We start from the raw sequence: 288,358 nt of genomic DNA, 5'->3' as shown, positions 1-288,358 counted from the left end.
TGAGACACTTAGCCCACACCAAAAGGTCCTTGAAATTTGTTCCTATCCAAAATATCCAGGAGCATATTTGGTCTGATGGCTACAAAAGAAAAAAAAAAAAACCCTTCTTCTGTTGCTTGGCAATACATCTTTATTTAAAAATTCTCAGTGGAATATGTCAGAAATAGTATGTTCACACACAAAAAAGCCAATGCTACATTATTAATATTTTTGTTACCATTTTTATTACTTTAACAGAGATAACAGTAAAAGGTACAGGTACCACAGAGAGAGGAGAATCTGCAATGCTTGATATACAACTAATCAGGATTTGGATGAGATTACAGTCATTCAGGATAGGACAGGAAAACATCAGCACAACATTGGTGTTGAAGGGGAAGTAAGGAAAACCCTGAATGGGTTAAAATAGCAGAAGAAGAACCAAATGGAACATCATCACAGGTACTTGGAAGAACATTCCATGATATTCATGATAAAGAGATCCTGTTAATGCTAGCAGAAACAAACTCATTAAAGAGGCAAGTAAAAAGAATTAAAAGCCCACCTTGATCTCCAAACCCAACTTCATTACATGGAGTTGAAATTCTAGAGGCATATAAAGTAACCAGATATGGAGAACCATTTCTTATAAACAATTCCAGTGCTCAAGATGAGAGAAGAATTCTTATTTATACAACTTATGAAAATATTTGATTTTATAAGTACCAGTTCCACATTATTCAGTGATGGCACCTTCAAGATGGCACCGACACAGTTCACTCAGTTACTTACTCTGCATGGTATAGTATGAGGTTATACTATGCCATAGACTTATGCACTAACAATGAAGAAGCAAGAAGACACTTACAGATATATATATATGAAAGTACTTGCATTTGCATGGGAAAGAAATCTCAACATTAACCTTTCATTGTGCATGATGGATTTTAAAATTGCAAATATGAATGTGATTCGACTACTCCTACCAAATGCATGAGTAAAAGGATGTTTGTTTCACTTTTCACAATCACTGGGCCTAAAAATATCTTCTTTGGTTCTAACATATGAGTATTTGACAATGGAAAGTAACACACATAAGTGTGCGTACTTATTGTTTGGATTTCCATTTGCATCTTTGGAAAATGTAAATGAAATTTTTGAGTACCTTGTGGAGAATACAGAAGAAAATTCGGATGACCTGATGGATTATGTTTTCAGAATGTATGTACATGGAAGATGTGGCAGAGGCAGAAAAACAGAAGCTCCACGATTTTCACCAGAAATTTGAAATGTTTTTACATCAGTACTGAATGGCAATCACAGGATGAACAATGCAGTGGAAGGCTGGCATAGCAAATTTCAAAAGCTGGTGGTAGTACATTATCCTTCAATTTGAAGATTTATTGAAGTGTTAAAAGATTAATAGCAAAACAATGAACAAATTATCAGGTTCTTGGTGGTCACACTCAAATATAGCCACCAACTTCACAATGTTACTGACAAAAGTAAATTCATAGAACCAAAATTGTTAACAGATATAATGAATATAAAGCTAATAACAGGTCATACATACTTGATAGCAATTGCTCATCGACTTGAGTGTAACCCTGTAAAACTTCATGATGAGGAAGAATAAGAATAAATGTGAAATTCAAATTCCATAAATTACAGTAAAAATAATGTAAATGAAATTTTAACAAAGTTAAATGTTTGTGTTATTTGATGAACCATGGCGCAAATGTCTCAATGGACACTTTGGACAGGATCTAATTTCAAGGACTTTTTGATGAAGTTAATTTCAAGGACCTTTCAGCATGGACTTAGTGGATTTTTTGGACAGGACCAAATTTCAAGAAGCTTTTTGGCATGGACCAAATGTCTCAATGGATGTTTTGGACAGGACAAAATGTCCTGTAATGATTTTACTGCATTGTTAGGCATAATTAATTTCTTCTTCATATTTTAAAATAAAAGTACATTCAAATTTTATTTTAGTGATACCAATATATTTTTAGAAACTATTTCACGAAGTTGCTAAAGATCAGGCAAACTTAAGAAAAAAGCCAAATTCAAGAAGTGAAATTATTTATACAAATGTATATGTCTTACTTCCTTAGGCAATAATAATTAAAAAAAAAATTGTATTACTTTGCTAGGACTGCCATAACAAATTACCACAAATTGGGTGGATTAAAGCAAAGACATTTATTCTCTCAGAGTTCTGGAGGCTAAGTCTGAAATCAGGGTGTCATCAGGGCCAGTGCTACCTCTGATGGTTCTAGAGAAGAATATTTCCTGCCTCTTCCTAGCTTCTGGTTCTTGCAGGCAGTCCTTGGCACTCCTTGCATTGTGGTAGCATCACTCCATGCCTTCTGTCTTCACATAGCTGACTACTCTGTGCGCCTATCTGTCTTTCTGACATCAGTCATTGGATTTGGGGCCTATCTTAATCCAGTATGACCTCATCTTACCTTGATTACATCTGCAAAAACCTTATTTCCTTTTAACATCACAGTCATAGGTACTGAGGGTTATGACTTCAATGTATCTTTTTGGGAGGACACACTCAACCAACAGGATATACCATGAGCTTAACTTTTACATTAATGGATAACATAAATAATGTTTAACTCACACTAATGTGTAACATATATACGACAAAATAATTGAATTTTTGGAAATATTGGCATGCATTATTAAGGTAGTACCATATCTGAGATTCCACTGGTAGACTAGCATTACACTTTTTGAAAAGTAATTTAAGGTTAGTCAACATTTGTGTTTCAGCAAAGGAAAACAAAATGTGACCTGAGAAAACTACCATATTTGTCATCTTATTTATTTATTTGCTGATTATAGCTGCTACTTCAGTAGTGTTGAGTCATTACTTGTCTTATTTGAAGAACTAGTAGAGTAGATATTGAATACCTGATTTTTTGAGAGTTCTACATTCACAGGATTTGTGCATGTAAATGAATCTTTGCTCTCCAAATCCTAGTTAAATCTCCCAAGTTAACAGTGCTCCAACTACTTATGGTTCTTTAAAAAAAAATTTGAATGCCTCAGTCCCTATCATGAAAGTTTCCCTGAATATCACAACCTTTAGCATCAAAGTGCCAGAGACTATATACTACCAGTTCTTTCTCTGAGTTTATCTTTGTTTCCAGGATTGGGATGTGCTAGAACTGTACTACTGAGAGAATCCTAGTGATACAGATGCTATCAAACTGAAAGAATAGTTTTTAACACTTTTGGAAGAAAACCTTTTAATGTACACATTTTCCTCCTTTCATAGTATTTTTATAATTTTCTATAAAGTGGGAAATTATCTTAAAAATACATATCATTGGGCTTCCCTGGTGGCGCAGTGGTTGAGAGTCCGCCTGCTGATGCAGGGGACACGGGTTCGTGCCCCGGTCCGGGAAGATCCCACATGCCGCGGAGCGGCTGGGCCCGTGAGCCATGGCCGCTGAGCCTGCGTGTCCGGAGCCTGTGCTCCGCAACAGGAGAGGCCGCAACAGTGAGAGGCCCGCGTAACGCAAACAAACAAACAAACAAAACATATCATTACTTCTGTTGCAAACAGACATGATCATAACAGAATACCTTATATATAAGCAAGAACCGACATCTTGATAATATTGAGTCTTTCTGACCATGAACATGGAATGTCACCCCATTTATATAGTTCATCTTTGATTTCTTTCATCAGAGTTTTGTAATTTTCCTCATATAGATCTTGTACTTATCCTGTTAGATTTACACCTAAGTATTTTATTTTGGGGAGTGCTAATGTAAACGTTATTTTTTAAATTTCAAGTTCTAGTTGCTCTTTGCTGGTGTATAGGAAAGCAATTGACTTCTGGATGTTAACCTGCAACCTTGTTACAATCACTTATTAGTTCTAAGAGTTTTTTTCAATTCTTATGCAGTTTCTATATAGAAAATGTTTTCTACGTTATCTGCGAACAAGGACAGATTTGTTTCTTTCTTCCCGGTCTGTATGTTTTTTTCCTTTTCTTTCTTATTCCATTATCGAGGACTTTCAGTATGATATTGAAAAGGGAAGGTGAGTGGGGGCATCCTTGCCTTGTTCTTGACCTTAGCGAGAAAGCTTCTAGTTTCTCACCATGGAGTATGATGTTACCTGTAGAGTTTTTATAGATTTTAAAAAATAAATTTGAGGAAGTCCCCCTCTATTTTTAGTTTGCTGGGACCTACTGGTTTTTTAAAATTGTAACTGCATTGAATCTGTAAATCATTTGGTAAAAAATTGACATCATGTAATTATTCAAGTTTTAATCCATGAATGAGGCATATATTTTCTATCAATTTTTTATCACTTTGTATTTCCCAAGTATTTTCAATAGACATTGATATACTCAATCTGAAAACAATAAGCAGGGAAATAATGAAATAATGAGATAGCAAACCTTATTAGACATAACGTTTTATTCTCATGACTATCACGATCCTCATTTTATACATATTGGATCGTTTTGTATCAAGGAGTCAATTCTGGTCAAAACTGTGAAAATTTTCTACCACCTTTAACCAGCTACTTCAGCATATCAAATACTGGGATCATTAAACACCAGCATGAGATTTACTTTCTTCAGAGTAGAAGGCCTGTTGACTTCAGAGTTCAACGTTCTGTGTTTTGATACTAAATTATGTGTATCCTGTCATTTGGTATTGTGTAATATATAATAGAATTCATCGTGATTCACTTGCAGTCATTATATTCGTGATTTTACACTGAGAGTTACTTGTACAATCTGCACCCCAGAATTCGTATGGAAGGCTTTTGGGATGTGACTGCAGATTTGAGCAAGCATCTCTGTGTATTAAAAATTTGTGGGTGGCCCTAAACTTCGAAATACATTTTTAAGCAGGTCAAGTTCAAGAATTTACTAGATTTTAGAGTATAAATGTGTTGACAAAGTATGAAGCACTGTTTGCCAACCTAGTGCAAATATTTTACTAAATATTCATTGATACTTTTAGCGGTTTATTCACTGAGACAGGTTTTGGAGGGGGGAAATACAGAGTGACCTGGAGTTGAGTAAAAATAAGTAAGTTTAAAATTGTACCCTACACGTGTTATGCAGCCTCTTTGCCTTTATAGTTTTGGGCGCACACACACACACACACACACACACACACATACACACACACACATCACATTCCTTAGTTAAGCCTTACGTCTGTACTACAGATCAAGTGTCAGGTAGATCTTTAAACTCTATAGAAGGAATCATAGATGTCACTGCTCTTCTAGACACAATTGTAGTTTTACTGTTAGCAGTATCAGATACAAGAGCAAAGATACTATAAAGTTAATAAGAGCATTGTTCAGAAAAGCTGATAAAGAGTATAGGAGAAACAAGTCTATAACCTTGGAGCAGAAGAGAGAAAGCAGGAAAAGCTTTATAAAACTGCATAACTAGCAGAGAAGATATTTTTAAAGTGTCATAAAATGAGTAATTTGTTAATAATTTTCTCCAAAGAGGTTTTCATGAGGCAGAATATATGTGGGTGGGTGGCCATATGTGTGCGTGTGCATGTGTGTGCATGCATGAATGTGTGAATGCATGTGTATACATATGTGTGTGTGCTTATGTGTATTTGTGATGGTAATACTGTATGGCTAGAATTCAATCTGTGATTACTTAATTAGATTTTGCTTGACAATTAAAGATTGAGAACAGAATACAATAAAATCTACAAGTCAAATTGATTAGAATATTTGGGGATTACTCTAATGATCATGTACCTTCACAGAGCGAAAAAAAATTCTCTTAAGAACCTACAGTCCCAAGGCAAGAAAGAGAAAAAGAAAGAGCGAATGCTTGGATATACCCACTCTTCCCCAAACACACAGTCCCTGGATGGGGACATTCCAATCTTCTATGTGTACCATTAACGTAATTCTCAATCTGAAAAACATTAATCATAACCAGAGGATTTTTCAAATTCGTCATGAAATTCCCATTGTCAAAGAGATGCCAGTGAGAGAATTCAATACTACATAATACTGTTTGGCCAAAAAGGTATTAATTGGGGAGGGAGGGAGAAGGAGTGAGGGGTTTCATTCAGGGTAAAAGCTAGAAGAATCCAAATAAAAGTCAAGTAAAAATAACTGATGACAGAAACATTCAATTTAAATGACAGATTAAGGGAGCATACCACATTATAACTGTATCGACTATAATTTGGCAAATTTTTCCTTTTTTTGAAACATTCAGAGTTGAAACTGTTGATCAGTAATGCTGTTTGGGAGAGTAATAGCAACTCCAAATGTGGGACAGTGAGTAAATGGCATTTCTTATTGACAAAGATTGCATAGTAAGGACTCCTAATGTAAAGTGGGTCAGTGATATTAAAGGAAAGTTTGCTTTGGATTATTGGAAAAGAAGGGAGATTGAAATTACATATGTTCTTAATGATATGATTGAGCTATTAGGAAAAGAAACCATCATCACTAGTTATTAGAGAAATGCAAATCAAAACTACAATGAGGTACCACCTCACACTGGTCAGAATGGCCATCAATTATAAGTCTGCAATAACAAATGCTGCAGAGGGTGTGAAGAAAACAGAACCCTCCTATGCTATTCGTGGGAATACAGCAACTATGGAAAACAGTATGGAGTTTCCTCAAAAAACTAAAAATAGTTACCATATGATCCAACAATCCCACTCCGGGGCATCTATTCAGACAAAACTATAATTCAAAAAGGTACATGCAACCCAGTGTTCATTGCAGCACTATTGACAGTAACCAGGACATGAAAGTAATCTAAACCTTTATCCATTCCTGCCACTGACAGAGGAATGGATGAATAAGATGTGGTACATATGTACAATGGAATATTACTCAGCCATAAAAAAATGAAATAATGCCATGGATGCAACTAGACATTATCATACTAAGCTAAGTAAGTAAGAAAGAGAAAGACAAATAACATATGATATCACTTATATGTGGAATCTAAAATATGACACAAATGAAACTATCTATGAAACAGAAAGAGCCTCACAGACATCGAGAACAGACTTGTGGTTGCCAAGGGGGAGGAGAGTTTCAGTTATTTGTTATCTAAGTAATCCTCGCTGACACAACAGTTGAATTGTTGTTTAAGGTAATAAGAAAAAAATTAGGGTGAAAAAAAGTAGCATCTGTAATCTTTTTCCCCTTGAGTTCTGCAACTAATCACATTTCTTTAAATGTTTAATTCTTCATGTGGTGAGCTAATGCTAGCATAGGGTCAATCTGGTAATGTAAAACCACTGCTGTATTCATTCACATGTTCAGTATTTGACTAAATATTATGAAAGTCTTGATTTTCTTCTTTCTTTATAGTCTAATTATTATCTTTCTCTAGGAGAGAATGGGAAGAGGAAACTATCCAGCAAATCTCCTTGGTACTGACATAACCTGGCCTTATTTTACATGACCCTACAGTATAAAAATCTATATGAAAATCTCATTTTTCTGGTTAGCATGAGAAATTCAAACATAACAATGACCAGAACCTCAGAAGGAGAATGCACAGTAACAGCTTCTGGGAAAAATGGTCAAGGGCAGTAAGAAGACAGCTAAGATGTTGGCAGTTTCTGACTTAATGGTAACACCAGAATACCAACAAGCTCAAAGATGCTCTCCCAAGTCTATTTTGGCCATGAGGTTTGGTTGTGGTTTTGGCTTTAAACACATTGTAGCATCTCCTTCCCCTAAAGGCTTCATTATGCAGAGCCTAATTTCTCTGTTAGAGCAGGTTTCCCTACTCTGGCAGAAGGTACATATAGCTTAGCTCTCTCTCTCTCTTTTTCACTTTTCCACTATCTGTGAATCATAACGGTGCTGATTCATGACACAAATTAAAGGCTCATCTATTGAAAAACAAATTGTAAGCAATTCTCATATGAATAGTATTATACGTGACTGATTCTAAAGTTTGGAATGCTATAGTAATAATTTCATTTTGAATGTTACCCTGGTCTCCCACTATGTGCTGGGATCTCTTCTAAACCTGAAATATTTTAGCTTTCATCTCATAGAGAGTAATTAATAAGGGACAATAAAAACATTAGTACTTCTATATAGGAGTTTTAAATTATTAGTCATAGTGCAAAGAACAAAGGAACTAAATTATTTTTAGAAGGAAGCAAAATATTGATTTAATATAGACTTTTTTAAAAGAGTAAATTACCTTTATATTCAGTATTTTTCTCTCAACCTAAAGGGTTGCAGTGCACATAGGTTTAGCTATTTAAAATATTAAAGGGACTGAGTAAAATAATCTTTTGTGATTATGTCAAACATTCAGATAAATTTGAAACATTTTAGTCACTTAGATATTTTAAAGTAGGTACAATCATGGTATCACATCAACTAAATTTTAATTGACTGATGAAATGTTTTACTTTTCAGATATTGAAAAGATTGTTAGTCTATACTAATGGATCAACAAAGTACTTTCTTTTAAAGATCATTCCACTAAAAATGGAAAGTCAGTATGTACACATGAATATTTCTTATTACAGCTCACAGAGTTTTGATTATTGATTTATAGAAAAATATATGTTTACAATCTAACTTTAAGCCATTTAGAGGCATTTAGAGGATTAACTTGTTAAAAGTATTAAAACTTTACCTGTTAGGAAAATTAATATTTAAAGAAGAATCTGATTTAGGATGCTTCTTATTAGAACAAAGAACATGCTATAAAATAATATTTTTGTTAATGTAGGTTACTGAAGTGACCTATAGGGAACCAAATGAAGTTTGATAAAAATCCAAGATTAAACGTAAAATCAACAGGTATGTGATTTTACCCATGTATTATAGTAATTTTCTTTCATTTCATACTTATTAATAGAGTCATATTAAAATCATCTGTATATTTTATGGACATATTTGAAGGGGTAAATATCTTTTTTAACGAAAAGAGTTGTAAAATGATGGAATAATTGCTGTTCCACAAGAGTGCAAAAATAACCTGGCTTTATTTTAACCTAATTATGTTGAATACATCCTCAAATATTTTGGAAAATATTAAATTGTAAGTGATTTTATACCAAGTATAGCAAAATATGAACTCCCCATTAGCTCTAGGGAATGTACCTTACTCAAAAAATTGGCTCCTGAATCCTACTATGGAGATAAAGGAATTTCTAACATAGAGATTGCAATTTCTCTCTGTTCTGCTGCAGCGTGTTTCTAGCAACCAGCCATATGTGATTTTAAATGGGAAATGATGTTAGTGTGACAAGAAAGTTGTGTTGGTTCATCAACATTTTGACTTAGGCGTAGTGGGGAATTATTATTTCCATTGACAATAAAGGAAAAAAATCTTTCAATTGTACTTTAAACACAGACATGAACCCTCTAAGGTAAAACTGAAATAGAAACTCTTGAGCTTAATTTTTATGAAATTAAAAATTAGGGCCTGATATACTCATTTCCAGCTATGATGTGAGATTGTGCTCATCATACAAGAAAACACTGGATAAGCAAACAAAATAACACTTAACTTTAAAGCCTTCCGAGTGTATTGGATGCAACAATATCTAAAGGACACAATTCCAAAGAGAAGTGAGCTTTTCCTAAATGAGAAATGACTGCATGCTACAAGATAAGAGAGAGTAAAGGAGGAGGCATGCCATAGAAAGAGAGACTTTTTCTGGAATAAGGAGAAACAAGACTAAATTTTACGGAAAGCTTGGGCTTTCATTAAAAAAAGCCCAGGTATGACTGTTTGGAATCTGGAAGAGCCCCAGTGTAAAACTAAATCTCTTGGCCAGACAGTTATAACCCATAAGAATTTGCTAAGTAAGCATCTGTGGGTATAGAGTAGAAAACATAGATATTGCAATGCTATCAGAAATTTAGGTTCAAGGGTGCAGCTGGAATTCAATTCAGAGTTGAACTGAAATTAAATAAAGCTTCAACCCAGTCCCAGCTCAGCTCGACTTATGATTAGCTTCATCTTAACTCCCTGCACGAGGAAAGGACAAGCCCTTACTGGGAAAACCAAAACAGAATAAAGGCAAACATACTAAATGATTCAATATTTATCGCACCTGTATAAAAAAAAATTAAACATATTAAAAATAAAAATGCATGTAAAGATACAAGAAAGTGTGACCCTGTAATAAAGTTAAAATAATAATAGATTCTCAGCTTCAGCTTAGGATATATAAAACTGGAAAGAATGCTGCTCTTATTGTAATGTAAAATCCACATGCTCTATAAAATATGATGTTTCCTGAACACTTCAGAGAGCTGAGATCACAGGACAACCAACTCATCTGAAATCCAAGGAAAGGCAGGTGCTTCCATGGAGAGATGGACCGTGAATGCTTTCTTCCCTGGGACAGGCACTGGGAAAATTACTAATTGATAAGAATTCAGTAATGCTGTAACATATTGCTGAAGGCAATTGCAGGGTAGCATATGGGTATGCAACAGGCACGAGCAAGGGGTGTTTGCATTAGCAGGCTCTTCTCCACAGACTGTCTGGGTCCTCAGGAGATAGGGTCATGTGAGAGCTTGGAAAAGCCTTCCCCCAGGAGAGGATGGTGTGACTCAGCCACTATTGGAAAGGCATACTGCCCCACCCAGTTCTGTCTCCCCTACAGCACTGCATCCAGTGCTCTTAGTTGGCTTTTTATTTTCTGGGGTAGGGCACAAATGAAGACTACTTGCAGCTAGAGGAACAGAATAGAACAACAGCAACAAAAAAATCCTGTATGCCTGGGGGAGAGATAGGAAAACGTCTTGTTTCCAGACCATTAAAGATCGCCTACTACTTGGAGGAGAGCAGGATAACTGAACCACCCTCTTTGAGAGCCAGGAACACAGTGCCTCCCTACCGCTGAGGTGAGCCAGACCAGTTTGCTCTCTCAGTCACAAGTCAGGCTAGCACTCTGAGTAACAGTTGACATCAGAATACTACGGGGGTAGGGATAAGAGCGTGGAGAGACCTCTTTGAGGCACAAGGGAAGTCTTTAGTTAAGAGGGAACCGACTGAGAAAATCCCCCCAGCCCACATTCCAGGCTCAAGGTGGCATGAGAAGAATTCAAAGCTTATCATGCGCTGAGAGTAAGTGTAAGCAGAGCAGAACTAAAGCACAGCTCAGTTTCTGGCTATGTAGACTCAACTCAGCAAACCAAAGGGAAATTGTAGAATTGAAAAAGACAGTATCTGAATTGAAGATTTCATGAGACAAACTTAATAGCAGATTGGATACAGCATTTTTCTGTGTCTAGGCAATTGAATGCAAAGACAGGTCAATAGAAAATATCCAAACTGAAGTACAGCAAGAAGGAGAAAAATACCAATAACTAAACAGAGATTTAGCAACTTGAAGGAAAATACCATATGATTAACATATGTGCAGTTAGAGTTCCAGAAGAAGAAAGAGACCAAGGAAGGAGGAATATTTGAAGAGATAGTGGAGAAATTGTTCCAAATAGGAATAAATAAATAAACAGCCCAGCACAAAGGAAGCAGAGGTGAAAAAAGTTCAGGAACCTCAGTCAGGATAAACAGTACAAAAATGCATACCTTGGCCCATCATAGTCACACAGATAAAAACTAAAGAAAAAAGAATTCTGTAAAGTTGGCAGAGTAAAAGACAATTCACATTCAGGGGAACAATGATATCTGCTTCTTATCATGAACAGAGGATGACAAAATAAACATAATGACAACTTCATGATGCAATATCAACCTAGAATCCCATGTTTAATGAATTCCATGTTTATCTTTCAATTTTTAAAAATTATCCTAGGTACATATGCATCATGGCTCAGTTTACAGATGGAATAAAGTAAGAGGATATTAAAATACATTTGTTTCAGACATTAAGAATATTATCCCCATTATAGGAGCCCACACGTTAGTCTTTAATATATGCCATTTGAGTAGGTGCTAACAGAAGTTAAATGAAAAGTCAAATATGAGAAAATTTATGAAGATATGCAACGGAGGGTAGTGTTGTTGATGGCCATTATTGCTATACATAATTTTGCAAATACCTCTTAATACACTTGTTTAGCGTTTCCCTGAGCATATACAGAAGTAGAATTCCTAGGGCTATAGGGAATGAGTTTTTTTAACTGTAATAGATGAGGGATGCCGAGTTTTTGTGAAAGTGTTTAATACCCTCATCAATCTAAGTGTCCAGTTTGCTTTAAACCCTTACCACCAATTGATATGGTCAAGTTTTTTGTTTTTTTAAAATTTCTAACAATGTCATGGGTATAAATTATATCTTAAGATTGTATAAACTTATGGTTTTTCTGGTTGTCAAGCTGTGCATATTCTTTCACTGAGTTACTTGCATTTTCTCTTCTATGTGGTACTTTTTCAAAACATTTACTTTTTTCTATTAGGTTGTTTATATATTTTAATGCTACCACTAGTGTTTGTAGCCATCGTTTATTTTTATGGACTTAAATCCATTAGGAGTATTATGTGTTACAGATGTTTTCCTCCAGTTTTATCTTGCTGTTCCGCTTGCTTTATTGTATGTTCTGAGGAATAGAAGTTTTTAAAAGTTTTATGTCTTTATCTTTCTCATATAGGTTGGTAATGGTGGAAAGGATTTTGGTGTATGTGTGTTTGGCTTCCAGTTTCTCTTGGATGTCTCAGCATTATTTATTAAATATTAAAAACCTCCTCCATTAAACTGCAATGCTATTTGTATGGTAAAATTTCCATTAAGTTCTATTGATCCTTAATCTATTCTTATTCTAATATTGCACTTTCTAAATTATTATAAGTTTACACAAATTCAGTCTTGTTCTCACATATTGTTTTCATTGGTGCCTTGATTATTCCTTAATCTTTACCATTCCATAAAATTTTAGAACATGTTTTTGAAGTTTTAGTCATGCACACACACACACAAACCCACACCATTACTTGCTAGGATTTTATCTGTTTTCATTGAATCTATAGATCAATTTGGGCAAAGATGAGGACTTTAGGTATTGGAACTTCTAATTATGAATATATTTTTATTTGCTTGGCGTTCTTTATTATATGAAGTTTTAATAAGGTTTTATACTTTTCCAGAAAGTTGTTCCATATACTTTGTTAGATTTGTTTCTTTTTTAGTTTTCAATTTTGAAGCTTTTTTTAAGTGGTAACATTTCAACATTTATATTAGCATCAAAATGTGAAAGAGAGATAAATCTTTTTTTTTAAACGAAGCAATTTACTGATTCAGTGTTCAAGTAACCATGAGTGGATTGCTTATTTAACGCGTTTACAAGGTTTATGTTAAATAAGGACCCTGGTTTGAACATATTTGATCAGGGTGAAAAGGCATCAAAAAATTTAGCAACATACCTCTTCCAACATTAGGATCATCAAATCTTTAGAAGTTACATTTTTGAAGAGAGAGACTTCTCCTTTCATGATGTGTAAACTATTCCTTGTGTTGGTCTTTTTTTTTACATCTTTATTGGAGTATAATTGGTTTACAATGGTGTGTTAGTTTCGGCTTTATAACAAAGTGAATCAGCTATACATATACAGATATCCCTATATCCCCTCCCTCTTGCATCTCCATCCCACCCTCCCTATCCCACCCCTCTAGGTGGTCACAAAGCACCGAGCTGATCTCCCTGTGCTATGCGGCTGCTTCCCACTAGCTATCTATTTTACATTTGGTAGTGCATATATGTCCATGCCACTCTCTCACTTTGTCCCAGTTTACCTTTCTCCCTTCCCGTGTCCTCAAGTCCATTCTCTACATCGACACCTTTATACCTGTCCTGCCCCTAGGTTCTTCAGAACCTTTTTTTCTTTTTAGATTCCATATATATGTGTTAGAATACGGTATTTGTTTTTCTCTTTCTGACTTACTTCACAAGAGAGATAAATCTGATAACGTATTTCTAAGACCCAAACACTAAAAACTATAAACACTGCTGGGAGAAATTAATGAATAAAATAATGTCTAGATAAATGGTGATATATACTGTGTTTATGTGTCAGAAAAGTCAATATTGTTAAGATGTTAATTCTCCACCAAATTGCCTACAGATGCAGTGCGATCTCTATGAAAAAATACAGCAGGCTTTTTTTTTAGTAGAAGTTTGCAAAGTGATTATAATATTTATTTGGAAGTCCAAAAGATTACGTACAATAGCGAATACAACATTGAAAAGAAGAACAAAAGTGAAGGAGTAACACTATCTGATATCAACATTATTATGTAACTAAAACTATAATAATAAAGAGAGAGTGGTATTAGGGTAAAAATACAAAAGCAGACAAATGAGGGACTTCCCAGGTGGGGAATCCACCTGCCAATGCCAGGGACACGGGTTCGATCCCTGGCCCGGGAAGATCCCACATGCTGTGGAGCAACTAAGCCCACGAGCCACAACTACTGAGCCTGCATGTCACAACTACTGAAGCCTGCACGCCTAGAGCCCGTGCTTTGCAACAAGAGAAGCCACAGTAATGAGAAGCATGCGCACCATGAGGAAGAGTAGCCCCTGCTTGCTGCAACTAGAGAGAGCCAGTGCACAGCAATGAAGACCCAATGCAGCCAAAAATAAATAAATAAAATAAATAAATTTTAAAAATATTTTTAAAAATGTATTAAAAATTATTTTTTAAAAAAGTAGATGAATGAAACAAAGTCCATAAATCCACACATAAGGGACCACTGATTTTTGACAAAGGTGCAAAGACAATTCAGTGAAAAACAGGGTTAGTCTTTTCAAAAAAGGTTACCATGACCTTTGTATATCTTTATATAAAACAAATAAACAAACAAAAAATACCTTAGTTCCATATCTTGCACTAGACACAAAAGTTAACTCAAAATCTATTGTAGAACAAAAAGGACAACCTAAATTATAAAACTTCTAAAAGAAAATATAGAAGACAGTTTTTGTAAACTTAAGTTAGGGACAGACTTTTTTAATATAGGATACCAAAAGCACTAACCATAAATGAAAGAAAAGGACAAATTGGACTTCATCAAAATTCTGAATGTCTTCTCTTTGGTCAAAACTGTTAAGACAATCAAAAGAGAAGTCACAGACTTGTGAAAAATCATCTTTTTGCAAGTCATCTTTCTATTAAAGGAATTGTATCCAGAATATATAAGTAATTCTCAAAACTCAATAATAAACAATTCAATCAAAAAATAAGCAAAGGATTTGAACAGTCACTTCATCAAAGAAGATATATGGATAACAAATAAACATATGTAGACATGCTCAGCATTATCAGTCATTACGGAAATGTAAATTAGTTTCACAATAAGAAACTACTACATATATATTAGAGCAGGTAAAGTTAAAAAGACTGACCGTACCAAGCATTGGCAAGGATGTGGAGGACCTCATGTCTTGTAACAATTATATGATGGTAAAAATATTTTCAGCTATTCCTTTTCAAATGTTCTTATTGTAGTACAATTTTCATTTAAAATATTTTCACTCATTTTTAAAACAGTGATTTTAACTTGACAGTGCTGTAAACTGATTATATGTATATTATTTTTTCTACTAAAAAGGTGCTTGGCACCATTTACCTACAGTCACTTTTCATCACCAACTATATCAGCAAATTTGGAACAACTGTTTTGAATGGAATACTGAACAGGTGCTGTGCAGTGCAACTGTTTTATGGTTCATCCCCATTTCAGGGAAAGTATTTTCACGATTATATTCCATTCTAAATGTTTTGAGTATGTAAAATCAGTAACACCGATGACAATGTATAATACTTTGAGAATGCTGGCTCAGTTTCTCAGAAGCATCATTTCATTTGTGAATCATTTAGTGAATAAAGCACGTAGTATAAATTCAGTAAATTTATCGCCGAGTCATTATAGTGCCAGTCAAATCAACCAACACATTAATGGTTACATTCTCCCAGTTTTTTCATAAAGCATCCTATTAATTTTTTAAAAAATAATTTATTGTTGAGTACATATCTTTTATGAATTACCTTCTTTTGACTTATAAAAATTATAGCTTTGGGGCATTTCATTTTTTAAACAGATTTGAGAGATTTCCATCATTTTCCTGATGTTTGTCTTCTTTATCTCTCTTAACATCATTTGGTAAGAGAGGAATGCATTTTAGTTTATTCCCGTATTGTTTTGTATATATCATTTTATTCATTTGTGTAGTTGGAATGGGAAATGTTTTCTCAATGGTTTGTGGTTATTAGGTTATAAATGACAATGGAGTTTTTCAAGTATGAATTTTTCAAATATTGTTAAATTTAGTGAAATTTGTAAAATATTGGAATGAGGATTATATTTCTTTAAATATCAATGAACTAAATGGTAGACATGTGGCTTCACATTCTAGTTACTAACCATTAGCACTTATCTCAAAGCATAATATACTACTATTAGGATAAAATTTATTATTAATGATAGTGGATCAAAAATAATTACTTCAAATAGTCACTGTCCTGATTTTAAATAAATTTTCTGACTTTTTGTCATATCTGATTTTATTATCATTTTTTTGACTCCTTAATGTGACTTATGGTATACTCTTGATAGGATTAAATATCTGGTTTGCCAGTTTTTCATTCTCCTGGAGGTTTATTATTAGTAATATTTCAATATATGCTTTTTGAAGAAATATTAAAAAAACTATTTTCTATTTTTTAGTATTAGTTTAATTGAAGCTAGACATATATTAATAATTATATATTATACATTAAGTATAGAATTATTATTTATATAAAATATAATGATATGAATAATTATATATTGAATATACATTACATATAAAGTTAAAATGTATAAGATATAGTAAATATATATATAAAATAATTATATTTATTTATATACTAAATATGTTTTAGATATATAATATATAGTAAGTATAAATTTTAACTTCAATTAAACTAATATATATCTAATACCTATTGAAACTAATGAATATTTCTAACTTCAAATACATATAATAATCCACATATTTTATATATATATATGTATATATACACACACACATACACATAACACATTTTTAACTTCAGTTATTTGGGAACAGGTACACTGCAGTGCACTACAGTTGGATCACCCTGAAGATGAATATTTGCACCAATTTCACATTATGGAATTAACACTCTTCCATCATGGTAACATATGTAGCAATCATTCCTTTGCTTAATACATTTTTTAGTACTTACGCTCTGCTAGATTCTGTATTGCAGTAAGTAAAATACAATGTCCCTTCCCTAATGAAGCTTACATTTTAGTGGTACATAGACAACAAACATATATAATATAATATAAGCTAGTGATAAATGCTGTGAAATAAAATACAGATAATGAGCACAGGATGAGATATGTGTTAGGTATCTTTAATAAGATAGGTCAGGGAAGGACTTATGAAGTGACATCTGAATTAACTGTGACTTGGTGCCATGCCAATATTTGGGAAAAGAGTGGAAGAAAGAGCAAGCTCAAAACTCTGAAGTAGGTATTTGCTTGGTGGATTCAAAGAATCATAGGGAAAGCAGTCTTGACTGAAATGACAAGAGCAAGGGAAAGAGATAAGCCAGGGAGTTTGGGGGGGTGCAAGTTCATATGTTGTAGCCATTGTAAGGTTGTCATATATTATCTTATGTGTTACAGAAAACTAATGGAAGAGTTTGATGGAGAAATGTTATGGTAAGAATGATATATTCAAAAGGTCATTCAGAATCTGTGGAGAAGGAGACTATGTATGGGAAAAAGTGGAAACAGGAGATAAGTTGACTGTAACAGTGTCCAGGCAGCAAAGGATATTGACTGGAACCTGTGACTGAAAAGCAAGAGGAACTGCTGATGCATTTGCTATGAGACAAAGAGATGATTCAAGCTTGCCGTAAAGTTTTTTGGGTGAGCATCTGGATAAGAGGAGGCATCATGTAGAGAAGAGCAGATGTGTAGGTACAAATGTGTATTTTAGCTCTGGCCTAGTAATTCTTGAATACTTGTTAGTCATCTACATGGTGATGTCAAGCAGGTACTAGGATATATGATTCAGGATTTCAGGAGAGTGATCAGAACTGTAAATAAAATTGAAAGTTACCAAAGTGTGGAATGTATTTAAACTTAAAGGAATGAATGAGATAACCAAGGGACAGATGTAAAGAGAGAAGTTATCAAGAACAGAGAAAAAAAGGCACAGCAACATTTAGAAATGGGAAAGAAGAAGACCTGGTAAATGAGACTGAACAGGAGTAGAATTGGGTGGGGAACCAGGACACTGAGGTGGCTCAGAGATCAAGTGCAGAAAGTGTTTAAAGAATTAGTCAGTAGCCAGCTATAATAATTACCACTGAGAACTTGAATATAATGCAGATTGCGAGTTGATCTGTGGAGTTTGGCACTGTGGGATCATCAATGATCTTGTCAAGGACAGTTCAGAAGAATTTGGGGCATAAAAATTTGGAGTATTTTTTAGTTGAGAATAGAATTTAAAGTTGTAGTTTCTTCCTGCACCGCAAGGGATCTTCTTTTCTTTCTTGGCTGCACTGTGCAGCATGTGGGACATTGGTTCCCTGACCAGGGATTGAACCCATGTCCCCCGCAGTGGAAGCACAGAGTCCTAACCACTGGACCACTAGAGAATTCCCCACAAGGAAATCATTTTGTGCCATCCTAAAAAATATACTGGCTTATATTCACTAGGATGTTTTCTTTATGGAAATGGCATCTGTATCTAATGTTGTTCACTACTATATTTCTATGTCCTAGAATTTTACCAGTTACATAAATGTTGCATGAAATTGAGAAGACTATTGGTGTAAGTTCCTTAACTGCCTTTTATTGATTGAGAAATTAGAATATCAGGAAAGTTGATAGTTTGAATTAAGTAGAAATTTGAACAACTTCATTTTAAATCCAATTTTCCACTATATAGGAAACTATATAATCTCCTTGTCCATTTCTTGATTATCTTCTAAGAACTAAGAGTGATTTATCTTCCTTCTCAATTGGAATTTCAAGTTAGTAATAAGAATGTAAGTAATATTTATAGCTTCTCTTGCCACTGTGCCAATAGAGATATCAATAAACTTGAATTTATAGCTCTGGTTTAATGACAAATTTGTTATTTTTGAAATGAGATGTCAAAAGAGTGGGTTAGTTTTTATAACCTCTAATATAGGAAAGAACTGATTAACAGGACTGCAGTCAGTCCTCTTATAAAGTTTCAGTTTCACAATTACATGTGAAATCCATTATATTACACTGCTTAGACTCTTGTGATAGTTGTGAAACTGAACAGAAAATACATGCATGCCTAAAAACAAAAATCCCTCTGACTTCTACAGATAAAAGAGCATCTGCTTTGATTCTGTTCCCCTCTAAATTACATTCCTTCTGCATTGAACACCTCACCTGCTTAGAGATTTCCTGACATCATGGATATATTTGGCAGATTTGAATTTTTTGTTTTGTTTTGTTTCGAAGAATTCAGGATTTCTGCCATCAGTGTTGTCAGCCAGATTTAAAAATTCAAGTTGGGAGAGAAAACCTATCTATTGTGTTGTTACAAATACATTTACCTTCAAGGATATTTGTGTGTATTTTAATACCCAGATGGAGTTTTCTTTTCTACTGTAACCAGCATATTGGACAAGCATGAATCATGGGATATCAATAAAAAACAACTTATCATTATTTCCCAGTGACATAAAATTCATGTAGTAAAGTTTTTGTTGTGACAGTGCATGAAAATTGTGAGAAGAATCATGATTTTCAATTTTTTTTAATTGAAATATAATTGACATACATTATATTAGTTTCAGGAGTCCAACATAATGATTTGATATTTGTATGTATTATGAAATGATCACCACAATAAGCCTACTGAACATCCATAATTATACATAGTTACAAATTTTTCTCTTGTCATTAGAACTTTTTATTTTTTAATATCTTTATTGGAGTATAATTGCTTTACAGTGGTGTGTTAGTTTCTGCTTTATAACAAAGTGAATCAGTTATACATATACATATATCCTCATATCTCTTCCCTCTTGGGTCTCCCTCCCTCCCACCCCTCTAGGTGGTCACACAGCACCAAGCTGATCTCCCTGTGCTATGCGGCTGCTTCCCACTGCTATCTATTTACATTTGGTAGTGTGTATATGTCCATGCCTCTCTCTCACTTTGTCCCAGCTTACCCATCCCCCTCCCCATGTCCTCAAGTCCATACTCCAGTAGGTCTGGGTCTTTATTCCCGTCTTGCCCCCAGGTTCTTCATGACCATTTTTTTCTTTTTTTTTTATATTCCATATACATGTGTTAGCATACGGTATTTGTTTTTCTCTTTTTGAATTACTTCACTCTGTGTGACAGACTCTAGGTCTATCCACCTCACTACAAATAACTCAATTTTGTTTCTTTTTATGGCTGAATAATATTCCATTGTATATATGTGCCACATCTTCTTTATCTATTCATCTGTTGATGGACACTAAGATTGCTTCCATGTCTTGGCTATTGTATATAGAACTGAAATGAACATTGCGGTACATGACTCTTTTTGCGTTATGATTTTCTCAGGGTATATGCCCAGTAGTGGGATTGCTGGGTCATATGGTAGTTCTATTTATAGTTTTTTAAGGAACCTCCATACTGTTCTTCATAGTGACTATATCAATTTACATTCCCACCAACAGTGCAAGAGGGTTCCCTTTTCTCCACACCCTCTCCAGCATTTATTGTTTGTAGATTTTTTCATAATGACCATTCTGACCGGTGTGAGATGATATTTCATTGTAGTTTTGATTTACATTTCTCTAATGATTAATGATGTTGAGCGTTCTTTCATGTGTTTGTTGGGAATCTGTATATCTTCTTTGGAGAAATGTCTATTTAGGTCTTCTGCCCATTTTTGGATTGTTTGTTTTTTTGATGTTGAGCTGCATGAGCTGCTTGTGAATTTTGAAGCTTAATCCTTTGTCAGTTGCTTCATTTTCTCCCATTCTGAGGGTTTTGGATTGTTTGTTTTTTTCATGTTGAGCTGCATGAGCTGCTTGTAAATTTTGAAAATTAATCCTTTGTCAGTTGCTTAATTTTCTCCCATTCTGAGGGTTGTCTTTTTGTTTGTTTATGGTTTCCTTTGCTGTGCAAAAGCTTTTAAGTTTCATTAGGTCCCATTTGTTTATTTTTGTTTTTATTTGCATTTCTCTAGGAGGTGGGTCAAAAAGGATCTTGCTGTGTTTTATGTCATGGAGTGTTCTGCCTATGTTTTCCTCTAAGAGTTTGATAGTGTCTGGCCTGACATTTAGGTCTTTTATCCATTTTGAGTTTATTTTTGTGTATGGTGTTAGGGAGTGTTCTAATTTCATTCTTTTACATGTAGCTGTCCAGTTTTTCCAGCACCACTTATTGAACAGGCTCTCTTTTCTCCATTGTATATTCTTGCCTCCTTTATCAAAGATAAGGTGACCATATGTACATGGGTTTATCTCTGGGCTTTCTATCCTGTTCCATTGATCTATATTTCTGTTTCTGTGCCAGTACCATACTGTCTTGATTACTGTAGCTTTGTAGTATCCTCTGAAGTCAGGGAGCCTGATTCTTTCAGCTCCCTTTTTCTTTCTCAAGATTGCTTTGGCTATTCGCGGTCTTTTGTGTTTCCATACAAATTGTTCAATTTTTTGTTCTAGTTCTGTGAAAAATACCAGTGATAGTTTGATAGGGATTGCACTGAATCTGTAGATTGCTTTGGGTAGTATAGTCATTTTCACAATGCTGATTCTTCTATTACAAAAACATGGTATATCTCTCCATATGTTTGTATCATCTTTAATTTCTTTCATCACTGTCTTACAGTTTTCTACATACAGGTCTGTTGTCCCCTTAGGTAGGTTTATTCCTAGGTATTTTATTCTTTTTGTTGCAATAGTAAATGGGAGTGTTTTCTTAATTTCACTTTCAGATTTTTCATCATTAGTGTATAGGAATACAAGAGATTTCTGTGCATTAATTTTGAGTCCTGCTACTTCACCAGATTCATTGATTAGCTCTAGTAGTTTGCTGGTAACATCTTTAGGATTCTGTATGTATAGTATCATGACATCTGCAAACAGTGACAGCTTTACTTCTTCCTTTCTGATTTGGATTCCTTTTATTTTTTTTTCTTTTCTGATTGCTGTGGCTAAAACTTCCAAAACTATGTTGAATAATAGTGGTGAGAGTGGGCAACCTTGTATTGTTCCTGATCTTAGTGGAAATGGTTTCAGTTTTTCAAATTTGAGGACAATGTTGGCTGTGGGTTTGTCATATATGGCCTTTATTATGTTGAGATAGGTTCCCTCTATGCCTACTTTCTGGAGGGTTTTTGTCATAAATCTGTGTTGAATTTTGTCTAAAGCTTTTTCTGCATCTATTGAGATGATCATATGGTTTTTATCCTTCAATTTCTTATTATGGTGTATCACATTGATTGATTTGCGTATGCTGAAAAATCATTGCATTCCTGGGATAAATCCCACTTGATCATGGTGTATGATCTTTTTAATGTGCTGTTGGATTCTGTTTGCTATTATTTTGTTGAGGATTTTTGCATCTATGTTCATCAGTGATATTGGCCTGTAGTTTTCTTTCTTTGTGACATTTTTGTCTAGTTTTGGTCTCAATGTGATGCTGGTCTCGTAGAATGACTTTGGGAGTGTTCCTCCGTTCTGCAATATTTGGAAGAGTTTGAGAAGGATAGGTGTTAACTGTTCTCTCACTATTTGATAGAGTTCGTCTGTGAACCCATCTAGTCCTGGGCTTTTGTTTGTTGGAAGATTTTTAATCACAGTCTCAGTTTCAGTGCTTGTGATTAGTCTGTTTATATTTTCTATTTCTTCCTGGTTCCGTGTCGGAAGGTTGTGCTTTTCTAAGAATTTGTTCATTTCCTCCAGGTTGTCCATTTTATTGGCATATAGTTGCTTCTAGTAATCTCTCATGATCCTTTGTATTTCTGCACAGTCAGTTGTTACTTCTCCTTTTTCATTTCTAATTCTACTCATTTGAGTCTTCTCCCTTTTTTTTCTTGATGAGTCTGGCTAATGGTTTATCAATTTTGTTTATCTTCTCAAAGAACTAGCTTTTAGTTTTATTGATCTTTGCTATTGTTTCCTTCATTTCTTTTTAATTTGTTTCTGATCTGCTCTTTATGATTTCTTTCCTTCGGCTAACTTTGGGGTTTTTTTGTTCTTCTTTCTCTAATTGCTTTAGGTGTAAGGTTAGGTTGTTTATTTGAGATGTTTCTTGTTTCTTAAAGTAGGATTTTATTGCTATAAACTTCCCTCTTAGAACTGCTTTTGCTGCATCCCATATGTTTTGGGTCATTGTGTTTTCATTGTCATTTGTTTCTAGGTATTTTTTGATTTCCTCTCTGATTTCTTCAGTGATCTCTTGGTTATTAAGTATTGTATTCTTTAGCCTACATGTATTTGTATTTCTTACAGATTTTTCTTGTAATTGATATCTATTCTCATAGCGTTGTGGTCAGAAAAGATGGTTGTTACAATTTCAATTTTCTTAAATTTTTCAAGGCTTGATTTGTGACCCAAGGTATGATCTATACTGGAGAATGTTCTATGAGCACTTGAGAAAAAAATGTATTCTGTTGTTTTTGGATGGAATGTCCTACAAATATCAATTAATCCATCTTGTTTAATGTATCGTTTAAAGTTTGCATTTCCTTATTTATTTTCAGTTTGGATGATCTGTCCATTAGTGAATGTGGGGTGTTAAAGTCCCCTACTATGATTTTGTTACTGTCGATTTCCCCTTTTATGGCTCTTAGTATTTGCCTTATGTATTGAGGTGCTCCTATGTTGCGTGTATAAATATTTACAATTGTTAGATCTTCATCTTGGATTGATCCCTTGATCACTATGTAGTGTCCTTCTTTGTCTGCTGTAATAGTCTTTGTTTTAAAGTCTATTTTGTCTGATATGAGAATTGCTACTCCAGCTTTCTTTTGATTTCCATTTCATGAATATCTTTTTCCATCTCCTCACTTTCAGTCTGTATGTGTCCCTAGGTCTGAATTTGGACTCTTGTAGACAGCATATATATGGATCTTTTTTTGTATCCATTCTGCCAGTCTGTGTCTTTTGGTTGGAGTATTTAATCCATTTACATCTAAGGTAATTATTGATATGTATGTTCCTATTACCATTTTCTTAATTGTTTTGGGTTTGTTATTGTAGGTCTTTTCCTTCTCTTGTGTTTCCTGCCTCGGGAAGTTTCTTTAGCGTTTGTTATAAATCTGGTGTGTTGGTGCTTAATTATCTTAGCTTTTGCTTTTCTGTAAAGGTTTTAATTTCTCTGTCGAATCTGAATGAGTTCCTTACTGGGTAGAGTAATCTTGGTTGTAGGTTTTTCTCTTTCATCACTTTAAATATGTCCTGCCACTCCCTTCTGGCTTGCAGATTCTGCTGAAAGATCAGCTGTTAACCTTATGGGGATCCCCTTTTATGTTATTTGTTGTTTTTCCCTTGCTGCTTTTAATATTTTTTCTTTGTATTTACTTTTTGACAGTTTGGTTAATATGTGTCTTGGCATGTTTCTCCTTGGATTTATCCTGTATGGGACTCTCTATCCTTCCTGGACTTGATTAACTATTTCCATTCCCATATTAGGGAAGTTTTCACCTGTAATCTCTTCAAATATTTTTTCAGTCCCTTTCTTTTTCTCTTCTTCTTCTGGGACCCCTATATTTCAAATGTTGGTGTGTTTAATGTTGTCCCAGAGGTCTCTGAGACTGTTCTCAATTCTTTTCATTCTTTTTTCTTTATTCTGCTCTGCCGTAGTTATTTCCACTATTTTATATTCCAGGTCACTTATCCATTCTTCTGCCTTAATTATTCTGCTATTGATCTCTTCTAGAGAATTTTTAATTTCATTTATTGTGTTGTTCATTATTGTTGTTTGCTCTTTAGTTCTTCTAGGTCCTTGTTAAACGTTTCTTTTATTTTCTCCATTCTATTTCCAAGATTTTTGATCATCTTTACTATCATTATTCTGAATTCTTTTTCAGGTAGACTGCCTATTTCCTCTTCATTTGTTAGCCTGGTGGGTTTTTACCTTGCTCCTTCATGTGCTGTGTGTTTCTCTGTCTTCTCATTTTGCTTAACTTACTGTGTTTGGGGTCTCCTTTTCGCAAGCTGCAGGTTTGTACTTCCTGTTGTTTTCCATGTCTCTCCCAAGTGGCTAAGGTTGGTTCTGTGGATTGTGTAGGCTTCCTGGTGGACAGGACTAATGCCTGTGTTCTCCTGGATGAGGCTGCATCTTGTCTTTTTGGTGGGCAGGTCCACTTCTGGTGGTGTGTTTTGGGGTGTCTGTGGCCTTATTATGATTTTAAGCAGCCTCTCTGCTAATGGGTGGTTTTGTGTTCCTGTCTTGCTAGTTGTTTGGCATAGGGTGTCCAGAACTGTAGCTTGCTAGTCGTTGGGTGGAGCTGGGTCTTGGCATTGAGATGGAGATATCTGGGAGATTTTCACCATTTGATATTACATGGTGCTGTGGGGTCTGTGGTGGACCAATGTCCTGAAATTGGCTCTCCCACCTCAGAGGCACAGCCCTGAATCTTGGCTGGAGCACAAAGAGCCTGTTTTCCACACAGCTCAGAATAAATGGGTGAAAAAAGGAAAGAAAGAAAGGAAAAGATAAAATAAAATAAAATGTTATTAAAATAAATGATCAAAAATAATTAAGTAATAAACAGAAAAAGAAAGACAAGAGGAACCAAACCAAAAAACAAATCCACCAATGATAACAAGTGCTAAAAACTATACTAAAAGAAAAACAAACAAACTTACAGAGAGGACCCTAGGACTAATGGTAAAAGCAAAGGTATACAGACAAAATCACACAGAAGCATACACATACACACTCACAAAAAGAGAAAAGGGAAAAAAATATATATGTCATTGCTCCTATAGTCCACATCCTCAATTTGAGATGATTCGTTGTCTCTTCAGGTATTCCACAGATGCAGGGTACATCAAATTGATTGTGGAGTTTTAATCCACTGCTCCTGAGGCTGCTGGGAGAGATTTCCCTTTCTCTTCTTTGTTCGCACATCTCCTGGGGTTCAGCTTTGGATTTGGACCCGCTTCTGCGTGTAGGTTGCCTGAGGGCGTCCATTCTTCACTCAGACAGGACGGGGTTAAAGGAGCACCTGATTAGGGGGCTCTGGCTCACTCAGGCCAGGGGAAGGGAGGGGTACGGATGAAGGGCGAGCCTGCAGTGGCAGGGGCCAGCGTGAGGCACGCCGTGTATTCTCCCGGGGAAATTGTCTCTGGATCACGGGACCCTGGCAGTGGCGGGCTACACAGGCTTCCAGGAGGGGAGGTGTGGATAGTGACCTGTGCTTGCACACAGGCTTCTTGGTGGTGACAGCAGAAGCCTTAGTGTCTCATTCCCGTCTCTGGGTTCCGTGCTGATAACCACTGCTTGTGCCCGTCTCTGGGCCTCCTTTAAGCAGCGCTCTGAATTCCCTCTCCTCGTGCACCAGAAAACAAAGAGGCAAGAAAAAGTCTCTTGCCTCTTTGGCAGCTCCAGAGCTTTTCCCAGACTCCCTCCTGGCTAGCTATGGCACACTAGCCTCCTTCAGGCTGTGTTCACACAGCCAACCCCAGTCCTCTCCCTGCAACCGACCAAAGCCCGAGCCTCAGCTCCCAGCCCCCTCCCATCCCGGTGGATGAGCAGATAAGCCTCTCGGGCTGGTGAGTGGTGGTCGGCACCGATCCTCCGTGTGGGAATCCCCACACTTTGCCCTCTGCACCCCTATTGCTGTGCTCTCCTCTGTGGCTCTGAAGCTTCCCCCCTCCACCCCCCACAGTCTCTGCCCGCAAAGGGGCTTCCTAGTGTGTGGAAACCTTTCCTCCTTCACAAGTCCCTCCCACTGGTGCAAGTCCCATCCCTATTCTTTTGTCTCTGTTTTTTCTTTTTTCTTTTGCCATACCCACGTTTGTGGGGAGTTTTGGGAGGTCTGAGGTCTTCTGCCAGCGTTCAGTAGGTGTTCTGTAGGGGTTGTTCCACATGTAGATGTATTTCTGATGTATTTGTGTGAAGGAAGGTCATCTCCATGTCTTATTCTTCCACCATCTTGAATCCCCTCATCATTAGACCTTTTAAGATCTACTTTCTTAGCAGCGTTCAAACATAAAATGTAGTATTATTAACTATTGTCACCATACTGTACAGAATCATGACTTTATGGTTACTCTCAAGTAATGAAAACAAGTTGCAATTAAGTAATTAAATTCCTAATTTCATCAACTAATCATAACTACAATCTTGGTTGAGAGTTAAATCTTCTCCACGTTCACTAATGGGTCATATTTATGGAGGACATATTTTCTGCTAAAGTGTGTTGTGATGAAGGGTGTGGACAGTTTCCTCTTCCTCTGGCTTACTTATCATGAATTTTGACCCCTGTAGGGTTAAGAATATGGGTAGAAAATAAGGGGAAATAAAGAGTTCTTTGACTTCATAATAACTTAAGATGGCCTCAAACACTCTGGTCTAGGCAAGGGTTTAAACCTGATTCTCATGTAGGGCATTTTATGGGTTTGTAAACTCCTTACAACTTCCATTTCACAGGCAATAAAGGTTTTTTTACTCTAGCTGCTGCTCTTTCCTCAGTTCCTTAGGAGTTTCCGCATTCTTCCTTGTCATCTGAAGATCTTGGGGGACTAAATATAATATCTTTCTTAAATGACCCATCTCAGTCCTTGGGAAATACAATTTGTCATGCTGTTGACAATACTACTTCCTAAAACATTCTCTATCTCTGTCTTTCTCTTCCTCTCTCTTTCTGTCTCCCTCTCTGTCTCTCTCCCTCTCTCTCCTTCTCCTCACCTGCTTCCATATTACCACATGCCAATAGGGATAGGATCTAGTCTTAAATTCTTCAGGCATGTATATCAAACACAAGCCCAAAGGGACCCATTAAATAGAGACAAGTAGCACTCTTTCTGAGTTGTCTCACCGTTGCTGTTCTCAGGTTTGAGGCGAGGACCACACACCCCTCTCTCTCCTTCTTGTGAATGTTGAAACTCAAAACAAAGTAGCAACTCTTCCTTAAAATACATTTTCCGTTCATTTTCTCCCACCAAATCTCTTTTTAATGCTTTGTATATGCTTAAAGTTAGTGAGAGATTTCAAGAGTCATCTAAAGAGTTCTAATTTATTTCCTTTATAAATGTGCATATTGGTTTACCTCCCGTCTCACTGATACCTCATATATAATGCATCTCAGGCATCAATCAAAACTTTCAATTTGAGATCTTATAACACTTATAACATAATTATAACACATATATAACACATATAACACATATAACATAATTATAACACTTATAACATAATCCATATGTTTATGGTGTGCTTAACCAATCTTTTGAAGTCATAGAAAATCACTCTGTTGTGCTTGATTGCAATTCATGCCATCACCTTATAAGTCTTCTATTTATTACATTTTAAAGTAAGTTGTCTTATCTTTAACTTAATTTTATTTTATAAATTTTAATCATTTAAACATTTTGGTGTAAATGTGGACATTTTAAGTCATTAAACAACTAGGAATTACTGATATTAGATTTATAAGCAAGAGCATAAACTCATGATAGTCCAAGAAATGATTATAATTTTACTTCATTAATTCCAATATTATTCATTAATACATATGACACATTATGCGTTTAAATTCTGGTGTTTCTGCTACTAAGCAGGAGGGCCTGACTCTTTCCCAGGAAGCTTTTTCCATGATGCAATAGATGCTAGACCACTTTGAAAATATATGATTTAATGTGTTGCAGTGGGAAAAGATAGTTCTGGTGATACTTCCATCATTTTGTGAACATTACTTAATGGTATAAAAATCTGAATAGAATCTCTATAGTGAAGGGAAAAAAGAACCAAGGAGAATATTAAATATTTTTCCATCTTTATGTGGATATTACTCATTCTGAAAAAATTGTCACTTCTATGGGGCTGTGGATTTGATAATAACCACTTCTAACTTGAGATAAGAACAAGTTTGGGCATTACCCTTGGATAAAGTTAATCAGCCTGTTTGTCATTGTTACTGGTTTGATTTCTTCCTACTTTTAGACAAAATAGTTTCTATTTTTCTAAAATATATTTTATGAGTGAAGGTAACTCTAACAAACTAAATCTGTACTTTGCCGGAGAAGAATTCCCTAGTTTACACAAAGCATTATTTCCTCTATGGCATGAAAATAAACTGAGATCCACCCCACATAGGAGGTGTAGATATTCCAAATAGAAGGATTTTTTTTTTCTGCAGAAGAACGGATTTATTAGTGTACTTTGCTAATGTAAAAATTTGACTAAAATATGAAATTATGATATTCTGACATTCTTTACATATAAAAAATAAACAACGTGAGGAGTTTATTTTTGTGGGTGGGATTCTTTAAAGCAATTTCAAGTTTATTAAACAATGACATGTAGCAGGTATGAATATTTAGTTTTGTGAAAATAAATTGGGGTAGTTTAAAATTTATGAACAAGAAAGTTACATTCACTTTAGATTATAAAGAAGAAAAATGAAGTAGTACCTGAATGAAGTGGTGTCTAAAATGATGCTTTTAACAAGATTAGAAAATTATTGAATTATGAAACATGTGTGGCCATAGTCATTAATCTTAAAGTGCTATCAATCTGTGACCAAATGAATCATTTTAAAAATGGAAATTCTATACTTTTGAAAGGATCATTTAACTTATATATGCTTTAGCAAGCTGATGCACTTAAAACTTTTAAGGAATTAAACATAAAAGTGTAATTATTTATAAGTGGTTAGATTTGGCAACTTTTGAATTCTTACAGAATATGAATCATATTAATTAATGGTTTTGTTTTTGAAATGTAAAACCTATTTTTGTTAATTTTGACTTCATTCTGAAAGAAAAATTATAAATGGTGAGGTTTTCTTTCAGGTATCCGCTTCAATTTGTTGATCACTGATTTCTTTCCCTAGTATTAGGTGCTAAATACATTTTAGGCAATAGTTAATGAGATCCTCCTATCCGACCAGCTATCTGAAATATTGAAGATATAAAAGTGAGTGGGTAGATTTCATCAGTGAGGGGAAACTGCTTAATCACTTGCTGTCAGTCAAAGTTACAATTAGGTCAATGGAGATTTGTGTTTGGTGTTATGGATGCAAAGACAAGGGAATGCAAACATACCTTTGGGTACCCTCTCATTCCTGAATACTTATCACTTTGCCTAATTTTATGTAGCTGTATAGTTCTTTCCTCTTATAGCAAATGTATCAATTGATGTTCATAAGTGCTTACTGAAGAAAAATGCACAACCTGGAAGTTGCTAGTTAAGTTTTATTTGGGGATCTTCTTGACGGCTGTAGCCCAGGGAAAAAAAAAAACAAAAACGTAGTTGAACATCAAAAGGTTACTGCTACTCACCATGAACAGACATCTTAAGTTAATGATTTTAGTGTTTTTCTGTGTATGGGAAGAGGCAAGGATCTGGGTTCATTGAAATTATTCCTTAGATATGCATTGCAACTATCTAGGGCCAGTATCCAGCACACAGAATGCTTCCTGTTTTTCTCCACACTCAGGGTCCACTGTAAGTAGGCAGCTGCAGTGGCTAATGACTTGATCCTTGTAGAACTGGGATGGTAGGCAACATTTTTTGTTTTCTGGAATGGCAGGCAATATTCCCTGTCCATGTAAGAAATTTTTAATAAATAACAAATATTGCTACTTCATTATTTTAAAGGAAACACGTAATTCATGCAATGAAATTTATAAAAAATATACTTTTTATTTCAAAGAAATTAAACAGAATAGTCTGATATTCAAAGTTACCAATTTCAGCAATTTTACTTGGCACCTGTCGTCAAGGAGTTGAATCACTTTGTTACTGCAGGAAGTAACTTATTCCTCTTTCAAATTCGTGAGGAATTTTAGAGGAGAGCTCTAAAATCCAACCTTGCATATAATGATCCAGTGTTAACACATTGTTAACACTTAGTCTCAAGATTCTTTCAAGTTCTAGTAAATTGTCCTTCAAGTAAAAGATGAAGCTTGATTCTTCATGCATGTAGGCTTCATAATTATCTTCCTCATATGTTTCAGTTTTTATAAATACTTTCACTTGTTCCCAATGGCCACATACCTCTAGATGCCCAATTAAACTGCTAAAGGAATTTACATACAGGAGCTCTTGGTAGACCTCTGCTGTAAAACTTTCTTAGATTTATATTTCAGTCTAGAATAAATTATTTCCTTTTCAATACACAGGCAGCTTTAGGGTGTAAGAGTGTTGGGAAAAGAAAAAGAAGACATTTTCTCTGTATTTTCCTTACTTGTGACAGTCAAGACTTACTCATTTTTGGTTTATTTGTTTGTTCTAAAATGTTATGTAACAGCTGAATTGGATTTAATTCCTTATTTATCTTCCAATTGAATTTAAACTTAATATCCCTAGAATAGAAAACAATCAGTATGAAAAAGTGATAAATTAATTATCTAGACTCTTCACAGATAGCCTGATTTAAATTCATATCATAGTGCAATTTACAGTAGTCTAAATTATAGGATGTTCTGGGGAGAAGTTTTGAAGGGTTGCAAGTTCCCTTCCTCAAGATCGACCTTGATGAAACTAAGTAAATGAGAGAGAAAGTATGCAAGAGGTAATTAACAAAAAGGACAAAACATTAGAAACTGTTGGGGAACTAAATGTTCTTGTGAACTTCTGTGTGTGTGTGTGCAGGGGAGAGAGGGGAGTGTTCATGGTTGCAGCCTGGGGTGAAAGACACCTAGGGGCAGCACTGAGAGTACCAAGTGAAGGTAATTCTTAAAGATTGGTTCTGGCCATGTCCCCATACCATCATTGTCATCTAATAATAATTTTTTGCCTCTTCACCACAGAAATTGGTAACAGCAGTCCAGTTCTCCCATATAGAACTTACCAGGCAGGGTAAAACCACATTGGAATGCACAATTTTTAAAACCGTTTGAAGACTGATCAAACTGACTTGAGTTCTTATTCCACAAATGCATTATCTCTCCTTCACCTTCAGGGACACTGGTTTAGAACCTAAGGTAACTGTTTCCTTCCAATTCTTCATATTTCTAAGAATTTAATAATGAACAGAGAAATTGTCTATTGGAGTAAAAGCAAAGGAATATGATCCTCACTGAATCTGTGGTGGTTGGGATCCTCATCCTAAGACTGATTGCCTCTCCTCTCCAACTCAACTGGAAGGGTAAGATGTGTTCCTAGCTTTATCCCTTCCTCAATATATTCTATATGTAAGAGTAGCTGATCTGGTGGTGTGTTGGAATCAGTTTGTACCTATTACGGATAGCCAACTGTGAACCTCTCTTCCCAACTCTGAATTCAGTGACAACACTTTGGTAGTTTGTTACTGGACATGGTAGAAATATTTAAGAACAGAAATCAGGAAACACTTCAAATCATACTTTTTTTAAAAAAGACTTCTGGCTTACCAGGTTACTGCCTCTGACAATGAACTCACAGGTAAAAAATTATAATCAACTGAAGAATGCAAATATAATAAAGCAAAAACAACACACTGGACATAAAGAACAGATAGCCTAAAAACGAAAAAGATATGAGCCTCCTGGAGGAAGGAAGACAATGGATTAATATTTTTAAATATTTAAAGAAAATATAAAAACAGACAATTAGAAATATTTTAGAACTACAGTTTTGCATCCAGCCAAGATATTATTAAAATTCTAGAGTAATATAAGAATATTCTCAGACAAGTAATGCCTTAGATTGTCATACAATCATATTTTGAAAATACTCCTGGAGGAGCTATTCAAAGAAGAAGAGAAATAAATTCAAGAAGAGGGTAGCAGAAATTAAGAAAGTAAAGATAATTATATACGTTATGTATACTTAGTAGCAGTTTACTTTTAATGTGTTTTATGGATGACAAAACTAGATCTAGTAAAGAATGATGAAAGAAAATGTCTCTAAGAACTCACTGTCAACATTTCCATGAGAAAAGAGAGAAAAAGGAGCTGTAATGATTGAAAGGTAGAGATCAGTTTCTCATTATTCACAAGTGATATAATCAACTACCTGAAAAAAAGAAACCCAGTAAAATTAATAGTAAAAGCTACTTGAAATAATTATGTCATTCAGGAATATTGACAAGTACATGATCAAATAAAAATAGTATTTTTATATGTCAGCAATAACCAACTAAAAAAAATCAAATGATACACAATTTGCAATACGAACAAGAGGACAATTTAAAATGAATAAATAATATGTACAATGATCTGGATAGTTGGCAAGAGGCATTGCAAGTAGACTGAAAATCAGCAGGGATATGGAAGACTTGTATAATACTATCAATTAACTTTTTGACTCATAGACCACTTCACCAAAAATAGCAGAACACCCATTCTTTTCAAATGCACATGAAAATTTTACTAAGAATAGCTATATTCTGGGAATCAAAAGAAGCTTCAAAAAAAAAAAAGAAGCTTCAATAAATTAAAAATAGAGTTACACACGAAGTATGTTTACTGATCACAATAGAATTGCATTAGGAATTAATAACAGTAAGATCTTTAGAAAATTTGTTAAGTATTTGCAAACTAGAGTACACATTTCTAAATAAGTCATGTGTCAAAGAAGAAACCAAAAGGGAAATTAGAAATACATATTAATCTGAATGAAAATGGAAACCAAAAGGGAAATTAGAATACATATTAATCTGAATGAAAATGGAAACACAACTTATCAGAATGTATGCGATGGTGCTAAGACAGTACTTAAGAGAAAATTTATAGCTCTAAATGCCTGTATTTCGAGACAGAAAGGTGTGGAATTATTGGCCTCAATTTCTATCTTAAGAACCTAGAAAAAGAAGAGCAAAATGAAATGCAAAGTACGGAAGACAAGAAAGATCAAAGTTTGGAAATCAGTGAAATAGAAATCAGAAAACAATAGAGAAACCCAATGAAATAAATAGTAAATTATTTGCAGACCACACTAAAATTGATAAACCTCAAGCCCCTAAAAATTACTGCAATACATTTCATAACCTAGATGAAATGGACCTATTCGTTGAAAGAAACAAACTATCAAAACTTACTCAAGAAGACACAGATAACTGTGTCTACTGATATAGTAGCCCTATATCTTACAAAGGAGTTGATGTTTTAATTAAAAGCCTTCCCCCAAGGAAACTCAAGACCATATGTCTTCACTTAAGTATTCATCAATATTTAAGGAAGAAATAACGGTGAAACACCTATACACAAAGACATTAAAGAGAACACTAAATCTTAGTATCTCTATAAGCATAGATGCAAATATTATCTTAAAAATTTAATAAAATCCTGCAATATATACAAAGGGCAATACATAATGATTTATCGGCATCTATCCCAGGAATGTAAGGTTGGTTAACATTTAAAAAATCAAGTAATATAATTCATCATATTTACAGACTAAAAAAGAGAATAGTCATATGATCATATAAATGACAAATGCAGAAAAAGCATGGATAAAACCCAACATCTATTCTTGGTAAAGCCTCAGTAAACTAGAAAGTGAAGGGAATTTCTTCAGACTGGTAAAGGCATCTGCAGGCTTTCTCCTGAGATCAGGAACAACGAAAGAATGCCAGTACTCACCGCTTCTGTTTGCCATTGTGGTGGAGTTTCTAGCCATTCTAATAAGTGAAAAAATAACTAAATGAAAGCAACCAGCTAAGAAAGGGAAAATTTCGAAAGGAACATGAAAAAAAACTTTTAGGTGTGATGGCTATTTTCACTATCTTAATTGTGATGATAGCTTCATGTGTCAAAACCTATCACATAAGCCATTAAAAAACAATAAACTATAAAATAAATGAACCCATGGAGGAGCCACAGCGCCCTGCCCACCCTGAGCATGGCACATAGGCACCCAGCCCTGCACCTCCCAGAAGGAAGTGGAGGGGCCATTGCTGTTCCCCAGAAGCCCACTCTGTCCCCACCTTATTTTTTTAAAAAAAGGTGGTGGGTGGGGGGAATGCCCCGGCAGTCCAGCAGTCAGGATTCTGCACTTTCACTGCTGAGGGCCTGGGTTTGATCCTTGGTTGGGGTATGCAATTTAAATATATTCTGTTTCTTGTACATCAGTTAGATATCAATAAAACTGCTGAAAAACATTTAAGTATCACCTTATGCCTACTAGCCTGACAAAAAGTTAGAAAGCTGAATAATGCAAACTTTTGTTTTGGAACCAGGGACATAGTAAGTCTCATGCACTGCTCTTTTCTGGAGCAAAAACTGGTAGTTCTTCATTAAATAAAGTGCACATACTCCTCATAACAGAGCAACTCTTCTGCTAGGTATACATCCCAAATAAGTCCTCACAGATAACATAGGAGGATATGAACAAGAATACTGATTACAGTGATGTATGTTGTGACAGAAAGTTGGATGTAACGCAGGGGACCCTCAGTGTGGCGTTACTTAGGAAACTGTGGCTGATGCACTGAATTGAATACCACATGACAGCTGGACATATGTTAATATAGAATGAAGTGAAACAAAGTAAAACCAAAGCCACAGACAAGGTGAACTTAGCAATGCAGTGTAGACTGAAACAAGTAAACAAAAAATTTTGCAAATTATTATACAGGAACATTTGTGTTAGTAAAAAATTTATTAAACTAAACAAAGACCTGTTTTAGCATGACACATACCAACAGAAGGATACACAATGAACACATTAGATGGTTGCCTTTGGGGGTGGTTAGAGATCAGGGAAGTCGTAAATGGAGAGAAAAGTGCTCCTGGTGGCGCAGTGGTTGAGAGTCTGCCTGCCGATGCAGGGGACGTGGGTTTGTGCCCCGGTCCAGGAAGATCCCACATGCCGCGGAGCAGCTGGGCCCGTGAGCCATGGCCGCTGAGCCTGTGCGTCCGGAGCCTGTGCTCCGCAACGGGAGAGGCCACAACAGTGAGAGGCCTGCGTACCGCAAAAAAAAAAAAAAAAGAAAAAAGAAAAAAAGGATGAATACATAAATGAAATTGAAAAAACAAAAATGATGTAGGTCTTGAACAGATTAATAATTATAATATTCCATGAACTATATAATTAAGTCAATCCTTTATAGGTACATTAAAAAATAATAATTAAAACATAGACATGTATCCATTCTTTTTCAAATTCTTTTCCCATTTAGGTTGTTACATAATACTGAGCAGAGTTCCCTGTGCTATACAGTAGGTCCTTGCTGGTTATCCATTTTAAATATAGCCGTGTGTACATGTCAGTCCCAAACTAGATACCTGTATATGTGTAACTGAATTACTTTGCTGTACACCCGGAACTATCACAACATTGTTAATCAACTCTACTCCAATATGGAATTTAAAAAAAAACAAAATAAAATAGGAAGTTTGTCAGACAATTGCAAATTAAAATACTGACTAGGTATTTGATGATATTAAAGAATTATTTTTAATTTTTTAAGATATGACAATAGTACTGTGTACTTTTATTTAGAGGCTTTATTTTTCTGAGATACGTGCTTAATTATTTATGGATGAAATAGTATGAGGCCTGAGATTTGCTTCAAAATAATATGGGAGGGGGGAATGGAGGATTTAGATGAAATAAGAGTGTTCATGGGTTGGAGTGAGTGGTGATGGGTACCTGGGAGTTCATTATACTATTCTATTTGTATTTGTTTGAAAATCTTCCTTAATAAATAGGGCTTTTTAAAATAAGAAATAATAATTAAAACACAATAAATTATTGCTGCTGCATGTTCAGGAACTACTGAGATATTACAGATTTGGTCATAGCCATTATAAATAAGTTGATTGTGGACTGGCCATGTTTCACTGGTATCCCATGTCATTTTCTGGTTGCTTGAAAACCCCAGGATTGGCAGGGCAGGTGAGTTCACAGCTTGGAGCAGTAAGTAGAGTGTAGTCCCTAAGGGGACTTCCTCGAATAGCTCAGTCGACCCTCTGTTAGGGAAACATGCTAGGATCAGACAGGGTCTTCTACAGTTACATTAATGAGATTAATGATCCATGCTAGAATTTTTCAAAATGTTCCTACACCCAGTCCAATACACATTCCTTTTACTGAAGATCCAGATGCAAGAGAGGAAATCTTGATACTAAAACAAGAATCTTTTTTTGTTTCAAACAAGAATTGTCCCTAGAGAAGGGGATACAGATCAAGAAAGGTGGGGAATCCAGAAAAAAAAGGTCTTTCTGCAGTTTTCCTCCTACTGACTGCCAGGAGAGTAGGGAAATTAACAAGAGCCAGGTAAGACTTCTGACTCACTTGAGTTGTGTCAAGCTTGCAAAAAGGCCCGAGGAAACAGGAGAAAGGGCTCTTTGTCTTTTTCCATTGGCTGGTTGAACTTGAGTTATATGAGAACTCTAACAATTGGATGTAGATTTTTCTATTTACTGTGTCACAGCTACCATTGAATAGTCTTAATGAAATCCCAAGGGGCATAACTGAGCTGTACAGGAACAGTGATGGTCGGCAGCATGGGGATTTCACAACTTCTGGCAGTGTTCCTCTTTTCACCTCCTTCCCTACAACCTCCTTGAAAACGAAGATAAAGGACCGGCTTCTTTACAAAAGACTCTCTCCTTTGGGAATTTTGCCAAATGTAAAATCTTGTGTATTGTCAGTGATATCTACAAAAACAAAGAATGTGGAATAGATGCCAAAGGCTTTAGAAGTAGAAGGAGGATGGTAGTGGGGGAGGGTGATAGTGGAGTTAAGAAACAAGGTCTGTCTTTGCTGAGTTTCCCTGAAAATTTAGCTAAAATATAATGTGGAGTATGGGAAAATTATAAAAAGGAATATAAGCCAGAGTGTTGGGCTTGTCTCACTCAAGTTGTTAAATGGTTAGTAAATGTGCTGTGAATTGCATGCACTAAATCTGTTTCCTTGCAAGCAACAGTATCCTAAAGACTTCAAAATGTATGAAAGTCTTGAGAGCTGATTTGTGTAAAATTATCATTGAGAGAGATCAGAGAGCACAGAGTAATTAGGTGTGAACAAGACTTAGTAACACAAAATTCCTGTTGTAAAAATTAAGCAAATTCCTTTATAAATATTCACTTAAAACCTATAACTCAAATAAAGTGGGATATTTGATAAGGATATTTGAGAAATCTAAATACCTTAAACTGTGCCATTTCCAAGTTGCTTATTATACTATAGTAAACTGGTTTTAGAACAATTCAGTTATATTATTATATAAGGTTGTTATAGGTCACTTATTTTTGTGTTCAGGCAAATATTTGTTTTAGATGCACCCAATCTTGCTTGATTAAAACTAACAGATGTAAGTGATTGAATTTGAGACTAACAGGAATACCTAAATGACAATCTGAAATCTGCAGAGAATAGTGAATTTCTATGAATTTTTATCCAAAATTCAAGTTATGGGGAATGATATTTTGATTCACCTTGATTTGAGGCTACAGATTCTGAGCTGAGGTGGCAAACTGGACAAATTTCTCCTCCCTTCTTGAGCAGTTTTACTTGGATGTATGTATTTTAATGTAATTTCCTTTCTGGGCATAAATACAAAACATTGAATTTATAACACACATTTTAACCCATTTTCAGATTTAAGAGGGAAGCATAAGAAGGTTAAGAATTCTCTTTTCCCTTAAGTGTCTTTGATATCCTATTTGTACTCCTACTACTTTTTTCATTCCCTTTCTTTTTGGACATTAGGATTACGTTGCCTCCTCTAAACCTTGACATAGAGGTTATTTCTGTTTTCTGAATAACATGTTATAGTCCAAACTCTACAAACATTACTTTCCCCTCTTTCACATGAACTGGCAAAGATGGACTTTACATATCTATATATGTACAAAACTATTATTTCAGCAACAATAATTTAAAACATTTGATTGTTCAAATGTGAATAAAAAGTTATTTGAAAAAACAATTCTCCTTTATGCCAAAAAGACAGTGATGCTTAATTTGTAGTTTTGGTCATATATTTTTAGGAATTTTTATTATGGGTCTTAAGAAAATAAATTGAATTGCTAATCATCAAGTTTTAGCCTAGATCTTCAGTTAATAGATGAATATTTTAACTTTTTAATAGGACTGGGATACAAGTACTTGAGGATCTTAAACACACTTATGGGAAGAAAAATGTTTTCTTATATTTCTTTGGAATCATTTAAGGCATGTTGCCCCAGGAATAGAAGAGTAAACTCATCCATTTGACAGATCTTTATATAAACACATTAATTATTTTGGCTAGGTGACTTTCTGTGCCACCATCTAAGGATATAAACATAATTTAGGTTAGATCTGCAACTAGTTCACTACGTTGTCTTCCTCTGTTTCTATTTGATGGGTTTTTCATACTTTAAATATCCATGAAATTTCTCTGTGGATTATGAGTATGATTACATCTAACCACCTCTGTTTAATGATTCTGATAAGATTATTTCTTGTGTCTGCATATAATAGTAGAGCCAGTGTATCATGAGCAATGTTTTGAAGTTTCAGTTTAAAGTATACTCTAATTACCTTGTAATTATTTTACATGACATTAAGGCAATTAATATTTTTTTAAAAGCATAAAAAACTATCAATTGCTATGTAAGAGTTTTTTTTAAATAATGCCTCTAGCTGGTATTACACTGTGTACATATGTATAGATATATACATACATATATATGTAAATATAGGTAGATAGATATAGATGCACAGTCTTTATTCCTTTTCTTCTAAGGAAATTGGGCTTTTTATTGTTATTGTTTTATTCCCTACTATATTCCCACATTATAAACAATTCCTAGCATTCAATAATATGTTGTATTAATGGATACTGAATCAATTATTGAACTAACCATGGCTATCTGCTAGCATTCTTCAGCTATAGTTAGGGGAATAGGCAAATCAAGTTTGATGGTAGCAAAACAGGAGGTACTAGCTTAGTTTCCCCAAACTAACGTGGCTGAAATATCCATGCTGAACTGAAGAGGAGTAGGAGGAGGAATAGGAGGAACAGAACAAATAAGCAGTGGGGGAGAGCTTTTCTATAAGAGGAATAATAGACCCTTAAGGTGTCTGTCTCTGTTTCAGACTTACCCACTTCCCTCTTCCAAGGAAAACTTGATATCATAGTCACCAAATATGTTTATATGTGAACTCTGCCTGACCCATGCTATATAACTTTGGGCACATATCTTAACTTCTATAAGCCTTACTTTTCTCGGTTGCAAAATAAGGATAATGATAGGTCCTACCCCCTAAACGCTACCATGAGGATTAAATAAGAGAGAAAAGCACTTAGCACACTGGTTGTCATGGGGAGAGTGCTCAAAAAAAGACTGTAGATAGATCGATAGGTTTACTTGGCAGCATAAAATACTTGATAGATCAGTAAATCATGCAAATCAGAAAACATGTGGGAGATTAAAATAGGGGTAATAGAATTCCTAAAAGACAGGAAGAACTTGATGACAGTGTAATAGAGATTCAGGAAGCATTTAGTGAGCAATCGTGCATATCATTAGCACCATAGTGGAGCCTGGCCTACCCATTTAGAGTTAAAGGAAAATATTACATCTCTCAAGAAAGTAGGCCATCACCTGGGCAGTGATTTTGGCCCAGAGTGAATTGAAACGAACCAAGTGGAGACTAGAGTTATATATTTATGTTTTAAATTTATGAATATGAATGTGCCAGACTTGATTCTAAGCAGTTTGCAACTAAGAATCCATTTCATTTTTATATAACCCTGTAAGGTTAGCATTATTATTAGTATCCCTAGGTTACAAATGAGAAAGCCTGGGTGGAGGGGGATTAAGTGACTTGTTCGGGGCCACACAGCTAGTGACAGGAGGAACTGCGGTCTGAAATCTGGCTATTTAGCTGTAGAGTCCAGAATCTCTGTCACCCTGCTGTTCTGCTTCTTTTGTTGAGTTCCAAATACCACAACTGGATTTCTAGACCAGCAACAATTGCACTAGGTAACGAATTACATTGTGTTGGCTCAAAATTTATTTTGCCTCTCTTCATGACTGAGTTTAGGGGTAGTGGACAGAGACGACTGCAAGTTAAAGGCCAGGTGTCTCAGATGTGTAGAGAGTATGTTTCAAGAATCTGTAAACACTGCAGGACCAGAGATATATATGTCAGGCCATTGAGAAATATTATTTCATTGCATAAGTAATTCTATATTGTAGTTTTTAAAATAACTGTACATAATATGTGTACTTTCCACATTAGCAAGTATTGAGGTTTTTTTTTTTAAACTGAGAATATTTTCTATAACAAATAATTTTATTAACGGCACAGTTTATGAACTTATCGCCTTTCATGAGCTGTGGACATTTGCATGAAAGCCATATATTTAATTCCAAAACAGAATTAAATGTATTAAAATTTATAAATAAGGTCAGCTGTATAGCATCAGCATGAAATTGCTGCCTACTGTCATTCATTTAAAACTAATCTGTTTTCTCTGCATTCATGCTTGTATAATAAGGCATAATAGAAGTCAGTTTTCAAAACCCCCAAATGCTCACATTCCCATGAGTTCCATGGTTAACTAGAAGTAGAAAATGCCATCTTTGGTGGCCCATTATATTTCCCTCTACCTGATAGGGACAGAGTAAAGGGACAAAGTAGGTGATTAAATAGTTAATCCCACTAGGGGATTGTAAGTAAAGAAAAAAGTATGGGAGACCCCTGTAAGTTAATGATCACTCAAGAAAGCAGGTTGGCTTAACCAAAAAACCAAGCAGGCCTGCTTAGCAGCAAAACCATGCCATAGAAGCAGGAGATGTGCCCCAAAACAATAAAACAATGGTGGCATGAGACCCACATCCTGCCCAGTAAGCTCAGTAAGTTAATGACCCCTAGGACATGTTCTCTGCACACAAAAAAACCAATAATTTATGGAAAGGTGACATTTCAAAGTGAAAGATCCTCACTGTACTGAGACCTAAAATAATTTTCCACAGTGCCATGACAGTCCTAGCTTGACCATGTGGGGGAAAGAAAACTCCCCTGCCCAACCCGGAGGAGGAGCTGATGATGGAAGCGTGACGTCTACTCAAGAATTAGGAAGAAGATGGTCTTCTCCCCCTCCCCACTTTTCCTTTGATTATAAATCTGTAGCCCGCTAAGTTCTCGGCCTGGCACCTTCTCTCCTGCCCACTTCTAAGCCTCACAAGCACCCTATTCTAATAAATCACTTCTTATCTATCACCTTGCCTCTCACTGAATTCTTTCTGCATTGAGACATAAAGGACCCGAGCTCCTCAGAGCCCCCCGAAACGACATCTGTCTGTTTTATGCCCAGACTCTTGGAAATGTCTAAGATGAAGATTTCTGAAAACTCCCTGACCCTTAAGATTGTAGCAATAAAAGTTTGATAGTGTTTGCCATAAGTAAACTGAAAGCTACTAAATGATACAGGGAAGCTGAAAATCTGTACCTAAGTCTGAGTTTAGGAATGCCTTTTGTTCCACTTAAGTTACGGTAACCCCTGTGTAGCTTCAGTTTGTCTCCTCCACTCCTTGCATTTTAAACTCTTGTCCTTTCACATTCTCCAGGGACTTGATTATCTGAGTCAACTTCAGATCAAGTGAAATAAGAGAAAACTTTGCTTCTCTGGTCCACTCTAAAAGTTATATCCTGTCCCTATAAATTAATGGGAAAAAGAAAAAACAAAAACCCCACCAAAACACAAAAACAAGTAATAGTGGATGTTTTATTGTATGAAATGATTTCCTTTGTAATGCAATATCATTTCTTTTTCACTTCCCCATTTTGTGGACAAAGAATCACTTCCACTTTTGTGCTAGGCTTAATTAGCTAGTTATTTATTCCCCATTCATTTGCCTTTGAATTTTAGACTCATGTGAATGAAAATATAATCTGGATTAAAGTAGTTTCCTAAATCAGACATTTTATTTAGGACAAAACCAGAGGGCATTAATTTATCAGATCCATGGCTTTGTCATGAATAAAAACTCTAATTTTATTATATCTGTTAAAAAGTAGCATTGTAATTAAAAAGACATTGCATTTTTCTCTCTCCTGATGTTTTTGGTCCATGAACCAGGAAAGACTGAGTAAATGTGTTCCCAATCCAAGAGGAGGTCACTCCAACTTCAATATATAGTTCTCAGTTATTCTGAATCGAATGCATTCAATTTCCACTTATGTTTAGAAATGAGGTATTTATTGTTAAGCATGCATTTAAAATACAGTCACAAAGATCTTGAATTCAACCTTTTAAGTCATGTGAATTTTTACCTCATCCCCCCTCTTTTCTCTATAGCAAACGTGATGCTTTTCTAGGAATCATTGTCTAAGAGCTGATTCTACTACTTTCAAACTCTACATCCTAAACAAAGATTTCAATGTGGCTCCTTTTCCAATCTGTAGAATATGAATATAGTTTTTTATTCCATCTAACATAATTCTTTTTTTTAAAGTAAAATTCTATGGAACACATACAGAAAAATACACAAATCACAAATGGTCAGCTCAATGGATTTTCTCAAAATGAATGTACCCTGGAACCACAAGCTTGATAAGAAATAGATAGTTACTGTACCCAGATGCTCCTTTCTTGGATCCTTCCAGTCAACCCTCTTCCCTAAGAACCCAATATCCTGAATTCTATCACCATTGTTTAGATTTACCAGTTTTACATCATTTATCTGTCTGGCTGTTTTTAGTTAAACTTATTTTTGTGAGATTCACCTATGTTACTCATTGATTGTGAAAAAGTCCACTCATTTATTCTTATTAATGTACATAATTCCATTCCCTTAGTATAACAATGTTACTTAAATCACTCTGCTTGGCATTGTTAATTTTTAAAAATTTTCGTCATTCTGGTGGGTGTGTTATACTGTCTCATGTGACCACTGAGTTGCTTTGAAAACTTTATATAACTTCACTAAAGCAAAGCCTAGTTGCTTTAACTTGGATATGATTCCAGCAGGCTTCCTATGTCAAATATTTATTGTGCTCTTAAAATTAGATAAATATCACTCCTAATACACCCATTAATTGGACCAGGAAGAAAATGAGAATATTCTTTCTGCTGAAACTGAAATCTTTGAATTTTCCTTTTGTCTTAGCGTTTTCAGACTAAGAAAAACTCAGATGTATCTGCTCTGTAATATTTAATTGAATTTCAGACTTTAATGTAAAATATGGCTAAGATGTCTACATCATATTTTCTTTTTTTTTTTATTGAAGTAAGATTGCTTAACAATGTTGTGTTACTTTCTGCTGTACAATGAAGTTAATCAGCTATATGTATACCTATATCCCCTCCTTCTTGGGCCTCCCTCTCACCCGCCTATCCCACCCATCTAGGTCGTCACAGAGTACTGAGCTGAGTTCCCTGTGCTATACAGCAGGTTCCCACTAGCCATCTAGTTTACACATGGTAGTGTATTTATGTCAAACCTAATTTCCCAATTAGTCCCACCCTTCCCTTCCTGCCCTGTGTCCTCATGTCCATTCTCTACGTCTATGTCTCTATTCCTGCCCTACAAATATGTTCATCTGTAACATTTTTCTAGATTCCGCATATATGCTTTAATATATGGTATTTGTTTTTCACTTTCTGGCTTACTTCACTCTGTATGACAGTCTCTAGGGCCATCCATGTCTCTACAAATGACCAAATTTTGTTCCTTTTTTATGGCTGAGTAATATTCCATTGTATATATATACCACATCTTCTTTATCCATTCATCTATCATTGGACATTTAGGTTATTTCCATGTCCTGGCTATTACAATGAATGCTGGGGTACATGTGTCCTTTTGACTTATGGTTTTCTCAGAATATATGCCGAGTAGTGGGATTGCTGGGTCATATGGTAGTTCTATTTTTAGCTTGCTAAGGAACCTCCATACTGTTTTCCATAGTGGTTGTATCAATTTACATTCCCGCCAGTAGTACAAGAGGGTTCCCTTTTCTCCACACCCTCTTCATCATTTATTATTTGTAGATTTTTTTGATGATGGCCATTCTGACCAGTGTGAGGTGATACCTCGGAGTTTTGATTTGCATTTCTCTAATATTTAGTGATGTTGAACATCTTTTCATGTGCTTCTTGGCCATCTTTATGTCTTCTTTGGTAAAATGTCTATTTAGGGCTTCTGCCTATTTTTTAATTGGGCTGTTTGGGTTTTTTTGATATTGAGCTCCATGAGCTGTTTGTATATTTTGGAGATTAATCCTCTGTCAGTTGCTTCACTTGCAAATATTTTCTCCCATTCTGAGGGTTGTCTTTTCATCTTATTTATGGTTTCCTTTGCTGTGCAAAAGCTGTTAAGTTTAATTAGATCCCATTTGTTTATTTTTGTTTTTTTTTCATTGCTCTAGGAGGTGGGTCAAAAAAGATCTTGCTGTGGTTTATGTCAAAGAGTGTTTTTCCTACATTTTCCTCTAAGAGTTTTATAGTGTCTGGTCTTACATTTAGGTCTTTAATCAATTTTGAGTTTATTTTTGTATATGGTGTTAGGACATGTTCTAATTTCATTCTTTTACATGTAGCTGTCCAGTTTTCCCAACACCACTTATTGAAGAGGCTGTCTTTTCTCCATTGTATGTTCTTGACTCCTTTGTCATAAATTAGGTGACCATATGTGTGTGGGTTGACCTTTGGGCTTTCTATCCTGTACCATTGATCTCTATTTCTGTTTTTGTGCCAGTACCATACTGCCTTGATTACTGTAGCTTTGTAGTATAGTTTGAAGTCAGGGAGCCTGATTCCTCCAGCTCCATTTTTCTTTCTCAAGATTGCTTTGGCTATTCAAGGTCTTTTGTGTTTCCATACAAATTGTAAAATTTTTTGGTCTAATTCTGTGAAGAATGCCATTGGTAGTTGGATAGGGATTGCATTGAATCTGTGGATTGCTTTGGGTGGTATAGTTATTTTCACAATATTGATTCTTCCAACCCAAGAACATGGTTTAATTCTCCATCTATTTATGTCATCTTTGATTTCTTTCATTAGCGTTTTATAGTTTTCTGAGTACAAGTCTTTTGCCTCCTTAGGTAGGTTTATTCCTAGGTATTTTATTCTTTTGGTTGCTATGGTAAACGGGATCGTTTCCTTAATTTCTCTTTCTGACTTTTTGTTGTTAGTATATAGGAATGCCAGAGATTTCTGTGCATTAATTTTGTATCCTGCAGCCTTACTAAATTAATTGATTAGTTCTAGTAGTTTTCTGGTGGCGTCTTTAGGATTTTCTATGTATAGTATCATGTCATCTGCAAACAATGACTGTTTTACTTCTTTTCCAATTTGTATTCCTTTTATTTCTTTTTCTTCTCTGATTGCCATAGCTAGGACTTCCAAAACTATGTTGAATAAGAGTGGCGAGAGTGGACATCCTTGTCTTGTTCCTGATCATAGTGGAAATGCTTTCAGTTTTTCACCATTGAGTATGATGTTTGCTGTGGGTTTGTCATATATGGCCTTTATTCTGTTGAGGTAGGTTCCCTCTATGCCCACTTTCTGGAGAGTTTTTATCATAAATGGGTGTTGAATTTTGTCTAAAGCTTTTTCTGCATCTATTGAGATGATCATAAGGTTTTGTTTTTTTGTTTTGCGGTACGTGGGCCTCTCACTGTTGTGGCCTCTCCCATTGCGGAGCACAGGCTCTGGACGCACAGGCTCAGCAGCCGTGGCTCACGGGCCCAGCCACTCTGCGGCATGTGGGATCTTCCCGGACCGGGGCACAAACCCACGTCCCCTGTATCAGCAGGCAGACTCTCAACCACTCTGCCACCAGGGAAGCCCCGATCATATGGTTTTTATTCCTTAATTTGTTAATATGGTGTATCACATTGATTGATTTGTGTATATTGAAGAATCCTTGTATTCCTGGAATAAATCCCACTTGATCATGGTGTATGATCCTTTTAAGGTGTTGTTGGAGTCTGTTTGCTAGTATTTTGTTCAGGATTTTTGCATCTATGTTCATCAGCGATATTGGTCTATAATTTTCTTTTTTTGTGATATCTTTTTCTGGTTTTGGTATCAGGGTGATGGTGTCTTCATAGAACGAATTTGGCAGTGTTCCTCCCTCTGCAATTTTTTGGAAGAATTTGAGAAGGATCAATTTTAGCTCTTTTCTAAATGTTGGATAGAATCCGCCTGTGAAGCCCTCGGTCCTGGACTTTTGTTTGTTGGAAGATTTTTAATTACAGTTTCAATTTCATTACTTGTGATAGGTCTTTTATATTTTCTAAATCTTCTTGGTTCAGTCTTGGAAAATTCTACCTTTCCAACAATTTGTCCATTTCTTCATGGTTGTCCATTTTATTGGCATATAGTTGTTTGTAGTAGTCTCATAATCCTATGTATTTCTGTGATGTCAGTTGTGATTTCTCCTTTTCATTTCTGATTTTATTGATTTGCATCTTCTCCCTTTTTTTCTTGATGAATCTGACAAAAGGTTTATCAATTTTATTTCCCAAAGAATCAACTTTTAGTTTTATTGATTTTGCTATTGTTTTCTTCATTTCTGTTTCACTTATTTCTGCTCTGATCTTTACGATTCCTTTCCTTCTACTGACTTTGGGTTTTCTTTGTTCTTCTTTCTCTAGTTGCTTTAGGTGTAAGGTTAGATTGTGATTTTTCCTGTTTCTTGAGGTGAGTTTGGATTGCTATTAACTTCCCTCCTAGAACTGCTTTTTCTGTGTCCCATAGCTTTTGGGACGTATTTTCATTATCATTTGTTTCCATGTATTTTTTAATTTCTTCAGTTATCTCTTGGTTATTTAGTAGTGCACTGTTTAGTCTCCGTGTATTTGTGTTTTATACAGTTTTTTTCCTGTAATTGATTTCCAGTCTCATAGAGTTGTGGTCAGAAAAGATGCTTGATAAATTTCAGTTTTCTTAAATTTTCTGAGACTTGATTTGTGACCCAAGATGTGATCTATCCTGGAGAATGTTCTGTGTGCACTTGAGAAGAAAGTGTATTCTGCCACTTCCAGGTGGAATGTCCTTTAAGTATCAATTAAATCTATCTGGTCTATTGTGTCCTTTAAAGCTTGTGTTTCCTTATTTATTTTCATTTTGGATGATCTGTCCATTGGTGTAAGTAGGGTGTTAAAGTTCCCTACCATTATTGTGTTACTGTTGAGTTCCCCTTTTATGGCTGTTAGCATTTGCCTTATGTATTGAGGTGCTCCTATATTGGGTGCATAAATATTTATAATTGTTATATATTCTTCTTAGACTGATCCCTTGATCATTACATACTGTCCTGCCTTATCTCTTGTAATAGTCTTTATTTTAAAGTCTATTTTGTCTGATATGAGTATTGCTACTCCAGTTTTCTTTTGATTTCCATTTGCATGGAATACCTTTTTCCATCTGTTCACTTTCAGTCTGCATGTGTTCCTAGGTCTGAAGTGGGTCTCTTGCAGACAGCAGATATATGGGTCTTGTTTTTGTATCCATTTGGCCAGTCTGTGTCTTTTAGTTGGAGCATTTAATCCATTTACATTCAAGGTTATTATCAATATGTATGTTCCTATTACCATTTTCTTAATTGTTTTGGGTTTGTTTTTGTGGATCGTTTTCTTCTCTTGTGTTTCCTGTCTAAAGAAGTTCCTTTAGTGTTTGTTGTAAAGCTGGTTTGGTGGTGCTGAATTCTCTTAGCTTTTGCTGTCTGAAAAGCTTTTGATTTCTTTGTCAAATCTGAATGAGATCCTTGCGGGGTAGAGTAATCTTGGTTGTAGCTTTTTCTCTTTCATCACTTTAAGTATATCTTGCCACTCCCTTCTGGCCTGCAGAGTTTCTGCTGAAAAATCAGCCAGTAACCTTGTGGGGATTCCTTTGTATATTATTTTTTGCTTTTCCCTTGCTGCTTTTAATATTTTTTCTTTGAATTTAATTTTTGTTAGTTTGATTAATATGTGTCTTGGTGTGTTTCCCCTAGGGTTTATCCTGTATGGGACTCTCTGTGCTTCCTGGACTAGGGTGGTTATTTCCTTTCCCATGTTAGGTAAGTTTTCCTCTATAATCTCTTCAAATATTTTCTCAGACCCTTTCTTTTTCTCTTCTTCTTCTGGGACCCCTATAATTTGAATGTTGGTGCATTTAGTGTTGTCCCAGAGGTCTCTGAGGTTGTCTGTAATTCTTTTCATTCTTTTTCCTTTATTCTGCTCCTTGGCAGTTATTTCTACCATTCTGTCTTCCAGCTCACTTATTTCTTCTTCTGCCTCAGTTATTCTGTTATTGATTCCTTCTAGTGTACTTTTTATTTCAGTTATTGTGTTGTTCATCTCTGTTTGTTTGTTCTTTAGTTCTTCTAGATCTTTGTTAAACATTTCTCATATTTTCTCAATCCATGCCTCCATTCTATTTCTGAGATTCTGGATCATCTTTACTATCATTACTGTGAATTCTTTTTCAGGTAGACCACCTATTTCCTCTTTATTTATTTCGTCTTGTAGGTTTTTACCTTGCTCCTTCATCTGTGACATTTTTTCGTCATTTTTTTTTTTTTTTTTGATGGGTGGGATTGTGTTCCTGTCTTACTGGTTTTTTGGCCTGAAGCTTCCAGCACAGGAGTTTGTAGGCTGTTGAGTAGGCTGTTGGGTCTTGGTGCCAAGATGAGGACCTCCAGGAGGCCTCACTCTGATGAATATTCCCTGGGGTCTGAGGTCCTCTGTTAGTCCAATGGTTCAGACTTGGAGCTCCCACCCCAGGAGTTCTGGCCTGACCCCTGGCTCGTGAACCAAGATCCCATAAGCCATGTGGGTGGCGAGAAAAAAAAAGGAAAAAGAGAAGAAATAAAAAAGGGGCAGAACAATAACAAAGAGTATAAAATAAAATTAGAAAACTAAGAGATATGTTAGAAAGAATTTTAAAAAAATAAAAATATAGATGATAAAACAACCAGAAGGTAGAACAGAACCACAATAGTAAAACAGAGGAGGAAAAAAAAAAATGCTGGAAAAGGCCTTGACTGTGGGGGTCAGGGCTTAGGCTGGGCCGGGGTTTAGATGATGGGCAAGGCCTATGCTTAGGACCCCACGGGTCTGGAAAAGGCCCTGGGGGGTTGGGTTGGGTGGTGGGGCTTAGGCTCAACAGGAGCAAAAAGGGGCCCAGGCGTGCCTTTGGCCTTGGAGGGTTGGAGACCTGGCCTGGGAGCCCAGCAGGCTTCCCAGGGCTGAGTGTTAAGGGGAAACTCCCACCATGCCTCCCCTGATCCTCTGATCCTGGAGAGCCCCTCCCTGTCTGCCTCTCCTATTCTCCCCCCACCTCCCTCCTATGCCCCTAGGACCATCATGGCCCAGAGGGGACTTCGGAGGGTGGAGGACCAGGCCCGGGAGCCCCACAGCCTTCCCGGGCCTGATTTGGCAGGGAAAACTCTCAGCGTGCTCCCCCCTGTACTTCTGAGCCCCTGAGGGTCCCTCCAGTTGTGGGAAACCATCCCCCCTCCAAGACACCCCTCAGGGGCGCCAGTCCTGTCCAGCCTCCACTTCTCCTCTCCCTCATGCCCCCCACATCCTACTCGGTCGCTTGGGTGTTCCTCCCATCTCCTTGGGCATCGAGGTCCCACACCAGCATGCAGCAGGCGCCCTAGCTGTGGAGATACGTGAACTCTGCGTCCTCCTCCGCCACCATCTTGACTCTGCCCCTCCATATTTTCTTATCTTTATAATTTTTCACTTATATTAGTTTGTTTCTCAGATCCAGAGATTCTTTTTCCTCCATTTTGAGCCAGTTTTCCTCAAGTGTCTTTACCTACAACCTAAATATTTTAAATAAATAATCCCAATGATCAAGTGCTAATGGCTCACCATAATATTTATATATGTTTTTGTGTGTTTGTGTATATATGTGCCCTATTGGATCAATTGTATAATAGTTTCCAAATCTTTATATTAATATTTCATTCATAAGCATTATTTTCAGTTTTTGAGCATCTCAAGTAATTTTGCTAATTCATCTGATGTTTTTACCAACTTAATTTTACATTCTAATACACAATGAACAAATGCAAAATAATATAAAAGATACTTTAAAAGGCAGATTGAGACTCTATGTTATATATTTGCACTTTAAAGTATTGGGTGGGCCAAAAGTTTCGTTCGTTTTTTTCCATAAGATGGCTCTAGTAGCACTTAGTTGTCTTTAACTTCATTCGAGACAGTTTTGTTAGATTGTATGTGATAGCTGTCATATCAGCGTGCATTTAAAAAAAAGACATCAAAATTGGTGAATTTGGGGGTAGCCATTTTAATATTGAAGACGGAAGAAAAATAACATTTTTGGCATATTATGCTTTATTATCTCAAGAAAGGTAACAACGCACCTGAAACGCAGAAAAAGATTTGTGCAGTGTATGGAGAAAATGCTGTGACTGATCGAATGTGTCAAAAGTGGTTTGTGAAGTTTTGTGCTGGAGTTTTCTCGCTGGACAATACTCCATGGTTGGGTAGACCAGTTGAAGTTGATAATGATCAAATCAAGACATTAATTGAGAACAATCAACATTGTACCACACAGGAGATAGCTGACATACTCAAAATATCCAAATCAAGTGCTGAAAATCATTTGCACCAGCTTGGTTATGTTCATTGCTTCTATGTTTGGGTTCCACATAAGTTAAGCAACAAAAGCCTTGACCATACTTCCACATGAAATTCTCTACTGAAACGTAATGAAAATGTTCCATTTTTAAAACAAATTGTGATGACCTATGAAAAGTGGATACTGTCCAGCAATGTGGAACAGAACAGATCATGGGGCAAGCAAAAAAAACACCACCAACCACACCAAAGGCTGGTCTTCATCCAAAGAAGGTGATGTTGTGTATATGGTGGGATTGGAAAGAAGTCCTCTATTATGAGCTCCTTCCAGAAAACAAATGATTAATTCCAACAAATACTGCTCCCAATTGGACCAACTGAAAGCGTCACTCGATAAAAAGCGTCCAGAATTAGTCAACAGAAAATGCAAAACCTTCCATCAGGATAACACAAAACAGCATGTTTATTTGATGACCAGGCAAAAACTGTTACAGCTTGTCTGGGAAGTTCTGATTCATCTACTGTGTTCACCAGACATTGCACCTTCAGATTTCCATTCATCTCAGTCTTTACAAAATTCTCTTAATGGAAAAAATTTCAATTCCTTGGAAGACTATAAAAGGCACATGGAACAGTTCTTTGCTCAAAAAGATAAAAAGTTTTGGGAAGATGGAATTATGAAGTTGCCTGAAAAATGGCAGAAGGTAGCGGAACAAAAGGGTAAATATATTGTTCAATAAAGTTCTTGGTGAAAATGAAAAATGTGTCTTTTATTTTCACTTAAAAAATTGAAGGCACTTTTAGGCCCACCCAGTATCTTTCTCTGTTTGGCCCAATTTTGGTCATGTTAAGAATACACAGATAATTAACTTAAAGGTATATACTTTTACCTTCATATTCCCAATAATATCTACTATATTTGTTGTACCTATGAATTTAATTACATTAATATTTTCTATTTTCACTGTTTATGTACTCATGTTTTTCATTTAGTATACATTTTGATTATATATGGATTTTGATAAAACTTGCATATATAATAAGTTATAATATTTAAAATATGCACTTTATGTTTCATTAATGCCATTTACTATACTACTGTATCTAAAATTGATACATAACTATCATTGGACTAATTTTAAAAGGTTTTATGATTTATATTTAAAGTATTATCTTTCATGTGCTTGCAAATAAATTGCTGCTGAGCTTAAAAAAGCATAATCTCCTTATCAAATAAAATTTAGCAAATGTAGACATACAGCAAAACAAAAATATCCATCAGTTCCTCAACTAGTTACAATTACTTTTAAATATTGGTGTATTTACTTCACTTATTCAGTGCTCCTTAAAATTTTGACTAATAAAACATTTGTTTAAAATAAGATTTTGGGCTTCCCTGGTGGCTCAGTGGTTGAGAGTCCACCTGCCGATGCAGGGGACACGGGTTCGTGCCCCGGTCCACGAAGATCCCACATGCTGCGGAGCGGCTGGACCCATGAGCCATGGCCGCTGAGCCTGTGGGTCCGGAGCCTGTGCTCTGCAACGGGAGAGGCCACAACAGGGAGAGGCCCACGTACCGCAAAAAATATATATATATATTAAAATAAAATTTCTTTTTCCTAAAGCACTCAAATGTCTAAGAACCTCCTGAGGCTGTCAACTGTTTCTCTTTTGGAGCTTTAGCTTTGAAAATAACCTCAAATAACCCCAAGGGTATGAGTTAATGAGATTTGAAAGTATTCATCCAAATTGCTTTATATGTAGCTCTAATCTGCCTTAAGACACAGTTTTATCTTACTTTTATATGTAATATATGATTTGAATTTTTCCTTATGTAGCTTAATAATAATATCATCTAAAAAACTGATATTTAAAGTGGTTTATATATTTTTGTTTAATTAGGTTGGGTATTTATGATATTTTTAACTTTCAGTCCTGAAAATTTTGGATGATTATGTTTTATCTGATTTTTAATTTTTTAAATTGGGTTGCAATTGATAAAATCATGCTGCAATCTATTTTCTTTTATTGCAGACAATTATAGCAAAAATGAATCGAGCATCTATTATGTGACTGACATTCATCTAAATACTACCAAAAATTAATGAAACAGTAAAAAACAACACTCAATTCAATTGTATCAAGTGTGGGTATTTGGGATAAGAGAATGGACCTAATGAGATCTTTCACAAAAGTTCTTTTATTAAAAACAAAAAAAGAACAACAAAAAACGTAAAAGCATGCTATGGGTATCATAAAAACAATTTCAAGTATTTACAAAGAAAATGGAGAACAAAATATTGTAAGAGAAGCATGAAGGAGACTTAGGAGGCAGAAAAAGGGGAAAAATACTGAAAGAAAATCACCAGTGTTTGAAAAAGAATTTCATTTCTGCAGTTTCTGATGGGCAGATGAATCATATGTTCCAGCATGATTTGTTCAAAAGCTAAAGTGATTTAGCCTACCTAAATAATGGTAGTTTCATTGCAACTCTGCACTATCAGCCTACTGGAACATTAGTGTTAAGTTCTGCATACCATCTTTTAGTATTCACCTAGGTAAAAATGCACGTGAATGGTTAGTGTGACCCAGAGAAGGTAGGATCTAGATTAAATAATGTATGAAAAACTGTTAAAAAGAGATGAATATTTAGTCTAAAAAATAGTTAAATGGAACACAAGTTCTCTGAAATCTAAAATGTCTATTCTTTCAGTGAAGAAAATCTTTTTATAATAATAATTATTATTATTATAAGTATTTTTCTGAAGGCAGAATTATATTCTTTAAAGAAAATTATATATTCTTTTTTAAAGGATGTGTGACTTTGAATGAATAAAAGGAATCCCACAGACATACTCTCAGTGAGTCTGATGCAAGTAATCACAGAAAATCATGCTGAATGACATTTGTAGATCCCTCAATAATTTTTGGAAAATTATTTTTGAACGTTTAAATTTCCTTCAGGGAGAATCTACAAAGAAGAGTAATAACACTGGAAAGAATTTTAAAAGAAATTTAAAAGTTTCTAAAGAAGAAGGAGAAGGAGAAGAAACAGAACAACAATATTGCTGTTTTATTAAAACAGAAAATAATTATTTTTAATCTAAAAGGCTGTGATAGTTCAAAGAAGTACGTTCGCCCTTCAGTAGATTCAAATTGAAGAGCTAAACCTAAACATAAGCTGCATTTTTATCATTAGTTCAGAAACACCACATCAAGATAAGGTAACAAAAGCCCTGGAAGGATATTGATTTAGACCCTACACATTAATTTAAAGGTAAGATTGATAAAAAAGAGAACTTGAAAAAATAAGATAAACCAGAGAAATTGTACTTTGGCCTTTATTTGTCCTTCTGAATTTAAAACTGTAGAGCATTAAAATCTATATCTGTACACATATATATAAAATATGAAAATAAATGTGATTTATCTCTTTACATTGTATACCTGTAAGATAAATGTAAATATGCAAACAACCCACACATGTCGAGCACACAGTATATGTCATTTTATAGCCTCTTTGTTAAATTTGTTCATATTTTAAGAGAGGAAACCTTTGGTTACAAAATTTATTTTCTTTATTATTAATGCCAAATGTTTATAAAAGGACTTAAGCAGTAATTTTAAATCATATCCGACTAAATGTTATCTTCATCAAAGCTCTTTTAATCAATACTTGAAAGATAAAAATCCTATATAGAAAATTATCCACTTATAGGGCTCCTCAGAAGTGAAGTTTGTCAGATGAATGTAAAATTTATCAGACAAATCAAAGCCCATCTATATCAATATTGTTTGTTTCTCTACTAACCATAATTATTTTCAACTGAGAAAAGAATTTTAAAGTACTTATTTAATGTGTTCATTAGTTATTCAGAGCCTACGTAAGTTATAGAACACCTATGTGCCAGTGCCTTTGATAGAGATGTAAAGGCATTCACAACCATCAGGAAACTAAATTCTAATAAAAGCAATGGATTGATAAAGTAAAATTATACAACATGACATTTTTTTAAATTATATAAATTTATTTATTTTATTTTTGGCTGCTGTTGGCTCTTTGTTGCTGTGCACAGGCTTTCTCTAGCTGCGGCGAGCGGGAGCTACTCTTCGTTGCGGTGCCCGGGCTTCTCATTGCGGTGGCTTCTCTTGTTGCGGAGTACGGGCTCTAGGCATGCGGGCTTCAGTAGCTGTGGCTCATGGGCTCTAGAGCACAGTCTCAGTAGTTGTGGCACACGGGCTTAGTTGCTCCACGGCGTGTGGGATCTTCGCGGACCAGGGCTCGAACCCGTGTCCCCTGCATTGGCAGGCGGATTCTTAACCACTGCGCCACCAGGGAATTCCAACAATGTCTTTTGACATATGCACAGAGAGTTGTGGCAGCAGAGAGTGGGAGCACTCAACTCAGTTTTGGAAATCGGAGAGGATTTAATTCAAAAAGGCATCAGAGAGAAAGTGTGGTTTTAGCTGAATCTGGGAAGAAAAATTTACAAGACAAAGAATAATATTTCAGGAAGAGAAATCAATGCAAACATACAAGGTTGAGGGGAAGCAGACATTTAGGGAAGAAGAAACAGTGAGCAAGGCTGAAATCCAGGGTATACAAGATTGAATAAAATGTGTTGCGATTGAAAAAGTACACCATGACTTAAAAATAGAAGACTTGGCATGCAGTGTAAAGGATATAAACCTTATTCTGTAATTGTTGGGTGATCACTAAGGGAATAAAGAAAGAGACAATCTATTTTGCACTAAAGCTCTTTCCGGTTGTGTGGGGTATGTACTTGAAGGTACAGGACTAGAAAAGATGACCTCATTTAGGAGGTCTCTCTTTGACCTCATGTAGAAATGATAGACTATAATGAGGCAGAATCAATGAAGATGATAAAACTAGATGCATTTTTTATATAATTAGAGGTACAACTGAAAATATTTAAGGGGTGATGTATGGAAGGATAGCATATATGTTTTTCTGAGCAGACTTTGAGACAGTTTAGTGTTCAGGGTGTTTATAAGGGTTGATGATGTTATCAGTACCTTTAGAAAGGGGAAAGAAGAAGTAAGGGATGGGCAGAGAGAGAAATCCAGCTGTGATATAGTCCAAACAGTCTCAGCAGACCTAACGGGGATCCTGAGGCTGAAATTCCTGGTCAGAGATGTCCTGCTTTGGGCTAAAATTAGTGGGTTTCTATACTCCCTGTAAAATTAATCATTGGATGTAGGTCACACTCCCAACAGCATGACTTTGGCTGAGGCAGTTCATTGAAGCCAAGGCAACCCCTGAAGGGGCCAACTGCCAAAGACTGTCTGGTGACAGCCTTTGTTAGTATCTGGGAAACAAGAGCATCTTTGCAGGGAGATTTGGGAGGTGGAACATTTCTGAGTCCATCATAGTAGGTATAAGGGAGGAAGAGCACCCAAGGTTGATTCCAACGTTTACAGTTTGAGGAAAGGATTCTGGAGTGATTCAATGAAAGAGGTTTACAGAAAGAATGACAGTGTGTTGGTGGGGAATTGTGTCTGGCTTAGAGAACTCAGTTCCTGATCCACTGAGTTTGACCCAATATTTGTAGGTAACTACTGTAGTGTTTATAACACCATCATCATGGTTCACATCTCTGCATATGCCTGTTAGTTTAATTTTGTTAAATAAATCTCAGTTCTATAAATAAATGTATTTAGTAATATATGGGTCAGGGAAAGTGACTAAAACTGAAATGCATCTTGTTTACTGGAAAAACAAAGCTAAATACATGCCCTATCTGGAAGGAGTCAATGACTTCTTCCTTATTAAAAAATAACAGGTTAGTTTCCATGAACAGTGACATTACTGGAAGTCTTCCAAATAAATGTTAAATGTAAAAACACAAAATAATAAAAAATGCCCTGTATTAAGAAATTAAATAAAATGAACAAATTTTTTCCCCCCTAAAAATAGCTGTAGTTCACTGAGGAGTTTTAATACTACAGAATCATCTTCAGGAGCTTCATGCAGAAAGTGACCATTTTTTAGTGCTTTGTCATGACATTTCATGAGATTTGGCATGATACCTTGTAATAACTTCATTTTCCTTACAAGAAAAAAAAATGAGGCTACGGCACAGGAAGAATTTGCAGTAAATCTTGCAAGAATTCAGTAGCTTGGCATTTATTGCCCATCACTTCCCTTTGATTTAGCAGATCTGCCCTTCAGTATTTCTTTTCTCCAAATACTTGCCCAACTCCGTTTTTAAAACAATTTATACTGGTGGCACATTTTACAGCCTTTGGCAGTTTGTGGCATATGTTATTGTGTCAGAATGGTCCCACTCTAGTATATTTAGAAAAACTTTTGGACATCTTTGGTAAAACTCAATTATTTTAAGTGTCTGTATCTGCAAGAAAGAAGGGCATGGTACCATTTAGTGTTACTCCATGAGGGGAGTTTTACTTTAAATGTTGCTCTTTATGTCACTTTCAATTTGAAGGAAAACACTAACTGGAAGTGGACCTGTTGGAATTTTTGGTTTTTATTTTTCAACTTATTGAAAGTATGAATTCTAAACTAGAAAGACATGCATTATAAAAGTAAAACATCCAATAGTTTTGTATTAAGGCTTGAATTTAAACATACATGATAGAGTGTAAGTCCACTATGTATTGAACTAAAACTTAGACTTGTTTTTGAGAGTTGCTATTCTACTTGAATATACATATTTCTTTCATACTTCTAATTATCCACTGAAGTTTTGATGTGTTCATTAATAGGAGATGACTCATAACTATTCAAGATTTTCCATTAAATTCTATTGAAATTATTCTGGTAATAGAAGTTGATTTTACTTAAATGAAGTAGTATTAATATTTCAGAATTTCAAATAGAACTTGATTAAAAGATGGCAGTGGTCCCAAGATCTTATCACTAAAAACCACTCTGAATTATTGAGAACCACTTGTAGATACATATCCAGAAATTTCCTCTCTCATAGTTAAATTTATGCATTCCAAAATAATGTGTCTCTTTATAAATATAAGACCTACATATAAAATTAGAGTGGAAAAAGTACCCTTTACAACTCTACAGTAACTGTTCCTCACTACAAAGTATGTCAGGTTTGTTTGGCTTTTAATGATAAATGTGAATTCTGGAATTACATAGACCAGGATTAATTTATATCTTGTTTGTCTTTTTTTAAAACTTTGGTGATAGATAACTCAACTAGTTATACTTAAAATGTCCCTAAAAGAGTTTAAAATACAAATGGACCTTATTTAAGACAACTAAAAAAGATGGGGAGTATTGCTTTATTCTATAATTATAATTATATACTATGATTATTTCTACATAATCTTTTTTCCGTATGTGATTCTTGTACCATTTGGTTTGATTGATATGTAACCTGAAGAAAACAACACAGATAATAGTATGAAATGAAATTTACTTAATTTTGTGATTCCATTTCTTAGGACCCATGATATATACCTAGCCGATGATGTGGAAATCCCTTAGCCCTAAACAGAAAAGGCTGAGTACAGTAAGGGCTTCCTTCAGACAAGAGACAGACAACCATGGTTTGCACACTGTATTTCCTCCTCTTCAACAGTGAGGCCACTGCCTATCGTTAACTGTAAGGTATAAATGGCCAAATGTAACCTCACAGTATTCATATCAAGTGAGCTAAGCATTAGAGATACATTATCTCATTTTATCTGCATGATTTAAAAAATATAAAGCAGTTATTACTATGTCTTCTGTTGTGCAATGAGGAAATTGAAACTCAAGTGAAAGCCAGTGTTGTTTTTTGAGATTTTTTCTTTCCTGAATCCAAATAGAAGAGCATAAGATGCAAAATATTGCATTCAGGTATGCTGAGATAAGAATATAGGCCCCATTCTCATAAACTAGATAATTTGATAAAATCTCTTACTGTTGTTTCCTTATCTGTAATATGTACAGTATAAAATCTCCTCACCAGAGTTCCTATCATTTCAGAAGTACTCAAACATTTGAGTTATATTTTCCCACCATGTTCCACTGTTTCTCAAATACTTGCACTAATATTTGGTTAAGATTATGATCCAAGATAGGGGTAAGGGATTAAGCGGTACAAACCATTGTGTATGAAGTAAATACGCTATGAGGATATATTGTACAACATAGGGAATATAGCCAATATTTGATAATAACTATGAACGGAGTAGAACTTTTAAACATTGTGAATCACTATGTTGTCCACCTGTAACTTACGTAATATTGTACATAAACTATACTTCAATTTAAAAAATATTAAAAGATTGTGACCCATTTAACAAACATAATTTAACAGTTAACATATTCCAAACTATGTGATGAGATAGGGCACAAAAATAAGTTATATGTCTTATCTTTCAAAAAATCCTATTAAGGTAAGAGAAAAGTTTTAAAAACTGTGATAAAAAATTCATAGCCAATACTTATTGAGTACCTTCCATGAGAAAAACACTTAAATTCCAGCATAAAAACCAAAACAGGAAAAAAAAAACAACTATGCAAAAGACACACTGACACAGGACTATTATCCAAAATATACAAAGAACTCTTAAAACTCAACAATAAAAAAAACAAACAACCCACTTAGAAATGGACTGAACAGACACCTCACCAATTAAGGTATACACATATAAATAAGCATATGAAAAGATGCTGCACATCATATGTCATCAGGGGGATGTAAATTAAAACAATGAGATACCACTACATACTTACTAGAATGGCAAAACTTCAAAACATTGATAACGTGAAATGCTGATGAAGACATGGAGCAAAAGGAACTCTCATTCATCACTGATGGGAATACAAAATGATACAACTCCTTTGGAAGACAGTTTGGAGGTATCTTACAAAATGAAACATACTTTTAGTATACAGTCCAATAACTGTGCTCCTTGGTATTTTCCCAAAAAAGTCGAAAACTTATATCCATATGTAAAACCTTCATATGTATGTTTATAGTAGCTTTATTCATAATTGCCAAAATTTGGAAGCAACCAAGATGTTCTTTAGTAGATGATTAGAGAAATAAACGTGATACATCCAAACAATGAAATACTGTGCAGTGCTAAAAAGAAATGAGCTGTCAAACCATGAAAACACATGAAAGAAACTTAAATTCATATTACTAAGTGAAAGAAGCCAATCTGAAAAGGCTACATACTGTATGATTCCAACTGCATGACATTCTGGAAAAGGCAAAACTATAGTCAGTTAAAAGAACCATGGTTGCCACGGTTTGTGGGAAGAAAAGGATAAATAGCCAGAGCACAGAGGATTTATAGGGCATTGAAAATACTGTATATGTTACCAGCATGATGGATATATGTCACTATGCATTTGTCCAAACCCATAGAATGTAAAATATCAAGAGTGACTGTAATGTAAACTATGGACTTTGAGTGACTATGATTTATCAGCATAGGTTCATCAGATGTAACAAATGTACAACTCTGGTGGAAGGTGTTGATGGAGAAGACTATGCATGTGTGAGACCAGGAGATATATGTACCTTCCCCTCATTTTTGCTGTGAACCTAAAACTGCTCTGAAGTAATTGTCTTCATAAAAGATTCCTGTCTCCATAAGAGTTTACATCGAGTACATGAGATAGTTAAAAAAAAAGTGAATAAATACAACAAAGAGATAAATTTAGACACTGAAAAGTATTATGAAGTTTATACTGAGTTAATGTCAAGGAAAACATCTGTGAGGAGATAAAATCTGAGTTAAGACATGTAGACCAAGGAGAATCCTCCAGGCATACAACTATTTAGAGAATATCACTGGAAGCAGGGAAATTAGGAACTGTAACGATCCTAGTGGGAATGAGCAGAAATAATGATTGATGTGCATCATGGGTGTTCAGGGAGAATGAAGAAAGGCATCATAGGGGAGGTAATACTTAAACAAGATCTTTAAGAAGTTCACCTACAGAAGAAGGGATATGCCCTTCACTTTTAGAACTGATGCAAACTAATGTGGGTACCTGAAATATTCTGGGGCGGGAAGCAGACAACAACAGATGAATATTATTATGCATAAGGGAAAGTAAATTAGGCCATATAGTGAAGTACTACAAATTCTATAAATAAGCTAGTGAATGATTTGACAAAGGGGCTGGTATGAAAAGAACTGTGATTTTGAAGTGTTAGTCTGGCAGCGGCAGTGGTAAATATTGGGTATGTGGAAGGCAGGACGGAAAACAAGTATAACAGAAAGGTATTGAATTAGTCTGTGGGAAGATGAGTATCCTTTTCTGGAGCAGTGGCAATAGAAATAAAAAGGAAAGAACACATTAGCTAATCTTTTAAAGGAAGAATTAATTACAACTGGCTTTGAGAGTTGCATCTGGTTTTAGAAGACAACTTGGACAAGGCTGTTAGATCACGACAAAAGAAACAAACTGAAAAAAAAGAATGAAGGATCATCAAAGTTAAATATTCTATCAAATAATCTAAGAGCAGAAAAAAAATGCCACTTTTGTCAATTAGGAGGTTATAGATAATCTTTAATGCAGAAAATTCAATTGTATGTTACAAAAGGATTGGGATGATATGGAAAGTATGAAAAGAGATTATTGATTGGTAGTTGTTCCCGTTAGTCAATGATTATGTCACACAACATTTTACTTGGCAGAGTAAAGCAGATTGTACTTCAGAATATGAGCAGGCCTCATCCAATCAGCTGAAAGCCTGAATAGATCAAATAGAATGACCCTTCCCCGAGTTAAGTGAATTCTTCAGCTGACACCTTCAGACTTCATCTACACCATTGGCTCTCCTAGGTCTCAAGTCTGCTGGACCACACTTCAGACTTAAATTTACCAGTCTTCATAATCCTATGAGCCTATTCCTTATAATAAATAAAACCAATCTTTCTCTCTTTCTCTGTCTTGATAGATAAATGTACATGCCTATGCATATATATGTATATGCCTATGTATATGCATGTGTATATGCATGTGTATATGTATGTGTATATGTATATATATAAAACACACATCTTATTGGTTCTGTTTCTCTGGAGAACCCTGACTGATAGAGATTTAAGCTTATTTTCATATATTGACTCTAAACATTTCTACAGTAAAGTTATAAATATGACCTTGCTAAACCCACTTGTTTTGAAATTTGATTACTAAAAGGTTTATTCACTGAATTCCTATAAAATCACATCCAAGTGGTTTGCCCTTGGGAAATACATACACACACACACACACACACACACACACACACACACATACACATTCAAAATATGTAAAAGTATAGCTACGGGAACCTTGTCAAGCAGTATCATGTAACCAGTAACCCCTAGTACTGTCTGTGACACGTACAGTTGCTCAGTTGCTACTCAAAAGTCACAACTGCCTGGAAGTATGTAACATCATGGCTCTTCAAGAGACAGGATTCCTGTGTGTCCTGACCAATCCATGCTACATTGATCTATCCTTTCTGACCAATATATGAACCCAAAGTGTAATTTCAATTGATTATATGAGAGATTAGGAATCATGTCCTCCAAAGAACACTCAGAATAATCCAAGAGGTCTAATTTAATGGAGGTGATGACTATGCATGAATTTTGGTTATTTTAACACAGTTAACAGTTGGAAATCTTTGATCAAAATAAGTAATTATATACAAAATTATATGAATGCAAATGACATGAAAAGCCATGTTACTACTCATAAAAATGGTCATTCTAAGTAGTAGTATGCACAAATGATTGAATTTCAATGGTTCCAGAAAAACACATTCAGTTGATGGAAATGGGACTTTTATAGCAGTGATCAAATTGAATAGGTTCTGTATGCTGTCTTTTGAAGCATGAAACCCATTCATAATTATTCTGTTGCTAACTGCCTTTTTCTTTATTGATTCACCACTTCTGTCAGAGTATTTCTGTATTTACTCAAGATTGACTTGTACTATATTTTTATGAACAGACTTAGTAATGCACCATACAAATATATTTACACAGTTTTATAGCATTAACTATTGTGCTTCCTGTTTTTTGTAATTTGCTTTGATTATTCACTGTAAGTGAATATCCTTTTCTTTGGGGAGATTTCTGTTTTGATTTATTTCTTCTTTGGGATATGTCTCTTTCTACTATCATATTAGTACTTTTGATTCAAGAGCTTAATGGGAAGTGTGGATATTCTGACCTAGGAAGAGCAACTATGAAGTAGTTTGGCATTGATTACAAAATCAATCGAGAAACCAACAAATCACTTTAATAATTTTCATCTTCCAAAAGGCTAAGTGTGTAAATCATGAGAAGGTAGTAAGCTTTTGCCCTGATGGAGATTAAAGAGCACATCAGAGGAAAGTGAGTTGCCATCTAGCTGAGACAAGTCCTAAAGAAAAATTAAAGGGAGAGACTTGAAAATGTGAATAAATTATATCATTAAATTTTGGTCTTGTGTACTGTTCTCTTCAATTCTGATATTAAGTTTTGAATTGGACATTAGTTTTAATTTTGTTGATTCTCACCAGTGTATTTCCAAAATGTTCAGATGGATAGAATTATTTTCTAAATTACTTACTTTCAATGACTAAAATTGATTAATTTAATATTGGGTACTTCTTTGTGATCTTCATTGTTGCAGATATTAAGTAATGATTTTGAACCTGTACTTTCTAATGTCCAAGTCTATTGGATAATGAAGTGACTAGACAGAGTATCTTTAATTATTAAATGCAAGAAAGAAAATATTCAGTGAGCTATAAATTACCTGCCATTGTTATTACTTCAAGGTACTATTCAGTATACAAGCACTCAAGTTTTAATGTATTGTGATACACAATTTTTTGTTTACTAAGAAATTGCAATGGAACAATATTCTTTTTTTATAAAATGTGCAAATATATTTAGGTAATTATTCAAAAATTTTGGTGGTTGTTTAGTACCATCAGAAAGTACTTTCAAAGGTTATTATCACCATTGAGAATACATCAGGAAGCTTTTTTCTCCATTGAATGTTAGGTAGCTAAAGGAAAAACCTTTTTAATTGTAGCAGTTAGAGATATATGGGCATGTTGTACTTTTCACAGTTTGAAATATGAAAGCTTAAGTAATGAAGGAACGAAAGGATAAGAATTTTTGTGAGATAATGCTAATTTGTTTAAAGGTATTCATGTATTGGATTTGAATTATAAGACAACATGATACATAAGAATTGACACAGGAGTGAAGTCAACAGAATGGCAGATGATAAGCTCCCTTTGGCTCTCCCCTTCAATCTACAATGAATAAAACATCCACAACTCAACAAAGGTGCCTCTGCCCAATGCACCAGGACACCAGAGAATTCCATACACTTGTACACCTAAAGGCGGGTGACTGGAAAACGCAGAGGAGGTGGAACCGTGGAGAACAGAAGAGGTGGTGCCTGCCATCCCAGCCCTCTGCGCAGAGCAGCAGAGCCTGCAGCCCCAGAGAACATGACTCCAGCCTCCTGGCCACAGTGGTGCCCACGGCTTCAGGTAACTGGGCAACAATGGTGGTGGGGCATGGGACTCCGTCCCTCCAGCCACTGAGGTGCCAATGACTCTGGCCCCCTGCCCCCTCCACCCACACTAGCAGAGCCTGTGAACCTTACAAATGCCAGACAAGGCAGAAGGACCCAGGTAATTCCACCTCCCACACTCCCCTGTGGAGGTGGAGCCTGTGAGTCAAGGGATCCCAGACACAGTGGGAGAGCCCACCATTCCAGTGTCCTAGGCAGCGATGCCAGTGACACTGGCAGCAGAAAGGCACCAACAGCTCTGAAGGCACAAAAAGCAATAATGCGGCCATGGCACAACCCCTCCGACAGAGGTGGTGGAGAGTGCTGACTCTCATATATCACCAGAGGCAGCTCAGAAAAGAGAAACCAAACCTTCTGCTATAGCGCCACCTACTGGGAAACAAGAAAAGCCTCTAATTTCTAACCTATTGAATCATTAGAATCAGATAGAAAGGCACTGTTGCATCAGATATGTCAGCAGAGGAACAACTCGTGAACTCATGAAGAATCACAGTAACATTGTACCACAAAAAGAAAACAACAATTCTCCAGAAACCAAACTTAACGTCACGGAATATCGCATCATGGAATATCGAGAACTCAAAATAGCTGTCACGAAGGAACTTAGTGAGCTACAAGAACACTTGGGCAGTTCAATGAGCTCAGGAATAAAATTAATGAACAGAATAAATACTTTACCAAAGAGACTGAAACTCTATAAAAAGAACCAAATAAATTCTGGAGCTGAAGAGCACAATAAATGAGATGAAGAATGCATTAAAAAGCATTGGAGGGACTTCCCTGGTGGCACAGTGGTTAAGAATCTGCCTGCCAATGCAGGGAACACAGGTTCGAGCCCTGGTCCTGGAAGATCCCACAAGATGCAGAGCAGCTAAGCCCATGCGCCACAACCACTGAGCCTGTGATCTGGAGCCCACAAGCCACAACTACTGAAGCCTGTGGGCCATGACTACTGAGCCTGCCCACCTACAGTCCATGCTGCACAACAAGAGAAGCCATCGCAATGAGAAGCACACACACTGCAATGAAGAGTACCCCTGCTCGCCGCAAGGAGAGAGCCCCTGTGCAGCAATGAAGACCCAATGCAGCCAAAAATAAATAAATAAATTAGAAAAAAAAAAGCATTGGATACAGAACAGAGTATATGGAAGAGAGAATTTGTAAGATCAATGATGGAAATCTAGAAATGATACAAGTAGAAGAGGCAAGAGAAATTAAAAAAATATTTAGGAAATTGTATCAGAAGTATCTAACTCTTTTAGGAAGGGCAACATTAAGGTAAAGGGTATCCCAGAAGGAGAAGAGAAGAAGAAGATAAGCAGAGAGTTTATTTAAAGAAATAATAGTTGAAAACTTCCCAAAACTGGGGAAGGAACTGGATGTACAAATCCATGAAACTAAGAGGACACATAATTACCTCAATGCAAAAAGACCTTCTTGAAGGCATATTATGTTAAAATTGTCCAAAGTCAATGGCAAAGAAAGAAATTTAAAGGCAGCCAGGGGAAAAAGAATGGTAACCTACAAAGGAACCCCCATTAGGCAATCCACAGATTTCTCGGCGGAAACTCTGCAGGACGGGAGAGAGTGGAATGACATTCTCAAAATACTGAATGATAAAACTGTCACCCAAGATTACTCTGTCCAGAGGAGTTATCATTTAGATATGAACGAGTAATACTTTCCCAGACAAACAAAAGCTGAGGGAGTTCATCAACACTAGACCTTTATAAGAAATGTTGAAATGTGTTCTTATACCAGAAAAAGGAAAAAGTACACAAAACTTTGAGTAAGATGATAAATGACAGAACCAGAAAATTACAACCTTTAATCAGAATAGGTTTTTAAACACATTATTATAGCATAAAGTTTAAAGGGAGAAAAAGGGAAAAAATCACTATAGCTACTTCAATTTGGTAACAAATTCCAAATATAAAAGGGATAATTTGAGACAACAAAAACGCAAAAGGATAAGAGGAAAAGGATGGAACCTGTATAGGTAAATGAAGATAAGATGCTGTCAGCAGAAAAAGGACTATTTTATCTATGAGTTGTTTTATACAAACATCGTGGTAATCACAGGTCATAAATCTAGAGCAGAGACACAAAACGTAAAAAAAAGAGGAAACAGAAAAACGTGATAGAAAAGCACCAAAGTAAAATGGCAGACAGAAACACAAGGAAAAAGAAACAATGGAGATATAGAACAACCAGAAAACAAAAGATGAAATGGCCATACTAAGTCCTCATCTATTAATAAGCACCCTAAATATAAATGGATTGAGTTCACCAATCAAAAGACAGAGTAGCTGGATTGATTAAAAAACAAAACCAAATTATATGCTGCCTTCGGGAGACTCAACTCAGCTATAAAGGTAAAAATAGGCTCAAAGTGAAGGGATGGAAGATGATCCTCCTAGAAGATGGCAGCCAAAAGAAAGTGGGTATAGCCATACTCATATCAGCCATACTCATATCAGACAAAATAGACTTCCAGCTAAAAGAAGTAACAAGAGACGAAAATGGACACTATATAATGATAAATCAATAAGACAAAGCATAAAAAGACATAACAGTTATTAATATGTATGCACCTACCATAGGAGCACCAAAATATATAAAACAATTATTACCAGACCTGAATGGAGAAATTGACAGCAACAAAATAATAGTAGGGGACTTTAATACACCACCTTCATTAATGGATAGATCATCCAGACTGAAATTCAACAAGAGTAGCCTTAAATGAAACATTAGACCAGATGGATTTGATAGATTTGTGTAGACTATTTCATCCAAATAGAGCAAAATACACATTTTTCTTAAGTGCGCATGGAACTTTATCAAGGATAAGCCATATGTTAAGACACAAAACAACCCTCAACAAATTTAAGATTGGAATCATATCAAGCATCTTCTTCAATCACAATGATATGAAAGTAGAAATTGAATACACGAAGAAACCTTGTAAAATCACAAATACGTGGAGACTGAACAACATGCTACTGAGCAGTTGTTCAGTAGGTCAATGAAGAAATCAAAGATACATGGAACAGCACAGTCAACTAGCAAGATCTACATGTTACATATTGAATAGCAACCAATAACAGCAAAATAAACATTTTTCCAAAATGAAATATTCACCAAAATAGCCCATAGCTTATATCATAAATTTAAAGAATTGAAAGTATAGAGAGTGTCTTTTCTGTTCATAAAAGAATCAAATTAAAATAGAAAGACAACAGGAAAATCTCTATAAACACATGGAATATTTGTAAAAATCCAATTAGAAAATGGGCAAGTGGCATGACTGGACATTTCACTGATGAGGATATGCAGATAACATATAAACACATATAATGTCATTAGACATTAAGGAAATACAAATTAAAATCATAATGAGATATCACTACTTAGCTATCAGAGTGACTAAAATAAAGAAGAGTGAAAATGTCGAATAGTGGAAAGGAGTAAAGTAACTGCATAACTCTTACACTGCTGGTGAGAATGTAAAATGGCACAGGCACTCTAGAAAATACTTTGGCAGTTTTCTATAAAACTAGAGCTGTAATTACAATTCAACCCAGCAATTGCACTACTGGTTGTTTATTCCATAGAGATGAAAACTTGTGTTCACACAAAACCTCTACATGAATATTCATAAGAGTCAATCTTATTTTTAATAGCCCAAACTGGAAACAGCCCAGGTATCCTTCAAGAGTTAAAGAGCAAAACAACTGTAGTAAATACATACCATGGAATATTACTCTGCAATAATTGAGAATGAACTATTAATATACACGACGACTTGGATGAATCTCCAGAGAATTAATGTTGTGTGAAAGCCAATCTCAAAAGTTATATAATGTATGGTTCTATGTATGTAACTTTTGAAATAAACTTTAGAAATGGAGAATGTATTATTGGTTGCCTAGATTTAGGGAGGATAAAGGAAGGGCAAGAGCGTATGGTTACAGAAAGGCAAAACTGGGATCCTTGTGACCAAGGAACTGTTTAGTATCTTGGCTGTGGTGGTTGATTCAGAAATGTACACAGGTGACAAAATTGTATGGAACTAAACATGTGCATGCGTGCACACAAAAGCACAGGCAAATAAGAAGTGAAACTAGGGAAGTGTAAATAAGATTAGTGGATCGTATCAATGTCAGTATCCTATCACGATATTGTACTAATTTTTCAAAGTATTACCAATATGGGAAGCTGGGTAAAGGGTACACAACATTTCTTTGTATTTTTCTTAAGATGGCATATGAATTTCAAATTAACTTAAGAAAAATGTCAACTAAAAATGTATGATGAGATACTTAATATTTTAATATTGTTTTAAGTGGTATCAAAATTAAAATCACAGGACTTCCTTGGTGGCGCAGTGGTTAAGAATCCACCTGCCAATGTAGGGGACACGGGTTCGATCCCTGGCTGGGGAAGATCCCACATGTCGTGGAGCAACTAAGCCCGCGCACCACAACTACTGAGCCTGCATGCCTAGAGCCCGTGCTCTGCAACAAGAGAAGCCACTGCGATGAGAAGCCCGCGCACGGCAATGAAGAGTAACCCCCACTCTCCGCAACTAGAGAAAGTCCGTGAGCAGCAATAAAGACCCAACACAGCCATAAATAAATAAATTAATTAATTAAAAAAATTAAAATCACAGAGGCCCACTTAAGATATGAATCTAAATATGCCATTCATCTTTTTACAATTTAATTAGACTCTAGAAAAAAATGCCATACATTTTTATTTAATAAGTCTCCATATCTGTCTGATGCTCTAGCTTCATTGTTGTCACTCAGGTTTTATATTTATGATGTTCTATGCATTTACATCATCCTATGCTTGGCTTTTTTGGATGCATGATCTCTGTTTGAAATGCTTTTCCATCACCTTTTCACCTGCTGAACTCCTTTTTACCTATTTAAATTGATTTTAGACTGTGAAAGCTATCAGTGACTCTTTCACTCTTTCCCCTTATCCCCTTACCCTCTATGTTTTTATAATACCCTTTCCACATCTCTCATTGCACTTATTTCGTTGTATTGTAAGTGATCTATTTGAAGAATCTATTTCAGTCCTCCTACTCCACCTCATGGGAACAGAGATTAGACATCCCCAGAACTAAGCAAGTTGACATATCACATATATTCAATAAATATTTATTAAGGAAACAGGAGTTTTAGATTTAATTTTAAAACATTCCTTCTAAAATTTTAGTACTGTGAGATGCAAAACTTCTCTTTGCATACAATTGTTTCTGCATAGTTTCATCTCTTAAAGCAATTTAAATGACTTAAAGATTCATGTTTTACAGTCTTTCCCTTATGGTCTTGATGGTATGTATTGATAATTACTTACATTCGCACCAGGAGATTACAGTAACTAATAATTGCTAGAGTTGTGTTCTTCCTATGAAATTATACCCAAGCATCCCTAAGGAAGAAGAGCCTTTGAAAGTCATATGTTCTAAAGTTAATTTTTAAGTTTACTTTTACAAACCTGTCAACTCTTCATTTCAGTCTATCTCCTAGTACACACGGCAGTTATATTCAATGTATTGATATTAATTTAGATCTATAGCTGCCAGAGTATTTTTAAGTGAGCATAAGGAAGTGTGATATAAAATTTTAAATGTCCCAAATTGGAATCAATAAACTTTGGTCAAATCCAGAAGCAGATTAATAACAGTGTGACCTTGAGAAAATCAATACTTTTGAACCCATTACTTCATTAATAAATTTATGGTGCACCTCAAAGTATGTTTTGAGGATTTAGTAACCTGAAGATATGAAAACCTGTGCTATTTAATAGAAAAATAAATATCATTAGATCCTATAAATTTCACATTTTTTTATAACTTATGATGTTATATGTATATGATTTTGTATAAATTAACTGATATGTTGTACATATGTGTATACTGAAGCACTATAGCTCTATAGTACTCTCAAAATAAATGCTTAACCCTTGTAAAGCACACAAATACTTAGAATGTATGCATGATGTAGCTTTACTTTGCCAAGTATTATACATTCATTTGGGGAGATATAGTCAAAATATTTTAAATAAGATGTAATGATTAAAATGCAACTTTTTAGTTTTATAAAGTATTCATAACATTTTAATTCTATGTTATGTGCATACTGTATGTTTTTGACAATCCTTTTTTGTAAATTTGTCAATGTGCTGATGCTCTGTTGTTAGGTGCATATATACTAAGGATCATTCTGTCTTCTTGGAGGATTTTCCCCGTTATCATTATGTATGCCCCTTTTTACATACTGCCCCTGATACCTTTCTTTACTTTGAGTTCTGCTTTGTTTGAAATCAATATATCTACTGCCATTTCTTTGGATTACTGTTAGCATGTTATATTTTCCTTTATCCACTTTTAATCTATATTTGTCTTTTTACTTTAAGTAGGACCCTTGTAGACAACATATAGTTGTGTCTGTTGTTTGATTCACTCTGACATCTATCTTCTAATTGGTGCATTTAGACCATTGACATTCAACATGATTATATAGTTGGATTAATATCTACTGTTACGGTTTTCTATTTTTTCCCCTTGTTGTTTGCTCCTATTTTATCTTCCACTCTTTCTCTGCCTTTTGTGGCTTTAATTGAGCATTTTCTATTAATCTCTTTTTCTCTTTTCTTAGCCTATCAGTTGTAGTTATATTTCTTTTTCATACTTTAAAAATTTTCTTTCTTTACTTCTTTTTTTTTAGTGATTGCCCTAGAGTTTGCCATACACATTTACAACTAATCCAATTCTACTTTTAAATAACACTATACTGCTTCATAGGTAGTGTATCATAATAAAATAATCCTAATCCCTCCCTCTTGTTCCTTGTCTCATTGCTGTCATACGTTTCTCCTATACATAAACATACAAAAGCATACATATCAAATACAATGTTGCTATTATTATATTAAAAAACTCTTATCTGTTGTGTCAGTCCCAGCCTGTTGATGGTGATGCTCTCAGCTAGGAATGCCTGAGGCACTTGCCTAGGCCCATATTACTCAGAGGGAACACCACACACATTTCCCCCACTGGGGCCAATACTATGGCTGGGCCACCCCTTCTGTTTTCTATTATGATGCATATTATGTCACAGGACACATTTCAGCAAAAACCAGCGGAGAACTTTTTGGAAAAAGATTGATTACTCAAAGGTCTTAGAGAATACATGGCATGCCCAAGGGTCACAGAGTGAGGTTGTGAGGAAAGGAGTGGTGGGGGGAAGGGGGGAGAGAGATAACATGGATTTAGGCTCCACTTTTATTAGGATCTGAGGGTGGGTTGTCTGGGTTTCACTGTATCACTCATTACTGGCCAATCTGTAGCATAAGAGGTGGGAATTTGAGCATGGGAGGGTGGAGGTGGGGTCACTGGAGTGGTGGCCCAGGGTTTTCTGAAAAGGAAACTTCCTGGGTGTGGAGGCCTAATTTCTTATCTGGTTGTTTTGCTAGGAGCTGTGCCATACAGCTAGGCATGTATTTATTCAAGACGGATGTCTTTTGAAATGAATGCCTTGGCAATCAAAAGCTTAGTGTCAGGCACTTATACTACATCTTTAGATTAATTAAGAAAAATAATTTTTTTACCTTCACTTATTCCTTCACCTGTGTTTTTTCTTTCTTTATGTAGATCAAAGTTTCTGACCTATATTATTTTCCTTCTCTCTAATGAACTTTTTAATTATTTCTTACAAGGCAACTCTATAGATAACAACTTTCCTCAATTTTTGTTTTGCTGAGAGAGTCTTTATTTCTCCTTCGCTTTTCAAAGATAATTTTGCAGAGACCAGAATGCTACATTGTGTTTTTATTTTCTCTTAACACTTTAAATAATTCACTCCACTCTTTTCTTGGTTGCATGGTTTCTGAGAGGCAGTTGGATGTCATTCTTATATTTGCTCTTCTTTAGGTAAGGTTTTTGTCTCTGGCTTGTTTCAGAATCTTTTAATTTATATTTGATTATCTGTAGCTTGAATATGATATGCCTAGGTTTAGGTTTTATGATATCCTGACAGGTGTTCTCTGAGCTTCCTGGATCTGCAGTTTGGTGTCTGACATTAATTTAGGGAAATTCTCAGTCATTATTGTTTCAACTATTTCTTCTGTTCTTTTCTCTCCTCCTTGTGGTATTCCCCCTAAATGTATGTTTACACCTTTTGTAGGTATCTCATAGTTCTTAGATACTCAGTTATGTTTCTTTTTCAGTCTTTTTTTTGTTTGCTTTTCAGTTTTGGAGGTTTCTACTGAGAATTCTCAAGCTCAGAGATTCTGTTCTCAGTCATGGTCCAGTCTGCTAAGTTCATCTTCATAAGCATTCTTAAAGTCATTTTCCATTTTTGTTGCAAGGTTTTTGATCTCTAGAATTTCTTCTTGGTTCTTTCCTAGATTTCCATCTATCTGCTTACATTACCTTTCTGTTCTTGCATGCTGTCTAGTTTATCCATTAGATCCCTTAGTATGTTAATCATTGTTCTTTTTAAATTCCTGGGTTGATGTTTTCAACATCCCTGCCACATCTGAGACTGGTTTTGATGCTTGCTGTGTCTCTTCAAAATGTCTTTTTGCCTTTCAGTATGTCTCTGTCTCTTCAAAATGTGTTTTTTGCCTTTCAGTGTGTCTTGTAATTGTGTGTGTGGTGTGTGTGTGTGAGAGAGAGAGATAGCCAGGAATGATGTAATGGATAAAAAGGAACTATTGTAATTAAGTCTTTAGTAATGTTGTAGTAAGTTGTGGGGAGAGAAGCGTTCTACAGTCCTATGATTAGGTCTCCATCTTTTAGTGTGTCTTTGCCTCTAGAACGTGAACTTCACATGTGCTTCTCAGTCCCTCCCCACCACTTTTAGGATTGGCAGGAAGGCTAGATTTCGCTAGAACTGAGTACTTCACTTTCTCCACATGGAAGAATAGAATCAGCTGGGTTGGATGTTTCCCTTCCCCCATGTCAATTAGATGCTGATGAAACTTCAGCAGTTTTGGCTTTGGTTAAATAGTTTCTCCTGAGTGCAGGCCTTGTTAAGAAAAACAGAATGCTCTGGGATGTATCAAAATGGTTCTCTCTCTCCCGGGACAGAAGCCCGAGGGAATTTTTCTCCAATAATCCCTTTGAGAACCTGTTAGAACTCAAACAGGTGGAACTCATGAAAGTGTGGGTGGGGTCAGTGATGATTGGGTCTCCCTGGAGTTTTTAAGTCTCCCACTGAGCCTTCAGCAAGTCTTCAATCACAGTTCAGGTTTCCCTACCTAGGAGCTGGTTCCCATGGTGTTTTCTGCTCAGTAAGTTGTGATTGTTTTTTTTTTCTTTTTATTTTGTATTTGCCTGTTCTCTCCAGTTTGGGGGGCAGCAGTTTGGTTAATGACTTTACTTCTCTTATGGATCTAAGAAGAGTTGTTTGTTTTTTAGTTTGTTTAGCATTTACTTGTTGCTAAGCGAGAGTGGCCACTTCTAGGCTTCCTACATGCTGGACTGAAAGCCTTGTTTCTTTTTCAATAGTTTAAACACAATGCTGATATCTAATAATATTTAACAATACTAAAACGTTAGATGTGCAAGCATTGATAGAAATGAAATATAGCATTGATAGATTATGAATTTGAAAAAGTATATTCAGGTTTGATTCAGACTGGTATCCCTGAAGACATCTCCAGTGAAGCACTTTCCCCAGATCCGTGTGACTTTAAGGTTGAAACTTTGGTGAATTAAATTCTCGTTATTGCCTTGTGTTCTGAAGTTATGGTAGTGATTGACAGATGCTTAAATTAGGTCCCCAAACCTGCAGGATACACACAATAATGAAGTAAAAAAAAGCGTACACTTTATGAGCAAAATGATCTCCTATTTATTTAGTATGAGAAAGATATTTAATCACTCTAAAATTTGTTTTCTCCACTTTCAAAATGGAGTTACCTAACTTACAGTATTTTTACGAGGGTTAAATTATTTATGATTTAGAAAGTACCTAGCACTTAATACATTATTTTATTTTCCTTTCTTGTCTTATGTTAATGTAGTGCTTCCCCAAATTTCCTGATTATCTGTAGTACTGATATGGTTGTTAAAATTTAGATTCCTGGGTCTTACCTAAGAGTTACTAAATTAGAATCTTTAGTATATCTGTAGTGAGATTCAGCAGACATGTGTTTCTTACAAAAGTCATTGAAGAGACACATCCTATTAGGTCTCAGCTGAGCACAATCTGACCTATCTGATACAAAGAGCTAGAATATCTTACCAATAAAGAAACGCATCCAAACCTAGATTTGGTGAATGATTTCGGATTCATTTGCTTTTTCCATATGTTGGTTATCATAAGAGTGTACCTTTAGTTTGTTTACTTAGTGGAATTTTGGCTAAAGAAAACGTTTATGTAAAAGTTGAGGACCATCTGATTATTTTCTGGAATACAATATGAGAAGTGATTATACTGAAATGTCTTCTGGGGAAAGTGTTGCTTATCACAACCTTCTTATTCCATAATATGAACCAATGATTGATAGTTTTCAAGTAATAGGTCATGTACTTTTGTGACATAGAAACTAGATTGTTTTTAAAATATTTATGTAATTCTATTCTTATATTCCACTCAAAGGAAGTCCTATTACAGAGACACTCAGATACATACTCACATACAATAATACATATTAAAACCCCAGCTCTGATATTTGCAAATTATGTGACCATGGACCAATTATTTACCCACTTAGAGCATAAAATTTAATATGTCAGAAATGGAAATCAAAATAACTATATTAAAAAGCTATTTTGAGTATTAGATCAGATCTCATTCTTATATACCTGGTATAACATAGATGCAGTTCCTTGCTCCTAGATTTCAAATTAGTTCAAATGCTTGAGGGTAGTTTTTGCATGGAATTCTACTGAAATGCACCGAAGGGCTTTAAACCTGTACAGCTCTGTAAAACACATTCCAACTTCTGCTCTATTCATATCCAAGCTATTGAACAGCTTTTTCCACAAATTTGTTTATCCCATATCTATGAGAGATAATTCAGAATGGGATTTAAAATAACAAAATAGAATTTAAAACTAAGTTATATAAAATAAAGGAAAACGTAAAATAGGCAAAACTGAAAACTCTTCTGTTTAAGCAAAAATTGCTGAGTACCAAGGAAATTGATTCAAAATAAGCAAATTCAAAGATGGAAAGTAGATTCAAAGGTGGAAAGAGATGCTTTAAGCAATTGAAGTAGCAAAAATTCTTTTTATGTGTGTTTAAAGACAAAAATTGGAGGAGGACCTTCAAGATAGTGGAGGAGTGAGACATGGAGATCACCTTCCTCCCGTCAAATACATCAAAAATACTTCTACATGTGGAACAACTCCTACAGAACACCTACTGAACACTGGCAGAAGACCTCAGACCTCCCCAAAAGCAAGAAACTCCCCACGTACCTGGATAGGGCAAAAGAAAAAAGAATAAACAGACAAAAGAATAGGGACGGGACCCGCACCAGTGGGAGGGAGCTGTGAAGGAGGAAAGATTTCCACACACTAGAAGCCTCTTCGCGGGCGGAGACTGCGGGGGGCGGAGGGGGGGAAGCTTCGGAGCCGCGGAGGAGAGCACAGCAACAGGGGTGCGGAGGGCAAAGCGGAGAGATTCCCGCACAGAGGATCGGTACCGACCGGCACTCACCAGCCCGAGAGGCTTGTCTGCTCACCCCCAGCGCGGGCGGGGCTGGGAGCTGAGGTTCGGGCTTCGGAGGTCGGATCGCAGGGAGAGGACTGGGGTTGGCGGCGTGAACACAACCTGAAGGGGTTAGTGCACCACGGCTAGCCGGGAGGGAGTCCGGGAAAAAGTCTGGAACTGCCTAAGAGGCAAGAGACCATTGTTTCCTGGTGCGCGAGGAGAGGGGATTAGAGCACCGCCTAAATGAGCTCCAGAGACGGGCGCGAGCTGCGGCTATCAGCGCGGACGCCAGAGACGGGCATGAAACGCTAAGGCTGCTGCTGCAGCCACCAAGAAGCCTGTGTGCAAGCACAGGTCACTATCCACACCTCCCCTCCCGGGAGCCTGTGCAGCAGCCCGCCACTGCCAGGGTCCCGGGATCCAGGGACAACTTCCCCGGGAGAACACACGTTGGGCCTCAGGCTGCTGCAATGTCACGCCGGCCTCTGCCGCCACAGGCCCGCCCCGCACTCCGTGCCCCTCCCCCCCACCGCACCCCCACCCCGGCCTGAGTGAGCCAGAGCCCCCGAATCAGCTGCTCCTTTAACCCCGTCCTGTCTGAGCGAAGAACAGACGCCCTCAGGCGACCTACACGCAGAGGTGGGGCCAAATCCAAAGCTGAACCCCAGGAGCTGTGCGAACAAAGAAGAGAAAGGGAAATTTCTCCGTGAAGCCTCAAGAGTAGCAGATTAAATCTTCACAATCAACTTGACGTACCCTGCATCTGTGGAATACCTCTGTAGACTAGGGGTTTGCTGTATACGACTGACTAGTTTCTGATTTATATGTTTATTTTAGTTTACTTTTCACTTGTCACTGGTGGAGTTGTTTATTGGTTTGGTTGCTCTCTTTTTTTCTATTTTAATAATTTTCTTAAATTTTTTTATTTTCATAATTATTTTATGTATGTATGTATTCTTTTTCTTTTTTGTTCCTCCCTTTTCTACTGAGCCGTGTGGTTGACAGGGTCTTGGTGCTCCGGCCCGGTGTCATGCCTGAGGCTCTGAGGGAGGAAAGCTAGGTTCAGGACACTGGACCACCCCAGACCTCCTGGCCCCACGTAATATCAGTCAGCGAGAGCTCTCCCAGAGATCTCTGTCTCAACACTAGGACCCAGCTCCACTCAATGACCAGCATGCTTCAGTGCTGGACATCCCATGCCAAACAATTACCAAGACAGGAACACAACTCCACCCATTAACAGAGAGGCTGCCTAAAATCATAATAAGTTCACAGACACCCCAAAACACACCAGATGCAGTCCATCCCACCAAGACAAGATCCAGCCTCATCCACCAGACCACAGGTAGCAGTCCCCTCCACCAGGAAGCCTGTACAACCCACTGCATCAAACTTACCCACTGGGGGCAGATACCAAAAACAACAGTAATTATGAACCAGCAGCCTGCAAAAAGGAGACCCCCAAACACAGATAAGTTAAGTAACATGAGAAGACAGAAGTACACAGCAGAAGAAGGATGATCAAGTGGGTTTTATCCCAGGAATGCAAAGATTCTTCAGTGTATGCAAATCAATCAATGTGATACACCATATTAACAAACTGAAGGAGAAAAACCGTATGATCATCTCAATAGATGCAGAAAAAGCTTTTGACAAAATTCAACACCCATTTATGATAACAACTCTCCAGAAAGTAGGCATAGAGAGAACTTTCCTCAACATAATAAAGGCCATATATGACAAACCCACAGCCAACATTGTTCTCAGTGGTGAAAAACTGAAACCATTTCCACTAAGATCAGGAACAAGACAAAGTTGCCCACTCTCACCACTATTATTCAACATAGTTTTGGAAGTTTTAGCCACAGCAATCAGAGATGAAAAAGAAATAAAAGCAATCCAAATCGGAAAAGAAGAAGTAAAGTTGTCACTGTTTGCAGGTGACTTGATACTGTACATAGGGAATCCTAAAGATGCTACCTGAAAACTACTACAGCTAGTCAGTGATTTTGGTAAAGTAGCAGGATATAAAGTTAATGCACAGAAATCTCTTGCATTCCTATATACTAATGATGAAAAATCTGAAAGAGAAATTAAGGAAACATTCCCATTTTACTATTGCAACAAAAAGAATAAAATACCTAGGAATAAACCTACTCAAGGAGACAAAAGAGCTGTTTGCCAAAAACTATAAGACACTGCTGAAAGAAATTAAAGATGATACAAACAGAGAAATATACCATGGTCTTGGATTGGAAGAATCAACATTGTGAAAATGACTATACTACCTAAAGCAATCTACAGATTCAATGCAATTCCTATCCAACTACCAATGGCATTTTTCACCAGAACTAGAACAAAAAATTTCACAATTTGTATGGAAACACAAAAGACCTCGAGTAGCTAAAGCAATCTGGCAAAAGAAAAATGGAGCTGGAGGAATCAGGCTTCCTGACTTCAGACTGTACTAGAAAGCTACAGTAATCAAGATAGTATGGTACTGACACAGAAACAGAAATATAGATCAATGGAACAGGATGGCAAGCCCAAAGATAAACCACGCACATATGGTCACCTTATCTTTCATAAAGGAGGCAAGATCATACAATGGAGAAAAGATAGCCTCTTCAGTAAGTGATGCTGGGAAAACTGGACAGGTACATGTAAAAGTACGAAATTAGAACACTCCCTAACACCATACACAAAAATAAACTCAAAATGGATCAAAGACCTAAATGTAAGGCCAGACACTATAAAACTCTTAGAGGAAAACATAGGCAGAACACTCTACAACATAAATCACAGCAAGATCCTTTTTGACTCACCTCCTAGGGAAATGGAAGTAAAAACAAAAATAAACTAATGGGACCTAATGAAACTTAAAATCTTTTGCACAGCAAAGGATACCATAAACAAGATGAAAAGACAACCCTCAGAATAAGAGAAAATATTTGCAAATGAAGCAACTGACAAAGGATTAATCTCCAAAATATATCAGCAGCTCATGCAGCTCAATATCAAAGAAACAAACAACCCAATCCAAAAATGGACAGAAGACCTAAATAGACATTTCTCCAAAGAAGATATACAGATTGCCAACAAACACATGAAAGGATGCTCAACATCACTAATCATTAGAGAAATGCAAATCAAAACTACAATGAGGTATCACCCCACACCAGTCACAATGGCCATCGTCAAAAAATCTACAAAAAATAAATGCTGGAGTGGGTGTGGAGAAAAGGGAACCCTCTTGCACTGTTGGTGGGAATGTGAATTGATACACCTTCTATGGAGAGCAGTATGGAGGTTTCTTAAAAAACTAAAAATAGAACTACCATATGACCCAGCAATCCCACTACTGGGCATATACCTGAGAAAACCATAATTCAAAAAGAGTCATGTACCACAATGTTCATTGCAGCTCTATTTACAATAGCCAGGACATGGAAGCAACCTAAATGTCCATCGACAGATGAATGGATAAAAAAGATTTGGCACATATATACAATGGAATAATACTCACCTGTACATATATATGGAATCTAGGGGCAGGACAGGAATAAAGACTCAGATGTAGAGAATGGACTTTAGGACATGGGGAGGGGAAAGGGTAAGCTGGGACAAAGTAAGAGAGTGGTATTGACATATATACACCACCAAATGTAAAATAGATAGCTAGTGGGAAGCAGCTGCATAGCACAGGGAGATCAGCTGGGTGCTTTGTGACCACCTAGAGGGGTGGGATAGGGAGGGTGGGAGGGAGACGCAAGAGGGAGGTGATATGGGGATATATGTATACATATAGCTAGTTCACTTTGTTATACAGCAGCAACTAACACAACAATGTAAAGCAATTATACTCCAATAAAGATGTTTAAAAGAAAGGGAAAATTGGATCAGTATTCTGATTATGAATTTACAAACGACTGTAGAAGTTCAAATAATATAGGAGAATATATAAAGAATTTATTAAAAACCACATAATAGTTACATAGAGCTAATGTCTACTAACTATTTTATATTATGAAGAGTTTAGTAGAGGAAAAGCAGGGGTATATTATGTTCTCGGGACTCAGGGCACCAAATGATCAGATGTTAGCTATGGGTGATTTTCAGATTGTGGCTTTGGTTTATTATTACGAACTTGTATTATCAAATATATTAAATAATTAACTAAATAAATAGAAGTGTGCCATTAATAGACAAGGTATAAGCAAGTGGAAAGAACCAAGGATTGTGATTAATAGGATATCCAAGAGAGAATAATCATACTTTATTATTTTAGTTTATATTTCAATGATTACTTTTTTTAGTATAAAGAAAATTAAATATATTCAATAATGTGTTCACCTCTGTTTTTACATCCATTTTTAAAAAATTGATTTTATTTATTTTTGGCTGCCTTGGGTCTTTGTTGCTGCGCGTGGGCTTTCTCTAAATGCGGCGAGCAGGGGCTACTTTTCATTTCAGTGCACGGGCTTCTCATTGCGGTGGCTTCTCTTGTTGTGGAGCACGGGCTCTAGGCACGCGGGCTTCAGCAGTGTGACAGTCAGGCTCAGTAGTTGTGGCTTGCAGGCTCTAGAGTGCAGGATCAGTAGTTGTGTCCCACGGGCTTAGTTGCTCGGTGGTATGTGGGATCTTCCCGGACTAGGGCTCAAACCCACGTACCTTGTGTTGGCAGGAGGATTCCCAACCACTGCGCCACCAGGGAAGCCCTATCATCCATTTTTATATACTTGCCTATTATTTGATTCTGTAAATTAACCTCACCCAAGTCCTTAAAGTCAGGGATGACATAAACATAAATGAAATGATAGTACATTTGAGAGAGCTGGTAGATTCAGATTCAGAGATCTTTCTGTAGAAACAATTTCTCACCAACTGTGCTTTTGAATCATAGCTTTGTGTTGAATAGATTCACCTTGTGAAATTGATTATTCTTTATGCTATTCACTTCTGTCACACTAAGAAAGCAAAGCATTTTATTGCCTCCTCTCTTCACGGACAGACCCCAGGCCCAGGAGATTGTGCCCTTAAGAAGCGTGATAATTTGTGGAGAGCCCATGCCTTTCATAACCATTTTACTAGAACTTGAGGAAATTCACATGGGTGGAGTATAGAGCAAAAGACAGTACATGTTAAACGAATAATGTTGGATTCAAAAACTTTCTAGAAAAGTTACAATCTGAATAAAATAAACCTTAGGAGAGAATTAGCCTCTAAACATCCTTATCCTGGTTTAATGATTACTATTGAGTTTGACATTTTTTCAAATATTACATGGCCCTTTTCATTCTCTCTTGTCTTTTACCTCTCCATTGTTTGGTTGGGTTTTTTGTTAAATGTTTAATAATAACAGATTCTATTTTTTTTCCATGAAGGAGCATTTTCTAATTATATTCAAGTACAGTCTTTTTATTTTTTTTGTCATTTTGGCACACTTTGTGATAAGTGAGATGGATACTATGTTTTCATTTTAAAATCACTGTTGTGGACCTGTTTGTTTCTGTACTAAGGACACATCTATTGTACATCTTTAGAGATGAGACAATTTTAAAGGTACTTCAAGTTAGATATTTTTCTTGGTTACATCAAAAAATATTTAGATACTTGCTCGAATTTGTCTTTTGACTCTGAGTTATTAATATAGGTTAAGCATTTTTGCCTCATTTAAAAAAATTATCCCTGCATCCTCAAAATTTTTGGAAAGTGCTAGAACATTTTATTTATAGCTAGCCTTAAGATATCAGTGGAATTTAAACTCATTTAACTGCATTAGCAAATACTAAAAAAGAATGTTGCATTTAGACTAACTAAAAACTATATCACAGTGTTGTTAATTTGTAACATAAGCAGTAATATATGTTCCCATAGATAGAAATCTACAGAGAAAATAAGATAGGACATTTACTGAAATTAGAATATTTATCAAAAACAAATTGCATTTCCTTACGTGTTTACTGAGATTAAATGTTAATGAAATTCTCCCTTTCAAATTATATCCACAAGGCAAATATTAGATAAGACCATGTTATCAAGGATAAAAAATGATTGAATTTCTGGTTTTACACTTAATCTGGAACAGAGATGTAGGTCAATGGGGAAAAAGGGTATTTAAGATGTTACTGTTGCTTAGATAAAGTGATAGTTCATTCAAAGAAATAACCTTGTGCACACTTGGAAAAAAAGTGATTTCTTTTCATCCCAAATGCCAACTGAACTGTAAAGGGTGACATTTTGAGAGAGAGCTGGTAGATTCTCATGATAAAGGAAAGTAAGAATGAAAATGGATTTTAAAAAAACAACAGTCAAATTGTACTCTTCCATTGCTTAGTCCAAGCTCTCTGGAGGCTGATTTTTCTTATTATATTTTCAAATGTTCTGGTTTACTTTCATTCAAATTGTGTAAATGATTTTCAGTTGAATTAAACATATTTTTAGACAAGGGTTCTTGTTAAGAAACCTTAGTAAAATGGAAACATGGAAACCTTTCCTACCACCAATCACCATCTGCTGTGATCCAAAACTCAGTCTGCAAATTTCTGACAGCAGTAATGGCAAAATTCTAGTCTAGATGAATTTATGTTTCCCTGAGAGAGAGAAGTTTAAACAGTGATGTTGGATATTTTTGCATGTGGATATTTTGCAATATGTTCATTTTTTTTTGATTCGTACAAATGAAGATGAAGGGAATTCACTAAAATCTGAATTGTCAAAGAAATGATATAGATGACAATAGAGAATTATCAAATTAGAAAGTGAAGTTTATCCTACATTTGACTCCTGGGATTTACACCAGTTTCATTCTTAGCCAGATAGACAGCCTACTGGTTTTATTACAATTAAAATAAAATTTGCCTTGAGTCATAATTTATTTTGAGGACAAATATTATTTAAAGCTATATCTATTCTTTTAAAATGTATGCATTGAAATGTAGTTGTTAATATTTGAATCCAGCATAACTGAAACAGGACACAGTTCTAGGGGTAATAAATTATAATGATAGATAAAAAGAAAGACATTTGGCATGATACAGAAAGAAATATAGATACATACATAGATAATTTTCAGACTAAAATACTAAAATAAAAGCATTTATGTTGACACTCACTTTTGGCTTCCCAAGTGGCGTTCTAATCTATGTTTGTTTCTCTTAAACAGATGGAATCTCAAAAGTTCCTCTTACCCATTCAGCCATGTGACATTGTGATCACCCATTTTATTGGCAACATAATTGTTAACTCATTATGAATATTCATATAACTTAGTTAAGTAGAATCTTATATAATTTGCAATTAAATTTTATCTATTTTATGTTCAGGGTCCAACCAAGAAAACAGAAATCACTACAAATATTTAAATGAAAGGAATTTAGTATAAGGCATTGATTGCACAGGTAATAGAACTACTGAGAAGCCAAGCAATGGACTGTGAGTCACACCAGAAAATAGTAGATGGAAACAACAGGAAGCTACTGCAGGAACAAAGGGTCACAGAAGTGTTATTGAAGCTCAGATCTAGAATCACCTGGTGAAAACTAGAAATCCAACCACCTGTCTGGCTGGAGGAAGAGCCATAAATGAGATGGGATAGGAAGCAGAGAGAAAGGGGAGCCACTTTGACTTCTGTCAACTTCCACCTTCCAGTTCCCTGGCAGTGTCTCCCACTACCATAGGAGTGAGAAGCCAGCTGACCGGGGAGCCTGTGTCTGCCTTGTGCTGGAATCTCAGGCTCATGCAACTTCCTTATGCCTTCTAAACAGGCTTGAGTCTGAAGTTTTATCAAATATTTCCATTTTATAAAATTCTTTTTTCCTGAACACACACAATATTATGTCTTGGTATGCCAGATGACATCACATAATTGTGACAAGCAGTTCAATTCACATTGCTTAGGTATCCCTTAGTCAAGCATTAATTTTCTCCAGGGCTGATTAGCTGTAAGGTACTGGCTAGTGGCTGATGGCGTGACTGTACCACAAAACCCTATGGATCCCTGAAACAATTTTTATTTAGAATTTTCAAATGCATTTATTTACCACAGCCATTTTAAGCACCATTAGAAGTCTGAGTGTCCTGATATTTTGTAGAATAGCCTGGAATTACTTCAAAGCTTTCCCTTATTCTGTGCCCCTTACATACCTAGCAACATCGTGGGTTCTCTGATAAATGGGTCAGAGCAAACTGTATGAATGTAGAATATATTGACTCTGAAATCCAAAGAATCCAACAGTCAATGCAAAAACCTGTCTTTTATTTTAAAGGGGGACATTCTGACAATACTCAGAACTCTGCTTCCTTAGGAAGTTCACTGATTAGACAGGTACCTGAATTTGTACAGGATGTATCTGACATATATGTGTCTTACTCTCATTCTTGCTACTTCTTATTCACTGTCTATTCAAATTCTATGTCATTTATACTATTGGATTTACTTCAAGGTTGAAGATCAAGGAACAATGGGATTACTGACTAATCCTATACTGAAATTCCTTACTATAGAGTTGGATTATCTTAACTTTCTTTTTTCTCATCAAGAGGAATTGTAAAAAGTCCTCCAGGAGAACATGGAAGTTGAAAAACAGATTGTAACACTTTTAACAGTTATGGAGCTAGTTTCTTAAAACAGGTTATTGAACTATAAGATATCCGAAGGGAGGAAAATGTAATTACCCCGATAGGAGAAAGGATTGGTTTAAAATGAGAGATATTTTAGGCAATGAGTGAGAGAGGTCAATAGACTGCTACACGTGAGACTGCAAATCCCAACATAGATTTTGTAGTTTACAGACTGTTGTAGAGTTTAGATTTCTTTGTCTCTCACCTCTGGACTCAGATTTAAAGGGCTCATGAAATTAGGTCAGTCTTATTTAGGTCATTTCTCTTTTGATTGGCCGAAAGTCGAGGGATCAAATCAGTGCCCTTAATTACTGCTGTAAAATCCCTTTTGCCATGTTATGAGTGATATAGCTATAAATTTCACCCACACTTAAGGGGGAGAGATTATATGTATAAGAGTAAGGGTCACTGGGGTCATTTTAGTAGTCTGGCTACCACAGCTTCATTCCCTCTTTGCCATTCCCCCTTGAGATAAAGTTATAGATGTTTCCCTTTCAAATCTGTTTGAAAAGAATCACCACATAATAATTTGTGTTCTCTTATTACCTTACTGTGCTTTTGACCTTCCTCTGTGATTGAATGTAGAGGCTACATGCTAGTATATTCATCTGGACATCAGCATGGCACAAGTTCTGTGACATTTCAAGAAGGTCAGTTCTGCCAGGGATTATGGATGACATGTATTTAAATGTCAAACATTCACAAGGAGATTAGGACGGGATGTCCCAAAATAAGATTCATTTATTTTCAAACTGATTTATCCAGTTTCTCCTGATTGGCTACTTCTGGTATTGCTTGGGAAGAAGCCTGAAATGAAATGAGGTTTTTAAGAGTGTATATAAGTAAAGTTCTTTTTGAAAGAGATATAAGCCAGGGACAACAATATATACTTAAAAAAATTCATTCCATTTTTATTTTTATTTATTTTTTTATAATTAATTTTTATTGGAGTATAGTTGCTTTACAATGTTTTATTAGTTTCTACTGTACAACAAAGTGAGTCAGCTATACGTATACATATATCCCCTCTTTTTTTGGATTTAGGTCACCATTTAGGTCACCACAGAGCATTGAGTAGAGTTCCCTGAACTACACAGTAAGTTCTCATTACTTATCTATTTTTAGACACAGTGTCAATAGTATATATATATATATGTCGGCCCCAATCTCCCAATTCATCCACCCCTTCCTTCCCCATTGGTATCCATACGTTTGTTCTCTATGTCTGTGTCTCTATTTCTGCTCTGCAAATATCCACAAATATCTGCTTTCCACATATATGTGTTAATATACGATATTTGTTTTTCTCTTTCTGACTTACTTCACTCTGTATGACAGTGTCTAGGTCCATCCACGTCTCTACAAATGACCCAATTTCATTCCTTTTTATGGTTGAATAATATTCCATTGTATATATGTGCCACATCTTCTTTATCCTTTCGTCTGTCTATGAGCATTTACATTGCTTCCGTGACCTGGCTATTGTAAATAGTGCTGCAATGAACATTGGGGTGCATGTGTCTTTTTGAATTATGGTTTTCCCTGGGTATATGCCCAGTAGTGGGATTGCTGGGTCATATGGTAGTTCTATTTGTAGTTTATTAAGGAACCTCCATACTGTTCTCCATAGTGGCTGTATCAATTTACATTCCCACCAACAGTGCAAGAGGGTTCCCTTTTCTCCACACCCTCTCCAGCATTGATTGTTGATTTTTTTATGATGACCATTCTGATCAGTGTGAGGTTATACGTCATTGTAGTTTGATTTGCATTTCTCTAATAATTAGTGATGCTGAGCATATTTTCATGTGTTTGTTAGCCATCTGTACGTCTTCTTTGGAGAAATGTCTATTTAGGTCTTTCACTCGTTTTTTGTTTGGGTTGTTTGTTTTTTGATATTGAGCTGCATGAGCAGTTTGTATATTTTGGAAACTAATCCTTTGTCCATTGTTTCATTTGCAAACATTTTCTCCCATTCTGAGGGATGTCTTTTCATCTTGTTTATGGTTTCCTTTGCTGTGCAAAAGTTGTTAAGTTTAATTAGGTCCCATTTGTTTATTTTTGTTTTTATTTTCATTGCTCTAGGAGGTGGGTCAAAAAAGATCTTGCTGCGATTTATGGCAAAGAATGTTCTTCCTATGTTTTCCTCTAAGAGTTTTATAGTGTCTGGCCTTACCTTCAGGTCTTTAATCCATTTTGAGTTTATTTTGGTGTATGGTGTTAAGGAGTGTTCTAATTTCTACTTTTGAACTTTGGGACATTTTTCAGTCTTCTCTATATGACCATTTGCTGCCCCAAATTTGTAAAACCTCTCAAGTTGCTACAGACCAGATTAGTAGTTGTTTTTCTTTAAGATTCCTTAGGATGTCAGAAATCTGCTCAACATAAAAAGGGGAATCCTGACACTGATGTAAAAATATGTTCATAAACTTTCAGGTCATAGTTTCTTGTTACTAAAATAACTTTAGTGCCTTTAAAGGCTTAAGCTAGACAGAATATCCTTTTCTTATTTTTGAGATATGGGGACCTTGGAAAAGACCTAAAAGCACCCAATACCTTGGTTTATTAAGTGTGGAGTTAGAATGGAGATAGGGTAGAGATATTTAGAAAATATATGAAAGGACCTGAAAGAGTGTAGCTGAAGGGAACAAAAAATTTTTTGGAAAAATTTTTGTTTGTCTTACGTAGGTTAGATTAATTGGTTGGCCAGCTCACACATGAGGAGCTCAAGAATAGAACAGCTACATTTTTTAGTCTTAAGTGTCATGAAAGGAAGGAGATGGGCCAGTAGTACTGGTGGGTTTAAAAAGAAATCTCTCTCTCCACAGTCATGTGACCAGTTGCCATCACATTATTTTAAAGTTGTAAGAAGCTGCAGTAGACCACTCTTTTAGTTGGGTAAAATAATCAAGACATTAGTTAATGGGTTTATACTATTGCAATTCATATTCTTATCTCAAGGGTAATAACTTGAGTAGAACAATGTGCACATTTTCCACACATTTAAATATAGACAAACTCATAAACCATATTGTCTGACAAAATACGCATTAAATTTTCCCACTTAGATACTTAGCAGTATTTTTTCAAAGTAGGCATGAATCATTTAAAATAAAACCTTGCTGTTTATTCACTAAAGCTATCAAATTTGCTCCCAGACTTTGCTTTGAATATGTCCTTTTACTCTGCTGGGTGCCAAAACCAAAAGTGGTGAGGATTTTTCAATAAAGCAAAGACAGAGAGAATCAGATGCTTATTCATAAAACAACCAAGCAAAACAATCTGTATGAGCAGAAATACATTGCTGGGCCGGTTCACAGTCCAGCAGAGCTGAGACAAAGCAGCCAGGTATGGCAGAACTCCCACTGAGGTGGTCCTATTTTAAGCAAAGCCCAGAGCTTGTGAAGAGAGCCCATTTTTCTTCCTATTTTGATTCAATAGAAACAGAACAAAGCAGATTCCAGTTCCATCAGCGAATTAGATAGAGCTGAACTGAAGGGATTTTACTCAGGCAAAATATGACAGAGCAGGCAAATGGAATCTTTGAGAGAGGCTGATAGAAAGCAAGAGGGCCAAATCATTTAAAGTTTTATTTTATTTTAATTTCCCATTTGATTAAAATAGATTTCAAAGTATCCAAGAGAAACAAATGAAACATTCTAAGATCAATTTGAAATTTGGTGGAAGCATGCAAGGCAGAAGTTCAAACTGCAAAGCCAGACAAGAACAACTTAGGTTTTATAAAATCATTTAGATTGTCTAAATTCTAGTTGCTAATATATTGTAGAGCTGACTAAACTATGTGTTGCAACTATTTTCATTTTCCAAGTGTTTTTTACTTCACATACAATTGTTATAGAAATTTTTGTTAAGAAAATTTTCTTCCAAATCAGTATTGGTGTGTGTGGGGTTTTTGTTTGTTTGCTTGTAACTTTTTGAGGATTCTCTCTCTAGGCATAGATTAAAAAAATTTTTTTTCCAAAGTTAACACTAGCATGTATGCGTATCTTTTAAAAGTTGGTAACTTCAATTTAATGCAGTTACAACCTTAATTTTTTCTTTTATATATTTTAGATATGAAAAAGGCTGAGTATATTCTTAAAACTGGAAGTTTTGACATGACTCCCTTGGGAGAAATAGACAGACCCAGATCTCAGGCATCTCCTGAAATAAGCAGCAAAGAGTCTCTTCAACCCAGCCCTGTTTGTGGCCCAGAGCCTTGAGCACTGGTCCTAGTCAGTGGCCCACACATTCATTTCTCTCTTGCCAAAAGTTTGAGGGTTTGCCATAGTCTCATGGCTCAGAAGGATATCTTCATATAAAAAGCCAGACATAGGCATAAAATCAGGAAAAAGTATATTAGCTTCATTGTATTTTATTATTGGCTTCCTGGGAAATAATAAAACAAAACCAATGCCAGAATAACTGTTGGCCCAACATTCAAGAAATTATTTTTAAAATGTATCTTGGTGAAATCAGTAGCAAAGCTATTGGATTTGGAATTAATTTTGAACATTTGATTAATTTGCTTCTAACTCTCCTGCACACTAGGTGTCCTTGAAGAGATAACAGGTAAACATATAATGTGCTTCACTTGCTACAAAGGGAAATAAGTCTGATTCATGGAGAGTGATTGTAAAAAGACAATATTTTACAGAAAGTGGTCAGAGAAAACCTCAGTAAGAACATGGCATTTGGGCAGAGAGCTGATGAAATCCGAAGCCTGGAGAACGCATTGTAAAATGTCTGGAAGGGAAGATTCCTAGAAAAGACAAAAGCAAGTTCAAGGACCCTGACCTTTAACACTGTTAGTAAAATCAAAGAATGCTTAGTAGGTTGTTAGTGCTGAAGATGAATACATGAGGAGAACAGCACAAGATTTGGTTAAAGGATGACAGTACATGATAAATATTTTTATGTTAATAGATATTTCTTCCTAGCACTGTTATCTCAATTTAAGTTAAAAACATTGGGAAAAAAGGGAAAAGTGAAGTGCTGGAAAATCTAACTTTGAATGTCAGGATATGCTTTCTTATACAAATTATACCTATGTCTCCTGAACTCAGTATACACAGCTGAAAACTATTCAGAAGTTTAAATGAGGTTTTCTGTCTCTATTTCCTGATTTAAAAAAGTATCAATCCAGCAACATCCCTTCAATTCTTTTTGTAACCCTGTCTTACTTGTGATGTAACTGACTTAGATCAAGATTCTCTGGTCATTCTTTAATAAATTGTCTTTCATGTGATTTAGAACAGAGTATGCATTTCTATAACTTCTTTAGACCACAAACATTTCTGTAAGATTTTATGTGATAATGATAAAGTTTGTTCCAGTGATAGCATTATTAAAGCAAAGAAGTATTTGAAAACTTCTTTAATTAAGGCTGTGTTTCTTATTTTCACTTTTAATTACACTAATATATATTTGGATTTTTAATTTTTTGAAATAATTTCAAAATCAGAGAACATTTACAAGAATAGTACCAAAAAACTCCTATTTACCCTTTACCCAGCTTCCCTAAATGTTATCATTTTACTACATTTTCTTTATCATTTTCTCCCTGTGTGTGTGTGTGTGTGTGTGTGTATAAACATGACCCATTTCTGCGTAAGTGGCAGACATGACAATTAAATATTTCAGGGCATTTTTCCTATAAAAGGAACATTTTATGCATAAATACAATAGAGTTATCAGTTGCACACAACAATCATTTGGTCAAAGAACAAGGTAGTTATTCTGAAGAATATCTCAACTAGGGTTTCTCTGGTGTTTCCTCATTATTTGACTCATGTGATACGTTTTTTTTTACAAGGATATCACAAAAGCAATGCTATATTTCTCAGCAAATAATATCAGGAGACACACAATTTTGGATTGTCCTATTATGGTAGTGTTAATTTTGATTGCTTTGCTTAAGCTTATGTAGGTAGGTTTTTCCAACTGTAGTTTACTATTGTTTCCCTTTGTATTAGAGGGGAGATATTTTAATACAATGTAGATATACTATTTCTCATCAAACTTGCACCCATTCGTTTTAGCATCTATTGATAATACAGTCCCCATGGCTTTTGAGTTTTTTGAGTCTGGCTCGTGGGACAGACACTGTCCATGGCCCTCGTCCCTCTGTGAACCTTGTGTACTGTTACCTCTCATCCTTTTGGAAGGGTTTTCTCCAGACCCTAGTGGTTTCATCACAGGCATGCCCTGATCAGTGCTTAAACAAATACTCAAGTGAGTCTCTCTGAAGACTTCTGGGTTCATTCTCTGCATAGCTCTGTCCTCTCTGATACTCTGTCCCAGGAACTGTGGCCCCCTTAACTTTCCCCGGATTCCCAGCTCAACTCAGGGCATCCACTAGGCTGCAGCCGGGCTCTCACTCCCTGTACCTGGAAACTTCATACACTGGATCAAAATTGTAGCGTTTACCTTATTTCCTCATCTTTCAGGGATTCCTTTTGTTGCCTGGTGTACAATATCTTGCTTACTGTTGTCTCATGTATTTTTTTCCACATTTTGATTGTTTCAGAAGGGAGAGTATATCCACTCTCTATATGCCATCAGTTTATATGCCCTCTGGCGTCACTTGCCTCCAGGAATCCAACGCTTGCCTCCAGGAATCCAACGCTCCAATCCAATCCTCTCTCTCTCCAGATTTCAGGTTAGTTTGTTACCCTGTGATTTCAGATTTCTGATGTTTTCATGAATTTGAAATTTTCCCAGGGGGAAAGACATCCTTTCCAGCTTCCCGCATTTCCTGAGACCAGAAGCCTCTAGGTTTTTTTTAAAAAATAGAAACATTAATACAGCTTTTAAATGGAAGAGAAAGCATAATGGAGACTCAAAGAAGATGAGCGAGTCCTTCTATTTTCTTGGAGATAAACAGGATATCTAACATTGGCTAAGTCCATTCTTTTGCTCTCACATCTTAGAAAATTTCTGTAGAGCTGACAGAAGGATAAGTTACAGCAATAAATCAGGCAAAGCACTTAATTAGCACCCTTTGTAAACAACTCAGAGTGACACAGCCTTTCTATAGCATATCATATTAGCCTTTCAATTTAATGAGCTGCTAGAGTATATTAAAATTTGCAGTATGCCAGTTTATTCCTTTTAATTGAATAATTATTTTAAAGAATGTCAATTTTATTCTCTTGAATAAAAAACAATAGAAACACTGTTAAGTACTGTTTAAAAAATATAATAGTAGTACAAGTACTTCATAGCCAATAAAAAAGGCAAGGGTAAACCTGTTCATAGGTAGGAAAACAGCAATGCCAATTATGCAATTGTCTCTCACTCCTTTTAATTAAATTCCTAGGAAGGTAAAGGCAAACATAAAAGCAAATTTGTAGCATCTTTGGAAAATTAATGGAAGACCATATGAAATTGGGAAGAAATTTATTTAACTTTAGTGTTAATGTGCTTGAGTTAAATGATTTAAATGCTGTTATTCTATAAAGTTAGATTTATGTTTGAATCTATTTTAATAGTCATTGAGAAAAAATAAAACTTACATCATATCCAAGGGAAATTTTTACTTGACCCGTTTAGTATGCTTTTATACACTCAAGGTCAAAATAAAAAGTGAGAAGCATTCAGTTGTGCAAAATTAATGAAAAGTTATTAATAGTTTTCTTCCTATATAATAAATTTGTGAATCATGAAAGTATATATGATGCATAATTATATGGGTTATATATGTGTCTGCTTTATTTTAACTAAATATACACTTATATAGGGTCATTAGTAGTAAATGTGGTTCTTTTTTGTTTTAATTCCTTTTTATGATCCTCTGGTTATCATGTTTTTGCTGCAAATATATTGTTTTAATCATAGTCAACTGTTTTGCAATGATAATTCATCTCATTTTTTTAAAGAAAGTGTTGCTATTTGCTAATTTCTCAAAGATATTTAAGTAGATAGTTCACTGCCACCATCCTTTTTCCTTTACTAATTCATGGTGTTTCTGCACTACAGTTAGGGAGCTGAATCAATGTTACTGAGATAGACAGTAATTAAATAGAGTAAGATGAAGCTACAACAAAGGCCTCCAGATCTTTCAAATGGTATTTCTGACACCTGTTACAGTAATTTATTGAGCAATATGATGAGGGTTTAAATGGCAAATACCACATTTCACCAGTTTTCCATCTTAATATTTTTATGTGTGATTGGATTTTCTTTCATAATGTGTTCTTATTATAGCCTTTTTTTGAGTTTTCTTTCTATTTTTAAAAAACTGATTCATGCTTATTTCAAAATTCAACTAATAAAAATGAAAAAAAAAGAGTGCTTCAGAGTCACATAGACCGTAAGGCAAGGAGAGGTAATATTTTGCCTGATAATTCCTCTGTAAGAAAAGAAAATATTGTGAATAAAGTAACTTAGTTAATTTTGAAGATTCTGAAAAAGGCTAGAGTGTATATCAAATTATTATTAAGTGTAAGATTTTTCATGAAATGGAAACTATGTCTTTCCTATTTCCTTGTATCTCTCCATATAAGTTTTCACTGACTAGTTATTGGAATGAATTTCTTTGTCCATAATATCATGACACTTCTCCATTGAATGGCATTTGTAATTAATGACAGTACTTGGTTTGTGTTATTGTATGATTCTAATTTGGAATGCTGATTCAGCTGTGGTCTAGGAGAGTTACCTAGAACAAATGAGTTTACTTACAGAAACGTTAGCTTCAGTAGATTCAAAATTCAGATTATGAAATCTATTTCAAAAGATTATGTAAATGAAATGAATTAATGTATTTTAGGGTCCAGCATGATACTTTGAATGGCATGGTTCTCAATAAGAGTTAATTGTTTCTCCTGCTTCCCAAACTTTACTCCATAGCATATGCATAGTGTGAAAATCCAGGCTTATTCTTTTAGTAAAGAGAAAAAAAGCCAGGTTCATTCCTCCTCTTCTCAAGCTCCAGGTAATTCAATCTATTCAAGGTTCTCCATTGCAATACCTTTGTTTCTCCTACACACTTTCGCTGATATGTCTTTACCTTCAATCAAATCTCTGTCTCTGCTTCCAAGTTCATATTTCCTCCATGAATCATTCTGAGTACCTTGAAATGCCTTTCAGCAGATTTGAGCTCATTGCAGCATGGCTTTTAGACATGTAATTCATTTTTCTTTGTATAATAATTATTATTTTTAAAATATTTACATTTTGATATTGAAGACTGCATATCAATAATAGCCTTTGTTCAAAGTGTAGGTTAGTGACTGCATTATTTTAATACTTAGCAGTGAATATCCCCATAAGATACTAGGCAGATAAAGCCTTTATTGCTCATCACAAAACCATTTCTTTACCTCCTGCATTATAGGATGCTCTCATTCCTTAAGATCAATAGTTTGAATTATAGCCATATTTTGTCATCAAATGCAAACTAAATCTTTTGGAAGGGATTCAAGGGGATATGCAGTCAATCCTCCCAGTGTTCCAGACAGAGTGGGACAATAAAGATGTGCTTCCCATCCTCCCTGCCCTCAGAAAATTACAAAGCACGTGGGCTTACACTGTGGTTCTTGGCAAGAGGTGTGGCATGCCACAGTTACTGGGGATCAACCACAGGTTGTTTTCTGCCCATGTTCAATAATGTGCAAGTGAATGGCCAAGTTACCTCATACTGGATTTAGAATTATATATGATTTTGATCAGTAGACATGGATTTGATTATAGCAATATCTTTTGTCATAATAAGATAATCTGGCTCTATTTTTAATCTATCCCAGTGCTACGGATATATAATATCTATCACTGAAGGTTTTCATTGTTCGTTCTGTTTCATTCGTTCGTTCGTTTCATTGTTCGTCTCACTGGCTAAAAGCAAGATGTCAGAAGGACTGCATTCCTTCTAGAAGGTCTAGAGAAGAATCAATTTCCTTGCCTTTTTCAGCTTTTAGAGACCATCTGTATTCCTTGACTCAAGACTCCTTCCTCCATCTTCAAAGCTAACAGCATAGCCTGTTAATCTTTGACTCTACCTCTTCAGTCTCATTCTTCCACTTACAAGAACCCTTGTGATTACATTGAGCCCACCTGGATAATCTAGTATAATCTCCCCATCTTAGAGTCAGCTGATAATAACTGTAATTCTATCTGAAGCCTTAATCCATTAAACAAGATCATTTGGGGTCTCAGCTCTCCGGTATTTTTCCTCTAATGGGTTTCTGTAGATTTCCATTACCTTTACCACTGGGGATAACAAAATGGTAGTGTTGATTTTCAGTATAACCATTGTTACATTTCCTGGAGGAAGCATTTCTCTGAATCAGTAGAGCCCTAAGTAAAGGGAAAAATAAATCAAAATATTACACATAGGACATTAGGTTTAATAATGAGAAACATAATTCCTGTTTATATCCCTTAGGTGTTATCTGGACCTACATTCTGGCTGTAGATGAAAGAGCACTATATATTGGTCACTGGTTCAAAGCATATAAAACATTACGTAGGAGAGCACCCAGCTTTGTAGAATGTTGTCTCCTAGCTGGCACAGTTATTGAATCTTCAATAGGTCATTCCATTAGTCCATCAGACCAGCTGCTTTGCATGATGTTAATACCATAAATCCAATGTGAGTGAGTCTTTTGCCTTACTTATTTGGTATAAAAGAAGTTTTGCTATGAAATAAGTTTATTAACATGAGGTGCATATTACTGAGGCCCAGTGATTACTCAGGTATATACATGAATATGTGTATTAACCAACTTATATTTTCTCTCTCCTTTCTACTATTATGTAAGGTTTGTGAGGAATGGTTAATTTCATAATTTTACTATGGTCCCTTTTTAATATGTCAGAAATCTCAGGTTCAGAGACAATGAGTCACATATCTCAAGTCAAAGAGCTAGTAAATGGAAGAATATATTCTAGCCCTCGTTTTCTAGCTCCAAGTCTAGTTCTCTTTGTGTGACACCAGAGTTGATATCAGGAGAATGGATTAAATTATAACATTAACAATAACTACTGTTTATTAACATATTATGGGTTAATGTAATAAAATTTTATATTTTCATATGCAAGATAGTCCCCACCCTTGTAAATTAACTTGATATTCTTTATCAAAGTATAAATGTAATCTTCACTTTATATAATGTACTCAACTGAGTACATTTGTTTTTTGCAATTTTTCTTTTTTTTGGAGAAATTTTCACCCAATTTTATTTCCCAAGTTTGTATGGTATTTCCCTCTATCTTTCCCTTTCTGACACTTGTAGCAACCACATCTTCTAATGGTCCAAGTGTGATTAGGCCTTGGTTTTATAAACAGTGCAAGAATATGTTTAACATTGTGGCAAAATTCCAATGGCTGTTTTGGTGAACAATACACAGTACAGTGACTTCAAGCAACATCAGCTGAATATATTTGACCTGACAAAATGTGTGATGCAAATTTAAAAAGGGATGCTTTAGATGTATTCAATTTAATAACATGGTCTAGTGCATATACGTCACTTTCAGACACCAGTAAGTTATAAATTTTAAGGAAATAAAGCTATTTTTATGAATACAATTTAAAAAACTTCAATGAGGTTGTATTGATAAATATCTGAGAAAGGATTAAACCTATGTCAGAAATATAATCTGAACTCACATGGAAAGAAAATTATTTTATTTTTTATCTGTAGGTAAATGATGCTGGTAGCTCATTATAGGAAGGATAAAAATTCTTAAAGCTACAGGGTAAAATTGTACATAGGGTTAAAAAACATTTCAAAATTTCATAGGGTTAAAAAAAATCAATACTCTAGCTATGGGATTTAAATCCTTGCCTGCCTTATTAGAATCACTTAGAATAAGTTGTAAATGAAAACTATCTAAAATATTTCACTATACTCAGAGCAAGCCGATATGGGAGCTCTGATATTTAAATGGAAATCAATGAAAAGGTAATTGGTGGAGAAATATATATACCTTTTTTAAGATCAGAGCAAAAATCTTCAAAGCTTAGTTATTGAAAGTTTTGCAAGAGGAAAAAATAAAACCCTCTTTAGAAGATGACAACTTAAATGTTGTAATCACATGTAGCTTGACAAGATAGGCACATTTAAACATGTATACATATATGCATTGAAACAAACCAATTTGAAACAAAACTGTATGTGAACTGTTTGATATGCAAAGCACATGCCATAAAACACTTTACCAGAGATGAGAGTAAAAAAGACCTCACTGAGAAGAGAGGCACTGCTTCAGGGACTGTCCCTTAAAACAAATACTACTCCATCAAAATTTTATATGTGGGATATAACCCCTGGTTTATCAGGATGAGTCTTGAGACATTGCAAATTTACTGTTCTATTAATTATAGTATTCTATAATATTGAAACTATTTAGTATTTTAACTTATGTGGGGGTCTAAATCTTGTGATTCAACTCCAAAAAAATATTTCCAGAAAAAATGCCACATTAGTATTCTCATCTGAAAAACAGTTAATTGCCCCAAAGTAACTCATATACATATATGGATACATATATTGTTTTTGTTATTCACTTTTGGCTTTCTTATGCATTTCATTAGTAAAGGTATCTTAAATTTGTTAAAAGCAAACCACATTCAAAGATCTTTCAAACATTTTCTCATTTATTTTCACAGCAACTTATGGAGGTAGATAAGTATTATTTTCACCACATTAAAATGAGTAAAGACAGACTAGGAAAATTTAGGTATGAAGCTTAAGGACTTAAAATTGAAGTGACTGAACAGGTAAATACTTAGAACATCTGATGACATACCAGTGTTCTCGCCATTTCAGTGCCCTGCTCTGCTTTCTGTCTGCTATGAGCATGAACTTCGCTTGGACCTTTTGTGTAACTTTGTTTTTGACAAAAAAATGTGGTAGCCCCAGGATGTCACCTGGTGCTATAGACCAAAAGCAAGATTCCATCACAAACCCTGCGTAATTTCAAGAGAAGAAAGCAGGCTACCAATAATATGATTACTGAAGACAGTTTAAGTTTCTCTGTCTCTATCTCCCCATTATTGATGCTATTGTGTGTTGTTGTATCTAGGGTATATACCAGTGGGGATTTATGAACAAACGTCTGTGTTGAAAGCCATTTGGAATAGTTATTTTCTGCATTGTAAACCCACCACTGAGACACAGCTAGGTTCGTGTGCTTTATTTAACTATTTTTAGAAATTGCTTTTAAATATAATCTTGTTTTAAATTGTATAAAATATTTACCTGAAACTGGAGTCATACCTTCAAAACATGGTAAATTTAAAAATTCTGCTTCTTTGTTATTTATATCCTACTAAGCCTTATGATAATTTTTTGAATTGTGCTTTAGTTTTCCACTGTTAACCTAATGAAAGTAAATATGTATATAAATTTATATAGTATCCCTTTCCTAATTCATATTAGCATAAAAATAATAATATAAAAATAGTAGCATAATATACACTTTTTTTTTCATCTTGCTTTCTCATTTCATATCCTTGTGATCTACTCCATATCAATATGAAGAAAGTATTTCCCATTCCTTTTATGGCTGAATAATATCTATTATGTAGGTAAACCATACCTCATTGAACCAGTTCCCTACTGACAGACATTTAGATGTCTATGTTTCTAGTATGCTGCCATTATAAAAATGTTTAGTGAATAGCCTTATGCATACAACTTTGTAAAAAAAAAAATTACTAGAAGCATTATTGCTGGCCTAAAGTGTAAAATGTATATGTGATTTTGCTAAATATCGGCAAATTTCTTTCTATAAGATTGTACTGTTTGACATTCCATAGTCTTGGCAATGGAGTATGTTATCAAAAGTTTGGATTGTGCCATTTTGATAGCAAAGACTTGACATTTCAATGTAATTTTTTGTATTTTATAAGAAAACTGACCATGTTTTCATATGATTAAGAGCTATTTGCTTTCTTTTCTCTGTAGTCATTATGTTTAAATCTCTAACCAATTCTTCAATAGAGTTGTTGGCCTATTTAGTTTCTATTTTAGAAGATATTTAAGTATTAGATGGAGATATAAATTATGAATTTTTTCCAATTAGTCATTTAAAAACAATTTTTATTTATACTGGTTTGATTTGCCATGTTTTGTTTTATTCTTCATATTTTTAAGTAATTGTGTCAATTTTTCCTTTCTTGTTTCTGAATTTGTAATCATAGTTAAAGTTTTTGTCTATTTTGAGTCATAGAGTTATTTACTCACATAATTTAACTAGTACTTGTATATTTTCCTCTTCTTTTTTTTAACGTTTAAGTTTCTCCTACATTTGACTCTATCTTAGTGTTTACCAAGTGATGTTTCTATATAGCTATTTTCATTCTTCTACGAATAGTTCTCCCAAAACTTTCTATTAAAAAGTCAACATATTTCCCAACTTATTTAAGATGACACCATTTTCATGTATTAAATTTTCATTTTTTTTAATTTCAGGTTTTCTATCCTTTCCAATAACTTATCTGATAATTTATATAATAACAGAGTCTTTGAATGAAGGGCAAAGTTGTCCCCTCACTTTCCTCTACTTTTTTTTTTTTTTTTTTTTTTTTTTTTTTTTTTTTTGCGGTACGCGGGCCTCTCACTACTGCGGCTTCTCCCATTGCGGAGCACAGGCTCCGGACGCGCAGGCTCAGCGGCCATGGCTCACGGGCCCAGCCGCTCCACGGCATGTAGGATCTTCCCAGACCAGGGCATGAACCCGTGTCCCCTGCATCGGCAGGCGGACTCTCAACCACTGCGCCACCAGGGAAGCCCCTTGATATGATTTTTAAAAGATTTTTTTTTTTATTTTACTTTCTCATTCTGATAGTTCATTATTAGGGCATATAAACACAATAGATTTCTGTATATTAATCTTGTATACTGCCACTTTACTGAATGCATTTATTTTTTCTAATAGTTTTTGGATGGAGACTTTAGAGTTTTCTATATAAATTATCATATCATCTGCAAATAGAGACAGTTTTACCTCTTCCCTTCCAATTTGGGTGCCTTTATTTATTTATGTCTGATTGCTGTGGCTAGGACTTCCAATACTATGCTAATTAGAAGTGGTGAGAATGAGCATCCTTGTCTTGTTCCTGAATTTAGTGAGAAGCCTTTCAGCTTTTCATCATTATGATTAGTGTTGGCTATGGATTTTTCATAAATGGCCTTTATTATATTCAGATATTTTCCATCCATACACACTTTTATTTTCATGGATGGATATTGAATTTTGTCAAATGCTTTTTCTTTGTTTATTGAAGATTTTGTGATTTCTAGCCTTCCTTTTGTTCATGCGGTATAGTACATTAATTGACTTGCAAATGTTGAATCTTCCTTGTGACCTTGGAATAAATTGAACTTGACCATGGTTTATGACCCTTTTTATATATTGTTGAATTTGGTTTACTAATATTTTGTTGTGAATTTTTGCATCTGTGTTCATCAAAGATATTGACCTGTAGTTTTCTTTTTTTGTAGTGTCTTTGGTTTTGATATCAGGATAATGGTGGCCTTGTAGAATAAATTTGGGAGTGGTCCCTCCTCTTCAGTTTTTTTGCAATAGTTTGAGAAGTGTAGGTATTAGTTCATCTTTATATGTTTGGTAGAATTCCTCTGTGAAGCTATCTGGTTCTGGACTTATGTTTTTTGGGAGTTATTTTTTTAATTACAGATTGAATTTCAATATACATCATCAATCTGGTCAAATTGTTTATTTCTTCTTGATTCAGTCTTGGCAGATTGTATGTTTCTAGAAATATGTCCATTTCTTCTAGGTTGTACAATTTGTTGACATATAACTATTTTAATATTCTCTTATGATTTTTTGTATCTGTGGTATTGTTTATTTCTCCTCTTTCATTTCTTATTTTGTTTATTTGGGTCCTCTCTCTTTTCTCCTTGGTGAACCTGACTAGTGGTTTGTCAATTTTATCTTTTCAAAAAAACCCAGTTCTTGGTTTCATTGATCTTTTCTGGTTATTTTGGCCTCTATTATATTTATTTCCTCTCTGATCTTTAATATTTCCTTTCTTCTGCTGACTCTGGGCTTTGTTCTTTTTCTAATTCTTTTAAATGGTAGGTTAAGTTGTTTATTTGAGATTTTTCTTGTTTCTTGAGGAAAGCCTGTATTACATAAACTTCCCTCTTAGAAATGCTTTTGCTGCATCCCATAGATTTTTGGAGTGTTGGGTTTCTATCCTCATTTGTCTCAAGGTATTTCCTGATTTCCCATTTGATCACCCCCTAAACTCATTGGTTTTTTAGTAGCACATTGTTTAGTCTCAACATATTTGTTCTTTTCCTGTTTTTCTCTGTAGAGTCAATTTCTAGTTTCATACCATTGTGGTCAGAAAAAAAAATACTCACTGTAATTCTATCCTCTTAAATTTATTGAGACTTGTTTTGTGGCCTAGCATGTGGTCTATCCTGGAGAATGTCCCTTGTGCGCTTGAAAAGAATGTGTGTTCTGCTGTTTGGGGATGGAATATCCTGTAGATATTGATTAAGTCCTACTGGTTTACCATGTCATTTAAGATCAAAATTGTGTTATTGATTCTCTGTCTGGATGATGTGTCCATTAATGTAAGTGGGGTGTTAAAGTCCCCTATATTATTGTATTATTTTCAATTTCTCCTTTTATGTCTGTTATCATTTACTTTATATATTTAGGTGCTCCTGTGTTGGCCTGCATATATGTTAACAAGGGTAATAATCTCTTCTTGTATTGATCCCTTTATTATTATATAATGCCCATCTTTGTCTTTTGTTGTAGTCTTTGTTTTAAAACGTATTTCATCTGAAACAAGTATTGCTACCCTTACCCCTTGCTTTCTTGTCATTTCTGTTTGCATGAAATATCTTTTTCATCCCCTCACTTTCAGTCTATGTGTCTTTAGCCCTGAAGTGAGTCTCTTGTAGGCAGTGTACAGATTGGTCTTGTCTTTTTTATCTATCTTTTGATTGGAACACTTAGTCCATTGACATTTAAAGTAATTATTGATAGGTATGTACTTACTGCCATTTTAGTACTTGTTTTCCAATTTTTTGGGTAGCTCTTCCATGTTCATTTCTTTTTCTTTTTGTTTCTTCCTTTATATTTTACTTTAGTAGTATGGTTGTGTTCCTTTCTGTTTTTTGTGTATCTGTTGTAGGTTTTTGACTTTTGATTACTGTGGGGTTGATATATGTTGACCCATAATTATATCTACTTATTTTAAACTGGTAGTCATTTAAGTTCAAACACATTCTGAAAGATAAACATTTTTTATTCCCCTCCCCCACATTTTGTGTTTTTAATGCTGTATTTTACATCTTCGTGCTTATCCCTTAACTGTGTATTGTGACTACAGTTGCTTTTATACTTTTGTTATCTTTTAAACTATATACTGCCTTTTAAAAGTGGTCTCTAATCCTTACTATATGGCTGCCTTTCCTAGTGGGATTTTCCCATTCCTGTAGATTCTTCTTTTCCATTTAGAGAATACCCATCAACATTTCCTTTAGGGTAGGTTTAGTACTGATGAATTCTTTTAGGTTTTGCTTGTCTAAGAAGTTCTTTATCTCTCCTTCTATTCTAAATGATAATCTTGCTGAGTTTCCTGGATTGCACATTTTTTCCTTTCAGTACTTTGAATATATCATGTCACTCCCTTCTGGCCTGTGATGTTTCTGCAGAGAAATCAGCTGATAGCCTTATGGGGATTCCCTTGTATATGACTCTTTGTTTTTCTCTTGCTGCCTTTAGAATTCTCTCTTTATCTTTAAATTTTGCTATTTTAATTCTGATACGTCTTGTTGTGGATCTGTTTGGGTTCATCTTGTTTGAGATCCTCTGTGCTTCCTGTACTTGGATATGTTTCCTTTTCAGGTTTAGGAAGTTTTTAGCCATAATTTCTTCAAATATATTTTTGATTTCCTTCTCTCTCTCTTTCCTTCTAGAATCCCTATAATATGGATGTTGAGATGCTTAATGTTATGCCAGAGATATCTTAGATTACTTTCATTTTTAAAAATTTGTCTTTCTTCTTTTCTAATTGGTGATTTCCATTATTCTATCTTCCAGTTCATTTATGCATTTTCTGTATTATTTATTCTGTTATTCATCCTTTCTAGTGTGTTTTTTATTTCAGCTATTGAATTATTCATTTTTGATTGGGTCTTTTTAATATTTTCTAGTCCCTTGCTAAAATGCTCAGAGTTTACGTCAATTCTTTTTCCTAATTCAGTTAACATTTTTATTACCAATGTTTTGAATTCTTTATCTGGTAAATTGTTTATTTCTGTTTCATTATTTTTTCAGGGGTTTTCTCTTGCTCTTTCAGTTGAGAGTCATTCTTCTGCCTTTTCATTTTACTTAACTTTCTGTGCTTCTGTAAATCTAGATGAAACAGTTACCTATTGTGGTCTTGAAGGGGTGTTCTTAAGTGAGAGCATCCATATACAGACTGCATGTGTCCAATGCTTTTGATGGGAGGGGTGGATTTGATGTGGATACTAGTCAAATCTTTCCTTAGAATGTGCTGTTAGCTATCACCTTGGTAAGGGGTGGGGCTGGAGTTGGAGGGGTAAAGCCAGTGCTGGGTGTAAAGTGGGACTTCCTTTTTGCTCAGTGGCCATTAACACCACTGAGTGTGGGTCAAGGGTGGGTTCAGATCCCACATTTGGAGCAGAAACCATGAGGGTCAGGCTTGGGCTGGCTTTGTCTGTTTCAAGTGTGTTTTTTCGCCTCTTCCTGCACTGGTACTTTTGCCCCAGAAAAGGAGAGTGCTGAAGCAAGTGGGGCCCTTGCACATATAGAGATCTGATGTGCTGCCTGGGTAGACATATGTGACTCTGTTGAAATGCAGCACATGGGTGCATCTATTCTGCAGTTGTGGCTACCTCAGATCCAATGTCATGTGGTGGCATGGTCTGAGGAGAGCTGGAACATTACTCAGTTTGGGCTGGGGTGCCTGGCAAGGTGGTCACAGAAAACCAGGCAGCTGCTACTGCAGATCTCTCACTTCCTCGCCTGGGGGGCTAAACCCCTTTGTCTCTCACAGATGATCACTGTCCCCAGCCTCCAACACTCCTGCCCTGTTGTGGCAATGCTCTGCAGGGGAGGTGGGGCCGGTGTGGTGTTTCTCTGCATATGGGCGCAGGGGTGACCTGTGTATGAGCATCTGCTGTCAGAAATCTAGGCTGCTTCTGGACCACTGCTTGAGTAAGTGCCAACAATAGCCACCATAGCCCCACCTGGGCTCCTCCTCAGGACCGGTTACCTCTGTGTCCCAAGGTTGAGACTTTTCCCAGGTCTTGGCTGCCCCAGATCTAGTGTCACACTGTGGCATAGAGTGAGTGGAGCTGAAGCATTTGCTTGGTTCAGGCTAAGGTGTGTAGTAAGATTGTCATGGGAAACCCAGTAGCTACTAGTGCAAACCTCTCTCTGCCCTGCTATGGGGGTAAGCCAGCGTATGTGCATGTGCTCTTTGTGAATGGAGTCCAGGCTTCTCCAGCCTTTCTGTCTGTCCCAGAGGTCCTTCAGCTAGCTAGGGGGGCTTGTCTCCTCCACCTAGGACCCTGAGAATGGGACACCCAGTCTGGTTCGACACACTCACTCACAGGGTGGTGACCTACTCACTTCCTTTTCTTTTGAATCCCCTCCCAGGGACACAATTCCTGACCTGATCACTTTTCATCCCTTCCTACCCAATTACATATCTTTCTTACAGTCTTAGTTACACAGAAGAACCTTCTGCCAGTTTCCAGTTAGTTTTCAGTGAGAATTGTTCCACATATAGATGTATTTGTGATGTGCTGATGGAGGGAGGGGAGCTTTATGTCCTTTTGCTCTGCCATCTTGATCTCCTTTTCCTCAGGGTTTTAAAACCTGGACCCTAAGAGTATTTGTAGGTGACTCAGAGGCTCTCAGAACTTCTCTTCCCTCTGATTGAAAGTGGCAAATTTTGACTGAAGTAATCAAAAAGCAAAAAAATTAATTGGAAAATACATTACCCAAAATTCAAATATATGTAAAGAGAGAAAAATAAGGTTTAAATTGATTTTTGTAAGTTTGTAGCATTTGTATGAAATTAATAAACCTTAAAATTTAAAAACATACTAAGACATAGGAAGATTTGTATTAAAAACAAAACAAAATAAGCATGCAGCTAAACTGGACAGATATCATAAATTAACAGCAATAATAAAAAGGCTAAACATGCTAACTTATATATCATGTTTCCTTCATTTTTACTGTAATTTATTAATACAAGTTGGAAATACTGGTTATTGGTGTTTTCTTTTTATTAATAATATTGGAAAATTTGTTAATGCTAAGTTTTAGTAAAGCTTTTTCAAAGCTTGAGATTCATGAGATGTTAATTCAAGATACCCTGATAGTTCAAATGTTGAAATTACTAAAATAGGCAACAAAGAACATTCGCATACTGATGGAGCATAAATTTCTTAAAAGCCTACTTAAAATTATCAGCTTTTTAGCTCACTTTCCCTTTACTTTTAAAGTGCATATTTACCTTGTTAAACACTGTGTCAGCAAATGGTATTTACTAATATGAGTCACGCTATGGACCTAAAGACTGAATCTGATCGATGGTTCATCTGTAAACAAGACAAGGCTATCAGTAATCTTAAGACATGGACATCTTCTATATTGGCTTCTTTTATTACAGTCAGATGTACAACCTACTAATGGGAGAAAGAGGGCATAAATTATTGGTTAATGTTAGTGTTTGTGAACTACCCAATTTAGAACTGTATATTAAAATTGTATGACACTGAGATTAGATGCTCCCTCTGCAGATTCTGACTAGAGGAACCATCATAGCATTTAACTTATTTTGCCTTATGCAGTTACCAGTTTGTTTGGTCTGCAGTTTGTCTTTTGATCTGCTTTTAAAATCCATCTACTTTCTGAAAGCTTTCAAGCTAAGGTGTTTTTTAAAGGATGAATCGTCTTTTGATCTACAGCCCCATGTGCCAGGAACATTTGTTTACATGCCACACAAACTTCTTTGCGATATTAACAATGAGAACTCAGCATCTATCGTAGCTGTCAAAATAAAGGGGTGAGGTGGGGCAAGAGGGATTGTTGAAAACACAATTTGGAAGAAAAGGAACAGGAATAAACTAACACATCTTTATCTTTTTCTTCCTTGACTCCATCAATGTATCTTCACCTACAAAAGCTGATTCATAATGTTTCCTTTGTTCTCAGTTACTTAGTGTACTTTCCTCTCTCCTGCACTCTTCCTCTCATAAAATACTTCATCTTAACCTTAGCATAAACATCCCTCTCTAGCAATTCAAAATAACAAACTTGATATCTAGCTCCATTCATACCTCCTTTTATCCTATTGAGAGAAAGACGTATCTGTTTATTTTTGAGAATGACCCTAAAGGTCTAGGATTTAAAAGGTCTAGGATTTCATACAGCTAATTCAGTAGTACCAAAAACTTTCTGTGAAATTTTAACACAAATACGATTATTCTAATAAATAAGCTATTGTCCTGGGTAGATACCATGAAGCAAAGCACAGAATAGAGTGTTGATTTTTGTTGCATTACTTTTGATTAAAATAAATCATCAGCAATTTTTTTTCTGTTAAAAAAATAACTATTTTTTCAAAGAATAATATTTTCCCTTGAGACCAGATTCTGGAAAGGATTCCTTCTTTCCTATCCCATAGAATAAACTTAGAAAATGATTTTTTATTCTATTCTGAACTACCTCTTTATTGAATTTGGCATATTACTGTGTTTTGATCTATCCATTGTGAATACCAGGATCTCAATACATACTTTAGCTAAATGCAAATATTTAAATTTATCCTACCATTTTCTCACACACACAGATACACACTCATGTACACACATGTGTGTGTTATGTGTGAGTAGCTTTTAAATCTTTTGCAGTCTATACATCATATTGTCTCTTCTGGGATATATACCTCATCATACCTGATAAATGAACAAAATATTTGTTGAATGGATATATACATTTATACATCAATTACAGTCATTTCAGTAGAAACCTGATTTATTTGTGATGGTCTCAGTCATTACTGGATAGAACAAAAATAACTTATCCTTTATTTTTTGCCTTACACTTTTTTATAAGATATCAAGAGAAATACATGTTAAACAAAATATAGAGCATACATAGTAATTAGATATTTTCTTAATTTTTCTCATATTCCTTAACTAGTACAGTTTTCTTCAAAATGACTTAAAAAGCAAAAAACATTCAACTGCATTTTAATAAATATTTTACATAACTCTGTGAGTGAATAAGACATTAAGAGGGTTTTCTTAAAAAATAACACTGCTCATATTAGCCTTTTCTTCTAATGCTGTCAAAGATGACTTAACGTCAATTAACATTGCACTTTTGACTCAGAACTTGTCAAATATTTCATTTTATCATCTCTGAACTTGCCCCTAGACATAGACAGAAAAATAGGCAGCAATAATCATTAAACATAAAAGGCGACACATTTTCTTGTAAAGAGCAGAATGGCATAGGGTAATGGGTCGGGGCAAGCACATAAGTGGTTTAAATATATTGACAGTTTGCTTTTAAGGAATCAACATTCTTCAGCATTTGCCAGCAAGAACCAGGCACTGTGACAGGAGAACAAACTGGCAGATGGACCCTTCTTTCTTTATACAAACCAGAATAGAATGAAGGAAATAAAGAGAAAAATATGTAGAGTTAAAAAGACAGATACTCGACTTTAGAGATTAAATAGATCATGTTTAGCAATTAGGAAAAAGGATATTTGCACAAGGCAAACACTTACTTAGGGAACCTTCAAGTGGGAATCAGAACCCTAAGGATTCCCTTGTACAAGGCCTTGACAATCAAAATCAGTGTTAGTGCTTCTTGTCCGAGAGTAGGTATAGCTAGGGTGAAATTCCCTATCATGGGGAAGACTTCTCCACTATTTGGCCTGTTGGCACTCAGGTTTGTTTGTTTTATGTTATATATTTGGGCTTAAGAAATTTTAAAGAAAATGTAATTCAGGCTTTGAAGACAAACAGAATGTATCCCATCACATTCTGATATTTGCCAGCTGAGATATCTGAGGAACCTCAACCATATAATGGGGATCATGACAGCATTGTAACTGCCCCTCATAGGAAAATATATGAGATGGCATCTGGAATATTCAATAAGTAATTTCTTTAAGTATTTGAATCATTTCTTCTTGCTATCCCTAGTATTCAATTTTGTAATGTATATTTCATGATATTAAGTTAAAAAAATTCTGTAACATAAACAATTCATACAGCTTGTCACCAGAGCTTCTGATTCTTCCCAGTATGGATATTTTTCTCCAATAGTCTCTTTAGTTGAAGGCAAGGGTAAGGATAATGATCAATATGCCTAAAAAAGAGTAGGTCAAAAAATTGTGCTATGGTTGTAAGCAAGGAAACTGAGTCACTTAGACTTACACTCTTATATATAAAATATGAGTAACCACTGCTTTACAAACAAAAATAGCCATTTCAGTCACAATGAATAAGCCTTTGTGAGTTCCAATAGAACCTTAGCCCAGTGAATTACAGGTCATTGAATTAATGACATCCATAGTCTACTGTTTAATAAAATGGATGGTAAATAAATGGAAACAGGTAGTTTAGGCCCAAATTTTCAATGTGTCTCATATGTCTAAATTTTCATGTAAAATCTGTCATCTTTCCTTATTAACTTGTTTCCCTTACTGGTACTGAAACCGTTCCAATCCTTACACACCAGTTATAAGCACCTTTCCTTCAGATGAGCTAACTACATCATTCGTTTTGATTTTAAATGACAACAAAAATAAGTTGGCTTATTTTTGTAATATATTGAATATGCTTTTTTTAAAAAAACTTAAGTAAAATATTATAGTAGATTTGAACAGACTCTAAGACTCAACCTAGTTAAGTAACCACAATGTACTCAAAGGATCTTACATGTAAGGAGCACTGTAGTAGATAAGGGCCTCAGTGTTGTAGCCATCTGAGAAAAATTAAGGATTGTTTAATACTCTTTCATATTTCTGATAAATTATAAATGAACTAATGAGCAAAACCAGTCAGAGATTCACCCAGTATTCACATCAGCTGTTAAGATCTTATGTGAACTTAAACGCCATTTCTGAACAACAGTTCTCACACACAAAAATAATGTATTTGAAAGGCCTTTGCCAAATGGAATGCATTAATATATGTTTCTATTGAGTTTTAGAGCTCAGAAGTAGATTAGTCATAATCTTCAGTAAATAACTTACTAGTGTATTCACTGCATGTATAATGTTCTTTACTGTCTTATTTTAAAATATTTAAGAATATAATGTTGATATCTGCAGGTATTTTACCTGTCATCCAATCTAGAATTAAAAATCATACCAAAAACTGATATCTGACTGTTGGATTCTCCTCTGCTTTTATAGTTGGCTCCTCTGAAACCACTATCCTGAATTTTCTGTTTATCACTCTTTTGTTTCAATATGTGTGCATATATATATATATATATAGACACGCATATATATACACACACATGTAGTAAAAAAATATGATATATAAATACATAGTTTGTCATACGATATACGTTATGGTATATAATATATGATGCATATGTCAAATGTATATAAAATATATAATTTCCTTTATAGATATGAAAAAATTGATATGATATAGTATAAGTGATATGAATATATAAAAATTTATATAAATATGCTTTATTGTATATGCACATGTTTTATTATATGTTTATCATAGATCATATATGTCATAAAATTATATATATATATGTTTTCTTATATATCTACAAACATGTAAACAGTCATTTCATTTGTTTTGTACTTATAAAGAGGCTGTCATATTGAAACAATCTTCTGGAACTTGATATTTAGACACTAGTCACCTATATTCGACAAGTATTTAGTCTTTTATTTTTTCATTTTCTTTTGATTTATTCTGCTGCTACTTTCTCAACTTCTTAGGTTGGAGACCCAGTGTGCTGATTTTCATCCATATTTCTTTCATAGTATAAACATTCAGGACTATAGATTTCATTCAAATCATTATTTTCTTTGTTACAGAAATTCTGATATAATGCTTTTATTATAATTCATTTCTAGATGGTTTGGAATTCTAATTTCTTATTTAATTCATAAGTTACAGTATTTTTAAATTTCCAGATATACATTTTTACATTAAATTTGATAGTCCATTGCTGGATTTATTTTTAAAATGTAATCTGTTAATCTTTGTGTTTTAAAACTCTTGTTTAATCCATTTTTTTCTTGTTGCCCATGAGTAGCTTCTCAGCAGTCTTCCCAGTTATCTTACTTCCTTCTATTTATGAGAGAATTAAGAAATGAATGCTATATTTTACTGTTTTTATATGTTAAGCATTATCTAAAACAGATTTTTTTCTTAATAGCTAAAATAGTCACTGTTTCAGAGACTATTTTAAAACTAGCTGAAACTCATACTTACAAAACTACATTGACTCCTACATTTTATGAGTAATAGGGCTCAACATTTAGTGGATTTAAGAATTCTTAAGATGTGGTTCTTATCCTCAAGGAGGTTACTATCCAGTTAATGTTCTCAATCCATGCAAATCTCTTCGAAGTCAATCTTTTTTAAAAGAGACCTCAGCAAACTATTATATTGAACATCTGTCAAATCGGTTCTCATACGCATCATCGTCAACATTATCGTCCTCCACAGTATTCTCTGACTTTCTCTGAGCTCCCTGGAGTGTGAATGTGCAGTGCTATTTATGCTATTAGAATATTAATCACAAATATAATATTCAACTTATGGATCCTGGATATCTTACTTATACACTCTTTCTGATTCTTTGCTCTTCTTTAATTATATTTCTATCACCCTAATCAGACTTGGGGAATTGAAATTAATACTAACTGTGCTCTCTGCTCAGTGAGTTAAGTGGCTAGCACACTGTAAGGACAGTAAAGTTAGCTAATTATGTCATGCTTAAAGCACCAGGGAAATTTGTACTGTTTTGAAATCCAAATCTTACCTAGAAGAAGGGACGACTAGAGTGAGGCTGACTCTGAAATTGGCAGGGCAGCAGCAGTGACTGATCTTATCTAGGTTGGGGGTTGTTTGGTCAGTTTTGTGCAAGGAAAGTATTTGTTTTTGTCAGTTTTCAGACCTGGTTAGACAGTGGTTTTGTTTTTGTCTTGATCCGTCATGGTCACAGAAGAGCCTTGTCTGATGATGATGTTTTATAAAATTGTTTATGTCCAACAGAAGAACGCCAAGACCTGGTCATGAGTGCCAGACCAGCTCCTTGCAACACCAAGGCCTAGCTGATAGGATGAGGCCAAGTTGTGACTGTCAGTGATGCTTTTGTGACTGTCAGTGATGCTTTATCACCTATCAACTAAAACTTTATACATTCATTCCAAAAGTACTGATTGCTAATCGAGAAGTCTAATACACATTGATCAAAACTGGAAATAAGTTCTTAACAAATGCAACTGTTTTATTTCATTGTGTTCATAGTCAAATAATGGATATAAATAATAATGTTCCAAAGCAAATATGATAATGCAACTGTGTTATTTGCAACAAAAGAGAAGTAAATGATCGTATGGTAACTTATAAAAAGGGACCTAATAAAGTCTGGAAAATTACCAAAGGTTTCCCAGAAGTTACACTTGATTTGAAATCTAAAGCATGAAAAAGAGTTAAGTAAACAGAGAAGGGGGTAGAGCATATCTAAAAAGGGAGAGGGAACATATCTTAAAGCATTCTGTTTCATGATAGAGTATGCTGCATACAAGGACTGAAATAAAGCTTTTGTAGCATGATTGGAAAGAGTAGAATGTTGATGTGAGATGAAAAAGGAGTCTTAGGTGGGATCAGGTCATTTAGGGACTTGTAAACCACACTCAGGAATTTCATATTCATTGTAAGAGCAATGAGAAGATACTGACATATTCTAGGTGGGATTCTAGGTTAGCTAATGAGATTAACATTTTTGGAGATATCATTCCTAATTCATAATCGACTGCAGTTAGAATAAAAATTTTAAATATGATGTCCTCAAACCATTGGAGAATGATTCCCTAAATCAAATAAAAAATTATTAGCTTTGGCTCAAGGTGTTAATAAGGGTTCTGTGATTAGGGAAGTGCTGGAAAGAGACTGAAGTTCTCCAAGCACATCATAGTTTATGTATATAAAATAATAGATTCTGTGCATTTCAGGTGAAAACTTTTTCCTAGAGACTAAGACATACCAAAGACAGTCTAAGAAAAAAATGGATGTACATTACTAGCATCACACCTTTCCTAGGTCCTCCTGGCCTTTTTTTTTCTTTTTTTCAAGTAAGACTTACCCCATATTCTTTGTGATTGACTTTATGTGGTTTGTCTTGGTCCCTGCAAACAGGAACCATATTTTGAGTTCAGAATTCTCAGTAAGAACTGAATGTGCCTTCACTTTGGTGTGCCCTCACTGACTCTTCTAAATATGGAAACGTTTATCCCATTTACTGAGGTTGGTTTTAAAGTTATCTCTTATATGAGAATGTATAGAATATTTCTTGATTGAAATACAGGAGGTTCTGTATATGTATCTTGATTACTGGATGCCTCCCTGTTTTCATTTTGATGACACGTCTTGACTTCCTGTGTGATTTCTAACTTACTTTACTTTAAAGCGGGAACCTGGCTACCCTGAATCCAGGCTGTTCACTTTACTTCTGAATGTGAGTACAGCGTTGAATGTTGATTTGCGCTGCCACGGATGTTATTTCCAACCCTACACTGGCCCTCTTGAGCTTGCTTCACTCATTTCTCTATGATCCACCAACTCAGATTTATGGCGTTACAGCAACTATTTTTTCTATCAAATGTTGTTCTCTTATTTTTAGGTATTAGTCAGCACTTAATTCAGATCACTTATTATGGACATGGAAACTCCAGACAGTATTATAACGTCGGAGTTTTTAAAAGCACTGGTCTTGGAGTAACTCTGAGATGAGGATTCTGGTTTTTCTACTTTTTCTTGTATTACTTAGATAAGATGATTAGCCTTACTTGACCTTGGTTTTTAAAGTTGGGATAATAAACATAGCAGTAACAATAGTACTGAGGAACATAGTTATAAAAAGAATAAATTATAAAGATAAAAAATGTAAAACAGGGCTTCCCTGGTGGCGCAGTGGTTGAGAGTCCCCCTGCCGATGCAGGGGACACGGGTTCGTGTCCTGGTCCGGGAGGATCCCACATGCCACGGAGCGGCTGGGCCCGTGAGCCATGGTCGCTGAGCCTGCGCATCCGGAGCCTGTGCTCCGCAACGGGAGAGACCACAACAGTGAGAGGCCCGCGTACCGCAAAAAAAAAAAAAAAAAAAAAAAAAAATGTAAAACAACATGCCATTTTTAACCACCTGTACTGAAAGTACACCATATTCTAGGTAAAAATCAAATTGAAATTCGATTGAACATAGTTTGTCAAATATTATCTTTACTCTGATTCTGTCACTAACAATTAATCGGATTTCAAAACAAATATCTCCCTTGACCAAAAGAAATACTCTATTAGTAGATGTTTTTCTATTCTACCCCGTTGAGATAGAAAATATTTTTCACAGTTAATAACTGCTCACTTTAAAAAAATACATATTTTGCAATCCAAATAACATGTCAAGCTACAATTCTTCAGTAATAAAAAATAACATTCTCACATTTATTTTTTTGGAAAATGTAAAAAGCTGAGTATTTCATGTGATTTTTTTTAAACCAAACAAACAAACGATGCGTGCATAAGGGCGTCATTTGGACACTCAGTCCAATAAGGCTTCTTGTTTAACTACAACTACAAGGCCTACAGAATGTGTGATAGGCTCTAATCCTGCGGATTGCAGTTAAATCCATCAGGCTATACTTGGGTCCATTCTCCTGTAGGGTGTGTACTGGACTCCCATTTTTGTCTGCTTAGCACTGTAAGATTGCCAAAAACTCTGCTCTGCTTTTTAGTGGATTTCTGCTTTTTTTTTTTTTTATGCGGGCCTCTCACTGCTGTGGCCTCTCCCGTTGTGGAGCACAGGCTCCGGACGCACAGGCCCACTGGCCATGGCTCACGGGCCCAGCCGCTCCGCGGCATGTGGGATCCTCCCGGACCAGGACACGAACCCGTGTCCCCTGCATCGGCATGGGGACTCTCAACCACTGTGCCACCAGGGAAGCCCGCTTTCTGCTTATTTGATTATGCCCTTTACATCCACATATTTAAGTCTGGTTCATCGTTCAGTAGGAAAACCAGAGAGTCTGTCTCATTTCTCTGTGCCTCGTCCCTCTGTCTCTAGACTGTTGGACCCTCTATTCAAGGTTTTGGCAGCCCTGAACTCCATTTTGTGACTCCAGTAAGCTAAGGCTGGCCAAAAGATCCATGGCCTCTCTACTTCACAGTTTTGGCTCCTTATTTGGGTTCTCGGCCTCTGGCACTACACCTGTAACAGGCAAATATAGACTTGAGGAAAACAATGGCTCTCTAGTCTTAGGTTTCCCTTTCTGTGGGATCTTAACCCTTCAAGCCCTGGTTTCCATAGAGGCACACGAATGCTTTCATTTATAAGTTATCTGTGCAGTTGAGCCTTTAAATAATGCTGGGGTTAGGAACACCCACCTACCACCACGTCAAAATTCACCTATAACTTGTCATCTGCCCTTTGAACTAGAGGTTCCTCCACATCCGCGGATACAACCAAGCTTAGACCATGTAGTACCATAGTATTTGCTATTGAAAAAAATCCGCTATTTACTGTTGCAAAAAATATGCTTTAAGTGGACCCAAGCAATGCAAACCAGCGTTGTTCAAGGGTCAACTGTATATTATCCCGCTTTCCTTACATGTTTTCAGTGGAGGGGTCAATCATCACAAGTAACTCCATCTTACCCAGGAGCAGCAGTATGGTTTTCTCCTCTTACATTTATCCTGCACCTTCTCTTTTCCCCATTTTCTAAGCATACAATATGGAGCAAGAGCTAAAAATTATGTAAGATTACAAGAGATGTAAATTAACAATTAAAAAAATCTAGTAACTCATGATTCTTTCTGGGATGTTCTGGCCTTAAAATTTTATGAGATTTCCACATTTACAATTCTGTTTTCCAAATGTTTTGAAATTGACAATAATGATCTTAGTGCTTTGGTAAGCTACCCGGTCCCAACTTTTCCTCCAGCTTTCACTCTTTTCTCTACGTTGGTTTTTCATATAAATCTGCATAGACAATGTAATACAAACAGGAGTATGAGAACATTTTTAAAAACTTTCTACTCTGGCATTCATGCAAATTTAGTGAAAATCTATTATCAGCTCTTTTTTCTTTTCTGGTAAGAAAACTCTTTTAGTATACATTTCTGAATTAAAATTGTATAGAAAGGTTAAGATTCAAACAAATTAAAATATTTGGTAACGGTCCCAGATTCCTAAAGTAGGTATATAAAGGGAATACTGCCATGGAAATTTTTAACTTTGCACGCATAAGTAAAAAATACTTGTGGTTATTTTAGCATCAATCCTGTCATGTTTTACATATGGCAATAGAATTTGCAAAAGAATATCCACTTTTACCTAAAAAAAACCCACTATTACTTTGAGAGATAATAATACTAGATTCTGGAAATTGCTCACATAACAATTAGCTAAATTTGCCTTCCGATTTGTGAATAATATTTTATGAAATAAAAGAAAAAACTGAATTACTATTTGATCTAAACAAACTGTACACTAAAGTTAATGTTTACCATCTGAAAAAATACCCTTGATTAACGATTAAGTCATATATAAAAATGTTATTTCTGTTATTCCATGGGATTATATGTGAGATTTTCCATAGAATACTTATTACCAGAACAAAATATTAAAAGTGCTTTGACATTCCAGAGTGTGGGTGGAGGAATGAATTTATAAAGTTAAATGATTTATAAATAATAATCAGAATATTTCACTTAGGCCGTATATTTGACCAAACTTAGTAATATAAAACAGGTATGGGGGGCTTCCCTGGTGGCGCAGTGGTTGACAGTCCGCCTGCCGATGCAGGGGACGCGGGTTTGTGCCCTGGTCCAGGAAGATCCCACATGCCGCGGAACGGCTGGGCCCGTGAGCCACGGCTGCTGAACCTGCGCGTCCGGAGCCTGTGCTCCGCAACGGGAGAGGCCACAACAGTGAGAGGCCCGCGTACCGCAAACAAAACAAAACAAAACAAAACAAAAACAGGTATGGGAATGTGAGTCCTGCTACAATAATTAAAATATCACTAGAAATCACAGGATCAAGAATTTGTTACTTATGAATATAAAGTAAGTTTTGGTTTTTCTTTAATTTTTTTTTTTTTTTTTTTTGCGGTGCGCAGGCCTCTCACTGTTGTGGCCTCTCCCGTTGCGGAGCACAGGCTCCGGACGCGCAGGCCCAGCGGCCGTGGCTCACGGGCCCAGCCGCTCCGCGGCATGTGGGATCTTCCCTGATCGCGGCACAAACCCGCGTCCCCTGCATCGGCAGGCAGACTCTCAACCACTGTGCCACCAGGGAAGCCCAAAATAAGTTATTTTTTTAAAAGACTGTCAAACTTTTAAGAAAGCTATTAACTGACACCTTTGTTCATAAAGTGGCATTTGTATGGCTTAAGAGAGGGAATGCACCTGATTTTAAATCATTTATCAGCACAATATTTTAAATTTTCCAGCCTCATTTCTCTTGGTTAAAAAAAATGTATCTAATCCTAAAATGAACATTCTTTTGCATTTCCCATTTATTTGTCCCCTTTAGATGACATTTATAGGCAGCAACTGTGTGCAGTATCTGATTATCCATTTTTAAATGGCAAATTTTATGGCATGCAAATTACATTTTAATAAAAATAGCCTATTAGGACTAAGAGACTGTATTTATCTGTGATAGAGAATAATCCTTATCTTATTTTGAATCAGATGAATTTTATATCATTTTTACTTGAAATATTCCTCAATGTGTGTATTTGATTTCCTTTTATACTCTAAAGAAGGCTTTTTGAAAATTTAGAATACTGTAAATGCCTCTTATTCTGGTACTTAAAAAATTTAGAAGTTTCTTCTTTCTTTACATTGTACTCAACAAACAAGTAGACTAACCAGAAAAACAGTGTCATTTCTTGACTTCATTATTTTTAATTCCCCCTTACTTCAGAAGAAATATAGGTTGATCCACATAGCCTACATATTTTGCTTCATACAAATACATCAGGTCTTTAAAATGTTCTTTGTGTTTTATTTTTACTGGAAAATATTTCAGTGGTTAATTAGGATATTGATATCACACACCCATTTTAATTAGCTGTATCCTTTGAGGTGTTGAGTAATTTTACAAAAGACAGATACAGTCTGTCTACAAAGATTTTAGAAGATTCTCTTGTCATTCAGAAGAGTTGAATGATTCTTGAGAGCTTCATGGAAAAGATTATAATACAATGATCCCTTTTGTGATACCATGCAGCAAAGGCTATGAGTAACTCTAAACTAACTATGCATATGACATTTTGATTAAAAAATAAATGTGAATGAAAAACTGTCTCCATTTGCAGTATGTGACAAATTCCTGCCCAATTTAATCCTGACCTAATACCATAAATTCACTTTTCCTTTAATGATCATATGGGAATGAGTTCAGGAAAATCAGATTTCAACTGTGGCAATTCCATTACTTCAAAAAAAATTGTTTTAATTGCTTTTTATTTTAATTTTAAACTGCCACCACTTTTTAAAAACAAGTATTCTGAATTACAAATGATTCTATACATCTAATTAAAAAGGCAAAATACACCAAGTGGGAGGCAACATGTGTGCTAATGTTTAATTGAGCATACTGTACATATGAATTAAATATATAATTCAAAGGAATTTTACTGTGTATACACAATTGTAGCTATCACCAAGATCAATATATAGAAAATTCCCCTGAGGTAAACATTATGAACACCATATATTAGTGCCAGCAGTTAATGAACTCATACAAGTAAAATCATATCATACATAGGCTTTGATTTTTGACATTGTTCACTCAATGTTTTATCTAGTGATATTCACTCATGTTGCACCAGTAGTTTTTTTTTTTTATTGCTGTGTAGTTTTCCCTTATGTGAATATACAATTTGCTTATACCTTTTATCATTGATGGTTATTTCCAGTTTGGTGTTAAGATAAATAATTCTGCTCTGAACGTTCTTGCATAAGTCCTTGGTTAGAATGGTTTGTCATAGGGTATACCTTAGCTTTAGTTGCTACTGCCAAACATGTTTGAAAAGTGATTGTATCAAGTTATACTTTCATCACCAGTGTAACAATGTAATAGTTGATTCACATCCTCTCTACTACTTGTTACTTTCATTTCTATTAATTGTATTCCATTCATTTGGGTGCAGTGGTATCTCAGGAATTTAATTTTCATTTACCTAATGGCTAAAGCACTTTTTCATATCCTTATTGGCTAGTTGGATATCCTCTTTTGCTAGGCATTTGTTCAATTTTTTTTTGCTGCTTTTATTGTTTTTCTATTGGTGTGTTTTTCTTGTTTAAAAAACACAAACAGGGCTTCCCTGGTGGTGCAGTGGTTGAGGGTCCGCCTGCCAATGCAGGGGACATGGGTTCGTGCCCTGGTCTGGGAAGATCCCACATGCCGCGGGGCGGCTGGGCCCGTGAGCCATGGCCGCTGAGCCTGCGCGTCCGGAGCCTGTGCTCCGCAGCCGGAGAGGCCACAACAGTGAGAGGCCCGCGTACCGCAAAAAAAAAACACAACAAAAAACCCACAAACATTTCTGTCACAGTCCTTTGATGTATATATGTATATCAAAAATTCTATCTCAGCCTGTGACTTGATTTTTACTTTCTCAAAGATATCTTAGAATGATTTGGTATTCTTAATTTTAGTGACACCTGATTGACCATATTTTTATGATTACTACTTACTGTGTTTTGCTTAAAATAAATATTCCTCAGTATAAAATCATAAAGCTAATTTCTTATATTCTTTTTCTAGAAGGTTTATTATTTTACTTGTATGTCTAGGTCTATGTTCCATCTGAAATTAGAGTTTTATTTGTTTCTTGAACGTGAGGTAATGGTTATACAGCTGACCCTTGAACAAAGCTGGGGGTTAGGGGCAAGGTCCCCCACAAAGTGGAAAATCTGCATACTGCTATCTCTGCCTCAAAAACAAATGAATTGATTAATGATTCACCCAAAAGCAGGAAGCTGGAACTGTTTGGTTAGAATCAGGACTCAAACCCTAGTCCTTTTGATTCTATGTATTGTGACCTCTATTCAAATACAAAAATTTCTCCACACCAGTCAATTTAAAGATCTGTAAAATGAAAGAACAGGTACTAAATTTACTGAAAAATCTCCATGTAAGTGGACCCTTGCTGTTCAAATTCATGTTTAAGGGTCAACTGTATTCATTTTTTCTACATATTGTAGTAGGCAACCTCTAAGGTGGCCCTCAATTATTCCTTCCTACTGATATTCATGTCCGTATGTAATTCATTCCCCATGGAATTAGATGGAGCACTGCAGAAGTAATAGGATGTTGCTTCCAAGATTTAGCTGTAAAAAGACTGGCCTCTGTCTTTAATGAGTTCACTCACTCTATTTGGTGCTATTGGTGTGTTTGTAGAGCATTTCACCACTGTCATGCTGTCTTTATAACCACAGCTTTATAAAAAGTCTTGGTATCTGTTATTATAAGTCCTCCAACATTGCTTTCTATTTTAAGATTATTTTGATTATTTTAATTCTAATTTCCATGTTAATTTTAAAATTCAGCTTGTCAGTTTTCACAAAATTCGGGTGGGATTTTGATTGAGATCACATTGAATCTTTCAACCAATTTAGGAGAAGTAATATTTTTTACAATGTTGAATATTCACAAAAATGAATCATAGAGAGTTACCTTCATTTTTAAAGTATTTTTTCAACTTTCTATTAGCCATTATTTAAAAATTGCAGAGGTCTTACACAAATTTCATTAGGTTTGTTCCTTGTATTAGCTCTCTTATACTATTATAATGATATTTAACATTTAAAAACATTCACTAGTATATAGCTATACAAATTATTATTTTATATTGAGCTTTCATCCAGTATTCATGGTAAAAATACTTACTGATTCTAAGAATTTCTGTATTTTGCCATTTTGCACATACGCAATAATCTCTACACCTATAATAAAATTTGTGATTATTAGCCATTTAATTTTTTTACTTACCATCTTTAAACTTCTATTTCTTACAGTGTACATCACAGTGTTACTAATATATGTGCATAAAGATTTATATAAAAATATATTGATGGATGTTGCACGTTGAATCATTCCAAATCCATTCCATACACCTTGCTTGAGAGGCTGGGAAATCAAAAAATGTTATTTCAAAGACTCCAGTGCTGCAGGGGCTCTGGAGGCACTCACAGATTTGCCATTTATGGTGGTAACAGCACCAATAGTTGGCAATATCATGACTCAATTTCTTTATCTCTGAAACAAAGCTTTGGGTGTCGCTATTCTAACCGCAGATTTACCTGTAGGATAAGCAACAAGAATAAGTGTTGAGAGCAATGGGTTACTGAATTTGGCATCATTTTAGTCCTGGTCTCACTAGTAGTTGCTATCAGGGTCAGTTCTCCATTTTTTTTTTTGGAACCAGGTCAATAATTTCAGTTGAGAGTTATTTTCAACAATTTCAGTATTTGCTGGTACCTATTTTTTGCATCATCATCATTATTATTACTTCAAATTCCTGTAGTAGTTGTTTCTTCTACTCAACCCTGATTAATAAAGTGTTTTATATAAGAGTCACTCAAATAAATTAATCTAGGATTAGTTATCTGGTATGATTATATTTGAAGTTAATGATGACCCCCAAATCATCATAATTGAAATTATCCTAGCAATTCTTAATCCTAGTGGGACAAAATTTTCCTAAAATTTAACGAGTGGGCATTTGCCTGCTTAGTGGATTATTATTGGAATGAGAAATGTAGGAATTCTATGAAGTGGGTGCTACAGATTGAATATTTTTTTGCTCCCCTAAAATTTACATGTTGAATTCCTAATGCACAAGGTGATGGTTTTAGAAGATGGGTATTTTGGGAGGTAATTAGGTCATGATGGTAGAGTCCTCATGAATGGCATTAGTGCCCTTAAAAGAGGCCACTTATCCATTCCACCATGTTAAAGATCCCTTGTTCCCTCATGTGAGGTTGCAGGGAAAAGAGAGCCATCTAGGAAGCTGGCCCTCACCAGACACTGAAACTGCTGGTACCTTGGACTTGCCAGCCTCCAGAACTGTAAGAAATAAATTTGTTGTTTTTAAGGCACCCAGTCTCTAGGATTTTATTATAGCATCCCAAATGTACTAAAACAGTGAGATAGCTGCTTCTGACTACAGTGAAGAATTTAGATAAAGAAAATAAAAACATTCTGGACTTTATCAATGAAAGTCACAGAGAATTAATGAATTTATATGACTACTATAAAAAAATCTAATAAATTTTGTACCACGGGATCAGTAAAATAATAACAAAGAGTGTCTAAGACAGAGGGTTGCTAAAATGTATTGTAAGCAGACTGTGTTTTCCAAAGGTGACTACAAAGTTATCTTCTATTCCATATGCTCTTTTGAAATGTGACCTTGATCATCTCATCAAAGGAGAAGTTGATTTTTCCATCCCTTTGAAGATAGGTAGGCCTTGAGACTGCTTTGTCCAATAAAGTAATGACAGAAATGATCTTTTGTCAGGTCTAAGTCTCTATAAACAAGAATTCTTTTACATTGCTGTCAGTTACTACAACTTAAAGAGTTGTACGATAGTTCAAAGGCAATAAAAACTAAAATCAGATCACACAGAATTGTGTCACCTTGGTATTATAAAGTTTTCCACTGAAGTACAAGTAAGAAGCCCAGGCTATTCTGGTGACCTTGTGACATTCTGGGATGGGGGAGAGAGAGAGAGAGAAACTACCACATGGAAGAGCAGAAACACCACACATTTTAGTGAAGGTACCAACTTGCATAATCCAGCCCAGTCAAGCCTCAGATGATTGATTCTAGCACCGACTGCTATATGACTAACATTGTATGAGACCCAGTGAGAACAGTGTAGCTGAGCCCAGTGAAGATGCAGAACCACAAACTACTACCTTTTTTTCTAAGCTCTTAAGTTTTTTGGTGGTTTGTCACCCAGTGATAGAAGAATGAAAATTGTTATGAGGACTGGAGTGTTGGTGAACAAAAACCTAAAATATGTGGCATTGGTTTTGGGACTGGATCACAGGAAGTGGCCAGGAAGACCTTGAGGAAACTGGTGTTAGAAGCTGGATAAATAATGAGGAAATTGTTATTGGAGTCTGGATAGAGAGCTGCCTGCGTTATGGAGTAGTAGAAAGTATAGCAAAATGGTTGCCTTTTGTAGCTTGGAAAATAGAAAATGTACTCAATGAACTGGTGATTCTGGCTAAGGGTAATTCCAGGAAGAGTGTTAAAAATGCCAATTGATGTTTTATCTGTATTTGCTGAGAAACATACAGATGGATTCAAGAAGGAACTACTCAGTTGTTAAGCAGACTTTCTAGGACATATAAGGTAGCCTGGATGCTTTCAAGCCAAAATGTTCTCAAAGTAAGAAATGGCCTCAGAGTAAAAATCAAATTCAGGGAACTTCCAGTAAAATGTAGCTTCAGAGAAGGATTAAATTAAGGATGTTGCTCTAAAATTCTTAGTCAAAACACTGGAAAGGGTTAAGGTGACATCTCTTATGTCATCTCAGCTGGAGAAAAATGACTTTTGAGGAACTTATAGACATGCTTTCTAGACTTTTTCAGCTAGGAAAATTGGCTTCTAAGATCATGAAGCTGTCATGCAATAGTAGTTTAACACTCAGTCCACAGATCTTATTGAGAGGAGTCAATCTTGAAGAAATTTGTGAGTGTGACTTTGGTTTTATAGTAGGAACACCAATAAGATTCATAGGATGATCACAAAGATTTTAAGAGAATTGGGTCAGGGACAGCATCACCAGCTGGGACTGAAAGAGGCAGAGACAATTGAAAATAAAACAGTCCCCTGGGCTCACAAACTTCAAATGTCAGGAAGCAGATTTAGAAAGGTACTCAGCTGCAAACATGAATTGTTGATCAAAACGAAGGTTAACTCAGAGTGCAGAGTTAAAATCAATTTCTGAGAGCAGAAATGATCTTAATCAAGGAACTTGTGACATATACCTAAGCAGAGTCTATAATGTCTATGGGCCAGTGACTACCATGTGCTTCTATGCTCCCTATACCTGCCTTACCAACATATGTTGGCTGAATGTGGGAGTTAGATAACTTAGTTACAGGCCTTCAAATATAAACAGCCAAACCCCCATATTCTGGTCTTGTCATCTAATTTAATTGAAAATGTTATCCATAGGCTTTCTCTTTTATTCTTTTTTAAAAATAAGGGAATTTGTGGAAGTTTACCCTCCCAAACAAACAAAACAACAAGAAGAAACCTATGCGTTTCCATACTTACTAACAGCAATATTCTATGTTGTTTAATATATGAGTTCCAAAGAATTCCTGGATATCCAATTTGATTTTTTTTAAATTGGAGTATAGTTGCCTTACAATATTGTGTTAGTTTATACTGTACAGCAAAGTGAATCAGCTATACTTATACATATATCCCCTCTTTTTTGGATTTCCTTCTCATTCCACTTGGATTTTTTAGGCAATTTTCTTTTAAAAAATATATGTTCATTAGTGTGTAATCAGAACTTAACGTTTTAGACTTTTTTATACCACATAAGAACCTCATGAGAAAGTATTAGAGATGTCACCTTAAATATTTATGATCCTTCCAACATCTTATCAAAGAATTTTATCACACATTTTTGATCTAAACTTTGCCGTAAGTCTGCATTCTACTAGAAACGCTCTGGATTTGATCTTTACCCTGAGGCTATTTCTTACTGGAGATTATTTTGTTGGCTGAAAATACCATTCAGGGGATCATAACTAAATTTCTGAAGCTTTATCTTGGTTTTATGAAATTAATTTTTGTTAATATGTTTCTCTCAAATGTAGAAAACATACATGGCTAAACATGACCTTCATTCTTTGGCAATTACAGACTCCAAATTTTAGAATCCATTTTCCTCCCTGAGATCTTCATATCCACTTTTCAACTTGTTATTCGTAAGTGGTCAGGTTAAGCTGAGAACAGTATTTCCTATTATGAATGACTTCTTAAATTATATAAGAGGTATACTCTTACCAAATTATATCAGAACTTCTTTTTCAGCTCTACCCTTTTGAAGGCCTGTCACAGAATATATGATAACATGGAATTCATAAGCTTTTAAATAAGATCTAATTGTTAGCTACATGACTTTGGGGAATACATTAATAACTCAGTATCTCTATATCAGAATAATTTAAATATAAATGGTTTCCTTTTGGAATTTTCATAAGATTAATGATATAATGTGTATAGAGTGGCCAACAGAACTTATGACATAGGAGAGGTTTCAGTAAATGAATTCCCTTCTGTATTCTCCTGGTTCCCTTTTAAAGTTTTGATTAGGAAAGCATCATCTGTGCATGCTACGTGGCTGAAAGATCTGTAGTATATTCCCACAATACCCCAGCCATCATTCAGAGATTTTCACTATATTTTAACCCTTAAATTCTCCCTACAAATTATGGCCCCTTCTAATACAAAACTATGCATCACCCCTTGCTATGGATGGTAATTCATTTGTCAATTGCTGTACTGGCTTTTGAGCCAAATGAAGAGGTTTAAAAATTAGATCACAAAAAAAAAAATTAGATCACTTTGCCTCACCATAAAGATTCTGATTCGGTATGGATGGAATGAGGCCAAGATTCTGTATTTTTAAAATATTCCCTAAGTGACTCTGATACATAATCAAGCTTTATACATAATAAAGCTCTTTCCTGGAGTCTGAATAATAACATCACTCTAGAAAAAGCATTAATAGGAGATGAACAGAAAGCAATTGTGATTCATAAATTAATAATAAGATACTATTGGCAAAAATATACATTTGAGATCCTGAGATATAGCTCATTTTTCTTAGGCTAATAGTTTAGTATTATTTTAAGAAAAATAAAAACAGGTACCACTAGACTTGAAGACCTGAACATTTATTAAAAGTTATGAAGTATATACCTTATATTCCAGGTCTTTATTTTCCCTGATTTGATTTTCTCTAATTTATTGGTACAATATTCAGCTTTTCCCTTTTTTTCCTTAGATAACAGAGTAACCAGGAAATCTAAGAAAAGACTTAGCAATTCCCAATGAAGTATATTGTGCTAAAGGAGCTATATTGCTAATGGAGAGATTATATTAAATAGATTTGTATGTATAACATCTGTTGAAAGATTAAACTTTTAAAAATGACTTCCCCTTTCTTAGTATTTTTATAGTTTAATTGAATCGTATTCCGAGAATAAAGTTTTAATTTGGGTAGTTTCTGCTAACACAAACATTAGTCATTTACTAACAAGACTTTTTTTTTTTTTGAACTATGAACATAAAGGGTACCTTAAGCTTTTGAGCTCTGAAAATTTTGGTTTTCATGTGTTGTGGGAAAAAAATGTATGATTGTATTGCTGTTGCTATTCCTTTGGGTAAAATAAACTGGGAATGGTGGCAAATGCTGTTATGTTGTTCCCAGAACTGCAGGGTTTTGATTTGGAAATCGGATCATGGAGATTGCCTTAAATGAAACTAAGTGGTTATTTGGCAACACAGGCTGGCCAAGCAGCTTGTTCTGTCTCTTCTGTCAATAAGTTATTTTGAGAAATGCTTCTAATTTTCTAATCAAAAATTATAAAAATAAATTAGGAAAGCATAGGGAAACCATTGGAGTTATTGGAAAAATTGTATAAACTCAGGATAATTAAGAGAATGATCCCAGTTTTTTTTTTCCACTTCAGTTCATTGCATTGTAATCAAAAAGAAGATGGATGGATAGACCACTAACTGTCAATAGATTTTGATCTATAGATATATTAAGAAGATCTTATAACTTGTGATGGAGATAGAATATGTAAACATAAGTAAGGATTCAATAGTTTATCTAAGAGATGCCCAAAGTGTCAGTGGTCATAGAAAATAATACTTTAACTGGGTGTCAAGGAAACTTTCAAGGAGAATAAGTTATCTGTGGAAGTAAGGAATTGGTAAGATTAAGTCAATTGTAATATCATATTCAAGGTAGGTCAGTGGGCTTAAAAAGATGAAGTATGATGATAACCACAATCTTAATTTAGTTCCTTTTATTTTTTTCATTCATGTATCCATGATTGTTATATAATTAATCATCTATAACCTGTACTATGTGTAGATGATGATCTTTATTCTTTCATCTATAAATAATAATAAAGATACACCAAAAATTTGATCTAATAATGCAATTGCATTTTAGGAAAATATGTAAAAAGATAACCCTCTAGTATTTAGGTAACTATATTTAGGGATGAGATTAAAATCTAAGTGAATTTATTGTACGCAATTGCCAGTATAAAGAAGAATGATCTCCTAACGCCAAGGAGAGGCATTTAATGGCATCACTCAGAGAATCATTGCTGCTCTCATACCAGTTGAAAATCTGTCACATTTCATTTCTCAGCACTAATTAATTTTATTTCAAAAAGATTTACAAATAACATAATTTAACTCAGATGATGTACTGTGAGCATATCAGTTATTGGTGAAGGCAAGGAGTAAATTTGTGGATAAATGGATAAGTTCCATCGGTAGGTATTGAAAACTTTTCAAGATTTTAACAGTCTCATTTTGCATGCAGGTGGGCAATTCTGGTGCATACTTAACACCCTTTTCCTAATTTAGTTGAAGTTTTAGACTTTCTTCAGAAGCATTGTTTTTCCAGGAATATTTAGCTTCATAATCATTTCGTGAATTATGAAGCAACATTCTGTACATTTCACAGCTATCAGGTGAAGCAACATGTGACCACAGACAGCAGTCATCAGTCACAGGTAGGGAAAGGAGGCTGTCACAGAGACTCTGGAGTCAAGGCGTCCTCAATGGTCCTGTGGACTTCAGCCACATTCATTAGCAATTAATTTTCATATCTAGACATGGCAGATGGCGAATTGTTCATCAAACAGTAAATACAAAAACAAGTTTAAAAGTCAGTGAACAATAACAGCAGTAGAAATAGTCTTTAGAAAAGTTTTCCAAGCAAACTGGACTCGTGATTTTGAAGGTCCCATTTTATCCAAACCAGGCTAACCATAATTTTACACAAAAAATACTGTTGTATTGAACACTACTATGTTGCAGGGACTCTGCCTTTTTTATACATCATTTCAATTACTTTGCACAAACAGCAAAGTTGATATGATTTTTAATTTACAAACTTGGTTTGCTGCTATGAAGAGAAATTGATTAGTGCCACATGACTTGGATGTTAATTCAGAATGGTGTTTGTTTCATTCTTCAGGCAATATATTGTTTCTTAATATCAGTATATTAGAAAAACAGTACATCTAGATAAAAGAAATTATTTGGAAAGGAATAAATTACAATTACTTGGCCCATTACTCATTTTATCTGGTTATTTTTCATGAAAGAACACAGTTTAAGGTTTTTATGCTTTATTAAAATCAGTTTTCTACAAATGATAACTTTGAAATGGAATAAGAGTGAATGATTTAAAAATATTGAATCTGCTTTATTCTGGTGCAACATTATTCTAAACATTAAAGGAAATAATCCCCATGTTATAAACATTTCTGTGGGATTTTTATGTATCACAGAGCACTTCCAAAAATAAATGAGCTTTTCTAAAAGTATATAACATCTTGAAAGGCTAATGCATTTCTTGTTGCTGTTATTTTTTCCCCCACAAAGGAGCTTAGCAGGGGGGATAACTACTTTGGAAGTTAAGTAAGGATCTGGAAAAATAAGTTAGAATAGGTTTTCAAGTCAGAAATTCATCACTGAAAATAATAATTTGGAGATGAGGTCAGAAGCCTGAGTTTTTTGGAACTATATCTTAAGAATATAACTCCTACTACAGGAGTTCCTCCTTTTAAAAGACTGGTAAATCAATAGGTAAAAGGAAAGCAGTGTAGGGAAGATGGATGACATGTCTTTGTACTGGTCCCATAAAAATGTGGCTGGAAGAGGATTTCGTGGGCTGTGTGAAGACAGCCACTTAGCACTGTACCTCCCAATTGTAGAGACTTTGTGAAGGCCTTTATGTATATCACATGTACCAGGAGGATGTAGACTGATATCCTGGCTCCTGTCCTGAATGCACACTTCTGTGGGATGCCCACTCCCATATCACTATATCTCTTTGTTTGGCTGCACTGTCTTTATCCCTAATCCTAGAAACAAAAGACAGAAATCATGAAACAACATTATAGAATAGAATTTACTCCTGCTGGTTACTAAATTAATGCTAGCAGCAAACTGCATCAGTTAAATCCTAGACCCACCAGTTAAAAACTTGGATCTATGGATAACCCATTTTTTTTCTCTAAACCTAAGTTCTTTTATCTGTAAAATGAATGTTACAATAAGCCTTGAGTAAAATGAATGTTACAATAAGCTGTGATAAAGTTTATTTGTAAGAATTAAATAAAATTAATGATACAAAGTATTTAACAGAATATAGGATACCCAACAAATGCAACATAAATGTCAGTTTCAATATAATTATTTCTGACTTAAGTTTTCTTTTTACTACATGGCTACCTCGTATAGAATACAAATTTGTAGAACCATTTTGGACCCTGGAATTCTGACAAGGTACAATCTAGATGTGTCCACTAAGTTTAGATATAATTTTCTTAAGTGATGTAGACAAGTTCTTTAAATCATAACTTTAGTAATAGCAAAGGATTAGCTGAGATTGACTAAATCAGTTCTCTAAAATAAGAACTACATGCATTTTACCACACTCTTCACTTCATTTGATCATATTTGTATGCTACAAATTATAAAGTCTATGGAACTTGATTTTTTCCTTGATAACTCACTAAAGCAATTTTAACTGTGAGAAGGGCTTCTCTTATAGAAACCAAACCTACTTTCTTAAACCCTCTATTGACCCTCTTTCCAATGCTATAGTTTGTTCTTCCCTTAAACTTCTCTGAATCAGTCCCCTTTTACAGACCTTTATTTCTGGCTTGGATTGTTATTTTTCACTTAACAGTTCACACTGAATAGTTTTTGTCAATTATGTTATTAAAGTATGTCCCCCTCCTCATATTCAGTAAAATGCCGGCTACTTCCTTTATAGTTCTCACTGTATCTAAAATGTCTCTTTTCTTAATCTGGGAAATCTACTTCCTGTGTGTGTGTATATGTGTGGAAGGATTTTCCCCTGTGACCTTACCATGAAACTAATAATCTTTCATTATGATTGCACTAATTTTATTTTCCCATTAGGCAGACAAACCTGGACACTTTGCAACATTTTATCAGATACTAAAATGGAGACAATGTGATGGTGGTTTAATTTTTAAACTTTCGATGTTTAGTATAATTTAGAGGACCAAAATTGCAGTTTAAAGGGGGAATTTTTATTATAGCACTTGAGAAGTTAGTGATTATCAATATTGTTTTGTTCTTGGGTGATTCTAAATTCGCATTCATGATCACATTATCAGTTTCCACCAGTTAATGTTGAGAAAAACTCAACATTAATCATAAATATTAAGGGGTCTGTATAACATGAATGTAGATATAGAACAAGAAGAAACGTTGAGGCACATTAACATAAGCTGTCTTTGAAAGTTAAATAGAATAGGGTACTGTTATTAAAAATACTTATTTTTCATCCCCTTACTCATTTATTTTCCTCCTTTTTGCCAAACTTAATGCTACATTTCCTGCGCATTATAATTGAAAAATAAAGTAGCAACTTAATTTGGAGGAGAAAAGTAATGTCACTTAGTCATAATACATTCATCATCAAAATTCCTGTGTAACAGAATAAACTCTCGAAGTCTACTGTGGGTAGCACATGAAAAGACATGGCTTCTCTGCTATATTAGGTCTATTACCAAAGGAAATTACTCAATTGTTCACTCGAGTGTTAACAAAATTCTAAATAGTTCATATAGGTAAAACGCAGCTTTTTCATCTGCACTATAGGTACAGAGCTGCTATAGATTCATCTCAACACATTGTAATCTATAAAAAGGATTATCCAGGAAACATTTTAAACAAAAGGAAGATTTGGCAAATATAAAGATATACTGCATGGATGATTTATATACTGAATTACAACTCTTACAGTAATTTAAATTATGTATATCTATACATTCATTCAAATACATATAGCTAATACTGCAATTTCAAATTTATCTGTATACATGCATACAGATATACACATAAAGATATTGATAAATATTTCAAATTACAATACATTGAAATCTGGGGAATTTATTATGAATGTTAGCTGCATCATTGAAGAATGACAGCACAGTCTAAGTGATTTTGCTCATGATATCATAGCAGCCAGAGGTAAAGTTTGAACACAAATCCAGTCTCGTACTCTAAATCCTATGTTCTTTCACCACGGAGTGGCACCTGTGTAATAGAATTAAAGACCTTGAAAGGGTCCTTAGAGATCATCTGAGTTAGACTCGTGCCTTCATGCAAATCTAGCTACTCATAACTGATAGGTCACAGGTATCTTCTTGAATCTTCCTTATGCTTCATCTCCCAGTAGAAATCTTTCCTTCAGTTCCAATTCATTTACTTATTTATGGCTCCCAATGGTTATGAAGTATTGATACAATGAGACAGAAACAGAGACACAGAAAACAAACACTCCTAAGTTTATATTTTCTAATCAGCTTAATTCCTTTCATTAATGTTCCTGGGTCTAACCCTTTTACAGAACAGTCAAAATGTTAAAAATTATTAGTGTGTTTTTTCCTGATCATTAACTATTATACTTTGTTTTTTTAACGTTATTCAAATTCTTACAGCAATTTTTAATCAAATATAATCTCTAGCTTATAGGTTGTCTTGTTACACCTTTTTCATCATGAGTAAGCATTATAATTTTTTTTTAAATAAGGTTATCAGGTTTTCTCTAATAAATTGAATTCTGTTTTATGGGATAGTAATTTTTTGGCTTGCCTTCCCAAATATTTTGCATATTTATTTTGGCAGTGCAATGACAAAATTAAAACAAGAAATTCTCAGGAAAAATTGTTTTATGAAACTAATCAATACCTGTCTAGTTAAATTATGAAAACTATGGGTAAGATCCAAGTGATTTTTCACCTATTTAATATTTTAAGCATTTTATTTCATTGGCATTTTTAGTGAAAATACTAAATGGAAAAATTTGTAAGATTTTGCTGAACTGAATTTTATTTTCCTTCTCATTTATTCAAGAGATGATAATGACAGTATTTGAGAGATTTATTCTTTATATATTCACATAAACTTTTCAGACGCTCAGTTACATTTTGTGTTGCTGACTAAATTTTTTCCTCCTATTATTTGCTAATTGCAAAGAAAAAAAACGATACAGTGAAGATATCTGGCTGTCATCAACTTAATCATTATGTGAGTGAAATTGGTTTTCTTAATGATGAGACAACCTTAAATTCTTCATCTGCTGTTATGATAAAAAATGAAGCACACAGACTCATGTATGTTTTCTATGTTTTAAACACAGATCTAAATTCCAAATTACAGAAAGTAGAAAGGATAGAGGAACAAAGTAAACTATGCAAGGAGAAATAACCTCAGACAACACTAAAATGTGGAACACTTTAAACAATAACTGCCTGGACAATTCAAAAAGTTCTCATAGAAAAATGGTGGCCACATCATTCATGAACTATAAATATCAATGAAGGGAACGTGTATACCATCACCTATTTTCCATGCCTACAACATAACTATCCAGACTTCAAAGTACATGTAGTGAATGGGGAAATAAAGCACAGAGTAAGTTTCTAAACTTATTTAAACACTTTCAAAGAATGAGTTTAGGATTGAGCATAATAGAGGAGGCTATCAAGGTCCTCCTGGGGAAGACCCACAAATCATATTAACGAGAGTTCACACCAGGAGAAAGTCCAGTCTGAATTAGAATTTAAGTAACAGGTCTGAACTCTGGAGGATCACAGCACTGGCTATTGGATGGACAAAATAAAAGGACTTGGAAAATGTGCAGGAACAAATGCAGCAGTTTGGGGAGGTATCATTTCTGGGGGGCAGAAAACCACATTGTATGGGTAGCTGTCCTTTTGAGGTGTGGTGGTAACAGAAAGGAAGTAAGCCCTACAGAAACTCGGCAAGTGTCACAGAAAAAGAAAGCTTGCTGACTAACCTCCCCACAAGTTTCATTTATGTAAAAACACAATTTAATGAACAAAAATGAAAGTTTAAACTACAAAGCAGAGTAGACAACGGGATGTTAAAAGACTTACTGGGGGTAACAACAATCATTCAGTGTTAAGTTGGGTGAAGACATTTTTTACTTCTGTCTCTTTATCCACGGTTCTGTGTTATGAGTTTTATATTGTGCTGTCACAAAAAAATGAAGCCAGAAGTTTGAACTATTCTTAGGGTCTCATTCACTAATAAAAATTCTCTACAGCATCTCTTCAAATCAAGGGGTCTTTATTTTCCCCATTTATTTTCCCAGGTTTTTTATACAACTTCTTTAAAATTTAAACCTCCTCTCTTTTGGAGGGGAAACTCTCCTAACATAGTTAGAATAGTAGATAACGAGGTAAAAGTCAAGTGTCTATACCCAATTCGAATCAAACGATTGCTGTTATACCTTCCGTGAGTCTTTTAATATCCTATTGTCTACTTTATAGTTTAAACTTGCCTTCTTTTTTTTTCCCATTAAATTTTGTTTTTGGAGATGTTTTGTTTAGTAGCTTAGTGGTGATGATATCATGAGTTCATGCATATGTCCAAACTCATCAAGATGTATACATTAAATGTGTGAGGTTTTTTGTTTGTCAGTTATAGCCCAATAAAGGCTTACCTAACAACCACCCTGTACGGTAATTGAGGATTGATTCTGTTGGCCACACTAGATGGTAAACTTCTTGATAAGTAGAAGAAGCTTTAATTCTTTCAAAACCTTTGAAGCAATTTGTAAGTATACTATACTGTGGAAGACACAATACCCAATATCCTTACATACGGCTTCATAAGAATTTTTATTTAGAGAAAAGGGAAGGGCTATAACAGATCTTTTAATTCTTTAAAATAACATTTGGGGGTGGTGAATACAATTTATTCTGGATTTTTGTGCAGCTGAACATTCATTAATTATGCTTTGTGCTTCATCAGAATGGAATGATTATGGGTTCTTAAAATTATTCTAGAGGAATAGTTAAAAATGGGCTAAAATTTTATGCCAAAATCTTCTTCAAAGAGATTTACAATCAGTATTTAAATTAGTGCTTATCAAGTTTTTAAGTGTCAGAATTTTATAACATTTAAATTTTAGTAATTATTTTAAAATGTACTGAATGTTACCTTATGGTAACTTTGTTAGAAAATATGGTTGGTAATATATAATCATAGATAAACTTCAGATTTGTAAAGCTACATTTTATTACTTCATCCATATTTTTAATTAGTTGACAAAACCTTATTTGGGCCTAAACGTTCTCATTCCTATATTATGCTAAACAAGGTTTTCTTGGTAACCATTTAAATTGTGAATTTCTGAATTTGAGTATTTGAAACGCAAAGATCTCTTCATTTTATTTAATTCTCTACCCAAACTTTTAAACAGTTTGGGAACTAACTGGAAAAATACAGTTTATTTCTTATAAAAGGGAATTATGAGATTTTGGGGTCATTTCTAAGATAACATATAATAAAGTCCTTGAAAACTTTATTTGAATTGATTAGGTTATGGAGGCAGCAAACCTGCTTAGAAATCTCCTTGTCTCTGACTTAGTGATTTATGCTGAATATACATATTTCAAATTAAGGCAATTTAAAACAATAGATTGAAGCTCACAGTATTTTTTCTTGAAAGCATTTAAGAATCAAAGTTTCCTTTTTATCTCTAAAACAGCATTTTCCTGTTTTGTGTGTGTGTGTCTGTGTTATCTCTTGTATCTTAGATCCTTGACCATTTTTTCTTTTTCCTTAACATCCTTTAGATATTGCTCTAATAGGAACCTTTTAATGGTCAACTCTCAGTATTTGCTTATGCAAAAATGTCTTTTTCTTCTTTCTTGAAAGATATTTGTGAAGCTGTCATTTCTGCCAAGCTACCATTAAGAGCTTCTCTTAATCTTTAATATTACAAAATGTCACTACAATGTGTTGAGGTATGGATTTATTATGTTTTAAACCATGGTTGGGATATGTTGAGTTTCCTAAATTGAAGGTTCATTTCTTTCAACAATTGTTAACATTTATCCCTTCAAACATTGTCTCTTCTCTGTTTTAAATATTACCTTTTTTCAGAAGTCAAATACGCCTTCAGACCTCTCACTGTATTTTTGATGTTTCATAACCTCTCATATTTGACACCTTTTTATCATTCTGACATCCAAAAAAACAATCTTTTGTTGCTGATCTTTTCTTCTGTGTCTGCTTCATTGTTTAACATTCATTGAGCTTCTAGTTTATAGTCCCTTTTTTGTTTCTTTGAAGATATTAAGTGTTCTTACTTTATGTCCCATAATTGCTAATTTTAGTACCTGTTGACTTGCTGGTTTTGATTGTGAAATTCATTTTTTTCCCTCTGATTTTTACTTACAGTGCTTTGTTTCCACGTGAATTTACGTCTGTGTCTGTATGAGAAAAAGGGTGGGAGGGAAGGGGAGAGGATAGGAATTCATAGTTTTTACATTTTATAGGAATGTAATAAGGCCTGGATTGAAAGTCATACTTACTTAGGTGATTTGCATTTGTTTCCATAAATATACACCTTAAGAAAGGAAGATCAATTTAGACCAAGTCCTTGGCTTGCAGTGGGGAAGGAAGGGGTTTTTCAGATCTGACAGGTCATATGAATCATAGCTAGGTACCCATTTGAAGGCTGATTTATAGATTCTGAGAGAGAGTCTCTGGTATTCCCATCTCAAGTATGATAGTCAAAATGGGCACATTTCTTCACCTTCCACCCCCTTTTGGTGGATCTTCTCCTAGTTTATATTTGCTGGAATTGGCTTTCTGGGAGGACCCAGCTTTATGCAAATTCTCTTGGTTCTGTCTTCCTGTTTTGATTGGGGCTTAGGCTTGCCTCCTCTTCCCTGTGTCCTATTAAAGAGGAAAATCTAGGCAAGTGGAATTTAATACGGGTTCCCTGGGCAGCCACCCACTACACTTGTTCAATTTCTTTTCTACTTGAGTGTAATTTTTGGCCTCTGGATATTTCTCTAACTTTTTGTTGTTGTTGTACAGGATAACTAGATGAGAGATTGCCAAACACTGAAGGCTCCGTTGTGTTTTTACATTTATATGATTCTAGAAGACCAGTTCAGCTGAAATTGGTGAACAAAACGAATAGCAATTAAAGCAGCTGATTCAGTATTTATGTTCACTAACTTAACAGCTGAAATTATATTTGTCATCCATTCCTGCTTTTTAAACTATTTTTGAAAGAATATATTTTTATAGCATTTTATTGTTTTCATACCCAAGGATAAAGCACATATGATAATCATTATTCTGAGAGGGGCTAACATTTAAATGTGGTTGCAGATTTTTCCATTTATATTTTTATCATTAAGAAGCATACTTTACCCTCAAGTAAAGTCCGCTTCCCTTGATATGGGAACTTTGCCATTTATAATCAGACTCTGGAAACTTCAGTTGCCTCAGAGGTAATTGTTTAATGAGACTAATCCATGATCCTTTGACAATGTGTAATTCAAATTACTTTAAATACTTTTTAATTTAATGGTACAATTGTGCAAACATAAGGAATGCTACTATGCAATTTTCATGAAAAAGAATTTGCCTTTTTTTCCTTCATTTGTTTTCTTTGCTTTTGAGTAAAACTGAGGAAGAATTCTGTAGAATTTTTCAGGGTTTGTCACATATGTTTCCCATATTTTTAAGGTATTTCTCACCACTCTTGCCCTCAAATACCTGACAAGCCTAATGCTAATTATTTTTGTCATTTTTTTTGCTGCAAACAAGAGTCATTATTGAAATTCCAAATGATAGGAATTTGGGTATGTTAAAATAAATACTATAATTACCGTCAGGAATGTGAATTGATCTTTTTGTAATAGATACATTATTTAGACGCCCAAAGAGAATACAATAAAGTAGCTAAAGAATAGAAAAAAAGTCAGATCTTTGTCTCCAATACCAGGTCTTTTTCTACTTAAGAAAGGCTGCTTCTCTAAATTCAGTGATGTCAGTTATACATAAATTAATGTTAAAATAATCAATGCTGCTAAACTGGAAAAGTAGTATATTATATTTTTACCTGTGTCTCATTTAAGGGGATAGGCATAAAAGTGAAAAAAGGAAAACTTCAGCATTTTCTTCTAAGACATTTTTCCCCAAGTCAGATCTATATTGAAGAAATACTTTGCCTTATATTATAAAATAGCCATTTTTATCTTTAAAATCTTTACAAACTTCATAGAGGTATTCTTTCAGATATTTCTATATATTACATGCAATTTAATTTCCAAAATAGTTTTGAATTTTAAGCATGAGGTGATCTTAATTATTTAATGTAAGTAAACTCTCAAATCTTAAATAAACAATTTAGTATAACATTGTTCAAAGGAGTTACTCTCTTTGAGTCTCAATCTTCTCATTTGTAAAATGGTAAAATATCTAATTGAAAAGTACCTATTAACATTCCTGAAAATAATTGTAGTCTTTATTTTTAACCTGCCTGAATTCCTATCATTTAAAATTTTGACAGTTAGTCTTGCAGTCAGTAAAATAACACGCAAAAATAATAAGTTAATCAGTAGTTTTGGGCAAAGGGTGGTGGGAGAGGCCTTAGGGAAATGTGTATAAAATATGTCCTAAAAATCATACAGCACAGGAAGATTCTAACTACATACAGCTTACTCTAATCATTGAAGTTTAATCAAAAAGAAATCATGAAGTTCAATTTCCACTTTATTTATTTAATTTTTTTTCTTGGATTATTTGATAAGAAACATTTTAGAGAGAAGTTGAACAGAGATATGACTACAGTTGTTTACTTTTTGTTGATCACATAATGTACAGCTTTTTGAACTGTTTTCTGAAATTGCAAAAATAAAAGCAGTTTTCTATTACTTACTGGTTCAGATGAGATTTTTAGCCTGTACAATCTTGCATAATTTTCTTATAACCAGATGAGGAAAATTTAAAAGTTTGATCAGTTACAAAATTCTCATTGCAGAAACTATGCTTTCACTTAGGGAATGAAACGGCTAATTTAATTGTGTGAAACCTGTCTTTCTTTTTCTATATTCAATTTGCACATTAACATAAATTGTCTCCTATACTTTCACAATTCTCATAAAATCCTTGACGATTTGAGCATATCCACCTTGTTTTGAAAATGAAGTGACCAGGCACTTTAATATCGATGGGTTTGCTTCATATTCCACAGTGTCCCATTTTCGCAGCATTAGATTACATTTCAACATATGAATCTAACCACACAGTGATTACAGTTAACATTTAAACTGAATCTTCTAGGGACTTCCCTGGCGGTCCAGTGGTTAAGACTTCTTCCACTGCAGGGGGCCTGTGTTCGATTCCTGGTGGTGGAACTAAGATCCCACATGCCACGGGGCCAAAAAATGGAAAAAAAAAAAAAAAAAAAAACCCAAAACCCCAAAAATCTTAAACTGAATTTTCTCATGTTAGTAGGGGGAAAAAAAGAAGTCAGGTAATCTCCAAACTAAAAACTGGCAGCAGTGTTATCTGTCGTTAAAGTCTCAAATCCATCTCACTGGTAGTCACAATGTTTACCATGACAAAGGAGTGTACTCAGCAGTTGTCTGTATTTTCATAGTACTGATGCTTAATTTATTGCATCCAAATCTTTTTATGTAACATAAAAATGTGAACTATGGAAATACAGGCCAAGAATCCTAGAATTCAGCAAAGAAGCAGAAGGTGTTTCTACGATATAGAGATAGATGGTACATGAGAGTTACTGAAAGGAGGATGAGAATAATTAAGTTTCACTGCTCCTGAGGGACTTGGAAAGGCACAAAAGGAAAATCTTTTTCTCTTTTAATTCCTCTGAATATTTAAAAGCAGGTATATCCAATTTTAGAAATTTACCCTTGTCAGCTAATTTGAAACCACCCAGACTCTTTGGTATGATGTACTTGTTATTTGTGAAGAAGTTTGATGGATTGCAATTTTTCATTGTTGGTATAATTGTTGTTTTGAAGTCATTGTGTTTTTTTGTGGGATTTTATCCTTTGCTGAGGAAAGTACTCCTGGATTAAATCATTAGTCTTTATCTTGCTTTATCATTAGAGAAAAACAGACAAAAATTAAATTTAGGAATATCTGAAATCCAAGCTCCTTATTGTTGAATATCTATATAATACATATATTTGTATCTATATCTGTATCCATATATATATATCCATATTCCTATCTAATATATCTATATAGTGCATGGGTGCCCAGTATGACATTGAAAATTGTTACCTTGACTGGCATCTACCCTGACCTTCTCACTCAGAATTAGCTATTTTGTGATATTTTCCTTACATCATGAGGTAGTAAGAAGCAGTCACTCATGTGATTAAATTTTGGACTCCAGGGCTTCCCTGGTGACACAGTGGTTGAGCGTCCGCCTGCCAATGCAGGGGACACAGGTTCGTGCCCCGGTCCAGGAAGATCCCACATGCCGCGGAGCGGCTGGGCCCGTGAGCCATGGCCGCTGAGCCTGCGCATCCAGAGCCTGTGCTCTGCAGCGGGAGAGGCCACAACAGTGAGAGGCCCGCGTACCGCAAAAAAAAAAATAAAAAAATAAAAAATAAATAAATTTTGGACTCCAGGTCCAGACTACCTGAATATGAAAACGGAATCTTCCACTGACAAGCTTAAACCCTCTGTACCTTTTTATTCTCATCAGTGGCAGTAACAGTATATATATATATATATATATATATATATATATATATATATATATATATACACACATACACTGTCAGGTATATATATATATATATATACGGTTTTATATATAGTTAGAAATAATTCTTAAATATAGATAATAACACATATATCACTGCAAAATCAGGAAGAAATATTCAAGAATATTGTGATATTAGAAGTCAAGGCCAACACCTATCCTGCTCAATGATTATTGAAACTTAGTTCATTTGAAAAAAGTGTGTTATTAATGGGAGTATAAGACCCTTCATGGGGCTGAATACCAGCTTATGCCAGCCAGTCACACCAGTAGGCCTGTGTAGTTCAAGGAATGCTTTTGGTTCAATATGTGGCATTTTTAGTGAGTTCTTTTTAGATGTTTTGTTGAACACAGGGTTACTTAAAAATTGAAAGGCATTTCATTTAGAGAATTTATTATGTACCAATTTTTTGAAACAGATTTAAGCATATTTTGTTAAAGGGTAGAAAAGGAAAAAGAAAATTAACACATTAAAGATTGCAATTTCATTACATTCAATTTATTAGACCGTCTTTCCATTTTGTTCTAAAAAGTAATTAATATGCCCTTAATGAAGGGATTTAGACAAGATGCATTTGGTAATGTGTACCATCATAAGCCTAATTTTCATGAGGTAATATATTCATGTTTATTCTGAAGTTTCATGCTATCTCCTATATCTGACTTTTAATAAACTACATATATCAAGCTCTAAAGAAGTTATTTATGACCTATAAACTAAAACTAATTTGTTAATCTTTCTAGCCTCAAAATCTCCTTTATGACAAGTATCTCATTTATATGGTGAGTACACATTACCAATAGCATCATATTCTAACAATAATATATTATTAAAGTCACATAGGATTTTAGTCAGAATTAAATATTTTGCATACAATAAAATATAATACATTAACCATAAGTAAAATATTTTGTATGTGTATGAATTCAAAGAAATAAAATAACATATATTAAGAAATGAAGTCCAGACAGCCGTTCTTAGGGTTGCTATCAAAATAATACAATCCTGGGAGTTAGTATAGCTGGGGGTAGGGAGGGAAGGATGAAAGAGACTATATGATGAGTATCTGAGGCTCATAATATTTGATGTTAAGAAAAGTACTCAAAAATCAAAAGGGGAATTAGGAAATATATTGAATTTGTGGTTAAAACCAAGAGTTTCCCCTAATAAAATCTTATAAGTTACAATTTCTCTAAGCTCACTATTTCAGTCAGTTTTTAAAATCTGGTTTTAAACTGTATGAGAAATTATTTACTATTAAATTCACTTACACTTAATTTGGGCATTATATGCTAATGATCACTTAAGTGTCGAGAGATTCTTTCTCTCTCTCTCTTTCATTTTCTTTTCCTACACTGAAAAATCGAAATACAGTACCGAAGTCTTGACTATGGCAATCATTTTGGATAAAGATACATCTAACCTGAAAATTAATAACTAAAACTTAATTACCTGGGAATAACTGAATTCATCCTATGTAGTGGGAAAATATTCTTTGTTTACTAAACACATACGTCCAGAGAAAAAATATATGTGAAATCTAATAGTTCTGTTTAGGGTTTTCATATCTTTGAGTCTTTCTTACTAAGCAGCAGATTAAATTCTTCAGCCAAATGATACCTGAGAGAACTGCCTAGGCTACTAATATCTGATCAGGTTTGGTCTTGCTTTCCCACTTTTATGTAAGTGATGCTGCTTTTTTTCACAAACTACTCTAATTATTATTATTATTTTTTTAACATCTTTATTGGAGTATAATTTCTTTACAATGGTGTGTTAGTTTCTGCTTTATAACAAAGTGAATCAGCTATACATATACATATATCCCCGTATCTCCTCCCTCTTGCATCTTCCTCCCACCCTCCCTATCTCACCCCTCTAGTTGGTCACAAAGCACCAAGCTGATCTCCCTGTGCTATGTGGCTGCTTCCCACTAGCTATCTATTTTACTCTAATTATTATATTTGTCTCAGTGTGCTAAACTGGTCTGAGCAAGAATGCTCCTCTAGTCCCCCATACCATCTACTGACTCATGGTTATGTTCCTAGAATTCTTATATTAGTGGCTTATTTAGGCTTGGGGTATTTGGCAAGAAATTTCTCTAATCTTATGCAAAATTAATGCCATTAAGGTTTCAGAATGCTCCTAATTCATTAAAGACACAATTACCAGTCACCTTCTATACAACACTGTTAATCTGTAGTATAACAACCATAGAGTTCCTACTTTCAAGGCATTCACTACCTAGTGATCTTTCAGAATGTGCTGTCTGCTGGCTGTTTTGCAAGCAGAGGATGAAGATAGATAAGATAGAAGCTGAGCCTAATTGATGAAGGATTAGAAGGGCTGTAGTGGGGACTTTCCAGGCAAAATGTATGAATGCATAAACACATGAGATTTCATGATGTTTCAGAGAAGGTGAAGTTTGACAGCATTGTCAAAGAGAATCATATGTAAGGATATATATATCAAGCAGGAACGTAGAGGTGATTCAGAAAAGTTCTATTTGTGTTGACCTCATCTGGACAGATGAAGAGAAATAAATCAGGCAGCTGCCTGTGCAAGTGGCATTATCCAAAAAGTACTGTGTTAAACAGAGGCTAGTTACATAAATAGACAGTAAGCAAACAATAATAAATGTGTACATATAATGAAAACTGTGGTAAATGAAATAAACAAAAATAATAGAGGATAATAGTCTGGAAAGAGATTGAAATGATCAAAAGGAATAGAATTCAAAGAATCGGGTCTGGGGTTGTGGGAATGAGGACATAGTCGTGGAGAACAAGAAGTAAAACTGCTCTCAGGTAAGAGTGGTTGATACACTCTAGGAACCGTTAGAATGTTGCTAGAGGCTTGTAGGATGGTGAGTAATAAGGAAAGTGGCATGAGTTGGAATTGGTTACCAAGATTGGGACTGGAAAAAACAGGGCTTTGAAAGTTCTGGGTAAGGAGCTGGATATGATTGTTAAGTGCAATATATGAAAACATTTTCAAACTTATTAGTTACCAGGGGCTACCAGAGTATAACTAAATAAGATCCAATGTTTTGTCCTAAGAAAGTAACAAATAGGGCTTCCCTTGTGGCGCAGTGGTTGAGAGTCCGCCTGCCGATGCAGGGAACACGGGTTCGTGCCCCGGTCTGGGAAGATCCCACATGCCGCGTAGCGGCTGGGCCCGTGAGCCATGGCCACCGAGCCTGCGCTTCCGGAGCCTGTGCTCCGCAACGGGAGAGGCCACAGCGGGGAGAGGCCCGCATACCGCAAAAAAACCCCAAAAAGTAACAAATAGTATTATTCAGTGTTATTAATACTGTGAGATAAAACGTGCATTCTCAGCCAGTTAGTGTACATGTAACTGGTAAAGTATTTTGAAGGGAAAATTGGTTGTAGTTATCAAGTGTACATTCTTTTCAGTCAGTTTAAAAAGTTTATGGAAACTAATTAAGAATAATTGTCACAGCTTATCTATTTCACCTATTAGTATAATTGAAAAGTATTTTTTAATGTATTCACCTGTGTGGAAATATGTCTAACTCATTTCTCTTTACTATTTAGATTATTTCCATATGTATAGACTAAATATATTCATTATTTAACTTTGTTTAAAAAAGTATGTATTTCTGCATCTCCAAGTTATATAAACAGTATCCTCAGAAAGCAGTCACAGTAAGCTTAAAATGTGTCCTGCTTCTATCAATACACCTACTGAATTAGTGTCTTTACAGTAGTGAGCTGACAAGAGCAATGTTAGGATACTTCTCATTTGTTAATTACTTTATATTTCTTATAATTTATTTCTCCTTGTGTTTTTCTAACTTTTCTTCAGACATTAGAGTTTATGATATAATAAACTATTTTTTTAATATAACTAAATTAATCAGATTAGAGAAATGAGATTTGACTGATGTGTTATAAAATCTAAGGATTTTTTTGGCTGGCAGTGTCAGTAAAACATACTGACACTCACACAGATGAAAGGCAGAACTATTTGTTACTTACAGCTCTAAACCAGAGAAGGCTGCCAGACACAATACATAGTGGGTAGATCCAGGGACAGGGTAAAAGGTAAACTTGAGCTTTAGAAATCAGCTTATATATGGTAGGGGGTGGGTTGATAAGGTTTCCTGGGCTCCCTGTTAAATGGCTAATTTGAAAATTTGGCAGGCTCCTGGGCATAGGGGTTGTCCCTGGCGCAATTAGGGCTGGTGAGTAATGGCTCCCTGAGTATAAAAGCCTGTTAAGGTAAGTATTTGGGGTGTGGATTTTGCTGTTCAAGAAAGGAAACTGACTAGCTTTCAGCCATGGCCCCAAAATTGCATAAGATGATGAAAAAACATACACAGAAACAGAGAAAACAAAAGATAATGTTATCTGTGGAGTTTAACCCAAGTGCAGACTATTCATTCTCGAGGAAATGAGATTCTAGTTTCTGTCTTTCCTTTTGGAATCAGTGATGAATGACCCATCTAAACTACAAGCCTCCCTAAGTAAAGGTTCTGTGGTGAAATATAGTCATCATTCATTACAAAACACTATAACTATTAAGCCTAAAGGAATTATGTCCAGCTGTTCTACGGCTTATCCTGAGGTTGTATGGAAGCATAGACTGGTTCAACGGGGGGAGGAAAATGGTGAATGAAGTTTAATAAAACACCAACTGGAGACTATATGAACAAAATGTGGGCTTTACTGATACTCATAGTATTCTCATAGTATTCTCTCTTACTAATGCTTTATTTCAGAAGGAAAGGATTTAGAAGGTTACTGAACATTCTTCATAAAAAAGAGTATTCCTATTATTTTTAGAAGAGAACAGCCATTTTTGGCTATTCCACTCAAGCCATGTCTATTTGTTTTGCAATGATATAGTTTAATAAGTGTCTTAGAGGTAACAAGTTTTTACCTGCCTATTTTGGAAGAACTCAGCATAAACAATGAATTAGACTTGATTCTGACATACAGAAGACAGGGTAATATGCTAAACTACACCTTAAAGAGACATTAAGCAAAAATCTACACAGAGGGACTTTCTACAGAACAAATGACCTGATTTCTGTATCGAGTTAAGTGTAAGGAAAAAAAAAAGATGGTAGAAAAGTATAGACTAAAGTAAATATAAGATATATGTCAATCAGTCATGTGTGAAGTTATTTAGATCCTGATTAAAATGAACTGTAAAAAAAATCAAAAGGACTTCCTTTGGAATTGGACACTTGAGCACACTAAATAGATATTTGATGATGTTAAGTTGCGCATGCATGTGTGTGTGTGTTGAAACCATTGCTTTGTGGTCATGTTGAAAAACAGTCCTTATCTTTTGGTGATATAAACTGAAATATTTGAAGATGTGGTACAAGTAGATCAGGATTGGCTTTTGAGTTGATAGTTACTGTATCAGTGATGGGGTTTCATTATGCCATTAGGTTTACATGATATATGCTTTTGAAATTCTCCATAATAAAAGTCTTTATTGTATTTCTAGTGTAAAAGATCAGCATAGATGGGTAAAACTTTGTCAATTTCATGAGAGGAACAAGTGACTAGTAAAGCATTGATAAAGTGAACCAAACGTAGCTGTCTAGGTAGAAGCTGGCCCCAAACCTCAAATGTAGCCTTAATGTAGAGTCAGGGAGACTCTATACGGCAAGAGAAATGTGTTTCCTTTCCATGGAATATTTTATTTTATAAATAAAATATTTTATAATTTGCTTCGCTTTAGAAGGGCAAAGCATCTTGTGAAGTTTTTTTAAGGACTTGAACAGAATCACTAGTTACCCAAGAAAACAAAAAGTATGTAGGAGACTTCCTAGAACCTGTGAAATTACTCTATCTTTTTGTACAGCTCTGAAGATTGGCATAATGTTTACTTAGGCTCTTCAGATGCTAGCTAGATATTCTGACTTTGTATTTCTCTTGTCATGTGATAATTTAAAAATTTTAAATAAACAATTCTATTAAAATAATGCAAAGCTAAGAAATAGTAGTCAGGTTATACAAAACAATTGAAAAGATAAATATATTAAATTGTTTCAGTTAAAGTTAAAATTCTGGTCTAGCCTGTCAACAACTAAAAGTTACTGCATTTTACTACTACTCATTGTATTTGGAAGACTTCTGACAGCCTTCAGTGTTACCTGCACATGCTGACAGCACACTGCTTTGCTTGGTGTCATTAAATTAACAGAATCGAAAATAGTATCTATCTTTAGTACAAATCAATACTTTAACTATCCTCCTCTAGTTGTAATTTTTGAATCCATAACTCCAGTTTGACTTTGATGGCAGGTCCTTGGTAACTTATAAAAAAACTTTAAAACTTTTATAGTGTTGGTATATACACTTTATTGAATTTTCACCTTATTACAATACCATATTCACATCCATTTTTATATTAACAAAAATATAAGCCTGTAATTAATTTTCAGAAGTTAAGATGTCTGTTTCAAAGAAAACTAAAATGAACAATTGTCATTATGAGGAACAATAAGGATAAATTATTCTTATTTGGGATAGGGTTAAAATTCTGCCTTCTACTTTTGTTGATAGGGTAAAATGCCTCCAAAATAATAACAGAGGAGAGTAAACCCCACCTGATTTCTAGAAAAAAAATAAGAGGATAAAAATATAAGATGTATGGTAGAAAATTGCCAGGGAAAGCTGTCACAAATCCTTACAGACCAATATGGATAAAATTGCATGAACTCTTCCGGCTTCAAAGTACCTTGAAATCTCCAACAGCCAATTTAAAAACTACCTTCGGTCTTCCCTGGTGGCGCAGTGGTGGCGAGTCCGCCTGCCGATGCAGGGGACACGAGTTCGTGCCCCAATCCGGGAAGATCCCGCATGCCGCGGAGTGGCTGGGCCCGTGAGCCATGGCCGCTGAGCCTGCGCATCCGGAGCCTGTGCTCCACAACGGGAGAGGCCACAACAGTGAGAGGCCCGCGTACCACAAAAAAACAAACAAACAAACAAAAAATTACCTTCATACAATCACCTTCTTTATTTATAGTAAAGACTGATGTATTGTATAACTCTTATGGACTTGACATCAAATCATTCAAAATCCTGTTAACTGTTATAAGGGCACATACAAACTAAAAGGCTAATTCTCCCTGTTGAAAATAAGGAAAGAGATTTCAGCCCCCTTCCCTTTCTAAGAGCTTTACATTAGAAAACATAATTTCTTTCTCTGTATCATTGAAATGTATGTAAATCTTTTTAGAGCTAAATAAGCCTCTTGCCATTTTTTTGTTTTGTTTTTGTATTTTTGCATTCTCAGACCATGCTGTTTTATTGCCCAAAATACATATATACACAGGTACAGAGTTTGCAACTCTTTCCTTTTTACTTCAAAGAATAAAATTTCTTCTAAAATCCAAAAGATGCATAGATTAAAATACTTCTGTAATACTTTAAACATTCAATGAAATTCTTTCAAAATTATCTTATGTACCAGTGGTATGATGGCCAAGATGCAGAACAGCAAGTGAAAACAATGTGCAACTCTTGTAAATAAAACTCTGTGTGAAGGGCACTCTAATATTATAACCTTTTAAAATTACAAGTGAGGGGTGCTTTTAAGGTAAGCACCAAGACTATTTCTGTTTAAGGACTGAGGATAATACATTACCAGAATCCTTGACAGAATACCGTACACCACCAACTATCTTTTTTGCCACAGTTATTTGTAAAGAGTCTAAAATATTCCTCCTTACCATACTGTCGCCAGCCTAAAGAAATCTGTCATGTAACAGAATTTATTCTGCATGTATTTAGAATCTAAATAGTTTGGGTTTGGGCTAACCATATGTAAAGTGTGTGAGATTTTAAATGTAGACTTTTGACTTATTTTGGCTGCCTACGTGTGAGTGCTGTTTCCTGGTTCTAGATAAATACAAACCATCTGGTATTAAGAGATGACTGATATCAAGATTAAAGTTGTGTTTTCAGTAGTATTTGCATCAAATTTGCATAATTCATATTCTGAACATAACTGTGAATATGACATGGCATGGTCAGACTGAGAAAGTCTTTGAATGGAGCATTTTATAAGTACTTTTTTTGAAACATAAATGTTTCCCTTTTAAAAGTATATGACAGGAACTTAGTAGTGAGGAGGTTAAACTAATTTTGTATTTTAAGTAACAGGATCTAAAACCAGATTGACTTATAACATACTTTGTTAGTGAAAGCAGAGTCAATGTGATAAGAATATTAGGTAACTTCTTCCCTGATGTTTTGTAATTTCTGTAATTTTTTAGGTCAGCATTTTCTTTTTTCTACTACAAACTTCCAACTTTTGGGGGAAGCATGGTGAATGGCTTAAAATTGGAATAGTAAATAAATTACTCATACTCAATAAATATTATTGCTCTATACATTTTTCAGTTTCAAAAATTTTGATGACAGTGACTGTCAACTTCATGGAACATTCTGGAGGCTGCTTTCTTGTTTTTTTCCTTTTGAGTTGTTCCTTGGTGATTTCCTGGATTTTAGTGTTTTTTATTTTCCTGGTTTTATTGAGATATAAATGACATATAGTACCATAGAAGTTTGAGGTGTTCAGCATAATGATTTGATGCACATCTATTATGAAATGATTACCACAAGAAGTTTAGTTAACAACCACCATCTCATACAGATACAAAAAGATAAAGAATAAAAAGGTTTTTCCCTGTGATGAGAATGCTTAAGATATATTCTTAACAACTTAGATATATGCTATAAAGCAGCATTAACTATAGTCAACTAGTCAACTTGTTGTATATTACATCCCCAGTACTTACTCATTTTGTAACTGGAAGTTTGTACCTTTTGACAGTTTTCCTCCTATTACCCCCCCACCTCTGGTAACCACAGATCTGATCTCTTTTTCTATAAGATTATTTTTCTTTTTTAAAAAATATTCCACATATCACTTAGGTCATACAGTATTTGTCGTTATCTCACTTATTTCACTTAACATTATGCCCTCAATCTGCACCTCATGTTTATGCAAATAGCAAGATTTCCTCCTTTTTAATGACCGAATAGTATTCCAGTATGTGTGTGTGTATATATATATATATATATATATATATATATATATACACAAAACTTCTTTATCCATTCATCTTTTAGTGGACACTTAGTTTCTATCCATGTTTTAATTTTTGTAAATAATGCTGCTATGAATATGGGGGTGCAGGTATCTCTTTGACTTGGTGTTTTGTTTCCTTTGGATATATACCCAGAAGTGGAATTGCTGGATCATATGGTAGTTCTATTTTCAGTTTGTGGTGGTGAGGGGAACCTCCATACTCTTGTCCTAACTGGCTGTACCAATTTACAATCCCACCAACAGTGCACATGAATTCCCTTTTCTCCACATCCTTGCTAGCATTTATTCTCTTGTCTTTTTTTTTTTTTTTTAATGATAGCCTTTCTGACAGACGTGAGGTGATACCTCATTGTGGTTTTGATTTGCATTTCCCTAATGACTAGTGATGTTGAGCACCTTTTCAAGTACCTGTTGGCCATTCATTTTTGTTCTTTAGGAAAATGTGTATTCAGTCCCTCTACCTATTTTTAACTGAATTGTTTGGTTTTTTGCTATTGAGTTATATGAGTTCTTTATGTATGTCAGATATTATCCCTTATCAGATACATGTGGTTTGCAATTTTTTTTCCATTCCATAGTTTGTCTTTCCATTTTGTTGATTCTTTGCTGTGCAGAAACTATTTACTTTGATGTAGTCCCACTTGTTTATTTTTTATTTTGTTGCTTGTGCTTTAGGTGTCATATTCTGAAGGTGGCTTTCTTGATTGTTTGTAATAGCTTCTGTTGTTTCATTTAGAACATTATACTACATGCTACAACAATACTGAACAGAGTTACATAGATACTGACAAGAGTATTCTATAAATTCTTTTTTTGCATGTTCCTTTTAAATTAAATATTTATAAAAAGATGTTATCTACTTTGTTAGTAAGTCTTTACATATTGCCACAATACTCAAGAGAGATAAAGAGATGCTGTTTTGCATGTTCTTTTAAAAACATTTTTAATACTCCTAAAAAGATTCTCTTTCATGTTGCGGGGAGTAGTTTATATTTCATTAGTTGTATAAAGATTCCTATGGGGGTAACAATTATACAGCACATCTTTCTAATTTATTGCAGGGACTTGGCTGGCCAGCTCTATAACCTACCTCTATTGCTTTGTAACAATTATAGATTTTAATGTTTCATGTTTGTTGCTCAAACTCCAGTCCCATACCTTTCCTTCTTGTTAAATGAAAAAAAATCTGGAATAGTTCTGATCCATAGTCAGGTAAATACTTTATTACTTTGTACAGAAAAGTAATCACCTTCAACTTGTTTAATTCTTGAGATGTTTTTGTTAATAGTGGAAATGAGGTTATCATTCAAATATTTTAAGAGCAATTTTTTCAGATAAAATGATAAATTTTTGAAAACATGGCTTTTCAAAGACAAAGATTTATTTAACAAAACTACACTATCACTTGCATTGTAAGAACTTCTATTACAAGTCACGTTTTGTAATGACAACAATTTCAAAGAGTACGAGAACATAAATAAAAGCTATATAGGGCTTCCCTGGTGGTGCAGTAGTTGAGAGTCCACCTGCCGATGCAGGGAACACAGGTTCATGCCCCGGTCCAGGAGCATCCCACATGCCGTGGAGCAGCTGGGCCCGTGAGCCATGGCTGCTGAGCCTGCGTATCTGGAGCCTGTGCTCTGCAGCTGGAGAGGCCACAACAGTGAGAGGCCTGCTTACCGGAAAAAAAAAAAAAAAAGCTATATATTGTAATTCTAATATAAATGTCATTGAAATGTTACTACAGATAAGTTTGTAATCAGAGGTGTATGTAGGCATTTCACCTTCTTTTATGGACACTGTATCAATTCAATGAATTCTTTTTTAATGAAATAATTATGCAAAATAAATTGTATAGGATAATGAATATATAAAACAGATGGTCCTGCCTGTCATCTTATATTTTATATCTTTAAATGACTTCATGCACTATCAATCCATTTAAAGCACAGAGAGGGGTAACCATTAAACAGTTTTCCATTCTTCTTCACTAATGATACTTAAAGGCATTTAATAACATTTGCTAATTATGTAATGCCAATCCTTCAAAAATAATGTATCAGTTGGGAGTATTTCTACTTCATTCCTTTTGTTTCCAGACAGCATTTATTGAACTGGAATGATCATAATTGGCAAGTACAATGCATTGGCAAACGCGTTGCTAGGGAATTTCTTTAAATGTCAAAAAATTTATCTTCTGCCTGGGGAAATCAAGGAAGTCAGTGGAACTTGTGTTAAAATTGAAGTAGTTAAAACTTTCTGTAATCTTGCTTTTGCCACATTGTGCAAAGCGTGATAGCCTTGTCAGAATGATAAAACTTTGTGTTATTCTATTACGTAACTACTTGTGTTATTCCTTTAATCACAGTAATGTTTTAAATATAGCAGTGTGTACATGTCAAGGACAGAGCACAGGGAACTCTGCCCAATGTTATGCAGCTGCCGGGATGGGAGGGGAGTTTGTGGGAGAATGGATACATGTAATATGTATGGCTGAGTTGCTTTGTTGTGCACCTGAAACTATCACAACATTGTTAATCAGCTATACTCCAATATAAATTTAAAAGTTTTGAAAAAGTGATGTTTTACTAGACAAACAAAATTTCTAAATGAAAACCTTAAATGTTATGAATAAAGAGGCCAATAATAAAAACATAAAATAATTGAGGATATCAAGTTGCCTTTAAATAATCAAAATAATAAATATAATATTATGTATTTTACTTTGTACCTATTCTGTATTTTTCTACTTAAAAATCAGAAAACAAATTTTAAAATATCCACAATAGAGTAGAGTAACAATCAAATCTTTGCAATAAACCCTTTAAATATATTTTGTCAAAATGTGCCCAAGAATTTCTCATTTTCACAGAATAGAATTTGATTTAATGATAGTTCACCCTAGTAAAACATTTTTTTTGACTTTGAGAAAATATTCTTTTTTTTATTAATGTATTAACTAACAAATAAAAGGATTCCTACCATTGAGTTAATTAACACATTTCTCACCTCATATATTTACCTTTTTTGTTATTGTTGAGAACACTTAAGTCTACTCTCTTAGCAAATTTCAATTATACAATACAGTATTATCAACTATAGTCATGTTATACATTAGATCCTCAGAACTTATATCTCTTATAACTTAAAGTTTGTATCCTTTTACCAACCTCTCCTTATTTCCCCCTCCCCCAGCCCCTGGCAACCACTAATATGCTCTCTGATTCTATAAGTTCAGTTTTTCAGATTCCATATATATGTGAGAACATACAGTATTTGTCTCTCTCTGTCTGGCTTATTTCACTTAGCATAATGCCCTCCAGTTTTACCCATATTGCAAACAGTAGGATTTCCTTCTTTTGTAAGGAATAATATTCCATTATATATGTGTTTTGTGTGTGTGTGTGTATATATATGTGTGTGTGTGTATCACATAAAACAATTATTTTTGGTGAGAGCAACTCTCTGGACAAAATTACAGTCTTCTCTTTTTAAATATTAGTATTTTGTCAAATGTTAAAGCACATTAGTACCTGTTACCATGGCAAGTTAAAGCAGCACTGAGTAAGGTCCTAGGTGCCTCTTGAATATTCTCATCTGCTTCATATATTAAGATATCCCTCATTTGCAGATTCATTCTTCAGCATTATTTTTGTAGAAATAGTAGTAATCAGTTACCTACTACTCCTTCCATAGTAATACAATTTTAAAGGAATGGCTATCTAAAATTAAAATGTAAATATATAAATACACAAACATAAAAAGTATACACCATAGAGGACCACATAATTGTTTTACTTTCCTAGGCTTACGAGTTCATTTAATTCAGGTTAGCACAACATTTTTCATTACCAGTGAAACATACAATAACTGATTAAAATGATATAAATTGTTTGAGGTATTTTAATTAGAACTTAGTTTTAGAGGCATATGCCACACTTGATGTGGAATTCTGTATAGACACATGTACAGGTAGGCCCACTCATGCACAATTGCCTCACCATTTAAAATCTCCTTCCATTAATGTGAATTAAAAAAAATAATAAAATCACCTTAAATGGTATGATTTCAGAGAAATTTTAAAAAGTGGATTAGTTTTCTATTGCTCTGTAGCGCATTGTACTAAACAAAGCAACTTAAAACAACATATTTGTCTCCGTTTTCTGGCACAGCTTTTTTTTTTTTTTTAAACATCCTTATTGGATTATAATTGCTTTACAATGGTGTGTTAGTTTCTGCTGTGTAACAAAGTAAAACAGCTATACATATACATAGATCCCCATATCTCCTCCCTCTTGCATCTACCTCCAACCCTCCCTATCTCACCCCTCTACCTGGTCACAAAGCACCTAGCTGATCTCCCTGTGCTATGCAGCTGCTTCCCACTAGCTATCTTTTTTACATTTGGTAGTGTATATATGTCCATGTGACTCTCACTTCGTCCCAGTTTACCCTTCCCTGTTCCCGTGTCCTGAAGTCCATTCTCTACATCTGCGTCATTATTCCTGTCCTGCCCCTAGGTTCATCAGAACCATTTTTTTCCTTTTTTTTAGATTTCATATATATGTGTTAGCATACGGTATTTGTTTTTCACTTTCTGACGTACTTCACTCTGTATGACAGACTCTAGGTCCATCCACCTCACTACAAATAACTCAATTTTGCTTCCCTTTATGGATGAATAATATTCCACTGTATATATGTGACACATCTTCTTTATCCATTCATCAGTCGATGGACACTTAGGTTGCTTCCATGTCCTAACTATTGTAAATAGTGCTGCAATGAACATTGTGGTACATGACTCTTTTTGAATTATGGTTTTCTCAGCGTATATGCCCAGCAGTGGGATTGCTGGGTCATATGGTAGTTCTATTTGTAGTTTTTTAAGGAACCTCCATACTGTTCTCCATACTGGCTGTATCAATTTACATTCCTAGCAAAAGTGCAAGAGGGTTCCCTTTTCACCACACCCTCTCCAGCATTTATTGTTTGTACAGTTTTTGATGATGGCCATTCTGACTGGTGTGAGGTGATACCTCATTGTAGTTTTGATTTGCATTTCTCTAATGATTAGTGATGTTGAACATCCTTTCACGTGTTTGTTCACAATCTGTATATCTTTTTTGGAGAAATGGCTATTTAGGGCTTCTGCCCATTTTTGGATTGTGTTGTTTGTTTTTTTGATATTATGCTGCATGAGCTGCTTGTAAATTTTGGAGATAAATCCTTTGTCAGTTGCTTCACTTGCAAATATTTTCTCCCGTTCTGAGAGTTGTCTTTTCGTCTTAAGTTTTCCTTTGTTGTGCAAAAGCTTTTAAGTTTCATTAGGTCCCATTTGTTTATTTATTTTTTATTTCCATTTCTCTAGGAGGTGAGTCAAAAAGGATCTTTCTGTGATTTATGTCATCGCGTGTTCTGCCTATGTTTTCCACTAAGAGTTTTATAGTGTCTGGCTTTACATTTAGCTCTTTAATCCATTTTGAGTTTATTTTTGTGTATGCTGTTAGGGAGTGTTCTAATTTCATTCTTTTACATGTAGCTGTCGTTTTCCCAGCACCAGTTATTGAAAAGGCTGTCTTTTCTCCATTGTATATTCTTCCCTACCTTATCAAAAATAAGGTGACCAAATGTGCATAGGTTTATCTCTGGGCTTTCTATCCTATCCCATTGATCTATATTTCTATTTCTTCTTTTGTGCCAGTACCATACTGTCTTGATTACTGTAGCTTTGTAGAACAGTCTGAAGTCTAGGAGCCTGATTCCTCCACCTCTGTTCTCCTTTCTCAAGATTGTTTTGACTCTTCAGGGTCTTTTGTGTTTACATACAAGTTGTGAAATTTTTTGTTCTAGTTCTGGTGAAAAATGCCATTGGTAGTTTGATAGGGAGTGCATTGAATCTGTAGATTGCTTTGGGTAGTAGAGTCATTTTCACAATGTTGATTCTTCCAGTCCAAGAACACGGTATATCTCTCCATCTGTTTGTATCATCTTTAGTTTCTTTCATCAGTGTCTTATAGTTTTCTTCATACAGGTCTTCTGTCACCTTAGGTAGGTTTATTCCTAGTTACTTTATTCTTTTTGTTGAAATGGTAAATGGGAGTGTTTCCATAATTTCATTTTCAGATTTTTCATCATTAGTATATAGGAATGCAAGAGATTTCTGTGCATGAATTTTGTATCCTGCTACTTTACCAAATTCATTAATTAGCTCTAGTAGTTTTCTGGTACAGTCTTTAGGAATCTCTACGTATAGTATCATGTCATGTGCAAACAGTGACAGTTTTACTTCTTCTTTTCTGAATTGGATTCCTTTTATTTCTTTTCTTCTCTCATTGCTGTAGCTAAAACTTCCAAATCAATGTTGAATAATAGTGGTGAGAGTGAGCAACCTTGTCTTGTTCCTGATCTTAGTGGAAATGGTTTCAGTTTTTCACCATTGAGAATGATGTTAGCTGTGGGTTTGTCATATATGGCCTTCATTATGTTGAGGTAAGTTCCCTCTATGCCAACTTTCTGGAGAGTTTTTATCATAAATTGTTGTTGAATTTAGTCTAAAGCTTTTTCTGCATTTATTGAGATGATCATATGGTTTTTATCCTTCAATTTGTTACAGACAATTGTGTATCACGTTGATTGATTTGCATATATTGAAGAATCCTTGCATTCCTGAGATAAACCCCACTTGATCATGGTGTATGATCCTTTTAATGTGCTGTTTGATTCTGTTTGCTAGTGTTTTGTTGAGGATTTTTACATCTATGTTCATCAGTGATATTGGCCTGTAGTTTTCTTTCTTTATGATATCTTTGTCTGGTTTTGGTCTCAGGGTGATGGTGGTCTCATAGAATGAGTTTGGGAGTGTTCCTCCCTCTGCTATATTTGGAAGAGTTTGAGAAGGATAGGTGTTAGCTGTTCTCTCAATATTTGATAGAATTCGCCTGTGAAGCCATCTGGTCCTGGGCTTTTGTTTGTTGGAAGATTTTTAATCACAGCCTCAATTTCGGTGATTGTGATTGGTCTGTTTATATTTTTTATTTCTTCCTGGTTCCGTCTCAGAAGGTTGTGCTTTTCTAATTTGTCCATTTCTTCCAGGTTGTCCATTGTATTGGCATAGGGTTGCTTGTAGTAATCTGTCATGATCCTTTGTATTTCTGCAGTGTCAGTTGTTACTTCTCCTTTTTCATTTCTAATTCTATTGATTTGAGTTTTCTCCCTTTTTTTCTTGAGGAGTCTGGATAATGGTTTATCAATTTTGTTTATCTTCTCAAAGAACCAGCTTTTAGTTTTATTGATCTTTACTCTTGTTTCTTTCATTTCTTTTTCACTTTTTTCTGATCTTATCTTTATGATTTCTTTCCTTCTGCTAACTTTGGGGTTTTTTTGTTCTTCTTTCTCTAATTGCTTTAGATGTAAGGTTAGGTTGTTTATTTGAGATGTTTTTTGTTTCCTGAGGTAGGATTGTATTGCTATAAACTTCCTTCTTACAACTGCTTTTGCTGCATCCCATAGGTTTTGGGTCGTCGTGTTTTCATTGTCATTTGTTTCTAGGTATTTTTTGCTTTCCTCTTTGAGTTCCTCAGTGATCCCTTGGTTATTAAGTATTGTATTGTTTAGCCTCCATGTGTTTGTATATTTTACAGATTTTTTCCTGTAATTGATACCTAGTCTCATAGCGTTGTGGTGAGAAAAGATAGTTGTTACAATTTCAATTTTCTTAAATTTTCCAGGGCTTGATTTGTGACCCAAGGTATGATCTATCCTGGAGAATGTTCCATGAGCACTTGAGAATAAAGTGTATTCTGTTGTTTTTGGATGGAAATCCTATAAATATCAAATCCATCTTGTTTAATGTATCATTTAAAGCTTATCCTTATTTATTTTCATTTTGGATGATCTGTCCATTGGTGAAAGTGGGGTGTTAAAGTCCCCTACTATGATTGTGTAACTGTTGATTTCCCCTTTTATGACTGTTAGCATTTGCCTTATGTATTGAGGTGCTCCTATGTTGGGTGCATAAATATGTACAATTATTATATTTTCTTCTTGGATTGATCCCTTGATCATTATGTAGTGTCCTTCTTTGTCCTTTGTAATAGTCTTTATTTTAAAGTATATTTTGTCTGATATGAGAATTGCTACTCTAAATTTCTGTTGATTTCCATTTGGATGGAATATCTTTTTCCATTGCCTCACCTCAGTATGTGTCCCTAGGTCTGGCATGGGTCTCTTGTACACAGCATGTCTACAGGTCTTGTTTCTGTATTTTTTCAGCCAGTCTATGTCTTTTGGTTGGAGCATTTAATCCATTTACATTTAAGGTAATTATCAATATGTTGTTCCTATTACCATTTTCTTAATTGTTTTGGGTTTGTTATTGTAGGTCTTTTCCTTCTGTTGTGTTTCCTGTCTAGAGAAGTTCCTTTACATTTGCTGTAAAGCTGGTTTGGTGGTGCTGAAATCTCTTAGCTTTAGATTGTCTGTAAAAGTTTTAATTTCTCCATTGAATCTGAATGAGATCTTTGCTGGGTAGAGTAATCTTGGGTGTAGGTTTTTCCCTTTCATCACTTTAAATATATCCTGCCACTCTCTTGTGGCTTTCAGACTTCTGCTGAAAGATCAGCTGTCAACCTTCTCTTGTATGTTTTTTGTTATTTTTCCCTTGCAGTTTTAATATATTTTCTTTGTATTTAATTTTTGATAGTTTGATTAATATGTGTCCTCGCCTGTTTCTCCTTGGATTTTTATTGTGTAGGACTCTCTGTGCTTCCTGGACGTGATAGACTATTTCCTTTCCCATATTAGGGAAATTTTCAACTATAATCTGTTCAAATACTTTTTTCAGTCCCTTTCTTTTTCTCTTCTTCGGGGACCCCATAATTCAAATATTGGTGTGTTTAATGTTGTACCAGATGTCCCTGAAACTGTCCTCAATTCTTTTCATTGTGTTTTGTTTATTCTGCTCTGCAGTGGTTATTTCCACTATTTCATCTTCCAGGTCACTTCTCCATTCTTCTGCCTCAGTTTTTCTGCTATTGATTCCTTCTAGCAAATTTTTAATTTCACTTATTGTGTTGCTCATGATTGTTTGTTTGCTCTTTAGTTCTTCTAGGTCCTTGTTAAAAGTTTTTTGTATTTTCTCCATTCTATTTCCAAGATATTGGATCATCTTTACTATCATTACTCTGAATTCTTTTTCAGGTAGACTGCCTATTTCCTCTTCATTTGTTTGGTCTGATGGGTTTTTACCTTGCTCTTTCATCTACTGTGTGTTTCTCTGTCTTCTCATTTTGCTTAACTTACTGTGTTTGGGGTGTCTCCTTTTCGTAGGCTGCAGGTTCATAGTTCCTGTTGTTTTTGGTGTCTGCCCCCAGTGGCTAAGTTTGGTTCAGTGGGTTGTGTTGCCTTCCTGGTGGAGGGGAGTAGTGCCTGTGTTCTGGTGGATGAGGCTGTATCTTGTCTTTCTGGTGGGAAGGACTGCATGCGGTGTTGTGTTTTGCAGTGACTTTTTTATGATTTTAGGCAACCTCTCTGCTAATGGGTCAGGTTGTGTTCCTGTCTTGCTAGTTGTTTGGCATAGGGTGTCAAGCACGGTAGCTTGCTGGTCGTTGAGTTGAGCTGGGTCTTAGCATTGAGATGGAGATCTCTGGTTGTGCTTTTGCCGTTTGATATTACATGGAGCTGGGAGGTCTCTGGTGGACCAGTGTCCTGAACTTGGCTGTTCCACCTCAGAGGCACAGGCCTGACACCTGGCCTGAGCACCATGACCCTGTCAGCCCCACGGCTCAGAAGAAAATGGAGAAAGAAAGAAAGAAAGAAAAAATAAAATAAAGTAAAAAAGTTATTAAAATAAAAATAATTATTAAAAGTAAAAAAAATTAAAAAGTAAAATTAAAAAAGAAAGAAGAGAGCAACCAAACCAAAAACAAATCCACCAATGATAACAAGCGCTATAAATTATACTAAAAAGAAAAACAAACAAAGCAAAAGAACAGACAGACATAACCTGAGGACAAATGGTAAAAGCAAGCTCTACAAACAAAGTCACACAAAGAAGCATACACATACATACTGACAAAAGAGAAAAAGGAAAAAAATGTATATGTCGTTGCTCCCGAAGTCCACTGCCTCAATTTTGTGATGACTCATTGTCTATTCATGTATTCCAGAGATGCAGAGTACATCAAGTGATTCTGGAGATTTAATCTTCTCTGAGGCTGCTGGGATAAATATCCCTTGTCTTCTTTGTTCACACAGCCTCTGGGGTTCAGCTTTCAGCTTTGGATTTGGCCCCGCCTCTGTGTGTAGGTTGCCTAAGAGCGTCTGTTCTTTGCTCAGACAGGACGGGGTTAAAGGAGCAGCTGATTAAGGGGCTCTGGCTCATCAGGCCGTGTTGAGGGAGGGTTACAGAATGCAGGGCAAGCCTGTGGCAACAGAGGCCGGCGTGACATTGAAACAGCCTGAGGCACACCGTGTATTCTTCTGGGGAAGTTGTCCCTGGATCACGGCACCCTGGCAGTGGCGGGCTGCACAGGCTCCCGGGAGGGGAGGTGTGGATAGTGACCTGTGCTTGCACACAGGCTTCTTGGTGGCTGCAGCAGCAGCCTTAGCGTTTCATGCCCGTGTCTGGGGTCCGCGCTGATAGCTGCGACTCATGCCCGTCTCTGGAGCTCGTTTAGGTGGTGCTCTGAATCCCCTCTCCTCGCGCAACCCGAAACAATGGTCTCTTACCTCTTAGGTCCAGACTTTTTCCTGCACTCCCTCCCGGCTAGACATGGTGCACTAGCCCCCTTCAGGCTGTGTTCACGCCACCAACCCCAGTGCTCTCCCTGCGATCCTACCTCTGAAGCCTGAGCCTCAGCTCCCAGCCCCCACCCGCCCCGGCGGGTGAGCAGACAAGCCTCTCGGGCTGGTGAGTGCTGGTCGGACCGATCCTCTGTACAGGAATCTCTCCGATTTGCCCTCTGAACCCCTGTTGCTGCGCTCTCCTCCATGGCTCCGAAGTTGCCCCCTGCCCACCCCCTCTCTCCATCAGTGAAGGGGCTTCCTAGTGTGTGGAAACCTTTCCTCCTTCACAGCTCCCTCCCAGAGGTGCAGGTCCCTTCCCTATTCTTTTGCCTCTGTTTTTTCTTTTGCCCTATCCAGGTACGTGGGGAAGTTTCTTGCCTTTTGAGAAGTCTGAGGTCTTCTGCCAGCATTCAGTAGGTGTTCTGTAGGAGTTGTTCCACATGTAGATGTATTTCTGATGTATTTTTTGGGAGGAAGTTGATCTCCATGTCTTACTCTTCCGCCATCTTGAAGGTCACTCTCAGGCACAACTTTATTGGATCCTCTGGTCAGGGCCTCTGGAAGCAACCCTGAAGTTGTCTGCAGGGCTGTATTCCATTTTGGAGGCCAAGATTCTTTTTCAGGTTCACATGGTTGTTGGTAGAATGGAGTTCCTTTCAGTTGTTAAAAAAAAAAAAAAAAGAAAGAGAAAAAAAAACCAGTGTTTCCCTTTTGTTGGTGGCTGTCAACTGGAAGTCCTTCTCTCTTCTCAGGGATACTCACAGATCCTTGTCACATGATCCTCTCCCTTGGGGGACATTCTCACAACAGAGCAGCTCCCTTCTTCAAGCCCAGGAGGATATGTCAGTTGGCTAAGATAGAGTTTTATGTAATGTAACATAATCAGTGGAGTGACTGGCTGTCCTATCACTTTTACCTTATTCTGTTGGCTAGAAGTGATTAACTGGTAATCCTTAAGCCAAGGGACAGGTATTATAGAAAGGTGTGACACACTGGAGTTGACATTTTATTGTGTCCTCCAGATGAATGAAGGGATATGTTTATTAAGTACTTAGTATGCATTAATTATTTGAAATGAATTATTTCATAGATATACACCTGATGAATAATGGCTTCTGTTCTGCATCATTAGTATGGTCACAGTTTTTGTAAATTTTCCTTTTTTCTCATCCAGATAATTGTCAGTTTCCTTATAAGTTAAATGCTACTCAAAGAGCATTTATGGTAGAGGAAAAACAAACTTCGATTTTGCTCTACAGTATTTAAAAATGATGGGAAAGTTAGTGAATATAAAAATGCATTTAAAAGATTCGTCATGACCTTGTTAAAAATATTTGTTTTCTTTTATACTCCATTTATAATTATTATCAAATATTGGTTATTTTCCCTGTGTTGTACAATATATCCCTGTAGCTTCTTTTATACATAATAGTTTGTACCTCATTTTTTATTTTTAATTTTTATTTTATATTGGAATATATTTGATTTACAGTGTTGTGTTAGTTTCAGGTGTATGGCAAAGTGATTCAGTTATATGTATACATACATCCTTTCTTTTTCAGATTCTCTTCCCATATAGGTTATACAGAATATTGAGTAGAGTTCTTGTGCTATACAATAGGTCATTGTTTATTATCTATTTTATATGTAGTAGTATTGTATTTGTTAATCCCCAACTCCTAATTTATCCCTCCACACCATGTTTCCACTTTGGTAACCGTAAGTTTGTTTTTGAAGTCTGTGAGTCTACTTCTGTTTTGTAAATAAGTTGATTTGTATCATCTTTTTAGATTCCACATATAAGTGATTTTATATGGCATCTGTTTTTCTCTGACTTCATTTAGTATGATAATCTCTACATCCACCCATTTTGCTGCAAATGACATTATTTCATTCTTTTTAATGGCTGAGTAATATTCCATTGCATATATACTATATCGTCTTTATCCATTCATCTGTCGATGGACATTTAGGTTGCTTCTGTGTCTTGGCTATTGTAGACAGTGCTACAATGAACATTGGGGTGCATATATCTTTTCAAAGTATGGTTTACTCCAGATATATGCCCAGGAGTGGGATTTCTGGATCATATGATAGTTCTATTTTTACTTTTTTAAGGAACCTCCATACTGTCCTCCATAGTGGTTGTACCAATATACATTCCAACCAGCAGTGCAAGAGGGGTCCCTTTTCTCCACACCGTCTCCAGCATTTATTGTTTGTAGACATTTGATGGTGGCCATTCTGACCGATGTGAGGTAATACCTCATTGTATGTTTGATTTGCATTTCTCTGATAATTAGTGATGTTGAGCATCTTTTCATGTACTTTTTGGCCATCTGTGTGTCTTCTTTGAAGAAATGTCTACTTAGACCTTCTGCCCATTTTTTTGATTGGGTTGTTTGTTTTTTTGATATTGAGCTGCATGAGCTGTTTGTATATTTTGGAGATTAATCCCTTGTCAGATGCTTCATTTGCAAATATTTTCTCCCACTCTGTGGGTTGTCTTTTCATTTTATTTATGGTTTCCTTTGCTGTACAAAAGCTTTTAAGTTTTATTAGGTCCCATTTGTTTACTTTTTCTTTTATTTTCATAATTCTAGGATGTGGATCTGAAAAGATATTACTGCAATTTATGTCAAAGAGTGTTCTGCCTATGTTTCCTCTAAGAATTTTATAGTATTCATTCTTACATTTAGATCTTTAATCCATTTTGAGTTTATTTTTGTGTATGGTGTTATAGAATGTTCTAACTTCATTCTTTTACATGTAGCTGTCTAGTTTTCTCAGCACCACTTATTGAAGAGAATATCTTTTCTCCATTGTATAGTCTTGCCTCCTTTGTTGTAGATTAATTGACCTTATGTATGTAGGTTTATTTCTGGGCTTTTTATCCTATTCCATTGTTCTATATGTCTGTTTTTGTGCCAGTACCACACTTATTTAGCTTTGTAGTATAGTCTGAAGTGAGGGCTCCTTGTTCCTCCAGCTCTGTTTTTCTTTCTCAGGATGGCTTGGGCTATTCAGGGTCTTTTGTGTCTCCATACAAATTTAAAAATTTTTTGTTCTAATTCTGTGAAAAATGCCATTGGTAATTTGATAGGGCTGCATTGAATCTGTAAATTGACTTGGGTAGTATAGTCATTTTGACAATATTGATTCTTCCAATCCAAGAACATAGTATATCTTTCCCTCTGTTTGTGTCTTTTACAATTTCTTTCATCAGTATCTTATTGTTTTCTGAGTACAGGTCTTTTGCCTACTTAGGTAGGTTTATTCCTAGGTATTTTATTCTTTTTGATGCCATGGTGAATGGGATTGTTTTCTTAATTTCTCTTTTTGCTCTTTCATTGTTAGTGTGTAGAAGTGCAACAGATTTCTATGTATTAATTTTGTGTCCTTCAACTTTACTGAATTCATTGATGAGCCTTAGTAGTTTCCTGGTAACACCTTTAGGATTTTCTATGTATAGTATCATGTCATTTGCAAACAGTGACAGTTTTACTTCTTCTTTTCCAATTTGGATTCCTCTTACTTCTTTTTCTTCTCTGATTGCCATGGCTAGGACTTCTAAACTATATTGAATAAAAGTGGTGAGAGTGCACATCCTTGTCTTCTTCCTGATCTTAGAGGAAATGATTTTAGCTTTTCACCATTGAGTATGATATTATCTGTGGGTTTGTTATATATGGCCTTTATTGTGTTGAGTTAGTTTTCCTCTGTGCCCACTTTCTGGAGAGTTTTTATCATAAATAGGTGCTGAATTTTATCAAAAGCTTTTTCTGCATCACTTTAAATGATCATATGGTTTTTATTCTTCAGTTTGTTAATGTGGTGTATCATACTTTTGATTTGTGGATATTGAGGAATCCTTGTATTGGATAATACAAGGATTGGATAAATCCCACTTGATAATGGTGTATGATACTTTTAATGTATTGTGTGATAAAAATATTAATATTGTTCCACGGAGGAGAAGTGTCAAGAAAAATTTATGCCTTTAAAAATACTATATTTTGTCAAAGTTATGTGTTTATTAAATAAATTTGAATTTATTTTAAATATACTTGAATATTCCTTTTTAAAGTAAAATTTGAAAATAACTTTAATCCTCTCTAAGCAAGACAAGGAAAGAATTTACTTCTATCTTTATCTTTTAAAAGATGTAAGTTGATGAAATTTGTTTTATTGCAAGATCTCTGATGGCTTTTCAATATATGAGCAGTTTTACATGCAATCCTCTATGGATCCCGAATTAGTAATGATTGCTTACTGTGGTCTGAAAGTCTGTGTTCCCCCAGATTTTATCAGTTGAAACCTAATCCTCCACATGTTGGTGTTTGGAGGTAGGGTCTTTGGGAAATGATTAGTTTATAGGACAGAGTCCTCCTGAATGGGATTCATGCCCTTATAAAAAATGCCTGGGAGAGATCCCGCCCCTCTTCCACCAACTGATGTTCCAATGAAAAGACAGCAGCCAGTGAGGAAGCAGGGTCTCACCAGATATGGAATCTGCCTGCGTAATGATCTTGGACTTCCCAGTCTTTATTTATGTGAGAAATAAATGTTAGTTGTTTGTAAGCCACACAGTCTCTGGTATTTTTGTGACAGCAGCCCAAAGGATGAAGATATTTCTTGAAACTATTTGATGTATATTAATTCATGAATATATAGATGGTAGTTCCCTAAGATATCAGAGTAACTACACATAAATCCTGCTTGGAAAGGAGGATACCATGAATTTGTCATATAGTTGCATTTATTGATTCATTTTATGTGGGATAAGGAAGAGACTCTTATGAGGAAACTTGTAGAAAACAATACAGAGATATCTCTTTGATTAAAGCAGACTTAAAATCACTTCAGTATAAGGAGCAGGAAAATTATTATCCTTAATTGATTTTGTTCTTTGATTACTTTTCTAAAATATTATGCACTCTTCAAACTATATAGCTTTATCTTAATTATGTATGTTTTTAAATTCCTGTTTTAAACCAAACAAGAATATAGTTGCAAAGCATCCTTAACTCACTCACAATAAATTTTATTGTATATACCATCAGAAGAGAGGTATATTCTGACATGAGAAACCTAGTTGAAATCCTCCAACCACCCATTAGTAACACATAGTAACTGTAGTTAACACATATAGAAAAGAATAACCTATTAAATGTTTAAAGTGACAAAGGACACTGAAGAGGAAAAGAAGTTGAATTATTTCTAATTTATGTTACTTGTAGCAGTTCTTGATACGATGGTGAGAGATACACAAGATTATAATGAGATTTTTATATTACTATAATTTTTGTTTAAGCTTTAGAATCTTTTGTGAATCAATAATGGAATTTTGGTTGTAGTATTAAGCATTAGCATGCTTTCCATGAAAGCAAGTTATTATAAATTCAACTGAAGTTTAATTGTCCAAAATTGAGCAGCTTTCTTGTCACCAGATACGAAGATATAACCTTAGATTCAAAGAGTTTAAGAGTAAGAAGAAAATTCTGATTGTTTCAGATTTTATAAATATATTTATATGATTTCTTTTAAATTCTGTATTCTAATATCCAGATATGTATGTCATTTTGTGTAAAAATTGAAATGAAAAGTAATAACATTTTATTCAAATCATTTTGTGTATTATAAGAAAGGAAAGTTATAAAATAATAAGAAAAAACATAGTTTGATTAAAATATTGGGAAGAAAGCACTTTAAAATGTTGACTTAAACATTATTTGACAATATAAATAGCTTTCATTTTAAAATTTGACTACTTAAATTTGACTACTAAAAGGAGTTCTTTGTCAGAGAACTTAAAAAATTAAAAGGCTTTGCCAAAGGAATATTCTAAGAATTGTGTTATTCACCTTTTCTTCTATAATACAAGGTCTGTTTTTACTCCTTTTATGTTTGCTTGAACTCTAGGTAAAGGAAAATAGCTTTATTCTGACAAAAATATCAGTGTTGAGTTTTTCAGTAGATAGCTACACTGGTGTAATTAACTGTAATGTGTAAAAAATTACTCCATTCATCACAGATTCATTAGTATAGTTTTACACATATTTAGTGGGTTTCTTTACAGTATTATCTTAGAAGATGATAAAAGAATGCCAAAACCATTTAAAAACATCTATGTAGTTATACTATTTAGAAGCTTTGAAATACAGAAATGTAAATAAAGAAAAGATTGGTATCTTTAACAGTCAGTAACTGCCAATTCAAGTTTTTGGGGCTATATTTAAAAGATAATAAATTTTAGAAATAGAAAATTTTATCTAGAAAAATAAAAAGGGACCACCACTCAGAAATTATAATAAATATTTTAGTGAACATATTTCTAGATCTTTTTCAATAAATAATATAAATTTATATAAATTAGATATAAAATGTTCTTAGGCAACCATATATAATGGAAATCCTTTCCAGATAGGGTGTGTTTATTTTGCATCAATTAATATAGATTCATGTCATTCTTTCTCTTTTCTAGATAGTCTTCTTTGGTATGGAGATACATAATTTATTTTATCAATATATTATTGATTTATTTTTAGGTCCCTTCCAAGATTCTACTCTAAAACACTACTGCAGAGTGCATCTTTACATACAAAATACTACTTAGGCTTCAGATTTTTACCTGTAGCCAAAGAAAATATGCAGACTAGTATAAGCAACAGAAAACTGTAAGGCAAATAGATTGAAACATTATAAATTACCGCACTTCCCCTTAAGGAGTGTTTCTGTGTTGTTCTGGCACGTGATAAAGGTAATAAAAAAAAGTAAACATATAAGTTTTTCTGCAGGTTCTGTGAATACTGAAGGGTGAAATTATAGAGAAGGACTGGAATTTCTTTTAAAATGACATTGTGGGAAGCAAGCCCTTGTAACTTGTTAATTAAAGGATCATCTTAGCTTTGGGGGAGGAGTAAGTGTTTTTTGTTTGTTTTGTTTACATTACTGGCTAGTGGAGCTGAAGCATAGAGATGCTCACAGGTGCTGAAATAAGTGTGTAGAGTTGGTATTGAATGGCCGTAAGACAAAGCGGAAGCGATGCTCCTGGTGGAGCTGTCAGTGGAAGTGTTTGGGGAAAGTAATTGAATATCGTTGTCTCCTGGACTTGTTCTCTATTTACTTCTATTTTTAATGTTATACTCTAGTTCTCCATGTTTCTACTGTAGTTTTTAGGAAATTTCCTCAACTTTAGTTTCCTCTTTTTTTTTTTTTTTTTGCTGATTTTTTAAAAAGTCTGTTCTATTAATTTATTTTTCAAAAGCTCTTTTTTAGGTTGAACATATTCCACCTCTTTGCTCTTTGTAAAAATTGACTGGCTCTTTGTAAAAAAAAGCAAAAGCTTTGAATATTCAGGTTTGTTTTTAATAAGTATATGCTGCAGCTTTAACACACAACATGTTTTTAGAAAGTTAACAGTCAGTCAGAGATAAAAATGTAGTTCATATCACAGAAGATTCAAACATTGTGAGTTTAATTTCCTCCCCTCATTCAAGAGTTAAATTCTCTAGTTGAAAAGCAAAGTGATTGAAAACCAATACAATATTCTGGTTCTGAATATTTTTGAGGTACCTTGGTTCAAGAGTGGTGGAGAAAAGTGAAGACAGAGAAAACTGACATTTTTTCTCATTCCCCAAAGGTATTTTGTAAACCCAGCAGCTACAGATAATTTAAAGTTTAATATTTTTGACTATAGATTTAAAAATGTAATTACTTGTTTTTCTCTCTTCTCCCTCGGAATTGTTTTGGCAATCGACATTTTCTTCAGTACTACAAGTTTTGTATTACCCTTTAGGGCAGCTATGTGGAATTGTTACAGGTTTTGTAATTAGCTGTGGTTGTAAAAGTCAGATATTCAGAAGTCAGAACTCACTGTCAGAGTGCACAACTGATGAAAGTACAAATGCACGGAGAGAACAAATCTGTTGCTGTAGCAACCAGTCCTCATTCTCTACCAAAAGAAGAAGAACAAACAGGAAACAAGTAAAATCTCTCAAGTTTCGAGTTAAAAAGATAGCTATTCCATATGGAATTATGGATACAATCTTTAAATTCAACATTTTAACCAATAATAAGTGACAGCAATGGTTGTATTATTAAACCAACCCATCAGAAAAAGGACATAGAAAATAACTTCTAAGCTTCTGAAATTATATGTTTTAGGACAATAGAGATTTGCTTACTTTCAACAACAGGTTTATTTTGTTTTAATTCCATTAAAATGTATTGAGAAAGTGCATGAAATCATTTTTCTCTGAGGGTATCTGATGCCTCCTTGGAGGTTCAAAAGCAGTCTCCACTGATGTAGTATATTGATACATTTTCTTCAACCTCAAAAGACATTTCATGAACATCTTTGTGAGGACTCGAGAGAAATAGACCTTTCTTGAGTTACAGATAAGACTCCTGGCTTCCAGTAATCCAATAAATCTAAGGAAGAAACCATACATACAAACAAATAAAAATGTTCAAAAAGCAGAATCAAATATGATAAAAATACAGAGACAGTAAAATAAGTAAGTCAAACTGCATTTCAGAGGGTAGCACCTAAAAAGTACATACAGTCATGGTTGGGTGTCCATAGAGGATTGGTGCCAGGACACCCGTGGATACCATATCTCGAAGATGCTCAAGTGCCTTATATAAGATGGCATAGTACAATCAGTCCTCTGTATCCATGGGTTCTGCATCCTTTGATTCATCCAACCCTCTTCCATCTACAGTTGGTTGAATCTGTGGATGCAGAACTGTGGGTACAGAAGGCTGACTGTATTTGGAATGAAGTTCCGGGGAACCACTGTATGAAATCTTCCTTCAGACAAGATTGATTTAGAGGTAGCTGATTTCTCTCTTCTGATTAAACTAGGAAATGTCCAGAACAATATGAAAGTTTAGTGTACGTCGGATGAAGAAGTAATGGCCTGATGGAAGGAGAAAATAAGTATTTCCAAGCATATTATCTGGTTTGGCAAAGGGCTTGGAAGTGAGAAAGGAAAAATTATCTGGGTGGTTATTTGAACAAGTATATTTGTTAAAAGTTGAGAGGCTGGAAAAGACAGGTGGGATCACAGGAGTCCTTCAGTTGAAAGCTCTTCAATAAGCAGTTGTGAAACTATCAAAATTCCTTGTTTTCTTTAGAAAAATAGCTTTTCTAATTTTCCAAGTATCTTAGCAGGATCTGTATCATTGCTATCTATATAGAGAACATTATTAATCCGAAATTGTTTTGAAAATGCACAACTCATTAGAAAATGACTTCTAAATTGCTGTGGTAGAGTTTTAATACAGAGAAAAAGTTAAAATATAAAAATTTCTACAGTGTGTGTTTGTTACCTGTTAGCACTGCCTCAGTATCTTTTATCTAGGAATACCTGACAGAACAGCATTTAATGTTTAAATCCTATTTTGTTTGTGTACCTTAATAACTTATGAAAATAGGAGGGTGCTATACTGGATACTTAGTCATATGGAAAAAAATTTAAGTGATAATTTCAAACATGCGTATTTATGTGGATTTCTTTAACGCACATACATGGTACCTATTATGGTGATCACAGTTAACACCTCTTGCTGTCAGCCTATTTTTCTTTATATTAATCTGTTGTGTAATAATCTTTCCACATGTTTCTTCTGTCAGAGCTTGTTGACTTCCTATGAACGGGAACTCAATTCCTTCTGGAACAACCCATCGCATATTTCCAAATTTTACTGTAACACACGTTTAGTCCTCAACTATTCTGTATCTTTTATAAAACATTGACTTCTACCATAAGCATGATTTGAATGGACATTTTTTGTAAGTCAGCCTATAATCAGCTTTGTTATTTAAGGCTGGATAGATCATTTTTATATCGATTCATTTCCCATAAAATTTTACTTTGCACACTATCCTGTAATATTATGATCTAATTCCTTCCTGTCTTCTGCAAGTCTTCACTCACCAAGTGATTTCTAAGTTATTTTCATCCATTATTTCTTCTTGATTTTTGAATCATGTCTGGGAACAGTTCTATGTATACATAGACTAATGACAATGATAGAAGAAAACAATTTATGTGACATTTATTATGGTCTAGGCACATTGTTATAATTATATAAACTGATATATACAGGACCCTGTAAGAGAGGTAATCTTATTGTTCCCATTTTACAGATAAGAAAACAGATGTATAACTGGGGGGTTTACACAATTTGCATAGTGTCACACAACTAGTAAGTGGCAGAACCATGATTCAAAATCAGGCATTTTTGTCTACAAAGTCCTTTCTTTCACCACAATTGTATGTTACCTCTCATGTGTGAAGTCTCTTTCAAATAATAAAAAAAAAAGCCAAGTCATAGTTACCACAGATAGAAATTAATGTTTTTCAAATAGTAGTTTATGGCAAATAGTAATAGTAGCAAATAGTTCAAAAAGTGCAGTTAAAGGTACTAAAATATAAAACATTTTCCTTTCAACTGTGAGCTCTCTTTAACTGCCATGTTGTATTTTATTTGGTATTTGATGTCATTTTAAGTAAAGAAAAATTAAAATTTTAAGACATTAGCATTAATTTTTAGTGTTCATTTTTATATTGTGCAATGACAGTTTCAGTGCAAATATAAGAGTAATTTGTATGTGAAATAACTAAAATTATATGATTTTTTTTAGCTTATCATACATGTACCTATTTCACTGTTACTATAAAAAATGAAAGTGCACAAGAATAACAAAGCTTTTTATTTCACTTTTGCTACAAGTTAGCATATTTTATTAAGACTCTACTTTTGTCTTACTGATGAGTAAGGAAGGACTGAAAGAAAGAGTAACTCTGGGATGCCCAATCTTTATTTTTCATTCTGTTATCATTCTTCAGTCTAAGTGGTTATTTAGCTAATACAAGGGAATTGCAAGTAAGAAAGAATGTAAGTTCCATTGGCTGTTTGTGTCTGTTAGAATGCCTTTGCCTTCTTTCTGTGTTTAAAGCAAGTGCTGGTTGGAACAGGAAGCATGGCCTCTTGAGGCTGTCATTGTCTGTGCTTGCTCAGTTGTGGAGGTAAAACGCTTCCTTTATTCTTGTTTTGATCTTCCTGTACCCCACACATCACTGTTGTACCGCAGTTGTGTTCATTCTTGTAGGGCATTGGGATTGCTATATGTGAATGGGGTAGCAAGGATGAGCAGACAAATGCACTGTACGTTATCTCCTCTGCTTATAAACTTGTTCCATTTTCTTACCTGATTTCATTTTCGAAACACACATTCAAAGATAACATTGTCAATAATTGCAAAAGGTGACAGCAGAGAATTAAACTGAATGTGAATCCCAAAGAATGTGAGCCCTATAAGATTGTACCAGTCATGCCTAGATCCTCTGTTTACTCAGTTTAATTTAACTTTCTTAGTTCTTGCATATTGTACCTCTTACAATTTTTATATATAGCTTTTGAATCATGGTATACACATAGACTTGTATATTAAATTATTAATAGTGCTTATATTTTGAGGTGATAGAGATGCCAGGATCTTTATGTTTATATGTATGATCATATCCATTTATGTGTCCATATATATATATATACACCCCTACACATATACATATATATATTCACATACTATAGCATTATATCATACATATATGGGCTTGATCATTTGCTTATTGTGATTGAGGAGCATGGTAAACCCACTTCTAAAACACTTCGTTATATGGTCTCAAAAGCAGATTTTAAACAACAAAAGAAATACTGTGTCAATGTTTCAAAACAGTCTTGCAATTTAAGTAAGGTAATATCTATTTGACAATTGCCTGCACATCATTAAGATCCAGCTTACATATAGCCTCAAAAACATTTATGCTGCTGATCCTATTATTCAGGTACTTTTCTTTTTTCCTGGAACAAATAGTTACTTGACCATGTTCAAATGCACTACTTATGGCAAAAATTTAATTATTCATTTATCTTTCTATATTTAGACTGTATACTCAATGAGGCAGGTTCTGCTTCTTATTTATGGTTCAATTTTTAGAAGCTAATGTGCTTGCTATTCCAAAAAGGTGATCAGTGCAATTTAATATTGAATTAATGAGTTTTCTAAACATGAACCCTAATTTTTAGATTTTTTTCTTAAATACTATGATAGATATCTGCACATTCAACTGTATGTGGTTGGGTTTCAAAAAGCGTTAACGAAGAATTTTGCAGAAAAACAGCAGCCAAAGAGTATTCAGAAGATTTCTGCTCTGTTGGAAATAGGTAGAGTTAGACATCTGTACCTCCTCAGGCCAATGTAAGGAAACATCTGTGAAGCACATATTAAATTGTTTTCTAGGGGAACCAACCAACAAACAAAATCTACCATATTTTCAGCCAGAGAGAAATGGTGTAGAGCCAGAAGAGAAAAAATAAATAAATTTACAGAGTCAGAGAATTCTAGAAATGAAGTTGTGATGTATTAGTCTATCAACACCATTGATGTCATGGTGATCTTTTTGGATACCAGAATTTACCAAAGTGTATTGCTTACCAAGATCCAAGTGCAGATTGGACTATTCAATAGAATTGCAAAGTTTGCCAATTTTTCATCTTAAACTTTAATCAGTTAAACACAATTTTGAATAGAAAAATCCAAAAGTATATAAAGTCTCCTGTGTAAAATAGGAATGATTCAGAAAGGACTATGAAAAATTAATTTTTTTTAACCTGTCGTCAAAAACCTGGCCATCTCTGTTCTGACAAGGAGGATGAGATCAGCAAAGGCAACACTGACTGAAGAAAGAAATGAGCTGGATGGTACTTGAAATTAGATCTCTTATTGTTTTTTAATCTTTATTTTCTATATGACTTATTTCCAACAAACCCCACCCCAGCTATAAGCACCATAACCCTCTCTGTTCTACTTTTGTTTAAAAAAAAAAAAGTTTAACCTCTCCAATTTCTCTCTCTTAGACTTCATTCCAACATGGGCTAGAACATTCATCATAAACCTTTTAATTCATTTAGTTATTTTATTTCCACTATTCTTACTAGTCAGGTGGTAATTATCTTTTATAATTTTAGTTGATTATATAATAATTTTAGGTTTAGAGAAATATTGTAAAGGTAGAACAGAGAACTAATTCCCATATACCATTCACTCAAGTTTCCCCTAATGTTAACAGAGCCATGGTATTGAGAGATTTGTCAAAACTAGGAAATTAACACTGGTACATTACTATTATCTAAAATTACAGAATTCATATTTCACTAGTTTCCACCAATGTCATTTTTCTGTTCTAGAATCCAATCCAGGATATTACATTTCAGGTAGTCATCATTTCCTTAGTCTTCTCTGTGACAGTTTTTAATGCTTGTTTTTCATGATCTCGAGAGTTTTGAAGAGTGTACTGGTCAGGTACTCAGTTTGGGTTTGTTTGATGTTTTTATCATGATAAGGCTGGAGGTAAGGCGTTTTGGAAAAAATCCCACAGAGATGACTTGTATGTCTTATTTTCTCATATGACTTATTATTGTGACATTAAACTTGATCACTTGGTTTAGCTCTTCCAACTTTCTCTACTGTGAGGTTCCTATTTTTGCTTTTACTCACTGTATACTGTGGAAGCAAGTCACTAAATCCAGACAGTTATTAAAGGGGAAAAGAATTAAGTTCCATCTCCTAGAGAGTAATTTTCTTCAAAAATTATAATTTTTCTGTAAGAAAGATTTGTCATTTCTGCCCCATTTATTTATTTATTCAATAATTTATATAAGCATGAAATTACATACAGGTATCTTATACTTTGGGTTACAATCTATTATTCCATGACTTTTTGCTCAACTTTTCCAGCTTTGGCCATTGAGAACTATTTCAGGTTGCCTCCTGCTTCCCTTTGACCTGCCTCCCAAACTTTCTTTGGCACTACAAAATGTGGGTTCATAATGGTCTTGTCTTGCTCAAGTCTAGGAATCAGCCAGGTTCTGAAGGGCTTTCATGCCTTTTATTGAAGATTGGCTTTAGAAACCCAAATCTGGGCTCTCAGTGTGGTTGATGCTACTGGGCTATCACTGCTTCTAGGCCCTCTCAGCAGGCAGTGCTCAAATTATATGCATAGCTCCTAACCCATGTATACACACATATCTATATTATCTGTATCTCTCTATGTATATTAAGCTAAATATGACTTTATACTGCTATCTCAGATTCTAATCCAGCACCAGTGGGTTCACTGTGACTTATTTATAACTTCCTTATCTGATAGTGAGATACCTGTCCCTCATTAGCTACAATTTATTGATTTTGTTCAGCCCTAATATACTCATAACATAGTTTTAGAATTGAAAATCCATACCCCTAGGAGAAGTAAGGTTATGAAATAGAGTAATGTTTATGTACAGTTACTTTTTTCTTTGGTCTCACAGTTTCCACTCCAAATACCATCCTGCAAAATTACTTAGATCAGCTCTTTTGTTCCCCCACCACCTTCAGTGAAGTTGCCATACATTTGCAATAAAATTATATTCATTTGCCCTAATGTGCATTCTATTCTTGGACTCTCAAATTTAGTTGATCTTGTTTTTTTTATTTGCATATATTAAATTTAACTCTTTGTGATGTACAGTTTCTAAGGGTTTTGATAAATGCATACCATCAAGTATCTACTACTCCAGTAACATACAGAACAGTTACATCTCCCTAAAATCTTCTCTGCACAGCCCTTTTGTAGTCGCCACTGTGTCCTCTACCCCCAAACACAGGCAACCGTTGATCTATTTTCTGTCAACATACCTGCCTTTTCCTCTTGGATCTGGCTTCTTTCACTTAGTAAAATCTACTTAAGATTTATTCATGTCATTGAACCAATTAGCAGTTTTTCCCTCTTACTGTTTAGTAGTATTCCACTATTGTTGGTGTATAGTAATGCCAGAGATTTCTGTGCATTAATTTTGTATCCTGTAGCATTACAAACTTCATTGATTAGTTCTAGTAGTTTTCTGGTAGCATCTTTAGGATTTTCTATGTACAGTATCATGTCATCGGCAAATAGTGACAGTTTTACTTCTTTTCTGATTTGGATTCCTTTTATTTCTTTTTCTTCTCTGATTACTGTGGCTAGGACTTCCAAAACTATGTTGAATAAGAGAGGTGAGAGTGGACATCCTTGTCTTGTTCCTGATCCTAGTGGAAATGCTTTCATTTTTTCACCATTAAGTATGATGCTTGCTGTGGGTTTGTCATATATGGCCTTTATTATCTTGCAGTAGGTTATCCCTATGCCCATTTTCTGGAGAGTTTTTATCATAAATGGGTATTGAAATTTGTCAAAAGCTTTTTCTGCATCTTTTGAGATGATCATATGGTTTTTATTCCTTAATTAGTTAATGTGATGTATTACATTGATTGATTTGTATGTATTGAAGAATCCTTTCATCCCTGGGATAAATCCCACTTGAGCATGGTGTATGATCCTTTTAATGTGCTGTTGAACTCTGGTTGCTAGTATTTTGTTCAGAATTTTTGCATCTATGTTCATCAGTGATATTGGTCTATAATTTTTGAGATATCATTTTCTGATTTTGGTATCATGGTGATGGTGACTTTGTAGAATGAATTTGGGAGTACTTCTCCCCATGCAATTTTCTGGAAGAGTTTGAGAAAGATTGGTGTTATCTCTTCTCTAAATATTTCATAGAATTCCCCTCTGAAGCCATCTGGTCCTGGACTTTTGTTTGTTGGAAGATTTTTTTTTTTTTTTTTTTGCGGTACGCGAGCCTTTCACTGTTGTGGCCTCTCCCGTTGCGGAGCACAGGCTCCGGATGTGCAGGCTCAGCGGCCATGGCTCATGGGCCCAGCTGCTCTGCAGCATGTGGGATCTTCCCAGACTGGGGCACGAACCCGTGTCCCCTGCATCGGCAGGTGGACTGTCAACCACTGCGCCACCAGGGATGTCCTGTTGGAAGATTTTTAATTACAGTTTCAATTTCATTACTTGTGATAGGTCTGTTTATATTTTCTAATTCTTCCTTGTTCAGTCTTGGAAAATTGTACCTTTCCAAGAATTTGTCCATTTCTTCATGGTTCTCCATTTTATTGGCATATAATTGCTTGTAGTAGTCTCTTATAATCCTTTGTATTTCTGCAGTGTCAGTTGTGATTTCTCATTTTTCATTTCTAATTTTATTGATTTGCATCCTCTTCCTTTTTTTCTTGATGAGTCTGGCTAAGGGTTTATCAATTTTGTTTGTCTTCTCAAAGAACCAGCTTTTAGATTTTTTGATCTTCACTATTGTTTTCTTCATTTCTATTTCATTTATTTCTGCTGATTTTTATGGTTTCTCTCCTTCTACTGACTTTGGGATTTCTTTGTTCTTCTTTCTCTAGTTGTTTTAAGTGTAGGGTTAGATTGTTTATTTGAGATTTTCTTGTTTTTTGAGGTGAGATTGAATTGCTATAAACTTCCCTCTTAGAACTGCTTTTGCTGTGTCCCATATGTTTTGGTTGTCATGTTTTCATTGTCATTTGTTTCTATGTATTTTTTAATTTCTTCTTTGATTTCTTCAGTGATCTGTTGGTTATTTAGTAGTACACTGTTTAGCCTCCATGTATTTGTGTTTTTTACAATTTTTTTCCTGTGATTGATTTCCAGTCTCATAGTGTTGTGGTCAGAAAAGATGCTTGATATGATTTCAGTTTTCTTAAATTTTCTGAGACTTGATTTGTGACCCAAGATGTGATCTATTCTGGAGAATGTTCCATGTGCACTTGAGAAGAAAGTGCATTCTACCAGTTTTGGATGGAATGTTCTCTAAATATCAGTTAGATCTATCTGGTCTATTGTGTCATTTAATGCTTATGTTTCCTTATTTATTTTCATTTTGGATGATCTGTCCATTGGTATAATTCGGGTGTTAACGTTCCCTGCTATTACTGTGTTACTGTCGGTTTCTCCTTTCATGGTTGTTAGCATTTGCCTTATGTATTGAAGTGCCCCTATGTTGGGTGCATAAACATTTATAATTGTTATATCTTCTTCTTGGATTTGTTCCTTGATCATTATGTACTGTCTCTCCTTATCTCTTGTAACACTCTTTATTTTAACGTCTATTTTATCTGATATGAGTATTGCTACTCCAGCTTTCTTTTGATTTCCATTTGCATGGAGTATTTTTTTCCATCCTTTTTCAGTCTGTATGTGTCCTTAAGTGAAGTTTGTCTCTTGTAAACAGCATATATATGGGTCTTGTTTTTGTAACCATTCAGCCAGTCTGTGTCTTTTGGTTGTGGCATTTAATCCATTTACGTTCAAGGTTATTATTGATATGTATGTTACTATTACCATTTTCTTAATTGTTTTAAGTTTACTTTTCTGGGTCTTTTTCTTCTCTTGTGTTTCCCACTTAGAGAAGTTTCTTTAGCCTTTGTCATAAAGGTGGTTTGGTGGTGCTGAATTCTCTTAGCTTTTGTTTGTCTGAAAAGCTTTTGACTCTCCATTGAATCTGAATGAGATCCTTGCTGGGTAGAGTAATCTTGGTTGTAGGTTTTTCTCTTTCATCACTTTAAGTATATCCTGCCACTCTCTTCTGGCCTGTAGAGTTTCCACTGAAAATTCAGCTGATAACCTTATGGGGATTCCTTTGTATATTATTGTTTTTCCCTTGCTGCTTTTAATATTTTTTGTTTGAATAATTTTTGTTAGTTTGGTTAATATGTGTCTTAGAGTGTTTCTCCTTGGAATTATCCTGTATGGACTCTCTGTGCTTCCTGGACTTGAGTGACCTTTTCCTTTCCCATGTTAGGGAAGTTTTCCACTATAATCTCTTCATTTTCTCAGACCCTTCCTTTTTCTCTACTTCTTCTAGGACCCCTATAATTCAAATGTTGGTGTGTTTCATGTTGTCCCAGAGTTCTCTGATATTGTCTTCAATTATTTTCATTCTTTTTTCTTTATTTGTCTCCTCAGCAGTTATTTACACCATTTTGTCTTCCAGCTCACTTATTCGTTCTTCTACCTCCATTATTCTGCTTTTGATTCCTTCTAGTGTATTTTTCATTTCAGTTATTGTGTTGTTCATCTCTGTTTGTTTGTTCTTTAGTTCTTCTAGATCTTTGTTAAACATTTCTTGTATTTTCTCAATCCATGCCTCCATTCTATTTCTGAGATTCTGGATCATCTTTACTACCATTACTCTGAATTCTTTTTCAGGTACATTGCCTATTTCCTTTTCATTTATTTGGTTTTGTAGGTTTTTACCTTGCTCCTTCATCTGTGACATTTTTTTTTTTTGCCCTCTTTTTTTTGAGTGGGATTGTGTTCCTGTTTTACTTGTTGTTTGGCCTGAGGCTTCCAACACTGGAGTTTGTAGGCTATTGTGTAGAGCTATGTCTTGGTGTTGAGATGAGGAACTCTGTGCAACCTCACTCTGCTGAATATTCCCTGGGGTCTGAGGTTCTGTTAGTCCAGTGGTTCGGACTCAGAGCTCCAGTTCCTTTTATACCTGTCTGTAGCTGTCTTGGCTTGCTTAACATTGAAGTACTATAGGGGGCCACGTGCAGAGGCCTCACTCCTAACAAGTTGCATTAGGGTTCCCAGCACAGGACTGCCCCATCTGACACTTCAGCTGCAGGCCATGTGCAAAAGCATCCCACAAGACACCGTGATTCAAGATGGTAGAATCAGGCTGAGTGCAGAGAGGCTTCACCCAGCACTGGATCTCTACACTTAAAATTTTTTAAAGAGGGTAAATCTCAAGTGTTCTTACCAAAGGAAAAAAAAAAAAAAAAAGAAATGCAAGATTCTTGATATAGAAATGAAGTTAAAAAGTGGATAGAATTGTTTGATAGTTTGTCTTGGCACATTTTATTCAGCAGTTGTCATAGACACAACTATTTAGGAATATACTTAGTGATTTACAAACCCATAATTTATAAATTTTTAATATGTTTATGATTACTTTCTCAAGGGTCTTAATTTAAACTCTTCTCTCATTTATTTATTCAAAAATATGTATTAACACAGTATTACATGCCACTTGCTAAGCCCTTTTCAGGTATATAGCAGAGAAGTCTCAGAGAATATAGAACTAGAAAAGAATAATATTGTCATTTGGCCTAATTTGTCATTTGTTTGTAGAAGTGAATAGAATTAGACAAAGGCAAGCTATTTCTATAATCTTGTCCTCTGGCTCATTCTAAAGTAAAGTCTCAGTAAAGTCTAGTCTAATTCTGCCTTGCCTGCAGACATTTATTAAAAGCTAGACATAGATTTAAAACTTTTTTATGAATTTGGTGTATCCTCACCCCTCTGTCATATTTTAAGACACCTTACACGAAGCCTTGTGAGAATTTCCAGTGGCTGGATTCAAATATCTATCAGAATAGGATGAAAAAGAATCCTGCAAACAGGGTTATGACACAAACCATCTGTGGATCAAGAGTAATGTATGAAGTCCTCTTTTGAGTTTTATGCCATGTTCATAAAGGGGTAAATTCCCACTCTAAATATTTTAGCCTATCCTTATTGCCATAATAAAATAACTTTAAAAAATTAAAATTCATTTTAACATTAATTATTTGAATGAACAAACCTTGTGGTGATGACATGAGGTATGAAAGCTGAATCTTTCGTAGCATGCAGTTTTAGAGTGTAGACTTTCTGAGTAAATGTTAGGGGATCATCTTTAGAGTAGAAATTCCTTTAAAAGGCCACCAATGGTCCCTAGTGAATAGGGACCTAGTGGTTTGAACATGGAAGAATTAATTGATACAGATATGTTTTGTAAAGAAGATATAACTACATTTCACAATCTAGAGACCATATAACCTATGTGAAAAAACCTGATTATTTTGGGGCAACTTGTCCTTCCTGAACCTCTAATATTGACTTTTTAATCCCCAAATCAGACATGTATTTAGTAATCATAGCTGATAAATTTTTATAGCTAAATGACATTTTTTTACCTATTTATTGACTCTTTCAGAATAACATGTAAACTTCTCAAACATAATAATCGTGTCTTGTATATCATTTTGTATCCACTGCCTTGCACAGTATCTGAATTTTAATTGTCATTCAATAAGTATGCCATAGGTCAGTACTTTTCAGAATCCAATTTGTTCTCTTTAAAAATTGTCATTTGGCTCCTTTCCTATTTTACCTTACTCAGAATATGTAATTGCTAAATATTTGCATTTGAAATGTGTCCAACATCCCAAATGCCATTTGTATGAACCTGGAAATGGGAAGTCACTTAACATGGCCAGATGCTCTCCTGGTGTCTCCTCACCTACAGCTAATAAAGTAATTGACCAATTGCAACAGAAACTGAAATTTAACAACAGATATGGACACAGCAGGATGGACCAGCTGAACATCTGCACTGGTTTAAGTTACTTTTAATGATTAACAGATATTTACATCTTCACTATGAATGCATTTGTCTATCAGAGAAAGTAGAAATAATGAGTCAACTAGCTCCTTCTATTTTCACAAAGTTAAAAAAAAATATACTGTTGTAGTCATTGGAATTTTCTGCTAACATCAGCTCATTTTGTCATTTGCTTTCCTAACACTGTTGCCATGAATTTCTTTGAAATACTTGTGTGCCAAGCATTGCTCTGCATAATTCATATACAGGCATACCTTGGAGGTACTGTGGGTTCACTTCTAGACCACCACAATAAAGGGAATATCACAATAAAACAAGTCGCATAATTTTTTTAGCTTCCCAGTGCATATTAAAGTCAGATAAACACTATACTGTAGTCTGTCATGTGTGCAATAATAGCATATGTCTGAAAAAACAATGTACATACCTTAGTTAAAAATGCTTTATTGCTTAAAAAAAAAGAAAGGCTAACCATCATCTAAGCCTTCAGAATCTTTTTGCTGACAGAGAGTCTTGCCTCAATGTTGATAATTGCTGATTGTTCAGGGTGATAGTTCCTGAAGGTTGAGTGACTGTGGCAGTTTCTTAAAAGAAGATGACAATGAAGTTCGCCACATCAATTGACTCTTACTTTCATGAACAGTTTTTCTGTAGCATGCAATGTTGTTTGATAGTGTTTTCACTCAAAGTAGAACTTCTTTCAAAATTGGAGTCAGTCCTCATAAATCCTGCCACTGTCTTATCAACTAAGTTTATGTAATGTTCTAAATCCTTTGTTGTCATTTCAACAATCTTCACAGCATGTTCACCAGCAGTATTTTCCATCTCAAGAAACCACTTTCTTTGCTCATCTATCAGAAGCAACTCCTCATATGTTCAAATTTCATCATGAGATTGCAACAATTCAGTTACATCTTCAGGGTCCACTTCTAATTTTAGTGCTCTTGCTGTTTCTGACACATATGCAGTTATTTCCTCCACTGAAGTCTCTTACCCCTCAAAGTCATCCATGAGCATTGGAATCAACTTCTTTCAAACTCTTGTTAATGTTGATATTCTGATCTCTTCCCATGAAACTTGAATGTTCTTAATGGCATGTAGAATGGTGAATCCTTTCTGAAGGTTTTCAATTGATTTTTCCCAGATCCATCAAAGGAATCACTATCTATGGCAGCTATAGCATTATGAATTGTATTTCTTAAAGAATAAGACTTGAAATTCAAAATTACTCCTTGATCCATGGCTGCAGAATGAGTATTATATTAGCAGGCATGAAAAAAAATGAATTTTGTGGTACATCTCCATCAGAACTCTTGGGTGACCAGGTGCATTGTCAATGAACAGTAATATTTTGAAAGGGATCTTTTTTCCAAGCAGCAGGTATCAACCGTGGGCTTAAAATATTCAGTTATCAACAGATAAGTTGTCATCCAGGCTCTGTTTTTCTATTATAGAGCATGACAGGGTAGATTTAGCATGATTCTTAAGGTCCCTAAGATTTTCAGAATGGCAAATGAGCATTGGCTTCAACTCAAGTCACCAGCTGCTTTAGCCCCTAACAAAAGAATCAACCTGTCCTTTGAGGGTTTGGAGCCAGATGTTGTCTTCTCCCTAGCTATGAAAGGCCTAGGTGGCATCTTCTTCCAAAAATAGAATATTTTGTCCACAATGCAAATCTGTTGTTTAGCATAGCCACCTTCATTATCTTAAGTGGATCTTCTGGATAATCTTCCACAGCTTCTACATCAGAACTTGCTACTTCACCTTGCACTCTTAAGTTATAAAGATGGCTTCTTTCCTTAAACCTATGTACCAACCTCTGCTAGCTTTAAACTTTTCTTTTGCAGCTTCCTCAACTCTCTCAGCTTTTAAAGAATAGAAGAGAGTTAGGGCCTTTCTCTGGAGTAGGCTTTGACTTAAGGGATTGTTGTGGCTGGTTTGATCTTCTATTCAGACCATAGAAACTTTCTCCATAAAAGCTGTTTCACTTTCTTATTATTCTTATGGTCACTGGAGTAGCACTTTTTTTTTTTTTACATCTTTATTAGAGTATAATTGCTTTACAATGGTGTGTTAGTTTCTGCTTTATAACAAAGTGAATCAGTTATACATATACATATGTTCCCTTATCTCTTCCCTCTTGTGTCTCCCTTCCTCCCACCCTCCCTATCCCACCCATCCAGGCGATCACAAAGCACCAAGCTGATTGGAGTAGCACTTTTAATTTCCTGCAAGAACTTTCCCTTTGCATTCACAACTTGGCTAACTCTTTAGTGCAAGAGGCATAGCTTTTGGCCTGTCTTGGCTTTCAACATTCCTTCCTCACAAAGTTTAATCATTTCTAGCTTTTGATTTAAAGTGAGAGGCACTTCCTTTCACTTGAACATTTAGAGGCCATTGTAGGGTTAATAATTAGCCAAATTTCAGTATTGCTGTGTCTCAGAGAATAGAGATACCCCAAGAGAGACAGTAGAACAGCTGACTGGTGGAGCAGGCAGAACACACTCAACATTTATTAAGTTTGCTGTTTTATGTGGGCATGGTTTGTAGAGCTCAGAAACAATTAAAATAGTAATATCAAGTATCACTGATGACAGATCAGAATAACAATATAATAATGAAAAAGTTTGAAATAGTTCAAGAATTTCCAAAATGTGACAGAGGCATGAAGTGAACAAATGGAAAAATGGCGCCAGTAGACTTGCTTGATGCAGGGTTGCCACAGACTTTTAATTTGTAAAAAATAACGCAATGTCTGCAAAATGCAATAAAATGAAGCACAATAAAACAAGGTATGTCTGTATATCAACTCATTTTCCTTCAAAATTATTGTATGGATTAAGTACTGTTTTAATCCTAGTTTTACAGATGGAGAAAGTGAGACAGAAAAGGTTGAGAGAACTTGCCCAGGGTCACACAGATGGAGAATAGAGGAACTCAGCAATCTGGCTCCAGAGTACATACTCTGAATCACTGTGCCCCTGGGTTCTCTATCATATTTTCTTAAGTGCTCTTTCATGCCCATCATAGTACATATACAAGAAAATTCATAGCAGCTTTTCTAAAGCCCACAACAACTTTAATTTCCATCAGCACTACAATGGATAAATAAATTGTGGTATACTAATATATCATTCATATATATTAATGAAAAAGAATGAATTAATGAAACACTTAAAATAGATAAATTCATTAGTATTGTGAGCAAAAGAAGGCAGAAAACAGAGTACATACTGTGAGATTCTGTTTATACAGAGTTAAAACGAGCCTCTCTAACTGATGATGATTGAAGCCATACTGTTTTCCTATTTGGGTATGAGGCATTGACTTGAATGCATCACATGCATACTGAAAAAAAAAAATCTGATGTAATGAGAAGTTCTGTGTTTTGATCTAGGTGGTAGGGAAACATTCACCAAAATACATACTTAAAATGTTTCACTTCATATGTCTTCCTGTATTTGTTGTATAATTCTATTAGCACAACATTGTAAGTCACCTATACTTTAATAAAATTTTTAAAAAAGATAATTAGCCACCTCTTGTAATTCATTTACTGAGCAACTCTTCTGTCATCATCTTTACACTGGTTGAGTAATTATTGAAATATCTCCTAAAAGTTTAGGGTATATATCTAAATATAGTAATCATTCCCTTATAAAATTACAAGTGCATTTTAATCTTTTCTGACATTTTCTCATTACCAACCAATCAATTCTTGTATGTTAGAAGAGTACAGGGTTCCACTTACCACCTCCTCAGCTTCTAAGAGATAAAATTGTTAACATTCAAATGAACAATGCAATTTCTGTTCTCTTTGGAGCAAAATGTAAATTAGAATTACTCTGCATTATTGCATTTTTTTTCCTTCAAAGTACTCATTTGTCTTTTCCTCTCTTATCAAAATTTCATTTTAAAGTTTTTTTTTTTTTTGGTTTGTTTTGTTTTATCACTTAACCTGCTATCTTTGAATGAATTCTTTCCAGTTTTTCCAATACTCAGTTCTGCATCAAGAAAATGTCAACCTTTTGTTAGAAACTGTTGTTGAGAAGAATTAATATTTATCATCTGTATAGTCTTCTAATCACTTTCAGTATAATTCTTTCTCTTCCAATGTCACATTCTTCCAATGAGACAGTCATCGAAAACACTGCCTATCTGCCTATTCTATTCAACATTTTAGTTTGAAGTTGGAAATTTCTTTGGCCATATCAATCTTTCATGGTTAAATTAGCAACAGTGAACATGAGTTGTTAGATTTTCCCAGCATTTCTAATCAGAACATACTCAGAGAGAATTGTTCAGTTGGCTCTGCCTTAGACTACTTCCATAGTTCTCTCAGCTTAAAGTCTGCAGCTCAAAATTCATATTTTTTTCTTTCTGAGTTTTGTAACTTATTTTTTTCACCATCTAGCATAAGCAAACAATCTTTATTTGTCCATAATAGAATGCCACTGCTTTAGCAGGAAGTCTAAATTTATCCTCTTACTTGTTAAACAATTACTGGTAATGGATACAGTTTTTATGGGTTTTGTTTTTCATTATTTACCTCTGTAGTGTTTTGCAACTCTCTCAACCTTCTAAAAAAAACCCCTGCCAGCTCAACTATCCTTTTGAATTATTTTTCATCTCTAATAATTCAGAGATATAAAGATTTCTGAAGTTCTTTCTCTTTAGACGTTGTTACATAAAGGCCAAGCCATTGGGAAAATACCTTGAATTGATAACACAAACATAGAATGTCTTTTGGAGCTCCCTGAAAAGTTTTCCCTAGTGTGTGCCTATTGTGGATCTCATAATCATTAGAATCCACTGTAGTAATTCATGAACCTGTCTTTGCCATACCTGCTCACCACTAGATTCTTTGTCCTTAAATCATTTTCTTCCTATTTCTTAAATTGTTTTAGCAAAACTAGAAAATCTGCTGCAAAACCATAGCCTATTTCAAATACTTCTCTAACATACTTATAGTTAAACTTGGTGTGCTGATAGATTACTTCTGTTGAAAAAATAGGTAATACAGGTTTACATACACACAAAAAATGTTAGTGTGTATATAGGCAATCTACAAGTACATAATGACTTATGAAATAATGTTTATGAATTCTAAGTCTTTAGGACGAATGCTATGTTTGTTTAGAAGGATGTCTTGATTAGTGCTTAAGGTAGAAGGTGGGACACCCAACGCTACTAGGGAGAAATTCATCTGCATTATGGAGGTGAAAGAAATTGGAGATCCGGAGAGCAAACAGGAGGCTGAAGGGAGGAGTAGAGATTAAGGAAATATAGAGCAAGGGAACCAATTAAGATATTTTCATGTCACAGATACTTATTAAGAACCAGCTGTGATTCAGGCATTATTCTAGTTACTGCGAACACAAGATTGAACTAGAAACCCATTTCTAATTCTCAGTGGCCTGACATCTTTGTAGGCAATAAAAGACATCAAATAAGTAATTGAACAGAACAAATTCAGAAAGTAACAGGTATAGCGAAGAAAATAGGGCAATGCTGTGGGGAGTGAAAGTAGGAAGCTCTTTAGAATAGGGTGTCCTGAGGTATCTCTCCATGGAGCTACCCTGTGAAGCACTAGGAAGAGTGTTAGAGGACAGGGAATAGCTCTGTGATGCATGCAAGGTTCTAGACCAAGACCCTCCAGCCCAGTGTTTCAGTGACTCCAATGAACTCATAAATGTTTCATTTAAGTAATTTTTAAATATGGAAATAAAAGCATGTATCTAGATTTCATGGTGAGATCCAGACGGTGAGGGGAGCACAGAATACGTGGAACTCGCAGCTTCAGAGGCACAGAAAGCTCTGGAGTTGCTGCCTAATGGGGCATTTGGCTCCAGAGGTGCTCTATCCATATGTAGTACTTCTTTCTCAGTTAATTACGTATGTTAACACACTTATAATGGTAGCTAAATAATGAAGGAGAAAGTAAAGAAAGTCCAAAAAAATGTGTGTATAAGAATGTATATCTTGGGACTTCCCTGGCAGTCCAGTGGTTAAGACTCTGCACTCCCAATGCAGGGGGCATAGGTTCGATCCCTGGTCTGGGAACTAAGATCCTGCATGCGATGAGGCCAAAAAAAAAAAAAAAAGTGTGTATCTTAATCTAGCAACACAAAATATGTATGTTCTCCAAAGCACTAAAAACCTTACTATACTAATGATAACATATAAAATATTCCAAACAGTAATAAATGTGTGAGTATGCCTGTGTATATTTATATTTATATATGCCCCTATCTTTTATCTTCAGCTAAATAAAAGGAAATTGAAGCAGTGGCAGATAGAAAAATTAATCGCCCCAAACAGAATGGAATACAGGAGGGATACTGGCCTTGATATCTGAGTCACTGCACCATTTGCTACCTCTAGAAGAGCTGTGAAATTAGTTAAGCTCCCTATGATAGCTTCATCATATCTAAAATGAATCTAAGTCACATAGAGTTTGGGTGAAGAATATATGAAACTGTATAGCAGCAAATGTAACAGCGATAAAGAGAGCCACTAAAGTAATGTCATTACTGAGAACATATAGTTTGGACTTAAACTATTTGTGTCTAAGTTCCAGCTTTGCCACTTAGTAGTATTACTGCTAATGCTTTGAGGAAGCCATGTCACTTCTCCAAAATTCACAGTTTTCAGAATTAACAAGGAGTGCTCATAATAGTTCATATACTTATATATATAGCATATATTCATTATTTCTGTAAAAACATAAATTGGAGCCACTCTTATTTTCAAGGTGATTATTAGTTTATTGGTTATTGTTACTACTTTCCCTTATGCCACTTCTTTTTTGAACATTTGATTTTAAATCATCAGTGAGAGAGTAAGGAATTTAAATTTATTTACTAGGTGGTTTTGGATAGCTGTTATAAGTTTGTTATCAAAGTTTGTTACTTGTGGACAAATGAGTTTCAAGGACTTTGTGAAGATTTTAACTTAAAAAAAAATGCTTCTTCATATGAAGTGAGTTGGCTCTATTATACCCTCCTCTATTCTCACAATTTTAGGAAATAATAAGGTCCCAGAAGCAGCCACAAATAATACTATTTCTGTAGTTCAAATGTTGACATTCTCAACCTAGCCATGTCTTTCATCTGTTTTAAATGGAGAGGTTAGATGTCTGGTTTATTTTACCAGCTGTATTTAGAGTAATTAGAAGGGAAGCTGTTTAGGACCAGGACTTCTGGAAAGACCATGCATTTCTGTTAGATACCTTCCTCTTATCTGCCCTTATAAGGCCTGTTCATTCCCACTCTAGTCCAGTGGGCTCCACAATCTGAATTTATAGGAAAAAGATCCTTCTTTTAGCAACATCATATCCTCTTGAGAAATCATCTGGTAACATGCCTTGCACTTTTGGGTTTGCACAGAGAATACAGGAGCACATCTGAGGTTCTCTTGTAGTGTAGTATTTTGTTCTTACAACTCTCACATTGACCCTGAAACTAATCCAAAGGTTGCTTAAATGTAGGACATCTGTAGCATAGGAAATTCAGTATTCTATCATATTTTATCACTATTATCAAGGAGAGCTCACATCCCAGTATATATTCCAGCTAGTAGGTTACAGGGTGACACTTGCTCACTAGTACCATAGTGAATCTCCCAATGTGTAATGGCTAGTATCAAAATGGGAAGGTAATAGTTTTGTCTTTGTTTAGTTTTCTCATTTGAGCCTATGGTAGCATGTGACTGAATTCACAGAGAAGATGCAGCTCAAGACATCCGTGAAATCTGTTAATGAATATTAAATTTAAATATAGCTATTAGTGTGGAATTCTGATATACATTACACATGTAAACACTTCTACCTTAGTTGTTGTAATATAAGCAAAATGGTAAGATGGTCTAAATCCATGAAATCATCTGTGTAAATTTAATGTCCATAGTACAAATCTGAAGTAATAGCCCTGAATATAAACATGGAAGACACATGTATTATTTGCTCCCTCCAAGAAGAGATTGTATAACGAGCAGTGTCAGTAGCTCTGCATTGTGAAAAGGTGAAAAGATACTGCTCTTACAGACATTTAGAACTGCTAGTTACTAGCCTAGGCAAAAATAGGTGGCTCAAGCTATGAGTTTTGAATCTGAATTAAGATATCCTTGAGTATCCTACATAAACAAGGCAGGAAATAACTAAACTATAAAATCCCATTTTCTTGCATTAACAAAACCTGTTTAAGAGCACACAAAGAAAATGCAGGAGTCCACATATCAGTGTGTGAGGAAAAACTTTTGAGCTGACAATAATCCTTGAAGAAAGGAGCCAGCCAGCCAGTCTATGATATCACAGTTCTCACAATAAAGAGTCAATCATGAGGCGGTGGTTGGGGGACCTTCAAGATGGCAGAGGAGTAAGACGTGTAGATCACCTTCCTCCCAACAAATACATCAGAAATACATCTACCTGTGGAAAAACTCCTACAGAACACCTACTGAACACTGGCAGAAGACCTCAGACCTCCCAAAAGGCAAGAAACTCCCCACGTACCTGGGTAGGGCAGAAGAAAAAAAGAAAAAAATGGGACAAAATAATAGGGACAGGACCTGCACCTCTGTGAGGGAGCTGTGAAGGAGGAAAAGTTTCCACACACTAGGAAGCCCCTTCACTGATGGAGACGGGATGTGGGTGGGGGGGAAGCTTCGGAGCCATGGAGGAGAGTGCAGCAACAGGGGTGCAGAGGGCAAAGCAAAGAGATTCCTGCACAGAGGATCGGTGCTGACCGGCACTCACCAACCCGAGAGGCTTGTCTGCTCACCCGCTGGGGTGGGGTGGGGGCTGGGAGCTGAGGCTCAGGCCTCGGAGGTCAGACCCCAGGGAGAGGACTGGGGTTGGCTGCGTGAACACAGCCTGAAGGGGGCTAGTGCACACAGCTAGCCGGAAGGGAGTCCAGGAAAAAGTCTGGACCTGCCGAAGAGGCGAGAGACCGTTGTTTCAGGGTGCATGAGAAGGCAGAGCACCACCCACCACCCACAGAAGGCAGAGCACTGTGTAAACGAGCTGCAGAGGCGGGCTTGTGGGCATGACCCGCGGCTATCAGCTAAACCTCAGAGATGGGCCTGAAATGCTAATGCTACTGCTGCAGCCACCAAGAATCCTATGTGCAAGCACAGGTCACTATCCAGGGTCCAGTGATCCAAGGACAACTTCCCTGGGAGAACACATGGTGCACCTCAGGCTGTTGCAACGTCACAGTGGCTTCTGCCACTGCAGGCTCCCCCGCATTCCAATTAGGACTACTGTACTCCTCCCTCCCCCTGGCCTGAGTGAGTGAGAGCACCCTAATCAGCTGCTGCTTTAACTCCCTCCTCTCTGGGCGGGGAACAGATGCCTGAGGGCGACCTACATGTAGAGGTGGGGCAAAAAACAAAGGTGAACACCAGGAGCTATGGGAACAAAGAATAGAATGGGAAATTTCTCTGTGCAGCCTCAGGAGCAGCAGATTAAATCACCACAATCAACTTGATGTACCCTGCATCTGAGGGATACCTGAATAGAAAACAAATCATCCCAAAATTGAGGAGGTGGACTTTGGGAACAACTGTAGACTTGGGGATTGCCGTCTGCGACTGCTTTGTTTCTGATTTTTATTTTTAACTTAGTTTAGATTTTACTGCTTGTTATCATTGGTGGATTTGTTTATTGGTTTGGTTGCTCTCTTCTTTTTTTTAATATTATTTTTTAAAATTAAAAAATATTCTTTTTTCTCCCTTTTCTTCTGAGCCGTGTGGCTGACAGAGTCTTGGTGCTCTGGCCTGGTGTCAGGCCTGAGCCTCTCAGGTGGGAGAGCTGAGTTCAGGATGTTGGGACACCTGAGAACTCCCAGCCCCACATAATATCAACTGGAAAGAACTCTCCTCAAGATCTACATCTCAATGCTAAGACCCAGCTCCATGCAAGGGCCAGCAAATTCCAGCACTGGATGCCCCATGCCTGAACAACTAGCAAGACAGGAAAACAATGACACCCATTAGCAGAGAGGCTGCCTAAAATCATACTAAGTTCACAGACACCCCAAAACACATGACCAGACACGGCCCTGCCCACCAGAAAGACAAGATCCAGCCCCAGCAACCAGAACACAGGCACCTGTTCCCTCCAACAGGGACCCTACACAAGCCACGGAACCAATCTCACCCACTGGGGGCAGACACCAAAAACAATGGAACTGTGAACCTAAAAACCTGTGAACAGGAGACCCCAAACACAGTAAGTTAAACAAAATGAGAAGACAGAGAAATATGCAGCAGATGTAGGAACAAGGTAAAAACCCACCAGACCAAACAAATGAAGAGGAAATAGGCAGTCTACCTGCAAAAGAATTCAGAGTAATGATAGTAAAGATGATCCAAAATCTTGGAAATAGAATGGAGAAAATACAAGAAACATTTAACAAGGACCTAGAAGAACTAAAGAGCAAACAGTGATGAATAGCACATTGAATGAAATTAAACATTCTCTAGAAGGAATCACTAGCTGAATAACTGAGGCAGAAGAACAGCTAAATGACCTGGAAGATAAAATAGTGGAAATAGCTACCACAGAGCAGAATAAAGAAAAAAAAACAGAAGAAAAGAATTAAAGACAGTCTCAGAGACCTCTGGAACAACATTAGATGCACCAACATTCGAATTATAGGGGTCCCAGAAGAAGAAGAGAAAAAGAAAGGGACTGAAAAAATATTTGAAGAGATTATAGTTGAAAACTTCCCTAACATGGGAAAGGAAATCGTCAGTTGAGTCCAGGAAGCACAGAGAGTCCCATACAGGATAAATCCAAGGAGAGACATGCCAAGACATATATTAATCAAACTATCAAAAATTAAATACAAAGAAAAAATATTAAAAGCAGCAAGGGAAAAGCAACAAATAATATACAAGGGGATCCCCATAAGGTTGACAGCTGATCTTTCAGCAGAAACTCTGAAAACCAGAAGGGAGTGGGAGGACATATTTAAAGTGATGAAATGGAAAAACCTACAACCAAGATCACTCTACCCAGCAGGGATTCATTCAGATTCGAGGGAGAAATCAAAACATTTACAAACAAGCAAAAGCTAAGAGAATTCAGCACCACCAAATCAGATTTACAACAAATGCTCTAGGAATTTTTCTACACAGGAAACAGAAGAGAAGGAAAAACCTACAAAAACAAACCCAAAACAATTAAGAAAATGGACATAGGAACATAAATATCAATAATTACCTTAAATGTAAATGGATAAAGTGCTCCAACCAAAAGACATGGACTGGCTGAATGGATACAAAAGCAACACCCATATATATGTTGTCTACAAGAGATGCACTTCAGACCTAGGGACACATACAGAATGAAAGTGATGGGATGCAAAAAGATATTCCATGCAAATGGAAACCAAAAGAAACCTGGAGTAACAATTCTCATATCAGACAAAATAGACTTTAAAATAAGACTATTACAAGAGACAAAGAAGGACACTACATAATGATCAAGGGATCGATCCAAGAAGAAGATATAACAATTGTAAATATTTATACACCCAACCTAGGAGCACCTCAATACATAAGGCAAATGCTAACACCCATAAAAGGGGAAAGCGACAGGAACAAAATAATAGTAGAGGAGTTTAACACCCCTCTTTCACCAATGGACAGATCAACCAAAATGAAAATAAATAAGGAAACACAAGCTTTAAATGACACATTAGACAAGATAGACTTAGTTGATATTTATAGGACATTCCATCCAAAAACAACAGAATACACTTTCTTCTCAAGTGCTCATGGAACATTCTCCAGTATAGATCATATCTTGGGTCACATATCAAGCCTTGGTAAATTAAAGAAAATTGAAATCGTTTCAAGTATTGTTTCCAAGCACAATGCTATGAGACTAGATATCAATTACAGGGGAAAAAAACCCTGTAAAAATACAAACACATGGAGGCTAAACAGTACACTACAAAATAAATGAGATCACAGAAGAAATCAAAGAGGAAATTAAAAAATACCTAGAAACAAATGACAAGGTAAACACAATGACCCAAAACCTATGGGATGCAGCAAAAGCAGTTCTAAGATGGAAGTTAATAGCAATACAATCCTACCTCAAGAAACAAGAAAAATCTCAAATAAACAACCTAACCTTACACCTAAAGAATTAGAGAAAGAACTAAAAACCGCCAAAGTTAGCAGAGGGAAAGAAATCATAAAGATCAGGTAAGAAGTAAATGAAAAAGAAGGAAAAAATAGCAAAGATCAATAAAACTAAAAGCTGTTTCTTTAAGAAGATAAACAACGTTGATAAACCATTAGCCAGACTCATCAAGAAAAAAAGGGAGAAGACTCAAATCAACAGAATTAGAAACGAAAAAGGAGAAGTAACAACTGATACTGCAGAAATACAAAGGATCTTGAGAGATTACTACAAGCAACTATATGCCAATAAAATGGACAACCTGGAAGAAATGGACAAATTCTTAGAAAAGCACAACCTTCTGAGACTGAATCAGGATGAAATAGAAAATATAAACAGATGAATCACAAACACTGAAATTAAAACTGTGATTAAAAATCTTTCAACAAACAAAGATAGCTTCACAGGTGAATTCTAGCAAACATTTAGAGAAGAGCTAACACCTATCCTTCTCAAACACTTCAAAAATATAGCAGAGGGAGGAACACTCCCAAACTCATTCTATGAGTTCACCATCACCCTGATACCAAAACCAGACAAAGATGTCACAAAAAAACCCACTACAGGCCAATATCGCTAAAGAACAAGGATGGAAAAATCCTCAAGAAAATACTAGCAAACAGAATCCAATAGCACACTAAAAGGATCATACACGATGAAGAAGTATGGTTATCCCAGGAATGCAAGAATTCTTCAATATATGCAAATCAATCAATGTGATACACCATATGAAGGATAAAAACCTTATGATCATCTCAGTAGAGGCTGAAAAAACTTTAGGCAAAATTCAACATCCATTTATGATAACCCTCCAGAAAATAGACACGGGGCAACCTACCTCAACATAATAAGGGCCATATATGGCAAACCCACAGTAAACATCGTTCTCAATGATGAAAAATTGAAACCATTTCCTCTCACCACTATTATTCAACATTGTTTTGGAAGTCCTAGCCACAGCAATCAGAGAAGAAAAAGAAAATTAACCCAAATTGGAAAAGAAGTAAAACTGTCACTGTTTGCACATGACATGATACTATATTTAGAGAATCCTAAAGATGCAACCAGAAAACTACTTGAGCTAATCAATGAATTTGGTAAAGTACCAGGATACAAAATTAATGCGCAGAAATCTCTTGCATTCCTATACACTAACAACAAAAAATATGAAAGAGAAATTAAGGAAACACTCCTATTTACCATTCCAACAAAAAGAATAAAATATCAGGAATAAACCTACCTAAAGAGACAAAAGTCCTGTAGGCAGAAAACTATAAGACACTGATGAAAGAAATTGAAGATGATACAAACAGATGGAGAGATATACCATGTTCTTGGACTGGAAGAATCAACATTGTGAAAATGACTATAGTACTGAAAGCAATCTACAGATTCAATGCTCCCTATGAAACTACCAATGGCATTTTTCACAGAACTAGAACAAAAAATTTCACAATTTGTGTGGAAACACAAAAGACCCTGAATAGCCAAAGCAATCTTGAGAAAGAAAAATGGAGCTGGAGGAATCAGGCTCCCAGACTTCAGAAAATACTACAAAGCTACAATCATCAAGACAGTATGGTACCAGCACAAAAACAGACATATTGATCAATGGAACAGGATAGAAAGCCCAGAGATAAACCCACGCATATATGGTTACCTTATTTTTGATAAAGGAGGCAAGAATATACAATGGAAAAAAGATAGCCTCTTCCATAAGTGCTTCTGGGGAAACTGGACAGCTACCTGTAAATGAATGAAATTAGAACACTCCCTAACACCATACACAAAAATAAACTCAAAATGGATTAAAGACCTAAATGTAAGGTCCGACACTATAAAACCCTTAGAGGAAAACATAGGCAGAACACTCTATGATATAAATCAAAGAAAGATCCTTTTTGAACCACCTCCTAGAGAAATGGAAATAAAAACAGAAATAAACAAATGGGACCTAATGAAACTTAAAAGCTTTTGCACAGCAAAGGAACCCATAAGCAAGACTAAAAGACGACCTTCTGAATGGGAGAAAATATTTGCAAATGGAAGAACAGACAACAGATTAATCTCCAAAATATACAAACAGCTCATGGAGCTCAATATCAAAAAAACAAACAATCCAGTTAAAAAATGGGTGGAAGACCTAAATAGACATTTCACCAAGGAAGACATACAGATGGCCAAGAGGCACATGAAAAGATGCTCAACATCACTAATTATTAGATAAATTCAAATCAAAACTACAATGAGTTATCACCTTATGCCAGTCAGAATGGCCATTATCAAGAAATCTAGAAATATTAAGTGCTGGAAAGGGTGTGGAGAAAAGGGAACCCCCTCCTGTACTGTTGGTGGGAATGTAAATTGATACAGCCACTATGGAAAACAGTATGGGGGTTCCCTAAAAAAACTAAAAATTGAACAACCATATGACCCAGCAATCCCACTACTGGGCATATACCTTGAGTAAGCCATAATTCAGAAAGAGACATGTACCACAATGTTCATTGCAGCACTATTTTTGCAATAACCAAGACTTGGAAGCAACCTAAGTGTTCATTGACAGATGAATGGATAAAGAAGATGTGGCATATATATACAATGGAATATTACTCAGCTGTAAAAAGAAATGAAATTGAGTTATTTGTAGTGAGGTGGATGGACATAGGTTCTGCCATACAGAGTGAAGTAAGTCAGAAAGAGAAAAACAAATCCCATATGCTAACACATACATATGGAATCTAAAAAAATAAAAAAAAAAGCTTCTGATGTACCTAGGGGCAGGAATAAAGATGCAGTTGTAGAGAATGGACTTGAGGACACGGGGAGGGGGAAGGGTAAGCTGGGATGAAGGGAGAGACTGGCATGGACATACATACACTACAAAATATTAAATAGATAGCTAGTGGGAAACAGCTGCATGGCACAGGGAGATTAGCTCGGTGCTTTCTGACCACCTAGAGTGGTGAGATTGGGAGGGTGGGAGGGAGATGCAAGAGGGAGGGGATATGGGAATATGTGTATACATATAGCTAATTCACTTTGTTATGCAGCAGAAACTAACACAATATTGTAAAGCAATTATACTCCAATAAAGATGTTTTTTAAAAAAAAGAGTCAATCATGAAACAGGATTTAATGCTTTACAAATACTGATAATAACAATTCCTAAGTCTGAATTTGCATTTAAATTATAAATTATATGATAACATAAATTAAATGGCAAGGATTCTGTTGTTTATTATCACACTTTGAAAAACCTAGAGAAGCAAATGCTGTACAGTTTTTAATAAATTGTGCAAATACACTCAAATGACCGTTTTATTGTGCAATGATGTGGTGTACCAGAAAAAGATTATCAGAACCTCATAATGAAAGTACAAAAATCAGAAAAAATTACATGTTTTCGAGTAAAACAGCAGTCAACTTAAAGACTTCACTAATTTCTATAGAAGAATAGTGGATGTAAACATCTTCGTTATTTATAGTGTTTATGAACATTCTGGAAACTTACAAACATTTTAAAGTTATTTAACATTATTCTAAATGGCCTTTATTGTGTATAAAATTTCGAGCATCATTATCTCTCAAACTATTGCAATATTGGTATTAAAATAGGGGAAATCTTCTATACTCATGTATAAAGTAATGTTCGACTAAGTAGCCAAGGAAATTAGCCTTCCAGAGAGGAAAGGAATTTTATAAAAGTATTTCATCCTGTTCATTTTTATTCTAAATTGTCATGTTTGCAGCTTACAGCACACGTATGTTCAAAGTGGTCAAATGTGTTCACTCAAACAAATGACACAGATGGCTGACTGTCTTTGTAAACATTATTTGCTTCATGCATTTAAGAAATAAATCTTAGAATTCTGTTTATAATAGCAGCTGAAGTAATGTCTTAATATTTATCTTAGTATTTTTATAAAACGAAGAATGAGTTAATATTGTCCTCTGATTATTTTTAGAAAACATAATTTGCACAATTTGTATAAAGTGAAACATTGTAGCTGCATTTACCAAACTATATTCCTGGAAAAAATGGTCTTATTATTGGCATACCAGTATGAAAATTAAATGAAGGGGAAATTTTGATACAGTGGTTAATTTTCAGTAGTGTTTTTTATATTTTTAGAAGTATAGAGAGTTACCTTAAATATGTTCTTTCAACTTGTTTTTAGACTCAGTGGGTAATAAAACAAAATAGTAATTTTGTTGGGTTAAAGAGAAATCAGTTGGATGCATTAACTAGCTTGTATGCTGTGAATTGAAAGACTTGCTTGAAATAATGCCTTTTTCACAATGCTGATTTTCAGGTTCACTGTTCCTATACTTAGTCATTTAAAATAAAACTTCAAGTTATATACATGTATTGAAAGGGTAAATTGTATTTATTTAGGTGCAGTATACTAATCTCAGGATGGATCTAAATCCAATTTAAAGATGATTTGATTTTTATAAACATCTAGGTAATAGAAATGGATAAATCAATATGTGTACCAGTTGTCCTGGAAATCAGCGATGAAAAAAAGCATTTTGCTCCTGAACTGATTTTTGGTTCTCTTATCAGTTCTCATGATCTACTTTCAGTGTTTACAGAAAATGGACTTTAGGTAGCACTTCCATACATTTTTATGGTTTGAAGTGGCCATAGTGGCAAGTGTAATTACCATTCTTATATTCAATCAGAGACTGTCTTCTCATATGGCTGTATTATGTATTAAATGTTATTAAATGTTTTAACTCAGAGGAAAACAATCTATTCTAAAGTATAGGAAGGCAGACAAGATTGGCTTGGGCTATTACACGTGATACTTTAGTATTTACTCCATACACATTGAAAAATCTATTTACGCTCAGAAAAAACAAAAGCCAAGCATAGTCTGAAAGCAAATTTGCTTTTTTTTTTTCTGGTACGTTGAGGAATAGTGTCTATTTACCAAGAGCTAATCACTCCCTTTAATATGTCATTCAAATTTTTGGTCCCTAGGTAGATCATATAGGACTCTAAACAATGCATTTATTAATACTCATGACCATAAACTGTTAGAAAAGTTATATAAAGTATCCAAAAGTTTGTCTCAAAATTGTTGGTCTAGGGTATCCAAAAAAAAGTAAGGTCCTAGTTAAGCCATAGAATATACATTTGTTTGAAAGAAGGGAAGGACTTATATAATTCATACAGCAATTTTGATACAGAAAAATGCTGTTTAAGTAAGGATGTAATGCAGGGAGAAAAATGAGAGGAGTGGAGGCATGGAAAATACATGAGAACTGGAGAGAATATCTGTGGACCATGAAGCAGGAGATGTTAGTTATATTTCAGAAATAAATGATTTAAGAGCAGTTGTTTCAAATGAAATAACAAACAGTAATTCTGTGACAGGAAGAGTAATTCGTGAGATGTAATAAACTGATAGCATAGCTGGCATCTCCTGAGCTGTAAAACGTACTGAGTACTAGGGTGGAGCCTTAAACTGATTATCTCAATCCTCACAGCGACTCTGAGAATTAGGTGTTTATTCCCATTTTCTCGATAAGGATATTGAATCTATACGCATTGTCATTGCATCATAAATCATGTGACTATATGTACATGTGTGTCTGTTACTGGACTTTCTATTTTCCATTAATCAGTTTGTCTACTTTTATGTCAATACCACACTATTTCAGCTATTCTAGCTTCACAATCAGTCTTATATTTGACATGTAAATCTTACAAAGCAGCTTTCTTCTCCTCCTCCTCCTTTTTCTTCAAGACTTTTACCATTATCCTCAATCCTGTAGAGGTACATATTCCATACACATTTAGAATCAGCTTGTCAATTTGAATGAAAAATCTTGCTGGCATTTTCATCTATTTTTCCATAAATTTAAAAATTATCATCGAGGAAAATTGGTATCTTCAAACATTTTCTTCCAATTTGTAGATTTAACACATTTCCCCATTTATGTTGGTGTTTACTAATTTCTCTCCCTTTCTCTCTCTTTTACTGTGGTTACCTTAATATACTTTGTTAGATTTATTGTTAAATATTTAAATTTTGAAGCTATTGTACCTGATACCATTTTAAACTTCATTTCTCATTTATTTGTTGCTGGTATATATAAATTCAATAGATTTTTGTATCTTTCCCTTATAATCAATTAATATACTAAATCCACTTAACAAGTCTAATAATTTATTTGTATATAATTTTGGATTTTCTTGGTGCATAATGGTTTCAATGACAAACAATAACAGCATTCTTTCCAGTCATCATGTATTTATTTTTTCTTATCGCACAGGCTAAGACTTCTAATATGTTGTGGAAAAGTATTATTAATGAGCACCTTTGTCTCCTTCTAGGTCTCAGAGATCAATATTTCACCATTTTGTAAGATATTTGCTACATGATGTCAGACATATTCTTTATCAGATTAAGGAAGTTCCATTTTATTCTTAGATTGCAAAACTGAGGTAAAATGTTTCTGTGGTCCACTCTAACTTGGAATTATTCAGGGAACTAAATCCTGAAAAAGCTAGTCCAGCTGGGCTAAACTAATACAATATATACCCAACATGGTATCTGTCTCTCTATTAAATTATGGGTCCTATGAGACAGAAATAGTATTTTCTGCCCATTGTTTAATCCTCACTGACTATTATAGAGCTTACTACACAGCAAACACTAAAAAATGTTGCATTAATAAATAAATTTGAAAAATTTTGTAGTAAAAATTGGTGTGCAGTGATATCAAACACATTCATAAAAAGCAAGTCATGACATACTTTGTTGCAGTTTATTGCATTGTAAAGACCATGTACATATATGGACATAATACATAAATAACTAAAATGACTATCTCTATGTGATGCTTGTGTGTGTTTTATTTTACTTGGTATATATGTGTATGTATGTATATATATACACATACACACACATATATATACATACATATTATATATATATAATGTAGATTTACTTCCTAAAGGAGACAAAGGTTATGTTTAACTCAAAATATCGCATAAACACCTTTACCACTTCACATTTCCCAAAGTTAATTCACCAGATCCTTAACTCATTAGTGTCATGAGTCATTCAATTTGGAAAGAGCTTTTTATTCCCATCATTTTATGATTCACCAAAAGTGTGTATTCTACCTCTTGATTATTACATTATTCCTCAACTGCTATTCCAGTTCCTCATAACTTCACCAGTTTCTCACTGAGTTGAAAACATATCAAACTATCTTTGAAAACATCATACATACCAAAACATGTGTTGAGGGTAGCATATGATGGTGGGAAAAGTGAAGAAAGATAGAGGAGAAGAAGCATTAATCACTCAGGTGAACAGGTAAAGTGTGTACATTTTGGTAAGCTCAGTGAGAAATAGGCACTCTTACTTCTGCCAAATTTGGTGCTTATTACAGCTTTGTTAGGGAGGATTTCAAGGAGCTTTCTTTTAGGGGGCTTCATTGAAACAACATTGGTAATTTTTCAAAATAAAATAGCTTTTTTACTCTGATGGAAATTATAATTAAACTTTATCTTTCTGGGTCCACACAGAAAAATAGAGAAAACTCACACCAGTTATTATAATGAGCAAAATTTAATATAGAGAATCATACAGAATAGGACTGAGGAAACAAAAAGGCAAAAAGAAACACAATGATAATGTATGAAGGAGCAACCAAACCTTGGACTAGGAGAACAATGGAAGGGATTACATAGTTACTAGACTCTAGAAGCTTAGGAAATCCTTAAGGGGTAGGTATCCAGATTTCTGAGGAAGGGATGCCTGTCAGTCATCTCTGAGGGGGACAACATGAACTCAATTCCATGATTATGTGAAAACACTGGAAACTGGCACCAAGGAGAAACGTGGTTTTCAAAGTCTCAATTCTAGCATCACCAAGCAGAATACAGAGTATAGGTTTTTATTCGAGAAACAATAGCTTAATAATCAGTGCACTACTCAAATTGTTCTGAAGAGTAAATTAAAAAAATAAAAATAATATTCATTGAAATCCTACTACTCAAAGAAAATAATTGCTAATATTTTGGTAAATATTTCTAATATTAAGCTATACACATATAATCTTGCAAATGTAGCATAATTTTTTTTTTTTTTTCCCGTACATGGGCCTCTCACTGTGGTGGTCTCTCCTGTTGTGGAGCACAGGCTCCGGACATGCAGGCTCAGTGGCCATGGCTCACGGGCCCATAGCATTTGCAGGCGGACTCTCAACCACTGTGCCACCAGGGAAGCCCATAGGATAAATTTTTAATTTAACAAGATCTTACCGTTATGGACCCTGCTTTACTTAGGGACCATGTATTTCTTCCCACATCAATAACTTAAATGTACATTATCATTTTAATGGCTACGTAGGATTCTGTTACATAAATGTACCCTAATTATTAATCTACTCTCCTGATTATGATCTTTTAGGGAAATTTCATTTTCTCACCATTATATGAGCAATAACGTAATAAATATCCGTGAGGACAAAAGCTGGCTGACGTGTACAGTTATCTTCCTAGTATGAATTTCTATTGGAAGGATAGCTAGAAAACCAATATGCAAGTTTTATATGATATATATTGTTAAATTACCCTTCAGAAACTTGGAAACAATTTACATTTCCACAAATATGGCTTCAAAACATCTATTTTTTCCATCTTAACCAAATATGAGTTTCTCAGTGTTAGTAATTTTTAAGAATGCAATAATTCAAAGGATCAAATATTTTCAAATTGCAAGTTACTAGTAAAGCTAAGTATACTTTTTACATTTAATTTTTAATACGAGGTATGCTTTTTCATCAACTTTGCCCATTCTCCTGATGAAGGACTAATTTCACCTTGGATTTGTGAGAACTTTTGAAGAATTAGCAATATATGTTGCTGTAAATCTTTTACCCAGTTTATCATTTGTCTTTAGAATTTGTTTATATTTTGTTTATAGTTTATCTTTAGAATTTCTTTGCCATGCCTATGATTTTTATTTTTACAGGACCACATCTGTCAATCATTTTCTCTATTATCTATTTTTTTTTTTTTTTTTTTTTTTTTTTTTCGGTGCGCGGGCTTCTCACTGTTGTGGCCTCTCCCGTTGCGGAGCACAGGCTCCGGATGCTCAGGCTCAGCGGCCATGGCTCACAGGCCTAGCCGCTCCACGGCATGTGGGATCCTCCCAGACCGGGGCACGAACCCGTGTCCCCTGCATTGGCAGGCGGACTCTCAACCACTGCGCCACCAGGGAAACCCTCTATTATCTATTTGATTTTGTTTTTTTTGTTCTGTTTAGACATATCTTTTTTTTAACCACAAGACAAATATAAATATAATTACAAATGATAAATAAATCTTTCCAAAAGATTTACATTTTTGCCAACTTTCTCTGATTATATTATTTGATAAAGCATCATAAATTGCTTCCAAATGAGATTTAGTTAAAACCAACTGAACCAGCTATTATTTTGATAATTATTTTATACATTTGAACCCAAAGGCAAAATAATCTGTACCAGGAAGATGTGAAGAAATGATTGAAGAGGGAAATATTAAAGTATTAAATGATAAATATATAAAAATTATTTTAAAAGTTTTTATTGGGGTATAGTTGATTTACAATTTTTTAAATAAATTTATTTATTTTATTTTTGGCTACATTGGGTCTTCGCTGCTGCACGCAGGCTTTCTCTAGTTGCGGCAAGCAGGGCTTACTCGTCATTGCAGTGCGCAGGTTTCTCATTGCGATGTCTTCTCTTGTTGTGGAGCACGGGCTTTAGCCGCGCAGGCTTCAGTAGTTGTGGCACGTGGGCTCAGTAGTTGTGGCTTGCAGGCTCTACAGTGCAGGCTCAGTAGTTGTGGTGCATGCATGGGCTTAGTTGCTCCACAGCATGTGGGATCTTCCTGGACCAGGGCTTGAACCCATGTCCCCTGCATTGGCAGATGGGTTCTTAACCACTGCATCACCAGGGAAGTCCCCTGATTTACAGTGTTGTGTTTCAGGTGTACAGCAAAGTGAATCTGTTATACATATACACATATCCACTCTTTTTTAGATTCTTTTCCCATATAGATCATTACAGAGTATTGAGTAGAGCTCCCTGTACTATACGTAGATCCTTATTAGTCATCTGTTTTATATAGTAGTGTGTATATGTCAATCCCAATCTTCCAATTTATCCCTCTCCCCCTTACCCCATGGTAACCATAAGTTTATTTTCTACATCTGTAACTCTATTTCTGTTTTGTAGATAAGTTCATTTGTACCCTTTTTTTAGATTCCACATATAAGTGATATCATATGATATTTGCCTTTCTCTGTCTGACTTTCTTCACTCAATATGGCAATTTCTAGGTCCATCCATGTTGCTGCAAATGGCATTATTTCATAAAAATTATATTTTTAAATACCATTTTTATTTTAAATATAATTAACTTGTATTCTGTATAGAATAAAATATATTTTATAATAACAAATCATGTATTATATCATTGGTATTATATTATTTGATTTCTAATAGGATGTTATATGAAAAATTCTCATCAATCCATGCAAATAAAAGATAAATCTTAAAGATGACATAAATGTATTAACATATAATACTTCTGTGCATTTAATTAAGAAACGATTTGTTTTACTATTGAATAAAAGAGGCAATTGAGGAGCTCAAATATTGGACCAAGCAAGTGAGCATGCTTCATTTCTACAGAAAACAAAAATTTAAATAATTATATTTTACATAAATATAAAGCATATGTATTATTTCCCAGTTAAAGGAAAGAAAAAATGATAGTGTAAGCTTAATAAAAATACAATCTCATGCAGAAATATTTTTGTTAGTAGTCAAAATTATACGTTAAAAATAATGTAGTATTTGAAATATTTCTGCAAGATTCTTTAATATATACATATGTAACCTATTTTTTAGAAGATCAAAAAAATATCCAATGGAAATTCAGGGGAAATAGTACATTTACATTTATGTTTGAAGATACCTATGTATCAATGTTTAGGAATCAAAAAAATCAGACTTGGTGACCCGTAGTGAGAATTAAAGTTTCCTTACTATACTTCATACAACTGTTAGAAAATAAATGGCCTATAAGCATCTTAAAAATGCTTGATTTACAATAATCTGTTCTAGAAAGAGTAAAATATTAGTGTTAGAGAATAAATAAGGTATTTTAAGAAAAAAATACGTAGTTCTATGAACTTTACTTCTCTGGCTTTCTCCTCCCTGCACCTAAGCCTTTATAACCTAAATATAGCTTGATTTTACATTTTTTAAAAAGCACTTTTATCTTCCTGTATGTCAATTTGATACAAGGCACTTTTACACCTGGGGCTAAATGTTCCAGAAGAAAATTAATGTAGTTTGACATGCTGTTAAAAGCAACCTTTTTTTTCCCCCTAATGAGAGCAGCAACTTTGGAAATGAATCTAAGTAAAATGAAAAATTTTATGTTATTTTAAAAGATAAGTTAAATGCCTATACAGAAAAATATATTTTTATATTTTATAGTTGACTAGTCTGGAAAAGCAATTTTCTCAAGAAATTTATTTTGAAAATTAATATACAATGACCCAAATGATGACTACCCCATTGCCGCAAGGGATTTGTGTAGCATAAACTAATTGAAGTCCCTTGTTATTGTCACTGAGTGTGGAAAGAATAAACTGCCATTATTTGTCCATGTCAACCTCATCTTTTGTTTTCATTTGTATTATGAAATAATTAACTATAAAATGTATATAAGCAATGTAAAATAAAAACTAATGAACAAAGCAGTTTATATGAAATGTCTGTGTATATAAGCATGTATATATATATACAAATATATGTAATAATACAGTATGCAAAATATATGTAAATCAGAATACAGTGAACAATCTCCTACTCACCACAAAATATATATATATAATTGAACATTTAATGCATTGGTTACCTTTAATTTGGTACTTTTTCCTGACACTGCTATTTGTCTTTGGACTATGTTGTTAGAGAAGTTATTTTTTCTTCTTTTTAAATTGAGATATAAGTGACATATAACATTATATCAGTTTCAAGTGTAAAACATAATGATTCAATATTTGTATATACTGCAAAAAAATGATAACCACAATAACCCTAGTTAATATCCATCTCGAAACATAGTTGTAAATTTTTTGTGATGAGAACTTTTAAGATATACTCTCTTAGCAACTTTCAAAAATGCAATACTGTATTATTAACTATAGTCAGCGTGCTGTACCATAAGTCATCCCCATGACTGATGTATTTTATAACTGGAAGTTTGTACCTTTTGATCTCTTTAACTCATTTTGTCAATGCCACCACCGCCCACCTCTGGCAACCACCAATTTGTGTTCTGTATCTATGAGTTCATTTTTGGGTCTTTTTTGTCTTTTTAGATTCTACATGTAAGTGAAATCATACAGTATTTGTCTTTCTCTCCCTGACTTATTTCACTTAGCATAATGCCCTCGAGTTTCATCCATATTGTCCCAAATGACAAGAAAACCTTCTCTTTTATGGCTTAATAATATTCCATTGTACATACATATCACATCTTCTTATTGATTCATGCCTTGATGAACACTTAGCTTATTTGCATATCTTGGCTATTATAAATAAAACTGCAAAGAACATGAGGGTTCTTGTCTCTTTTCAAGTTAGTCTTTTCATTTTCTTTGGATAAATACCCAGAAGTGGAATTGGTGGATCATATTGTACTTCTATTTTTAATTTTTTGGAGAACCTCCATACTGTTTTCTTCAGTGCCTGCACCAATTTACATTCTCAACAGTGTACAAGGACTCCCTTTTCACCACATCCTGGGAAACACTTGTTATTTCTTGTCTTTTTAATAATAGCCATTGAGGTGATACCTTATTGTGGTTTTGATTTGCATTTTCCTGCTGATGAATGATGTTGATTACGCTTTCTTGTACCTGTTAGTGCTCTGTATGTCTTCTTTGGAAAATGTCCATTCAGATGTTTTTGCTCTTTTGTTTTTGCTATTGAGTTGTATGAGTTCTTTATTTATTTTGGATATTAACCCCATATCAGATATATGATTTATAAATATTTCTCCCATTTAATAGGTTGCCTTTCATTTTGTTGTTGGTTTCCTTTGCTGTATAGAAGCATTTTTGTTTAATGTAGTCCCACTTGTTAAATTTGTATTACGCCTAGTGAAATAAGTCAGAGAATGATAAACTGTATGTTATCACTTACATGTGAAATCTGAAAAATAAACGAATACATAATAAAACAGAAGCAGACTCACAGATATAGAAAACAAACTAGTGGATATGAGTGGGGAGAGGGAAGGAGGGGGAGAGGTAAGATAGGGGTATGGGATTAAGAGGTACAAACTGTTAGTATAAAATAGATAAGCAGCAAGGACATATTGCACAGCACAGGGAAATATAGCCATTATTTTGTAATAACTTTAAATAGAGTATAATCCATAAAAATATTGAATCATTATGCTATAAACTTGAAACTAATATAATAATATAAATCAACTATACATCAATAAAAAATACTATATGCATGAAGTTAGTTATCTTCAGATACTTTAAAGATCCGGGCAGGTAGCGTGAATGTGCACAGTGACTTGGTTTATAAAAAATGCACAGGGTGAAAAATGTGGTCCCGTGGACAAGCATGTTTCTTTCAGAAGCGCTTAAAGTATTTAAATAATGTCATGGCTAAACAAAACTGCCAATTACAGAAGTCTACAAAAGGGATTCAACCTTGATTTATACCAAAATAGGTATTAATATCTCTAGATTCTTGCCTTTGGTGATTTTTTGCAAGTTGTACATAGCTTTGTAGAGAAGATTCCATACACTTTGTAAATTCCAGTTAATTGTAATTTAGAATATGTTGTCTAACCTTCCTGAATCTTTTGTTCTTCTATATCTGCATCTCTAAAAATAATTCTAAATTTAGTTACTGTACAAATTGTTTTACTTATTTTAATTTTCTCTTTTTTAGATGTTACTAAATCAAATGCAACTTAGGTATAAAAATATTAGACCATCTGTTTGGTAATCTTAAGTATACCCCCATTTTTGTCCTGTAAGAAGCTGAAAGTTTCTTTTTCATTAGAGCATATAGAATATTTTTCCAAGGTTTAATAATTGAGCAACTTAATGGGCATAAACTTATTATTTCTATTACTTCTTGTAATATGTTCAGATAATACATGATGCTGTGATAAGTGTGCTTATTAAAGAAACATAGAGCATGATTTCTATCTTAATTCCTTATAATATCTTGAGGGAGAAAAGTGAAAAAAAAACGATGCATGAGCTAAAATAAAAGGAATATAGATTATGTAGAAGTTATTAAATATCTCATGCAGATCCAGAGGATCAAAAATCTATTAGAAAAACAAGGAAATAATACAAGGTGAAGTGAAACTTTTAACAAATGAATAGAAGTAGAGTCCTAGTAGACAAGGAAAAAGGTTAACCCTAGTATGGAAAACAAAGTAAGGGAAAAGGCAGTGATACAGAAAAAAACAAACAAACATATTTCTAGGTCAATGAGGAAACCGCACTTACAGATCATGCATGCTGCAAAATAATGGTGATTTCTAATGTCAGTCAAAGAAATAACTTTCACATGCCATTAATTGAACAATTACTGTGCAGTAGGACCCCAGTGTATGTAAGATTATGCACAGTATCTCATTTAATCTACAGAAAAATATTTTGAAATGCCTACTTTTTATCTCAGTTTTTACAAATACAGAACCCCAGGTTCAGATAACTAGGTGACATTGCAAAAGTGGAACAGCTATAGACAGAGGGTAGGGTTTGAACCAAGTTCGATATGATTCCAAAGATTATCCTTTTAGTTATTGACCATTATAAACAGAAACAACATCCTAAACTGCTTTCCTTAACCTCCAATCACACTGTGGGTTGACAAACTGAATTTCATCTGGAGAGTTAGCAAGGAGAATGAGCGGGTTTATTTATTTTTAGTTAAGTAAAATTTACACTACATTCTTTTATTTACCTCTTATTTTTATGTTGATTTGTGGTTGTGCCTAATTGTCATCAGTGCCAGGTTTTGTAAAACAAACGGTAGGATCACATGGACATTTTTAATGATCCTTTTGAAAAGCTCAAATCAGCGTAGAGTAAAAATTCAGTATTATTACCTACAGAGTTACACCTGCTTCCTCCAATTATTTCAGTATCATCGAATTACATAAATGATAGTATAATGAAAACAGAAAGATGTGTTATATATTTTCATCATTATAATCATTTAGACTAAAATATTTTTTATTGCAGGAAATAAATGAAACTATTATCCATAGAAGTGCTACTGAACAGAATTTATGCAAAATTAGACCAAGCAATAATTATCACATTGACAGTAAAAAGCTTAAAAAATTCTTTTTTGTGCTTCTACACAGCTGTCCAAAAGGCACTGTATTTTTGTTTTTTAACCAATTTATTGCCTGTTGGAGAAACAGCTGTCTAAACCCATAGGCAGGACAGAGAAAACAATAGCATCTTTCAATTATGCAGTGCAGGTGAATAATTCTACAGAACAACCTTTACCATCCTGAGAACCTGGCAGAGAAAGGCTATTAAAGGCAGTAGCGTGGAAGTCAGGCAGTGTTTTGTGAATTTAGCCCTAAAAAGGGTCTCTGTGAGGCTAAACTGTTTAGGATATAAGAAGAAAAATTTATCTTTAAAGAATGAGGTCAAATTTTCCCAAATTGAGAACTTTCTCTTCTAGCTAGGGTTACTTCATTATTAACGTGTGAGGAATAAACCCTTCTGATTATGAATGACAGTTAGGCAAACATTGTAACAGTGAGAAAACACCAGAGACCAAAGACCTTCAACTATCCTGCTACTTTACCAAATTCATTGATTAGCTCTAGTAAGTTTTCTGGTAGCATCTCAGAAATCTCTGGCATTCCTATACAATAATGATGAAAAACCTGAAAATGATGTCAAGAAAATGCTCCCATTTACAATTGCAACAAAAAGAATAAAATATCTAGGAATAAACCTACCTAAGGAGACAAAAGACCTGTATGCAGAAAATTATAAGACACTGATGAAAGGATTAAAGATGATACAAATAGATGGAGAGATATACCATGTTTTTGGATTGGAAGAATCAACATTGTGAAAATGACTCTACCACCCAAAGCAATCTACAGATTCAATGCAATCCCTATCAAACTACCACTGACATTTGTCACAGAACTAGAACAAAAAAGTTCACAATTTGTATGGAAACACAAAAGACCCCAAATAGCCAAAGCAATCTTGAGAATGAAAAACGGAGCTGGAGGAATCAGGCTCCCTGACTTCAGACTATACTACAAAGCTACAGTAATCAAGACAGTATGGTATTGGCACAAAAACAGAAAGATCGATAAATGGAACAGGATAGAAAGCCCAGAGATAAACCCACATACATATGGTCACCTTATCTTTGATAAAGGAGGCAGGAATGTACAGTGGAGAAAGGACAGCCTCTTCAATAAGTGGTGCTGGGAAAACTGGACAGGTACATGTAAAAGTATGAGATTAGATCACTCCCTAACATCATACACAAAAATAAGCTCAAAATGGATTAAAGACCAGATTAAGGCCAGAAACTATCAAACTCTTAGAGGAAAACATAGGCAGAACACTCTATGACATAAACCACAGCAAGATCCTTTTTGACCCACCTCTTAGAGAAATGGAAATAAAACCAAAAATAAACAAATGGGACCTAATGAAATTTAAAAGCTTTTGCACAGCAAAGGAAACCATAAACAAGACCAAAAGACAACCCTCAGAAAGGGAGAAAATATTTGCAAATGAAGCAACTGACAAAGGATTAATCTCCAAAATTTACAAGCAGCTCATGCAGCTCAATATCAAAAAAACAAACAACCTAATCCAAAAATAGGCAGAAGACCTAAATAGACATTTCTCCAAAGAAGATATACAGACTGCCAACAAACACCTGAAAGAATGCTCAACATCATTAATCATTAGAGAAATACAAATCAAAACTACAATGAGATATCATCTCACACCAGTCAGAATGTCCATCATCAAAAAATCTACAAACAATAAATGCTGGAGAGGGTGTGGAGAAAAGGGAACCCTCTTGCACTACTGGTAGGAATGTGAATTGTTACAGCCACTATGGAGAACAGTATGGAGGTTCCTTAAAAATCTACAAATAGAACTACCATATGACCCAGCAGTCCCACTACTGGACATATACCCTGAGAAAACCATAATTCAAAAAGAGTCATGTACCAAAATGTTCATTGCAGCTCTATTTACAATAGCCAGGAGATGGAAACAACCTAAGTGTCCAGCATCAGATGAATGGATAAAGAAGATGTGGCACATATATACAATGGAATATTAGTCAGCCATAAAAAGAAACGAAATTGAGCTATTTGTAATGAGGTGGATAGACCTAGAGTCTGTCATGCAGAGTGAAGTAAATCAGAAAGAGAAAGACAAATACCATATGCTAACACATATATATGGAATTTAAGAAAAAAAAATGTCATGAAGAACCTAGGGGTAAGACAGGAATAAAGACCCAGACCTACTAGAGAATGGACTTTAGGATATGGGGAGGGGGAAGGGTAAGCTGTGACAAAGTGAGAGAGTTACGTGGACATATATATACTACCAAACATAAGGTAGATAGCTAGTGGGAAGCAGCCGCATAGCACAGGGAGATCAGCTCGGTGTTTTGTGACCATCTGGAGGGGTAGGATAGGGAGGGTGGGAGAGAGGGAGACGCAAGCAGGAAGAGATATGGGAACATATGTATATGTATAACTGATTCACTTTGTTATAAAGCAGAAACTAACACACCATTGTAAAGCAAGTATACTCCAATAAAGATGTAAATAAATAAATAATTAAGACCTTCAACTAGGGTAGGCTGTTACAGTCATCATTTAGCACACCTCAGAACAGTTTCCTTCTATTTGTACAGTAAGAATTTTTAATGTACATTATTCTCCAGAAGTGTTTTACATAAGGGGATTCTGTTGATTTTGATTTCATCATCAAGTATGTGATTTATTTAATAGCACATCACAATGTATTTGTCCTATTATTGGAAAAAAAAAAGAAAACCTTACCAAAGATTAAGAGCAGTAAAAGTAGCAAACAGAGAAAGGAACTAACTAAGCAGTTTAGGGTATGCAGTTCCGTATAAAACAAATAGAGTCAATTTACATTGTTCATATAGACTGAAAAACCACCTAGGGATTTCCCATTTCATTTATTGTATCAAACCAGGATGAAAATATTAATTCTAGCTAGAGTTAAAAACAAAAGGTATTTCTGATTTCCTGTGATAAACAAAATGACGGTTTCAGTAATTTGAAATATCTCTAAACTTCCTTAAATTTGTTACAGTATCAAATGTTATAAAAATCCTTCTCAATATTGGTGAAAGATAATGAAAATCAGATACTCTAATTTGCATGAGAGAGCTCATTAGAGTGATATTAACAAAATTAGTATTCTCAAATAAAGACCTAATGATATGTGGTAAGCACAGTAATAATAACAGAAAGATACTGTTTAATTTTTTTTGAAATTTGTAGAACAAAATTCTATCTGTAATTAATAATCTCATTTTATTCAATTGTACCAATCAAGCTACACTTTAATATGGCATAAATTTAATTATGTCGCAAGCACCCCCTGAAGCCTCTGTAAATTGCCTGAGAATGTAAAAGGGTGCTAAGGAGAAAAAAAAAACATTTTAAAAATATTTCAATTCTATTTTAATGGGGAAAACATTGCTTTTTCCTGATGACATTATGATATAGTTATTTTTCAATAAAATTGGGATTGTTTTAAACAGCTATAAAAATATTTGTCACTGGACACATCTCCAAAATCAAAGATATGCTAAAATTATGGAAATGCATTATACTCACAGTATTTAGGTTAGAAGAAAACTTACTTTATAATTAAAGCTAATCCATCAACAGTTGCAATCAAATTAACCCTAATCATTTAAAAATTAAGCATTCCACAACTAAATGAATACCACAAATATAAGGGAATATTTATGTAATAGTATTTTCATCATCGTGAGTTGATGACCCAACTTTTCATATCTGAAAGACATCATATATAGATGACATTTAAACAATGGGACGGATGAGATTTTTTAGGAGAAAAACTAGAGGAGAAAAGAAAGCACAGGACAGATGCTAGGGACAGTCATTCATAGGTGGCATAGAGGATGAAGACTTAGGGGACTGAATGGTAGCAGAAAAGTAGGCTACAGAAAGAAGATACCTCCCATTCCCACCCAGTGATGGAATGATAGATATGTTGCTTAGTGCTGAGTGGTAGAGTAATATGGGGATGGTCAAGTGACCACTGCATATTTAGCAATAAAAAGATTGGCAATGATAGGGCTTCCTTCGTGGTGCAGTGGTTAAGATCTGCCTGCCAATGCAGGGGACATGGGTTCGAGCCCTGGTCCGGGAAGATCCCACATGCTGCAGGCAAAGTGTACCACAACTACTGAGCCTGTGCTCTACAGCCAGCGAGCCACAGCTACTGAGCCCGCGTGCCACAACTACTGAAGCCCGCGTGCCTAGAGCCCATGCTACATAACAAGAGAAGCCACCGCAATGAGAAGCCCGTGCACCACAACAAAGAGTGGCCCCTGCTCACTGCAACTAGAGAAAGCTGAGCACGGCAACAAAGAACCAAAGCAGCCAAAAATAAATAAATAAAATAAATAAATTTATTAAAAAAAAAAAAAAAAGATTGGCAGTGGTAGACCAGAACACTACCAGAGAGTAGAAGGGAATAAATCAGATTGGACTGGTTTGAGGTGAAATAGGGGATGAAGAGGAATGAATTTTTGAAAATAAACCATGTGAGTTGTGGTAATCATCTAGGTTCTCTCCTGAAAAAGTAAAAAATAATAGAAATTAATCACTGGGCCATGAAATCTCTGAGATACAAAAGATAAACTTTTTTTTTTCTTTATTTTTGGCTGTGTTGGGTCTTCCTTACTGCAAACGGGCTTTCTCTAGTTGCAGCGAGTGGGGGTTACTCTTCATTGCGGTGCGTGGTCTTCTCATTGCGGTGGCTTCTTTTGTTGTGGAGCACAAGCTCTAGGTGCGTGGGTTTCAGCAGTTGTGGCTCGCAGGCTCAGTAGTTGTGGCTCATGGGCTCTAGAGCACAGACTCAGTAGTTGTGGCGCATGGGCTTAGTTGCTCCACGGCATGTGGGATCTTCCTGGACTAGGGCTTGAACCCGCGTCCCCTGCATTGGCAAGTGGATTCTTAACCACTGCACCACCAGGGAAGCTTAGAAAGGACAAACTTTATAATAAACACTAGCACTACCACTAGCCCTAGGTTGCTATGTATCTCTAGTAAGCAGGGGTAGAAAAATGGCACACTTATATAACTCATGAGTTAAAACTGTGAATGCAGTTCACTTACCTTCCTTAGTCATTCAAATCAATATAGGAAGTAGAAAGTAGAATGGGTCTGAATTAATGCAAAATAAAATAAAAGAATACTCTCCCAAGCACTTCAAATTTTTAACTCCTGCTAGCTCTATATCCTAAGAAGTTTTCATTGCCTCTACTTTCCATGTGCTTACTTAGACTATTGCTGTCCTAATGTGGTTGTAAGTAGGATTTTTTGTTTGGATAGCTTCAAATAAGTACTGGAAGAAAACATGAAAAGAGAAAGATATGGAACCAAAACAGGGTTTTGTTGTTACTCCTGTTTTATAGCAATTTAGCTAGAGTGCACGCATGTTTGAGATGCGCTGAAACTGTAAATTTCTTCCTTCTCTGAAAGTATGGGCAAGTAATTGAGATAACGAAGATTTTATTTACCAGAATAATCATGATAGCTAGTGGTTGCTTTTATTGTTAAGCATTTAGCAAATATTGTCCCGCATAATCCTTACGCTAATAAAGAGTTTGACTCCATGTTTTGATATTCTACTGCAAACACCTTTAAATTTCATTCCTCCCTCTTCCCCTTCTGCCCCACGTTTGTGCAAGTTGATAAGAAAGCCAGGGTGCTCCTGCCTTGGTCACTGGTGGGAAGTTCAATCCAAATGTGGTAAACTTCACCTCAGCTCCATCCTGAATAAAAACCCCAAGCCAGTTTCTTTTCTCTGCTCTCTCATGCCCTTTTTGGACCTGCTTGGGAGCTGCCCTGTTTTCCACAGGAAGAATCATTATATGAGTAATAAAAGTCTGCATATTCTTTTGCTATGTGTGTGCCATGATCAGTCTCAACATTGAAACTAAATTTTCGGTGTGTGGGAGGAGATTTCCTGGATCTGCAGAGTGATTACAATAATAACTGGGTAAAAAAAATTTACTATTTCCACTTTACAGAACAGTAAACTGAAATATGGAACAGTTAAATTACTTGCCTTTAAAGAGTCTGAGCCTTAGGGCTTGAATTTGGCTATAATTGCAGGTCTGCCAATTAATTGTAGATCTGATATTGACATTTAAAAATTTTATTTATATAATAATACATTTTTCCTCATAAAATAAACCTCAGCTTAACTCATTCTGAATTAACCAAGCTAAAATCAAGGAAGAGGCAACATTTTTCAAAGAAAGCAGTATGAAAATCAACCTGTGTCAAACATAAAAACAACTCAGTTAACTACAATTCTGAACTTATGCAGGCCACTGTATTTGATAGCAATATAAATAAAACAAAACAAAAAAAGATTAATCCTCTTTCCCCCAGAAATCTCAAATCTTACATATTAAAAAAATGCCATCTTTTTCCACCAATAAAAACTATATGTAAAAAGTTACAACTCTACAAAAGGATGAAATAGCTGTGGCAAAATATCTCAAAAAATGATAAAGAGAAAGATAAGCTTTCTAATCAATAGGAATCAAATAAAATATAAAAGAATGTCATATAGGCATTAAAAAAGAGAAGTAGAAATACATGGGTAGAAAGCAGAAAACAACCTTTGGTAAATAAGCAGAATTGAAAGTGCAGGGTCAAGGATAAATTATAAGCAGGCATCGGTGAGATGGGCACATCTATGTCCAGTACTACAGACATAATAAGAAAAGACTTTATAGATAAGAATCTAATGTGGTCCTAGATAGAAGGCTCCGTGGCATCACTTAGAAAGGTACTACATAAAAACAAGAGTGGATCAAAGTGAGGTTACAAAGAAAGAAGGATTTTTTTTTTTTACTGAAACTTATTTGACATGTAACACATAAATTTAAGGTATACAACATGTTAATTTGATACATTTACATATTATAATATGATTGCCATTGTAGCAATAATTAGCACCTCATTACATAATTATCATTTCTTTTTAGTGGTTGGTATAATTAATTTCTAGTTTCTTAGCAAGTTTGATGATTATAACACAAGATTGTTGTCTATATTTAACTATACTGTGCATTAGATCTTTATGGTTTGTTTACTACTCTTTGCAAGTTTATACTCTTAAACAACATCTGTCCTATCCCCCATCCCCTGGTAACCACAATTTTATTCTCTGTTTTTATGAGTTTGGCTTTTTTAGATTCCACATATAAGTGATACCATACAGTAGTTGTCTCTCTCTATCTGATTTATTTCACTCAGCATAGTGTGCTCAAGTTCCATCCATGTTGTTGCCAATGGCAGGGTGTCTTTCTTTCTCATGGTTGAATAATATTCCATATATACTACATCTTCTTTATCCATTCATTCTTTGATATGCACTTAGACTGTTTCCCTATTAGTGCTGAAATAAACATGGGAGTGCATATATCTCTCTGATATCCTGTTTTCATGTCCTTTGAATATATACCCAGATGTGGAATTACTGTATTGTACAGTAGTTCTATTTTTAATTGTTTCATGAATCTCACCATTGTTTTCCATAGTGGCTGAACCAATTGACATGCTCACCAACAGTGTATAAGGTTCACTTTTATCCACATTCTCACCAACACTTTTTATCTCTTGTCTTACTGGGATAGCCATTCTAACAGATGTGAGGTAATATCTCATTGTGGTTTTGATTTGCATTCCCTCAGTCATTGGTGATGTTGATTATCTTTTCCTGAACCTGTTGGTCAGTTGGCTCTATTCTTTGGAAAAAATGTCTATTGAGTTCCTCTGTTTGTTTCTTTGTTAATGGGTTGTAAGAGCTCTTTTTGTTTTGGATATTAACCCTTATTTGGTATATGGATTGCTAAAATTTCTCTCATTCTGTAGGTTGCCTTTTTATTTATTTATTTATTTATTTGCTATGCAGAAGCTTTCATGTTTCATTAATCACAGTTGTTGATTTTTGCTTTTGTTGTTTGTTGCCATATCCAAAAAATCATTGATCATTGCCAAGAGCAAAGTCAAGTGATTTCTTCCCTATATTTTTGAACTAGGAGTTTCATGGTAGCAGGTCTTATGTTTAATTTTTAAATCTATTTCAAGATAATTCTTAATTGGTGCAAGAGAAGGGTCCAATTTCATTGTTCTGCCTGTATTTATGCAATTTTCTCAACAGCATTTGTTGTAGAGACTATTCTTTCCCCTTTGGGTGTCTTGGTTTCCTTGTCAAATATTAGTTGGTTGTATATGTGGGGGTTTAATCCATGCTTTCTGTTCTATTCCTTTGGTCTGTGTGTCTCTTTTTATGCCTGCACCATGCTGTTTTCATCACTATCATTTTGTAGTACACTTTGAAATCAGGAAGTGTAATATATCTGGCTTTGTACTTCTTCCTCAGGATTGCTTTGGCTATTTGGATCTTTTGTGCTTCCACACAAATTTTAAGATTTTTTTGCATTTATGTGACAAATGCCATTGGAATTTTGGTGAGGATTGTGTTGTATCTATAGATGGCTTTGGGAATTGTTAATATAACTATTAAATATTTAAATATGTTTAAATCCAAAATTTTGTATTTGAGAATGATATTAAAACTGCAGTCTCTGTATAGTGTAGCACCTGTCCTATTAGTCATTTTCAACATGGAAAAGAAACTGTAGACTGGGAGAAGTGAAAGCAGTGTTCTCCTGGGGCAAAGAGTGAAGTGGCTGACAGTAGAAGCAGACTAGGCAGATCTTGCAATTTACCAGAAGGATCATATGCAGCCAGAGAGGAAAGTAGAAGAGTGAATTCTTACCAGGGTTGAAAGGAAAATAGAATAGCAATTCACAATTATGTTAATACTAAGACTAGAAAGAAAATTCTCCTTTCTAGTAGTAATAAAAAATATAGACAGATGAATATAGCAATATAAATACAGGAGATACTTTTGGTCTGGATATAGAGTCCTGAGTCATTAGGATACAGATGTTATTACCTTGTGAAGGGAAGAGGTTGACTAGGGAATGATATTAGAATAGAAGATTAATAAAGACTGAACCTTAATCCCTCAAATATGTATAGGAAGAGGATCCAGCTAGAGACCAAGAATCATCAACCCGTGAGGTAGGAAGAGAACAAAGAAGATGGTTGTTTGGAAGGAGTGTATGATCCACAGTGCCAAAAATCCTAAGGAGCAGAATAAAGAGATAACTGAGAATTGACCATTGATAGATATAGGGACTAATACATTAGTCTGGCTAGAGCTTATTGCCTAGTACAAAAAATTCCTCTTAGACATTGGCTGAAAATCCCATACATTTCAATTTTTAAGTTTATAATATCAAATTGTTAATCCATTAATAATTTAAACTTTTCTCAATCCTAAAATATTCTTCAAGAAAAATTTTTAAGACAGACTGCCAGTCTCCTTTTTGAGTTTCTCAAGATAAGAATTTAAAAAGACTACTATGTGTGATATTTGCTCACAATGTCAATATTTACCTGAATGCACACAGTTATAAATAATTTTAGAGTCTCTAAAATGAAAGGGTCCCTACATGTATACAATACAGTATATAATATGTAAAGCTAGAAAAATGAAAACATCAAAATTGACACTTACATAGAATTAAAATATGCTGCAACTACCTAAATCATCCAGTGCTGTGACCAGTCTGATTTTCTCCCTCTTTTGAATTAATTATTGCTTTGAAATATAGTAAAAATTATAGCCCATTCTTTGAAGGAAATGAGAAAGCCACCAGCAAAATAATTTTATCAGATAAACAGTTATAATGGAGTTTCTTTTTCATTCTTCATGAATAAACTCAGATATTAAAATACAAATTTTTAAGTTTTTATTATAATTAGTGGGTTTTTACATTGAATATCTTCACAGACTTCATAAGTACCAAATTATATTTTTTCTTTTTTTCCAACTTTATTGAGATATAATTGACATATAGCATTGTGTAAGTTTAAGGTGTACATGGTGTTGATTTGATATATTTATATATCAATTACCAACATAGCATTAGCTAACACCTCCATCCTGTCACATAATTAGCATTTCTTTTTGTGGTGAGAATATTTAAGGTCTACTCTCTCATCAGCCTTCAAGTATATAATACAGTGTTATTAGCTGTAATCACCACACTGTATTATCCCCAGAACTTAATCCTATAACTAGAAGTTTGTATACTTTGACCAGTATCATTGACCCTGCAGCCCCTGGTAACTACCTCTCTACTCTTCTATTTCTCTGCTTTTTTAGATTCCACATATAAGTGATATTATATAGTCTGTCTGACTTATTTCACTTAGCATAATGCCCTCAAGTGCCATCCAAGTTGGCACAAATGGTAGGATTTCCTTCCTTATTCTCATGATTGAATAATATTTCTCTGTGTGTGTGTGTATGTATGTGTGTGTTATATCTATTTATGCACACTTACGTTGTTCCCATATCTAGGCTATTGTGAACGATACTGCAATGAACACAGGAACACACAGATACCTCTTTGATATTCTGCCTTTATTTCCTTTAGGTACCCAGAAATGGGATGCTGGATCATATGGTAGCTCTACTGTTAATTTCTTGAGGAGCCTCCATACTGTTTTCCATAGTAGCTATGCCAATTTACATTCCCACCAACAGTGCACAAGGATTCCCTTTTTTCCACACCTTTGCCAATACTTGTTATCTCTTGTCTTTTGGATGACAGCCATTCTGACAGGTGTGAAATGATATCTCATTGTGGTTTTGATTTGCATTCCCTGATGGTTAGTGATGTCAAACACCTTTTCATATACCTGTTTGCCATTTCTATGTCTTCTTTGGAAAATTGTCTGTTCAGTTCCTCTGCCCATTTTTATTTGTTTTTTTGTTTGTTTTGCTATTTAGTTGTGTGAGTTCTTTGTATATTTTGGATATTAACCCTTTATCAGATATATAACTTGAAATTTTTTTTCCTTTCATTTTGTAGACTGTTTATTTTGGTGTCCAGAAGCTTTTTGGTTTTAGTCTCACTTACTAATTTTTGCTTTTGTTGCTTGTGATAAATATCAAATTCTTAATTTTTAGACTGAAAAATTATTTGATAGTTAATAGACTTGAAACATGTAGTGATCAATTTTTGTGGTCTTTGAAGTAAAAATAACAAAGGAAAGCACAATTATAATGGAAATTCTTCTTTTTAATAATTCACTAAGTGAATATACTTTTAAATTTACAGGAAAATTTTTCCTTTCTTTTCTTTCTCTTTTTCTAGATTAAGAGTTCTTTGAGGGCAAGAGAGTATGTTAGGCAATGCCAAATCTTGAACTATTACAGAGCAAGATAGTTAAAATTAAAAAAATAAAAAGATGGTAGATCAGCTACTCTGGAAAGCAAGTCTGAGATGTATATACAGGAAGATAACTAGGGAGTGCTCATATAATCAACACCTGCCACAAAGATTAAAGCTGAAATGTAAGGCCTTCTCAACAAAGGCCTCAGTCTATCCTACAAGGAGCTCTATAGTTAATATGGACACTTCAAATTTATTCATCATTTGGGTATGGGACCTGGGTCTTTATACCCAATATTGACTTGATATGGGTTACAGGCTGCCCTTAGAAAGGAGGAATGATTTTGGGTGAAGCAACTTTTCACAGTTAAGGGAAAGTTGTGGAAAGGGATTCAGGTAGGAGCTGTAAACCACCAAAATCCCAGCAGCCAGGGTAATGAGTGCTTCTGTGCTGAAGGAGCTACCTGGGTCACTCGCCGAGACATCTACTACAATCCATTTCTTAAGGCACTTAGATACACTTGAGTCATATAATATGGAGATTGCTTTTTCGGATTCTGTCGTGCCTTGTTTCCTGGGATGAAGTTGTAAGAGGAAGGTTAGTTTGATAAATTACAACCCCTGATTCTCCAGCTTATCCTGATGGCTAACTGTATATCATCACCATCTCCTCTCCCATCCATTCTAGATTCTCTATATAATCAACTAGCACCCGATTAAGGTAACAGAAAACTGCATCCTTCTTGGACGGTGAGGGTGGGGGATTACTACGTTTTTCCATTCACAGTTAAAATTGGTCAGGGGGGTACCAAATGACAACAAGGTGAATCGACTGTCTTTCCAACCTATTCTTCTCTACTGTCTTCGTTATGCAACAAAAGTCTTACCCGCTCCTGATAATCAGGGTCAATTTACCCCTGCCAGGATTGACTCCTTTCCTTGCCTGTTAGACTGTAATCATAAGTACAATGTGATTGGGAGGTTACCATAACTGGAGGCTTAATTGGAATATTGCTGTGTTACCTAATGAAAGTATACCTTCTCTGGGGCACAGGATCATTAAACCCAAGGAGACCAGAGTAACAGAGATGGAAAGCACACATTTTCTAAGTAGATTACTAAGAGTCAAGGTAAACAGAGCCACTGCTAATTTCACTTCTTGATTTTCAAACTAGTGTAATTTACCAATTGGAGACACCTCACAATATAATGGCAATTGGTTTATGGTGTCTAGAAGAATTACTCCTTATCATCACTGGGAATTATCTTCAAGATGACACTTCAACTGTATCTTCAACAGGCCCTTCCATTACTCTATCAAACTTGCAGCTTCAGGGTGGCATGATATGCAATATGACTGGTGGATCCTATAGTTAATCCTATAGCTCACTCCTGCCATGTATCCTTTGATCTTATGTTTGTCCCTCAGTCTGATGGAATATCAGCAGATCAAATACACTGTATTACTTAAATAACACTGCTACTCTAACAAGCAGAAAAGGAAACTCCATACAAGAATATGGGTCTATCCTAGTGAAGATAAAATGCTTCCCTTTTCAGGATGAAAGGAGTCCAGTGTAATAAGCTTGTCACCAGATGGCTTCCTAGTTTCTTCAGTAAATGGTGCTATATCAGGGGCGGAGGGTTTGTTTCTGTTGCTGTGAGATTAAGCAATAGAAGGAAGGCAGCAAAAGCTACATAGTCTCCACCCTTGCCAGGGTAGCAACTGTTGTGCCAATACTGGGATGGCCATGAAAGTGACTTGTTGACATCAACTGTCTAAGTTATTCTGGATACTTCGTTGTTTAGTACTCTTTCTCTAATGCATGCTTTGTAGTAGGTGTTAACCTCCAGTAAAAAAGTTTTCAGACTTAGAACCACTCCTATCCATCCTTGAACACACCTATTCTCAGATCTCCATGTCTCTAATCTTCCATTCCTTCTCCTCCTAGACTTCTTTCTAAATAGCCAAATAAGTTGCCATTTGTATTAGTTTTTTGGGGCTGCTGTAATACCACAGACTGAGTGGCTTAAACAACAGAAATTTATTTTCTCACTGTTCTCATAGTCCAAGATCAAAGTGTTGGTAGATTGAGTTTCTCCTGAGGCATCTTTCCTTGGCTTGCAGATGGCCACCTTCTTGCTGTGTCCTCACATGACCTTTTCTCTGTGTGCCCATCTCTGTTGTCTCTTCCTCTTCTTATAAGGATGTAAGTCATATCAGATTAGGACCCTACTCTAAAGGCCTCATTTTAACTAAATGACATTTTTACAGACTTCACCTCCAAATATGGTTACATTCTGAGGTACTGGGGATTGAAATTTCAACAAGTGCATTTTGGGAGGACAGAATTCAGCCCATAACACCAGTGCCCATGATATTATGTACAGTCTATTGACAGGCTACTTTTCTATCCACACAAAGTGGATAACCACGTGTAAAATATAAATTTTTTTCCCTCAGGACATTTATTCACCAGTCTCTTTTAGGCCACCCTTAAAGGGTGCTTTAGCACAGCCATTAACCAATTTCAGTTTGCACTCACAGGTCAACTTGAACCAAACCTTGAACCTACCTTGAACCAAACTTGGACTTTTACCTCCTTTATCAGCTGTCCATGTGGCATTCTTGTGGCCATAGATGTGAGATGAGGAAGAGGATGAGTTAAAACACTTGTGGATGACTTGGGAATCTGGGCCATCTGTACATGCAGTTTACATTTACCTTCTTGCTTTGCTTGTTCCTGATCCCAGATGTGTGAGCCATCTTATGATGGATTGCTCTTAGGTCCACCCAAACTTATGATTTGGTGGGTCTGACATCACCGGGTTCATGATGAGCAGTTACGGCCACATGGACAGCTGACATTCCATGGTCAGAGAATTATTCCTAACAAGTTCATCCAAAGTCATTTATCTGTCATATTGCTCTTAGCCAATGCAATTTTCTGTTTTCTTGTGCTTCATTATGTCTGTGACTATTCCTCTAAACACAGCCATCATTTGAACAAGTGTGCTTCCTTGGGGTTAATTCACCTTTTAAAACACACTGGAAGAGGCCATGACTTATTTCCTTTTGCTTTTCCAGAAATGATTTATAATGTGATTCATACTGCTTTAAAAACAAAAGTAATGATATGTTTTCCTAAGGTTTCTTTCTAATTTGTTGAGTCATGTCTGTCATGATTTTGTTTTATGATTGATTTACTAGTTATAGTATGAGAAAATGGCAAGGATCCTCTTAAATTATTAAGTCACAAATAAACTCATAACTCTTGGCATGATTGCAAGCCTAAATCAACCTCAGGTTGATTCATTAGACTATGAAGCTAAGAATCCTTGTATGAAGAAATAAACTGAACAGCTGCTTGGTGTTGACTTACAACATTGTTGTAAATAGCTGAATAGATGTTGGCCACTTGGGAGATTAGGATTTAATCTTTAACAGGAAATTCCAGTGCATGTGTTCCTTCGGGACGAGTCAACAGCTGTAAAATATGAAAGGTAGAGTACCACCCATGGATAAATAGTTCTGATAAGAAGCATTTATCCTACTTAAGACTTTGAGAATTTGAATGTATTTATTTGGTTATGCTTCATCGGGGTCTGTCTGCAGCAGGGGACTGAAAGTTCAGATCAGCTGAGTTATGGAGGAGGGCTAGATAAAAACTGCCAGCAACAACAAGAAGATCTGATTAAATTCTATTATCAAAGAAAGATGCTTAAAATAAAGCAAAGTGCATTTCATACTGGAATAAAAGTCATTTTCACTCTTTCAGTAAAGAGTACTTTGTCATGGAGGATAAACACGCTCTCGACCTGACCAGAGGTAACTGGTCCCTGGATGTTCATAACCAGGCGGCAGCATCTGCATACCGTCTAACCACATTTCCCGGTACCTTTAAAAGTTTGTGTCTAATTAAAAAAGAAAAAAAAAGTAGGATAAATCAGTTAAATTGTAATTTGGAATAGTAAAATTAGAAGCAAGAAAGAGAAAGAGGTACCTTAGATTTGGGAAACCATGTTCCCAATTATGGTGAATTCATTTCAAAAGTGTTAAATTTAGAAAGTTATAATCAAGTTAAGACCATTTCAGAATACACATTTCCATCACTGTAAAGATATAATTACTTATTCTCACATTACAATTTCCTTTTGCAAAGCAATAGCTGCAAAGGAACATGATTTTCACTATCTACCTTTTCTTACCTAAGTTAAGAGTTCTCCTCAAAGTTGGCAAGGAAAAATGTTAAAGGAAAGGGACCAGCTGCAGCCCTGTGAATACATGGAGTATAGGCCAGTTATATGGGAAAAAAATTGTGGAAAACTATCGGTAGGCACTGCCACTGATGTTCAACAAAGGAAAAAAAAAGACAGTAAATATCTTTAGCAGAATCTATTAATGGTTCTAGCTTTCATCATTTTGTGTATAATGTAAACCTGGATATAAGTGATATTTAATATTCAAAAATCAACTGATTGGTTTATGCATAGAAGGAGAGATTGTTACAAAAAAATCTTAAAAATATAAAATGTTTAGTTTCAGTTTCCCTGATGGACACAAGAGTTGACGATATATTTCTAGGATTTTTTTTTCTTTTTTTTTTTTTTTTTTTTGGTACGCGGGCCTCTCACTGTTGTGGCCTCTCCCATTGCGGAGCACAGGCTCCAGACGCACAGGCTCAGTGACCATGGCTCACTGGCCTAGCCGCTCCGCGGCATGTGGGATCTTCCCGGACCGGGGCACGAACCCGCGTCCCCTGCATCAGCAGGCGGACCCTCAACCACTGTGCCACCAGGGAAGCCCTCTAGGATTTTTTTTTTTTAACATCTTTATTGGGGTATAATTGCTTTACAATGGTGTGTTAGTTTCTGCTTTATAACAAAGTGAATCAGTTATACATATACATATGTTCCCATATCTCTTCCCTCTTGCGTCTCCCTCCCTCCCACCCTCCCTATCCCACCCCTCCAGGCTGTCACAAAGCACCAAGCCAATATCCCTGTGCCATGCGGCTGCTTCCAACTAGCTATCTACCTTACTACGTTTGTTAGTGTGTATATGTCCATGACTCTCTCTCGCCCTGTCACAGCTCACTCTTCCCCCTCCCCATAACCTCCTTCTAGGATTTTTAATACAGAGTATTTAATTTTGTTCTTTTTACTTATAATTGTATGCTTTTCTAAGAGACATCTAATGTATATTCAGTGATTTGATTCCATTAGCAGGTCTTATTACTTCCAATATCCACTTAATTATATTAAGTGTATAAGACATATGCATTTAACTATTTTCATCACTGTAACTTTTATAACATTTTATAAAATAAGAAGAATTTAAACATTTTAAATAATTATGTAAATTATTATGTAGACAAGAGGCTATGATTATGAAAATAAAGTGATCTGTCCCACAGTACCACATATAACAGCTAAACTCATTTGCTGATCAGTTGAGATAGAGATGTCTGAATTCACCTGGTGGATTGATGTCCTTAGTGTATAATGAAGGGAAGTGGGAGTTTTCAAAAGATAGTAACTTGAAACCTAAATAACAATGGGAATCTCTAACTCATTTTCTTAGGGGAGAATTCACCAGGTTTAAGAAAGTAAAAATAAATCAACTAAATAGCACCTAGTATAACTATTATAAGCAAAATTCTCCAACATAAAAAAGGAGATTGACTTCTATGCACATATTTGATGAATATTGCAGGAAACAGAAGAAATTTGAACCATAATATACTTCAACATATTTATACTTTCAAGATTTTTTTAATGGATTCAGACTAAAAAATAAAAGCAATTTAGAAGAGTTAATTCAGGAATTATTAACAGTTATTGACAATGCCATTGGAGATGTTTAAACATGATTTTAAACAGTAAAAGACTAAACTATCTTTTGCCAAAAAAAAAATTTTAATTTCTAGTGATGTTCTTTGCCTTAAAGTCAATCTGGTCTATATCAATGTAGCTGTGACATTTTAGTATTTTTTTGTTGAATCATAAGACTCTTACAGAAAAGTATAATCAATGTAGATGAAGATCTCAATAAATTACTTCAAAATATACATACTTACCAGATCAAGATATGCAACATTGCCAGCACCTCAGAAGTCCACATAAAGCTCCTCCTGATTATTACTTTCCTTTTCTTCCAAGGGCAATCACTGTCCTGACTTCTAATACCAAACTTTAGTTTTGCCTGTTTTTAAACTCTATATAAATTTAATCATACCAAATGCATAATGCTGTGTTATGCTCTTATTCATTTTAACTGTAGTTTGTCCATTTCAAGTATTTTATAGTATTTCATCCTATACTAAAATTTCTTTTTTCTACCTATTATGGACACTTAGTTGTATCAGTTTTGGAACTCTGACAAATAATATTGTTATGAACATTATTGTAGTTCTTTTGGTGCCCATATGCAGTTTTTTCTGTTATATATTTACCTAGAAATAGAGTTGTCAGATAAAAAACACTATACCCAGTTAAACGTAAATTTCATATAAGCAACAAAAATACTTTAGTATATGTATGCACCAAATATTGCATGCATGCACTTACACTAAAAAAGGTTACTCAGTGTTTATCTGAAATTCACATTTAGCCAGGTGTGACATATCTTTCTTTGCTAAGTTTGGCAATCCTACATAGAAATAAAAATAAAGCAAAAATAAAAAATAACCTTCTTTCTAGTCAAGAAAGTATTCTACTATGTTATCTTTTAGCTTTTTTTGTTAAGTCTTTCACTTTTGCATATATGTATATCCTCTTGGATTAGAATTCTGTTTGTATTGTGAAGTTTAACTTGTGGATTTCCATTTTTTTTTCCAAATGGCAATCCAATTATATTAAAACAATTTATAGGAAAAACATTTTTTTCTCCACTATGATCCCACCTTGGGTTTCATCAAAATTGATTAAAATATGTGGGGATATTAAATGAGCTGACATTAAATCTACAGATCAATTTGGGAAGAAATGATTGCTTCAATGTATTCAGTATTCAAACTTTGAACTTGGTATACCTGTCCATTCATTTAGGTCTTTACTTTTTCTAAATATATGTTAGTCTAGATCTAGAACATATTTTCTTAGGTTTATTCCTAACCATTTGATACTTCATTGCTATTTAGGTAGTTAACAGCTTTTTGAACATTTCCATGATTAGTATGGAGCTATCTACCATTATACACTACTCTTTCCCTGTACTTTTTTAAAAAAATTATTTATTTATTTATTTATTTTATTTTTGGCTGCACTGGGTCTTCGTTGCTGCGTGTAGGCTTCCTCTAGTTGCGGTGAGTGGGGCCACTCTTCGTTGCGGTGTGCAAGCTTCTCATTGTGGTGGTTTCTCTTGCTGTGGAACACAGGCTCTAGGCACGTGGGCTTCAGTAGTTGTGGCACGTGGGCTCAGTAGTTGTGGCTCATGGGATCTAGAGCACAGGCTCAGTAGTTGTGGCGCACAGGCTTAGTTGCTCCGTGGCATGTGGGATCTTCCCAGGCCAAGGATCGAACCCATGTCCCCTGCATTGGCAGGCAGATTCTTAACCACTGTGCCACCAGGGAAGTCCCCCATGTACTTTTAACAGTTGTGATTTTTGTGATTAATTTATAAAGTTATTCCCTGTCACTTGACTGTAAGATCTATTAAGGCAAGAATCATGAATAGCTTATTAATCATGATATCCATGTGCCTAACTCAATGTATGGCACATAGTAGGCAGTCAATAAATATTTGTTGCAATCACTGGAGGAAGTGTCTAACCCCTATGATTTGACAATTAGTCCTTGGTTCCCTTTACATAGACTATTTGGCTGGTACGCATGCTTCAGAAGCACAAATACCAACCTTGACCACGTGCTTAGTAATCTTCTAACAATTTCCTTATGCTGGAAAAATTTGGGACTATTTAATTTGAATTTAGGAGATGAGGAAGAGAAAGGAAATAATTATCTCCATGACTAGATAAGGGAAAATTGGTAAAATAGTCTTTCAATTTTGTTACCAAATATTTAAAATACAGGGTTGTATGGATCCAGAAAAATTACTTAGGTTTGTTCTGCATTATCAGAATCCAGAATAAAGGATGGATTCATTTCATAGACTTGGTCAGACGCTTGTAGCATTTAGTTAAGAAATCCAGATTTCATGAGGGACAGTAGTCGGAATACTTTCAAACAAAACAAACAGGATAGGAAACCTCTAAAGAAACCACATTTGAAAGTTTTTTGAATCAAATAAGGGATTGTTATACCTATTCTCAAATGTCTTATGAGCTGATAGGAACATTTGCCTTACTCTGTGGTGCTCCATAGAGCAACAAGGACAAAGGATTAAACATGACAGAAGATCAGCAATTGGTTAGATATATGACAAACATTCTTATATTTAGGTTTGCGCAAAGATGAAAATGTCTTATCACTCTATCAAAGATGAATTGTTTCTCCCTGGCCAGAGCACACCCTCCATTTGTGAGCATCTCTATCATCCTTCCAATTATTGGTCTTCCTCCACTGAAAGCAGTTAGAAAGGCATAATACTACTGTTAAGTCTCCTTAGTAACTGTCATCCTTTAAGGAATAATCAGCCAAAGATCAATTATTTTTATAATATGAAAAAGTTATGCAATTTTCTATTCTAATATATAAAGAATACCTTATATATATTCTACCATATAGCCTAGGCATGCATCTTCTTTTAAGGAGGTTATGGTTCATGAAAAAAAAAAATAACCAGCAGTGTGGTAGATACATGAACCAAAGGAAAATAGACATATGGACTAAAAAGATATTTTCTTGTTTCTAAAGAGATTAATTAGTCTCTTCCTTTTTATTTTTCTTTGAATAAAATGATGATTGGCCTAAGTTACATTGTAAAGTAATTTTTAATTTTTAAATATAGGGCAACAATAATAACTGCTTCTAGTGTTGCCTACCCTGCCACTTTCTTTTTATTTGCAGGCATAAAATCATATATCAGTAGCCTTGTGAGTAAATGCAGATACAAGTAATGTAATGCACTATTTTAATTTAAATGCAAAATATTTATTGTTCTTACATAAAGTCAATAACACCCATACTGGTGAAAAAGGGCCTCTGATCCAAATCAATTTTTTAAATTACATAGAAATTTATTATTGCTCATAACTTTATATTTCTCTACATACTATGTAAATCTTTAAAAAACAATAGCAAATCCAACTGGACTTTGTAGATCTTTGAATTTTTAATGCACCTTTATATGCCATCTTTCTTCCAAGTTGGAAAAATAATTCCTTTAAATGTTCCCTACTGGAGGGTTTCTACAGGCGTGTGCTCTGTTTTTGATGTTTCTGTTTGGCTGAAGACTTCCCTAAGCCATTGAAAGGGTTTTGGTGCTCTGGCCTGGCATTGGGCCCAAGCCTTGGAAGTGACAGGGCCGAGTTCAGGAAATTGGACCACCAGACATCTCCCTGCCCCATGTAATATCAATCAGCAAGAGCTCTCCAAGAGATCTCCGTCTCAACCCTAAGACCTAGCTCCAAGCAACGGCCAACAAACTCCAGTGCTGGATGCCCCATGCCAAACAACTAGCAAGACAGGAACACTACCATACCCATTAGTAGAGAGGCTGCCTAAAATCATACTAACTTCACATACACCCCAAAACACACCACCAGATGCAGCCCTGCCCACCCAAAAGACAAGATCCAGACACACACACCAGAACACAGGCACCGGTACCTTCCACAAGAAAGCCTACACAACCCAATGAACCAACCTCACCCACTGGGGGCAGACACCAAAAACAGTGGGTCATACGAACCTACAGCCTGTGAACAGGAGACCCCAAACACAGTAAGTTAAGCAAAATGAGAAGACAGAGAAATATGCAGCAGAAGAAGGAGCAAGGTAAAACCTCACTGCCAAACAAATGAAGAGGAAATAGACAGTCTACCTGAAAAAGAATTCAGAGAAATGATAATAAAGGTGATCCAAGACCTTGGAAATAGAATGGAAAAAAACAAGAAAAGATTAACAAGGACCAAGAAGAACTAAACAGCAAACAAACTGATGAACAGCACAATAAATGAAATTTAAAATTCTCTAGAAGGAATTGATAGAAGAATAACTGAGGCAGAAGAATGGCTAAGTGACCTGGAAGATAAAATAGTGGAAATAACTACTGCAGAGCAGAATAAAGAAAAAAGAAAGAAAAGAATTGAGGGCAGTCTCAGAGACCTCTGGGACAACGTTAAATGCATCAACATTCGAATTATAGGGGTCCCAGAAGAAGAAGGGAAAAAGAATGGGATTGAGAAGATATTTGAAGATATTATAGTTGAAAACTACCCTAATATGAGGAAGGAAATAGTCAACCAAGTCGAGGAAGTGCAGAGTCCCATGCAGGATAAATCCAAGGAGAAACACACCAGTACACATATTAATCAAACTATCAGAAGTTAAGTAGAAAGAAAAAATATAAAAGCAGCAAGGGAAAAGCAACAAATAACATACAAGGGAATCCCCATAAGGTTAACAGCTGATTTTTCAGCAGAAACCCTGCAAGCCAGAAGGGAGTAGCAAGACATATTCAAAGTGATGAAAGGCGAAAACCTACAACCAAGATTACTCTACCCAGTAAGGATCTCATTCAGATACGACAGAGAAATTAAAACCTTTAGAGATAAGCAAAAGCTAAGACAATTCAGCACCACCAAACCAGCTTTACAACAAATGCTAAAGGAACTTCTCTATGCAGGAAACAAAAGAGAAGGAAAAAACCTACAATAACAAACCAAAAACAATTAAGAAAGTGGTAATAGGAATATACATATCAATAACTACCTTAAATGTAAATGGATTAAATGCTCCAACCAAAAGACATAGACTGGCTGAATGGTTACAAAAACAAGAACTATATATATGCTGTCTACAAGAGACCCACTTCAGACCTAGGGACACAAACAGACTGAAAGTGAGGGAATGGAAAAAGGTATTCCATGCAAATGGAAATAAAAAGAAAGCTGGAGTAGCAATTCTCATATCAGACAAAATAGACTTTAAAATAAAAACTATTACAACAGGCAAAGAAGGACACTACATAATGATCAACAGATAAATCCAAGAAGAAGAAATAACAATTGTAACTATTTATACACCCAATATAGGAGCACCTCAATACATAACGCAAATGCTAACAGCCATAAAAAGGGAAGTCAACAGTAACACAAACATAGTAAGGGACTTTAACATCCCACTTTCACCAATGGACAGATCATCCAAAATGAAGTTAAATAAGGAAACACAAGCTTTAAATGATACATTAAACAAGATGGACTTAATTGATATTTACAGGACATTCCATCCAAAAACAACAGAATAAACTTTCTTCTCAAGTGCTCATGGAACAGTCTCCAGGAGAGATCAGATCTTGGGTCACAAATCAAGCCTTGGTAAATTTAAGAAAATTGAAATCATATCATGTATCTTTTCTGACCACAATGCTATGATAGTAGATATCAATTACAGGGAAAAATCTGGAAAATATACAAACACATGGAGTCTAAAAAATACAATACTTAATAACCAAGAGAGCACTGATGAAATCAAAGAGGAAATCAAAAAATACTTAGAAAAAATGACAGTGAAAACACGACGAGCCAAAACCTATGGGAGGCAGCAAGAGCAGTTCTAAGAGGGAAGTTTATAACAATAAAATCCTACCTCAAGAAACAAGAAAAATCTCAAATAAACAACCTAACCTTACACCAAACCAATTAGAGAAAGAAGAACAAAAAAACCCCAAAGTTAGCAGAAGGAAAGAAATAATACAGATCAGATCATAAATAAATGAAAAAGAAATGAAGGAAAAAATAGCAATGAACAATAAAACTAAAAGCTGGTTCTTTGAAAAGATAAACAAAATAAATAAACCATTAGCCAGACTCATCAAGAAAAAAAGCGAGAAGACTCAAATCAATAGAATTAGAAATGGAAAAGGAGAAGTAACAACTGACACAGCAGAAATACAAAGGATCATGAGAGGTTACTACAAGGAACTGTATGCCTATAAAATGAACAAACTGGAAGAAATGGACAAAATCTTAGAAAAGCACAACCTTCTGAGACTGAAAAAGGAAGATATAGAAAATATAAACAGACCAATCACAAGCAGTGAAATTGAGACTGTGATTAAAATTCTTCCAACAAACAAAAGCCCAGGACCTGATGGCTTCATAGGTGAATACTATCAAACATTGAGAGGGGCTTCCCTGGTGGTGCAGTGGTTGAGAGTCCGCCTGCTGATGCAGGGGACACAGGTTCATGCTCCAGTCTGGGAAGACCCCACATGCTGCGGAGCGGCTAGGCCTGTGAGCCATGGACGCTGAGCCTGCGCATCTGGAGCCTGTGCTCCACAATGGGAGAGGCCACAACAGTGAGAGTCCCGCGTACCGCACAAAAGACAAAACAAAACAAACAAAAAAATAAAACATTGAGAGAAGAACTAACACCTATCCTTCTCAAACTCTTCCAATAAATACAGAGGGAAGAACACTCCCAAACTCATTCTACGAGGCCACCATCACCCTGATACCCAAACCAGACACAGATGTCACAAAGAAAGAAAATTATAGGTCAATATAACTGAGGAACAAGGATTCAAAAATCTTCAACAAAATACTAGCCAACAGAATCCAACAACACATTAAAAGGATCATACACCATGATCAAGTGGGGTTTATCCCAGAAACCCAAGGATTCTTCAATATATGCAAATCAATCAATGTGTTAAACCATATTAATAAATTGAAGGATAAAAACCATATGATCACCTCAATAGATGCAGAAAAAGCTTTCAACAAATTTCAATACCCATTTATGATAAAGACCCTCCAGAAAGTAGGCCTAGAGGGAACTTACCTCAACATAATAAAGGCCATATATGACAAACCCACAGCCAACATCATTATCAATGGTGAAAACTGAAACCATTTCCTCTAAGATCAGGAAAAAGACAAGGTTGCCCACTCTCACCACTCTCATTCAACATAGTTTTGGAAGTTTTAGCCACAGCAATCAGAAAAGAAAAAGAAATAAAAGGAATCCAATTCAGAAAAGAAGAAGTAAAGCTGTCACTGTTTGCAGATGACATGATACTATACATAAAGCATTCTTAAGATGCTAAGAGAAAAGTATTAGAGCTAATCAATGAATTTGGTAAAGTAGCAGGATACAAAATTAATGCACAGAAATCTGTTTCATTCCTATACCCTAATGATGAAAAATCTGGAAGGGAAATTAAGGAAACACTCCCATTTACCACTGTAACAAAAAGAATAAAATACCTTGGAATAAACCTACCTAAGGAGACAAAAGACCTGTATGCAGAAAACTGTAAGACACTGATGAAAGAAATCAAAGATGATACAAACAGATGGAGAGATATACCACGTTCTTAGATTGGAAGAATCAACATTGTGAAAATGACTATATTACCCAAAGCAATCTACAGATTCAGTGCAATCCTTATAAAACTACCAATGGCATTTTTCACAGAACTAGAACAAAAAATTTCACAATTTATATGGAAACACAAAAGACCCTGAATAGCCAAAGCAATCTTGAGAAAGAAAAATGGAGCTGGAGGAATCAGGCTCCCAGACTTCAGACCATACTACAAAGCTACAGTAATCAAGAGAGTATGGTACTGGCACAAAAATAGAAATATAGATCAATGGAACAGGATAGAAAGCCCAGAGATAAACCCACACACATATGATCACATTATTTTTGATAAAGGAGGCAAGAATACACAATGGAGAAAAGACAACCTCTTCAATATGTGGTGTTGGGAAAACTGGACAGCTACATGTAAAAGAATGAAATTAGAACACTCCCTAACACCAAACACATAAATAAACTCAAAATGGATTAAAGACCTAATTATAAGGCCAGAAACTATCAAACTCTTAGAGGAAAACAAGGCAGAACACTCCAAGACATAAATTACAGCAAGATCCTTTTTGACCCACCTCCTAGAGAAATGGAAATAAAAACAAAAATAAACAAATGAGACCTAATGATACTTAAAAGCTTTTTCACAGCAAAGGAAACCATAAACAAGATGAAAAGACAACCCTCAGAATGGGATAAAATCTTTGCAAATGAAGCAACTGACAAAGGATTAATCTCCAAAATTTACAAGCAGCTCATGCAGCTCAATATCAAAAAACACAACCCAATCCAAAAATGGGCAGAAGACCTAAATAGACATTTTTTTCCGAAGAAGTTATACAGATTGCCAGCAAACACATGAATGGTTGCTGAACATCACTAATCATTAGAGAAATGCATATCAAAAGTGCAATGAGGTATCACCTCACACCAGTCAAAATGGCCATTATCAAAAACTCTACCAACAATAAATGCTGTAGAGGGTGTGGAGAAAAGGGAACCCTCTTGCCCTGTTGGTTGGAATGTAAATTGATACATCCACAGTGGAAAACAGTATGGAGGTTCCTTAATAAACTAAAAATAGGACTACCATATGACCCAGCAATCCCACTACTGGGCATATACCCTGAGAATACCGTAATTCAAAAGGAGTCATGTACCACAGTGTTCTTTGCAGCACTATTTACAATAGCCAGGACAGGGAAGGTACCTATGTGTCCATTGACAGATGAATGGATAAAGAAGATGTGGCACATATACACAATGGACTATTACTCAGCCATAAAAAGAAACGAAATTGAGTTATGTGTAGTGAGGTGGATGGACCTAGAGTCTGTCATACAGAGTGAAGTAAGTCAGAAAGAGAAAAACAAATACCATATGCTAACACATATATATGGAATCTAAAAAAAAAAAAAAAGTTTCTGATGAACCTAGGGCAGGACAGGAATAAAGACGCAGACATAAAGAATGGAGTTGAGGGGTGGGATGGGGAGGGTGGGAGGGAGGGAGACGCAACAGGGAAGACATATGGGAACATATGTTTATGTATGACTGATTCACTTTGTTATAAAGCAGAAACTAACACACCATTGTAAAGCAATTATACCCCAATAAAGATGTTAAAAAAAAAAAAAAAAAGAATGGAGTTGAGGACATGGGGATTGGGAAGGGTAAGCTGAGATGAAGCGAGGGAGTAGCGTGGACATATGTACACTACCAAATGTAAAATAGATAGCTAGTTGGAAGCAGCTAAATAACACAGGGAGATCAGCTTGGTGCTTTGTGACCACCTAGAGGCATGGGTTAGGGAGGATGGGAGGAGACGCAAAAGGGAAGGGATATGGGGATATATGTATACATATAGTTGATTTACTTTGTTATACAACAGAAACTAACAGAATATTGTAAAGTAATTACACTGCAATAAAGATGTTTAAAAAAAATATTCCCTTCCTCTTCAAACACTTTAACTTCTAATAATAAGGCAGCTAAATAGACATAAATAACATTTTAACTTTTTGGCCTATGAATCAGAGAACTCTGTGAATGGATTTTTAACTGTTTTAAAGGGCTCTCGATCACATCTGACTCCCATACTGCATTGGCTGAATATGTGGGAAACACACATTTTAGATGGCTTGAGGTCGTAGAAGGAAATATTCTATCATCCTGAGCCTAAGGGGTTAATCATTAAAGAATATGAGAGGTGATTAATATTGGATGGAAGCAGAAAATGGTGGTAATGAAACTATTGTTCCACATGGTGAAAAATTTTATATATTCTTCAGATTCACATGTATTTATAGGGAAGTGTCTTTATTAGAGCCCAGGTATTTATTAGCAAGGCTTTATAGCATGAGTTACATTTGTTTCAGAGATGGGTTGTAAATGCAGATTTCTCATTAGTTAAGGAAAGTAATGAATACAACTCCATCAGATAACCTATTCTTTTTATTTATTTATTTTTTATAAATTTATTTATTTTTGGCTGTGTTGGGTCTTTGTTTCTGTGCGAGGGTTTTCTCTAGTTGTGGCAAGCGGGGGCCACTCTTCATCACGGTGCGCTGGTCTCTCACTGTCACGGCCTCTCCCGTTGCAGAGCACAGGCTCCAGACGCGCAGGCTCAGTAGTTGTGGCTCACGGGCCCAGTCTCTCTGCGGCATGCGGGATCCTCCCAGACCAGGGCTCGAACCCATATCCCCTGCATTGGCAGGCAGATTCTCAACCACTGTGCCACCAGGGAAGCCCAGATAACCTATTCTTAATCTTCTATCTTCATCATTCTTAAATAATCAGTTATTTTTATTTTTAATAGGTATCTTTCTTGAATCAAAGGACTGTGCTCACCATTGCTTTGTAATGATAATGAGAAGAATTCTGTGTCTACCTATGGGGAATTAGACTTGCTGGTGATATTTGACTAATTGGTGAGCTTAAGAGACAGGCAAATATTAGCTTTCATATGTTGATTTTCATTTACTTTTGGCAGAAGGAATTACATGTGTAAATTAGTGGAGTTGTTATAAGTTAGGAATGGAAATAAATGATAGGATGGTTTGAGTCCCAAATGATGCCATAAAATGGAGTTTGAATCATATGGAAAGAGAGGTTAAAACACTTTTTTCCCTAAGGAATTTTATGTGTCACAGCTTCTGAGAGTGGGTGACAGAAAACTACCCAGAATGGGGAAGATGGGCAAAAAGGCTGACTCTCAACCAAAATGATAATCAGAGAAGATAGATGCATATCATTCCTTTGATCTCCAGGTTGGGGAGCACCAAGTGATGTCACTGAATCCAAATCAGAATCAGCCCAACGAATAGAGCCAGGACCTTCAGGCAGTCTCTCAGAAGAAGGTACCTTGTCCAAGACCTGGCTTGGAGAAGAAGAACATAGCAGGTACCTTTATATGTTGGTGTCTTTTTGTTTTAAATTTGTATTTTGTGGTAATTCTAGATTTACAGAAAAGTTACAAAGATAACAGAGAATCTCCACATGCCCTCATCCAGATTTCGCCAATGTTAAAATTTTACATAATAATGGTCTATTTGTCCAAACAAAGAACCACATATGTGTATTACTATCAACTAAACTCGACTTGATTCAGATTTCCTCAGATTTTTTCTGGTAGTGCTCTTTGTCTGCTACATGCTGGATTCCACATTGCGTTTAATCATCATGTCTCCTTTGTCTCTTCCCATATGTGACTGTGTCTAAGTTTTGCTTTGTTTTATTATGACCTTGATAATTTTGAAAAATACTTAAGAATTTAAGGATTATTTTCTCTATTACACATACTACAAAAAAAGACAACTGTGAATATGATCTGTCCCCTCATTTTATCAGGTAAAACTGTGGCTAAGAGAAAATAGTTAGAGAAGTCTGGCAATACTAAAAACGGAGCCAGTGCCTTGCTGGGTGCTGTGGATGTCACTAGGACAAGGAAATCTTTTAAAATGAAAGATAAACTATGGGCAGTATATGTGGGTCCAATTATCTGAAGGAAAGCTCAGAAGTTGCAAAAATAAAAAAAGACAAAGTGAACAATGAGGCAAACAGAATATATATATATATGTATTTCAGATTGTAAATGATTTAATACTAGAATTTTTTCAGTCCAATTATGTCTCTCTAAATTTAGTATTGCCCTTTCTGTACTTTCTTGGATTCCACATCATACTGAGAGTTTGGCAAATTCTGTATCTCTTCTATTTACTAGATATACTTAAAAATAGTAGTAATAAAATAGAGCAGATTGTGCAGAATAGACTTGTTTAGAGAAGAAAATTGAAGATTATATAGCAGTCAAGAAAAGGTAAGTGTTTTACTTTATTTCTGTATGCAAAAAAAATTCTCTCTAGAAATGAATCCTCTATGCACCATTTGTTGACACTGATCTTCTGAAATAGTTCAAACTCTTATGCTTATAAGGTTTTAATGTAGAATCTTATATTATCTATCTGTCAAGTTATGATAGACAATGAAAAATGTGTTTTGGATTCATCTGTTTCTTGCATATTGTTTTCATTTTTTAAGTCACTTGCCTCAATTTAAATGCTGTTACCAATTCTTTTATCTATCTGTTTAGAATTATTGATGTAGATGTATGGTACTGTCAAAGGCAAAACTCACCAGACAATTAAGAAGATGATTTTATTTAGGCTATTGCAATAGGGAGAACAGACCATATCTGAAGATCAGCATCTCAGCAGAGATTTTGCCTTGACCATTTTTACAGGGAGGGGTAAACAAGTTATCAACAGGGTATTTTACACTCAGGGTTATTTATTCATTTTTAAAATTTTTATTGAAATATAGTTGATTTACAGTATTGTGTTAGTTTCAGGTGTACAGAAAAGTGATCCATATATATATGTATATATACATACATATATGTATTCTTTTTTAGATTCTTTTCCATTATAGGTTATTACAAGAGATTGAGTATAGTTCTCTGTATAAGGAGGGGAAGTCTCAGTCAGTTATCTGAACAGGAAATGTTTATCTCTGTGTCTAGCTACTTTCAGGAGGATAAACAATTCTAATTTTAGTTAATTACATGTGTTTTCATAAGTATAACAGGAAAAAATATTAGGTGATGTATACTCATTCAGATCATTCCACTTTTCTCCTTTCTACATGGTTCTGTTCTGTTGTCATTTGATATAGAGATGTTAACATGGAATAATCAGGTAAAAGCAAATTTGTTTTACATCAGAAGAAGACTTTATCAAAGAAAAGAGGATATCTGCACAGTGAAAGGGCAGAATTAATTAAAGACAGAATGAAGTTTGGGGTGGACAGCATGTTATAGGAAGTAGCCCTTGGGATGGTAGGAACTTTGAGGGAAAAGCTGTTCAAAGATGGATAGTAGAACATTGGTGCTGTGCATCAGGATGAAATTCCACTGTTTCCAGACTTCCGTTTCAAGTAAGCTGCATAAAGATCACACCACTTTCAACCCTTTTAGACTTGAATTTATGTTCCTTTGAATATGATGCACTGTTAAAATTGGTCTTACAGAGAAAACAAGAAGACTAGAATAAGTTATAAAAATAAAGCCATTTTGAGGAATTATACCTCCCACCACCACAAGGGTGTAAGCCAGTTTCTTGAGTTAAGAGTCTCTCCTGCAGCAGTACACACGCCCTGTGGAATTCATGCTTGTGTAGAATGTAAAGGTGGCTATAATTACTTCAGCTTGGGGCCTTCCAAAAATGATGACAATTCATTTATTTCTTCATCTGCATCACTTTATCCAAAAATCTAAGCTGAGACTGAAGAAATTAAAATTGAAAAGTGGAAGAAGTTCAAGAAAGATTTTCCACTTCCTAATAGAGGAAAGCTCTAATTTGGTGGATGTGATTGGAGAGACTGTATTAACATCACTGCTGCAGGAATCTTAAAGGTCACTAAGGATGACCAGGACTCAAAAAAAAAGTTATGTAAAATGCAGTGTTGAATTTGACACAACGGAGTTCTGAACTCACTTTTACATATCAAATAATCTTTTAATTTTGATAAAAAATATTTGGGGTAGTGATGGGTAAACTAAGCACCTCTGCTGCAGCACATCTGAGAGGTTTACCAAAAGCTATGGGAAGATGGTGAATAGAAAGGGATAAATGACTATAATTCAGCATTCTTTACCACTGAAGAACCTAAGGGTAAATCTGATTCCTATAAATGGAAAAAATAGATAGTTAAAAAACACAAAGAAATGAAGCCAAAATTCTCATTGAAAGTGAAAAAAAAAGTTAATATTTTTAAACTACAATGGTATCTACTCTGACAGTATTAAAATGGAAATGACAGCCAACATGAAAAAGGTTTCCTCTCTTCAGAGTACATTAGAAAGCAATTATCAAATAGTCCTTTAAATAAAAACAAGAAACCTGGGGCTTCCCTGGTGGTGCAGTGGTTGAGAGTCCGCCTGCCGATGCAGGGGACACGGGTTCGTGCCCCGGACCGGGAAGATCCCACATGCCGCAGAGTGGCTGGGCCCATGAGCCATGGCCGCTGAGCCTGCGCGTCCGGAGGAGCCTGTGCTCCGCAACGGGAGAGGCCACAGCAGTGAGAGGCCCGCGTACTGCAAAAAAAAAATAAAATAAAATAAAAAAAAAAAACAAGAAACCTGAATTGGGTTATACTAGATTCACTAGAAAATAACAAAATCTAGAGAAGAAAGAGGAAAGAAATTCAATAAAACAGAAGAAAAAATTCAGATATAGACTCAGAGTAGGATTTTGTTCACAGTAAATATTAGTGATTTAAGAAAAAAAAAGATTCAATCATTTTCCTCAAGAGTCACAAAGGGGGCAGGGGAATAAAAACATTTCTTTTTTTTCCCCAAAATAATGACAGCAAGCAAAAAAAAAAAAAAAAAGAAATAAAAAGAAAAAATAGAAAAAAAACCCACACTTTTTTACAATTAACTTTATTAATGTATAAAAGGCTCATGGAAGATTTAAAAATAGACAAATTATGAAAGGATATAAATCAGCAATTTAGAGCAAAATAACAGAACAATTAGAGATACTAATAAATAGACATAAAACCTCATTTGTAATTATAAAAATACAAACAAGATAGCATTTTTTCCACTGTTGACACCTGGTAATTGAGAGAGAAATGAGAGAGAGAAAACAAAGACTCAGGGAATAAATTCATGGCAACTGCTAACCTCTTTGGAACAAAATTGATGATATCTGTATGAATTAAAATTGCACTTACTTAATGAACAATAGATTCCACGTGTAGGGTTATACTTTAAACATACTCTTACATACACCAAAATATGGTTTGCAAGATTGCATATAATATCAAAATAAGTATAACAATGTGACATTTAATTAGCAGAACTTATACATATATAGAATACAGTGTACGTATATAGAATACAGATATATACAATGAACAAGGTAGATCTTTTGTGCTGATATGGAAATACATCCAAAATATGAAAAAAAGCAATAGATGGAATGTTTATAGTACTATATATTGATAGGATAAATTGTATTAAAAAACTATGTGTTCATATCAAAAGATAAGACTGACATGCATTTATTTATCTAGCTATATGTTTACTTTTATGAAATGCAAAAAAATGTTAGCGGGAGGTACATTTGACAGGAAAGATAGAGAAATGTGGAAGGGAGTATGGAATTTTCCTTTTCATTTTATACATTTGAATTTTATACATATATTTTTATTTATATTTTCAAAATTATCACTGCTGACTATCTGGAGAGTGGGGCCGTTTTTTTCTCTTTATAATCTTATATCTAAAAAACTTTAGTAGTATAAATATTTATAAAACTTCCTGTGAATTTTTTTGGTGAAAATTAATAATGTTGCCAGTTTATTAACAACCTTATGATTTGTCTTTTAATCTCTTTTAAAACATATACCATTATTTCCTTGTATCATACAAAATAGGATCATTTTGTGTGTGCTTGTGTTCTAATTATATTGTCTTACCTTTAGCAAAATCCAATGTTACCTGCTTTATGCCAGTCTACTTGTGTAGAATTTAAAAGACAAAATAAATATTCACCATTCTCGTGCTCTTCAAATCCAGTGATATTTTAAAAATATATTTTTGTGATGAAGCAGAATTTTTAGGATATATTACAAAGACTGTTTTACTATACTTAGCACAATAGGTTTGTAATACCAATTAAAACATATTCCATACATCTCAAATTGTTGTGTGATTGCCTCCATTTAAAGATAACTAAATAGAAATTGTAGAGAAAATGGAATTTCATAATATTTATGAGGTCTCAAAACCAGTTTTTCAAAAAGATTTATAAATAGCTAAGAAAACATTAAACATTTGCAAAAATATGATATGCTCAGGTTTTTCAGTGGAGTGTAAATATCAGCAATTACTTCCTGAGTTATTAATTTAAGTAATATGTACTAAGGTATTATTACAACCTGATGGACACAAAAGGAGTTCTTTTAATAATAGTCTGTAAATTAAAAATGTTTTAAATATTGAAATGGTTAATAGAATCTTAATAGAATGAGGTCTAAACATTGAACCAAATATAAAGAGAAGAGAGTTTGAATGGAAATCTGTTTATGATTAAAGTTATAACTCAGTGATTAAATCATTGAAAGTACATAGACTGAAAGGTGCAAAAGCAGGGGGTAAAATATACATTTAATCAGTATTAATGAAAAAGAAATAATAGAATCTATCAAAAGAGCAGGATCATAGATTCTGTAAAATATCTTAAAATAGCTTTGCAGCAATATAAAATGGGAAATTGAATTTATTTTCTAACAATAATATCAGTGTGGCATAAAAGTAGAAGTGGGCAATCCAAATTTAATAACATGAATAGCATTATTATTGAGACAATAATACTAAATCATGCTAGTTTCTGCTTTTATTATCACTGTTCAGGCACAGATATTTTTAATGTGTTGTGAATTCAGGGAACTTTTATTCTTGTCTAGGTTTTAAAGAAAATAGAATTAAAAAAAGGTTTGTTTCCCGAGTTGAATCATGCTTAATTTGATACTTCTGTTTTTGCATTACACTTACTAACAGCTGAATCCAACCAGATGATATCTGTTTATAAATTCATTCATTAAAATGCGCCTTTCCCTGCAGTCACTGCAATAAAAACAATGTAATCCATTGCACAGCTAAATTGGTGTATGAAAAACAGAACTGCTACTTTTATATACATTTTCTTTCCCTTTACCTCAGAAGCCAGATCAAAGCCTTTTACGTTATGTGATGCTGCTGCTCCTCAGGGCAGAGCAATAAACCTAAACTTTCATCCCTGCTAAGTTAGTAATATAAATGTCAATTTACTTTAGCTGAAGCCGACTTTTGAAATCAATAGGAAGGATTACTGTCAGTAGAAAGCATATCTTGCTAGCACTTGGAAGTAAGTGGTCGGTAGTAGAAAGAATTAAGTGAATTGAATGCATTGTTCTCAAAATGTTGTCAGTGAAATTTTATAATTTCCTATGGACTGCTTTCTAGTTGGTGTTGCTGATATTAAATTATAAAACTCAGAGTCTGTTCACAGCTCCTATTGTGTTTGATTATCTATCCTGAACACAGAACCTCAATTTTCCTGGCTTGAATCTTTCCACTTACTCACAGCCATCTTTGGAGGAGAAAAAATAAAATAAAAACCAGTAAGCATACAAGATTTAGGAGCCATGCCCTCAAAGGATTTCCATGCATGCATGTGACTATCAATCTCTGAAATTTGTAGTAGAGGTTGAACAAATATTTCCATGAAGACATAATTTAAAATCTGTTCAATAATGTGCATTTCAGGAAAGAGAATAGCAAAGATTGACTTATAAAGGTATTTAAAAGTTATTAATGACATTTAAATAATGGATTTTTAATATACGACAATTTTTATGAAATTATATTTCAAGTTAAGTTTCAGAACTGGAGTACTACAAAAGTAGTAATTAGGGTTACCTACAACCTTATCCTACTCTATTTAATTGAACAGGTGAAACAGTTTTTGTTGTAGTCTTTCTTAGTAGTGTTTTGTTTTTTGTTTGTTTGTTGTCTACTTCCTTCTGTCATTGAGGCAGCTGACATACAGAAACCCTAGTAGAGTAAGCTATCAACAGAGAATCTGTTAGGTAAAATAGAGAAATATTCAATGTCACAAAGGATTAGGTAAATAATTCAAGACCTTTGAATACTCGAGAGGATTACTGTTAATTATTGTTCAATATAGAAAGGTAAGGATATGGGAAGCAAAAGTCTTATCTTCTCCTAAAATTCCCTACCACTTTTTTTGTTGTTGTTAGCTTTTTCATTATATGAGGTGAAGAAAATATCTGACCTGGATAAACAATTTATTGAACAATTATTCAGCACCCAACACTAAATGGATACAGAAAACACACATTCCATTTGCAGTCCTCCAGGAACTACAATCCAATATCAGTCTGGATTCAGGAATGAAAACAGAAGCTACTCTGCACTGAATATTTTTTTTAAAGATTTTTTTGATGTGGACCATTTTTAAAGTCTTTATTGAATTTATTACAATATTGTTTCTGTTTTATGTTTCGGTTTTTTGGCCATGAGGCATGTGGGATCTTAGCTCCCCGACCAGGGATTGAACCTGCACCCCCTGCATTGGAAGGCAAAGTCTTAACCACTGGACCGCCAGGGAAGTCCTTGAATGGAATATTGAATTAGATCTTCACATGACTTTGAAATTGCTTGGGGGGCGAAATTCAGGGAAAGTTTATACCAGTTGTTTGGGGAGCAGCCACTGAAGGTCATAGACACTGACACTGAAGTTTTTTTTTCTCCTGAAGAACTGAACCAGATATCCTCAAGTGTCTGCCTGTAAACTGCTACATTCTTTGAGGACTTTTGAGGAGCACCCAACAAATTGTCCAGTCTGTTACAGTGAAGAGGGTAGTCCTTAAGAGTTTGCCAGGGTGCTACTGTGAACTTCATTTCTACATGGAAATAATGGCTTCCCCTTCACTCTAGCCTTTGAAAAGTCCTGAATTCCTGTCATAGGAAAATCTTATCCAATGACCATACAGTGAAGGTGATTCTGGAAAATGTAGTTCCCACTTCACAGTTGGAAGTGATGCCTAATTGACCTCAGACAGTCCTGTATATAGTGCATATATAATGTTTGTGGACTTAGCATCTATGCATACTCCTTTTATACATATTAAAGTTCTGACCAAAGGTAATAGCATCATGCTTTGCTTATCTTGTCAGAAATATCCTTGTAAGGTCAAGGGAATAAATTGTCTTCTCCCCAAAAGGGGAGATACAAAATCCCATATGCCATTCTATTCATCTTGATAGTGTTCATATCTTTTCTAGCTCAGTCACTTTCCCTCTTAGGTATCTTGAAACTTAAAGATATAAAATATAAATTCAATATCTAGTGACCCCCATTTACATTAAATAATAAGAGAACCAAGAGAGAAAGATGAAAAACTGATTTTTAATATCTACAAATATATATATATATATATATATATATATATATATATATATATAAGCAAAAAAGAAAATATGAATACTCACTACAATCCTTGCTTTTTGTATAAGGTCACATTGTCATAGTTGGTATTTGTAACTTCCCTTATCACTACCCCTTCCACATGCCCTTCATACTCAGCCAGCATGACAGCTAATCATAGTTTTTTGTCTGGTGAGTTCTCAGATTTATTGCCAGAAGAACCTGTGTCCTAAGTAATGACCATGTGTGAAGTAGTTCTATTTTTCTATTACTTTTTACCAGAAAACACAGATGTAGTAAGAGAATCTCCTGAATTCCAGGCCTACTTCTCTATGCTACCACTGAGTAGTAGAAAGCTGATCAAGACAAATCAGCCCCACTAATGCAACAAACCTCTTCTTTTTACCTAGTGCTTCAGTAGCAGAAGAAGCACAAAATGCTCAACTTCTGGTTTAATGGAATCAATCTTGAGTCCCTTGGTGAAAACATCCTTCCCTTAGGAAACATGACTTCCAGATCATCAGAGCCAAATACTGTGAAAATACAAAATGAAAGTTTTTCTAATAGGAAATTAAGAACCATATTATGAACAACTACTCTCATGTCCACACCTTGGTCCTTGGACCTATGTATCTGGCTATAAGAGAAGGAATGCTATTAAGCTGATCACTAGTGCAGAGCATATAACACATCCTACAGGACGTTGTCCACACACTGTTTACTCTGCAGATACTGTTTTCCAAATATTTTGCAGCTCTTTAACAGCTTTAAGGTTGTTGCATGTATAACAAAGCTTTATGGTAAATGACGGCACATGATTATGAATAGAGCATTATGTAAGGCAGGAAAATCAGGTCTATCTTCAGAATATCTATTCTTAGGAAACACAGATGCTGCTATTTCCAATATGAAGATATGCAAGATAATCAACCTGTTACCAGGTAACATGTTTGTCCCAGGGGAGTGTTGTCATATTGGGAGCTCACTGCTTATCATTGCCACTAGCAAGTAGCTCTAGCCAAAGCAAAACTTGGATAGAGGAAGTACTATGTATTAAAGTCTACAACTAACCTCTATTCGTATCACCATGGTCAATTAATTCAAGAGGCCATTGAGAAAGATATTGGTTTTCTGGGCAGAGAGGCTGTAAGACATACACAGAACTGATCATCTTTCCTACCAGGATATTAAGAACTTTCTCTGTTGTGGTTATACTTTTTGCCCCTCTTAAATGTCCTTTGACCTCTCTCCTCCCTTCACATCTTGTCATCAATTTATGGATCATGTCTTTTCCTGCTTCATGCCATCCAGCCAACATGTGAGTCATGGATCATGAATCACTGTAGATGACTCTGGTCATCTATACAACCAGAAGAAGTGAGCAATCGCACATTTTACTTGAACTTCCCTTTACTGAGAATTTCCTTTACCACTATCATTTAAGAACCCCCTGATTGGGACTGCAAGGTTGATATTTTCTACCAGCAGGTGGTGCAAAGTTCAACTTTTTCTGCAGTCAGCTAATTATAGGAAATTCCTCATGAGGTCATGTATATGGGTTGAAAAGGGAGCTGTATATCAGGAGGAGATGCCATAAGAATTTGGCCTACTTAGTAGGGCTTGGAACATAATGGAACTTACTTGTTCCTTATAGAGTTCCTTGAGCTTGATCTCATATATCAAATTTGTTTGATATGGAAAGCTGCTGTGAATGCCAAAATTTATGACTTGGTAAGTCAGAAAATATCCATTTCAGAATGGGAATCTTAGGTCACAAATAACTTGATGGCTCACAGTCAAGCATTCAATCATCTTCTAGGACATAGTATTAAGTCAAAAGTGTTTCTCAAAAGGAGAGGCATTGTATGTAGAAAATGCACAGGGCTTAGCTATAAAGTCTTAAGGATTAATGCCATGGTTACCAAAGTACCTTACATTGTATCTATCTTTTACAGACACATCCCGACAACATCCATGTTGATCTAACCATTACGTCTTGTACCTATTCTTCGTCTGTTTTTAATGTACTAATACTGTGTAACTGTGCCTTTGTGTCACCAACAAATTTTTTTTATGTTTATGGGTGTGCAGGCCAACTATGGTTTGAGTACATCTGAGCTCAGTTTGTTGGCTTTGCTTGAATCTGTAAGAAGAGTGGGCTTGTCTCCAGGTAGCTAATAGGGTTCACTTCTATTCTTCAAGGCTTCAGGATAGATTTTGTTGGAAGGCTCTTCTCCAGACTTGGGCTGAGCTCCAGGGTGCTGACTGGCTTTAGGTTACAGTAGAATAATGCTTCCCCAAAGACGTCCACATTTTCATCACCAGACCTGGAACTGTGTTACGTTACATGGCAAAAGGAACTTTGCAGATACATTATAGTTATGAACATTAAGATGGGGATATTATCTTGGATTAAATGGGTGGGTGCTGTATAATGTCATAAATCATTAATAACAGAGAAACCAATGAAAGAAGTGATTAGGGTGTGGCCTTAATCAGGTGCTCAGAGGGAAACTTGGCCAGCCTTTAGCCAGGGCTTCAAAATTGTCAAGACAGCACTGAAAAAACCCCCAAAAAACAACAAACCTCTAAAAGGTATATTACAACATGAAGCAAATATTAAGTGAATTTTTCTAAGAATGAGTCTAGAAAAATAAATTTCACAAGATTGTACGGTAAATGACAAATGGTGGATGAGTGCTACTGATAATAAGTATTTTAATACTGAACAGAAGAGACTATGAATTAGTTGGTAGAAAAGCTTTTCCAAAGCAAGAAAAGGTTAAATTATTAAATAGCTATAATTGAGTTACCTTTAGAGGAGGTGAAGTCCAAGCAAAGATAACATACATATATGTGGTGTGTGTGTGTAAGATATATATTATATATAATATATATTATATGTGTATTTAATATTATATAACAATAATATATATTATGTGATATTATAGTATATATCATATATAATATATATCATATAATATATACTATATATGTATCATATATGTAACATTGTATATCATATATTATATATTTATGAATATTATATATCATATATTTTATATACTATATAATATATACTATATAACATTTGTATTATATATGATACATGCAATATATATTAAATAAATTATATTAACTATATAATATATAGTAGTAGATACTATATTATATATATCATATATAATACATATGTATATTATATATTATGTATATTTTACATTATTATATAATGAATCATATCGTTTATAATGTGTATATAATGTAATATATATTTTATATTAAACATATATGATATATAATAGATAGTATAAATTTTATTATATAAAATATATGTATATTATTTGTATATAATATATACTATATATACTATATATTTATTATATATGTAATTTATTTTATATTATATTACATATATAATACATACAGTATATTGTATTATACATCATATATATGTATATTATATATAATATATACTACACTATATATGCTATATATGTATTAATTTATATTGTATATTACATATATGATATAATACTATATATTTTATTATACAATATCATTGTATAATATATAAGATGTATATAATATATATTATATGCTATACTATATATACTATGTATGTAATTTATGTTATATTACATATAAGATATATATTTTATTATACAATATATCTTATATATAATATATAATATGTATATTATATATGTATGTAAAATAAAATATATACTATACTAGACAATATATGTAATTTATATTACCTGTTATATTACATATACTATATATGATAATACCTACTATATATTGTATTATAAAATATATCTTATATATAATATATAAAATGTATAGTATATATAATATATACTATATATTATAGTATATATTATATATATACTATACTATATATACTATACTATAATACTATATACTGTATACTATACTATATACTATACTATATATACTATATAATATATGTATTAATTTATATTATGTTATATTACATATATATAATACAAATAAATTTCATTATACACTATAGCTTATATAATATGTAACATGTATATTATATGTATATAATATGTAATTTATTGTATGCTATACTATATATTATATATGTATTATATGTAATCTATATTAAAATATATGTTATATTACATATATTATATATTATATTATTACATAAGATATGTATTTAATCTATTTTATATTATATATACTACACACATTATATCAAAGATATATAATATACAATATGTATATTATATGTAATTATATACTATATATACTATATATGTATTATATGTAACATATTAAAATATATGTTGTATTACATATATTATATATTTATTATATAAGCTATACTGTATAATAAACTATCTTGTATGTATTATATCATATATATGTAATATAACATATATAATATATTTATTATATAACATATATAGTATAGTGTATAATCTGTTATATATTATGTATATAATACATATTATATATAAGCTATATTGCATAACAAAATATATAGTATGTATTATATGTATGTTATATATGTATATAATATGTCATTTATTATATACTATATAATACGTATGTAGTTTATATTACATGTTATATTACATGTATTATATATGATAAAATACAAACAAAGTTTACTATACAATATATCCTATATATAATATATATTTATATTATATATGTATGTAATATATAACATATACTACACTGTGCTATGTAATATATGTAATTCATATTATATTAAATGTTATATTACATATATTATACATATAATATACACTTTATTATACAATATATCATATATGATATATAATATGTATAATATATACTATATTATATATGCTATATATTAATTTATATAATATATGTAATTTATATTAAATCATGTTATATTGCATACATATGCTATAATACATATGAGATAGTTTATTGTACAATATATCTTACTATATAATATATAATAATATGTGTATTACATGTATATATGTAATTTATTATATACCATGCTATACATACTCTATATGTATTATGTAATGTATAGTATATGTTATATTACATATATTATATATGATACATACTATATATTTTATTGTACAATATCTTATATATAATATGTATTATAGGCATATAATATATATTATATACTATACTATATCTACTATAAAATATATGTATTATATTTGTGATTTATATATTATGTTATATTACATATATAATACATATAATACATATATGAATATGTTTATTATATATGAATATATATTATATTATATATGTATTATATGTTAAATATATTATATCACATATATTATATATGATATATAATATATACTATATTTTATATAATTATATATGTAATATAATGTATATTATATAGTATATGATATATAATATATTATATAACAGTATATTATACATATATTATATATAATTATATTATACATATGTTATATATAATATTATATAAATTATATTATATATTGTTATATATTATATAATATCATATATTATATAACATATTATATAATAAATTATATTATATAATTATATAATATATGATAATCTATAATATATAATAATATATAATTTAATTTGTATAATTTTTATTATCTAATATACTATATATTATATATAATATAATAAATTATATAATACGCAATTTATTATATAATATACTTTATACTATATTATATAGTTATATATTATATAATATATGATATTATATAATGTATTATATAATATATGTTATACATTATATAATATATTTTTATATAGTATATAAAAATAATATTATATATTATATAGTAGTATATAATATATAATATATTATATATAATATTATTATATAGTATATTATATATACTCTATTATACAATATATTATATAATATGTATATTATATACTATATAATAATTATATAATATTTATATTATATTATATAATATATAATATGTATATTATATATAATATAATATAACATGTATTATAGTATATAATTATATAATATATAATATAACATATGTATTATATATTTTATATAATATATTATATAACATATAATTATATAATATATAATATATAATAATATGTATATTATATATACTATATATAATGTATGTAATATATAATATAATATAATATAGTACATATATATGATATATAATAGATACTATATATTTTATTCATATATATCTTAGATATGTACTCATATTTATTATATATGTTATATAAAATGTTATGTATTAAATATATAAGAAAATCATATATAATAGATAACATATATCATATATACTATATATTATATTCAGTATTATATAAATTACATATATAATATAAATGTTATTCATTATATATTATATAATATATGTTATATTATTATATATAATATATAATATGTATATTATTTTATATATTATTATAATATATATTTTACAATAGTATATTATATAATTATTTTATTATATATACCATAGTTTATTATATAGAATATAATATATAATATATATTATATATACTATATAATATATTTAATAATATAGGCTATATATAATATATAGTATATATGTAATATATTATATAATATAACTAATGTATATTATATATTATATTGTATATTTTTATATTATAATATACATATATGTGTGTTTGTGTTTGTGTATATATATATATATATTGTAGCTGGTCATTTGAGCTGTTTACTATCTCTCTCTCTCTCTCTCTCTATATATATATAGTAACCATCTCAAATATATATATATATATGTATATATAGTATGCCTCTCAAATACCCCACTAGAAAATAACAAAATTAAAATAAAAAGGGGAAAGGGTAAACACAAATTAATGAAGAAACACAGAAAATCATACCACCAATGATGAACAATAAAATAAATATGTTCTGTCAAGAAGGTTTTTAAGAGAAAACAAATAGCACCATCAGATTTGGGTAATTAAGGGAGGAACAGGAGACGAACAGATAAGGATACCTTCAGAGGAGCTATGACAGATGCAGTTAGCCTGATGTTATCCACGTAGAGCACTTCGTGGGATAATAAACATCATTCTCATTCTCCCTCAGATCCAGGGCCAGGGATCCTGTTGCTTGAACACAACAGTAACACAAGAAAGTGTTCTCATTGATTAATCCATCCTGGTCTGCTTCTTGGAGAGAATTGTTGTAGAGAATGGATATAATGACACAAATGGAAAATACCTTTGGAAGGACACAGTAGTGAATGTCAGATGATTTCTGTTTTTATCTCTCTGCCTGGGGGAAATACACACCATGGAATTTATATTAAATTCATGCCCTGAATTAGTAGTACCACCAATTTTCTTTGCCTAATGGTTTCTATGAAAGACCACAACAATTATTCTTCATATCTTCAATTGAATTATGGCCTGTTGTCTATTTGGAAATCAGAGAGCATATTAATGAGACTGGAGTACATAAAACTGTCTTTTATAAATATTTATCAGCTATTCCTTAGGTTTTTCTGTAAAGTTTTATAAAAATTAAAACAATTTCTGTCCAAGCTAGCCACCTGTAATCTGAAAAGAAATAAAATACAGGTTTTTAGACAGAACTTTTTCTGTGGTCAACAATCATATTAAGAGATTAGGTAATCACATTATCTTTGTATCTAGAAAAACTTAATCCTCTGCTACTGAAGAACTTTTCCCCCTCCACTTCAATATCAACCAGACAACAAGCTTTCTGTTTCCCTCAACTGGTGAGTGGTGTTTATTTGGTAGTGTTAATTTCTGGCACCTGAGGATTTTATTTAGAACTTATGTCTGCATTTTAAAATTTTTAATTTCATTATCTTTTTATTTTTAGAAGCAAAAAGTAGTCCATACAGCCACAACTACCACATTACCTAAGAGGGTTGTTTTTTCTTGTTGAATCTTCCATTTTGCTTTATTTCTACCTGTTAACTACATCAAATGCTTTTGGAGGTAGGGGTGAGGGAAAGAAATATAAATAAATATATGACAGCCTTTTCTGTATACTAGTCATAGGCACTTATAGCAGTGTCCTGCTTATAAAGTTATTTCAACATCATTAATGTAGGAAAAAATCAGAAAAATTCCTAAATAAGTAGGCTTGTTATTTCTTCCCAAGAACTGAGACATGAAGCTGTGTGTGTGGAAATGCTTTCACTGTTACCTGGAAAAAATATAAAATATTACCTTTTTAAAGAAAAAGAATGCTTCAATCTGAATATCAGATAGAGTTGTCAGATGAGATGAGTCACAGTAGCAACCTTAGCCAATAGATTATTCCCAGACTTAAGCTCATCCCTATTATGGAGCCAACACTGTTTCTCTCAGCCGATGATAATAATTATAGCTTCAATGTTTAGATAAACCCTATTGTAGCGATAAACAAACAGACTCAAGTCAGGCTCTCTTAGAACTGATGTCATTGTACATTCATTTGATTCATATCAATAACCTTCTGATTATGATTTGGCATTCCAGGTAAGTCTGCCTATTTGAATAGTCTGGTTCATGTCCTATGGCAAAGGACGGGTAGTATTCTGTTTTTATATACTAATCTTTAGATTTCTTTATATAACCATTCCTCTCATAGAAGGTCCATTCTTGTATTGATGAAATTGTGTTTCTGACATGAGGACCATAACTTGAATTATAGTACCATGATAAAATCACCAGGGCAAATGTGTCTTGAATGAGAGCCTTTCATCACCTCCTGCTTCTCAATACAAAACTAATATGCACTGCCCTCTTGCCTTCCTCTAAGTAACCTCTCACCACATTCAGGGAAGACATGTCTTGGTAAATCTAAGTATATATAGGAGCTCTTATAAGGGAAAAATTACTTTCCCTGAAGGTGATTCATGTAAACTATGTTTGCAGGCTTTTCTACTTAAATGTTATTTGGAAACAGATTTACTACAGCTGCTTCAATAATTTCTCCCAATTCAGTTATATTTATAGTTGGATATATAACATATAAGCTGTATGTATAGGCTCTATAAGCAATATACGCCAGCCTTACTCCTAGAGTGATCATTAGAGTCTTTAAGAAAATAACCAAGATTTTGGCTAGTAAGCTACAACTTATTTGTACAATTTCAATTTATTTGCAATCAGAATTTGACAGGGTGTCTGAAAATACTAGCCAAGTTTTCAAAAATCACAGCCAAATTCTATGATAGTAAATTGTATTGCCAGAAGAACTGATATACCTAATATATGATAGATCTATGTCCTAATATACCTTTGCCATTTATGAAATAGTCTATAAAATCATTTTTCCATGAAGTAAAAATATCTATTATTGAGGAGCATAAGCGTCTGCTAAATGATTAACAACCAGCTTGGGAAAAGGGAAAGGTAAGAAAAAAAGAGATCCAATTTGCAACATTTGACAATTTTTATTGGGCAAATACTCCTATTCCAGCTGAATCCAAGCAACCAACATGTCATCAGTGAATGTGGAGTTAGGAAGAGATGTGCACAAAATGCTGTCATGAACCAGAGGCATTTGCCTCCAACACACAAGTGAATAAGATAATTTTAAAATGGAATTGAATTATTTTTTATCAGGAAAAATATAAATGATCCAAGCTTAACGTGCCATAGAGAGGTTATAAAGATGAAAATATGAGGATTTTAGATTTATTTAAATTGAATTTTAAATAAATGATTTTGCTTGGAAGTAATATAGTAGAATATTTTGCCCTGGTTCATTCATTTTACTGCTGAAGAAAGCAATTTCCAAGGTATATAGAGATTTGCCTCAGTTGTAGGACTGGTTAGTTGACAAAGCTTGAACTATGACTAATTTTCCACATTCCAACTGTGGAAAAAATGGACCAGAAAAAATGAATAAAGGTTCAGTAGATCAAGTTTTAAAAGGTTTTTAAAAATATGTTATTCTGAGTTCTAAATTCAATGACCTCTTTCTTTTAGGACTAATGCCTGTACTTTTTGGTAGAATAAAAAAAAAAGGTTCAATAAATTATAAGTAAAGTGAAAAGTTCTGGTTCCATGTAATGTGAAGTAAACATGTTTCATTGTGTCTTCCACTGAATTCAGCTATAAAATCTGAACAGAATGCATGGAAGAGTTATTTGAGAAGTAAGTAGTAGCAAGTACATTGGGGAATAAAACCAGAACTCAAAATATTACTAAAACAGTAGTAAGTTTGCCATTTTCCCCTGCTGGTATACACTGACTTGGACTTAGTGAAGCTTGAAACCTGGAAATGGGCGTGGACCCTGACCAAGTGCACTCAAGGATAAGCCTTCTAGTTCTGGCTTGAAAAAAAAGAGTCTCTTAACATTCAGAGAGAATAGGAGGAATCCTCAAGGGTTTACTTCTCTCTCTCCTCTTATATCTCAACACCCAAACAAGAATATGGTGTAGCAGTAGCAGCCGCAGTGAAAATAGGCAGCTGCAGTACCTAGAAGTCTAAGATAGGGAAACTTCCTCTGATCAAAGGACCATGGTTCCAAGAGGATAAAGCAAATCTCTATTGTTCCTAGTTTTTGTTTTCCTTTCTCTGTCCTCTCGTCTCTTGAATCACAGGTACAGATGTGGGAATTTCATGGCAACTGCAGGTAAATAAAGGCCCAGACTTGTGCCAAAGCATGTAAAAAAGAAGCCCTAGAGTACCACAAAGTATGGAGGGGATTACAGAGAAATACAGACTTTGGAAAGCAACCCCATAGTTGTTTATGAACTCCCGAGCTCACCTCTAAGATGTGTTTGTATGAACCTGATCTGAACAGGATGAGCAGACACTGGAAACTGAACCGTGAGATAGACCACTGCCAAGATCCCAGACTAGACAGTAGGTAGGGCACAGATGAGACAGCTCTGAATAGCCCTTCAAAGATTTGAAAACAACGCTTACATTGAAGCCATGACCCACAGAACTTAACAGCCTTAACCAACTTAGATTTTCTGTCAGAACAACAAAAATGCCAACAATGTGCTCTATAGGATTTAAGTTAAGATAGTCTCATAATATTCAAAATGAGCAGACAATTTAAATTTTCTTAGCATAAAGAGAATCAGAAAAATGTCAACTCATGTGAGGAAAAAACCACCAATGGATATCAAATTTGAGACAACAGATATTACATTTATTTCAGAAAAACTTTAAAGCAGCACTTTGCAAAAATATTCCAACAAATAAGGACATACACCCTTGAAATGAATGGAAAAATAAAAATTCTCAGCAAAGCAATCAATGAAATAAATAATGGAAAAAGTATTGATAAATCAAATGGAAATTATCTACTTTTAAATCCTAAATAGAAAATAGCCAATCTGACCAAAAATGAACAGTATATCAAGTTCCTTTGAGAGACTACCCCTCATAGAAGTTGAGAAAGATTTCAATAGAAAAATACAAAAAGGTTGAGCAAAAGAAAGGCTAGAAAATCCTCAATTTGGCAAAATACATAAATGTATAGATTCAAGAAGTTCAGTGAACCTCAAACAGTATATACATGTTAGTTTGCCACCTCAGGAACTTCCTGGGTGGTCTGAAAGTGACACCTGTACATGGAGGGAAATGAGAGACCAAAGAGAGAGGCAGACCCCTCCAGAGTGGAAGGTGGCAGGTAATAAGCAAGGGAGCTTACAAAAGAGGCTTGTCTTGGGTGCCACAAGATGGAGTAGATCTCCACACCTGCTGGCCAAAATCTTAAAAGTTTATATGGAGGCCTTAAAGGGGTACAGGTCACATACACAGTCCAGATAGTCTCAACAACATACTACTCTCTCTAGGTTGTATTCTTGAAACTGGCTCCTACTGTGGAAACGGTGGGCAAAAGGTACATTTCAAAGACAGGGGTGGGGTGAGGAGCCTCTGACCAGGTGGTCATGTCGCCTCCATGACCTCCTCCGACAATATGCAAAGAAACTGATAATGAGATACATCATAATCAACTGCTGAAAATTAAAGACAAAGAAAAAATACTGAAAACAGCTGGAGAAACATGACAAACTAGTTACAAGGCAACAATTCAAATGACAGTATATTTCTCTTCCAAGACTACAGAGGTGAGAAGGAAGTAGCACAACCTGATTAAACACCTGAAATAAATTGTTAACCCAGAAGTCTATATGCAAGGAAAATATCCTTTAAGAAATAAGCTGAAATAAATATATTCTCAGATGAAAGAAAATTAAGAGAATCCTTTGCAAGAAAACCTTATTTTTGCTTTTTTAAATTGCTATACAAAGTTCTTCAGTCAGGAATATGATTGTATCAAATGAGAAAATAGACTATAGATCAAAGAAAACTATCAAAATAGGAGGGATATTACATCATAAAAAAGAAGTCAGTTCACTAAAAATATGCACACCTGACAAAGGTACCTCAAAATACTGAAGAAAATATGGACTTTTTAAAATTGAAGTATAATTTACAAAATTATATTAATTTTCAGGTGTAGAGCATAGTGACTCAATATTTTTATACTCCATTATAAAAATACTACAAGATAATGGCTATAATTCCCTATGCTATACAATATATATTTGTTGCTTATGTATTCTATACATAGCAGTTCGTATCTCTTAGTCCCCTACCTCTAATTTACCACTCCACACTTCCCTCTTCCCTTTGGTAACCACTAGTTTGCTTTCAATATCTGTGAGTTTGATTCTGTTTTGCATATACAATCATTCATATTACTTTTTAGATTCCGTATATAAGTGATATCATACAGTACTTTTTTTTCTCTGACTTAATTCACTAAGCATAATATTCACTAAGTCCATCCATATTGCTACAAGTGGCAGTATTTCATTTTTATGCTGAGTAATATTCTGTTGTATATACATGCCACATCTTCTTTACCTACTCATCTGTTGATGGGCATTTGTGTTGCCTCTATATCTTGACTATTTTAAATAGTTCTCCTATGAACATTGGGGTGCATGTATCTTCTTGAATTAGTGTTTTCATTTTTTCTGGATATATACCCAGGAGTGAAATTGCTGGATCAGATGGTAGTTCTATTTTTACTTTTCTGAGGAACCTCCATACTGTTTAACATAGACGTTGCACCAATTTAGCAAATATGGACTTAATAGAAAGGAGGGATAAATCCACCTTGTTAATTGAGACTTCAACACTCTTCTTGCAGTAACTGACAGAATTACTAGAGAAAAAATGAACAGTATAGAAGAACTGACAACATGGTAAGCCACCCGGATCTAATCGACATTTGTAGAGAATCTCACCCAACAGCAGAAAATATATATTTTTTCTAGTGCACATAGAACATTCAGTAAAATAGACCATATCTTGAGTCAATATAAAGGTAAAAGTAAACATAAAGAGATTGGGGGAAGCATGCTGATTTTAAGTACGCATTTTCCTTACAGCTATCAATTTCTCTTCTCCCTTTCCACCTCCTGTCATGCAATTATATTCATTTTATTTTTCAAGAGTTATGTGTATTTAACATTTTTTTTTAATAATAGCTGTTTGGCTCTAACTTATGTGATCATTATAAGTTGTCTATTTGTTTTATTTACCACAGCTTCTCCATTTCTGGTTATTTTATTTGGTTTTATTTTATTGTTGACTGAAATCCAGTCAAGGCCTTTCTTCAAGGTCAAGGCCTTTCTTCAAGAATTTATCACCTTTTTTTTTTGGAATTGTTTCATCTTTGTCTCATCACTACTATTTTAATAGTTGATAACAGTTTGGCTGATTATAATATTTGGGTCAAAATCTTTCTGAAAAATTTGCAATTTTTAGCTCCATTGTTATATATTTATGCTATTTATGTGGAAGACACCATCCTGTTTGCTTTCATACAAGGCATTTGCTTTTTATACCTATTTTCTCATGAATCACTTTTTTAGCCTTTAATTTAATAGCAAAATATACTAGACAATATCTAGTATTAGCTCTTGCCATGGTAATAGCTTATAATCACCCACATGAGGCAGTGACATACAATGATAAGCATTGTTCAGATGTCTGAGTTTTGGCTGTGGCAACTGCTTCAGATTGCTGATTGCTGGTCAGCTGGGAGGATCTGCTTTGTGCATCCCATTTTGGGATGCAGCTAACGGGGCAGTGTGTATTGGTCATGAATTTCTAAAGGCAGTGATTAAAGGCTTACAAAGGGCATGCAGAATCTCTCAAATCACTCAGAGCCTAGGTTCTGAACAGGCCCATTGCATGTCTACCCATATTGCTTCAGCCAAAGCAGTTACTTGGCCAAGACAAATATCAGTGGAGCAGGAAGTGGTTCTCTAATATAGGTAGCAGGGAAGGGAATGATTTGCTGAATAATAATCTGATCTACTATATGTATCTCAATGTTGATTTTTCAACATCAATTTTTCTTATTATACAGTGTGCATTTTTAAATCTACAGATTTTTTTCACAGAAATATCATTTCTGTAACTATCATCTTGTATCTAATTTCTTAAATCTCAACCACTCCCTGCCTTTAGGATTGAAAGCTGAAAAGTTTGTTCATGGCAGTATTTTGATCGTTATCTGAGTTAATTCAGTCACTTGGAGGTCATCACGTATTTTTTGAATGTGTACTGATGATTTTTCTTTATCAATTTGTTGATATTACCTGAGTCATCCTTTTTACCTTATATACTTCTTTATTCATTTAACACATATGTTTTAAGTACTTACTATGTGCCAGGTATCCTTATGGATACAATGGTAAAAATGATAAAATCATGAATATCATGTACAGTTTAGTTTGGGTACTAAGCAAATGAACAAAATAATGTCATTGATGACTGAAGGCTCCAAATAAAAAGTGACTTTAGGGATTAAACTCCAAATCATCACCTGTTCGTTAAGCTCACTCTCTCTCTCTTCTGCATATATATACATATACAGACATATATACATATATATATTCTCTGCATATATACATGTTCTCTACATACATACAAATACATATCTATTCTCTACAGACTTTTTTGGTGATAACATTTAAGTTCTACTCTCGTAGCAAATTCCAATTATACAATACAGTGTTATCAACTATAGTCACCATGTTATACAGTTTGTACCCTTTCACCAACCTCTCCCTATCCACTCTCTGCAGCCCCTGGAAACCACTTTTCTACCTCATGGCTGAATAACATTCAAATATATACATATATATATATATATATATATATATATAAATTTATATATATTTATATATATAATGGAATATATATATTTATATATATAATGGAATATACATATATATTCCATTTAATATATATATGTATATAATCTCACATCTTCTTTATCCATTCATCTGTTAATGAACACAGATAATTAGGTTGTTTCCACCTCTTGGCTATTATGAATAATGCTACAATGAACACAGGAGCACACAGATACCTCTTTGATATCCTGTTTTCATTTCCTTTAGATACCCAGAAATGGGATGCTGGATCATATGGTAGTTCTATTGTTAATTTCCTAAGGAGACTCCATACTGTTTTCCACAGTGGTTGCACCAATTCACATTCCCACCAAGAGTGCACAAGGGTTCCCTTTCTTCGCACCCTCCCCAACATTGTTATCTCTTGTCTTTTGGATGACAGCCATTCAAAGCGGTGTGAGGTGATACCTCCTTGTGGTTTTGATTTGCATTTCCCTGATAATTAGTAATGTTGAGCACCTTTTGATTGCCCTGTTGGACATGTGCATGTCTTCTTTGGAAAAATGTCTATTCACTTCCTCTGCCTATTTTTTAATAATATATTCTTACTACAGCTCTCTTCACTAGCAAAAGGAAAGGGCCTGTTCCTTGTTTTAGCTTACGATTTTTAACATTCTATTTCTTCATCATTTGTATGTTATACATTCCGTTTTTCTTCTTTCCCTTTTTATCTTTTTTGGGGGGGCATTTTGCCGTATGCTTTATTTTTTAACAGGTCTATGGAGGTATAGTTGACATACAACAAACTGCGTATATTTAAACTATACAATTTGTAGGGTTTTATATATGAAAATACCTGTGAAACAATAACTGCAATCAAGATGTGAACATATTCATAATTTTTAAAGTTTTACCCCTTTGTAATTTTTTATGCTGCTGTTATCCCTACTCTTTACCAAGTCTGCAGACAAAAACCAATCTTCTTTCAGTCACCATGACTGGCATTTTATAGAATTTATATTAATGGAATCATACTGTATGTACTCTTTTTTTTTTTGGTCCTTTTGCCTATAGATATTTGACTTTCTAGGAATTAAACATTCTCTATTCTCAGCGAATATAACATTTTTATTTTTAGATTCAGACAAAATCATGTTATATCATTTCTCTGTCAGTAGCATCCCACAGTCCACAAAAGAAGAGATCAATTCCTTGCCCCAAGAATTTTTTTTTCCTTTATAATCTGGCATTGACCTGTTGTTTGGTTTCATTTATATGCCTCTGTCCTCCATCTCTACTTACTTTACATAAACCTACTAACTCTATATTAATTAATCTGTTCTTTTCTTCTTTTTCTTACTATCCTTGAGCTGCCTTTCCTTTCTTTTTCTGCCTGTTAAACTCAGTGTTCACATTTGCTATAATATCTATCTCTAAACTCACTTTGTAGGTACTTTAGTCAATATGCTTTAAAAACAAGACACACATAATTTTATTCTACTTATAAATTTTTTTTTTTTTTTTTTTTTTTTTTTTTTTTGCGGTACGCAGGCCTCTCACTGTTGTGGCCTCTCCCGTTGCGGAGCACAGGCTCCGGATGCGCAGGCCCAGTGGCCATGGCTCACGGGCCCAGCCGCTCCGCGGCATGTGTGATCTTCCCGGACCGCGGCACAAACCCGCGTCCCCTGCATCGGCAGGCGGACTCTCAACCACTGCGCCACTAGGAAAGCCCTACCTATAAATTTTGATTTATCAATTCCATTACTAAATGATTAACTTATTAAGAGTAGATGTTGTTTATTTATGATGTATTTCCAGGTGACCAGTATAGGGCCTAGAACAGGTGATTCTCCGTAAGTGTATACTGAATGAATAAGTGAAGGAAGAAACATAAATGTAAAGATAAATCTTTTTGCTCTTTCTACATCAGATATGTGGGCATTGGCAACAGCACAGCAATGAAATTTCTGCATCAGGCCATTTCTGTGATGGATGAGGTTCACAGTGTCATACGTGAAACTCAGCTGCCATCCTCTTAATGCCACTTTCACAATGCTTTTTTAAAAACAACTTTATGTGATATAATTTACATACCATATAATTCACCCATTTAAGACATACAGTTCAATGGCTTTTAGCATTGATATATTCAGAGTTGTGCAACCATCACCAAAGTCAATTTTAGAACTTTTTTATCACCACAAAGAAAAGCCTTGTACAATTTAGATGCCATTTCCATACTCTTCTATCCCCTCTCAACCCTAAGCAACAACTAATCTACTTTTTATCTCTATAAATTTACCTATTCTGTACATTTCATGTAAATGGTAACTTAAATATGTGCTCTTTTGTGATTGGCTTCTTTCACTTAGCATAATGTTTTCAAGGCTCATCCATTTTGTAGTATGTATCAGTACTTCATTCTTTTTATGACCAATATTCCATGGAAAATGGATATAGTACTTTATCCATTCATCAGTTGATGGATATTTCTGCCTTTTGGCTATTGTGAATGATGCTGTGATAAACATTCCTATATAAGATTTCATTTCTCTTGAGTATATACCTAAGAGTATAACTGTTTGGGTCATATGGTAATGCTATATTTAACTATTTGTGAAACTGCCAGACCATCTTTCAAAGTGACTGAAACCATTTTATTTCCTATCTGTAATATACAAAATCTCCATTTCTCCACATCCTTGCCAATACTTATTATCTGATTTTTTATTCCAGCCATGCTAGTTGGTATGAAGCGAATGGTTTAAACTTTGAGGGAATCTTTAGGGAAGTTAGAGTTACTATAGGAAATTGGTGCATTAGGACTTAAGAAGAAAAATTTATAATTAGTCTTTTGCAACAACCTAGCTCTAATCCTGATATGAGAATAATTCCAGATGTTACATTTGGCCAAAAATCTGAACTCAGTTTTAGAAACCTATGTCCTTGAAGGCAAGTCATCCCTTTTAAGAAGCAGCTTTTTCATTTGAACTTTAGCACAATCTGAGAGCATATATTTGTGGCTTCATAACACTTTGAGAATTAAGGTAATTCCCCAGATTCTGTATCCTATTTTTCCATTGCAAAGGCCAGAAAACCTACAATCCCAGACTCTACTATATCTAAGGTGCAGGTTCATGACCTTGGTTTCATAAGTCACATGCAGCTGAAGATTTTAATTGGAATCAGTCAGTGTGATAATGAAGATTTGATTCTTTAGGGACTTTAGTAGCAGAAATGCTAGCGCCCAGATGCAGGTGTCATTGGTGTTAAATGGTGTGTTTGGGCATTGTTCCTACCCTCTAGCCCTCCCCAAGAATCTGTGAGCAACCTAACATATTTTAATAATCTACCCAGAATGGATTTTGTTATTTGTATTCCCGACTGATATTGTTCTAAAGTACTTTTCCAATTCAAGTTATATATAAACCAATAAAAGATACAAATATACACATATATAAAGTCCTTTCTTATTACCATTACATTCCCTTTCTATAATTTTAAAATGATAACATTAGAGAAATATTAAAATGAATTTAAGTACAGCAAAAAGTCAAGTTTATTTTAAATTTAATTCCAAGGGCATAATATTAAAAATTCTTTTTTTATTTCTACCAGCACATGAAATTCATATTACAGTGTTTTCAACAGTTAGTCTACTGTATATGCTTTTATGTATCTTTTATTATGTTTGGATTATGGCTTTCTAGCAAGTAAAAATTATATTTATTACAAATCTGTTTACACATTTTTGTTTTTGCATTCACTTCTCTTTAGACTTTTAGGGAGACTTTTTGCTATAATTTTGTACAAAATGATTTGCTTTTTTTTTTTCTATGTTCTTTTCCTTGATGCCTGCATTAAAAAGAGGATCTGTGGCCATATAACCAGTTAATACAGATATCAAAAGGCCATGCCACTATGCTAATAAGACTTTATCTTGGCTGTGCGCAAATACATTTTCAGGAAACTTTTCCTGTATAAACTAGTTCCATAAATTATAGCTTACCTTGGAAATCACACAGTGAGGTAAAGAGATATCAAATTTTGATTCTGCTGGTTAACAGAGTGAACTAGAATGAATAAAATAATACTTTATGTTTTTAAAACTGAATATTTAAAATAATGTTAACATTTTCTAAGTAAAAATATGAAGTTTTAATTTATATTTCATTTTTTTTGTACCTCCCTCCAATTCTACTTTTTACTTTTTTAAGTCTTTACTATATATACATGATATACAATTCTAGGTGTGTTTCAACGAATAGTGTCAAGTAAAATAAATGATAACTCTGTCTCAATTTTTTCTATAGAAAAATCTAATATCTGTCTATCTACCTACCTACCTCCTACCTACCTACCTCTTTATTTATTTTGTGAAATTTGAGGTTTCCTTGTCCAGTAAACTGTCATCATGTTGAGAGCTGTGGGAACTTCAAAAGGAAACAGATCTCTCTAGATTTCAGAAAATTAAAGAATGCTACTTTTTTTTTTTTTTCAGGTTGCTTGGAACATAGAGTCTAGGTTGTTTTGGGCTAGAGCATCACCACAGTGATTTGTGAAGTATTCCTCCTCCATACTAGCTAGCAGAGTTTTGGGGCTTTGAGAGAACCCAACAGTCTTGAAAACCAAATGGCCAATAAAACCTCTGCACAATGAATATATGTAAGTCTTGTTTCAGGAAATTTTAAAAATATATGACATTTTTTGGGGCTTCCCTGGTGGCGCAGTGGTTGAGAATCTGCCTGCTAATCCTGGGGACATGGGTTCGAGCCCTGGTCTGGGAAGATCCCACATGCCACGGAGCAACTAGGCCCGTGAGCCACAACTACTGAGCCTGCGCATCTGGAGCCTGTGCTCCTCAACAAGAGAGGCCATGATAGTGAGAGGCCCGCGCATGCGATGAAGACTGGCCCCCACTTGCCACAAGAGAAAGCCCTCACACAGAAACAAAGACCCAACACAGCCAAAAATAAATATATATATATATATATATATATATATATATATATATATATATGACATTTTCATATATTATATTTTGGGGAGCATTTGTTAGGACCACTTTTTATACTTGTGTAGTGCCAAGGAGTTTGCCATACTTTATCTGGCTGAGGGGATTTTGTTCTAAACAAATAAACTATTTATGTATTCAAAATAATCTAACAGGCACCTGCCCTGTCCTAGCCAATGTGTGGTGCTAGTGACTGAGTGTGATGAAGCCGACATAGCCCAGACCTTGATGGTGCTCATATTCCAATATGACAACAAACAGAAAAATAAAGCAATTTTAGACAGTGATGCATAATATGGAGAAAATAAAACACAGTAATTGAATAGAGAGTGACCTTAGATGGTTGGCCAGGGAAAGTCTCATGCTTTAGGATGTATATTTAAGGTGGGTTGTGAATTATTAGATGGGACCAATTATGAAAATATCAATAAACCGAGTGTTCTCAGCAAAGAAAAAGACAAAACCAAAGATCCAGGGAAGGGACATGTTTGCTGATTTCAGATAGAAAGACATATGATTGAAATGCAGTGATTAAAATGTTCAGGGGTATATTAGAGGTATAGCAGGACAAAGTGACATATTTTATACATAAATTTTATATTATATACATTACATATATATGTATTTTAAAGATGTGTGTGTGTGTGTGTATATATATATATATATATTTTTTTTTTTTTTTAATTGGAAGAGTATTTCTTCCTTGAAAGGCTGAATACAAGGCTCTGTCCTTGCAAACTGCTGATTGGGCATGGAATGGATATCTGGCCTAAAGTCATCAAACAGCAATCTAATACTTATGCTGGTGAATATCCTCTGCTAAGCAAACTAATCAGTCCTTCTGTTTTGAAGAGTTTTGTATAAAACATGCAGGGATAGAGTGCAGTTAATGGCAAGATGAGAAGCTGAACAACACAAATAGAGAATGCAGGAGAAGCCATTATGGTGCAATGAAGTACGTACTAGACTAGCAAATAATGTGTAGCTACTGTATCCTAAATGATCATACAGTTTCTTAATAGAATGACAGTCTCTATGAGATCTGACTGAGCTGAAGCTGAGAATGCACTATTTAATGAATTGCTCATGTATTCTTTTAATACCATATCATTAGTGTATCTGCACATAGTGTTCAGTTCCTTATGTTCTGACAGAATTTTCATAACACATATGCTATTTCATTCTCCTGGAAAATCATATGATGAGATAAATGTTAAAAGGTCTTAATAGTAAAAATCCAAAGGTCACACATTTAGTAAGTAGAAAATGTGGGATTAGAATTAAACCATATCTGACACTAGAGTTAATATTCTAGAATGAACAGACATTTAGACAAGTGCTTTGTATAACACTGATTCACATGTGGCCCCAGTTTGCTGTTTTAACTAAGGTCAAAATTGGATACAAGTCAAGAGAATGAGAAGTCAAGCCACAGGTTCAGAGGAGATATTTGCAAAGGCTATATTTAACGAAGGACTGTTATCCAAAATATGCAAAGAACACTTAAAACTAAATAATAAAAAATGAACAAACCAATTAAAAGATGAGCAAAAGATCTGAATAGATGTCTCGGCAAAGAAGATATACAGATGAAGATTAAGCATGTGAAGAGAGACTCAACATCATATGCATGACTGTATATCAAAACAGTCATGAGATAACACTACATACCTGGCAAAAACACTTACAACACTAAATATTGGCTAAGATGGGCAGCAACAGGAACTCTCATTCATTGCTGGTGGGAAATCAAAATGGTACAGCCACTTCGGAAGATAGTTTAGCAGTTTCTTAAAGACTAAGCATCCTCTTAACCATATCCAACAGTCGTGCTTCTTGGCATTTACCCAAATGGGTTGAAAACTTACTTATTTCTCCCCAAGAACCTGCCCACAGATGTTTATAGCAGCTTTATTCATGATTGCTAAAACTAGGAAGCAAGAAAAATGTCCAATAGGTGAACGGATAAATAAACTGTGGTACACTCAGACAGTGGAACATCATTTGGCACTAAAAAGGAATGAGATATCAAGCCATGAAAAGACATGAGATACCAAGGAATGAGATACCAAGCCATGAAAAGACAATATGTAAATCATATTATTAAATGAAAAGTCAATCAGAAAAGGCAATATAATGTATGATTTCACCTATTTGACATTCTAGATAAGGCAGAACTATGAACATAGTAAAAGGATCAGTGGTTGCCACAGGTTGTGGGGAGAGATAGATAAATAGGTGGAGCACAGAGGACTTTTAGGTCAGTGAAACTATTCTGTATGACATTATAGTAATCGATACATGTTTTATACATTTGTCAAATCCAAAGACATACAACACCAAGAGTGAAATCTAATGTAAACTATAGACTTTGGGTGATAATGCTGTGTCAGTGTAGGTTTATTGATTGTAGCCAACGTGCCCCTCTGGTAGGGGATGTTCATGATGCAGGAGGCCATGTGTGCATAGGAGCAGGAGGTATGAGGGAACTCTCTATACTTTCTGCTCAGTTTTTCTGTGAAACTAAAACTGCTCTAAAAAATTTGTCTATTAAAAAATGAATACAAGATCTCTGAGAGAAACAGAGATTTATCTATAGCTAAATAATTCTACCTCACGAGAAAAGTTTTTGTTTGTTTAATTGGGGGTTTGAAGTGAAAGCCAATTTGAAACAGCACAGTTTATTTGTGTACTTTGGTGTTACCTCTTCCAGTACACCTATTTAAATCTCTTCATTTTAATGGTTTGAAGGTGGTCCTGTAAAAAGCACAATTATACTTCTATTAATTTCATATACTGTCACAAGTAGCAATTTAGGATATTTTATTGATAATAACATAATGCATTCATTAAAAATTGATAGTTCTTCAATTCTTAATTAGATTGACATATATACACTACTGTGCATGAAATAGATAACTGATGAGAACTTGCTGTATAGCACAGGGAACTCTATTCAGTGCTCTGTGGTGACCTAAATGGGAAGGAAAGCCAAAAAAGCGGGGATATATGTATATGTATAGCTGATTCACTCTGCTGTACAGCAGAAACTAACCCAACATTGTAAAGCAACTATACACCAATTTAAAAAAAACAGGTGATGGTAAAAGACATAAGGCCACATATTTGTCTCAAAACTGTATTCTTGAAAAAAACATTGTCGTTTCTAATTGGTGCCTAAATGCAGTGAATACATTTCTCCAACAGAGATTTTGTGTTCTCATGGGAACATATCTATATGGAAAAAATTTGAGATATTTTAGTTTTAGACCTATTAGGATGGCTATTATAAAAAGAAAAGAAATAACAAGCTTTGGAAAGTATGTGGAGAAAAGGAAATGCTTGTGCACTGTTGGTGGGAATGTAAATGGTGCAGCCACTGTGAAAAATGGTATTAATCAAAAAATTTAAACTAGAACTAATATATGATCCAGCAACCTCAGTTCTGTGAATATATCCAAAAGAATGAAATCAGGATCTCAAAGTGATACGTACACATTCATGTTCATTGCAGCATTATCCACAATACCCAAGATGTGGAGACAACCTAAAGGTCTTTCAACAGATTTATGAATAACGATTATTTGGTATATACATACAATCAAATATTATTCTTAATTTTCTTATTATTCTTAATTGGTCTTAAAAAAGAAGGAAATCCTGGGCTTTTCTGGTGGCACAGTGGTTGAGAGTCCGCCTGCTGATGCAGGGGACACGGGTTCGTGCCCCGGTCTGGGATGATCCTACATGCCGCGGAGCAGCTGGGCCCGTGAGCCATGGCCGCTGGGCCTGCGCGTTCGGAGCCTGTGCTCCGCAACGGGAGAGGCCACAACAGTGAGAGGCCCGCGTACCACAAAAAAAAAAAAAAAGAAGGAAATCCTGCCGCATGCAACAACATGTATTAAATGGAGGATATTACGCTGCATGAAATTAGCCAGTCATAGAAGGCTGCAGGGTTCGGGTTACAGGACGAAACTAAAGTAGTCACTCATGGAAACAGAGACTAGAATGGTGGTTACCAGGGCTTGGGGGGAGGGGGAACTGGGGACTTGCTGTTCAATGGATATAAAGTTTCACTTTTGCAAGATGAATAAGCTGTAGACATCTGCTGTACAACATTGTGCCTCTAGTTAACAATACTGTATTACACACTTAAAAAATTGTTAAGAAGGTAGATCTCATGTTACATGTTCCTACTATAATAAAAAAATAAATGAAAATAAATTTTAACAAAGAAAAAAATAGTTAAAACATAGGAAAGAACATAATAAACTATTGCATAAAACCCCTAAACATTTGTTCTCTCTACTTTAGGAATTTTTTTTTTAAGTTTTCTTTTTAATTAAAAATATTCAGTAAGATCTTCCAAGTTTTCAAAGCCAAATAGAAATCTCAGAAATTAGGTGTAAGTCATCCTTAAAGAACAATTCATTTATTGTTGATATAAAAACCATCCTACAAAATATGTCATTTGGTGTAAGTAATTTCATTAGAGAATCTCTGTAGTTTAGTATAAGTTGTACAATGTCTGAAGCTACCAGAATAATCCATTTTATGAAGACATGGATATTGTAATGCAATTTATTTGGGTACATAATTTACATTCTTCATTGTTAATGTAATCTTATGTTAATCTTTAACATCTATGAAAGTAAAGTAGCCTAAGGCCAGTAAACTTATTATAGAGAGTTAGGAAGTTTTGATTAATTATGTTTTCTACAAGACAGTAAAGCAAGTATTGTACTAACTAGATTAGTACAATACATTTTAGTACATAGTATAAAAATGTAATACCTACATTTTTATACTATGACAAAACCAGGGCAAAATCTTATTATCAAAATAGTCTAATTTAAATGATTCACTTTACTTGAAATATCATATACAAATTTTCCCATTTTTATATTTGTAAAACAATATCAACACTTTATTTAAAAACATGAAAAAGCTTCATTCCTTTTAATTTTGTAAGCAAATAATGATAAACTTCTTTTTTTAGAATTGCTGTCTAAATAGCTTTCCCTCAGAAAAGCGAAACATTATTCTAAAAATATCTAAGTATTCAGAAGTGTCTATAAACCAATTAACCTTAGAGTTTCTGAAGAATTTGAGAAACTTTATAATCTGATGTATTAATTCACTCTCATTTTGTGTTGAATCTTTCCTATTGACTAGATATTCCCACAATATATATATAATGATAAATTTTATAAGCAACTGAAAAGGCTAACCATTGTGAAATTAAAATGGTTTCCATTGAGGGAGGAGGGCAGTACCAGGGTTCACATAGAATAGACACAAAAAGGTTTTATTTTACAGCTGAAAAACAGAATTAAATAAATCCTGAAAAAGACAGCAATATCTTGTCTTCTCTCCCGAAATCTAAAATAGACAACTAATCAAAACAAAGTTTAGAGAAAGTAAAAAATTTCTTAGAGAGTTAAAACAAAATCTCACAGGAGGCTGCAGTTTCCTCTGTGAGACTCACACATAGTATGGGACAACCAGAAGACCAACCTGAGCACAAAAAGGCCAGATGAAAGCTAGCTTTGTTCATTTCTGTGGGCAGGTGGCACACCACTTGTGAGGGAGGCTCATGAAGGAAATCTAGGTGGAAACTTCAGATTGTTAAAGTGTAAAAGACTACTGAAGCTCAAAACAAAACAACAAAACATATACACAGAGCTAAGTCTATTAATTATCAAGCGAAGGAAACCCATGACAAGGAGAAAAGTGACTGAATAGTTTGATGAGAGGTATAATTAGGAATTTTTAAGTGCAAGAAAGGGGAGTTCATCTTTGGTATGCTAATTAGTATCAAAAATGAATCTTCCTAATAGGTCTGTACTCAATTTATTAAAATAAGTTCCATTGCTCATTGTTTAGGAAAGAGTCTTTATTTAAGTTCAGTTCAGTAAGGGTCTGGTGATGGTCCCTTATCTCCTTCCTCTGTTAGAGTCAATTGTAAAAAAAAAAAAAAAAAATACTACATTCAGTTTTGATACCTTCTAGGTAAGTGCCACATCACACTGGGTATAAAATGTTCCTTCTAACAACAGATCAGAGAAACCTGAAAATAGTGAACTATATCACTTTGATAAATGATGATCTTTCAACTTGAAAATGTTTATGGACTATTTCAATTAGTCTTGACCAGAGAAATGGAAAAGTTACCAGGTTTTTTATTTTTTAGCACTGTAGAAAGTAGAAAGGAAACCATGTAGTCAAGTTTAAAGTTTACAGTATCTTAGATATCACCTAGTCCAAGAGCTTCATTTTATATATAAACCCTCTTTGCTGCAAGAATAAGTCCCTTGCACATTAAAAAGCATGTTAAAAGGAGAAGCATGACTGGTGTCCCTGTTGGAAAACACCAGGTGATTTCTTTTCCATCACACTCACTGACTAGCTTGTAATTTTCTAAGCTATTCAAATGTTTAAATGTAACAGAAAGAAAACTGAATTTTCAAAACAAAAGTCTAGTCTAAATGTTTATTAGTTTAACCAACAATGTCATGGGTATATTTATAAAATAAAAGGAGAAAATTCAATTTTCTATCAAAAAATAGTATTATCTGTGTATCTGCATTTCTTCCTTTTATTTCCTAAGTAAAATTAGGACTGCAAAACTTTTTAGGGCTTATTATCTAACAGCAGTCACTCTTTCTGTCATAATTAACATTTCTGTTTGTTCTTCTTGGCTGGTGGTAAAATCATTTCAAAGACTATATTTTCTCCCTCTAGTGATATATCTACAGCAGCCCAAACACTGTTATAAATTCAATCTGACCTTTTCTGAAACTGAGTAGATAAATAGGAAAATGTTACTGTATATTGGCAACCATCGACATTGTTAGGCTTTCCACTGAGATAATGAAAGAAACTAAAACTTTTACAAACAAGCGAAAGCTAAGAGAGTTCAGCACAACAAAACCAGCCTTACAACAAATGCTAAAGCAACTTCCCTGGGCAGGAAACACAAGAGAAGTAAAAGACCTATAGTAACAAACTCAAAACAATTAAGAAAATGGTAATAGGACATACATATCAATAATTACCTTAAATGTAAATGGATTACATGCACCAACCAAAAGACTTGAACTGGCTGAATGGATACAAAAACAAGACCCATATATATGCTGTCTACAAGAGACTCACTTCAGACCTAGGGACACAAACAGACTGAAAGTGAGGGGCTGGAAAAAGATATTCCATGCAAATGGAAATCAAAAGAAAGCTGGAGTAGCAATTCTCATATCAGACAAAACAGACTTTAAAATATAGACTATTACAAGAGAAAAAGAAGGACACTACATAATGATCAAGGGATCAATCCAAGAAGAAGATATAACAATTGTAAATATTTATGCACCCAAAATAGCATCTGTCTTATGTACTCATGTGCTCCTAACAACCATAAAAGGGGAAATTGATGGTAACAAAGTCATAGTAGGGGACTTTAACACCCTACTTTCACCAATGGGCAGATCATCCAAAATGAAAAGAAATAAGGAAACACAAGCTTTAAATGATACATTAAACAAGATGGACTTAATTGATATTTATAGGACATTCCATCCAAAAACAACAGAATACACTTTCTTCTCAAGTGCTCATGGAACATTTTCCAGTATAGATCATATCTTGGGTCACAAATCAAACCTTGGTAAATTTAATAAAATTGAAATTGTATCAGGTATCTTTTCAGACCACAACACTGAGAGACTAGATATCAATTACAGCAAAAAATCTGTAAAAAATACAAACACATGGAGGCTAAAAAATACACTACATAATAACCAAGAGATCACTGAAGAAATCAAAAAGGAAATCAAGAAACACCTAGAAACAAATGACAATGAAAACACAACAACCCAAAACCTATGGAATGTAGCAAAAGCAGTTCTAAGACAGAAGTTTGTAACAATACAATCCTATCTCAAGAAACAAGAAACATCTCAAATAAAAAACCTAACTTTGCATCTAAAGCAATTAGAGAAAGAAGAAAAAAATAACCCCAAAGATAGCTGAAGGAAAGAAATCATAAAAATCAGAAATAAATGAAAAAGAAATGAAGGAAACAATAGCAAAGATCAACAAAAATAAAAGCTGGTTCTTTGAGAAGATAAACAACATTTATAAACCATCAGCCAGACTCATCAAGAAAAAAGGGAGGAAGAGCTTCAAGATGGCGGAAGAGTAAGATGCGGAGATCACCTTCCTCCCCACAAATACATCAGAAAGACATCTACACGTGGAAGAACTCAAACAGAACACCTACTGAATGCTGGTAGAAGACCTCAGACCTCCCAAAAGGCAAGAAACTCCCTACGTACCTGGGTAGGGCAAAAGAAAAAAAGAAAAAACAGAGACAAAACAATAGGGACAGGACCTGCACCAGTGGGAGGGAGCTGTGAAGGAGGAAAGGTTTCCACACACTAGGAAGTCCCTTCCCAGGTAGAGACTGTGGGTGGCAGAGGGGGGAAGCTCCGTGAGCCACGGAGGAGAGCACAGCAACAGGGGTGCAGAGAGCAAAGCGGAGAGATTCCCACACAGAGGATCAGTGCCGACCAGCACTCACCAGCCTGAGAGGCTTGTCTGCTCACCTGCCGAGACGAGAAGGGGCTGGGAGCTGAGGCTCAGGCTTCGGAGGTTGGATCCCAGGGAGAGGACTGGGGTTGGCGGCGAGAACACAGCCTGAAGGGGGCTAGTGTGCCACAGCTAGCCAGGAGGGAGTTCAGAAAAAAGACTGGAGCTGCCAAAGTGGCAAGAGACTTTTTCTTGCCTCTTTGTTTCCTGGTGCGCGAGGAGAGGGGATTAAGAGCACCACTTAAAGGAGATCTGGAGATGGGCACGAGCCATGGCTATCAGCGTGGACCCCAGAGACGGGCATGAGACGCTAAGGCTGCTGCTACAGCCACCAAGAAGCCTGTGTGCAAGCACAGGTCACTATCCACACCTCCCCTCCCAGGAGCCTGTGCAGCCTGCCGTGATCCAGGGACAACTTCTGCAGGAGAACGCAGGGTGCACCTAAGGCTGGTGCAACGTCATGCTGGCCTCTGCTGCCTCAGGCTCACATGACACTCAGTACACCTCCTTCCCCCAGGCTTGAGCGAGCCAGACCCCCCAATCAGCTGCTCCTTTAACCCAGTCCTGTCTAAGCAAAGAACAGATGCCCTCAGACGACCTAAACTTAGCTGCGGGTCCAAATCCAAAGCTGAACCACGGCAGCTGTGTGAACAAAGAAGAGAAAGGGAAATCTCTCCCAGCAGCCTCAGGAGCAGTGGATTAAATCTCCACAATCAACTTCATGTACCCTGCATCTGTGGAATGCCTGAATAGATAATGGATCATCCCAAATTGAGGAGGTGGACTTTGGGAGCAATGATATATATATATATATATATTTTTTTTTCCCCCTTTTTCTCCTTTAGCGAGTGTTTATGTGTATGCTTCTGTGTGTGATTTTGTCTGTACAGCTTTGGTTTTATCATTTGTCCTAGGGTTCTGTCTGTCCGTTTTTTCTTTTTTTTTTACTTAAATTTTTTTCTTAATAATTATTTTAAGGACTTTATTTATTTTATCTCTTCATTATTTCCTTCTTTTTTTCCTCCCTTTTATTCTGAGCCGTATGGAGGACAGGCTCTTGGTGCTCCAGCCAGGAGTCAGGGCTGTGCCACTGAGGTGGGAGAACCAAGTTCAGGACATTGGTCCACAAGAGACCTCCCAGCTCCTCATAATAGCAAATGGTGAAAATCTCCCAGAGATCTCCATCTCAACGCCAAGACCCAGCTTCACTCAACGACCAGCAAGCTACAGTGCTGGACCCCCTATGCCAGTCAAATAGCAAGGCAGGAACACAATCCCATCCATTAGCACAGAGGCTGCCTAAAATCATAATAAGGCCACAGACACTGCAAAACACACCACCAGACCTGGACCTCATCCACCAGAACACAGGCACCAGTCCCCTCCACCAGGAAGTCTACACAACACACTGAACCAACCTTAGCCACTGGGGACAGACACCAAAAACAACGGGAATTACGAACCTGCAGTCTGCGAAAAAGGAGACCCCAAACACAGTAAGTTAAGCAAAATGAGAAGACAGAGAAACACACAACAGATGAAGGAGCAAGGCAAAAACCCACCAGACCTAACAAACGAAGAGGAAATAGGCAGTCTACCTGAAAAAGAATTCAGAATAATGATAGGAAAGATGATCCAAAATCTTGGAAATAGAATGGAGAAAATACAAGAAACATTTAACAAGGACCTAGAAGAACTAAAGAGCAAACAAACAGTGATGAACAACAACAAAAAAATGAAATTAAAAATTCTCTAGAAGGGATCAATAGGAGAAAAACTTAGGCAGAAGAACGGATAAGTGACCTGGAAGATAAAATAGTGGAAAAAACTACTGCAGAGCAGAACAAAGAAAAAAGAATGAAAAGAATTGAGGACAGTCTCAGAGAACTCTGGGACAAAATTAAATGCACCAACATTCAAATTATAGGGGTCCCAGAAGAAGAAGAGAAAAAGAAAGTGACTGTGAAATTATATGAAGAGATTATAGTTGAAAACTTCCCTAATATGGGAAAGTAAATAGTTAATCAAGTCTAGGAAGCAGAGAGAGTCCCATACAGGATAAAACCAAGGAGAAACATGCCAAGACACATATTAATCAAACAATCAAAAATTAAATACAAAGAAAAAATATGAAAAGCAGCAATGGAAAAACAAGAAATAACCCATAAGGAAATCCCCATAAGGTTATCAGCTGATATTTCAGTGGAAATTCTGCAAGCCAGAAGGGAGTGGCAGGACATATTTAAAGTGATGAAGGAGAAAAACCTACAACCAAGATTACTCTACCCATCAATAATCACATTCAGATTTGATGGAGAAATTAAAAAATTTACAGAAGAGCAAAAGCTAAGAGAATTCAGCACCACCAACCCATCTCCACAACAAATGCTAAAGGAACTTATTTAGGCAGGAAACACAAGAGAAGGAAAAGACCTACAATAATAAACCCAGAACAATGAAGAAAATGGTAATAGGAACATACATATTGATAATTACCTTAAATGTAAATGGATTAAATGCTCCAACCAAAAGACATAGACTGGCTGAATGGATACAAAAACAAGACCCATATATATGCTGTCTACAAGAGACCCACTTCAGACCTAGGGACACATACAGACTGAATGTGAGAGGATGGAAAAAGATATTTCATGCAAATGGAAATCAAAAGAAAGCTGGAGTACCAATTCTCATATCAGACAAAATAGACTTTAAAACAAAGACTATTACAAGAGACAAAGAAGGACATTACATAATGATCAAGGGATCAATCCAAGAAGAAGATATAACAATTGTAAATATTTATGCACCCAACATAGGAGCACATCAATTCGTAAGGCAATTACTAACAGCCATAAAAGGGGAAACTGACAGTAACAGAATCATGTAGGGGACTTTAACACCCCACTTTCACAATGGACAGATCATCCAAAATGAAAATAAATAAGATAACACAAGCTTTAAATGATACATTAAACAAGAGGGACTTAATTGATATTTATAGGACATTCCATCCAAAAACAACAGAATACACATTCTTCTCAAGTGCTCATGGGACATTCTCCAGGATAGATCATATCTTGGGTCACAGATCATATCCTGGGACACAAATCAAGCCTTGGTAAATTAAAGAAAATTGAAATCATATCAAGTATCTTTTCTGACCACAATGCTATGAGACTAGATATCAATTACAGGAAAATATCTGTAAGAAATAAAAACACATAGAGGCTAAACAACACACTACTTAATAACGAAGAGTTCATTGAAGAAACCAAAGAGGATATCAAAAAATACTTAGAAACAAATGACAATGAAAACACGACAACCCAAAACCTATGGGATGCAACAAAAGCAGTTCTAAGAGGGAAGTTTATAGTAATACAATCCTACTTTAAGAAACAGGAAACACCTCAAATAAACAACCTAACCTTACATTTAAAGCAATTAGAGAAAGAAGAACAAAAAAACCCCAAATTTAGCAGAAGGAAAGAAATCATAAAGATCATATCAGAAATTAATGAAAAAGAAATGAAGGAAATGATAGATAAGATCAATAAAACTAAAACCTGGTTCTTTGAGAAAATAAAAAAAATTGATAAACCATTAGCCAGACTTATCAAGAAAAAAAGGAGAAGACTCAAATCAATAGAATTAGAAATGAAAAAGGAGAAGTAACAACTGACACTGCAGAAATACAAAGGATCATGAGAGATTACTACAAGCAACTCTATGCCAATAAAATGGAAAACCTGTAAGAAATGGACAAATTCTTAGAAATGCACAACGTTCCAAGACTGAGTCATAAAGAAATAGTAGATATGCACAGACAAATCACAAGCACTGAAATTGAAACTGTGATTAAAAATTTTCCAACAAACAAAAGCCCAGGACCAGTTGGCTTCAAAGACGAATTCTACCAAACATTAAGAGAACAGCTAACACCTATCCTTCTCAAACTCTTCCAAAATATATCACAGGGAGCAACACTCCCAAACTCATTCTATGAGGCCACCATCACTCTGAAACCAAAACCAGAGAAAGAAAGAAAACTACAGGCCAATATCACTGATGAACCTTGATGCAAAAATCCTCAACAAAATACTAGCAAACAGAATCCAACAGCACATGAAAATGATCACAAACCATGATCAAGTGGGGTTTATCCCAGGAATCCAAGGATTCTTCAGTATACGCAAATCAATCAATGTGATACACCATATTAACAAACTGAAGGAGAAAAAACATATGATTATCTCAATAGATGCAGAGAAAGCTCTCTCTGCATTTATGATAAACACCCTCCAGAAAGTAGGCATAGAGGGAACTTTCCTCAACATAATAAAGGCCATATATGACAAACCCACAGCCAACATCTTCCACAACGGTGAAAAACTGAAACCATTTCCACTAGGAGCAGGAATAAGACAAGGTTGCCCACTCTCACCACTATTATTCAACATAGTTTTGGAAGTTTTAGCCACAGCAATCAGAGAAGAAAAAGAAATAAAAGGAATCCAAATTGGAAAAGAAGAAGTAAAGCTGTCACTGTTTGCAGATGACATGATACTATACATAGAGAAGCCTAAAGATGCCACCAGAAAACTACTAGAGCTAACCAATGAATCTGGTGAAGTAGCAGGATACAAAATAAATGCACAGAAATCTCTTGCATTCCTACAAACTAATGATGAAAAATCTGAAAGTGAAATTAAGAAAATACTCCCATTTACCATTGTAACAAAAAAGAATAAAGTATCTAGGAATTAACCTACCTAAGGAGACAAAAGACCTGTATGCAGAAAATTGTAAGACAGTGATGAAAGAAATTAAAGACGATACAAACAGATGGAGAGATATACCATGTTCTTGGATTGAAGGATCAACATTGTGAAAATGACTCTACTACCCAAAGCAATCTACAGATTCAATGCAATCCCTATCAAACTTCCAATGGCATCTTTCACAGAACTAGAACAAAAAAATTCACAATTTGTATGGAAACACAAAAGACCCTGAATACCACAAGCAATCTTGAGCAAGAAAGTCAGAGCTGGAGCAATCAGGCTCCCTGACTTCAGACTATACTACAAACTTACAGTAATCAAGAGAGTATAGTACTGGCACAGAAACAGATATATAGATCAATGGAACAGGATAGAAATCCCAGAGATAAACCCACACACATATGGTCACCTTTATCTTTGATAAATGAGGCAAAAATATGCAGTGGAGAAAAGACAGCCTGTTCAATAAGTGGTGCTGGGAAAACTGGACAGCTACATGTAAAAGAATGATATTAGAACACTCCCTAACACCATACACAAGAACAAACTCAAAATGGATTAAAGACCTAAATGTAAGGCCAGACACCATCAAACTCTTAGAGGAAAACATAGGCAGAACACTCTATGACATAAATCACAGCAAGATCCTTTTTGACCCACCTCCTAGAGAAATGGAAATAAAAACAAAAATAAAAAAAAATGACCTAATGAAACTTAAAAGCTTTTGCACAGCAAAGGAAACAAGAAGAGCAAAAGCTAAATGAAAAGACAACCCTCAGAATGGGAGAAAATCTTTGCAAATGAAGCAACTGACAAAGGATTAATCTCCAAAATTTACAAGCAGCTCATGCAGCTCAATATGAAAAATACAAACAACCCAATCCAAAAATGAGCAGAAGACCCAAATAGACATTTCTCCAAAGAAGAATACAGATTGCCAACAGACATATGAAAGAATGCTCAACATCATTAATCATTAGAGAAATGCAAATCAAAACTACAATGAGATATCATGTCACATCCGTCAGAATGGCCATCATCCCAAAATCTACAAACAATGAATGCTGGAGAGGGTGTGGAGAAAAGGGAACCCTGTCTCACTGTTTGTGGGAATGTAGATTGGTACAGACACTATGGAAAACAGTATGGAGATTCCTTAACAAACTAAACGTAGAACTACCATATGACCCAGGAATCCCACTACTGGGCATATACCCTGAGAAAACCATAATTCAAAAAGAGTCATGTACCACAATGTTCACTGCAGCTCTATTTACAGTAGCCAGGACATGGAAGCAACTTGAGTGTCCATCGACAGATGAATGGATAAAGAAGATGTGGCACATATATACAATGGAATATTACTCAGCTGTAAAAGGACATGAAATTGAGTTATTTGTAGTGAGGTGGATGGACCTAGAGTCTGTCATACAGAGTGAAGTAAGTCAAAAAGAGGAAATCAAATACTGTATGCTAACACATATATATGGAATCTAAAAAAAAAATGTTCTGAAGAACCTAGGGCAGGACAGGATTAAAGATGTAGATGTAGAGAATGGACTTGAAGGTATGGGGAGGGGATGGGTACGTTGGGATGAAGTGAGAGAGTGGCATGGACATATATTCACTACCAAATGTAAAATAGATAGCTAGTGGGAAGCAACCACATAGCACAGGGAGATCAGCTCAGTGCTATGTGACCACCTAGAAGGGTGGGATAGGGAGGGTGGGAGGGAGACTCAAGAGGGAGGAGACATGGTGATATATGTATATATATAGCTGATTCACTTTGTTATACAGCAGAAACTAACACAACATTGTAAAGCAATTATACTCCCATAAAGATGTTAAAAAACAAAAAAAAGAAATGTCCCTTCATCTCCACTATTTTTTGTAACTATTAACTCTTTAAATCTTTGGTTCAGTTCACTAGTGAAGTCATCTGGTCCTAATCAATTCTAAGTGCAAAATTTTTTTTATTACTAATTCAGTCTGTTTACTTCTTATTTATTCAGATTCTTTTTTTCACCTTGAGTTTGGTAGTGTGTGTCTTTCTAGAAATGCACTCACTGTTATCTAATTACTGGCCCTATATCTGTTCAAAGTATTTCCTTATAATCCACTTTTATTTCTGTAAAGTCTGTAGTAATTGTCCATCTTTCATTCGTAATTTTAGCAATTTGAAACTTTTTTCTTGGTCAGTGTAGTTAAAAAGTTATTAATTTTGTGGATCTTTTCAAAGAATCAGCTTTTGTTTTTGTTGATTTTCTCTACATTCTTTCTATTTTATTTTTTTGTTCTCTAATTTTTACTCCTTACATCTTCTGCTTGCTTTGGATTTAAAGTTCTTTTTCTAATTTCTTAAGGTTGAAGATTAGGTTATTGATTTGAGATCTTTCTTCTGTTTTATTGTAGGCAATTAACAGCTATAAATTTTCATGTGAGCACTTCTTTCATTGTATGCAATTATTATTGACATTACAAAGTAGTTTGTAATTGCTTTGTGATTTAATCCTGGACTCTGGTTAATCAGGAGTGTGTTATTTAATTACCACATATTTGTGAATGTCTTAAATTTCCTTCTGTTATTGATTTGTAATTTCATTTTACATGGCTGGAGAACATACTTTATATGATTTCAATCCTTTAAAGTTTATTGAGGCTTGTTTTTTGAACAAACATATACAGTTGACTTGTGAACAATGTGGGGGGCTAGGGGCACCAATCCTAACCAATTCCTGTGTCAAAAATCCAAGTATAACTTATCGTCCTTTGTGTCTACTGTTCTCTGTATCTATGTTTCCTCCATAGTTGCAGTTCCACATCTGTGGATTCAACCAATCACACATTGTGTAGTACTGTGTAATATTTACTATTGAAAAAATCTGCATAAACGTGGACCTGCACAGTTCAAACCCATACATTCAAGGAGCAACTGTAGTCTGTCCTAGAAAATATTCCATAAGCACATGAGAGGAACGTATACTCTCTTTTTGGGTGGAGTGTCTGTTATTTCTAGTTGGCTTATAAAGTTGTTCAAGTCTTCTATTGACATTTTCTTGATATCTTCTGTCTAGTTGTTCTATTTATTATTGAAACTATGGTAATGAAGTCTCCAAATATTATTGTTAAAATGTCTCTGCCTTCAGCTCTGTTACTTGGTACACTTGATATTGGTAAATTTGTTGGTGTCCCACAGGTCCATGAGGCACCATTCACTGTTTTTCATTTTTTTCCTGTTCGTCAGATGGGATAATCTAAATTGATCTTTTCTCAAGTTTACCAATTCATTCTCTGCCTGCACAAATATGCTGTTGATCCTTTTACTGAATTTGTCATTTTATTTTTCAACCACAGGATTTTTATTCAATCCCTTTTTATTATTTCTATCTCTGTTGATATTCTATATTTGTTGAGACAGCATTCTTATATGTTCCTTTAGTTATTTAGACATAGTCTACCTTAGGTCTTTGCACATATTTAAAATAGCTAATTTAAAGTCTAAGTCTAGAATCTCCTACATCTGGGCTTTCTCAAATTTGTCAAAAAAACCAACAAATTCTATCAGTTTTTTTTTTCCTTTGTGGGGGTCATACTTCCATTTTTTGTGTGTGAGTTTATCATAATGTTTTGATGAAAAATGAACAATATAATCAGATACTCCTTCTCCCAGAGTTTTTTGTTGTTGCTACTTGCTTGTGTTGTTCTTATTGGGTTACTGACATTTCTGAACTAATTTTTAAAGTCTGTTTCTTTGTGATGTAGGGCCACAAAACTCTATACTGGTTTTGCTTAGTGGTCAGAAAATGACTAAATAACGATTTCCTTAAATTTCTGGAATTAGTCTCCCAACTGTGCTGAGAGGCTCTATGTGAGTGTTGGGACACACGTTCAACACTCAACCAGGAATTGTAAACTGTGACTTAGCCTCTATATTCTGCTTGTGCAGAGCCTCAAGATTCATCAGAGATGAGAATTTAAGACCTTCTCATGTTTTTCTCAAAACATGTGTGACTATGAATGCATGTTGCTTCCCAGGAATATGTCAGAGTTTTCAAAGCACCTATGGACATCTTTTTCTTCAGCTTTCCCTTTTAGGATTTTTGGTTAACCTAGTGTCTGCACCAACTCTTATAAATCTCCTTAGCCAGTCATGATGTCAGACAAATACCTCTTGGGTATTGCTCTTAGCACTGAGCAAGTTCAAGTGAGGTCAAATAAAAATAAGCCATCTGAGTAGAGCCTTCCAGAGAACCACTAGGCAGGTCAAGTAATCACTGTTCTTTGGAAATACAGTTTTTTTCCTTCCTCTGATACCAAGAATATGGCTTACTATCTTTTCAAGGCCACTGAAGGATATTAACTACCAGGGTTTCATCTTCCTCTCTCTAGCAGTCATTTTCACTTCCTATAAGCTAGGACGTATCATAGAAAGATCATATGGGTGATAGGAACTACGAGAATGAATAAAATGTAAATGCTAGAAATTTTTTAAAAAGTGATGACAGAAATGGAAAATATCTCTGACTGCCTCAATAGAGCCAATAAGCAGAGGAAAGAATAAGTCAAAATGGAAATATATCAGTAGGAATTATTAAAACTGAAATGCAAAGATCAAAAAAGAAAACAATGAAACAAACACAACTAGAGACCATCCCAGAGCAAGTGAGAATATTAGAGTCAATATATGTGTATTAGAACCTCAGAAGCAGAATAAAAAGAAAACAGTACAGAAAAAAGGAAGGCTGAGAATGTTGTAAAGTTAGTCAAAGACACTAAACTACAAATCCAAGAAAGTCAGAGAACACTGAGCAGGATAAATACCAAGAAAAAACAAACCTATGCATATTGTATTCAAACTGTTGAAAACCAATGACAAAGAAAAAATCTTGAAAGCAGCAAGAGCAAAAAAATATTACTTACAGGAGAAGGATAAGAATAGAACAGTCCTTTCCATCAGAAATTGTGCAAAGAAGAAGACAAGAGAGGGCTTCCCTGGTGGTGCAGTGGTTGAGAGTCCGCCTGCCGATGCAGGGGACACGGGTTCATGCTCCAGTCCAGGAGGATCCCACATGCCATGGAGCAGCTGGGCCCATGAGCCATGGCCGCTGGGCCTGCGCGTCCGGAGCCTGTGCTCCGCAACGGGAGAGGCCACAACAGTGGGAGGCCCGCGTACCACAAAAAAAAAAAGAGAGTGACATCTTTAATGTGCTGAAAGAAAAAACATGTCAATGTAGGAGTCTATATTCAGTGAAAACATCCTTCAGAGTGAAAGGAGAAATAAACACTTTCTCAGTGAAACAAAAACTGAATTAATTTGTTACCATTAGACCTACTCTTCTTTCTAGATTCCTGTTAAGATACAGTGATATGTTTTGGATTTCTGCTAGTGTCTTACCCCCTTATTCTTATTTGTTTTGGTAGGATTTTATTAAAGGAGGTTCAGTCACCTCTCTACCCTTTTACTCAGAAATTTTTTCCCCAGTATTTCTAGTTTTTTTTTTTAAGTCATGCCATATTTTGTTTACAGTGAGAGGTTTTTCATTCAACAATAAGTTTACAGCATTTTGTAACAAGATTTCAACTTAACTTGATTCATGACCATGGGGCGAATCTGAGGATGAATTATCAATTTCAAAAGTAACTTGGTTGAGAAAAGAATTTTGTGTGAAGTGAAAAGTCATGGTCAGAGTTGTGAGTAATTTCTAAGCCCACTATGAGATACTGTTAGTCTAATCACAGGAAAAAAAAAATTCTAAGACATTCACTCAGCCTCTTACTTGAAGAGAGAAGATGGATTTTTAAAAGCATTATGCTAGGAGTGACATCTGATATTAACAGCAATTTCTTAATTTGGTCCATTAGATTTTCCTTTTATTACATTTCATCTTATCTTGCAACAAACCTTTGAAGATATAGCTTTTGACATACCTTTCAGATAATATTCTTCATGTAGGATACAGATGCCCAGTTAAATCCCTAAATATTACTCATAGTACCTTTCATCATTATTTTCTCCCCAAATCCCTAATAGATTTTATGGTCTCATCTAATTTAAAGAACAAACATTAACTTCAGTTAGTGTAGAGATCCAAAAACTTGTTTCTCATTTTATTATTCCTTTTCTACCTTATAAATCTCTGCTAGCATTTTTCCCCTCCTATTTTCCTTTCTCCTCAGGCATTAAGGAAGCATCAAGCATGGTAAGAAACTTTTTATTTACTTATCACTTGAAATATAAGTATGTTGCTTTAGCTTGAAACTTTGAAGTCTGGGTTTGCTTAAAGGCTCTTCTATGTTATGATAGTTTTAATTATATATATATAACATGTATATTATATATTATATATTTTATATTTATAAAGAGAAAGAGAGAGAATATTAACATTCATTGTGGTAACTTATGGATCAAAAAGTAACATAATCCCATTAGGTATACCAATGGGGGAAAAATTATATTTATATATACAGAGAAAGGCATTTCCTATGTGTTCAAAATAGTCCTGATTTAGTAGAAGAATCTTTCTTTCATCGGGTGTAATGACTTAGATCAAACAAGGAAATATTCTTTGTGGGACCCCCCTAATGCTGCTAATGATTAGTTATTATCCCTACATTTGTTTGTCTTTAATTTGTTTTTATGAGGTAATTTTAAGATTGAAAGTTGGTTTGCAAAGATTTTACAGAACATTACAGCCAAGCTGCCAGTTGAACAGTTTATCACTGTGTGGCTGAACCACACTGACTCCATCTTGTCAGCTCCATCTTAGGCTCACATTCCCACCCCTTCTCCTTTCTGCTTTGACTGAGCTTTAGCCTACTCACAAGGAATGTGCCCAAGCCAGCTAAGTCCCCTATAAATGTTCACCCTTGCTTTCATCTGGTATGAAAACTGGAAGAATGCCTTTTTCTAAAGCAGATGGTTAATGGTCTGTGAGAAATAATGGTCATGAGACCCCAGGGGGAGGAAAAAACCCCAGTTCCCATTGGCGCTTCTCCCCTAGTAGTCAGATTCTATCTTTAGCTTTGGCCTCTTTAAATTCCCCTGTACCCCTTTAGGCAGTGTGTAGTGCAGCTGCCAAAGCCTCTGGATCATCATCCACCAATCCTGCCTGTACGTAAATTACCCAAAATAAACTTCATAATTGCACTTTAGGGAGTTGCCTGCTTTGTTTTTTAGTCTCAGAGTTCCTTCTCAGTTCGGAGGATATTATTCAATATCCCTGCAGCCCAACCATCATTTTCTCAGAAAGTTCCCATGTACTGCCTCACAACTGTCCTTTCAAGCAAATGTCATTGCATTTAATAGATTGGAAAAAAAGAAAAGTGAGGATCTCTCATCCAGCAAGTGTCAAGATTATATGTTCATCTACCCAACTCCAAAGTGTTTACTCCTTTACTGCATCAGTAAAACATGATACCCCATTATTCCTCTTTCTATTGCTCCTTCTTAAGGTGTAGAGTAGTATATTTAAAAAAATAATAATAGTAACAGACTGTGACTTCCGGCATGTAACTGAACTTCTCTGGACCTTAATTCCTTCATCTTTAGTAGAAAGGAATTGAAGTAGCTGAACCATAAAGTTCCACTAAGCTCAAGTTTTATGGTTATTTTGGATCCATTCTTCCTGTGCTCATGAGCACAAGACATTTGCTAGAGGCATATAAAACTTTTGTGGGGCTTAATGCCTATTTAATCTGAGAGACTATCTTAAAGAATGAGAACAGAAAAATATTATTGCAAATTGTCAAAAACATTTGTCAGTGTGAACACATTTGTAGGGCCCCATCCAGAGCCTTAGAAGGGGTGCTTGCAAAGGAGAGGCCCTAAAGTTTAAGCTTCACTATAAATTTGCCTTTAGTGACACCCATCAAAATGGCTTTTGTGGCCTATTTTATTGGTGGGTGGTAAAGAAAAAAGAAATGATGGAACGTTTAATGGTGTTACTCAGGAATTCTCCTGATCCTCTTCTTTTCTGTCCAAAGTACTGGGGGGTGGGGTGAGTAGAGCGGTGGTCTATTTTTAGTGGAGACTATAAGAAGAAAGGAATTTCTTATTCCCAGGAAAGTTCAAAAAGCCTCTTCCAGAACCACACCAGAGAGGTAAGGCCAAGTTGCTTTGGTTATGAAGACAAAAATATGAAATATCAAGCACCTGCTTACTTTCATTTCAAAATTTGGTACTCAACAATGCATCTAGTACACTGGAAAAAGCAAGGACTCCCCAAAACTGTTGCAAAAAAATACATTAGCTTATGATTGTGTTATGAACAATTTGGTAATCAAAGACTAATGTAATTAGTGCATATCATATGATAAATATATTTAACAGCATGAAAGTTCGGGGATAACATCTACATGTAATTGTAAAAATAAATGTGGATAAATAAACATTAAGTCTTTTGCTATCCTGCCTTAGCTTCATAGACCATTAGGCATTCGATCTCACAAGAATTCCATCTCTCAAAATCCCACTGGATGGAAAAAGAATCTAGCCTATCTTGCTGCAGTCTAAAATATTATGCAGACTAAAAAACTCATGGTTTTCATTTTTTCACATCTAGCTAATGCAACATTTGTTTTTGTTTTTAAGGAGGATACAGCTCTCAAGTAACAATGAGGACATTTCTTGCACTGACATCTCGCCAAGACAGGAAAATGGGGTTCATTATTTTCCACATTTTGGGCAAGGTCACTGAGGAAAAAAATAATATGAAAACTTGATATTGCAGGAAAGACAATATCAACAATGAAATAATATTTGAGATTGAAAAGATGTATTATCCCCATAGCTTTTCCAAATTCAGTGTCTACACAAAATATTGTCTTTTAAGTGCCAGTAAATTATTTAAGTTACAGTTCTCCAAGAGCAGCTTTAACTGCTTTCTGTTAGTTACAAAGTCCCACTTTGTTATGTCTCTCAGTCAAAACAACTCCATTTATTACAATTTCATTTCCTTTTCTTTCAGAATTGTGTGCCACGTTGTAAATTTTCTAAGTGAATATACCTGTTCTCTTTCTCTCTACAAAATATATAGATATTAAATGAATATCTAGTACATAACTGGCTAAAAAAAGAGGATGTTACACTTCATTTGCTCATGGATACCAATATTTCTTGTATTAAAATATTAACACATACCTTCCTTTGAGAATTATCTAAGTTTGTTAAATGCAAGAAAAGTTTACTCTGATGTTGATAATGTTAACTACTAATAACTCAAGTATTAACACTAAGCAAGCTTTTATTCCTAAAATAAAAGAGAAATATATTATGACTCCTCTATCAACTCTGTGGAAGTTGCCTAAAAAATGTTTTGTATATGAAGTCAGCCCATTAATTATGGTGGTATTGTTGCAATTATACTGTCAACTTTCCTGAACCTAGTTTCTTTGCTTACAGCTGTGCTTAGAAGTAATTTTCTAGAATACACATATCCACTATGTTCCCTAAACTTACTAAAGAACTGATAAAGTTATATACCTCATTATATGTTTATAATATGTCTATTATCTAGGTAATATATCCGATAAAAATGTAGATCTTAATCTGTAAAAGTTTAATGGCAGGAATATGATGGCGAGCAGCTAGTTTGAGAAACCAGTGAACATGCCTTCCCTAGCTCCAAGATAAAAGCAGGTGGCAACCATGGAACCAGAAGTAGGCATGGAGAGCCTTCAGACCATGATACAACTCTAACCACTGTCAAAGGAAGGACTGCGTAGGAAGAGTATTGGTTCACAGCCCAGTTCTGAGAAAGATTCAACCTGGTCAATGGACTGCCCTTTGATGGAGTCCTGAAATAGACATAAATCAGATGGATCTCCTTCTCCATACCAGACTCAGTCTTTGGGAACAGCTCTGGGGAAGCAGACCTTTGTCTGAATGCTGTGATAGAACAAATGGGGCAGCAGCAGATGGAAGCTGATAGTCAGTTATGCTCCCCATAACAGGGTCCAAAAGAGATCTGAGCAGAGCACCTCTATGGCTGCCATCGTCCACCCATTACAACTCATACATCCACTTTTCTAAACTGTTGCATTGTTCTCTTGGACCTCTTTTTTTCATGAAGCTTGCTGACATTAACCACAGCTCCTTTTTCCTCACATTGGTCTTGGGGCCACAACGAACTAGGAATTTCAAGAAAACTTTTAGAAAAGATACAACATGTATGTGAGGCTGGATATTAAGCATCTGTCTTATGACCATGAGGTGAAAAGTGATAAAAGAATGAAGAAAATACATAAGGGACAAAGAGAACATTATAAAAATTAAAATAGGTATATCTGATGAAGCTAAACACAGAAACTCCAGTATCTATAATTCCAAAAATCATAGTCTTTGAAATAAGAAATATAATTAATGAAGTATTAAAAGTTCAAACTAGACAAATGAAATGAAAACTGAACTCAAACATTTACCCAAGTATATATGTTATAATTCTGCAAAGAAAGGATAGAAAATGTGGAATGGAATTTGAAATATAGAAGATAAAAAAAGGTCTATTAAACTTCTAATAAAGACTTCAGAAAGTTAGAGATAATTTAAGGGAAACATTCATTAATAAGACAATATCAGTAATTTTCCTGAACTGACCTAAGATACATGTCATTCAACCAAACAATCAAACTATAATGTGTCTCAAACATGATAAATAAAAGCTAATCCATACTAATATACATAGTATCAAAATTACTGACTTAGCGAGTAAAAAAGATGATGCTGTTGGAGATAAACAACAGATTACCTATCAAGGAATAACAAATAACTGATCACAGAGAGCAACAATAGGTCTTAGAAGATACTGAAATAAGCTCTTCCAAGTGCTGAAGGAAATTACTATGAATATAATTTTATAGCAACCATACTATTAAAGAATGTACATGAAATAAAAACATTTTAGACAATAAAAGGCAGAGAATTTGCCATTCATCTGCCTTCACTGAAAGAGCTACTAATGGATGTACCTCAGCAAGAAGGAATGAAGACCCAGAAAAAGGTAAGGGATATAAGAAGTAAAGAAAATGGTAAAACATATGGCTAAATATATATAACTACTTTGTGTAAATGCTGACAAAAACTCAGTATGGGCTGATTAAAAATCTGATAGAACTAAAATTTTAAAACAATGTAAAAAATGATAGAAGTAGCTGGATCAATTTAAATCTTTCTAAATGCCTTT

Source organism: Tursiops truncatus, chromosome 3, assembly GCF_011762595.2.
Source record: "Tursiops truncatus isolate mTurTru1 chromosome 3, mTurTru1.mat.Y, whole genome shotgun sequence".
NCBI lineage: Eukaryota > Metazoa > Chordata > Mammalia > Artiodactyla > Delphinidae > Tursiops > Tursiops truncatus.
This window is presented reverse-complemented; position numbering follows the sequence as displayed.